At 45.1% G+C, this 288,358-nt stretch overlaps 1 protein-coding gene across 1 annotated transcript; it reads right to left on the reverse strand.

Moving 5' to 3' along the window:
* Nucleotides 1-20,004: 20,004 nt before the first annotated feature.
* On the reverse strand, nt 20,005-198,384 carry BEST4 (bestrophin 4). Its single transcript, XM_069642787.1, has 9 exons — nt 198,233-198,384; nt 177,014-177,108; nt 175,385-175,618; nt 171,188-171,342; nt 134,270-134,347; nt 63,740-63,892; nt 48,882-48,962; nt 25,072-25,226; nt 20,005-20,440 (listed from the first exon to the last, which is right to left on the reverse strand). Exons 1-9 carry the CDS (start codon nt 198,382-198,384, stop codon nt 20,005-20,007), a joined length of 1,539 nt encoding a protein of 512 aa, XP_069498888.1.
* Between the last annotated feature and the right edge of the window lie 89,974 nt (nt 198,385-288,358).

A 288,358-nucleotide genomic window follows, 5' to 3' on the forward strand; every position in this document is an offset into this window, starting at 1 on the left:
TGATTTGGAAATAGTGTCCTGTTGACTGTGATACATGATGAAAAAATGTTGTTGACACATTAAACAGCCCACAAGCAATTTAGAGTGTGGGTTGCTCTTGCAGGAAAACGTGCAGGGAGCTGCACTAAACATTGGCATTTTTTATTTTTTAAATGCACTGAAATGAGTGGTTATAGTTTGGCAATGGTACAACAGAATGAAACATCTGTGTGTGATGAGATAGCACAAAGATTTAGTGGGTTGTGAGTTCTCTTGAAAGATCGCACATTACAAGAAAAGAAAACGTATGCTTTTAAATGGGACATTAATCAGGTTAAAACAGGCAAAAAGACGCTTTGACATTTTGCAAAATTACATGGAGTAGAATCTGATGACAAGAAAAGTGCCGCTTTTGAAAATAAGAGTCTTGCTGTGTGTGCAGAGCTTGTGCCTTGAAGCTGTTTTGGGCGAGGTGCGCGAAAGGAAGGCAAACAAAAGCAGAATACTGCACTTCTGTTGAGTGAAATGATGCTTTTCTGAGTTACAAAAGCAGAAACAGTACAAGAAAGAGTTAATCTGGATGAACTGTCTTGAACGAGTGCTTTCCATTGAAGCCGCCACAGTATAAGAGTTATAGAGCAAAAAGAGATAAGCTGCGTGCTCATGGCGCTGCCAGGTGCACACGAAAGATAAACAATGCCTGCATTCCTGAGGAAGGAGGTGCAAAGACAGAGAGCTGTTCAGAAGTAAAGAATTTGCCCAGTGACACTGTGGTGGGAAACAAAGGCATGCAGGATGGCAGACGGGCACATCACATCTGAACATTAACCTATGCATCTGTGAATGGGCCAAGAAAAGACAGCTGCCCATTCCAACAGACATTACTGTGCAAACCGCATTCCCATGTGATGTGATGTGAAGTGAAACGCTATTGCTGTGCAAGCTGCATTCCCATGCACCATGTGATGTGAACTGAAGTAAAGCGCTGTGCACTGGAGAAGAAACCTCTAGGCGCTTTGAGAAGAGAAAATACACATCTGGCAAACTGCAAGCTACATTGCCAGGGATGGAGTAACTGACAAAGACATTATGGCATTCCAGATGGAAGCAAAACTGACAAAAGTGCTTAGCCGTTTTGCAAAAGACAACATGCAGAGCGGGGCTTTGAAGGACAACATGAACACTGCACATTAGCCATGATCCAGAAGCCTCATGGCTTAGTGCAAGAATGAATGATTTGTTGAAGCAACAAAAGAAACTGACTTAGACTGTTGCACTCAAAGGGGTAGTCCAAGAAACAGCAAACCCCCTTTGAAAAAAATGACAAGTGAAAAAACCAGAGGCTTGAAAGACACTGCCTGTATGGAAAAAAAAAACATAAACAAAGCTGCTGCTTGTACAACTGTAGGCGGTATTGGACTGAAAGACTTTACCTTTGAAAAATGGAGTGATGCCAGCAGGGCAAACTAAATCAAGATCATGGGACACTGGAAGCAAGTTGGCGCCTGGCATTGGTGATCGCTTTGGTGAAAAAAGAAAAGCATTGTGCGACCTGGGTACTTATTATATGGCTTTGTAAAAGCACAGATCAGTCTGAGGTACCATTGACCAACTATGATCGCATTGCACAAATGAGTTTGTGATTAGGCAGTTACACCCCGTATGGTTGAGTGTAAATAAGCCCCCAGAAACATGCAGAAGGGTGATAAATAATTGCAGTAGCAATGACAAAGTGTGTAGTTACCTGATGAGACTTTTTGAAGATGGGGGTGGTATTATGGGAAGGGGTGGATAACGCTGATATTGAAGTTTTGATGACATCCTAACATGAAGAATAATGATATTGGACTTTTGATGAAATCCTAACATTTCTGTTTGTATTTTGCCTAGGCAAATAACCAAGAAATAGATTGGGGGGTAGACGTGTGCAAATGCCGGGTGACACTGATCAAGGAAACAGACGCATTCTCAGAGAAAGCGAGCCACTGCGACATGCTATTTCAACTTTAAACGTGCCCTGCACCGCACTCAATGCTGCAACCTGCGAAAAGTGTCCAACAGAGTAATAACTTCTGCTGAACTGGCACGGTGCAGACTTGGCTAATTATCAAATATTTGATGCTACACATTCAAATGATTCAGTTGCTGGAAATAACTTAATTGACATGACTTGCCCTTTCTTGTTTAAGGGACTATGGACAATGAATTGTGGACTGTAACATCAGGCACCACAAACAGCTGTGTGACACAGCAATTGAATGCTAACACATTGGAAAATGGTTTTTAAATGCACTGTTGAGATGAATCTGAAAAAACGAAATGGTTTTACTCTTCCAACTGAATTGCTTTAACCAGAGATGTTTTGCTTTTTGCTTTGAAAAAAAAAAAAACTTCTACGTTACACGTAGGCAGGAGAATGATTTATGAATTGTTGGGGCAGCAGAATTATGCAAGCAGGAGCGTAATTTATTTTGAGATAAGATGAGTGCGCACATCAAAGTCACCTGTGCGTAGGTTAAGATTCTTAATTGAAGTAATGCTGTTACTCGTAATGTGGCGGAACGGGTTGAACGGCGCCGCAGCCTTTTACGGCGCCGTTTAACCCATTCCGCCAGGGTCGTAATGAGGCCCAATGTATTAATATTAGCTTCAATAATCGACCAATGACCAGAAACGCCATGTTGTTCGCTTATTAATTTAAACAAGGTTCTTTTGTGGTTGAGCATACTCGCACCTCTTTTTTTTTACCAGCTGGAGCATAAAATGCACGTTTAGCACACAATCTAGCTAATTTGAGATTTTCTTCGGCATAATCGAAATGTGTTTCTTGTTTGCAGGCAATGTAGGCTTTACTTTTTCCAATATGGCTCAAAATTCTTTGTCTCTTTGAAAGGTTATTTAACCCTTTAACATTGGATGACACAACTCTAATACACATTCCAATATAAGCTTGTAATCATGATAAACAATGAAGCATTTTAAACTGTAAGCAAACATATACATTGCTTTAAATGAGGTAAGTAGCTGCAATAATATTTTTGCTAGGAGAGAAACTTCATGAATGAATGGCTTTATGGTACAATAAGCTAAATTAGAGGGTAGGGAAAAGGCAAAAGGGGAGTGAACACAACAAGTAATGTAATAACCGTAGTATTCCTTATTGAGTGAAGAAATAGTATATGAAGAAAAAGAAAATATAATCAAAGCTAAAATTAGATAACCATTTGCAGCTGCCATGGGCAAGAACAAGATGGTCCACTGTAGGCCTATGAGCCAAATGGAGCTGGCCATGTAAAAAGATTAATATAGTAGTCCATAATGATGGAAAAGTAGTTATAACACCAATGAATTAATACGCTACAAGTGCTGTACTACAAAGAAACCAGTTTAATGGACTGGGGCCACTACTTGAGGATCAATTTGCTTGATAGGAGATCTGGAATTGGCTCTTTGTTTGTCCGGGCCATCAAAAGAATTTGAAGGAGGATATTGCTCAGATCTATTCCTAGAATGATGAGTCTTACCAGATTTGAGATTACTACGACTGGATAAGTTGTAAACATGAAGTGGTTGTTGTAAACTAGGGCATGTTGTCCATATCAGAAGATTGAAGAGATTTAATGAGAGCTTATAACTCATCAGGATCCAATAACTCTTTGTGATGCCATGATGTGCTGTAATAAGCATTCTTGCGGGTTCCAGCAGGCCATACTTAATGTCTAGATTCTTCAAAGCTGGTCTCATGTTCAAAATCTTTTCCTTTTGTCCTAGGTGATTTTTGAGAAATCTGGAGGGATATTTTATTTCCTTGTATGTTGAATGTTTTTCAGCTGATAATAAGATGTGTCATGCTTGATGACGTGCCATGCAGGCAATAAGTGGTCTTGGGGATTAGCTACTGCTGGCAAAACGTGGTTTATGTTCACCCTTTGAAATTCAAGAGGAGGAGAGAATGAGATATTCAAATGTTTAGAAGGCTACTCAGTTAAGAATTAAATGGGCTCATTCTGCTCTGCATTTTCTGGTACCTGTCATGATTCGGCCCTGGAAAGTCTGGGACCACTGGAGGACACCATTACAGTCCCGACACATTACTGTTAGAACGTGTGTTAGCGGTCTAGATGTTCACCAACATGACCGCTGCCATGTATAGCCAGAAGACAGGGGAACGCCTCGGTGCATTGCAACTCTGCTCCACTGTAAGGTGAGACGCTAGTTCCCTGTGTTCAGTCGGCATCCTTGCCGTTCTGGATTCCATTCCTCTTACGGCTCCTCTTTGCCTTTCCCTTTCTCTGTTACCTTGCGCTCGCGCGCTCGTTCCCCTACATCCTTTCCCTCCTCACGGTCACTCGACCGCTGTTACGTTCCAGTCTGTGGCAGTCGCCCATTGCTTCCCCAGTCTCTGTGGACTCTCCCTTCTCCCGCCTTCCGCTCTGGACATTGGGTCACCCCCCATAGGATTATTTCCCTTCTCTTCAGTACCCATACCAGTTGTTGCATTCTGGTTTCTGTAGTCCTTACCTTGCACTGGTACTTGAACATATAGATGGTTGCCAGCCTCCTGCAGTTTGTTTCTCGTTTACCCCACAGATCCATTACTGGACACTTGGAAAAACGGCCTCATTGACCATCCTGCTTCCAAACCGACCCTACCGGTACTTGCAACAGACACCAGGGTTTTTCTGCCTGTTGGCTTTTATCTGGAGTGGGGTTGGCTCCCCGGAGTTCCCACTGCTGGGCAATTTGCACATTAGGCAAAGTGGCCTCTGGGGGAGCCCACCCTTACCTCTTCCAGAAAAAAAGAAAGAAGAAGACGATAGCACCTTGGAGGGGACAGAAGAAGCTCACGTCCTCTGAAGAATCCTCAGAAACCCCAGTTGAGGAGTCGGAGGGAGAAGCTTGCGTAGTTCCTAAGAATCAACCCGTAGATTCTGAGAAACCCCAGAAATTCTGATATTATCTCTCCTATTTCTATCCTCTAAATTGGAAATGTCTGATTCTAAATGGCGAATCGAATGTTGCATATGCTCGAGACGTTCCATTCTATCTTCAGTAAAAGACATGCTCTCCCCAACTACAGTCAATCTTGCATTATTTGCATTAATGTCATTTTTGAAACCATTAAATTAATTCTGCAAAGTTGAGGATCTGGAGTCGAGAACTGATATGGATGACTGAATAGTGGAGCACTCAATTAAAAGGTTCTCCGTAGATTTATTGACAGAAGTGAGTTCCATTGAGGAGTTCAGAGAACCCTTTCCAATGTCGTGGAAAACCCAAATGCATTTTAAACAGTCACAAGCAGCGGTAATGAGTTTGAAGTGAATCATTTAAACTTGATCATACCAGTAGAAATCACTAGGTGTCAGTAGGGAGCAGCAAGGTACACAAGGGAGGTGGGGGGATTTAACTGAGGACCACAACACCCCCTAACTTTAGGAACACCTAAAAAATCAAAATTACAAAGTGATCCTCAGTAAAGTCTCACGGTATCACGTGTCCAACCTCACTAGCTAGAGGGTAAGAATAGAAGTGCCCAATTGGACATATATCGAAGCATCAATGCTGGGCATTATAAATACTTCACAAGGGAAATAGAGCCACATATACAATATTAATTTTATCAAGCCATCAATGGCAAATATACAGCTTAAAAATGCCAACATAGCATCGTACAACATTTAATACAAAAGTGGCATGATCCTTAAAAACTATTATACATTTTTATATACAGTAAAACAGGAAAACAACCAAATCACACCAGTGACAGTGTAAGTACACCGGGAAACAGAAGTGTGCATGTAAACCTAGAGAACCACATAATCAGGAATTACAATCAACACAAAAATATCTAAATCAATTTATTACTCATAAGCCCAACCACAATAATGGGGTTAGGAAAAATAATAATAAAACTCCAATAACTACTCACTTCCACACTACTTTACTCCCATTTAACCCAACATGTTTCATTCCTCACTCATATCATACACACGCAGTCAGGGGAAATTCATCAGGGGTGTATACTAAAAAGCACGATGTGTCTCAATTGGTCGTTTTGCACGGCGGGGCTGTGGTTACCACCTCACAATCTAGATGCTTAAGATGAATATTAAATATTCCACACCTATTTACCAGTTACCACATTAGTAAAGGCACCTAGACCCATACACTTAGCAATTTTGTCAGAGGCGAATTGTTGAAACCTCTGATACGGCAGCAGTTGATTTCTTGGAGTTAGAATAACATTCAGACTGCTGTCCAGCGAGGGGAGGACACGTGATACCTGTGGACAGACAAGGGGAGAAAGACCAATCATTAAAGTCCCTCATTCATAAGACTGTTTAGGTTACAGAATCAAAGGAGCTAGCAAATGCTCCAACCTTGTCAGATTATAGGATTGGTCAGACGAAAACCGGACTCTTAATATTGAAAGTTCTCTCCACTTCACATCAAAAGAACGTGAGGCAAAGCTCTCTCTATAAGGCTTAGTTACTCGTACACCAGCGTATCATTGAAAGATGTTAAAGAAATCTAGATAGTCATATAGCTTACCTTACGGTAGTTTACACAATACTTCGACACAGGAAGTTATGTGATGAGTGTCTGGATAATTTGCATTATCATCTATCTGCTTTCTGCGCAGATTCCACTGTACTGGCGCTTATAGATACCTATAAGGCTAAGTTTTGGGAAAGGGAAAGGGGAAGAAAAAATGAGGAGCGATGTTGACACTATTTCCAAACTATTGTTACTCTAAAAGTTAGTGCATTCATGCGGTAACTCTGTCTTACCTTAAGTTGAAAGCGTTATGCATATCTCAAATGTATATCTACGCGTAGGGAGAGAACTTGCCGTGTTGCGCCACCCATTCACGTCTGTCTACAAGAGTAGAAAACATATATATATGGCCAATTCGGTAAGTCTAAACATGCTTAGAAAATAAGCAACCATCAGATCATTCATAAATTGAGGAGCACTATCTATAGCGAGCTTAAATCTAGATCTGAGGATAAACGAGCATACTTATAGTGAAGGGTTGAGAATACAACCGTCGAAAAAATCTTGAGCACAGCGGTCTACCGTCTTTTCAACGGATTAGCAATTAATGCGCACCCGCGGCCTCTACGTACGAGGAAGCATGCAATATGATGTCCTCCCCCGTTTTAAATTAACTAACAGGTCAGCACACACAGCGTATCGCTGATGTAGGAGTGCGGCTCACAACAAACGTTACTAACCGTAGCAGAGTCGACATCATTTCAACACGGCCCGTGCGCTGCTAGCGTGTCTTCAGATGGAATGCAGCCCAATTCGGTGTCAGTCTCGTCACGTTGTGTTAGTCGGTTTTGAGCCCAGGGAGGAATCACTGCTCGGCCCTTTCGTTTAAATAGGCGTGTCCATCAAAGACCTGTACGCCTAACTTAATTAGAGGCAGCTGTGGTTGCTGTCACGCCCATGGACGTCTAGTACTCAGAGAATGAAGGGACTTGTAGTCCCCGTTGAGTGCTAAGTGTTTTCGATTCCACATTATAACGGCCTGTCCATAGAGCGGCTCTAAACAAATGAGAACAAAATCCTCGTAATGTCACTAAGGTAACAACTGATTTTCATTAATTAGGATGGGTAAACAACCAAAGCGCCGGCCTGCCTCGAAATAACTGTGTTTATTAGCATTAGCACATAGTTGCCTTTACAAAATTCTACCTTGCTTTAAAGGGGCCTGCCTCATCGGGGTAACTAAAACCCCCAAGGAGTCCGCGGGTACATGGGCCAGAGCACCCCGAAGTGCAGTCATAAGGTATTCAAGGTAATACACTATTGTTTATAAACTAAAAAAGCAGTCTGAGAATAAGAGTGATATAGCGGAGGTGCGGAATAACTAATCACGGCAGTCCTAAAGGAATAAAGGGATAACAACAGTCGCCCAATCATGGTAACTAGGGTCATAAGCCGCATCCTAGGGCAAGCTGTTACGAGCAAGTAGCTACAGATCATACAATAGATCATTGTGTAAGGATCTTATGCTCTATGCCAACCTAGTTAAGCCAATCGAGTCTCTCATTGAGACCTATTTCTGAGCTTTTTGTGAGGAAAATCATACGTTGTTCCTTTTGCAGTAATCTTACTTTATCGCGATTGATGTCGCCAGAAGGGTTGATTTTCCAGAGAACGCTCCACTGTAAATCTTCTATTTTATGTATGAACTCTACCCAATGGTCTACCAAGGGGGCGTTCTGGATCCTATTCCTAATGCAACTCTTATGTTCACCTATTCTTGTTTTAATTTTTCGCTCCGTTTTACCAATGTATAATCGGTTACATGGGCACCAGATTACGTAGATGAGCATCGTGGAGTTGCAGTTACTGAAATGTGTTTGTCGCCACGGAGTTTTCAATCCCAGATTCACTTCTGTGCTTCTAGAAGTAGAGCTACAACATGTACAGTGACCACACGCTGAGTGGCCAACTAGTTTCGGGAGGCCCCATTTCTCGGGGAGTGTGCTCTGTTTGTTATTTATCAGGCTCACGTCATTACGTGTGATTAATTCCTTTAGGTTTCGACTTCTTTTGAACGCAACTATAGGTCTTTCGAGTGGTTTTTCACCAGACTCTAGGACATTCCAATTTTTCAGCATGATCTTTTTAATCTGATTAGAAAAATGGCTGAAGGTATTAACAAATACCAGTTTCTCATCATCCTTGGTCTTGGCATAAGTTTTATATTCCAATAGTGCTTGCCTATCGTTGTTAGAGGCTCGCTTTTTGGCACGGTAAGTAAGTTTAGCTGGATAGCCTCTTGCAATTAGTCTTTTACTGAGGCCCTCTGCTTCTTCTTTGAAGTTAGATATAGAGGAACTATTTCTTTTCAAACGTAAAAACTGGCCCAGTGGCAAATTATCTTTGACGTGCTTAGGATGAAAACTCTCGTAGTGTAAGAGAGAGTTTTTGTCAGTGTTCTTGTGGAACGGTTTAACACTAAGCAACTGAGTGATAACGTCCGATGTTATTGTAATGTCTAAGAAGTTAAGTTCGGTATTGCTATGACTCATCGTAAACTTCAAAAACTGATCTTGTACATTGAGCCACTTAAAAAACTCATCTAGTTCTTCTACAGTCCCATTCCATATGACGAAAATATCGTCTATATACCTTTTCCATGTTCTAATCTTATGTCTGAAGGTATTGACTGAAGTTAGAATTTTGTGAGTTTCAAACTGCTCCATATAAAGGTTAGCCACACTCGGTGCTAAGGTGGCCCCCATTGCAGTACCCTGAATTTGCCTAAAGTACTCACCGTTGAAATGGAAATAGCTCTCAGTGAGAGCCATTTCAGCGCACCATAATACAAATGACATGGGCACTGCAGAATCCGGGTATTCGGACAGTAGGCGGTCTTCCAGCATTTCTAATGTGGCTTGTTGGGGTATACTCGTATACAGCGCCACAACATCTAGACCCACTAATAATTCACAGCTTGGATCAAAAACCAGATTTTCGACCTCATTAATCATTTGTATCGTGTCCTGTACGTAAGATTGCATTTTACGTACAAGGGGTTGGAGAAAGAAGTCAGTGAACCTAGAAAGAGGTTCTAGAACTGAATTCACCCCTGAGACGATCGGCCTTCCTGGTGGAGGTGATATATTTTTATGGATCTTTGGCAGCGTATAGAATTGCGGAATCTGTGGTTTCCCGGCGCTCAAGAAGTCGGACTCTTTCGTTGTGATCCAACCACGTTCTTTAGCCTTCATAACTTTCAAACGGATCCGTTGTTGTAGTTCTAACGTAGGATCACCTGGTAAAGGTGTATAACACTGTAAATCGAGAAGTTGTCTATAGCATTCTGCTAGATACGATTCACGATTCTGGAGTACTATTGCACCTCCCTTATCTGCTTTGCGGATAATAATGGCTTTATTCTCCAAAAGATCCCTCGTGGCTATCTTTTCACGATTATTGATGTTGTGGAAAGTAGACCTCCTCTTCGCCTGTGACTCCAGATTCCTCAAATCACGCATTACTCTTCTTTCAAAGACCACTGCCTCGGCTGTTCTCTCACTAGTGGGTACGCAAAAATTAGATTTTATATGAAGTCCTGTGGTTCCATTGTCACTTTCAAATTGTTTGTCTTGGAAGTACTGTTTTAAATGAACTTTCCGCATGAAGGCAAAAAATTCTTGTCGAAAGAGAAACGCATTGTGCAAGTTCGTAAATACGAACCCCATGCCCTTCTCTAACACTGATGTTTCATCGGCTGTGAGTTGATGGGAAGAGAGGTTCACCACAAGGCCTGCATACTTCTTGTCACTCGTGCCTCTGGTTCCCAGCCCATTTGGCCCAGGTCTAAAAAAGAAGAAGAAGAGGAGATAGACCCAGGGGCTTGTAAGGTATTGCTACCCCTGTTCCCGCGAGTCCCGCGGTTTCCATTATTTCTTCCACGGTAGTTATTTCGCCTATTACTCTGTCCTCGTTTCGAGCCACCTCGAGTAGTTCCGGGGTCGCCATAATTACTTCCATCACTTGAGCTAAACGAGGTATTTCGAAAAGTGACCCGTTTTTTGTTACCCATTCCTGATAGATTAGAGGTGTCATCTGGTTTATAATCATCAGCTGTATAATAAAATGCTTTATCGTGTGTGAAATTCTGAATGTCTTTGTTCAATCTCCTTACTCGATCTTTGAGGGTATCTTCCTTGAAGGCATTCATTTCTGCTAGGAGGGACTCAGCTTGTTTTTTATACAGGTCAAGAGGGATTACTTTTTTAATCTCTTCTTCCAGCGCCGAGAGCTCTATCAGGATTTTCTCTGACATCTCATTAGCCGTGTCGATGATCAAAATCATCCAGTCCCTTCCACATTTAGTGGCTACATAGCTCCATTGTAATATGAAGTTTTTATTATCGAGGTAAAGTCGAGGTTCATTTCTAACGACCAGGCCCTGCGGCAGGATACCCTTTCTAAGATATTCGAGCATGATAGACCCGTGGAGCTCCGTACGGATCAGTCTTTTCTTAATCTGGGAAAGTTCATCCCATTTTGTAATATTAGCTGTTACATCTGCCGTCCCTCCTAATAGCGAGGATTTTTTAAGTAGTTCAGTAACATAATCATCATTGTAACTTCTACAACGTTCCAACGCCATCTTACTCAAACTTGAAGGGCAAGATGGGATAAGGAAAGAGGATCAACAGAGCCCGGTAAAGGATTAACCAATCATATAATGAAGTGGACTACCTCACAGCCAATTGACTGTGCTAGAACAACAAGGTACACAAGGGAGGTGGGGGGATTTAACTGAGGACCACAACACCCCCTAACTTTAGGAACACCTAAAAAATCAAAACTACAAAGTGATCCTCAGTAAAGTCTCACGGTATCACGTGTCCAACCTCACTAGCTAGAGGGTAAGAATAGAAGTGCCCAATTGGACATATATCGAAGCATCAATGCTGGGCATTATAAATACTTCACAAGGGAAATAGAGCCACATATACAATATTAATTTTATTAAGCCATCAATGGCAAATATACAGCTTAAAAATGCCAACATAGCATCGTACAACATTTAATACAAAAGTGGCATGATCCTTAAAAACTATTATACATTTTTATATACAGTAAAACAGGAAAACAACCAAATCACACCAGTGACAGTGTAAGTACACCGGGAAACAGAAGTGTGCATGTAAACCTAGAGAACCACATAATCAGGAATTACAATCAACACAAAAATATCTAAATCAATTTATTACTCATAAGCCCAACCACAATAATGGGGTTAGGAAAAATAATAATAAAACTCCAATAACTACTCACTTCCACACTACTTCACTCCCATTTAACCCAACATGTTTCATTCCTCACTCATATCATACACACGCAGTCAGGGGAAATTCATCAGGGGTGTATACTAAAAAGCACGATGTGTCTCAATTGGTCGTTTTGCACGGCGGGGCTGTGGTTACCACCTCACAATCTAGATGCTTAAGATGAATATTAAATATTCCACACCTATTTACCAGTTACCACATTAGTAAAGGCACCTAGACCCATACACTTAGCAATTTTGTCAGAGGCGAATTGTTGAAACCTCTGATACGGCAGCAGTTGATTTCTTGGAGTTAGAATAACATTCAGACTGCTGTCCAGCGAGGGGAGGACACGTGATACCTGTGGACAGACAAGGGGAGAAAGACCAATCATTAAAGTCCCTCATTCATAAGACTGTTTAGGTTACAGAATCAAAGGAGCTAGCAAATGCTCCAACCTTGTCAGATTATAGGATTGGTCAGACGAAAACCGGACTCTTAATATTGAAAGTTCTCTCCACTTCACATCAAAAGAACGTGAGGCAAAGCTCTCTCTATAAGGCTTAGTTACTCGTACACCAGCGTATCATTGAAAGATGTTAAAGAAATCTAGATAGTCATATAGCTTACCTTACGGTAGTTTACACAATACTTCGACACAGGAAGTTATGTGATGAGTGTCTGGATAATTTGCATTATCATCTATCTGCTTTCTGCGCAGATTCCACTGTACTGGCGCTTATAGATACCTATAAGGCTAAGTTTTGGGAAAGGGAAAGGGGAAGAAAAAATGAGGAGCGATGTTGACACTATTTCCAAACTATTGTTACTCTAAAAGTTAGTGCATTCATGCGGTAACTCTGTCTTACCTTAAGTTGAAAGAGTTATGCATATCTCAAATGTATATCTACGCGTAGGGAGAGAACTTGCCGTGTTGCGCCACCCAGTCACGTCTGTCTACAAGAGTAGAAAACATATATATATGGCCAATTCGGTAAGTCTAAACATGCTTAGAAAATAAGCAACCATCAGATCATTCATAAATTGAGGAGCACTATCTATAGCGAGCTTAAATCTAGATCTGAGGATAAACGAGCATACTTATAGTGAAGGGTTGAGAATACAACCGTCGAAAAAATCTTGAGCACAGCGGTCTACCGTCTTTTCAACGGATTAGCAATTAATGCGCACCCGCGGCCTCTACGTACGAGGAAGCATGCAATATGATGTCCTCCCCCGTTTTAAATTAACTAACAGGTCAGCACACACAGCGTATCGCTGATGTAGGAGTGCGGCTCACAACAAACGTTACTAACCGTAGCAGAGTCGACATCATTTCAACACGGCCCGTGCGCTGCTAGCGTGTCTTCAGATGGAATGCAGCCCAATTCGGTGTCAGTCTCGTCACGTTGTGTTAGTCGGTTTTGAGCCCAGGGAGGAATCACTGCTCGGCCCTTTCGTTTAAATAGGCGTGTCCATCAAAGACCTGTACGCCTAACTTAATTAGAGGCAGCTGTGGTTGCTGTCACGCCCATGGACGTCTAGTACTCAGAGAATGAAGGGACTTGTAGTCCCCGTTGAGTGCTAAGTGTTTTCGATTCCACATTATAACGGCCTGTCCATAGAGCGGCTCTAAACAAATGAGAACAAAATCCTCGTAATGTCACTAAGGTAACAACTGATTTTCATTAATTAGGATGGGTAAACAACCAAAGCGCCGGCCTGCCTCGAAATAACTGTGTTTATTAGCATTAGCACATAGTTGCCTTTACAAAATTCTACCTTGCTTTAAAGGGGCCTGCCTCATCGGGGTAACTAAAACCCCCAAGGAGTCCGCGGGTACATGGGCCAGAGCACCCCGAAGTGCAGTCATAAGGTATTCAAGGTAATACACTATTGTTTATAAACTAAAAAAGCAGTCTGAGAATAAGAGTGATATAGCGGAGGTGCGGAATAACTAATCACGGCAGTCCTAAAGGAATAAAGGGATAACAACAGTCGCCCAATCATGGTAACTAGGGTCATAAGCCGCATCCTAGGGCAAGCTGTTACGAGCAAGTAGCTACAGATCATACAATAGATCATTGTGTAAGGATCTTATGCTCTATGCCAACCTAGTTAAGCCAATCGAGTCTCTCATTGAGACCTATTTCTGAGCTTTTTGCAGGCCAAAGCGAGTAAGAGCATCAAGGAACTCACGTAATGCGTCACGCCGAGGGAATTCGGGAGAGCCGCTGAGTGCGGGAGTAAAGTGCGGGAGACAGACGAAGCAGCCTGCTATGAAGTGGCTCCCAGCAAAGGAGCGCACCTGTGTTCTGTTGGCAGGTACCCCAGCTGCCGCCCTGTGCTGCAAGAAGGGGTTCCGAGCAGGCCGCATGACCGAAGCTCGGCAGTACGGTTCTCTATTAGCTGCCAGGCCTTCCAACTGCTGCTGAGATGCGCGGGAGTGCAAACACCTTCAAGAGTAGGCCAAGGTAGGGAAAGAAGACACCGGAAGGTGCCCCAGCCTAGAACATAAATGTCATGCATTAGTTGAGGGCAAATTAGCACGTTATGGACATGATACATGAATTTGTAAAGCTCCGTCATGTGAGCTCCCAGGCCTAACTATGACCTTCCCCATCAGCCCTTAGAAAAAATCATAGAGAGGGAAAGGAAGCACTGCATCACGGGCCCAAGGCAATGGGTGAGAAACAGAATGTTTCATCACTACACACGGCCCACCAATACAAAGCAGCACAATGCCCCACCACACAAACTACAACTAAACAACAGTCTCAAGGATGTTCGCTCCACGGAAATCAAAGAATCAGTCACTACAGAAGGATACGAACGTCTGAAAACACATGCTCACCAAGACGGACCCACTAGGACAACACTTCAACATGACCGCAACCCTGAACCACTCAAAGCCTTAACTGACCAGGGTCACACTAGATTACCTAAGCATAGATATCACCCACCCAGTCCCACACCTGAAGATTAGGTTCAGACGCACCCACCAATCCATACTATACTCAATAGGATACAGCTGGACCAGCGCAACACCACCAAATTCGGTCGGCCACCAGGAACCAGCAACATCCGAACCCACAGCAACATCCGAACCCACAGGTATACAACTCTAACGGAATCGCAAGTACCTGAACCTGGATACAGACCCCACTAACCCAATCTTCAATCTTCTGCTTACTTAAACCCACACAAAACCACACAACCATCTCTCTCCCAGAAATCCGCACGCACTTTACCACACCGCATCAACAACACATAAACTTCACCCACAGCACTCGAGGCCTTCATCCGATCCGATTCTAGCACCAAAGCCCAGCACTCTGTGTCAACCGAGCTGAAGCTGCCAACAGCACACCACATCTCCCACTCTCCTTCTCCCCTCCTCCCGACTAACCCTACCCCCACGCTTCCTGTTTACAGATCCGCCAGACCGCCTGGGGACCAATTCCGTTGATGACGGTGCGCTATACAAGTACCGATAACATAACATAACATAACATCTTGCTTGGTCGCAAGCCACACACCCCGACCAGATTACTTTTTTTTAAGGAAACAGGCAGGCATAACAAGGTGTCTGAAATACAGAAACTTCAAAAAGACCTCGAATCAGCAAGCAATACCCATTGAAGTGCAAGGGAGCCTCGAATTCCCTGGTGTCTCCTTTGAATACAATGTACTGATGGGTGTTGAACACAGTGTCGGTGGTGGGCCTGTCTGCTTACATGATGGCCTCTTAAGGCCCATCCTTTACTGAGCAGGCCCTAGTGATCACCGGGACCCATCACTTTGATCATTGCACTTCAGTTTCCTTTGCACCCCACATGTTTCCACCCCCAATTCAAGCCTGCTTGTATCATGTTCAAACCTCCCACCTTGGCTCAACCAGGTATATCGTACAGAGAAACTTCAGATGGCTGCTGGTTGTAGAAGCACCCGTGCACAGATTGGACATTTCCAAATTCAGACTTTCCTCTCTCTCTCGCTGGGCTTTCCCTGAAGCAGCGCCTCGTATGTGGAACTCACTCCCACTCAATATTCATTGTGCCCATGACTGTCTTTCTTTCCAAAAAAAAAAAAGTATTTCTTTAGTATAGCGTTCCCTACACTGTGCAGATTCCTTTCCTCCAAGTTCATACACTCATTATTTTTACCTGTTTTTATTGCGTTTCATATTGGTGTTGGAGAATGCTTCATAATTAATATAAATAACAAATATATATTTTTTGAGAACCAATGACTCAACTACGTGATAGTTGGCCTTTGCTAATCTGTATTTTTTATATAAAGTATGTTATTCCTTGTGTAATCAAAGTCACGCCCTAAAAGGAGGAGTTGATGACATGTTGCGGAAGGGTGTAATAAGAGGCTAGTGGGGGATGGGGGGGACATGAATACAGGAAATTGTGTTTCCTCATATGCCATCTATTCAGCCGCGGCAATATCAGGCATGTAAGGTTTTTGCAACAAAAATAAAATATTAAAAGTAGCAAAGTTCGCTTGCACTTTCCCCAATCCCCTCTCCAATATGATGTAAATCCACCCCCAGGCCTCTAGACTAAAGTCGCCAAAAGACCTGCTGCTGCAAACCTGAAAACTCTTTCCTGGACTTCAGCAGGTTTGTGCATATTGCATATTTAATGTAATGACTTATACATCATGCAGCCTTTAGAAGGTGCAAACTACGTGTCCGCTGATCAGGTATCATTTTGGAGAATGCTAACACTATATAAGCTTTGGTGACAGGCGTCATATAGCCCTATTTGTACAGATGGTTAATTAAAAACATTTCCCAGCTATGTCCTAAACAGGCAGTTGTGTTAAGATGTGAAAGTGTGAAATGAAGGTCTAGACACATCAGGTAGGGAAGTGAACCTCTTTGCTATGTTCCAGATGAAAAGGTGATACAACAGGTAAGTTCATAGGTAAGTAAGTAGGAAGGTGCAAGAAGACATCCACCGGCCTCCACTCTCAAAGGCTGTCTTCCTCCAACAGACATTCATGGAACTTCAAGGGGCACTCACGCCACAACATTCCACCAGCTAACATTCCACCAAACAGTCTATCAAGCAAGCATGCACGCAGGACCAGGGAGACAAGACACAAGTTACAATCATAAAACAGAAAGGGCCTCATTACGACCCTGGCGGTACGGGGTTAACGGTGCCGTAAAAGGTGCCGCCGCCGTTTACCCCGTACCGCCTCATTACGAGGTCCCCTCGCGGGGCCCAGGAAGTAACGCCTGGTCAAACCAGGCGTGCTTACTGGGTCCCGCGGCGGGAAGAGGGAGCAAACAACGGGCCAACTCGTAATGGCCCGTTGTTTGCTCCCTCTCCCATTCCCATTCAGCCCTATAGGGGCTGAAATGGGAATGGGGAAGGACCGGGTCCGGGTCCTTGGAGGGAGGAATTACCGGGCCTTCCGAACTCGAGATGGCCCGGTAATTTCTCATTCTGTGAACCCAGACCCGGACGCGATTTCGGCGGCAGCCATGCCACCAATAGCGGCATGGCTACCGCCGAGGTTGTAATAAGGGCCACAACTTCTTCAAATCCATGAGAGCCACAACACAATTGATATTATAACTTCCAGCCAGTGTGGACGCCGGGGCACATGGAACACCGTTCTATATTGCACCTGTATCTGCCGTTTCATACTGCAATCTAGTTTTCTCACTATAGCTCTCTGTCTCCCTCTCTCTGTACTAGTCTGTATCGCTCTTTCTCTGTTGTAGACAGTCACATTGTCATGAGCACGTTTGCTAGACTCATCCCAGCCGTTGATGACATCAGCACTGAGAGAAGAAAAACGAATATGGCTATCTTGAGGCAGGGCAAGAGGGTGCTCTATTTTATATTGGTAGAATGAGAGCAGGAGCAACAGAGAAATCCCCTGAGGTGGTGACCACCCAGCTATTTGGAGATGTATATTGCCATTGTGTATTTCCTGCAGTAATGCCACTATCACACCGATGACGCATTGTTCATATGGGGGAATTGATGGAGATGGTGCTTGTGGTGTAACCATGATGGGCCTAGTCACGTGAGCAGGGGAAACCCGGATCACGTGAGATGGATAAAATAAAGGCGGCCGGAAGATCGTCATTCTGGGACTGACAGCCAAACAAGTGAGTCCTGTGTATTTGTGTGTTCTGCGTGTGAAAGGCCCGAGTGGGCCTGCGAGCGAAGTCTGACCCCCACATCTGCACTAGGGGGCCGACTCAATAACACAACACTGATGGCCTCTGTGTGGAGCTGTTGGGGTGACAAATCTTGTAAGAGACTTGAGGACACTGCCTCAGGGTCTACAACTGCCTTTAATTTCTATGTTCTGTTACTGATTCGTGTTTGTACATATTGGTAACAGAGGCACAGAAATAGCAGCACTAACACCCAGTGAAACAGCACTCAAAATTAAACATTGTCTTGGTGCTCATAGAAGAAACAGGTCCTTGGTTTTAATTTGAACGTCTCTTTCTAAGACGGACGAACATCTTGAGAGAGAAATTGGTATGCATTCTTGGCAAAAAAAGATGTAAAAAAGAAATTGTGTAACTTTTCTAATATTTTTAACTGGCTTTTAAAACAAACATTTCTCAATGTTAATTTCTAATCAGTTCCACTGTATATTCTATTCATAATAAGAACATTACATATGCCTCACTGAGCAAAGCACATTTTGAAAATATAGCATAACATAACATAGCATATACATTTATTTTCAGGTAGAAAATTATTGTTCAGAGATGGACAGTCTTGTAGATTATTGTACTCCTTTGAGATACTCCTACGAGAAAGGGGAAGTGGACGAATAGCACAAACGAGGGTTCCATGTTGCTTGCATTAAAACCATCAATGAACATTTGGGAACATAAGAATGACCACAGATCCTTTATATGTGACTTATATGTCTGTAGCAAAAGGGTTCCATGCATCTATCAACAGGTTCATAATGAATAGTGCTCATTTTATTGTTCACAACACCCTCTCATTAAGGTCTTTAGAATCATGGACCCATGCATTCACATTCGTACAGCATTAGAAATGTGATGCAAGGATACAATTCTTCTCTCACTCCACTGGTGTATGTTAGGCCAAATGAGTCTGAATTTTGGGGAGAGGATGGGCTTTCTATAGTGCATGCTCAATCTCAAGTGTAAAGGTAGCATTAGAGAAATACATGAAATATATATATATATATCTATATATATATAGATATATATATAGATATATATATATAGGTTTTTCATTGGAACAGGCAGCTGGGTTATTTAGTGTGAACGTAGTCTGCATCAAAGCTCGTAAATTGTCAACCACAACAATGTGCTGCATGGTTATCCTCCACCATCTCTCTTTTTCGCTGCAGAATCACTTGACCCTTCTAGATCCTTTCGTGGAGGGAACTCTAATGGCACACTTCTCTGCTAGCCTAATCTGCTGACGTCTCTACGTTTGCTTATTTCAAGTAATGGACTCTGCATTAAGAGCTAAGGTGTTCCGATGGTTCCAGCTTTCATGTGTCCTTTGATTTGTAAAAGCACAGTGCATTGTCCCATTTACTAATTCGCGTTTCCATTTCTAGTCCATCCATGAATACAATTGTTGATATCCTTATCTTTGTTTTCTCCGGAAGGAGGACTTTTATCACAGCAGGAGCTGGCAGCACCACTGTTGTTTGTTGCTTAACTGTGTTGGCAATGTCACTGTTGATATCCTTATCTTTGTTTTCTCCGGAAGGAGGACTTTTATCACAGGAGGAGCTGGCAGCACCACTGTTGTTTGTTGCTTAACTGTGTTGACAATGTCACTGTTTGACGAAGGTAAATGAGTTACACGAAAGAAACATCCCAAGAAATGGCAATTTTTGTTTTGTGCACTCACCTGCATTTCTAGGTCCTACAAAATGAATAAATACAGTAACAAGATGACAAACGAACCTCAGATTCGTGAAAACAAAACAACATCACAAATTACAAAAACACAGAATTTAATGATGTAGATAATTAATCTTCACAAATGGTGTGTGCGAAGAATGTCAGAATGTCCACATCTATTTTCAGAAATTGACAAAAATGTTGGAGGTCTACTGTGTTATGGCACAAATAAGTAAATACAAGGAAGTGAAACATCGGGGGAAATGAAAAGCTTCCGGGTCAAGTCAGACTGGCCCACCATTGTGACTGTCATGAAGACTGGATCTATCAGGTGGGCTGATCGGCGTTCAGGCTCTCGTTAGAAGGTCCCTTCACGGTAATCACCAATGGTGATGTCTTGGGGCTCTCCCTCTTCTTCTGCTGTTCAGATGCCTCCAGTCGACGGGGTATATTCAGCTGGGTCCGGGGTGAGGGCTGCTCACTGATCTCACTCTCCTTCTCGTCTTCCGTGTCTTCCTCCTCAATGCGCCCCACGGACTCGGGGTCCTGCTCGCTGTAGCGGGAGGTGGGGTACGGTGACGGGAATCCTCCATCTCCTCGGAACCTGAGCAGGTGGTGGGCTGCCCTGTTTTTCCCAAAGTTCTTGAGGCTGATGGCCGGGGAAGCTGCTGCTGACAGGAAGCGGTTGAGAAGGGGTGTGTGGATCTTTGGAGTGCTGGGAGGCATATCCACCTGATGGCTCTGCTCTGGATCTTCACTCATGCTAGGAAGGAGAAGGAGAAGGAGAAGAACATGCTTTTAATATCCACTGTAAGACATCTTGCCATGAAAATAGGATACATATACTATTGTGATTCAGTACATCCTGTTTTTCACAATGCTGTTTTCCGATTGGCTGTGGTGCAGGGCAATAATAGGAATGATAATTGGACATTTAAAAAATCAGCTACATACGAGTACATATGTGTTCCAAATCATGCAAATATTCAGCGCTCCGCAAAGTGGGCTAAACAGAGACTTGTAATGTATGTCTCGCTATATGACGGGAAGGCTTGTATCTGTAACTCCTCCCTTGTCAAACCTTCAGACGCAGAAGTGGACAACTTCATGCTCTCCTCCCTCTGGGGATCCAGGAACCTACCTTTCCTGCCTCGGAACTCTGCATACTAGGGGTTCTTTGCTGCTTCCTCATCCCAGCTGCTGACAGTTATAATATTGAAAGGTGCACCCACCACTCAGCTTCCTCTGAAAGTAATTGCTCTGAATCTAAGCAGCTGAAAGCAAGAACACATTTCTCTTGCCCCCTGTTTTTACCCAACTTGCTCTTCCTTTCATGCACTTGAACATGATATTCAGCAGTTCACCTTCATAAGGAAATGGCTTGTGGTAGCGGGGCCCCAAGTATGAGACCTATGTCCTCGGCTCTTAGGGTTTGGGGGGCGGTTTAATGGTCATAAGTGCAACAGTGATGGATGTTAGGGACACATTTTTGATGTTTTTTTTACCCTCCCTGTCCTTTTGACTATCGGATGTGTGCGTGTGTGTGAGTGTGTGTGCGCGTGTGTGCGCGTGTGTGCATGCAGTTGTTTGTGTGTGTGTGTGTGTGTGTGTACGTACGTGTGCGCGCGCATGTGTGTATGGATTTAACTCTGGCTAGACACAGTCTGGTCAACTCACCAAGTGTTGCTGACCTAAAGTATTGTATCCAGGATCCCTCAATTTGCCTGAGTGGGATGTCTGATCTCCCCTTCCATCTGCTCTTGCCTTCTAAAATCACATGCACTCCTCTTCCTCCTCTTACAAAATCACACACTCTGCAATGCCCCGTCCAAAAGCTTCTGCTCTGTTCTTACTCTTCCATTCTCTCCCCCCACACGTTCCATAAGACCCCCATTCCTCCCATCTTCCATCCACCACGCTCTTAATCTTCCATCAGTCCCTCAACCTCTTTACCTTTCATCTGCTACTCTTTTCCTCTTCCATCAGTTCCCTGACTCCTCTATGGACCTTCTTTCTATCGGTACAATGTCCTTTTGCTGACAGTACTTTTTTCTATGGAATTTTTACAGAAACAATTTCATCAAAAAAACGAATTGAAATATATATGGGGGAGGGAGGGTTGTTGGATATTAAGGGACAGGGAGGGTTTTGGGGTAGGGTTAAAAACATAGGGATACTGGAGGCTTTGGGGGGACCCCCAAATTAAACAGAAATGTATATTTTGAAGAGTTTTTCGATGGATTATTTTCAGTAAAAAATCCATCGACAATACTATTGTCAGCAAAACGACATAGAACTCTTCTATCCACTCCTCACTAAATAACTTCCCACTGAATCCAAAAGCTTTTCATACAAAGCCTTCCTAAAAACCAGAGAAGTCGCTTCACTGAGAATTTACAATACATAATTTACAGTACCAGTAATACTGTTTAAATAAAAATGTATTTGGATATACAGGCATCGGGCATACAATTCCTGGTCGACAGGGGGACAGGCGGGGAGGGGGGGGGTGGTTGGGGGGCATTGGAGCGTCCCATTTGTTTTGTCCCTCCCTGCTCCGGCGCCTCGCAGGGAGTTAATCACTGGAATAGGACGCTCATGCATGCGTCGGAGCAGGAAGGTAATCATCATATGAATAGGGTGCTGATGTTGTTATTAAATGCATCCCACCGCCGCAGGTGCATTTAATTACAAATGGGCACCTGTCGCACCTTTTCTCACTACGCCAGCTCGCGGGAGCCCTTAAAAGACCCCCCCCCTCTCCCGACCTGGCGTGGCAGGGGGCTAAGGGCGCCCTGGGGGACATGGCACTCCGGGTGGACGCCCGGACTGGCCCCCCGCCCGCTCACCCCCTAAGGCCAGCTCTGGTGGAGCGTAATAATATTGTATTGCATTACTTAATCTAAAAGAAAGACTGCATGTGTGGTTAGGCGGCTGCAGCAATGTTTATTGTCAGTTTGGGACTAGACGAGTGCCGCCTTGCATGTGATAATGTTACGGCACTTCACCCAGTTATTACGCTAGAAAGGGTTACGCAGTGCATACGGGTAAAGGAACACTGATACCAACTGCTGAAGAGGGTATATGTAGTATGTGCCATGAGAAGCTAATCAAAAGGCAACAATAATCCAAGAGGAAACAATGATCATAAAAGATCGCTAAAAGCTTAACTTCATAGATTACCTGTCCAAATGCCAACTGTGGAACAGCGTAGATATAGCACTAATGGCAAGCCATGTTTGTGAAGTAACTTTGGCTCTAGAGATCTTTTGGACTACAACTTGCATTAGTCCTAGCCAGTAGAGCCAATAGTTAGGGAACATGGGAACCATAGTGCAAAACTCCTGGTGAGCCACAGGTTGCAGATGCCTGCAAGTCTAGTGATATCACATCCATTGATTATAGTCTATAGTTTCAGCAAAGTACTACAGAGCCATAGGTATGCGACGTGTGCTTAACAATAGGATACTCTGTAGACCATTAGATGTCTTATGGGAACCTAAGTAAAAATTCATGTGGGAACCGGTTGTCCTATGTCTGGGTGTCTGGGCACTGGGAGCAAGCCCAAAACCAACACAGCCCTTTAACAGGTTTGACTTTGCTGAAACAATGAACTCACTCAGGAAAAAAGGAAATGCTTTATATTTTGCATTTTTTTTAGCAATAAGTGAATAGCATAACCTATAAGCACTGCAAACTGCACAGGACTTTATGTTGGCAAAATGAGGAAACATTTAAAGTTCCAAGGAACACAATTTTATGCTCCTTAGATGTTTGTACTATGCCAGGGATCCCCTTGACTAGGCACTGATCCTACCTGGACTCTCTGGACTGCACCCCCACTCTAGTCGGCATGCAGTGAGATGCAGCAATTGGGAACAGCTGCATGAGGCCTCGATCTCAGGACACTTTGCATGTGCACCACGCAAGGTTGCTGCCAAAAGTCCCCATTGCCCCCAGGAAGTGTGAGGCTTTATCAAGTGCGTCTGTCCGTCAAATATTACGTGGACCCTTTCTAGACGTTTCTGCACAAACATGTTTTCTAAGGAAAAGTAGTGCACCTGTGTCCAGCTCGCTCCTGCCCCACCCCCTCTAGACACGGCCTGGGATGAGCGCTCTGGAATGTGGTCTCATGAAATTGACCGAGGTTACTGTGAACTGTCAGTACCATCTCGTGCCTATTGATGAAAAGTGATCCAGAGGAAGGCTAGAGCTGGAGATCTGTAGGCCTTCGATGCTTGATATGATATGATAGATTATTTATAACGCGCTTAACATCCAGAGGTTTCTAAGCGCGGACCAGGGTTTGAACCTGTGTTGCTCTGCGTCGTCTTGCTTCCAAGGCGAGCGTGTTGCCCCTGAGCTATCCTCCAAGACTGCTAGCAGTTCACTCTTAGCAAGCAAGCTTTTCAGGCCTACTGACTGTGCTGTCTGAGAGCAAACATTTACTAAAAGCTGTGAGCATTCAGTATGCCCTTCAAAAAGCCACTAACCCTATCAAAACTCAGCAGGCTGTGTGCCTACGCACCAGAGGTGTAGTCAGGATTGTCTAACAAGTCGGGCCTGAAGCTAATGTAGGTGTGCCCGCGCAGAGACATTGACATCTGTAAATGCCCACACAGTGCTGCTGACTGGGCATTTACAGATTATGAGTGGGTCTTGCCCGCTCAGGCTCTACGCGTCTGCACCACAACAGTTGGTCATTACACAACACCAGCTTAATTGGGGAGCCGTACAGGTAATATTTTGGTTCTGTACTAATTGACCTTTTCACAATTGATCTCAGGAGAATTGACCTCGGGAGAATTTACCTAATTTAGAAGGTCAATTAGGACATATATGCGGGGGGAAACCCCCGTAACTCCCACCCAATCCAAAACCCCCTGCAACGCCTGACCCAATGCCCTCATATTATGTATAATCCAAAACCAACCCAATAGATATATAAAATAACTAAAATAATATAAAGGTCAATTGTGCAGAAGGTCAATTAGGACCACTATAATTAGGTCAATTGTGCAAAAGGTCAATTGTAAAAGGTCAATTTGGGTAATACCAATATTTCACCTAAGTGAGGGGAGAAATGCTGCTTTTCTCCTGAAAAATGTTGTTTGTATGGTCATAGTCATGACATGTCGATGGTATTGTGATGTCCATCATGCTCATGTAGTCACACTTGCTGCAGGGAGCAGAAATGAGGCATTTCTTGGTTTCCTAGTTACATCACAAGCTTTGTGACATATGTACAGGGGGGCAGATACATCACTTGGGATTTGTAATGGTATTCTTCTTATGGAATCAGACATTGTAAAGTCTTGCCTGTGTTGTAAATGTGACCACATACTGGCAGGCTTCTTCTTGCAATGAGTGGAAATACCCCATCCGGTGACTCACCGCATGTCAAACGTGGATCCCAAGAAGGAGGGCTTCAGGGTCTCTGCTGCGGTGGCCAGGGTGTATGGTGGCAGAGCGGTTGATTCGTTCCAGTACTTGTCCTTTCCGGCTGGAGGGAGGTTCTGGTACATGTCGTCTACTGATAGCAGAGACACCTGTGGACGGAAAAAGCGAAGAGCCATCATCAACAGTGACATGGAAAAAAGGACCCGCCAGCATCCAACTCTGTTGACCATCAATACATGTATACAGCTGGATATTTATTCTCACTTGTCAGCATCAACAAAGGGGGTGTTTTCTACTAAAGCTGACAGTATGGGCAGAGACCCCACAATTCATTTAACTCTGACCCCATTGTCACATTCTGATTGTTCACCATCGTAGTTAAGATGGAAATAGGGATTGACAAAGAGCCGGCAGCAGTAGCAGAAGACTGGGATGTCACCTCTGAAACTTACAGGGTGGACTTTGGGCAAAAAAACATTTTCAGCCCATTGCACAAACATGTTTGCCAGTCGGGAGTCCGCAATGTATCGTATGATCTATTTAGTCGAAATCAGCCAATTGGAGCGCAATCAGAGTGTGCACAATTTTCCAGTTTTATGATTGGCTGAAATGCTCACATGCCGGCCCATCTTCCTCTTCACTAATTGGGTGAAAGAGATCGAATCAAAGCAGAAAGCACAATTCTCCCAGACAATCTGTAGCGCAGATGGCAGATTGTCTGCCCATCCTGCTGCCGACGGTGCAGTGTTGCGGACAATCCACCCAACCCTTCTGGAGAAGGACTCAAGTTTCCCTCTTCGTTCTTTCTTTGACTATTGTAGGTGATTTATCATACTTATTTATTGATCTTCCGTACTGCAGCAGACAGTGGTTTGGTCAAAATTGTTGATGAATAAAATAACAATTTATCACTTTGTAATGATGCTCGTTTTCCGGTCAAGTGCAAGGCACCCAGCATGGAGTGTACTCATTTCAAGTGCTGTTCTGTGCTCAAGGGCTGCGTACCACAGCCATGATGATCGTGTATTGCCTGCCAGTGCCAGCCAACTATGTGTGAGGTATGGAAAGTCTTGCAAAGTCCCAGGAAGCTGTACACCAAAGAATATAGGACAGTCAATAGAAGAGCACTGTGCCCACCTCCTAATAAATCTTCAACAGGAATGGGAGAGCCCCCACCCCCACCATTGAGCTTTACAATAAACTAGCCATCCATGCCTCCCTCTATGGCTCAGAACTGGGGGGGCAATACTGACATGGCACAAGTCTAAACAGGGAAGACATCTAAACATCTTCTACAGTTGCCCTGTAGTATTCTTAATGCCCTTTCACATTTAGACCCTGATGCATGCCCAATAGGTGACCAAGCTTCTCTCCACCCAATATTGTACTGTGTGAGGCTCTGGAGCACCAATGTGCCGGGGAAGTATCAAGATGCCGTGAAACATCTTCAGAGCCTCGAGGGCGGTTAAAGTACTCCCTGGGTGTTCCAGGTCTATTTGAATTGAATGAGGATAGACTGTGGGAGGCAGGGGAGTTGCTAGGTCTGGAAAAGACCCGGTGCTAAGCTGATGTTGGTACTGTTGGGACTGGGGGCTAGCTAGTCTTTTGGCTGTAGCTCCTGAGATTCTATCCGGGGCTACAACCAAAAGATCAGGGGCTATAGCCCGCTTAGCCCCCCCCCCTAGCAACGCCCCTGGTGGGAGGAACCCCATTGCGTAGATAAAGCAGCCGGATGTGGGTGGTTTGACCTACAAAACTTGACCTACTGCCCATTTGACCTAATTCTTTTTGACCTAATTTTTTTGACCTACTCCAGAGGGAGACCCCCGCAACATACCCTAACATGGGGGGAGACGCCCGCTCCTCCCCGACTTCTCCCCACCTCAACCTATTCTCTTACCCCACACCACAACTATTCTTTTATGAAAGTGTACCATTTGACCTACCTGCGGTCAAATGGGAGTAGGTGAAAATGGCATTAGGTCGACTATGCCTATACCATGCAACCTCTAGAAGAATTAATAAAGCTGCAATCCTTCTTTCCAGGAAGAAGATGATTGAAGACGCTACCAAGCTGCATTTAGGAGGGGACTATCCCTCTGTGGGTCGGGTGCAGAGACGATAGTTCATTTTCTGTTCCTGTGTGATGTCTCAAGGCCTTTCAGGGTGCGGGATCTGCATCCTTTGCTTAGGGAAGCAGAAATCTGCACAATTATTGAAGCCATGGAACTATTTAAAGGAAGTTCCATCCCAAAGACTGTGAGCTGTGTATCTCGCTATGTCCATAGAGTTTGGATCCTAGGATACAAAATAATCAAGTCACCTAATGGAAGATTAGTGTTGAAATAACTAAAATCAGCAGAAGATTAGTGTTGAAATAACTAAAATCAGCAGAAGATTAGTGTTGAAATAACTAAAATCAGCAGAAGATTAGTGTTGAAATAACTAAAATCAGCATATGGATATAAACTACCAATGTTATTAAGTCAGTGGGGCTGCGATTATATTCTCTGGACTGGACTCTTAAAAGAGGTCATATTTATTGTTGTTTTATTATGCACTTTGCACTTCAGTCTGTTAATTCTGTTTACTCTGCACTGAACTTTTAACTGGCTGTATTTTAATATCATACCGTTGATGTTTCTGCTTTTGCAATTGTATGAACTTTAGTGCCTTTTACGCTGAATAAAGTGTTATTGACTGACTCATTTGAGGACTTTGTCAGAGGGGACCTCACCTCCTCACTGAAAAGTCACATACTCAGTGTATTGGTTTTCACAAACAGTGCTGAAGGAGCGATCATTCATTAAATAAGCGAGCACTTTAAGGCTTGCCACCCAATACATTTATAAGCCCATTTGAGAAGGTTCAGAATGGCAGAGGCGCTGGAAGTGGTACATGGCATTTTTCTACAATGGGTGGAATAGATTTGATAACATCTTTGCTTGCTTATTTCCGTGGGGCAAAGATGGTGTCTAAAAGAGCCCCGGCACTGGTAACGCAGGAGATGGAGCCTTGGAATGGTGTGTGTCTTAGGGCTGCACCACAAGGCATGGAGAGAGCCCTGAGGGTACACTTCCTCCATTAGCTTTGACATCTCCGGTGGTGTCATCAACATTATCTGCCATCCAGGTCAACGGAACGATTGAAGTCGATGCAGGTCATGCTCATCAACAGTTACCAGGACTTAATTGATTTTCTGCAAAAGCATGTTGACTACATCTTGCTGGACACAGAATAATGTATCTGCAAGGACTCTTAACTGGGGTGATAGCTGTTGCCTGGATTTTATAAGTGTTGGTAAGGTTGCCCAATGCTGTTTAATATGGATAGTTCCGGAAGTCAGGTTTGGAAAAGAATATGGCAGTTTTTTAAAGTGATCAGAAGACACTCCATTTCCATTGAGTTTATCCAGGATTAAATGGCAGCCAGGCCTGACTTTCCTCCATGGAATCACAAGTACTCTGCGGCATTTCCCGTCTTCGTGGGACTCATATTGCAACTTGATCAAATTGTGGAATGTATCAGAGGATTGCGCTACTGGATCTCTGATCTTCTCACCGTAGTTCAAAGTCCTGAAAATCGTTGATCAGTATGAGACAGCATACATGTCCTGCACACCCTGTCTTTAAGGGGGCACACCGCAGGCCCTCTACTATATTTCTCTAGCATGGGGTCTTGCATGGATTCACATACTCATGAATATTCCCCAAAGCCATGCTGGGAATCTTCCATAATATTAAAGCAGTTTTTTCATTAAGGCAACAATCTGCTTGTTGCTTCTATAGCCCACTGCTGTAATCCTGGGTCATATTGCCCCATCCAATGACATTCTTCCTCCTTAGCTCCACCGCTGTGGCCATTTTCTGAATTTTACAGCACCTTTTCATGCTGGGAGTCCTCATGTTTGCGCCTCAAAATCTCAATGTATATTTTGTCCTATGTTTGAGAAGTAAATTGTTGCTTTTCTTCATCCTAGTCATCATTGTGATTACCAGTGGCGGGGACCTGTTGCCGGTTGAGATCCCTTCTATTGTTTGGATCTCCTGAAAGTGTGAAGCCACAGTCCCAGACTTGGGCCTTCACCACACTCTATGGCGGATGCCACAAAGAAAAGCCTCTTCAGGTCCTGCTGAAATGTGACCCAAAGAACATCTTGGTTGAAGATCGACATTTAAAATGCATCTACTGCTTGCATCCGGACCACGATCCGAACCGATGTTCCATCTGCCAGGCCTTCTCTTCGAAGACGCCGAAAGACCGGTATAGACAGTTGGTGGTGTGGTTTAAGGAATGTAGGGTCCCTGACTCTGCTTCTTACAAAGTCATGTCTCTTCAGGGTCTGGCAGACCCAGAGAGTGTACCCCCTCTGGCAAGAGGTTGAGATCCTTTGAGGACAAATACCGAAAAAGGTTGAGTTGTCTCATGCTTCGACTTCTTGATTAGTGAGCACCGTGGCTGGAGAGTCTCCATCTACCGAAAAACAGCGATTGCCAACGTCCTCTCCATCAATTGGTCGGGTGCCGGTGGCCAGCCAGGTACCAGATATGAGCAGATCGTCGACACCATCTACGAAGTCTCCATCTTCATCGTCAAGATCCTCATTGATGGTCCAGTCACCAAGTACCACATTGATGACCTTGTCCAAGAAGCCCGCTGCCCCATCAATAACTTTCTTCGAGAAGCCTGCTACCCCGTTGATGACTTCATCGACGACTTCGCCCACAGAGCTTGCTTCACTGGTTCTCATCCCATTCGACAGCCACGGTCACCATCTACAAACCACTCTTCCTCTTGTATGGTCCTTCCCGATTAAGTGGTAATAACCTGGATGCTGTCGGAAAGCGCATCATCACAACTGTGGCGTCCACAGTCAAAGCCGCCAACGTGTTAGCCATCCTCTCCAAAAAGGATAGAGAGCTTTGGTATAAGCTAGGCCCCACACTAGACTTCCTCCCGGACAACAAGAAAGCTGAAACCTTAGCTTTGTTCCATAAAGGGGAGGTGGCTTCCGACCATGCCATCACTGTCGCCATGGATATCGCAACTCTGGAATGTGGCAGAAAGGCAATGGAGTAACTCTAAGCTGCCAGAGTTGGCTCAAAGCCATCAACTTCCTCAACTTCCAACCTGATGTGGAGTAGAAACTGGTGGACATGCTGTTCGACGTGGGGAAACTTTTCTCCACATCGATGACAGACCCCACTCCATCAACAATGGACACGAAGCTGGCACGCTTCTGCAGCGTAAGCAGTTATTCTGCTCCTCTAAAGGGAAGGTCTCAATGTCCTCAAAAGTATTCATCCCAGCATATCAGCAGCCCTCTCTTTCCACCACCTAATTCCAGGACAAATGCTCTCACATTCCCCCGTCTCAAGACAAGAAGAACATGTGCCCCAACTCCTCAAGCAAGTACAAGCCATGTAAAAAAAAAAGGTGCTATAGAGCCTATCCCTCTGCGCCTCCGAGGTTCCGGAGTGTACTCCAGATGCTTTCTAGTTCAAAAGAAGTCAGGCGGGTGGAGACTTCTTCTGGATTTGAGACACCTGAACAAATTCCTCAGATCCCAGAAATTGAGTATGATCATGTTGCAGCACGTGCTCGGCCAGCTGGAGGAAGTGGATTTCCTGTGAACCCTGGACTTGGAGGATGCATATTTTCACTTCCCCATTCATTGCAAACACCGTACGTTTCAGCGTTTTGTCACTCGCGGAAAAGATTACCAGTTCAAGGCTGTACCATTGTAGTGATACACGAAATTGCAACCTTGCCAATGAGGGCTTTAGATGACAGCATTAGCCGCTGAAAGCCAATGGTGTATTCAAAGTATGTGCTAAAAATGCTGACAGTAGTCTGTTGTAGCACTTCCATTATGCAGTAGTGAGCTACAAGGAATATGCAGGCCTAGTATGAAATAGGTCCCATTATGCATTGTTAATAGACAGGCAGGGAGAGGGCCCCTAGCTCTGTACCTAATAGGTATTTTTGGAGTGTTTGGAACATTATGGCACCTATATAGCGCTTAGATAGCCAGTCTTAAGCGCTATAAACACTAAGCTATGAGTGCATGCCTTTTAGAGCTTGCAGATGGGGTTAATACATCCCTGCTTCCCTTAGAATATTCAGCCTCACTAACGGTAGCCCTGGCTCCAAGCTAATCTTCCTTTTCTCTGGGAAGGTACTGATAAGACATTCCTCAGCCAGCGCAGATGGGAACCAGGGAGGGGTAGGAGCGAGCAGGGTGCCTCTCAGAGAGAGTTGGGTTTTTTCCATGAGCCAGTTGCACAGGGAAAGTTCTGGAACTGTGCGTCATGGTGACTGACAGCACGAGATTATAAAATATCCATGCACACATGACTCGGGGGGAGATCGTCCTGTGGACTTGATTCATGCACGGTCAAGTGCCCGGAATTGGCTCTCACGGTGTCCTCCAGCATTGTTTTTCTGAGCGGGGCTTGTTTTTACAGCTAGCTTATGAAAAGCCAAGGTCTCCCAGTGCTGATTAAAGGGACGTAAGACTGTGTTTCTCTATGTTTCTCTATATTTCTCTATGTTTCTCTATGTTTATCTAAGTTCCATGTTTCACTATATTGTGCATTGTTCTAAGTTTATGCTTTGTAATATTCTTTAACTTGAATCCCAAATGTATATGAAATTCACTGCTTAGAATAAATATGCTAAAACTTTGAGGGTGTCATTTGTCACTAGCATGAGATCACTGCTCAGCACAATAGAACCTGTATTTTGGGCTGAATTGGGTATTTTTGCTCTCAAAGGGCTGGCCCCGAGGAAGATTTTGCCCATATCAAGACATTTGGTGGCAGCTTTGTGGGATTTGTGAAGAGCAGTGCCATGCTATGACATGACAAAGTGTGTGAGAGAACACAGTGTAGAGTGGGGAGCAGGCTGTCACATTTCCTTGATGGTCTCACTGCAGCTCTGAGACTTCAAAAGGCAGCAATGTTGTGTCGGCTTGCCGTGGCCGATAGCTTGTGTGGTTAAGACTCCCTTCAGTAAATCAGTCGTGACTGACTTATTGCTTGGGATGGTGCCAGGGAGTACAAGGCGATAAACAAGCGGGAAATGGCTTTGTTTAAAGCACTCCGATGAATGGTCAAGAAAGATGTATGCTCAATTAGAAAAGAATTTTATCATGCGGTTTCCCCAGTTTAAAGTTGTAATTTGGAATGCATAGTGAGACGGAGTTCTCATCTCTATTCTGCCATGAGGGCAGGGAAAAGAGAAAAATAATTGCAAGGATTTGACATGCAAATTGTGAATAGTGATTTAACCATTGACTCAGCCCCAGTGTGCTAGCGAGTGGGGGCTGTAATGTTCGGAGGCGAAGGTTCGCTTTTTTGATGTATGCTTTTGAGTGTTGGCATTCCTGAATAATGAGGAGCCATGCTTAGGAGAATGAGTAACATCTGTGCTGAGAGCCTAAAGGGTTTGTGTTTTTCTTTTGGCAACTGTAAAATTCCATGTGCTGGTGGTGGCGAATTCTGTTTTAAAGGAAACACACTAAAATGGTTATATTGCATTTTAAGCTGTGCCATGCTTTTAATGGGTGAGAGACTCACTTAAAAAGAAAGTGAGTGAATGTTATTTGGATTTTCGATTTTTGTGTATTGATTTGAATTTGCAGAATCAGTTTGCAATGGTTTGGGGGGAAAAACAATTTATATTTTTCTAAATTGCCCCTGGAGTATTTTTGACTGTCCCCATGCTATGCCATGGATTTGTGCTGTTGCCTTATAAGTGATGTATGATTTAGAAATAGTAACCTGTTGACTGTGATACATGATGAAAAAATGTTGTTGACACATTAAACAGCCCACAAGCAATATAGAGTGTGGGTTGCTCTTGCAGGAAAACGTGCAGGGAGCTGCACTAAACATTGGCATTTTTTATTTTTTAAATGCACTGAAATGAGTGGTTATAGTTTGGCAATGGTACAACAGAATAAAACATCTGTGTGTGATAAGATATCACAAAGATTTAGTGGGTTGTGAGTTCTCTTGAAAGATCGCACATTACAAGAAAAGAAAACGTATGCTTTTAAATGGGACATTAATCAGGTTAAAACAGGCAAAAAGACGCTTTGACATTTTGCAAAATTACATGGAGTAGAATCTGATGACAAGAAAAGTGCCGCTTTTGAAAATAAGAGTCTTGCTGTGTGTGCAGAGCTTGTGCCTTGAAGCTGTTTTGGGCGAGGTGCGCGAAAGGAAGGCAAACAAAAGCAGAATACTGCACTTCAAGAAAGAGTTAATCTGGATGAACTGTCTGAAACGAGTGCCTTTCCATTGAAGCCGCCACAGTGTAAGAGTTATAGAGCAAAAAGAGATAAGCTGCATGCTCATGGCGCTGCCAGGTGCACACGAAAGATAAACAATGCCTGCATTCCTGAGGAAGGGGGAGCAAAGACAGAGAGCTGTTCAGAAGTAAAGAATTTGCCCAGTGACACTGTGGTAGGGAACAAAGGCATGCAGGATGGCAGACGGGCACATCACATCTGAACATTTACATATGCATCTGTGAATGGGCCAAGAAAAGACAGCTGCCCATTCCAACAGACATTACTGTGCAAACCGCATTCCAATGTGATGTGATGTGATGTGAAGTGAAACGCTATTGCTGTGCAAGCTGCATTCCAATGCTCCATGTGATGTGAACTGAAGTAAAGCGCTGTGCACTGGAGAAGAAACCTCTAGGCGCTTTGAGAAGAGAAAATACACATCTGGCAAACTGCAAGCTACATTGCCAGGGATGGAGTAACTGACAAAGACATTATGGCATTCCAGATGGAAGCAAAACTGACAAAAGTGCTTAGCCGTTTTGCAAGAGACAACATGCAGAGCAGGGCTTTGAAGGACAACATGAACACTGCACATTAGCCATGATCCAGAAGCCACACGGCTTAGTGCAAGAATGAATGATTTGTTGAAGCAACAAAAGAAACTGACTTAGACTATCGCACTCAAAGGGGTGGTTCAAGAAACAGCAAACACCCTTTGAAAAAATGACAAGTGAAAAAACCAGAGGCTTGAAAGACACTGCCTGTATGGAAAAGAAAAATAAACAGCTGCTGCTTGTACAACTGTAGGCGGTATTGGACTGAAAGACTTTACCTTTGAAAAATGGAGTGATGCCAGCAGGGCAAACTAAATCAAGATCATGAGACACTGGAAGCAAGTTGGCGCCTGGCATTGGTGATCGCTTTGGTGAAAAAAGAAAAGCATTGTGCGACCTGGGTACTTATTATATGGCTTTGTAAAAGCACAGATCAGTCTGAGGTACCATTGACCAACTATGATCGCATTGCACAAATGAGTTTGTGATTAGGCAGTTACACCCCGTATGGTTGAGTGTAAATAAGCCCCCAGAAACATGCAGAAGAGTGATAAATAATTGCAGTAGCAATGATAAAGTGTGTAGTTACCTGATGAGACTTTTTGAAGATGGGGGTGGTATTATGGGAAGGGGTGGATAACGCTGATATTGAAGTTTTGATGACATCCTAACATGAAGAATAATGATATTGAAGTTTTGATGAAATCCTAACATTTCTGTTTGTATTTTGCCTAGGCAAATAACCAAGAAATAGATTGGGGGGTAGACGTGTGCAAATGCCGGGTGACACTGATTAAGGAAACAGACGCATTCTCAGAGAAAGCGAGCCACTGCGACATGCTATTTCAACTTTAAACGTGTCCTGCACCGCACTCAATGCTGCTATTTGTTCTGCAACCTGCGAAAGGTGTCCAACAGAGTAATAACTTCTGCTGAACTGGCACGGTGCAGACTTGGCTAATTATCAAATATTTGATGCTACACATTCAAATGATTCAGTTGCTGGAAATAACTTAATTGACATGACTTGCCCTTTCTTGTTTAAAGGACTATGGACAATGAATTGTGGACTGTAACATCAGGCACCACAAACAGCTGTGTGACACAGCAATTGAATGCTAACACATTGAAAAATGGTTTTTAAATGCACTGTTGAGATGAATCTGAAAAAACGAAATGGTTTTACTCTTCCAACTGAATTGCTTTAACCAGAGATGTTTTGTTTTTTGAAAAAAAAAATATTCTACATTGCACGTAGGCAGGAGAATGATTTATGAATTGTTGGGGCAGCAGAATTATGCAAGCAGGAGCGTAATTTATTTTGAGATAAGATGAGTGCGCACATCAAAGTCACCTGTGCGTAGGTTAAGATTCTTAATTGAAGTAATGCTGCCAAGTGTGTGAGCTATAATTTGAAATGGTAATCTTTGAAACACTGGATACTTTTACAGCCAGCTTAAGGCAGGTAAATGAAACCATGACTGACTTGATGTTTGATTTTATGACACAGAGTGTGACACGGTTTTTGTTAAACCAACCAGTTTCATGTTTTTGTGGGGACAGCTGTCTCCAGCACACTAATGCAAAGAGTCACCTTTTGATTCTAGACATTTGGAATAATTCTTTGGAAAAGCGCTACAAATGAGTATCCACATGGAATCGCTAGTGTACTGGCCTGGCACATTGTCGGGCATCTTTTGTCACTGAATGGATACGATTTGTTTAATTTGTTTAATGTGATGTTTTTCTGACCAAGAACTGCAGCGAGTGTTCTCGCCAAGATTTTATGGACTATAACTTGACTAATGCATTTTACCATGGTGTGATGAAACAGCCACTGCCGGATAGTAGTATGGTGTTTGTGGCTAAAGTTATTATTGTATATGGTAGATATCCCACTTGAAGAAGAGTATTCTCCAAGTCACAATAGGTAGACACTGTGAACATGTTAGATTTTCCAGTAGTAAGGCAACATGTAAATTGTAGGCTGGTAATGCACACCTCCATAATTACAGTGATACACTTAGACATAGATTTATCATGAGGCAATGTTTCCTTAGTACTACCAAGCTGCTACAAATGGAGTCCATTTGTATGGCCCATCGCTAGAGTGCGCGTAGCTAGGGAGCTAGATTCATTAATTGCAGGAGCTTTATATGCTTGGGACATAGAAACTGTGCACAATAAGCTAGCCACTATGGGTTCTGATGCCAGCTCTGCTATAGAACTTCTGGCCTGGTGGGGCCCATTGATACGCCCAACACTGCTACAAGTATTGACAACCACTGAAGATGGCAGAATTTTAGGTAGGAAGACATTTTTGTCTGCCATAGGGCAGGTCAACAAGACTGCTAAATACACACGATGCATTGTATGGCAAACATTGTTTGATCAGCAGGTGTTGGCTTTTTACTGGGTGGGGGCGACCATCCTCCACACACTGGCACGCAGAGCTACAGTTACCAGCATACATATGGATTGAATTGCTTGCTTTTGATTGCATGAATAACACATGCCATGCTTTGATGTAAATTAGTAGAATTGTTTTTATTTAGATAACCTGGTGCCCATGGGTTCACCTTGCTCATGAAATTAGATGGTTTCTGGTTGGGTTCCACCTACCTGGGGGAAGTGTCTAGTCACACAGCCCATAGTCACGCTTGAATGCCCTGGGATCAGGGGGAGGTAGGCCCTTAGAGTGAAATGCTGCCAGGTTTTAGAATTGGTAACCATAAATAAATGCAATAGTGCATTGTAGATTAGACTACACTGGATTGCCTTGACATTTTAACTGCATGCTGCTTTTTAACTGACAATCAGTTATACAAAATTGATTTAGGTATTTTTGTGTAGGCCAGGTTTTGGCTAGAGTAAATGTCCATGTTCACTTTGTGTAGGTATTTATTTTTGTGTAGGCCAGGTTTTGGCAAGGGTATATGTCACTGTTCACTTGGTGTAGGTATTTTTTGTGTAGGCCAGGTTTTGGCTAGAGTAAATGCCCATGTTCACTTTGTGTAGATATTTTTGTGTAGGCCAGGTTTTGGCAAGGGTATATGTCACTGTTCACTTTGTGTACATTTTTGTTTAGGTAGTGTTTTACCTTGCATGCCACGCTAACTAACCGCTAGAAGATAGTTTGCTTAAACCTCTTGCAAAGCCCCAAGGTCTTTATCACTGCACTAAATACTATATTGATAGGTATTAGTCAGCATTTGTCGCACAAACGTTGAATAGGGGTGGAATGTAGTGATACACGAAATTGCAACCTTGCCAATCAGGGCTTTAGATGACAGCATTAGCCGCTGAAAGCCAATAGTGTATTCAAAGTATGTGCTAAAAATGCTGACAGTAGTCTGTTGTAGCACTTCCATTATGCAGTAGTGAGCTACAAGGAATATGCAGGCCTAGTATGAAATAGGTCACATTATGCATTGTTAAGGCAGGGAGAGGGCCCCTAGCTCTGTACCTAATAGGTATTTTTGGAGTGTTTGGAACATTATGGCACCTATATAGCGCTTAGATAGCCAGTCTTAAGCGCTATAAACACTAAGCTATGAGTGCATGCCTTTTAGAGCTTGCAGATGGGGTTAATACATCCCTGCTTCCCTTAGAATATTCAGCCTCACTAACGGTAGCCCTGGCTCCAAGCTAATCTTCCTTTTCTCTGGGAAGGTACTGATAAGACATTCCTCAGCCAGCGCAGATGGGAACCAGGGAGGGGTAGGAGCGAGCAGGGTGCCTCTCAGAGAGAGTTGGGTTTTTTCCATGAGCCAGTTGCACAGGGAAAGTTCTGGAACTGTGCGTCATGGTGACTTACAGCACGAGATTATAAAATATCCATGCACACATGACTCGGGGGGAGATCGTCCTGTGGACTTGATTCATGCACGGTCAAGTGCCCGGAATTGGCTCTCACGGTGTCCTCCAGCATTGTTTTTCTGAGCGGGGCTTGTTTTTACAGCTAGCTTATGAAAAGCCAAGGTCTCCCAGTGCTGATTAAAGGGACGTAAGACTGTGTTTCTCTATGTTTCTCTATATTTCTCTATGTTTCTCTATGTTTATCTAAGTTCCATGTTTCACTATATTGTGCATTGTTCTAAGTTTATGCTTTGTAATATTCTTTAACTTGAATCCCAAATGTATATGAAATTCACTGCTTAGAATAAATATGCTAAAACTTTGAGGGTGTCATTTGTCACTAGCATGAGATCACTGCTCAGCACAATAGAACCTGTATTTTGGGCTGAATTGGGTATTTTTGCTCTCAAAGGGCTGGCCCCGAGGAAGATTTTGCCCATATCAAGACAACCATTCAGCCTAAAGTTGGCCCCAAAGGTTTTCACCAATTGCTTGGCTTCGGTGGTATTGCACTTTCATTGCAAGTGAGTCTACTGCTATTCCTATCTAGACGATTGGGTGGTCCGCTCCCGCTCTCATGACCTAGCTGTGCGGCACACCATGGAGACCATTCGGCCCTAAGTATTCGAAATCCTGTGTGGTTCTGTCTCAGAACGCACTATTCCTGGGAGACCGCAAATTCTTGATCACAAAATCAAGGTCCTCATGAGCCACGGACGTGATAGCACTCAAACCCCACAATAGCCAGACTGCTGGAAAGCATACAACCCGACAATGCACTTTCTTAAGGGCAGGAGTGCTACTTGACATACCCCCTTCCGGACAACGGTGGAGAAGGAACCCAGCAACAGGAGCTGTAAAGGGGCGACAAGTATATTGGTGAATATTCCACAGACAGGTGTAAAATATACCAGGACACATACACAGGAGGCAGCAAGGCTTACCTGGGTGTCACTGGTGTTCTGTCTTGAACCTGGTGTCTGTTAAGGTTACCCTAAGATAACGTAAGCCCAGTCTCAAATCTAAACACCTAAACCAAAACGAAAAGCCAAAGGAAGCACGATACCTAAGAAGATCTCTGAGAAGGTTTTGATAGCTTAAGGGTTGCTGTGAAACAGCAACAATAACCGGTGCAAGAACAGAGTTTCCCTTTCTCAGTAGACTTAAATAATGACTCTTAATTCAAGGGTTTTCCAGCCTGACGCACACCAACGCTAGAGGAAAGGACCCTACAGTGTGAGTGAATACTGCACCCGAGCCGTAAATGTGGATGACGCGAACTAGCATCGGGACCCCCGGCTCGTCTGGCCTCGATCTCCCAGCCGCCATGGTAGACGATGGATCAATGGGGACCAAGGTACTCTCCCCAACTGGGAGTGTGGTGGCAGGACTCTGGAACATTGCTGAGAGTTCCTGAAACCGCCTCAACATGGTATCTTGTCTACCTACTCCATCTGAGGAGAGGATAACAGCCATCCTGGGAAAGGTTCAACGGCTATCTGCAGCCCAGATAGCAACAGTCCGGTGCATCAAGTCCCTGTTGGGGATGATGTCCTCTTGCATCCATCTGGATCCTCATTGCAGACTACAGATGAGTCCCCTTCAAGAGTTTCTTGTTGCCAGATGGAAACAAATCACAGGCTCATGAAACCACAAGATCGACCTCAATCCGGCCTTCTGTCAAGCCATGCACTGGTGGTCCATTCACCCTCCCCTCATAGGGCACGCCCTTTCAGACGCCTACTCGTGAGGTGACATTCACAACCCATACCTCTCTGGAAGGTTGGGGCACCCACATGGGCGACATCTACGCAAGAGGACTCTGGCTTCCGGAGGAAAAAGGGTTGCGCATCGATGTCCTCGAAATGCGGGCAGTATTCTGGGCACTAAATTTCTTCATGCCTCAACTACAAGGGAAAGTGGCCCATGTCTTCACGGACAACATGACTGGCATGTTTTACGTCAGGAAGCAGGGCAGGACTCGCTCTCCCAATCTCTCTCTGTAGGCACAGAAACTATGGAACGGGGCCATTGCTCAGCAGATATTTCTTGTTCCGTTTCACTTGGCAGGCATTCACAACACGATGACAAACTTGCTCAGCAGAGAGCTGCAGTGCTGCCACAAGTGGGAACTCCAGCAAGCTCAAGTGTCCCTTCTCTTTAGTGAGTGGAGTCACCCTGAGAGCAACCTCTTTGTGACGGCGGCCAACACCAACTCTAGGAGACACCTTCACATTCCATTGGGAGGGCCTATTCATCTACGCATTGCTGCAGATTACATTTCTGCTGTAAAATAATCCCTAATGTCACTGGCGTAACAGGAGCCCCCGCAGCCCCCGCGGTGCGGGGGGGGCCCGCTAGCACATGTCCTGGGAGGGGGCCCCACTTGAAAGAAAATGAAAACAATTATTTTTTTCAAAATCTTTTTTGTTGTATTTCTTTTTTAAATCACTTTGCCTTCATAAAGAAATTATTTCTGTAACAGAAATAATGTCTTTATGAAGTCAGAGTGACTTCAAAAAGAAACAATCAGCCTCATTAAAAGTTTGGCTGTAGCCTTGCCGGTAAAACCGGCAGGCTGCCGCCAAACTTGCGCTTTTTTCCAGCATCCGCGAATGGGCAATTACCGTGTCATTACGGCCCCGGCGGACCTGGTAATTGCCCATTTGCGGGCAGCAGAAAAAAATGCTCCTCATTCCCATTTGATCCCCATAGGGTTCAATAGGAATGAGGAGATCGGATGCACCAGCACCATTCAGAATGGTGCCGGTGCACCCGACATGCTCTGCTCGCGGGTGCCAGTACACCCGCCAGGTCAGACCTGGCGGGCGGGCAGGCACCCTCGAGCAGAACTCATAGTTTGCCGGTCTGGTAACAACAGTACCGGCAAGCTTACCGGTACCGTTGTTACCGGACCGGCAAATTTATACTGAGGCCCAATTTCTTTTTGAAGTAATAGGGCTTCCCTCAACCCCATGACGTGTGTGTGAGTGTATGGTGAAAGGGTGCACACAAATGTATGGGTGACTGGGTGTGCGTGTGTGCGTGTACGGAGAAAGGGTGCACACTTAAATGTATGGGTGGCTGCCTGGGTGTGCCTGCATGGTGAAAGGGTGCACACTTAAATGTATGGGTGGCTGCCTGGGTGTACCTGCATGGTGAAAGGGTGCACACTTAAATGTATGGGTGGCTGCCTGGGTGTGCCTGCATGTTGAAAGGGTGCACACTTAAATGTATGGGTGGCTGCCTGGGTGAGCCTGCATGTTGAAAGGGTGCACACTTAAATGTAAGGATGGCTGGTGTGCATGCGTGTATATGGTGAATGGTGTTGTAATGCTCACCTGATTCCCGCAGAGTCGCCGGTCTTGACTGGGTGAATGCCGTATCTTCAAAGGTGATGTGTAACACACGGTTGGCTCTTTGGGCTGGACCTCTGTGCACTGTATGTCTGACTCGAAGAGTAAGATGTCTGCACATAGAAAATATGGGATTAATGAACTGGGGTTATTGGGTGCCTCTCTCCTCTTCCCTTTCTCTTCTCCTGTAGAACCCCAAAGGTTAACGCCCTCACCTTAGGTAAGTGAACGCCGAGCTCTCCATCTGCCTCGGGGCAGGGAGCCGTAACCAGTTTCTTCACTGGATAAGGCTGCAGGCCTCTTGACCTCAGAGGACTGCTGTCCGTCGTTAACTGCACGAACGGTAAGTTCTGGGCACTTCAAATGTCTTAAAAGTCTTTTGTAATGATATCTCTTGTTTTGCAGGGTTCCGGAGATGGCGGATGGCGGGCTGATGAGAGTTGAGGATCGAACCCGCGTGAGGAATAGAAGCGCCTGGAAGCACGTAAGTAAGCGCTTGTAGCCTGCTTCACGATGCGCACTAACTGTCCCTTTTATCTTGCAGGTACAAGTTCGGAGCTTTAGAGAAGCTGAAGGGTGCTGGAATACCCACTGGATTCGGCGTGGGAAGGAGTAATGGCACGTGAGTAATAAAGTTGCCCAATGTCTTTAAACGCACCTTCTTTTGTCTTTCAGATGCGGGATGCAGTGCCGAAGGCCTCCGGAGCGTGCGAAGAGCTGGTAAGCTGTTGTCTTTCAGATGCCGGAATGCAGTGCGAAGACCTCCGGAGCATGCGAAGAGTAGGTAAGCCTTTGTCTTTCAGATGCCGGAATGCAGCACGAGGCGTTGGTGACAGCCGATGGACTAGGTAAGAGATGCGCTGCCACTGAAGACCGTAGTGCTAACCTGTTCTTTCTTTGTCTTTACAGGTGCTGCTGAAGACTGGATTCCAGGATGGTAAGCCTTTGTTCCCTTAGGCCCAGGATCAGAAGCAGAAGACACGATGAGCGTTCTGCTGCAGAGAATGCAGAATAACGCAAAGCAAGATTCATCCATCGGGTGTGGTTTAAATAGCCTCCTGTAGTGCTTAGGTGTCTCCTTCCACAGCCACGCCTAGGTAAGAAAAGAGTTCCTGCTTTCCAGAAGAGTTCCAGTGTTCTGAACCTAGGGAGTGGCTCCTGCCCCACCCAACAGGAAAAGTAGTCCCAAACAGAAGAGGATCAGGGGTTCAACTGGCAGGTAAGTAAGCAGCATGGTATGCTGCAGGTAAGTCCACCCAAGCATTATGAGCCCGGCGCTTCCAGCGCTGGGACTGGGCATCTTTATGAGCCTGGTGCCACTGGCGCCAGGACAGGGTCCAAAAGGTCCCAATTGGGACTGGCTGGCACTCGGAACCGGGGTTATGGGTCTGCTTCCAAGGGAGTCGGGCAAGTCCTGATCTTTTGGAAGCAGAGATCATGACAGGTGTTTGTGCTTGTGCTCAGGAGCGCAACAAAACCTACATTTCAGGGGGCTGATGCTTCAAATGTTGGGGGAGCCGCTAACTTCACGGGTGGTGGAGGAGGCAAACTTTTTTGTGTGGGAGCATCTAACTTCTTTACGCATTTTAATGAGACTATTCTAGTGCAGCTTCAATGTTACAAGCAGTTAACTCTCTCCTTTAAGTGTGAAAGCAACCACTTATGAACTGTTGTGAGAATGAACGGTCACCTGTTCCCTTTCTACACTTTCAATCAATTTGCTGGCATGAAAGAGCTAAACACACATCACAATTTCAATTGCCTAAAAGATTTGGCATTTGAATGCAGGTACTAACAGTGAAATGCTTTACGTTAGTAACTGCTTGGCCCTTGATAACCCCAGGTGCCGTTTAACATCGGTGTCCTTTTCTGTCCGGCAACTGCTCTGAAGGTCAGCCAGATTGAGTCAACATAGCCCAAAATTACTGGGGGTGAGTGCTGCAGCCCAGTCAACTGAATATTGTTAAGACCCTACTTGTGTGTAATGCCTTAATTACTTATTGGTAATCGTCATTAATCCTAGCCCTATTCTTCCTTGTCCCTGTTATTGTGTATGAGGCAGTACTTGCCTCATACACAAGCACAGGGGTGAGGTAGAGGTACATGGAGGTAATGCCTGATTTAGCTACCTGTATCTTCATTACTCCTAATCCCACTCTTTCCCATCCCAGTACTTACCTATGAGGCCAGGAGCCTCAAACGTAAACTCTAGGACAAGGAGGAGGGACGTGAAGGTAATTCTTGGCCAAGGAGCTGATTTTCGAGGTTGGGGTAGGGCATGGGAGGGAGAGGGCATGTGTGGTAGGTGGGATTGTGCGATAAATAACAATGGTTGTCCATGTCCAGGCTAAGCAGGCATGATATGTGGTATTAGTGGCTAGAGGGGCATTTTGGTGCAGCCAGTCTAGTTATTCCTCAATTTGGTATGACTTTTTTTTAACTGGGCATTTCTGATAAAGCAGTCCTGCTAAGTGTAATTACCTGGCTAGATTGGCATTTGGGTGCTGCCAGTCTAGCCATTTCTTACTGCAGCATTGTATATTTATTTGAGCATCTGTGATAAAATGATATGATAGAAGTCTATTATAACACACCTGTACACAAGTGATTCTTGGCGCGACAAGCAATGGAGTGAAGAGAGAGGGAATGACAAGACAAATGATCTTACTAGGCCTTGTGTCATTCAAATCGTGCAAGTGCGAGAATGAGAAATGCAAGGGAAAAGGGAGGGGGGAGTGCAAGGAAGAAGGGCGGAGAAAACAGGGCTGTAATGCTCTGAGTGAGTGCAGCCAGGACAGTGCAGCTCTGGGTAGTGCAAGGAGAACAAGGGACTGTAGGCTTACAGTTACAGTCCTTAAGTGCATGGTAGGCCATCGGCAGTGCAAGGGTGACTGATCAAGAAAGAGCCTGGACTCAATGAGACCCTGAGGGTAGCCAAGCAACCAGTTGGTACAGCAGACAGGTAGGTCAGGTAGGTCAGCAGGGGAGGGAGAGAGCAAAAGCAGAGGAGAAGAGGAACGTTTTGAGCTGCTTCCAGACATCAGGTGGTCCGCTAAAGTTTGAGAGGGTTAGGGGGGCCATTCCAGAGGGAGGCATCTGCAGAAGAGAGAGATCTACCACCCCAACCCTCTGCCTGAAGAAGTATCTAGCCCTTAGAGAGTTGGAGGTAGCCGGTGGAAGGGCTAGAGAAAAAAGGTATTTTGGAAGAGAGCGTTGGTTGTAGTGTGGGCCCGACCCAGAAAGCCTTGTGGACAATGCAGAGGGCCTTGAACTTTATTCTTGCAACCACCGAGAGCCAGTGGAGAGATTTCAGGGCTGTAGAGAAATGATCCCTGGCCAAGGACAAGTCTCGCTGTCCTGTTCTGGATAAGTTGCAGAGGGCGGAGAGTAGAGGAAGGTAGCTTGAGAAAGAGGCTGTTGCAGTAGTCCAGCCTAGAGAGAAACAGGGCTCTGGAGACAGTGAGCTTCTGGGGGAAAGTGAGAAAGGGAAGAGTCCCTTTGAGGAGGAGCAGCTGGCAGGTAGTGGGACCTCTTGGAGACGTCTGAGATGCGAGGAGAGAAAGAGAAAGTAGAGTCGAAGATGACACAAAAGGTTTTTTGCCTCGCAGGAAGCCGAAGGAAGAGGGCCTAAGGTGGGTGGCCAGAGTGAGAGAGGGAAAGCAGGGGCAGGGGTCCCAATGAGAAGATCTCCATCTTAATGGCACTAACGTCGATATCGTTGGAAGTCCACTAATCCTGAATCACGGATAGACAGTCAGGAATGAGCAAGAGATGAGAGGAGCCTGAAGGAAAGCTAAGTGTCATTCGCATAACACTGAAAGTTAGAGGAGAGGTAGAGATCAGGTGGGCCAAAGGGACCAAATTGAGGTTGAAAAACCAGGGTGAGAGGATAGAGCCCTGGGGAATGCCACAGGAAGAGAGAGAGAGGTGATGGAAAAAAAGGGACCAAGTTGGACCTGGGAGGGGCAGTCCAAGAGGAAGGAGGTCAGCCACTCCAGACCCTGATCCGTGATGCCCAGGTTCTCACGTAGTCGATTGATCAGGATGGCTTGGTTGACTATGTCGAAAGTCGAGGAAAGATCACGGAGGATTAGGACAGAAGGAATGCTGGAATCAAAGTCAGAGAGCAGATCATCACAGGTATTCATGAGAGATGTTTCCGTGCCTCTGGCAGCTCTGGAGCTAGACTTATGGTCATGGGGACAACCAACAGATTCAACGTGGAAAGTAAGCTGTGAGATGGCCAGCATTTTTCCAAGGGCTTTCCCAGGAAAGGTGTGATGGAGATTGGGCGATAGTTTGCCGGACAGGTAGGATCGGCAGACTGCTTCTTGAGGAGTGGGTGCTCAAGGGAGTGCTTAAGGGGAGAGGGGAACGTTACAGAGGTGAAAGCGTGATTACAGAAATTGGCCAAGGTGCAGCGAGGGTGTCAATATGGCCCTTGATGGTTCTGGAGGAGCAGGGGAGCACCTGTTTGGACGACACTTTCATGGATCGGACTTGTCTAGAAACCTTGTCAGGTGTTGTCAGAGAGAAAGAGGAGAAAGGAGGAGGAGAGGTAGAGATGGCCAAAAGGGGGCTGAGAGAGGAAGAGGGAGAGGAAGAGGAGATAGTGGACAGGATGTCCTGAGTTTTAGCTGAGAAGTGAGAGGCCAGAGCCATACAGAGGGCCTGGGAGGGAACCGGAGAGGTGGACACCGCAACAGGATTGACCAGTTCCATGAAGATTTTAAAGAGTTTGGCCGTGTTGTTCGAGGCAGCAGAGACCCGGGCTTCAATGTGTGCTCTCTTCTTGATGAGTGTTACTGCTTCGACTGGCATTTTTGTGCATCCATTCTAGGTCTGTATAAATGTGGCCTGGCATGCTTTACTGTAATTTCATAACGCGTCTACACTGGTATACATTGTGCAGCCAGTGGGACATGTTTTCAATGTGGCATGGCATTTTTAATAGCAACGCATTAATGTTCCTGTGCACCGTTGGTGACTTGCATATATTGGATTGGTGTTACCCTACAAAACAATTGCAAACACTCTGGCTTTTTGGCCAATTATTCTCAGAAAGTGTGCTGTATATTGCATTAAAACACATATTTATATCTTTCTCCTAGTACAGTGTGCGCCATACCCTTCAGCAGCACGTTCATGCGTATTGTGCAAGCGTGATAATCTAGGCCGGCCCAGCGTGTGGCACAACCGTGAATTGTTGCCGAGATGGGGGGGCCCCCTCAGCACAGCTCGCAGGGGGGCCCCCACATTTTGTGTTACGACACTGCCTAATGTGGCGGCGTGGCCCAGGCAGATCTGGTATCCAGACTTTCTCCATCGGTCAGTGGTTCCAGCCGTTAGACGGCCTCCTCTACAAGACCTACTTTCCAGGGAAAGTGGGTCAATCCTGCACCAGACCCAGCATCTCCGAGCCTAGCAGCCTGGCTCCTGTGGCCCTAGAATTTGGACACTTCTCGCTGCCTCTAGAATGCACGAACATTTTAGTCATGGCCAGAGTATCATTAGACCTCTCTTGCTACAAGCACAAGTGGGAGTGCTTTACAGTGTGGTGTCATTCACACTTCTGCCTTACCTACTTTCACTTGATAAGTCTGGCCTTTCCCATGCGTCTATTAAGGTGCACCTGACGGCCATATCCCAATATACTTGGGTTCTGGGCAAGCTCTCCCTGTGGTCTCACAAGCTGGTGAAGGAGTTCCTCAAGGGCTCCTTCAGAACGTTCCCTCCTGTGAAGGCTCCGGCTACGGCTCTGGCTTGGGAGCTGAATGTGGTTCTGTCAAGATAAATGAATCCTCCGTTTGAACCTATAAATAGCGCATCTTTAACATTTCTGTCTTGGACGACTGCCTTCTGGTGGCTATCACCACAGCCAGGCATGTTGGGGAAATCAAGCCTATCTCATCTAAGCCTCCGTATTTGTCTTTCCACCAATCCACTGTGGTTCTGCGAACTCATTCGTCCCATCAGATTTTCACTTAAATGAACCTCTGGTCTTACCAGTTTTCCCCGTAAACATGTCATCATCCGCAGAAAGGTCTTTGCATTCACTGGATGTTTCGCATGCCTTGAAGTTCTAATTTGCACGCACCAAACCTTTTCAAAAGACTTCTCTGCTTTTTTATTACTTTTGGAGCTATGGGACAAGAGAAAGCCCTATCAAAGTCTTCCCTCTCCAGGTGTCTCTCTGGCTGTATCATGAATTGCCATCATCTGGCCAACAGACCGCTGCCAGGCCGGCCGAGAGCCAACTCCACCAGAGCCATCTCATTTACTCCAGTATTTCTTTCTGGTGTCCACCTGCTAGGTATCTGCAGGGCTGCTACATGGAGGTCCACCCTCATCCTTATAAGATTATACTGCATCGACAGGGATTCCAGGGAGGAGCTGTGCTTTGCAACCTGTTTGCATGCAGTGAGTCTGTTCCGGGGGTAAGTGTATTGCTTTTGTTGAGCCTTGCCACCACCCGTGTTTATGTATATGTACTGCTGTGTAATCGTATTCATGAGCATGTGAATCCATGTAATACCCATGCTGGAGAAGGAACAAGTTACTTACCTGTAACTCCTGTTCTCCAGCATGGGTCTCACATGGATTCACATTTAAACCATCCTTACTTCCTCTCCATTGCTCTTCTTGGATCCTACTACCAATTTACGTGTGCAACCTAATCTGAAGATGGCTACCAGAGGTGGGGCTAAGAAGGATGAATATCATTGGCTGGGGTAGTATGACCCAAGATTTGTATTTGTATTTACTTGTATTTATTAATTTTATATAGCGCTTTAATCCAAAGCGCTTCACAAAAACAACTTGAATATAATAGAAGCAAAAGGTACAACTCATGAGTCAAATCATCGTGAACAGTAAGTAGAACAATTTGCAGAGATCATAACATTAAGAACCGTGGTAGGGGTAGAAAGGGAGGAAGTAGTAAAGAATTGTCAGGAGGGAGGATGAAGTAGGTGGGATTTTAAGGAAGAGCGGAAGGAAGAGAATGAAGGGATAGAGCGGATAGGGAGAGGTAAGGAGTTCCAATGGAGAGCGGCAAGGAGTTGAAAAGATCGGAAATGGGAAGGGGCACAAGGAGGGGGAGGGACGATGAGAAGGAAGTGGTCAGCAGAACGCAGGGAGCGAGAGGGAGAGTAGAAAGAAAGGAGGGAGGAGAGGTAGGCAGGCGCAAGATCATGAAGACATTTAAAGACAAGTGAGAGGAAGTTAAATTTGAGTTGGGAATGAAAGGAGAGCCAACCAAGAGAGGAAAGCGAAGAGGAGATGGAGTCATGGGGAGAAAGGGATCAGAGAGCGCGGATTGCAGAATGGTAGATGAGATGATATAAGAGACGATAAAAGATGAGGGAAGAAATGAAAAGATGACTGCAGTGGGTAATGGAAGTGAAGAGCAGTTTTTAGCTTTAAAGCGAAACAGGTTTAATATTACTGCAGATTTCCAGCTTGATGACAGGGAATATTCATGAGCATGTGAATCCATGTAAGACCCGTGCTGGAGAACAGCGAGCAGGAATGCGCCAATGCTATGAGCAACACAGCCTCCAAGCAAAGACAACAAACCCGCAAACCTCGCTTACAGGCTTTCTGGCAAGCAAAGTTTGATGTTGAACAAGACTTTGGATTTGATCGCCAGCCTCTATATTTGGGTGCATGTCTGTTTCCAGCTATGGTTCATCTATAACCCATAAGAGAAGGTTTAGCACTGTCTCTTCACCTTACCTGCAGGTTTCGGTCGATTAGCTTGTTGGTTTCAAAGTCATCATCGTCCTCCCCGAATGGGTTGATTATTTGCTCTGCGACCTGGAGAAGAAAAACATCAGAAAAATGTTATTCACATGACTTCTGGACAAATTAGTTATTTTCCAATCATTTTCCATGTCCTCGCAGCTCTGATGGCACAGTTCGGCTATACTACAATGCCCCATCATTGCCTCTGGTCTGTGCTTGTGCAGGCCTTCATAGTGGGCTGTACCTCACTCTAAGCATCCTACTGGCATCCTTTCCAGTATGTTGGATTGCCCTGTGAACATCCTGCTGTGATTTTGTGCACACATTGTTAACTTTTCAAGGTGCCTTGGTTTAGCGCTACATATTTGCGTGTGGTTTGGGGTTTATGGTGGGGAATACTCTACACAGTATTTGCCATTTTGTGGTACATTTTCCCAACTAATACTGTATGTGCTATTCTTAATGTCCTGCTTAGTGATGCAGATGTGCTGACTATGAACTTGCAACCCGGCTCTCCCATGAATTAAGCAGCAAAGATGGAACTGGAGTGCTTGTTACTGCCCGGTCATATTTAGATGATGCTACATCAAGTCAAACATCTTTCAGGGCACTACACAAGTCAATTGCACAGATTATTAGCACATGGGTGGGACTGGTATCCTCCCAGCCAATCCGTAGGCTTGGAACGGGGCCTTTACCTCATGGTAAAGTCCCCGCTCCAAGCCTCCTCGGAAGCAGGAGGGCACTATCTTCACAGCCTGGATTCAGGTAAGTGCCCCCACGCTTCACTCTCGCCCCCAAATCCCACAACGCTGACCTACTCCCATACCGGCACCACTTACATGGTGTCCCTCACCGGCACTGGGAACACTCTGTGTTCCTGGCGCATCTCTGTCACGGCAATGGCCACCAGGGAAAGGGAGAAGGGACTACGTGTAGTTCCCTTCTCCCTAATCCATCGCAGCACCATTTGTAGGGGGTTATTGATGAATTATAACCCGTGGAATGCTGGGACAGCATTCTCATTGGACAATCTTCAAGTTATAAGAACCTATAAATCCTGCATATTGTTTTGAATGCTGCATTCCAAGGCTACCAACAGCGGGGGAGCAACCACAGCCAATTTTGTGGTGGACCCAGGTGGACTTTTATACTGTTATGTTATGCTATCGAGCATTTGCATAGCGCCTTATATACTATTGGTATGATCTCAAAGCTCCGTGGGTTGAACTCCCTCGGGGACAGTAGTCCAGGTCAGTGGAGAGAGTAGGGTAGTATACTGCAAGTGTGCACTCAGTATGTGTGCAGCCAGTGGAGTCTACGTGGTTCGTAGCTGCATTCTAATGCTAGTCATGGTGAGGTGGTTGTGTGAGGTCAGTAGAATGTGTGCAGCAAGGCCGTTGAGCTCAGAGTTTGCATTCTGGTGGTGATGGAGCTTGTGTATGAGGTTATGTGTGTAGCTAGGTTGATTTGTGTCATGGGGTATAGCTGTGTTGTAAAGACTGTTGAGGTGTTCATGGAGGTGTGTAGGTATGTGTGCAGCTAGGCCGAAATTAATTGAGGGGTATAGTTGCATTCTATTGTTTGTTGGTTTAGAAGAGAGTGAGCATATCGGTATGTGTGAGTGTCTGTGCGGATTGGTGGGAGGCCCCTATTTCAGATTACCCTCCAGTGCTAACTGAGCTGACCGTGTCTATTCTAGAGGATCAGCTCATTGGTTCTCCGAGAGAGATTATCAGTCTAGCGCAGAGTTTGTTCTGATTACCGGGCTTGAGTTTGTCTTTCCCTGCTTGGCAGTGTCGTCGGTGTTGAGTTGCACTATTACTAATCTTTATTGGGTTAAGCTAATTGAAGGTCTATGGTCATGGTCGTCCCTGTGTCTCGTTGAGTCTGCCAATGTTTATTGGAAGATACCTTTTCATTGTACAGTTACATCCAGTTCTGTTCTATATTAATTAAGTCCTAGCTAGATTTGATGACTGGTGTTCATTGGACCCAGGGACCAGCAACAGCCACTATGGTCATCCTTGTGTCTTGTTGGGTCTGTGGATTGCTTATAAGATGATACCTTCTCAGGCTGCATTTACTTCAGTTCTCTTCTGTTGGACATACAAGTACATCCTAGCTATGAAGACCGTTACTCAGTGAGCCCGAAGGTCAAGCAAGAGATCAGGCCGTGATGTAAGTGATGTGTCTGAACTGGCAGTGTTAAATGCAGCGAGGGTTAGAGTGTTCCTGATCTGGTGTGCGTTTAGAGTATTGGTGCCAGGCGACAGCACCTCCATGTCACTTTCAGGAGCTTGCTTTGCCAGATTCCTCACCTGATTCTTAGCGTATTCTTTTGAGATGGAATAGGGTCCGTTAGTGAAGCTCGGTTATTAGTTCCAGTGGGCCAATATTCTAGGTCCCGGGTAGTTGTTTATAGCGGGGGGATGGGTAGTCCTGTCGTAGTTTATGGTTTGAATTGCTGAATTATATTATATCAGAATGCTAGAGAGCCCATCTGATTGGAGAGCATAGCGCATATGTGCAAGAGAAAAAAGAGCAAGCCCAACCCAAGCATACTTGATACTGCATCCGGGTGAAGGAGTTCATGACATCATTTCCCAGGAAGATCAGAGTAGCATGCCTTGATCAGAGACCACCTTGGCTAATCTTCACAATTCTATCTAGATGTGACGCATGGCTAATCTTCACAGTTCTACCTATATGTGACACATGGCTAATCTTCACAATTCTATCTAGATGTGACGCATGACTAATCGTCACAATTCTATCTAGATGTGACGCATGACTAATCGTCACAATTCTATCTAGATGTGACGCATGACTAATCGTCACAATTCTATCTAGATGTGACGCATGACTAATTGTCACAATTCTATCTAGATGTGACGCATGACTAATCGTCACAATTCTATCTAGATGTGAGGCATGGCTATTTTTTGCAAATCTACCTAAATGTGACGCATGGCTAATCTTCACAATTCTATCGGGATGTGACGCGTGGTTATTCTTCACAGATCCTTCCAAATGAAACACATTGCTAATCTTCCTAAAATGTCTGTTGTTACACAATTCCTTCCCCCAAAATACATTTGGACACAACACATTTAATTTTGTGCAAATTAAATGTAAACCCTGCATGATGTCTGCCGCCCAGTGTACATGTAGGTGCAACACATTTCCTTCTCATAACAATGGCTAACCATGAGGCGTATCACAATGGCTGACTATGGAGGGTAGCACAATTCAACTCAGAGACTTAACTGTGTTAATACTGTTTACATAGTAGTAATAGTATAAGAGTGGTTGGGTTTCTGGAGCACAGTAATGGTTGTGCTTCCCGCCTGTATCGCCTTACGATGGCTAGTTACAGGGTGTGGCAACAGTCAACACCAAATAGCTATGGTGCGGAATATAATGACTAACTATGGGGCGTAACGCAGTCATATCTCATAGCGCAGCAGGGGCATATAAGAAAGCTATACCAACAATTTGGCCGTGAAGTATGGCTACTGTATGTAATTTAGGTTCCATTTACAGTATAGCTATTTTACACGCTTAGACTGAGTGCCAAAATGGCTACCTTGCACAATTAGGCTTGATAACAGGAAATAAGAGTAGTGTTTTTTTTGGAGTCGAGTAATGGCTGTACTCCTCACCCACACCACACTTACCTTACCCGTCCATGTAGGTTGTCTGCGTCAGGCGTCCCATGCAAACATGGGCACACGGAGTGCAGCTGCTTCTTTGGGAGCTGCCCTTAGCCGAGGGCTGCACAGGCAATTCTGCCCTGCGAGGACCGGTGAAGAATGGCGTTTCCTGGTCATGTGACCAAGGACACAGGCCAATCGGAGGGAGTGAAAGCAAACTGCGGCCTATGGATTACTAACTGCAAGCCAGGGAAAACTACAGACATTGGACAGGCACCCCTGACTCCCTCAGCCAATTGCTATCAACAAGCCATGGAAACTACTGACAATAGTTAGGCACACCAGCAGAAAAAAACGATTTGCAATTTCCACTTAAAACAGATAAAACCTCCCAACTTCTATATACTTGTATATACAGCATACATTTTGAAGAACGATTCAGGTTATACAAGCTTTATAGACCTTGCGCTCGGGCTGCACCAGGAGTTATGGGCCCGTCAACTTTGTTAAAAGCCTTCGCTGCACTCAAGTCTTTAACTCGGTTTTCAGAGCACATATCTCCCAGTACGTCCGTTGGGCTGGGTCTATAAAGCTTTATTTTTACGTTTGGAAAGTTTGATGGAGATTCTCATTGGACATTCTGCAGGATATAAGAACCAGTATAGCCTGCAATTGGTTTGTGTAGCTTGCAGACTGCCCAGAACACTAAATTCCAAGGCTAATGGCAGCCTGGAGTATTCCCACCGACCACACTAGCAGAGTTATGAAATAATACCTTCTGGTTAGTACAATTAGTACATACATCCTTGCTGTGCTTGGGCCTACAACATGGCCTACAACATGGCTGTTAGGCCCGATACTGCCTGGTACAGGCTCGGATATAGTCTACAAATCTTAATTATGTAGACATTTACATTTCAATGCAGGTGTTTTCAAACTGGTAATTTAGCCATAGGCTGGTGAAAAGATTTCCTACAATAATAATCAATGTTTAATGGGTGTTCCATGTCTATGTCCCCTCACCTTGATAACTAGGAGCTCAGGCCTTTATCCACCCACAGCACCAGATCTTGCATATAGATCGCCTCTTGTTACTAAATAAAGAGGTTCTCTTTGCTTTATCATGTAATGTTAGCGGTAATCCCACATCCCAGTTGCCCCCTTTAAAAGGCAAAGATTTAGTTTTCCTTTCCTTTATAAGAATAAAAAATCGGCATATCTCCAACGTGGTAAAAAACCTAGAATGCACACTGGACTCAAACCTATCCCTCAACCAACACACCACTACAGTATCTAAAACCTGCTTCTTCCATATACGGATTCTCAGGCGTATCATCCCTTACCTCACCTATCCACACCGTTTTTCTGCCGTCAACTCCATCATCCTGTCCCGCCTAGATTTTGCAAACTGCCTCAACCTAGGCGCTCCTGCATCTCAACTAAATAAACTCCAAAGAATCCAAAAACGCGGCAGCATGCCTGCTCATTAACATACCCACCAGAGGACACATCAGCCCTACACTAAAAGTATTCCATTGGCTCCCGATTGGTCGACACACTACCTTTGAAGTCATGTGCATCACCCACTGCGACATCCACAACACTGCACCAGAATTCCTTTAAGACAAAACTGTTCCCTACCAGCCCTCAATGAATCTCAAATCCTGCACAGCATTTCGCCTAGTGGTCACACCTTAGAACTTCTCCTGGCTGGACGGATCTTCTTTCTCTGTCCAAGCCTCTATCATCTTGACCTCCCTACCCCTACACATTCGCAACACTGAAAATCACCTGAAATTCAGAGAGGCCCTTAAATCCTGGCTCTTACCACATTTTCCCCCTCAACCCTTCCCCCCCGAAACCACACTGCCAAACCCAACATTCCCCTACACTAATTACAACACAGAGGCCGGCAGCATTCTCAGCGGCTCACCTGACACACTGTCGGCCCATGCACAACAACATTCCTTACCTAACTAACTCCCAGAATCATCCCCCCTTGAAACCACATTGCCGAACCCAACTCTCCCGCACACCAACTGCAACACAGAGGCCGGCAGCATTCACAACGGCTCACCTGAAATACAACAACACTCCTTACCTAATCACATACACCAGGAAAGCTAGCAGCCTACGCTGTGGCACACCGCAACAAACTCACCAGCCCTCACCGGCCAGACCCTCGCACCAGAGAGACCACGAATAATGAGACAAAGCCAGCCTCTCTGTTGCACTTGACAAAAATCGCTCCAGCCGAACAATCTCCTCAGCACCTGCCATAACTTCATTCTGTTGACCTTATCAAAAGTAGTCTTGAGGTCTATGAATGCAAGGCAGACTGGCTCTTTCTTTATATACAATGATTGTGCAATAATCAGGTAGCGATTCAGGCATTGGTCAATAGCTCCAAGGAACAATCTCATCCATTGTAGAGTAGTGTGATGCAGTCTAGTTTCTATAAGCCCTCTAATCTACCGTGGTTAACAGTGTCGAAGGGTGCTGTAAGTCGAGGAGTACAAGTGCCAAGGTGTTGTTGCTTACCGCTGTGATTTTGAGGTCATCCAAAATGGAAACTAATGTTAATTCGGTTCTTCTCATGAGTCTGATCCCAGCTTGTGAGTGATCCAGTAAGTGATTAGACTCTACATGCTTTAGGAGGCCAAGGTCATTTAGCGTGTCCCTCAACAAACTCTGCATAGCATGGCTGCTATGGTGCAAACAGTGTAGGTACACGCAAGCCCAGGTAATTTGACATGCCCGTATCATGTCTGCCGTAGTGCAGGCGGGCTAGGCATAAACAGACCAAGCTAATTTAGCACATCTCTTAACATGTCACATGGTCCAAACAGTGGCAGCTAATTTGGCACATCCTTCAAATTGTCACACATATACTGGACGTCTTTGTGCAGAAGTGTTCCTGTGCCAAGGACAACCGCAGACACAGTGCCACCGACTGGATGCAGTGCATGAGTATTGATGCGCCACATGTTTTTAAGATGATATTCAAGAGGGAACTTGCTTCACGAACCCAAAGGCTACCCAGACCATTGCAGAGACCTGCTTGATGGGCAGAGCTGGGTTGTTGGATCTGGAATGAGTGTGTGTTACTCTAGAAAATGCTCTCTCATGCAGCCTTCAACTGTATACAATCAAAGATGCATGGGGGAACCAATCATGCATCATTGACTGCATACGCGTGAGGTCCGGCACTGTTCCTGAGAAGGCTATATGCTTGGTCCCCGATGCTTCATGGACGGCTCATTTTGGCATGTACTAAGGTAGGCTGTATGTGAGCATTGTCTCTTGTGTGTTAATTTTCACTTGTGACCTCTGTCTGGTGACATAATTTACAGCGGCCCAGAATTGAAGTACCCCCCACCCCCTCCCTGGGATGTAGGAAGCATGGTGGAAAAAGTGTCATACCATCTTATAGTACATCTTAAGATCTGAATGTTACAAGAAATCCAATAACTAAGCGTCAAATGTATTTGACATTAGTTTTGCACCTGGTGGTGACACTTAAGGAATGTTGTACGAGGCATCCAACTCCATAGAAAGTAGGACATGGGGGGCAGGGAAGTGGCGTTATGATGTTTCTATTTGCAAGTGTAGGGAGTCTACCTGCCTCCTTGCTTTGATTATGATTTGGTAGGATTTTTGTGTTGGGAGTCTGCAAGGGACCTGACTGTACAAGGAAAGAAGAGGGATTGCAAGGAGGGAAAATGGCTGCTCCCTAGGGAAATGGAGAATACAGGTGAATAAAGCGTAAGCAGGCATAGAGGCTTTGCATTGGTAAAAGAGATAAAAGTCCAGGGAAAGCCAATCATTTCAAGGGAGATATGGTTTACAGTAGCTCAGACTTCAATGGATGCTTTAACTGAGAAACTAGGGTACAGAAGGCTGAGGAAGAGAGCACTGGCAGGGGTGAGTACATCACAGGGCACGTGAGGGGTAATTTGGAAAATGTTTTGCAGGCCGAGTGGGTGATAGGATGAGCAGTCCATTACCACCTCCTCCTTCCTGCTCCATCTTCAAAACCTTTGTTATACCACAGCATGAGATGTTCATGCGAGCGTATAACGTATGGATTCCTGTGGGATCGGCCTGAATTCGAATCCTTCATGGGCTTAGGACATGGGGGCGGGGTCAGGGGGGACAAATCCCCCCCACAATTTTAAGTGGGGGGATGTAATGTCATTTATCCCCCCAGAATATGTGTTTGGTGTGTCGTGCAGGGATCTGTTTTTGAAGTGGGGGGAGGGGCTGCTTACTATGTAAGCTGCCCTCTCCCCCTGGCCCCCCAAAGCATGGGGGCAATACCCTGGGGGCAGATGGGTGATCATCTGCCCCCAGGGAAGGGGGGAAACAAAAAAAGAGAATTAATTTTAAAAACTTAGTTTTGGGTGGGTTGGGTGGAAGTGGGACCACTAGCCACCAGGGGGGATTTTTGCAAGGAGTGGCCTTCTCCCCCCCACCCTAAGTGGATGGGGGCACCTTATCAAGCCCTCTCTGGGGGAAGATTGCTAGCACAATCTACCCCTAGGAAAGAGGTAAAACAAAAGCAAAAATAAAAAATGATAACTTGTTTTGGGTGGGTGTGGGGGGTCACTAAACCACCATGGATGTTTTTAGTGGAAAGGGGGAAATGTTCAGACATTTCACTCTGGCCACCCACTGAAACACACTGCCAACAACACATGTCCTACCTTCCCGCGTTCCCACAGGTGTACCGATGAAAACGGTACCTCACATGTGTGGGTGCACCTACCTGGGCGCAAAGGGAAAAGGCTAACCCACTGGTAACCTCAAGCCTTTCGGCAGAGCAGATTTTGCTCATGTGGACAACATACAGATTTGGGCCTAGGGTGTCGAAGCCACTAAGGAAAACAGGGAATCCCATGCATTTCCAAAATAAGGACACCCGTGGGAATCCACAGAGGTCTGACTTGTGCGAATCGCCCCAGAATGTATTACCCGCAATCCCCGGCAAAGTCTGAAATTTGGTGAAAAAACTACAATTTTCACACATTTCCCTCTTGCCACCCACCGGAACACGCCGCCAATACCACATGTCCTACCTTCCTGCGTTCCGACAGGTGTCCCGACATAAACAGTACCTCACATGTGTGGGTGCACCTACCTGGGCGCAAAGGGAAAAGGCTAAACCACTGGTAACCCCAAAGGGTTTGCGGAGACAACCTACAGATTTGGGCCTAGGGTGTCGAAGCCACGAAGGAAAACAGGGTACCCCATGCATTTCCGAAAAGAAGACACCCGTGGGAATCCACAGAGGTCTGATTTACGTGAATCACCCCAGAATTTATTTCCCACAATCCCAGACAAAGTGAAAATTGTGTTTTTTCCAACAATTTTCAGACTTTGTCAGGGATTGTGATTCATAAATTATGGGGCGATTTGTGCAAGTCAGACCTCTGTGGATTCCCACGGGTGTCTTCTTTTCGGAAATGCATGGGGTTCCCTGTTTTCCTCATGGCTTCGACACCCTAGGCCTAAATCTGTAGGTTTTCCACATGAGCAAAATTCCTGAAAATCTGCTGTGCGAAAAGACTTGGGGTTACCAGGGTTTTAGGCTTTTTCCTTTGCACCCAGGTAGGTGCACCCACACATGTGAGGTACCGTTTTCGTTGGGAAACCTGTGGGAACGCGGGAAGGTAGGCCATGTGTTGTTGGATGCGTGTTTCGGTGGGTGACCAGAGTGAAATGTGCGGAAATTGTGTTTTTTTTCTGTCATTTTACCGATTTCCCCCCAAACTATGGAATCTTTCCCTACATAGTTGTTGCCTGACCTGTGAAAATCACCCCTTCCTAAACTTGGAATTTTGTCTACTTTCCAGAAATGTATGCCTTTCTGGCTTCCCATTCTGCTTTCCTACCCTTTTCTTCCATTCCGTCCACGCATGTCCTATTGGACAAAAAACGCCAAAATCGCCTACCTCTCACAAAACGGCTGATTAGCATATCAAAATATGTTATTTTAGTTTCCACTCAATCTGTTCTTGGAAGCCTGAGAAATGGTGAATCCAGCACAGCAAACCATTTGTTCCTAGCTCTTAAAAGGAAAACATCACAGACTTCTTTGAACAACATTTTATTGGCATTTTATGAAAAAAAAACAAAGGTTCTCCTTTTTGGTAATTTTCTCTCACCCCCCTACAGCAAACTAGGATTCCTGGGTGGCGTTAGGACCGCCTACATGTGGAAAAAAAGGGGCCGAGATATCTCATGTAACAAAAAAGCTACAAGGGATTGAATGGCGACATACCGAAATCACCAAAAAAAGACCTTGGCACTGGGGGGAAATACCCATGGCAGTTAAGGGGTTAAGATGGTGAAGTCCCAGAGGAGATATCATTTGTAAGGTAGCTCAGTTAATTAATTCTCCAAATGCAGACTGTGCACAGGAATGTTTAACACCTGTGTTCAGCACCTGGCTTAATCTTCTGGTGGGATAATAGGCAGAGTGAATGCATTCAGCTTCCGATGCAACACAGCATTTTCCAGGTTAATTGGTTCAGAAAAAGTGGTGGAAAACACTATTACTGTTGCTTTTTCTAATTGGCCAGATTTTCGTGCATTTTCTGGGTGGAGTTCGGAGCCGAGTGGACACACCAGGACCCCCTGTATTTCTTGCTCCACCAGACAAATGTGGCCTTAATGCCAGCATGGATTCTCATGCTGGAAATAAGGAGAGGGATTCCTCTGGGATCTGCTTGGAAATTAAACCTGGTAAAAGCGGGCAGAGTCCAGAGGAAGCCATTGTCAATTCCGCCAGCATTCTCTAATTGCACGAGGTATTTACACTCTTCCAAAGTGGAAAAGGAATGTGATTTCACCTGCCTTTTACGCTAAAATCTACAATTTTGTGGCGGAAAAGTAAAACATGTGCCAATGGAAGTGGTCCACTCAATGCAGTTTACTTTGCGCCTTGATGCTTGGGGGGTTTGCGTGATGCTACACATGTAATAAATAAATAAATACATTTAACATGACCACAGATAAATGGCAATTTGTGATCAGAATGAGTGAGCATGGCATGTCGCTGGTAAGAGGGTGTCCTGTGCTTCTTGAGTGCGTTGGCAAATGCCCTTAATTGCCATCTCGCGTTAAGCAGGTGCTTAATCCCATCATTGTGGATTGCGCAATAATAAGTCGACAGAGGTATTTCAAATGGCCAATTTCACTCTTTGGGTGACATTGTCAAAGTGGGAGAATGTTACCCAGCATGTGCCACTTTTTCTGCCGAGTGAATTGTGCCCTCCCCGTGGAAGAAGTGTGAAAAACCCACAAGGGCACTGTGCCCTGCTCTTTCTGTGTGTGTCTTCCCCACAGGGCGACAATGCTGACTCAGACATGGGTAAGTCTCAGGTGGCAAGCCTTGTACCCTAGTTGATGTGGGAAAGGATTCCAGACTTCTGAGGCTGATCATATTAGTAGCATTGAGTTACATGCCACCTGACGGGTATGTGTGATAAAGTTGCAAAGCAGAGCTGTTAGTGGGCTAAAGCAGGAGGCAATGTCTCAAAGGGTACGTACAACCAAAAGTAATAGGCCCCTCCCCCATCATGGCTGTAGGGGCCAGGCTCCAAAACAGGGCAAGAATGCCCCCCAATCATCCATGCCCATGAGTAGGGTACCCCTCGTCCTCCAGGAACCCTGTTGAGCAACCTCTGTGCTTTCCAGGTGATACTAACGTTATTTAAAGCCAGAAGTCTAAAAGGTAATCGCTTAATTTCAGCTGGAAATTAGCTTCTGGCGTGATCAAAATGTCTTTACCAAGTGTGACATCACCCCCTTCATTCATAAGCAATATGTGTGTTCTCGCGTTTCTTCATCCACTGAATTACTGTTAGAAACAAAGGCAAGACTTGTGTCTCTTGTGTAGGCATTAGGAAGGCAGTTGCCAGCCTCTGGCATTATATGCCCATGTTTTTCCAATATTGGCTAGCTGTTGCCCTCTTATGGACAGGTAGAACCATCATGGCAGTGACTGGCAAATGCCTTTCCCTGCAGACTGCAGCTGCCATTGCTGTGTTAGGGAGAATATGTTGAGTGTTCAAGCAAGGAGGTATGTATTAAGCAAGCAAGCAGTGAGACAAGGCAGAGGCAAAGAAAGGCCAGAGTGGCTCTTTGAATAATGTAACAGGGCAGAGGACCCATGCTCTGCCGTCCTAGTAACATATGATAGAATCAAATAGAGCAGGCTTTGCAGCAAATGTTAAACGAGAAAGGAACAGAGTCCAGCTCTGCATTCAGAATAACAAAGGCAAAGAAAGGCTAGGCTCTGAAGCCAGCATGAGATGGAATAAGAGGGACCAGACTCATCGTGAGAGGCTGGCCCGGCCCTCGCAGGGGCGCTAAAGGGGCAGCCCACATAGCGGGCTGCCCCTCTGGCCACCCCCCTGGGTCCACATACACCCCACCTACTAGGCTTCCCCCGGGTCCGACACATCCGGGCGCGGACCTGGGGAGTGCTTAAAAGGGGGTGGGCTTGCGATCGCTCATCCTCCTTGTTTGCTGTACCCCCAACCCCCCGGAGGACAGTCAAAGCAGCAACATCACACAACTGGTCCCTCTACTCCCATAACAGGGCTTTCTCAAAGGTACAAACACGATTTCCTCTTTCTTTGAAACCCCCATCCTTCCATTCCAAGAGACACACACGTCTCCTTGCTCCACACAAAAAAGTAGCAACTTGCAGTTGGTAGAAAAGGCTGAAACTCCTTTATTTGGCAGGAGTCCACTTACAGGTGATCTGCCTCTTATCGAGCTGGCGTCCTAGCTGTGGCCCACTGGAAGTCATTGTTATTTCCTCTCTCTTACCATGAGCTCATAGTCAGATGAAAAATCCAGAAATGCAACATACAAAGACATGCTATTTGCTGCTGCATCCTTTAATTTTCTTCAGTTTTCTTTTCTTCTTTTCTCTTGTTTTTTACAGTGATATTTGTAATTTAATACATACTGCTATTTTAATTCTAATTTTGTGAAAAGTCGAGTTCTTTCACTAAAACACAATAAATAAATAAAGTAAAGCCCCCAAGATGTCCCCTGCCCCCCCAGATTTTATGTGTCTCCTACGCCCAAAGTAGGCAGATTCAATAGAAATCCATTGTCCAAGTTGTCTGCAAAGCATTACTTGTAGGAGGCATTTACATCTTTTACAAAACGGATAGTAAAAGCAAAGGGGGTGATTTTCATCATAAGCGTAAACTGCACCGTCTGTTTCCACTTCAGTACTAAAGATCCCCTCTGTGAAATTTTACACCACCTTGTGGAAAATTGAAGAGTAAAATATAGGTGAAATCGTCGGTAGAAATGTGCAAATACCTCCTGCAACACACAACTGCAGGGGGCATTCACAATGGATTTCTTTGGAATCCGTAGCATTATCGTGAGCATGAAAATCCATAGTGGCGGTAAATCAGCCACTTCTGTCTGGCGGAGCAGGAAATGGAGGCAGACATGGTATGTCCACCCGCTCCCCGTTTATTTATTTATTTATTTTGACATTTGTAAAGCGCACAGAACCCAGAGGCATCTAGGCTTATCAAATGCAGGAAATGGGTCAGGTTGTCAAAGGTTTTGGAAACAGTGTTTTACGACACCTTTTACGATTCGTTTGACGGCGAAAACTACTATAGAGAGGAGGCGGTTGTGCCTGTGTTTACTCATTACTTTGGCACACCGTTTTGCAATGCTTTACATGCCATGGCCAAACAGCATGTAGGTGCTAAAGTTGGTTGTCCCCAGCATGTACTGCGTATGTTCATAAAATGGCCCCAACAGGCAGGTAGGGGAGACAGATCCACCAGAACCCAGGAGGAGCTGCATATAAAGCAGAGAGAGAAGAGATGTATTGAAGGGGAAAAAGATACTAAACAGACTACCTAGAGGCATCAAGGAAAACTTGTATTTTTTATCTAAGGGGTAGGGTTGAAGGGAATGAATTATATCAGAAAAAAGGAAAAGGTGGCTGGCCGGCTGCCAAAAATGAGGGCATGCATGGGTACCACTTTAGACTAAGTGCAACTATGGGGTGCGTTGTACCCGCTGATACACAGATTTTCAGGCTTGCGGCTGCAATTTTTGCATCGGACACTCAAACGAGTGTATTGCCATTTCTTTCAACCGTACTAAGGTTGTCTTGCCACCGCAGCAGCATTAAGGGGTAATGGGGCTCATTTGCACTTCCCAGGTTGGTGACTTCTGTGTGTTCAGATACTCCAACAGTGCCACCTCCACCCTCCGTTGTCAATCCTGTCCCTCGCAGCAATACTTGTGCCTCTAAGTTCAGTTTACAAAAAGGTTCCATTTTACATGAAGATAAAGGACAACCTAAACCTGTGCAAGAAAACAATTCGGGGTAGTTTATAGGAAGCTGTTGTCCCCAGGGCAGTGCTTCATTGCACCTGACACTTGACTTAGTGATAGAGGCAGGTTTTGATGTCAGAGGAGATGACAAGCAATACAAAGTTACTACTGTGTGGGGGCTGGAGCGGGGGAGGGAGGCATCAGATCAGGATATGAAGGGAGTCATGGACGGGTGGGGGGCAACAGTCACTCCCTAATGCACACCTACCTCAGCCACTGATTTCCCTGCAGCACCTTCTGCAGCACTAATACCAGCCAGCATCTTTGGCTCCAGTGCCAACACACAATTTGTGTCGACCTTCCCACACTCCATCTATGCCTAATCCCAGGGAGTCTTTCCCTGCGCCATCCTCCTGTATTTCCCCACTACAAGGGCAGACCTTAGGGCAGGCCCACCCGGGCAACTGTCCGGGGTGCTATGAGCCCCTGCCACGCTAGCTCGGGGGAGTCTTTCAAGGTGTCCCCAGAGCGGGTCTGGTGGGAGAATGCGCAGCAGGCGCGTATTACAATTAAATGCACCCGCTCATGGAAGTAGGTCGCATTTAATAACAATAGGGCGCTGCGAGGTGAGGGGGGGCGCATCAGCACCTATTGAAAAATGTGTTTGGCTGCCCGGGCCGCTACCGCCACAAATGGCAGCCATGCCCACTACACATTGGGAGCTGAGGACATTAAGAATGCATTACCACTCCGAGGCTTTCTCTGCTGACCACGACCCTTCCATTGCCAGAGCGCGATGGTCCTTCCTGCTGCCCGGCGCTGTCTTAGGGGACCGAGGGGCCATGCAAAGAAGACACTCACCTTCAGCCAGCCAGAGTAGAAGAAGAACTGCAGGAGGGTGAAGATGGGCACGTACATGTCGAAGTCATGCCCTTTGTATCCCTGCAGCGGGTCCAGAAACTGCCGGCCAATCAGGCAGAAGGCGAAGAAGGAGTAGACAGCAATGGTGACCACCTAGGACATGGGAATGGGTGTGACACATGTGTTAATTTGGCGCATTGCCTACCACAGCAGCTAATATACATAAAAGATTCAAAATATTTCTTAAAGACCATGTAGTGGTGGGGAACTGTGGCAGATGGGTATTGGCTGACTTGTCCCCCAACCGCAAACAGTGCCAGGCAGAAAACATGGACATGAAATCTAATATCTTGCCTGCTCAAGTTCACATTCACATCCAAATTCAAATCGAATTTAGGTGGCCCATTGCCTGTGCACCCTGCTAGTGACCTATGCTTTTTGCCCTGTTTGCTAAAATCGAATTTAGGTGGCCCATTGCCTGTGCACCCTGCTAGTGACCTATGCTTTTTGCCCTGTTTGCTAAAATCGAATTTAGGTGGCCCATTGCCTGTGCACTCTGCTAGTGACCTATGCTTTTTGCCCTGTTTGCTAAAATCGAATTTAGGTGACCCATTGCCTGTGCACCCTGCTAGTGACCCATGCTGATGTTGTGACTGCATTAGTGCATTACCTGCCTGCACTGGATTTTGCACCCAGCCCATGTGCCTAAATAGTTCATTGAACTCTATCTCTGCCCACTCAGCCCCCACCAATATAATGCTGGCGCTCCTCACCATTATCATGTTCCCTTTTTGTGTAGTCCCGAATGCTACACCATGCACCAGAGGACATTTCATCAAGGTTGGCGAAGGATTAGCTAGACTAGACTGTCCACGCCACTTCCCCATCCCCTGCCCCACCCCTTTCCTCCCCGCACACCCCCCTTTCCCCATACCATCTCCTCAATCCCACATTACACCTACCACCATCAAGAATGTAGCAACCTCAGACATCCCGAGCCTTAGTCCCAACCCGTCTATATACAAACACACCACACCTATTAGCATTAATGATAGGACCACACCCATCCTGGGTATTGAAAGACTCAATAGACTCATGTCTAGAACTAAAATGTCCCTATTAGCTACCTCACTCACCACCACACCCTATACACCGACCAAACTAAACACCACGCCCATTAATTTCCAACAAAAAGCCTCCACAACGCACCACTCAAACACCAAACCAATAACAAAACCACTGATTTTTTCCCCCATTTCAGGTAACACACCACCCCCTGCCCCCACCTCCACCCTCAAAAGTGCACTCATCAATGCCCGTTCACTAGGTGCCCATGCTATAGATATCCATGACCTCATTGAGGACCAACACCTTGATATGCTGGTGGTCACTGAAACCTGGCTTCACCCAGCAGCAGGACCATTTCTAGCCCTTGCCATTCCCCCAGGATTCAGCATCCTTAGAACAGACAGGACAAATACCCAAGGAGGTGGAGTTGCCATAATAGCCAAAACCACTCTGGAAATCAGAGTTTGCCCAATAGAACAGATACAAGGTTATGAACTCCTACTAGTTAAGTATACTTCCAATCCCAAAACCACTACTAACTTACTAGTGGTGTACAGATCACCCAATAAAAATACACACCCCGACTTGGACATCACACTGCTCCTAACGCCCCTCATCAAGCCTAAAACTGAATGCATAGTCCTCGATGACTTTAACCTAGGATACAATGACCCCCTGGACTCAGAAGCATCTACATGCTATACAGCCATGTCAGAAATGAACTTCGTACACCTGATAGATAAACCCACCCACTCAAAAGGAAGAACCTTAGACTGGCTTCTAACTCTTAACTCTCTAGTCACCATTGACTCCATCCTCCCAGTCAATTGGTCAGATCACTATGTAATTAACTTCACTATAGACAACGCCAGTACAGAGCACATCACCCCCCAAAAACCAGAAACATTTGAAACTAGAAATATCAAAAGCTCTCTTCTGACAAACTCACTCAAGCCCTGAGTGCTGCCCTTGCCCATACGGTTCTAGGCACCAACAACCCCTCCTATCTAGCAGAACAATACCAACAATGCCTTACCCAAACTATTGACCTACTTGCTCCCATCACCACTAAAACCCGTAGACCTGACAAACGTTCCTGTTTTTGGTTTAATGAGGAACTTGTAGCCTTAAGACGCACAAAAAGATCACTTGAACACCTCCATAAGAAAAACAATACCCCAGATTCGGCATTAGCCTTCGCTGAAGCCAGCAAAATGTATAAATCAGCAATAATCACCCAAAAAGCCAATGCCTTCAACCTCTGCATTACTAATGCGCCTACAGACAGCAAAGAACTGTTTACCATCCTCAGAGAGCTCGAAAACCCTTGTCAAACCTCAGCACCTTCTAACGCTAGCAAAGACTGGTGCACTACTATACTAAACGCACTCTCATCTAAAATCCTCCTACTGCAAAATAAAATCGATAGTAAAAAAATGCTCCTAGCTGACAAAACTCCACCCACCATATCAATGACCACATCAAATGCCACTACTGGCCCCCCATTTCAATTCACACCAGTGTCTAACAATGAAATATTTGACACCATAATGAAACTCAAAGCTTCCAACTGTAAAGAAGACCAATTCCCCTCCCACCTAGTGAAACTATGTGCCCCCACCCTTACACCCATCATCACCAAATTAATCAATGCCTCTTTCCTCACATACACAGTCCCCACCAGTATCAAAAAAGCTTGGGTGACACCACTTCTAAAAAAAACATCCCTGGACCCAACAATACCCACTAATTACCGACCTATTACAACGGTCCCATTTCTCCTAAAAATAATTGACAAAATAGCCTACTGCCAAATTCAGAACCATTTGGAACAACATCAATTACTAGGAGACCGCCAGTCAGGATTCCGTCCCAACCATAGCACAGAGACAGCCCTCCTTGATCTGAAGATCCAAATGGATGCCGCTAGAGAAGCAGGTAAACTTTGTCTACTGATGCTCCTGGACCTCTCAGCGGCCTTTGATCTGGTTGACCACGATAAACTCTGCAACACTCTAGCAAACAACTTCAATCTAGCTCAGAACGCTACCAACTGGATCAAATCATTCTTGGCTGATAGGACTTCCAGAGTATCCATCGGCAAAGAATCAGCAGACCCAGTGCCTGTCCCTGCAGGTGTGCCGCAAGACTCCTGCCTATCCCCCACTCTGTATAATGCCTACACTAAGCTATTATTTGCAGCGTTGGATGCCATGGGTGTCATCTATACTAACTTCGCCGATGACACCCAAATCCTCATTCCTCTCTCAGGCAATCATGAACAAGACTCCCTCTTGGTTAACCAAATCTACTCACTCATCCAAAACTGGATGGCTAGTAACAGCCTTTGTCTCAATGACGACAAAACCGAGCTCCTCATACTAGGCTCCTCCAGCAAAATCAACACCCTTGAGCCCGCTTTCAAATCATTCACCATCGATGGAACCATAATCCCTGTTCTTAAACAAGTCAAGACCCTTGGCGTCTACTTAGATGCAACACTATCCATGTGTAAACAAGTAAACACTTTAGCCTCGTCCACTTCCTACACCTCCAAACACATCTCCCTCAGCCGTAAATTCCTCTCAGCCAACAACTGTGTTACTCTAGCCAGAGCACTCATACTGTCTAAGCTAGACTATTGTAATATCCTATTCCTTGGCACTTCCAAAGCCAACATAGCCAAACTTCAACTCATGCAGAACAAAGCCCTCAGAGCAGCTGTAGGCATCAAAAAATCCGAACATATCTCTAACACCAGAAGAGACCACCACTGGCTCCCCATCCAAGCTAGAATTCTATTTAAAACCCAGAGCATCACCCACAAATGCAGGGCTAACAAAGCACCCAAATACCTCAACAACACAGTCATGATGAAGCCCCAGACCAGACTCCTCAGGTCCAACAAAAACGCATACCTTGAAACCCCCAGATACAAAAGAGAGAAAGCAGGGGGTAGTAGCTTCAAAACACTGGCCCCCAGACATTGGAATGCGCTACCTACCCACATTATGAATGAAACCTCCTTCCCTAAATTCAAAAGCTTCGTGAAGACTTGGCTCTTCAATAAGTTCTAACTGAACCAGAGCACTAAACCCTGCCAATTAACTGTACATACCTGACTGATTTGTATATTATTGTATATTATTGATTGCTATTCTTGTGTACCTCTGTGTTCTTTCTAAGATTGCATTCTCCCATTGTCTGTAACGACGCCGTGATACCCCCGGGTCTGGGCGTATAACAAATGTAATAAAATAAAATAAAATAAATAAAATGGTTAAACAGCTTTTTATCTCACTTTTTCCTTGGTTGGTTACTTGTCTTTGGCTGGGTGTTGTTTCTCTTGTGTGTGCACTTTGAGGCCTATGCGCGTGTAGCATGTTAAAAATAATAAAATGAAGGATTCCCTTTTCAAATAATTGAATTTCATCAGCTTTTTCAAGCACATTCCATAGTCTACAGCTTATATAGGTCAATTTCACTACTGAGCAATTTAAATAAAATGACATCATGTAATCAACTATTTCATTAAAATGGATTGTACATGAAAGTATTAATATGAACTATATTTCAAATGCAACTATTCAAATTCACTTATTTCAGTGCTTGCCTATTTAATTTACATGGTCAAATTCCAAGTTAAATGAATGCATCGCCTGCATTTATGACCCAAGTGCTAGAAGTTTAGAAGGCGCCTTGAAAGTCAAATTGTACACGCAGATGTATGCAGTCTCTTGCACCTTTTTGGCGCCTACATTCACAGACCACTTTCTTCAGGCGTTTTAATGTTACACATTAGCATTGGTGTTTGCCACACTCAAAAAGGCACTTATTAGCCTATTGTTGAGAGTCTGGGAAAACCTTTTTACATTGTCCTACTACCCCCAGTTCACAACAGCTTTAGATGGGAAGCAGTGACTGTATTGTCTTTGCGTTTTAGGATGAGAAAACTCTTTGTCTCTCGTATGTGTGTCTTTTTAAACCTGAGCAATCCTGGTCAGTGCGTCAATCGATGGGCTATTAAAAAGTTTCTTATCCCAGTCAATGCCACACGAGTTTTTAGAAAGGAAAAGCATCCTTCCTATTTTCCCTGGTGCGCCCTAGCTTTTTTCCTTTACTTTAGTCTCTTCCTTTTTACATACATTTTTTTTTGTGGAAGAGAGTGGTATGAGACTTACAAGGCTGAATGTATTACACACTATAGAAGTTGGTAATTTCACTCTTATTCTGTCACTATTAGACAGGCGTTGTAACACTGCAACCTAGTTGAGAGTGCACTTTAGGCAGGGATAGCCTACTTTTCGCTCTATCCTTCTGTCTTCCTCCACAGCCTTGACCTCATTTGTAGTCCATACCACAAGAAAGTTATTTAAAGTTTTTTTTTTTTGGCTTTTTGCCAACTGGACCAATCTTGGTTTCTACTTGGCTGCTAATAGTTTTCAATACAGTTGTGTTTTGCCTAGTTATTGTGTAAATGTAATCTATTAAGGGCATTACCCTGTTAACTTTACCCCATTAGCCTTCTGGTGTAATAATAAATACACATTAACATTGGCCAGGCTGGAACCCACTGCATAGTATAGAATGTGTCTTCAATGTCCAAGACTTTGTTAGCAACCAGCCAGATGAAGCACTAGCAGGATCACCGATGTCTTTCTGCTGCAAGCCTATCCTGGCCCATAATCCCATAGTAGTGGTAGGGGCCCCCTTTCTACATCAAGCACATTTTGACAGGTGGTAACACCCCCTGCTTCTGGCCTTAGTTCAGCCTTCTTTTTCATATGGTTTTGATTTAAATTTGATATACATTTAATACAAAATTGATATCAAAGATGTTTATATCAAATGTATATTTCTTGATATAAAGTTTTTTTTCTAGTTTGATATGGAAAAACGATATAAAGCAATATAAACTTTATAGTAAAATGATATCATTTTAATATAAAATCTCTACAAAAATGTGACTGGGAGCAAGTGTGTGCGCAGCTGTCTGAGTGCGAAGTGTGTTGTGGAGAGTGAGACTTTGAATGTTAGGGTTTATTGTGATGACGTGGGAGTGGGGTTTTTAAACATAGAGCCGCCGGTATCATTTTATATAGATTTAATATACATCTAGGCACAATAGCTGTAGTTATAATTTTATATAGATTTAATATGTTATGTTACTTGGCATTTATATAGCGCCTTACGTATCATTGGTATGACCTCAAAGCGCTGGTAGGTTGAACGCCCTCGGGAACCGCAGTTCAAGTCAGTAGAGAGAGAGAGTGTCGTATAGTGCGTGGGCGCACCGGATATGTTTCCAGCTGGTGTGGTTGTTGCATGGTAGCTGCTTCTTAGTGGTAGGTGTGGTGCTGAGGAAATCAGTTGGATGTGTTCAGTCTGGAGGGTGGACACCCAGACTGAGTTCTGGCTGCGTTAGGCCTGAGGAGACGCCTAAAGCTAGTGGTATGTGCTCAGCTAGCTGTGTTTTATTAGGATGATGAGGAGTTTGTGGGGTCATGTTAGTATGAGAACAGCTTTACCGAATGTGTCATAGTATTGCTGTGTTCTAGTTCAGTGATGGTGTATAGGAGAGAGTAAGCGTAGTAGTGTGATATGGTGGTTATCTGTAAAGCGCTAGCGACCAAGCACGAGAGCAGGACAGGAGCGTCCATATATAGTGGTATACATATCTACAGCGACAGGATGGAGAGGGTAAACATGTGATACAGATAACATGGGGATACAGGTAGATAGCATACACATAGTATAAATATGAGATAAAGGGGTATATTGATGTATATCCACTCCATCTACTCTGTCCTTTCCATCCACTCAGTTCACTCAATCCTTTTCCTTCCACTCTATTCACTTTTTTCATCCGTTCCATCCACTCCATCTACTTCCATCCTTTTCATCCACTCCATCCTTTCTATCCACTTCATCCTTTCCATCCGCTTCATCCACTCCATCCTTTCCATCCACTCCATCCTTTCCATCCACTCCATCCTTTCTATCCACTCCATTTTTTCCATCAGCTCCACTCTTTCATCCACTCAATTCTTCCTATCCACTCCATCATTTCATTAATCCCATCCATTCATCCACTTCATCCATTCCATCCACTTCATCCGTTCCATCCACTCCATCCTTTCCATCCACTCTATCATTTCCATCTACTCCATCCTTTCCAACCACTGCATCCTTTCCAACCACTGCATCCTTTCCATCCATTCCATCGTTTCCATCCACTCCATCCTTTCCATCCATTACATCCATTCTATCAATTGCATCCTTTCTATCCTTTCCATCCTTTTCCTTCTTTTTGCCTTTTTCCATCTAGTCCATCCACTCCAGTCCGTTCCATTCATCCGTTCCATCTGCTTCATCCATTCCATCTGCTTCATCCGTTCCATCTGCTTCATCTGTTCCATCTGCTTCATCCGTTCCATCCGTTCCATCCGTTCCATCCGCTTCATCCGTTCCATGCATTCCATCCGTTCCATCCGCTTCATCCGCTTCATCCGTTCCATCCGCTCCATCCTTTTCATCTGTTCCTTCCATTCCATTCGTTCCATCCTTTTCATCTGTTCCTTCCATTCCATCCGTTTCATCCGTTCCATCCGCTATATCCGTTCCATCCGCTGCATCCGTTCCATCCGTTTCATCCGTTCTATCCGCTTCATCTGTTGTAGTCTATCCGTTTTATTTAATCTATCCATTGCAACCACTCTATTTGTTCTGTCCACTTCATCCGTTCCATTCCCTTCATCCGTTCCATCCGCTTTATCCGTTTCATCCACTTCTTCCGTTTCATCCACTTCATCCGTTCCATCTGCTTCATCCGTTCCATCTGCTTCATCCGTTCCATCCACTTCATCCATTTCATCTGCTTCATCTGTTGCATCCGCTTCATCTGTTTCATCTGCTTTATCCGTTCCATCCACTTCATCCGCTTTGTTCGTTCCATCCACTTCATCCGTTCCATCCACTTCATCTGTTCTATCCACTTCATCCATTCAATTTACTTTGTCCATTCCATTCTCTACACCTGTTCCATTCTCTACATCTGTTCCATTCTCTTCATCTGTTCAATTATCTTCATCTGTTCCATTATTTTCCTCTTTTCCATTCTCTTCATCTGTTCCATTCTTTTCCTCTGTTCCATCCACTCCATTCACTCTGTCCGTTCCATCCACTCTATCCGTTCCATACACTCTATCCGAACCATCCACTCTATCCATTTTATTTACTCTATCCGTTCCATCCACTCTATCCGTACCATTCACTCTATCCGTTTTATTTACTCTATCCGTTCCATCCACTCTATTTGTTACATCCACTTCGTCCGTTCCATCCACTTCATCTGTTTCATCCACTCCATCCAATCATCTGTTCCATCCATTCCATCCACTCATCCATTCCATCTACTCTATCCACTTGATCCACTCCATCCATTCCATCCACCCACTCCATCCTTCCCATCCGTTCCATCCACTTTGTCCGTTCCATCCATTTCATCCGTTCCGTCCATTTCATCCATTCCATCCACTTCATCCATTCTATCCACTTCATCCGTTCCATCCACTTCATCTGTTCCATCCGGTTCCATCTACTCTATCCGTTCCATCCGTTCCGTCCATTCGGTTCGTTTCGTCCGTTCCATCCACTCCATCCATTCCATCCACTCCATCCGTCTGTCCACTCTGTCGATTCCATCCACTCTGTCCGTTCCATCCACTCTGTCCGTTCCATCCACTTTGTTCGTCCCATCCACTTTGTCCATCCCGTCCACTTCATCCGGTCCGTCTAGTGCATCCTTTCCATCTACTTTATCCATTCCATCCTCTTCTTCCGTTCCATCCACTTCATCCGTTCCATTCAGATCATTCGTTCCATTCAGTTCATCTATGTCATCCACTCCATCTGTTCCACCCATTTCATCTGTTCCATCCACTTCGTCCGTTCCATCCACTTCGTCCGTTCCATCCACTTCGTCCGTTCCATCCACTTCATCCGTACCATCCACTTCATCCGTTCCATCCACTTCATTCGTTCTACTCAGTCTATCTGTTTTAGTTACACTATTCGTTTTAGTCTTTCTATCTATTCAATCGACTCCCTTTGCTCTTCGTTTTCTTTGTTCAACAACCTTAAGTTTCTGTCTATTGTGGTTATTTATTCGTTTGTTCTAAGCATCAATTCTTTAAGGGAAGAGCCACGTTTTCAGTAATTTGCGAAAAGACATGTAGTCTTCGGTGGGTCGAATGTGGGGTGGAAGCGAGTTCCACAGAGTGGGGGCTAAGGCTGAGAATGATGTTCCTCCTAACCTGACTGAGTTGGTGTTTGGTATCACTAGGAGGAGGGCAGAGCTTGATCTTAGAGTGCGCGATGGGTGGTAGGGTATAGGCTTGTCCTGTAGCTATAGAGGTTCGGTTTTATGCATTGCTTGGTGGGAGATGCACAAGATTTTGAAAGTCACCCTTCCTCCAACCGGGAGCCAGTGGAGAGTTCTGAAAGCTGGAGAGGTGTGATCTATTGGGGCAAGTGCTAGAAGCAATTTGGCTGCAGCGTTTTGTGCTCTTTGTAGTTTAATGAGGTGGTATGCTTGGATCCCGAGGTAGAGGGAGTTGGTATAGTCCAGTCTTGAAATTACAATCGATTCGACAATGGCGAGTCTGTTGGGAAAGGAGATGTATGGAAAAATGCGTCTAAGAATTTTGAGGGGATAATGGCAGGACTTAGAGATGTTGTTGATTTGGTGAGAGAGGGTTAGCTCAGAGTCGAGAGTGCATCCAAGGTTTTTTACTGAGGTTGAGGTGGTTGGTGTATTGCCCATGGATGATGGCCAGGGTAGAGGGTGGGGCAGAAGCTCGGTGTTGCTGCACACCATGATATGAGTTTTGGTGGGGTTTAAGAGGAGGTGTTATGTGGTCATTCAGCGATCAATGTCAAGGGGGCAGGCAGCGAGGTTGGGCTGACAGTTGGGTTTTGAGTTGATGAGTTTTAGGATTAATTGGGTGTCATCAGTGTAGTTATAGCACAGGATATTGTGCGAGCGGATTATTCTTGGGAGGGTGGACATATAGAGGTTGAACCGGAGGGCTGATAGGCACGCTCCTTGTGGAACTCCGGTATTGACTGGACGGGCGGCGGAGACAAAGGAGGAGAGCAGGGTTATTTGGTTCCTGTTGTTGAGGAAGGATGCAATCCACTTGAGAGCGTTTCCATGGATTCCTTGGGAGTGGAAGAGGTCGAGGAGGATTGAGTGGTTGATTGTGTCAAAGGCGGCGGATAGGTCTATAAGTATTAGTGCAGCTCATCCCGCAGAGTCTGCAGTGATCTTAAGGTCGTCCCAGATTGAGGTCAGAGTGGTTCCGGTTCCATGTCGATGTCTGAGGCCTGATTGTGCAGGGTCTAGGAGATTGTTGGCATCGACAAAGGCATTTAGTTGGGAGTATGCGGTTCGATCAATGAGTTTAGCAAGGAGCCTGGTGTTTGAGATGGGGCGGTAGTTTTTGGGGTCGAGAGGGTCGAGGGAAGTTTTTTTAGAAGAGGCTTGACATGAGCAGTTTTGAAGGCGTCTGGGAAAATTCCCGATGAGAGGGAGTCATTTATGATGGTTCTTGCATACTCTCCTGCGCAGGTAGATGTGAATATTTCTTTGATGGTTGAGGCTGGGCAGGGGTTTAGAGGGGAGCCGGATGGTTTCCGGGCGGAGATAAGTTTGAGAAATTGGTCTGTTGATATTGGTGTGAACGAGTCAAAGGTGGGTTGGGTTGCGGTTGCTGTGGCAGTTGGGGGGGGGGGTGACAGGTAAGGTGGGTGGATTAGGTGACGAGGACATGAGAGCCAGTTTGTTGTTTAGGGAATTTGTTCTTTCGAGAGCAGTAGTGGAGAGAGAGTGAGTCGCAGAGTGACTGATTTGAGGTCGATTGGCTGGTGGTACAGGTTGGTTTGGTGAATTCAGAGATGATTTTGTGGAGTTCCTTGCTGGGGTTTTCACAGTTGAGAATTCAAGAGTTGTAGTGGACTTTTTTTGCTTTCCGCATTTCGGTTTTGTAGTGGCGATGGTGCCGGGCCAGGGTGGATCTACTCAGGTTGGTTTTATCTTTCCGCCATTTGCATTCGAGGGATTTATACAGTTGTTTTGCAGTCTTCAGTTCTGGATTAAACCATCTGGGAAAAGGGCCATGGCGAGCAGAGGATTGGCAATTGGGGGTGAGCAGGATAAATGAGATATTGAGCCATGAGTTAAAGGCGTCAATGGTTAAGGGTTCATTCGTGGGGTAGTTCTAGGAGGATTTTTAGTTTCTTCCAGCATTTACATTGATTTGGGGGTTCTGGTTCGAGTATGGGGTCGGGGATGGGTGAGCGAATGTTGAAAGGTAAGATGAAGTGATCGGACCAGATGATAGGTGTGGGGGGGCTTAGATCTATCTGGTCATGGGAGCTAAAGATGGCATCAAGGGTGTGTCCTTTAGAGTGAGTTGTCCCGTTTATGTGGAGGCAGAGGTTAAGCACATCTAGGCAGTCGACCAGTGAGTGGGTCATAGGGTTGGTGGGCATGTCTAGCCAGATATTGAAGAGTGAGGGTGGGATGGTTTATTTGGATGGTGGCTATCGAATCACAGAGGTTGCTTGAGAATTGTCTGTCGTAGCCAGGAGGTCTGTAGATGGTTAGGAAGCTGTGGAAGAACATTGGGGGAGGGATAGTTTGACGAGAAGCGATTCGCAGGAAGGGATGATTGTCTGGCCGTCGATGATTGAGGTGGAGAAGTGTGAGTTGAAAACGATTGCTACTCCTCCTCCTCTAGAGGGTCGGTTGAGTGGGATGAGGGAGTAGTCTGGGGGGAAGGCTTCATAGGCGATAAGGTCAAAGTTGTTGGAGAACCAGGTTTCCGTGATAAAGACTAGGTCTGGTTTGTCTGAGGCGAGGAGTTCAAAGATGCTGTGTCTGTTTTTTGCTATGGATTGGGCATTAAAAAGGATGCACCTTACTTTGGCACAGAGGGATGTTGTGGGGGCTGTATGGTGGTTGGGAGGAGTGGGTGAGTGGCTAGGAGGGGTGGCGGGGGAGGGCCATGGAGGGGAGTGAGGGAAGTGAGTGGAATCAGGGAGGTGACAGAGGGGGGTTGGTCAATGGTGGTTGGGAAGAGTAGGCAGGCAGTCGAGGAGGTGGGTGTGAAGAGGGAGGGGTTTGATGGATGTGTGAGGTTGGTCAGATGTGAAGACAGATTTGGGGCTGGGGATTCGAGGGTGAGGCTTAGGGGGTTAGGGGTTCTAGTTGTGGTTGGTGAAAATTCAAGGGAGAGGGGTTTGAAGCAGGGTGAGGAAGGGGAGGAGGGTGGTGATGTTTGTGATTGAGAGATTGAGGTGGTGGGTTGAGAGAGGAGGGGCGCAGAGTAATGAGAGATTGAAGGAGACCAGGTCCGTTTCTTTTTTTCAGGGTTTTTGTTGCAGTTGGTGTGTGTGAGAGGGTAGGGGGGTCGGAGCGTGATTGGGATCTGGCCACTGCTCTTGCCAAGGCTAGACGTGCAGTTTTTAGGGAGGGGAAGGCATGGGGTCAGTGGAGGATGTTGGAGGGAGTTGATGTGAGGAAAGGGGAGGGGGTGGTGGCAGGGCTAGGTGTGTCTGGGAGGGTGGGTGAGTGGTTTGTTGGAGGGGCCGGGGGTGTGTGCATGATGGTGGGCAGGTGGGTGGAGGGGATGGGAGGAACAGGGGTTTTAGGATGGTCGGCTCGCCATCGGGCTCCTCTGCCTTGATGTTTGGATAGTGGGTGGGATGAGAGCGTGGTGGAGGGTGGGCTGGTTTGGGATGTGAGGGTTCTTCTGGCTTGAGAGTTGGATAGGGAGTGGGCTGAGAGTGTGGAGGAAGGTGGAATGGATTGGGGTGGGGGAAGGGAATTAGGGGTAGGGCGGGAGGGAGGCGCGCCAGAGAGAGGCTCTTTCTCTGGACCTCGCTGGGCGGGATGGACTCATGGCATGGCAAGGGCAGAGTTCGGGCTTGGTTGTAATGTCAGGATTCAAAAGTACCACAGTGATCCTAGTTAGGTACGCTTTCTGAGTTCAACTATACCACAGTGACGATATTAGGCACAATTTCTGGAGACAACCTTAGCACAGTGACTTCGAAAAGGCACAGTTTCTAAGTTCAACTATACCATAGTTAGGCTATTAGGTAGAATTTCTAAGTTCAGACTTTGGCGCAGTGGCATTATTAGGCACACTTTCTAAATTCAACTATATCACAGCGATGCTATTAGGCATTATCTAGATTCAACTGTATCACAGTGATGATATTAAGCACCCTATCTAGATTCAACTATACCACAGTGATGCTATTAAGCACACTATTTAGATTCAACTATGCCACAGTTACGCTATTAGGTACACTTTCTAAGTTCAAAATTTGGCACAGAGACGCTATTAGGCACACTATCTAAATTCAGCTATACCACAGTGACACTATTAGGCACACTATTTAGATTCAACTATACCACAGTTATGTTATTGGGCAGACTTTCTAAATTCAACTTAGGTACAGTGAGGCTAATTAGGCACACTTTATTAGTTTAACTTATATTACAGCAATGGTATTAGGGACACTTTCTAAAATCAACTATACCACAGTGACGCTATTAGGCACACTATTTAGATTCAACTATACCACAGTTACAATATTGGGCAGACTTTCTAAATTCAACTTTGGTACAGTGAGGCTAATTAGGTACACTTTCTAAGTTCAAACTTTGGCACAGAGACGCTATTAGGCACACTATCTAAATTCAGCTATACCACAGTGACGCTATTAGGCACACTATTTAGTTTCAATTATACCACAGTTATGTTATTGGGCAGACTTTCTAAATTCAACTTTGGTACAGTGAGGCTAATTAGGCACACTTTCTTAGTTCAACTTATATCACAGTGATGATATTAGGCACACTTTCTAAAATCAACTAAACCACAGTGATGATATTAGGCACACTTTCTAAATTCAACTAAACCACAGTTACATTATTAGGCACACTTTCTAAGTCCAGCTATACCACAGGATGATATTATTCACACTTTCTAAGCTTAACTATACCACAGTTTCGCTATTAGGCACACTTTCTGAATTCAGCTATCCCATGTGTTGATATTATGCATACTTTTTGAGTTCAGCTAAACCACAGGATGATATTATTCACACTTTTTAAGCTTAACTATACCGTAGTTACGCTATTATGTACACTTTCTAAGTTCAACTATACCACAGGATAGTATTATTCACACTTTTTAAGCTTAACTATACCGTAGTTACGCTATTATGTACACTTTCTAAGTTCAACTATACCACAGGATGATATTGTTCACACTATTTAAGTTCAACTATACCACAGGATGATATTATGCACACTTTCTAAGTTCAGCTAAACCACAGGATGATACTAGGCACACTTTCGAGGTTCAACTATACCACAGGATGATATTATTCACACTTTCTAAATTTAACTATGCCACAGTTACACTATTATTCACACTTTCTAAGTTCAACTATACCACAGTTAGGCACACTTTCTAAGTTCAACAATATCACAGGATGATATTAGTCACACTTTCTAAGTTAAACTATACCACAGGAAGATATTATTCACACTTTCTAAGCTTAACTATACCACAGTTATGCTATTAGGCAAACTTTCTAAATTGAACTATACCACAGGATGATATTATTGACACTTTCCAAGCTTAACTCTACCATAGTTAGGCACACTTTCTAAATTCAACTATATCTAAGGATGATATTATTCACAATTTCTAAGTTCAACTATACCACAGTTAGGCACACTTTCTAAATTCAACAATATCACAGGATGATATTATTCACACTTTGGAAATTCAACTATACCCATGGATGATATTATTCACACTTTCTAAGTTCAACTATACCAGAGGAAGATATTATTCACACTTTATAAGCTTAACTATACCACAGTTATACTGTTAGGCAAACTTTGTAAATTTAACTATACCACCGGATGATATTATCGACACTTTCTAAGCTTAACTTTGCCACAGTTAGGCAGACTTTCCAAATTCAACTATACCACAGGAAGATATTATTCACACTTTCTAAGTTCAACTATACCACAGTTAGGCACACTTTCTAAATTCAACAATATCACAGGATGATATTATTCATACTTTGGAAATTCAACTATACCCATGGATGATATTATTCACACTTTCTAAGTTCAACTATACCAGAGGAAGATATTATTCGCACTTTCTAATCTTAACTATTCCACAGTTATGCTATTAGGCAAACTTTGTAAATTTAACTATACCAACGGATGATATTATTGACACTTTCCAAGCTTAACTTTACCACAGTTAGGCACACTTTCTAAATTCAACTATATCAAAGGATGATATTATTCACACTTTCTAAGTTCAACTATACCACAGTTAGGCACACTTTCTAAGTTCAACAATATCACAGGATGATATTATTCACACTTTCCAAGTTCAACTATACCAGAGGAAGATATTATTCACACTTTCTAAGCTTAACTATACCACAGTTATACTGTTAGGCAAACTTTGTAAATTTAACTATACCACCGGATGATATTATCGACACTTTCTAAGCTTAACTATGCCACAGTTAGGCAGACTTTCCAAATTCAACTATACCACAGGAAGATATTATTCACACTTTCTAAGTTCAACTATACCAGAGGAAGATATTATTCACACTTTCTAAGCTTAACTATTCCACAGTTATGCTATTAGGCAAACTTTGTAAATTTAACTATACCAACGGATGATATTATTGACACTTTCGAAGCTTAACTTTACCACAGTTAGGCACACTTTCTAAATTCAACTATATCAAAGGATGATATTATTCACACTTTCTAAGTTCAACTATACCACAGTTAGGCACACTTTCTAAGTTCAACAATATCACAGGATGATATTATTCACACTTTCTAAGTTCAACTATACCAGAGGAAGATATTATTCACACTTTCTAAGCTAAACTATACCACAGTTATACTGTTAGGCAAACTTTGTAAATTTAACTATACCACCGGATGATATTATCGACACTTTCTAAGCTTAACTATGCCACAGTTAGGCAGACTTTCCAAATTCAACTATACCACAGGAAGATATTATTCACACTTTCTAAGTTCAACTATACCACAGTTAGGCTCACTTTCTAAATTCAGCTATATCACAGGATGATATTATTCACACTATTTAAGTTCAGCTATACCACAGGCTACTGGGCACACTTTCTAGGTTAAACTATACCACAGGATAATATTATTCACACTTTCTAAGCTTAACGATACCGCAGATGCGCTATTAGGCACACTTTCTAAATTCAACTATACCACAGGTAGGCACCCTTTCTAAATTCAACTATATCACAGGATGATATTATTCACACTTTCTAAGTTCAACTATACCACAGTTAGGCACACTTTTTAAATTCAACTATACCACAGGCTGATATTATTCACACTTTCTAAGTTCAACTATACCACAGGAAGATATTATTCACACTTTCCAAGCTTAACTATACCACAGTTAGGCAGACTTTCTAAATTCAATTATACCACAGGATGATACAAGGCACACTTTCTACGTTCAACTATACCACAGGATGATACTAGGCACACTTTCTAAGTTTGTGCTTTGGCACAGTGATGGTATTATGGTGCACTCAATGATAATAGTGCAGCATATCTAGATGTGAGAGTCAACGCAGTGGAGCAATTTAGGTACAGTCAAAGTTTTTGGGACTATAGTCTAGATGCAGGAATTACAACAGTAGGTTTTGTAGGTTTGGGTGGTAGGGTTGTCTGGCGTGAAGTAATTGCTTCAGTCACCACCCTTGCCATACTTACTTTTTGGTTGTTGCTGGTTAACGTCAGGTTACTGGCTTCCTGCTTCTCCTGCGGATACCTGCATATCCGATCTGGAGCCACCTCTGTATGAGCCGTCCTTTGCCTCGGGGTCCTTAGCCGATGGGGCTACCGGGCAGAGGGCTGCCCTGGAAAGGTCTGTAATGGTCTGGTAACATGGCCTATGGGCCAATCAGGGCACGGTGGGCGGGTCGGGAGGCGGGAGGTGGGAAACCAGGAAGCGGGGAGGGAGCGAGGGCCTGGGGGCAGGGATATTTTACACTAACGGTGCTGCGGGCAGCAAAACAAGTCAAATGGGCACAAAAAACCAAGGATCACTCACCGGATGGGCTACAAGTGGACTGGGCACTCAGGGATTGAAGCAGGCTGCTTGTTTCTACACACACGGCCTTTGGGCCAATCAGGGCGCGGTGGGTGGGTTGGGAGGCGGGAGGTGGGAAACCAGGAAGCGGGGAGGGAGCGAGGGCTGCGGGAGGGAACTAGGGCCTGGAGGCAGGGATATTTTTACAGTAATGGTGCTGAGGGCAGCAAAACAAGTCAAATGGGCACAAAAAACCAAGGATCACTCACCTGATGGGCTACAAGTGGACTTAATATAGAGATTTAATATAAATATAGGCACAATAGCTGATGTCACGATTTTTTTATAACAGTTTTTATATAGATTTAATATAATAAGGAGGTTGTATTTTTTAAGGCATGCCGTCAGCATTTTAAAATGTAAAGGAGAGGCTTTAGCTATAAATAGATCCGGGAGGGTTCGGCATTTTAAAGTAGATAAAAGCTGAATAAAAATGTATAAATGTGAATAAAATATGTTTTTTATAATGGGTTGAGCTAGGGCAGACATGCCTGGGCATGTCCAGTCATAGAGTGGGCATGAAACTATTGAAAATATAGGATAATAAAGCAGAGCTATGGGTATAAATTAAAACATTTCAGTTGCTTGGCATGCATAACAATATAGAATGTATGTTCTACTAACACTAAACCTAATAGAATGAAAATAGAGGTTGGCAAAAAAAAGCAAATTGTGTTTTAGAAGGTTAAGATAAAAATGTTGTAAGCTGTTTCCTGTGGCAGTATAAAGTGTAGTTTTACAGCAACAATGCCTGCAACTAGAGCAACAGAATTGCAGGGCAGCCAACCAGAAGGGTTTTAAAAAAAATAAAAACTGGAGCTCTAATGCTGGGCAATGTTCATGGCTGCAAAACAGTCCTGTGCAGTCAGAAACAAAATTACAGAATGCTTTCTGGTAGAGCATGCTTGCCATTTAAAAACACAATGTTCACAAAAACACAGCTTCATGACCCATAAGCAGGCAGGAAACCATTGAAAACATCGGATGACAAAGCAGCTCTCAAGAGCTAGAGCATGAATAAAAATATAGAATATATATTCTACTAACATTATATTTGAGATAGTGTAAACAGGGTTTAAAAAAATGAAAGAGTCAGGCACAGGCTCTAGATAATGCTTACTATTTTAAAAACTCAGTGTGCCCATGAACTAAATGACAGTGAAAGGGTTGATTTCATATAGTCTAGACAGAAGTTGAAACTAATATATCCGGACAATACTTGATGCAGTTAAATTAAGTCTGAAATATGTGGCTGGTCTTTCATTCTTGTCATTTTAAAACACAGTGTTTGCTATACTTGAAAACAATACTTATACAATACTTATACATATGTTGCTGGCAGGGTTGCACATAACAGCTGAGGCAGTGAGCCTCGCCAGGAGGCTGGCGGTAGCCGTGCCTTTAATACAGGCATGGCTGCCGCCGGTATTATATTTTTTCCTGCACCCAGAAATGGCCAATTACTGGGTCATTACGGCCTTGCTGGGCCCGGCATTTACCCATTTCTGGGCGCCGGGAAACATTCTTCCCCATTCCCATTTGAGCCCCATAGGGCTTAATGAGAATGGGGAAGCCAGATGCACCAGCAACGGTATGAACAGTGCCAGTGCATCCGACATGCTGTGCTCGCTGGTGCCACTCTGCCCGCCAGGTCTGGTGGGCAGAAAGGCACCCGCGAGCACAAAACGTAGTTTGCCGGTCTGGGAACTACGGTACCGGCAAGCTTATCGGTACCGCAGATCCCGGACCGGCAAACTTGTAAAGAGGCCCAGGGTTTTTAGATTTGAAGCTGCCATCCGCTTTCAATGGGTAGAAAATGTCTGTGTCACTTAGCCATCAGCGGTGCTGTAGCATAGGCAGAACAATGATGCAATGCTGAAACTGTGACTTGCAAAAACACATGGGGCATGGGTGTGTGCACATGGAAATGTTATCTCTAAGTGCCAATGTGTTATGTAAGCATGATGCTTGTAAAATGTATTTTGAACATCCCATTTATTGTGCAGAGTAAGCATGAATAAAGAACTTACAGAGGGCTGTATCATATTGTTTTCCAAAATATGCACCGTTTAGGCTGTTGATAAGAGGACAAAGAGTGTGTAGGGTCCTAATGGAGGTCTTTAAAAGCAGATTTTGGAAGCCGGCCACAAATAACGCTCTGAATTCTGCAAGGAATTGCAAGCCCTGCTGCTGCTCTGTGTTCTGTATCATTGGGACTCTGCTATCTGCAAGGCCTGTGACAGAGAGGCCCCCCTTTCTGGGTTTTAGAAAGAATAATAAGGTAAGATGGACTTCACATTTCAAATGAGGGGCAAAATGTTTTATGCAGTTCTATGATTTGTTTCTATTTGGAGGTTGAGAGCAGCTCGGGACATTTAGTATTTCTTATAAACTTGTTTTTATTTTCCTTTGCAACCTTGCACAGGGGTGTGAAGGCATTTTACTTTTAAAATAGACAGCTGTTTTTTCTGACATTGCAGCCTGGCGATGATAATGTATCGATGTGTTTGTAAGTGTGAAATATGTAATGGCCGTTAAATGAAAAGAGCATTATCTTTCTAGTGCTGAGAAGGTGCTCATAATATGTGTTGTTTGACACTGCAGGTTAACTAGGATAATGTGATGTGCTTATAAGTGTGAAATATTTGGATGGTCTTTAAAAGTAAAGAGCATTATCTTTCTAGTGCCGAGAAGGCGCTCAAAGGCGCTAACATGTGCTTTCTGACTTTGTATGCTGGCTAGGAGAAGGTGTAAACATTTTTGTAAGTGTTTATAATGCAGCTACTTAATAGTCTAGCACTTAAATATTAAAGCTTGTAATTTCACTATAATATCTCTGTACAATTAAATTAATTCTACATTGCTCTAAGATAGGTGCTTTGTGAGGCCACCGGTCTGGCAGGTCGTGCAAGGATGACATTGTGTTTATTTCTAAACAGCATATCTGTTGTGGAAAAAGTGTAGCTGGTATTTTTATACAAGGGGATGAAATTGGTGATTTTTAAACACGGTACAACTGCTAGGGCACTGCATAATATTTTTCAAAAGAGATGCTTGGTCTGAAGGCCAGCTTATTTAAAGTTCATGTTCTAGATTGTGCTGAATCCATCTTGTATAAGTATGGGGCACAATTTACATTTATGAGCAGCGTGCGCAAAGTAACATACTGTGTAACAAATTCTGTAGCAAAGCACTGTAACTGACACGTGTCCAGGCTGGATTAAGTGCCAGACTGCATTTTTATATATGAAAGCTTCAAACATGAAGAACATTTCATTTTATCATTATAAAGTGTGGGCTTGTACCAATATGTAAACCTACAGGGGTTTTCAAATACAAGCTGTTGCACATCTTTATTTTAAACTATGTGAGAAACATTCATATTTGGAATGAGCCTGGTGAGATAAGGCAGGCTCACAGTATAAAGGGTTATGCGGTATAGAGTTCTGGCAGTGTGTAGACCTCATCAAATTTGGTTGTAGGTAACGTAGGCAGCATTCTGTGAACAAATGAAAACTCAGTGCTAAGCCTTATTTGTAGATTTAAAAATGTCTTGGGTGTTATAGTGCACTGCCTTAGCTAGCCACTGTGTGTTTAGAGGGCCTGCACACACCATAATGTCACAATGCCACAGCTTTTAAATGACTTTTTTAAACCTAAAATGCTTAAACCTTTTGGCAATGCTGAGGCATGACTGTAATTGTACACATTGCTCGGTAGCCTGTGAAAGCAGATGTGTACAGAAGGTACATTGTGCAGTGGCAGATTGTACATGTTTGTGCTGGCCTCGCTGGGGAAAAAACTGCAACTGCAGTTCTTTTTTCTGTCACACAAGCAAATTAAAATGTTGCTTTAAACAATGTTACAAGTGTATTCAGGGTATGGCCTTATATGAGCCCATTTTAGAAGGAACAGAGACTACAAAGATTATTACTGTGGCCTTTAATACAGAAATAGTGAAGTTTGCTTAAAGTGAGCAGAAATGAAAGGGCTTTTATTTTATAACTCATTTAGGGGGTAATTCATAGAATTTAGCGGACAAGCAGCGCATGCGGCTGGCGCACAGTGTGCGCGAGCGAATATCTGCGCCAGCCGCGTGCGCTAAAATCCATTTCCGCGCACAGCGTATTCATGGATTTCAGCTTCCAAAACCAGCCGTGGCGCACAGTGGCGCAGCGACCCTGCAGCAGCGCCAGTTACGCCCCCAAGAACGCCCCTGTAGTGATACACAAAATTGCAAATTTGCCAATCAGGGCTTTAGATGACAGCATTAGCCGCTGAAAGCCAATAGTTTATTCAAAGTATGTGCCAAAAATGCTGACAGTAGTCTGTTATAGCACTTCCATTACGCAGTAGTGAGCTACAAGGAATATGCAGGCCTAGTAGGGGTGGTAGGTCACATTATGCATTGTAGATAGACAGGCAGGGCGAAGGCCCCAGCTCTGTAGCTAATAGACATTATTGGAGTGTTTGGAACATTATGGCACCTATATAGCGCTTAGATAGCCAATCTTAAGCACTATGAACACTAAGCTATGAGTGCATGCCTTTTAGAGCTTGCTCACATAGGCTTAATTCATCTCGACTTTCTAACTGTAGCCCTGCATGGTTTCGTAAACTAATCTTCCTTTCTCTGGGAAGGCCCTGATAAGACATTCCTGAGCTTTCGCGCAGATGGGCTCCAAGCAGGGAGGGGCACAGGAAAGGAGCACAGTGGTGGAAATTCACAGAGTTGGGTTTTTCCATGAGCAAGCCTATATTTTGCACAGGGAAGCTGAAATAGAATAAATACTAAAACTTTTTGAAGGTGTCATTTGTCACTAGCATGAGTTCACTGCTCGGCACAATAGAACCTGTATTTTGGGCTGAATTGGGTAATTTTTGCTCTAAGGGCTGGTCCCGAGGAAGATTTTCCAAGACAACCCCTCGCGCAGGGAAGTTTCACACGCGATTTCAGCAGGGTACGTGTATTTCGGGGGTGCTGGGGAGTCCTACATGTGATTTGGCAGTGTGGGTCCTCCCAGGTGTTCCCTGTACACCCTCCACGGCCCCTGCAGGCAGCCCACACCACAGTGGACTACCCTGCACCCCTGGTCATGTCCCACAGGCAGCCCACCCAACATGGGCATGCCCCCCAGCAAAGGCACATGTCTCCTTGCACTACTGATCACCAACTCATGTCCCCTTGCACTCCCACCCCCCAGCAGTGTGGGGCACCTGCCAGCAGGCCCTCACTCATGTCCCACTCATGTCTCCTTGAACCCCCACCCCCAGCAGTGTGGGGCACCTGCCAGCAGACCCCCACCCATGTCCCACTCATGTCCCCTTGCAGCCCCACCCCCCAGCATTGTGGGGCACCTGCCAGCAGGCTCCCACTCATGTCCCCTTGCACCCCCAAACCCCAGCAGTGTGGGGCACCTGCCAGCAGGCCCCCACTCATGTCCCACTCATGTCCCCTTGCACCCCCACCCCCCAGCAGTGTGGGGCACCTGCCAGCAGGCCCCCACTCATGTCCCACTCAGGTCCCCTTGCACCCCCACCCCCCAGCAGTGTGGGGCACCTGCCAGCAGGCCCCCACTTATGTCCCACTCATGTCCCCTTGCACCCCCACCCCCCAGCAGTGTGGGGCACCTGCCAGCAGGCCCCCACTCATGTCCCACTCATGTCCCCTTGCACCTTCACCCCCCAGCAGTGTGGGGCACCTGCCTGCAGGCCCCCACACATGTCCCCCAAACACCACGCCATGACTATACAGACCCATGGCCCTAATGCCAACCCAAATCCCACCCCTCCACCCCCCAGTGCAAACACCCAACGAACCACTGCACCCACTCCCTAGTAAATCACCCATTCCATGATAGTCTGAAAAGAACCAGCATGCCCATCAGCAAATGTCCTACAGAGCCACACTATACAACACATGACTGTGCCAATGCTCATGGAGACATGCACCAAAATCATCACTGTACACCACACCAATAATGTTGAATAAAGAAAGGTATTAAAAAGTATAACAAATGTCAAAATGAAAAGCACACATGCAAATGAAGAAATAATATTTGAAATAAGAAAAAGAAAGTCAAATCCAAGCAAGAAAAGAAATCCAAAACATGAAAAAATAGTGATGCATCCCCAAAGTCCATAGAACGAAATCCAAAGATGGAAAGCATAAAAAAACATTACTCCATGTAAATATGACTAAAAGAAAGTATATACATGTCCTGACAATTGAAAATGAAAGTCTGAAAGGTCCATTATCCCAAAAGCAAATGAAACCTACCAAGAACCCTATCTAAAATACAACTGTATACAAAAAGTGGAGCAAAGTCCTTGGACTCCAAATCATAATAATAAAGAAATGAAACCTAAACCTAAATAACTATATACAAAGGCAGCGGGCTAGTCCGACGGCTCACTGGTTGATGTCATGGGCCAGGGCATCATCGAACTCCTGTTCAATAGCTTGGAGGCGGGCATGTTCCCTGGCCCTGAGGTCTCGCAGGGATAATGCGGTGTCCAGCTCCAACTCCCTGCGAATACCCTCAAGGCACTCAGCCCGCCTCAGCGCCCTCCGCATGGAGTTCTCCGCCCTGACCATTGTGAGCCGTTCCTCCTCCGCCCGCCGCCGTTCCGCACCTATCTGCTGGCCCAACCGCTCCCACACGGAAGACACTCCCATTCCAGGGTTCTCCTGCCCTCCGGCCGATGCCTGCCCCCCTGATGTTGATGGCCCCGAGCCATGATGCCTCCCACGTCGAGCCTGCCGCTGCCTCCGACGCAACTGCCTCTGCCAGCACGACGGCATCCAGGCTGATGGAATCCACCGACGCCGTCGTGCACGTGCTCTACCCGATGATGCCGTCACATCCTCCATCTGCTGGGGTCCAGTTGCTGGTGTGTCCACCCCTGCTGGACCTCCGACTCCCGACTGTGGCAGGGTTGGCTGCGTTGGTCGGGGCAGGTCCACAGGGGGCCCTGGTGGCATCTGGGCCGGAAGACGGCATGGAGAACGACTGGCGCATAGCCTCCACAGAGGGGGAGAGGGTCGCCAGAGTGGCCGACACATGTACGAAACCCCCGACCATGGCCGCTCCCAACTGGGCCACGTTGGCACGGTGCTCTTCACGAATGACACCCGTGCGCTACGCGACACCAATCAGGACCTTCTCCATACAGCCAGGGATCCCTCGTCCGCAGGTGGAGGGGAGTCAGATGACATGGACATCCCCCCTACCTGCGGACGGGCCTGGGATGGGGCATCCCTTCTGGTGCATCCCTGCTGGTGCATGGTGGTGCAGTCACAGTGTCAGGGACAGTGACATGCACAGGCCCCTCCACGGCGACCTGTGCTGCCTCCTGCCCCTGCCCCTGGACTGTACCACTTGCACCAGCAGGGATGCCCCCACCAGGCCCCATGTGCGGCTCAGTAGCAGCCTCCTCCTCCTCTGTGGAAACCACCAACCTGGATGGCTCCACACCGTCTTCCGCCATTGCAAGCCCCTGTGGGGGCTCACCCACCCCTTCCGCTGCAGCCGTGGGGTTATCCCCGCCGCTTTGCTCCACAGCGCCGTCTCCGCCCTCTTCTTCACTTGGCGCTGGGTAGAGGGAGACATAGAACACAAGCATCAGGGTACTGTGCAATGGTCCCCTAGACAGGAAGCAATAGCAGATGAGTGGCACTGTCAAAGATCACTTCCATCATGTCCCTCCACAACACATGGGTCAGTGCAGGCAAAACACATGCAGTAACAGGCATGGTGCATGCTATGGACATTAGCATACATGTCCAAGGGACTCTTGAAACATACAATGTTGTTTTGGAACTCACATGCATCATGGGTCATGCCTATCACATGCACACACTTCACCGTAGTTTCATCCATCTGGCCTCGTACACCCCAGACACAGTGGATGAAAGGATAACTAGGCGCATCAGTGAATCTGAACATTGTCACAGACATGTGTCATGCATCCATGGCATTCACAAGTCACAGACACGCAGGTCAGACACACAGACATGGACACCATACATGTACATGGCATCAGCACCCATCCCTCACCCCCACCCATGTCCAGGAACAGAGACTGGCATGCTCTCATGTGTCCATTCCGCATAGGGCTCCCCATGTTGCATTTGAACACATGCACCAACCGTGTGGTTCACACATTACTGGTCTCACATGCATGACCATGATGTCTCTGCACACACACATGCGTACATGGCCTATGTCACACATACAGGTCACAAGTATCAGACAACCAGCACACTGCAACATGCCCTGTCTCACACAGCAATGCTTGGCCACTTACCACTCAACTCCAGACGGGTCTGCCTCTCAAGGATCTGGGCATGGAGCGCTGGGCGTACGCGTTCCAGGACCCTCATCTGGATGGTACTCCACGAGGCGCCGGGCCTTTATGACGGTCCTGGACCTCAAGTCCTCCCATCGCTTCGTGACTTGCTTGATGTTGCGGGTTGCCACCCCCTCTGCGTTGATGGCAACCACAAAGTCGTCCCAGATCCTGTCCCGTCCTTCCTTGTCGGCGCGTGATGATCTGAAGAGGGGCATCATAATGCCCCAGGACAAGCTCCACCAGGACACCAACTTCCTTCTGACTGAAGCTGGTGGCCCTCTGCCCCTCTGGCTGGGTGTCGCCAGTGGTCTCAGATGGTGTTTGCCCCGACATGGCAACCCCCGAGGCAGGCGTGGGTGGGCAACTGGGTCCTGGGGCTGGGCTGTGGAGCGATGGTATCCCAGTCGGGAGTCTTCTGTTCTAGCAGGGGTGGGCACCGCAACTGGACCCCTGCAGACGGCTGATGTGCAGGCACCAAATGGCAGGGCACGAGGGCAGCAGGCAGTCAGGCAGCAGCAGATGGCAGGTGGGAGCGTGCTCGGGGCTCTGGGGGGCAGTGATTCGGCCTTTTGGGCAGTAGCGTGGTCTTCTGTGTGTTTTCACGTGGCCAGCTTGATACGGAGTGATTTGGCACGTTAAAAAATTGCACGTCAGCGTGCAATTCGAGGAAAGGCCCTTAGCGCGTAAGCGCGTCTGCACGCATACGCAAATTCATTGGACCAAAGGCCCTTAGCGCGTAAGCGCGTCAGCACGCATACGCGATTTCATTGGACCAAAGGCCCTTAGTGCGTAAGCGCGTCTGTGACGTATCGCGCACGGGCGTTGCCCTGGCAGAGCTTGAAGATCCCACGTGGATTTCCATTGCTCTGTACGTGCTTTCCGTGGGGTGCAGTGCGTGTGTTTTACAGGCGTTGGGGTTCACACACTATTACTTCACAGCGGGTGGGTGTTGGCTACGCGTTCTTCTACACGCAGACAGTGAGTGGTACCCCGCTCGCCCAAGGCCTATCTCGTGTGAAACTTCCCGCGCACCCCCGAAATACACGTACCCTGCTCAATCGCGTGTGAAACTTCCCGCGCACCCCCGAAATACACGTACCCTGCTCAATCGCATGTGAAACTTCCCGCGCACCCCCGAAATACACGTACCCCGCTCAATCGCATGTGAAACTTCCTGCGCACCCCCAAAATACACATACCCCGCTCAATCCCGTGTGAAACTTCCCGCGCACCCCCGAAATACACGTACCCCGCTCAATCGCTTGTGAAACATCCCGCGCACCCCCGAAATACACGTACCCCGCTCAATCGCGTGTGAAACTTCCCGCGCACCCCGAAATACACGTACCCCGCTCAATTGCATGTGAAACTTCCCACGCACCCCCGAAATACACGTGCCCCGCTCGCACAGGCCCAATTGCAGTATGGGACATTCATCATTGCTGTATATTGCCACTTTTGTAATGCGCAGGGACGCTACCGCCTGCCTTCGTGTGGCGGACGTGTTTCGGCTTGTGCGTGTCTTTGGCTGTGCGCGGCTCTGCCCTATTCGATTCCATGAATACGTGTGGTTCGAGTGCGTGTGGGCGTTCCGTCTGCTTCCCTGCAGTACATCCTCAGTTACGCCCTTATTTTCGCGCGTTGTTCCCCATTCCGCGCGTTACGCCCAGTGTTCCGTCCACTTTCTGGTGTATGCGCCGAGGTTGTGCGCTTTCACTGTGCGTGTCGCGCACGCCGTTCGGGATGTTGCAGTGACGTGTGCGCCATGCACGGGTTTGGCGCACATCCCGAGAAAAACACGCGCAGGGACTTCCATGAATCGCGTGCGCGTGCGCCTGTCTTTTCAGGCTTGCGCCTGCTTGCGCCAAGATTTTCGGCGCACGTTTGTTCCATGAATCGGCCCCTTAGTGTTTTTGGAGAATAGTCTGCCGCATGAGAGCGTTCTGAATTTGAATATAGGAGTGCAGGAGGAGAATTGTTATAGACTGTATTAAAGACTCTGGGCTCAGTTGGAAAGCATTGCTTTTTTATTCAGCACACACAAAAAAAAGACACACTAAAATAATTCAGAACCAAGGCTCTACATTTAACACATGTTCAGAGTGCTTTCTTAATTGTGTGCCACACATTTAAAATGTTTTAAAATATTAGAAGAAAAAAGGCATTGCCACCGTTCATAACCCTGGCTTTTATATAGGTATAGTGAAGTTTGCTTCACAATACCTATATAAACCAAAACATGCATGGAGCAACCAAACATGCATGGAGAATGTTACACCCAGGGTTTTATTTTATAGCAAATCTAGTGTTTTTGAAAATTGTTGGCTCCATGAGAACGATCCAAAATTGAATATAGGTTGTGCAGAAAATATATTTTATGCAAGCTCTACAAATCTGAAGTATTAACTTAGACTCTGAGCCTGGTTGGAAAGTGTCTTTTATAATGAGGCATTAGCTGTTTTATTGGCCCAGTTGCATAATGCTGTAATAATTATATTATAATGATTTAGACTTTGGGCGCTTAGGATTCATGTGCAGTGTGCTATCTTAATTGAGTGCCATGAATTTAAAATATATTTTGCACATTTTACTGCATTTTATAGATTATTGAGAGTTATACCAATGTGTCACAGATCAGACATTTGCTGAAATGTTGTACACAGCGCTTGACATTTTTAAGGATGACAAGAATCAGTGTGTGAAAGATGTTTTATACTAATTATATATTTTGTATGTTTTTTATAGAAATGTCTTTCAACAACGGGATGATGCTACAGACGCTAGGCTCTATGGATGTGGATTGTGCAGCACAGCAACAGGCACTCAATGCATTTATGAATATTTCTGCAGTTGACTAATCAAATACTGGATGTTTCCAGGGTACGCGGATAGGGAAGCTAATTTCTATTGGATCAACAAATCTTGAATGTTTTAACGACCCAAGGATGGGGTCCAATGTTTTTGTTGCATCAGCAAGGCCTGATGGATTTACGGGGGTGCTACGCCACAGCAACGCCTGCTGTGATTTAACCTCACCCCAGAGGCTCGCACTTAGATATCTGCATATGTTTTGTTAATGCTCAAGTATTTGTCATTATGGATACCAGGCTACAACACCCCTTCCCGTGTGTGCTGGTTGGCCCTTCTAGCTGTAGCAAGAGTATTTTGTCAAAAAACGTTTAGAAAATACTCACACCGCTATATCACCTGTGCCAGATAATATTATCTGGTTTTACAGTTGCTGGCAACCTCTTTACAACACCTTGCAACAGCAGTTTTAACACCTTTGGTTTGTAGAGGGTATGCCTGACAGTCTCAACAATTATCGTTTATTGCTGCCAAGCATGGTGAATATGATTATTGTGGACAATTTCATGACCAAGGGGGGTCAGAACGCCAAACTAGAAAAAGCCATTACTCAATATTCCCGTCACCGCAATCTGAGCATCTGTTAGTGTAGAAAAGTACGTTCCTTGGACGCATCTGTCTGGTCCACAAGTTAGCTTTATTCCTGTCTCTTTATGATCCATTAAGATGACAAGTCACTGGCTTCCATCACCCAGGTAGGAGCTTTCCAACTAACACTCTATGGAACCTCCACTACAAGCACTCCTGCACTCATAGACAAACATTCTCTCAGGAACACCAACATTCTCTCATGCATTCCCAAGCACCTGCATTCACACCAGGCACGATACAACAGTTATATCGTGCAAAAGGTATTTAACAAGGGCAAGGGCAACAGATCTATAACACTAAATGCTAGTTATATAGTGTTATCTAAACCCCCCATAATAAATAATAATTATCCGTGATAGCACGCCAGATGTATCTGACAAAAACACATTTTGTCATGGAGGCTTTTGAAGACGCGACCAGTAAGCCCTACAGCTATTTCAGGGTTGATTTAAAAACAACCACTCTAGAGGTTTATACGATTACACACCAATATATTTCTGATGGGATTACCCACTGTTTATATATCCTGAAAAAGACATCTAAAAAAAAATTAAGCGAAATATCTTGTCAGTAACCGGTCATGCTTTCACCATCGCGACATGCATATAAAGAAACGTTGCGCTGCTGAAAATAAGATGGTTGCGGTATAAAAAGAAATCTGTATTAAATATGTCTATTTTTATTAATAAATGTTTTCAATTCATATAACTGACTGGCTGTCTATTATGTTATATTATTTAGTATGTATAATGCTGCACAATGCTTGTTAGTAAATAAAATGTGTATTGATACATGTATGACTGTATAAACAATCCACATTTACATTTTTGATACACTGTAAACATTTTGCGAGATCTATACACATTATGTAACGTCTTGTTAACAAATCTGGTTACCATTTCATCGTTTTGCATGCAATTGCTCTAATACATTTTCAAATAGCTCACAGTCATCTCCATTCTGACATTTGACTGATAAAGAATATACAGTGTTGACCACAGGTCATGGCTTTGGAGTCTTGAACCGGTACAGTAATATAACGTAAATACTTTGCCATGCTTCTTACATAGACCGTTAAAACTCCTACATATATGGCATATTGCAGGAACTGCACTAATCTGTAAAACACTGTTAGCACATCTCCCTCCAGCCACAAAGCCATCCAATGTGTTCCACGCTGGGCCTGCGGCTCTGTGTTTACCAACAGGCTAACCGTGTGATTTCTGGGTAGGCATATGGGACATATATCGCTGGCATACACACCGTAAATTGTTTTTGGAGCGTGCCTATGCTTATGCATAAATCCTTGTCCCTCTGTAGAATATCCATTAATTATCAAAAAGTATGTTTCTTTGTGCATAGATCTCGAGAGCGCTATTGAAAACGCGCCACACTAGCAGGGAGTTTGTGGCGGTTAGGTTTCTTTCAAACTTTATTTCAGCACGTAGGTTTCTGCTCCTCATGAGGTTGAAATGCTCCACTGATGCGTTATTGGGTCTTAGATCAAAGGCCAGTAGTGTATAGCTGAGAGCATACTCGTTGCGTGTGAATGAACCCGGTATATCACGCTTGTATTTTCCCATGACAGCCACCAGCTGAGTGCCGTTGTTTCATCAATTCCCATGATGATCATTTTTGGGAGCTGCCCCAGAAACAAGTTGTCTTAACTGGTATAACGGCTACCGGTAGGAATGCGGAAGATTTTAAGAGCGACCTCTCTACAGGATACTTAATTTCAGATATCTGCAGTGCCTCTGCATGTGCCAGTCTAATAGTAGGAGAGATGCTTACACGTTTAATGAATAAAATCAGTGATATAATGACCAGCAGGTATTGTTCGGCGTCCCCGCTCATGAGGCAAATAGCGTTCCATGTTTCTGGATAGTTGCACTTTAAGATCAGTGCCACAGATCAATAGTTTATCCTGAAAGAAAAGGTCAGCGTTTAGACGGCCTAGTAAATCAAATACTCTACTGGTCATGGCATGATGGACTCTTCACGCAAATCCCTTGTTATCATCGTCCAGAGTGGTGTTGTTGAATTGTCCCGTATTATCGCGATAAAGAGACCCGCAGAGAGCTGCTTATCCAGGACATCAGGGCCATAATTTAACAGGCTCTCTGTATAGGCCCTGTAGGCATACATATTATTGCTCTGTGTTATCATTTGATCGCCCAGCGTCACGTCCACCTGATTAAACATGGGGGCTATCAGATAAGCAATTGTGTCCACTCGTGCTGTAGCCGCGATGTTGGTACCATCTGCTGTTTTTATTTTACAGGTTAGATGTAGCAGCGTATCGTTCAAATCCATATACAAGTCGGTGGAGCCCGATACAAAAATTTCTATGGGGGCTAACGGTGATACAGCCGCCAGAGTCGAGACCTCTATGAAGAAACTGTTATAGATGCTGGTTTGGGTCAGGGGTACGGTAAAGAGATCGAGCTCCGATTTTACACATTCCCCTAAGGCTTCGTGTAAGAAGGCCATTGTTCTTTAAAAAAATATCACTGCTGTTGTGTCTTTTAGAATTAACACGCTACTTCTTTCTTTTTGACTGTGCGCTGCAGGCTTTTCATCTGCTTTTTCTGGTGGGTATCGGGGGGCCATGCAGCAGGAGCACTGGCCTGTTCCTCTTAACGCTGTTACGTGGTTTATAAATGAGGCCTGATCCATCCTGCCCATCCTTTTTCTGTTTGATGAGCCGCTTAGCAAACACTGTTGTCACGCTTCCCACAATGTCTTTTGCAATATTTACAAAATTTACAAAATTACTGGCTGCTGTTTTCATGTGCGGTTTAGCTAATTCAAAGCCATGACATAGAAAGGGCATTGCACGTCTAAAAATACTGCTGAATCCCGGTCCATACATTACAGTGCTTTCAATGAAATATGGCTGATCGCCATAACTGGCCTGGTTCATGTAATATTCCATATAGGCCTTGGGGTCTCCATAGATCTTTACCAGAGCCATTGTAACATTTTTTTATTAGTCTTTCAGCCGGAGTGGTCTAAAGTGCAGCCAGACTTTTCCATATTTAAATTATACTAACTGCCCTTGGTCGTCTCTTATCTGTATGTTGATGGTGTCAAAATGGTTTTTGCACACTGGAACATAATCAGGTTTGTTGTATTAAATGTTCAGAATATCATTGTTGTTCCTTTAATCTCCATGTTTCTAAGAAGCAGTGTGTAGCTGTCCATGACCCGTTGATATTGCTGTAAAGAAATAACCTATAAAACCCCCTGTTAATGTGGTTCCATTTAATAATGTCCCCTCTAAAATAACGCCATGCAAAACAATTGCCGGAAAATTGCTGTTTTGTGCGCGGACAATATTAGATGAAACAGGCCTGGGACAACCCTGCAACCCCAAACCCTTTTTTGTTCTCAAGGTGAGCGCGAGACACCCCTACAAGTCCCGCTCTTCCTGTCCCTATATATATGGTCACCTGTATAATGTCACCACTACCTTTTCCGGGCGACATTATATACGGCAACCATATACATAGTGATATTGTTACCTGATACGGTTAATGTCAGCGCAGGTATTATCCCATGGTTCCTTACTTCCAATGTCTTGCACAGTACCCAATGTGGTGTGCAGTCTCCCTGCTGTTGACACCCTTACAGATGGGTCTGTGCCCTGTAGAAAAACATTCCTCTGGTGCGGGGCTAGGTGTAGCGTCGTATAGCTGTGCTCTGGTATATTTGATACAGCTTTATTGATGACTCTCACAAGATCCTGTATATTTGTATAATGCCCCTCGGGAAATCCGCCTGGCCAGAGCTGCAGAGGATTTGTTAGTTTTATGATAAAGGTTGCTACTACCGGGGCTAGAGTATCCCACGATAGGATGCACTGAACTTCAGTGAGCGCCACTGCCTATTGACCCTCCAAATTTACGGTTTTGGCAAGTTACACTGTAAAGTTGGATATTTTGTTGCCTGGAAATGTCTCGGCTGAGGCATTGCTGGAAGCATAATATAAAAAGCGGCAGACTCCATTTGGAGCCCACCGTTACACACCAATGGTCTCTAGGGATCCGGCTGGCACCGAACTGTTGAATTTGTCAGGCTACCCTAGCCATTTAACTAGATAGTGCTTGTCCATGACCTTTACTCTTTATGGCTTTTCGATTTTATAAACTCGCTGCTTGTCTTTACTGACTTTTTGTATATCTTCCCTGTACAAAAACACCCTGAACAGCCTCCCCCAAATAATCGATTAATCTCTATGTTTAAAGATCCTCCCGGTGAGCCACTCCATCTATAATAAAGAACGTGTTGCTGAAGTTCTGCTTATACTTTGTAAAGACAGCCTTGTGTTTTGAGATCTGCACATGATCCCCATTTCAGGTCTTTCTCTGTACAGTTTTTTCCAGACATCCAAATAATCCAGTGGCGTTACACCAGCTGGGGTGGTTTTAATAGATCTATGATATGTGTTGTTATACACATTTATAAATGCGGGTAGCACCTCCACATATCTACGGGTGTTTTTAGCCATAAAAAATCACCAGAGCTGTGTTTTAAAGGTACGTATAAAATGTTCTACAATAGAGGCTTTAACTTCATTGAGCTTTACAAAGTGATTCACCCCGTGTTGCTTTAGAAGATTCTGTAGCAGCTTATTTAAAAACTCCCTACCATTATGTAGCTTAGCGGGGACTCTGCCTTTGTTAAATATGTGCTTAAAAGCCGCAGCCAAGCAGTGGCCCGTCTTGTTCTTTAAAGCCTCAACATAGGCGTCTTTTGATAGAACGTCAGTGACAACTAGAATATAGTGAAACCCATTGTTATCTTTGCAAAACTCAGATCAAAGGAGCTCTTATTAATGCCAGATCGATCACAGCACATGCACTAGACATTGCCGACCTGATCTCAACCCAAGAGCTTGACTTTATTGCTATTTCTGAGACATGGCTACATGCAGCATCTGCACCCACACTATCCCTCGCCATACCTCCAGACTACAGCATTACGCGCTGGGATCGTAACACTGCCCCATCAAGAGGGGGTGGAGTTGCCTTCATCCATAAAAATTCACTTGGCCTCAGAGCTGTACCCAATGTCAACCTGGAGTCTGCAGAGCTTATCTCTGTCAAACTACCTCTAACGCCCAACCAAACTGCCACCCTACACCTCATCTACAGACCTCCTGGCCCAGCTCCCACCTTTACGGACGACATCTCTACCTTATTACTTGATAAATTCAAAACCACCTCGCAAATCATTCTCCTAGGAGACCTCAATTCGGGATTCCGTGACCTCAATGACCCTACTGCCACTGACCTTGCTAATAGTCTAACCGACCCCGCATTCACTCAGCACATCCTAGATCCAACCCACATCAAAGATAGGACACTTGACTTTCTAGCCGACACTAACTGCAACATCATTGTAATATCTAATATACCCTGCCTATGGTCTGACCACCACATCATCACCTTCACAATTGAAGCAGCTGCTCGTCCTTCACACACTCAGGCCCCTGCCATCCCTATCAAAAACAAAAAGGACATAACTAGAGAGAAAGTACTGCCCCTTCTACTCCCCTCTCTTAAAAAGGTCATATACTCCTGCTCTGGTCTTACAACCCTTGTTGATACTTATAAACAAGCAATGCTCTCAGCTGTAAACTCTATTGCCCCTATTAAACTGAGAAATCCTAAACAGCACGCGCACCTTAACTCCTGGTTTACACTGCAGCTAAGAGTGCTCCGCAAAACCAAACATTGCGCGGAGAACCGCTGGAGAAGCCATCAGTCAGATGCTCACAAAGATGGTCTCATCCTAGCCACCCTCAACTATAAAGAAGCCAAATACAAGGCCAAAAAAAGAGTCCTTCAATACTCCTTCAAGCAGACTCTAATACCAGAGAATTATTCAAGATCTTAAAGGAACTATAATCTCCTGCCACACCTCCTGACACTTGTACCAAAGACAGCAATTGGTGCGCTAATATCCAGGCTGCCCTATTGAATAAAATCACTTCCCTCCAATCTAAAATCAAAGATAAACAAAATGGACTGAAGCTTGATAATCGCCAGCCCACCCTTTATCACAAACCATCCAGTGGTATCACCTAAGATCAAACCGTTTGCCTTCTCCCCACTCACCATTGCCGAAGTGGAAGCCATCATCAATAGAATTAAACAAACAAACTGCCAAGGTGACCCCTGCCCTGCTGACATCATCAAGGAGTCGGCACATGACCTTGCCCCTTTCATAACGTCATTTATTAATTTATCCTTTAAAACTAGTATTGTTCCAGACAGTCTGGGTGATACCATTGCTAAAAAAACCTTCCTCAGACCCAAGTGTACCAACAAATTACAGGCCTATTACAACTGTCCTGTTCATGCTCAAAATACTTGACCGTGCAGCCTACCTGCAGATTCAAGACTACCTGGAACTTAACAACCTCCTTGGACTAAGACAATCTGGCTTCCGTCCCAGGCATGGGACAGAAACGGCCCTGTTAGATTTGAAAATCCAAATCGAAGTCTTGGAAGATAATGGGAAACTAGCCTTACTATTGCTCCTAGACCTGTCTGCGGCCTTTGATCTGGTCAATCACAACATCCTATGCCAGCACCTCCGCTCTGCCGTCTCCTTCTCTGACTCGGCCACTGCATGGATCAGTTCCTTTCTCAGTAACAGACACATGAGGGTATTCTCCCCCTCAGCGGCCGCTGACCCTGCCCCCATCCAATGTGGGGTCCCACAAGGCTCATGTGTGTCACCCACACTCTACAATGTGTTCACCAAACCACTCTTTGATGTGCTTGATTATCTGGGTGTCTCGTACACTAATTACGCTGACGATACCCAGATACTCATTCCCATCACAGGTGATCACATTGCGGATACTAAGGCCTTGAACGAAGTATATTTGGTAATCCAGGCTTGGGTGGCCCAACACGAACTCTGTCTTAATGATGACAAGACGGAGCTCCTCATCTTGGGCTCCTCTCAACGGCTTAATAAATTAGATCATCTGTATCAGTCCTTCACCATCGATGGCAATCTCATTAAAGTGTCCAATGATACTAAAACTTTGGGAATTTACCTTGACTCCACCCTGTCCCTGACAAGACAAACTAATGCAGTCAGATCAGCATCGGCATGTACCTGCAAGCTCATTGCGGCCTGCAGACCTTTTCTGACCACCCCTAACAGCATCACTTTAGCGATCATGTCCAAGATTGACTACTGCAGTGCCCTCTACTTGGGGACCAGCCAGTCCAACCTCAACAAACTGCAAATTACCCAGGACGCCATTAGAGCGGCATTAAATATCCCAGGAAATCAACACATATCTGATATCAGGACCAACCTGCACTGTCTCCCTGTCAAACAAAGAATTGAGCTGAAAACACTGGCACTCACACATAAACGCTTGACAAACAAGGCCCCCCTCTACCTTTCCAACCACCTGTCCTTGCACACTTCCTCTCGACCCCAAAGAACTGCCCAGATATACTGCTTATCGCTGCCAAGATTCAAACTCCAAAGAGCCAAGGGCATAAGCTTCCCTATCTTGGCCACTAAGCTTTGGAGCACCCTGCCCTCCAATATCAGGACCGAGCCCTTATTCAATGCATTCAAACTGAAAACCAAATCCATAATATCTGCCTGCCATTGTTGATCGATGTCACATACTACGGTCATTCACCATTAAATTGTTTGAGGGCCATTTTGTGTAGTCTATAAGCCTCCTCCCCTGAAAGCCACATCTTGACGGCACAGGCTGTCAAGCACTCCAAAACTACCAACACCTTCTTCATCATAATATATTTTCGATAGCTTCAGGCCAGACATGCTTCCCCCATAACAGTTCAACATAAAGACAGAATCCGTTTTTATAAATAGATTTTTATTCACATTTAAAACAGCAGTTTTTATTAAAAATATATTCACATTATAATACTAAAGCAATCTACCCTGTTATACAATCCATAATACATGCGAATACTGCACAAACACGGTGCATGCCGCCACTTCGATAAGCAAGCATGTTACACTCCATTAGGCACTCAATTATCTATACTTTATCCCCACAAAGTTGGAAACAGTTTTTTCAATTATGTTCCTAACACCCATCAGACACATGCGTCCAAACTGCTTCATTTGTAAAAGAGGGTTATTCGCTGATTCTATAGCCCATAATATTTTAGGTATGCATTGTTCAGTTCCTGCACCGATCCTTATCTGTGTCAGTAGTTACATCACGCGCAACAAATCTATTAAACGCTTAGGGCTCAACACAAAACATATTTCACGTAGTGAATTATCCGCGTAAGCTATTTCTGAACATTCATAAGATAAGGGATCATTAATTTTATGTCTGTAGCACCATCTGTAAAATGTTGTTCTAAACATGCCACATTCACTATGGCCGTAATCTCCTGGGTAGCATGAATATCTGCACGAAGAGGAGCTGTCGTGTCCATATCGGTCTCCATTAGCATAATACAATCCTTACACAGACTGTTATCCCCCGGGCTTTCAATTTGTTTTGAACAACAAGCACAATGAATAATAGCATTGTCTTTATGGCTATCAGTCCCATCACGGAAAGACAGGCCTTACACAGGCTACTTTCAAAATACCCCGGGTTTTCAAGTTGGTTTGAACAGCAAGGGAAAAATATTAATAGTCTCTTCCGCAGTCTGGTTCTCCTCACCCCCGCACACATTATCCTGTTTTTGTGTCATCGCCGCTTCTGCCTGCAGCGCCATAGCTTCACAGTCCTTATCTTCAGAGCTTGCATCGGCCGCACATGGCTGCTCCACAACCTCATCGTCACTGTCCCAACACTTTCGGGTTCATAGTTGGCCATCAAATCCTGAGCATCTTCCATCCCATCATGCACCATAAAACCCACTGGCTTTCCTGGGGGTATACTCCCCTCGTCATAACATTAGCTGTTAATAATAGCTGTTTCCTGAATAGCCCCTGTAAAGCTGAAAAAGTGCTGTGTTTTCAATCCCGCTGCAAAAGCTATATAACCGGGTTGTAAAGCCCACCCCCGGCGCCATGACAGCCTTAAGCCGGCCCTTTCAATCAAAATTTAGATCAAACAGTCTTGAAATTCTTAAAATATATACAATTTACGTAACATTTATTAGCGGTCGTTTCAAATGCATGCCAACTTTATATGAAAATAATATAAAGTGTATATAAACATTATTCAGAGTCTTATTAAATGTACACCCTTTAAATAAAATAATATAAAACATATATAAAGTTTATATAAACATTATTCAAAGTTTTATCAAATATACGCCAACTTTATATAAAAATAATATAAAATTATTAAAATCAATTAAATCAATATCAAATACTTTAAAGATCTTTTCAATAATATTTAAAAAACCCACTCCCGCATCATCGCTGCATCACCTCAACAAACCATAACATTCACAGTCTCGCTCTTCACAACTCACTTCCACCTCAAACAGACTGCGGCCCGCACGCACGCTCCCAGTCACATCTTTATAAATATTGTATATTAAAATGGTATCCTTTTAATATAAAGTTTATATCAATTTATATCCTTTTTTCATATCAAACTACAAAAATATGTTATATAACAAAATATGTATTTGATATAAAATAGATATCTGTGTGATCAATTTTATATTAAATTTATATCAAATGTATCTCAAAACCATATCAAAAGGAAGGCGGGACTAAGGCCAGAAGCGGGGAGGCGTTCCCAGCTGTAAAAATGTAATTGATCTAGAAAGGGGGCCCTCACAACTACTACCCATTGTGCTCTTCTGGACTATGCTTTCATATATCATAATAATAAACATATCTATTTTTATATAGTGCTTCAAGCTGGATTCCTCTCGCCTCTAAGTGCTGTAATAATAGCTATTGGTATTGGCCGCTTTATCAACCTCAAAAGGTCTTCGTGATCCTGTGAGAATTCCAACAGACTTGCTCCACGCCAGAAGCATGTGCCTAATCTGTGAGCTATCCACCCAGGCCTTGATTACCTGTTGTGCATGCTGCAAAAGATATGCACATTTTTTAAACTGAGCAGATGACCTTTGAGATATGCCTCATGCCTAATCTCCATAACCTTGCAGCAGGACTAGGCAAATGTGTAAAGCAATGTTGTCACTTCAGCTTTTTTCTACTTTCTCATGCAGCAACGTGCATCTTTTTAAGCACCCATCAACTTCATGGGAAACGTGCCATCCACATATCCATAGAAGGTGTGATCAATGCGGTGAACAGGAGCCAAACATCTCTGTGGAACCCTGGGAATAGTTTATGGTGGCCTGGCAGCACCAATCCACTGCAGAAAGAGACACTCAGAAAGGTCACTGGTTTGTTGGTTAGGTCAGGTTGGTCTTGTAAAGTGGGTTACAGGACTTGCAGCCACAATGAGAAGGAAAACGAGAGATAAGATTGTCTCATGCCTACTGCCCAGGAGAAGAGAAAAAGTATTGGGCACAAAAAAGCCAAAATTGGAACCTTGCGCTTGCTTGAAATATGATAGTCGGGAGGCAGCAGGCAACCGGAAGATGTGAGATCCTTGCCCAGGCACTACATGGTAAAGTAGGACTAAAGTAGGTTTGCCAGTTTCACTGTGCCAACACAATAAATAAATCCAATACTGCTTAAGTTGCAGATTTATTGCAAAGTAAAGTGAACAGCCTGACACGTGTTTCGAGCAGTCCTTGCTCTTCCTCTGAGGCTGATGAAAAACATTTAAATTACATTCAAAGTAAAAATAATGATAATGAATGCAATCCATGCATGTACACAAATGTATACATATCAAAAAATGTTTGTTAAAAATAATAAGAAAATTTATATAAAAGGAAGGGAGTGATATGGAGTGACACACACATTCCATGTGTACATTATCACATAGGTCAAAATTATAAAGTATAACAAATAGAAGGGGCAATCAGCGCGGTATTGTAATCCCAAAATTGAAAGGAATGATTTCCCATATGTATTTAAGAGACAACAATTGGCCAAATTAGGCATGTGATAGTTTGGCAGACATCAAGGTAGAAACATTGTTCATCAGGGTACAATTAAGCATTAGTATATGATCGATCATTCATTGTATCAAATGTTTTTTTTTTTAAACAAATACCGTTGTTTTGATGTAATGGCGTTTACGAAGCAATCATAGCGGAATTAGTGTTAATTAGTTAATTAATATTAACAAGCACACCCAAGGATCCCACGTAAATTTTTGCTAAGAATTCGCTAGCTTTCTGATGATTCGGAACCCCTTCCAATATGGCCGCCGTGCAAACGGGATTTTTTTTACTGATGCATCGAAGCTGTACACACGTGATTGTACTTAAACATAGTACAAGTGTTGGTCGCGTAGGAACCAGCCAAGCTATATCGGTTGAAAGACCCTCGAGGTAATTACTTTTGACACAGCCCCTTAGTCCACCGCGCTCGTACGGAGGAGCGCTCACTAAATACCTGAAGTGACATCCGTCATGTTAAATTGCCAGATACGCTCACAGGCATTTACATTGATTGTTTTCTTTCTTCTTTTCATATTTGCGCTACACCTGGTCCCGGTTATCTTTTGCAACCGTCTGTTTTGAAATCACGCCACGACTATTTTGATATGCGCAGCAGGGACAGCTTTAAAAGTAATTGCTGCAACTGCGAGGAAATAGAATCCAGGTATTTTGTCTATTCCCCTCTATTAGAGTTCTAATCTGCCAAGACATGTCCACTGTTTATGGACACAAGCATTACAAACGATGTACCCCATATGGTAACACCGCAATTCTATTTTTTGTTGTTTTTCAGTAACTCCCATATTCATTCGATATGATCATGGTAACAATCACGCAACCATAAGGTATCTCACCACTTTAATACTTACATTTTTTAATGTATGCACCGCAAATTTGCTTGTAAACAAATATCCTATGGAAGACTAACCACAGCGTCACTGTCTTGTCTCTTCCCTCCCTCTTGCTGTGTTACATCTTACTTTACCTTTACCTCACCAAATTGGGACAACACTAATTCCGCTATGATTGCTTCGTAAACGCCATTACATCAAAATAACGGTATTTGTTTAAAAAAAAAAGAAATTCTACACAATGAATGATCGATCATATACTAATGCTTAATTGTACCCTGATGAACAATGTTTCTACCTTGATGTCTGCCAAACTATCACATGCCTAATTTGGCCAATTGTTGTGTCTTAAATACATATTGGAAATCATTCCTTTCAATTTTGGGATTACAATACCGCGCTGATTGCCCCTTCTATTTGCTATACTTTATAATTTTGACCTATGTGATAATGTGCAGATGGAATGTGTGTGTCACTCCATATCACTCCCTTCCTTTTATATACATTGGGCCTCATTACGACCCTGGCGGAAATCGAAAAACGATGGCGGAAATGCAATACCGCCATCGAATAGCGCTCGGTGCGATTATGACCCGTCACCGTAAAGTACGATGCCATTAGCGACACCGTAGTGAACGCCAACGCTAACTGCACCAAGTACGCGCGCGCGCGCGCCATGCCAAACCGTAATGAGCACCATGGCGCAAGGGTACGCGAATTCCGACCCTAGCGGACATGTACTTAACGCCATCAAGCACAGCGGAAAGTACCATTCCGCCATGGTGAGAAGTACGGCATCGCGAATCAACCGTAAACGGCCCCACTGAGTGCCTGTACACCGCTCCCTGGCCACATAGTACAACTCCCCGTAGGTGCAACGAAGTCACAATGCAACCAGTGAAATGTACAAGTCACCCATGCATGCCAACGAACAAAAGAATCACAAGAGGGGCCAATGGGAGCTGCAGGGCACAGATGGCACGAACACCGAAGCTATTCCAATGGACATGACCTCAGACTCCCACCAAGAAACGCACGCAAACACAGGCACCTGTGACCAGCAATATTCCGATAATCACATCATTCCACCAATCCACCTGGCTGACCGGCATCTGTTACACAAAACCTAATCCCCCGCCCCTGAGCATGACATCAATCAAACAGTCATATTGGCAGCCCTCACCCCTGACCTCACTGGGCTTCGTAGGCAAACGCGCCCAGCACAGTACCACGCAACTATACTCCGAAGCTGGAACCCAATGCAGATCTCCTCACAATACATCGCCCCCCAAATCGGAATATGCCACATCACTTGCAAAGAAGAACGCTACACGGCCCATATCAGAATAGAAATTTAATGCACAACAAATACACCAAGCCCATACAGCCATTAGGCCATGAACTCCAAGACACATTTCACCATTGTGGGCTGCATCGGCAATAAATGACCAGCTACTTCTTGTGTGACGCCCTGTTCCTTCATGGTACACAGGGGCTACATTCTCGTACGAAAAGGCAACATGGAAGCGCCTAGAACCGCAGGGCCGTCCCAATAGGGAGGCACTAGTCCAGCTGGAAGGCCGAAATGTTGCTCCGAGTCACTAGTACTGCGTAAGGGCATGTGGCCCATTGGCGATCGTCCCATAAGATCGTAATGCTGCTCCACTGATTAACACGAAGCAGCAGGTGTCGGGAGTAAAACCCATCTGCAGGAGTGGCATACAGATGGCAGTGGCAAAAGGGGAGGAGATACCTGTCAACCAAAAGAAAAGTAAAAGAATAGAATGGCCATCAGAACTACATTCGAACAACTCACTTCAATGATCACACTAAATCCACAGCCATATGCATGCTAGCCCACTCCAAAGGATCATCACCACCCAAAAACCACTTGCGAATCATAACTATCTATATCGAGGTGAAAACACTATCACAAACGAGTGTACCTGTGCATGCGTCCGTTAAAACAGAATCCATCTGATGGGATTGGTAACGTGTATAGACACAAGTGTCTGAAGGCGCGTCGAGACAGGGAGGGCTCAACAAGGCCAGATAGACGATGGTCCCACTATGGCAGCCCTGCATCACATAGCGCAGGGGAGGCGGATAGATTCCAAGAATCCCTGTACATGGCAAACTCTGTATCAAATCATCTGTCCATGCATCCATACATCATTCCCTCATCCCGGAATGAAAACGCCTGTTTCCATACTCACATGACATGTGAAATTTCCATTGAGTCTGTGCGTCATGCAGCCTGCAAAATCCACTGTGCCCCAGCCCGTAATTCCAGTGTTGTGAAGTAACATGTATCTGGGAACGTCCGGTCTCATCGCCCACGTCGCTATTGCGCATCCCAAACTATTCATATCAATCATTGCATCCTCGCCATGGGCCCTGTCCCAAGGACATTGAACAATAGAACGTTATATTTGCAGTCAGACCTGTGGGCATCTCCTCGCCGCTAGCTGAAAACCGAAAGCGCCGCCCTTCGAATTCCTCATTTGCAACATCACGTCGAAAAGGCATCTGTGGCCGCTTGTAATCACAAATTAATCCATCTAGTGCGGCTGTGCGTGAAAATGGCAACTGCCTTCACTCACAAATGGGACGCCCCGCCCGTCGGTGAACCCCGGTGCAGTGATGCATGAGGGTCCACCGTTACTCGAGTACTACGTTCCACTGACCCTTCACAAGTCTGTTCGCGACTGCAAAGAATGTATGTGAAACAATGGGACCATAGCCGAATGTACATATCAACCAATGTTACACGGCCATCGGGTACTAATACATGATTGTAATAGCAAGATGCCATTCCTCGAATTGCAGCGTTGTGTGCGGGACGTGCTCGCCCAAAGGGGAGAGCAGCTTGCACAGATGGAATGAATCACCACAGGTGGAGGCCATACAGCCTGAAAACACATAAATTGCACGCCCAGTCTCCTCCCACAACCACTCCGAAATGCTACCGGCAGGACTCGCGATGTTGGCCCTGGGGGACCTGATAGCACTGCAAGTACTCCAACTCCAAGAAGAAGACGAACACCAACTACAACCGGCCGCACGGAGGAGACGCAGGAGGAGGAGGAGGGCAAGGCAGGGCCAGCAAGGGCCGCCAGCACAGCCACTACCACCACGCAGGCAGCCCGCAATCCCACGCCTCCGAGCACATCCGTTCAACCTCACTGATGAGCAGATCCACACCCTCTACCGTTTGGACCGGGACACCATAGCCGCCATTGTGGACATGACACAGGCTGACCTTGTCAGCATGATAGATAGCCCAACCGCCATCCCACCCCTACTGAAGGTGGTGTCTGTACTACACTTCCTGGCCACAGGCACCTACCAGCACACAGTCGGACAGTTGCATGGCATTTCTCAGCCACTGTTCTCACGGACACTATTGCAAGTGCTCGATGCCCTCCTGCAGCACGCAGACGACTACATCTCTCTACCACGCTCGGAGCAGGAAATTACCAACACAAAAGTGGGATTCCATGCACTTGGCGGCATACCGGGTTGCCTTGGTGCCATCGACTGCACCCATGTGGAATTGGTCGTCCCACATGCCATGGAGGCCCAGTACCGCAACCGAAAACAATTTCATTCCCTGAATGTACAAATGGTGTGTGACTCCAACAGGATCATTACACATTGTTGTGCCCGATTCCCTGGATCAACCCATGATTCTATGATCTTGAGGAACTCTACAATACCACGCTACATGGAGCGACACGCAGGGAACAGATCCTGGCTACTCGGTGAGTCTCATTTCATGCATGATGATGTGGGGTATGTGATGCGGCAATGACCTGGCAGGAAGGGGGGGGGGTGCGTACGTAGCAATGGCATTCCACATAATTCGTTTATCGTCCACATACAGGTGATGCCGGATATCCACTGAAGAGATGGCTCCTCACACCAGTCCGGAACCCACGGGACCAGCATGAGGAGGACTACAACCATGCCCACTCACGTACCCGTGTAGTCATTGAACAGGCATTCGGCCTACTGAAGACCCGTTTCCGGTGCCTCAGCAGGTCTGGCGGGGCACTCCTGTACCGCCATGAGAAGGTTGCAAAGATGGTGATGGCATGTGTCATGCTACACAACATGTGCGTACGTAGAAATGTGTCCATGCCCCCTGACGCAGAACTGCAAGCACCTGAAGATGGTCATGATGAGGGTGGGGATGTGGCAGCACCTCAAGGAGTCTGCGAGGCACAGGAGGGCCGTGAAATTCGTCAGCATCTCATAGATGCATGCTTCTAGCACTCACGCCTGGTGGCTGATACATGGACACGGGACTCGTGGCACTGTGTGTGTCTGGTACATGCACAATATGGACTGTACGCCTATGATGGCCTAGTACACAAAGATCATTGTCCACACATCTCATTGGTTGATCGTGCATTGTTTATGACATATGTGATATCATGTTGAACACCCTATCGACCCGCCACCCAAGTGAGCCCAACACACCCCCTCCACCCTCCTACCTCCCCCCCGAACACCAGTGTCCAAAGATGCTCATTGTCAGTGGGCAGTCGCTATTGCAAGCCCCCTCTGCGGGTATCAGGGGCACCCCTGCCTGTGGAGCGCAGGTTCCTCCCAGATCTACGTTGGGGGCTGCCCTGGACGGAACTTGCAACGGATGATGTCTCTGCCTGCTCACGTCCATGCATGTCCCTAAGGGTTTGTGAGAGCTCAGTGAGCACACGGCGCACTACGGCAAGTTCGGCACATACGTCTTTGGACGTCGCATGCAGTTCCCCCCTGAGGCTCTCGGTGCTTCTCTCCATTTGGACTCTCAGGCTCTCGGTGCTACTCTCCATTTGGACTCTCAGGCTCTCGGTGCTACTCTCCATTTGGACTCTCAGGCTCTCGGTGCTACTCTCCATTTGTGCCCTAAGTGTCTCAGTTGATGTTTCTATGTCTGCCTTAGTGCCCCCACATCCATCGGCATGGTCCTTGAGGAGCGTGGCCAGTTGCTGCTGTTGCACGATTAACTGGTCGAGGGACTGTTGCCTGTGCTGTGCCATGGCCATTTGCGGTGGTGTCACAGAGGGGCTGTTCGCCTCATGTTGCCCTGCCACAGGGCTTGTGGGGGATGGCCAGTCGTCGTCTTGTGGGTGCCCCTGCGTGGTATCCTCATGGTGTACGGGATGGAACAGACAGGGGGATTGGGACAGGTCATGGATGGATCTGACTTCGACATCCCCGTCTTCTGTGTCGGAGCATGCTGCCATTAATGGGGTGTCACCTATGGTGCTGCTGCCACCAGAGGCAGTACCTTCTGTGGCATCCATTGGGGGGACCTGTGGTGGTGCTGTTGTGGGCATGCTGGCTGCTGGGGTGCCTGTTGATGTTCCCTCCTGTGTGCTGCCACTTGATATGTGCTGCTGCCGTGTCTTGATGCGTGCAGCTGAGGTGGAGGGTCTTTGGCCGTCGGTCTTGGCCCTCTTTGCAGGTGTGCTGGTAGGGGTGTCCTGGAGCTCGTCGTTTGGATCGGACCCTGTGGTGGAGTAAAGGAGGGCGAGCGTTATTGATGGGTCTGTGGGAATTGGAATGGCAATGTATCACATGCATTGGGGTGGTACCTGTGGGTGATTTGGGTCGGGGCCTTGGAGGTGCTTTCATTTGTGTGTGGAGTGAGGGTGCAGTTGTTTGGCAGCCTGCAGTTAGGGTGTGCCTGCTGCACGTGTAGTGGGTGTTATTGGGGTTTTTACTTATTTATGTATTTATTGTGGTTTTAAAGTGCGCTATCAGGCAAATGTGTGTGGACGTTCTCCTGGCCATGTGTTGCTGTTGCGCTATGTGGACACATGTGGATCACATGATTGGACATTGTGGATTTGGCATGGTTTTCTTTGGGCCACCTACCTGATTCTCCGGATGTCTGCACTCCTTTCTCCATCCCTCCGACTCCCTCTATGCTCTCCATTCCAATGGTGGAGGCACAGATTTCTTCCCAGGGGGTCAACTTGATGGGTGATTCCGACCCTCCCCCGGTGGCTGTGGCAATGTTGCGGTTGGCAGAAAGTATGCTACGGACGCGTATCCGCAGGTCGTCCCACCGCTTCCTGCATTGCTGTGGGTTGCGGGGTGCGGTCCCCACCGCACTTACCCGCTGTGCCACCAGGGCCCATATGGCCTTCTTGTTCGCAAGTGCCGTCCTGGTCATTTGCGTGGAGAAGACGGCAGCGGCATTCTACTGGAGGGTCTCTGTTAGCACGGTGAGTTCCTCACAGGAGAAGTGGACCTGCCGCTTGCGGTCGCACGCTTTCTTCGCTACTTTTCCCATTTTTCTTGGTTTCACTGGGGTGGATGACGGGTTGGGATGTGTCTCAGGGTGGTGTTTTTAGTGGTTGTGTGTATTTAGTGGTTTTATAGGTGTACGGCGTGTTGTTTCCCGTTCCGGGCCCATGTTTTTACTTCCGTTTCCGTATATTTACGGTCACCGTACTTTCCGGTTGGCGCTCACTGCGGTGTCCGCTATGATGGGTGGCGGTATTGCACCTAGGGCGCCGTACGGCGGCGGTGTGGGCCGTTTTGGGGTCATTTCCGCCATCGCGGACTTTGCACTTCCGCCATGCCGTGGTGCTCGTGCCCGATGGGTCGGAATGGGCCGCACTTTGCTCCATCGTGCAATGGCGGAAACGCTATTTACGCTGTGGCGGTCCGGTCAGTCACTTTCCGCCAGGGTCGTAATGAGGGCCATTTTCTTATTATTTTTAACAAACATTGTTTTGATATGTATACATTTGTGTACATGCATGGATTGCATTCATTATCATTATTTTTTACTTTGAATGTAATTTAAATGTTTTTCATCAGCCTCAGAGGAAGGGCAAGGACTGTTCGAAACACGTGTCAGGCTGTTCACTTTACTTTGTAATAAATCTGCAACTTAAGCATTATTGGATTTATTTATTGTGTTGGCGCAGTGAAACTGGCAAACCTACTTTATGCCCAGGAGAAGATGTTGTCTCAGAGCAAGAAAAATCTAGAGCCGAGGACCCAGCACAAAGGGTTGGGCCCAGGAAAACACTGCAGAGGGAGGTTGGGGGCATAACTCTTTCTGGACATGTGAGCCAGGAGGAAGGTGGCACCTGATCCCCTGGCAGTCATTACAGAGGAACCTAACACAAGAGGTCACACTGGCCATCAACTAAAGTGTCCAACGTTCCTCTACCTTTTAGAAAATGGAGCCATCGGGGAACATAGTTGCACTACTTTTTTGCATTATGTTGCTTCCTTTCTCTCTTGGCAGGCAGCTTCCCAAGTTGTGTCATTACCAGGCCAACTTTGTAGGGTGGTAAAAATAAGACTGTGCTGTGCCAGTATGTCTGTAGCTTCCTCTTCCCAGTCACACTATGTGAAGAATTCGACCATCTGCGCCATGGGTGTGTGCTCACATGGGCTTTTTTTGAAATTTTAAATGAAATTGTATGATGGAAGTCCAACCTCTGAAAAATGTGTGGGGCTAATCTCCACACATTTTCCAATGCTCATCGAATGACATACACATTGACCTGTGTAGTCTGGATGGACACAGCCTACAGGTGCAGTCCCCCCTGTCATATTTAGTTGCGATATGACAGTGGTAGGATTCCACCTGTTGTCCGGCTTACACGATTTAATGCGTCTCATCGCTCCTCTATGAGCCGCCATCCACGCTGTAACACTACACCTTTCCTCCAGCATTGGAAGCTGCCATGACAACGTTGGAGTCTGTTACACCTCCGCAGTCATGCACCTGCATTCATGGGAAACGTGCCATCCACATATCCATAGAAGGTGTGATCAAGGAGGTGAACTGGTGCCAAACATCTCTGTGGAACCATTGGAATAGTTTATGGTGGCGTGGCAGCACCAATCCACCGTAGAAAGAGACGCTCAGAAAGGTCTCTGGTTTGTTGGTTAGGTCAGGTTGGTCTTGTAAAGTGGGTTACATTGCTTGCAGCCACAATGAGAAGGAAAACGAGAGATAAGATAGTCTCGTGCCTACTGCCCAGGAGAAGATGATGTCTTAGAGCAAGAAGAATCTGGAGCCGAGGACCCAGCCCAAAGGGTTGGGCCCAGACAAACACTGCAGAGGGAGGTTGGGGACATCTCTCTTTCTGGACATGTGAGCCAGGAGGAAGATGGCACCTGATCCCCTGGCAGTCGTTACAGAGGAACCTAACACAAGAGGTTGCATTGGGCATCAACTAAAGTGTCCAACGTTCCTCTACCTTTTGGAAAATTGAGCCATGGGGGAACATAGTTGCACTACTTTTTGGCATTTTGTCTGCTTCCTTTCTCTCTTGGCAGGCAGCTTCCCAAGTGGTGTCATAACCAGGCCAACTTTGTAGGGTGGTAAGAATAAGTCTGTGCTGTGCCAGTATGCCTGTAGCTTCCTCTTCCCAGTCACACTGTGTGAAGAATTCGACCAACTGCGCAGTGGGTGTGTGCTCACATGGGCTTTTTTAAATTTTTTAAATGAAATTGTATGATGGTAGTCCAACCTCTGAAAATTGTGTGGGGCTAATATGCACACATTTTCCTATGCTCACTGCATGACATACACATTGACCTGTGTAGTCTGGATGGACACAGCCTACAGCTACAGTCCCCCCTGTCATATTTAGTTGCGATATGACAGTGTTAGGATTCCACCTGTTGTCCGGCTTACATGATTTAATGCGTCTCATTGCTCCTCTATGAGCCATCATCCACGCTGCAACATTACACCTTTCCTCCGCCGTTGGAAGCTGCCATGACAACGTTGGAGGCTGTTACACCTCTGACATCATGCATCTGCCCCCTTGTTTGCTGTTTTGTTACATTACTGCACGCGCAACGCCAACCTCTGCATAACGTACCTGGACTGTCTTTGCCTATGATTCGGAAACCACGCTGCCCTCTGCATAGCGTACCTGGACTTCCTTTGCCTACGATTTGGAAACCACACTGCCTGCACAACACCGACCTCTGCATATCGTACCTGGACTGCTTTTACATACGATTTGGAAACCACGCTGCCTGCACAACGCCAACCTCTGCAACCTCTTGCAGCCACTTGCAGGACATTTTCAAGCTACTCGAGTGCATCAAGCTGCAACCTACTGCAATGCTAACCATTGTTGCACTGCAGTCGCTTAAAGACACCTGAGACATCTCGACCAGTGCTTCAGAACCGCCAACCAGCACTGAGATAATTCCTGACCCCGAGCTGCCATGTAGGCTAGCCTGCAGCCGTCCGTCCTGCTTCACTTGCCCAACTGTTTGCCGTCTGATACCCACAGCTGTCTCCCGTTCATCAAAGCGTGCCTGAAACCGACTCGGCCCTTTCGTGCATCAAGAACACCTACAAGCACAAGGCACATCCTGGTTCTGTCCCCCTGGTCCTTCCTAGAAGGCCGCTAGAGACATTTTAAGACCCATTGCTCCCTTAGTGCTGAAGCCAAGTAACCTTGAACTATTGTGGTTATTAACAATACCGACTACCCTCCTGTCAGTATCCAGAGTGCATCCCTTTGCCTTCTTTGACACGGTCCTCTACATTCCTTTATAGAGTGGGTTGTATTCCGTAGTGTTGCTGGTACTATCTGTTGTGATAATAATAAAGTAGATATTTGCATACAACCTTGACTGGACAGTCCCATTTATCATTGGGTAATAATTGTTTTTTCGCTGTGCTGCAACTACCCAACGGTCCACAATCTTGCAGAGATAAGCCTTTCGTTGCGTCCATGTTACCAAACTTGGATAGAGATGTTTGTAATTGACTTGTGTTTCTGAAATGTTTGTATTCCTGCTGTTGTACTAGAGGTGTGGGGCTGATTGATGGTTCAGAACCCGATATTCATCCCTGGACCACTGTTGCCCCAGGAAGTTGATTTGTCACACACTATGCTAAAGAAACAAACACCCTAATGTCTTCATGGACTAAAGTGGGCCCCAGGGGGGGCGTTTGCGCCCACCTAGCCCCTGAGAGTCCCCTGTGGAAGGAAGATGAGGAACGCAAGAAAGCCTCCCTAGGGAGAACTCTCCGCTGACCAATTGTCATGAGTTTAGTGGCCTTCTGGAACCTGGCCCCACCACTAACAGACGCCAACATGTGGCATCCTTACCCTGAATCCCGCCACTTCCCTCCCATCATACCCACAACAGGAGCGTTCCACAAACACCTTTTGTCCCACTCCGCGAGTTGGAGATGGTTTCAGAACCTGTCACCCTCAAGGAAAGATTCCAGAGGGAAACCCACACCCGGAAACCCCTCCGATTACTCAACCCACTGTCTCCAAACCCCTTGGCAACCCAACACCTCTCCACTCACGACCTCACTTACAAGTAACACTCGGGTGCTAGGACAGCTTGCAATACCCGGAACTGGCTCCTGAGAAATACCCATATATGGGGAGATTGACATCTCACTCACAGCTGCCAGTGCCTGGCTTAGCTGCCATGGACATAGTAACTGCGTCACGTACTATGTGCTCTTGGGGGACATGCAGTGTACACACTGGCTTCATCAGGACTCAAAGCCAACCAGTTATCAGCTACGTCAGGGTTGCCCAACTCTGGTCCTTGAGGGCTGGAATCCTGATGGATTTAGAGGATATCCCTCATTAATATTCATGAGGAAACATTTGCATACATATTGAATCATTGAAGCAAATGTATCTCATGAATAATAATTAGGGGTATCCTGAAAACCTGACATGGATCTGGGCCTCAAGGCCTGGAGTTGGACAACCCTGAGCTACGTCATAACCTTGTTATCTCCAGACATGATATGATATTTTATTTATATTGTGCTCATACACAAGTGTTTCGGAGCGCGACTAAGCAAAGGGAGGGCAACAGGGGACAGCAAAAACACGATCTTACTAGGCCTAGTGACATTAAGAACACGCAAGTACATGGAAAAGGGAAAAAGGGGGAAAGGGCATGGAAGGGAAGAAGTGGAAAGTGCAGAACAGAAGAGAGAAACAGAATAAATAATAAGTGGAATAAATAAATAAATGTAGTGAAAAAGGTAGTGCAGCCAGGCAAGTGGCAAGTGCATGATTAGTCATATAGGGTATATCTGATAAGTGCAGGAGAAGAGTGGGAGGTTATATGCACTTGCACTTATATCCTTTGCACTTATGTAACCAAGTAAGCCTTCTTAACGATGCTCAAGGGCAGTTGTGTGCTTAACAAATGCAAATAAATAAATGAAATATGGGTACAGGTACAGATCCCTGTGCCAGGGGTAGCCCGGAGGCAGTGCAGGAGGGAGGCAGGGTGAGCAGGTACCTGGGCCCGAAGGACAGAGGGTGGCCAGGTGCACGGTGCCAAGAAAGAGAATCAGATCAGCTGGGGAGGAGAGGGGCAAAGGCAGAAGTGAAGAGAAAGGTCTTGAGGTGCTTCCGGAACCAGAGATGGTTCTCTTCAAGTGTCGGGGTGGTTGGGAGGTTGTTCCAAAGGGAAGCCCCAGCCGAAGACAGAGATCTTCCACCGGCTCGTTTCTTTGAAAAATGACCGAACCTGAGGGAATTAGAAGTAGAGGAGCGAAGGGCTCGAGAAGGGAGGTATTTACGGAGAAATAGGTGAAGGTATTTCAGACCCAGGCCCAAGAAAGCCTTGTGGACAATGCGTAGGGTTTTGAATTTAATCCTTGCATCCACTGGAAGTCAATGAAGGGATTTCAGAGATGGAAAGATATGATCGCAGGGCTTGAGGCCGAGAACAAGTCTTGCAGTCCTGTTCTGGATAAGTTGTAAAGGGCAAAGAGTGGAGGCAGGTAGATGTAGAAAGAAGCTGTTACAATAGTCCAACCTGGAGAGAACCAGAGCTTGGGAGACAGTGAGCTTCTGGGGGAAGGAGAGGAAAGGCAGTGTACCTCTGAGGAGGTGCAGTAAGAAGTTTGACTTTTTAGAGACCTCAGAGATGTGTGCGGAGAAGGAAAGCGTGGAGTCAAAGGTGACCCTAAGGTTCTTAGCATGGCAGGTAGGGGTAGGAGGAAGGCCAAGGGAGGCTGGCCAGAGAGTGAGGGGAAAGGATGGTGAAGGTGTCCCAATAAGGAGGATCTCTGTTTTGTTGGCATTTAGACAGAGATCATTGGCAGCACACCAATTTTGAATGGCGGATAGGCAATCAGAGATGAGGGAAGGCGAGGTGGTGGCCTAAGGAAGCCTGGAAATGAGTTGGGTGTCATCAGCATAGCACTGGAAGTTTGAGCAGAAAATGGAGATGCAGTAGGCGAGAGTTGCCAGGTATTGGTTGAAAAGCCAGGGCGAGAGGTTAGACCCCTGGGGAACACCACAGGTAGAGAGGGAGAGACCCATTCCTAATCCGAGTCCTGTATGTTCTAGGTTAAATCGATGACCACATTTTCTCTTCCCATACAGGCCAATATGCCCCCTGCTCTTTGGGTGATGCTGGACCAGTCCAGTTTTTCCATTGCTTTGTGGGACTTGTAGATCGGCTTCCCACAATGCAAATGAAGGGCTACAAGCCGCAGCCGTCAATGAAAAAACAGAACTGGGTGAGCATCTCCCAAAAGAGATGGGGTTTGTTGTCATGATTGTCTTTAAGACTAAAGTGGGTGCTTTTTCATTGTAATTTCTGAAACACGTGACTCAAGCAATGTTGGGCCTGGGTTTTCATGAAATTCATATGTCTGTGTTTTTCGTGCGGCACCCCGGGACTCGAGAGATCACACACAATAAAGCAAAAACAGCATTAACTTCAGAAAAATCAGACTTTGAAGTCAAATGAGAAAATGTATAATCGAAACCTATCAAATAATGACTTTATTCATTTATTTCATTTGTTGATAGTGCCCAGAACCGGAGGTATCACAGTGCTAATACCTACTTAGTAGAAGCCGTTACAGTATGACATAGTAGATGGTGCAGGTTTCATCATATTTGTTGAATAGTACTGTTTTGAGTTTTCTTCTAGATAGGAGGGCTCATTTTGGATGCCTGGAGGCAGGACATTTCAGGTCTCGGGAGGATAGCTCAGGGGCTACTGTTGGGTGTCCTGACCCACGTTTAAGCTATCCTGCTACAACATTTGGTGCTGTGGGCTTAGAAAATTCAAGATGGCAGAAAACCCACATGTGCGCTGAAATCCAGGAAAGCTGCGCAGTTTGTGCGCCCACCAAAATGGTTGCCTCACTTGCCACCCACCAGTGCGAGAATGAAAGGCCGGGTTGCCATGAGGGAAATGGGTTGCCAAAGGAAAAACAGTAGCGCCGGTTAGCTTCAAAGCGCTTTAAAACCACCATTGGACTACCCGCACAGTAGTCTGAAACCATTGGGAATGGCAATGCTGATTGCCAAATGCAACCTAGAATTGTGGGGAATTCATTTCTTAAATCCCAAAAATGGGTGCAGTACCAGTACTCACCACTATCCAAAAGCCGGCGTTTTAAAACCACTCTGTGTGTTTTTCTGAAGGCAAGCAAAATGCCTATTTCAAACCTTGCAACATGTGCAAAATATTCACTGAACACCAGCAGACATTTGGCAGAATGGAGTTTTGTGTGCCTACAAAATCTGGGAAATGAAGAGCCCAAAAACAATGCTTATAACAAAAATGCTATGGAGTCAGCAGCTTAAGCCTAACTGCAACTGGATTTAAAACCACCAAAATCGAAAATGTTAAATTAAATGAGTGACCTATGTTTGGTGTCACATGCCTTTGTAACTGTTGAAATGTCATAGTTTTGCACTTAGAATCAGCATTCTAGCTGCATGTGTAAAATTACAAGTTATTTTAAAAGCAACAAAAAGTTAGCTGAAGGTCTGGCTTAAGGAACTTGATTTTGCCTAGCAACGGATCCCATCAGCAGTGAAACTTGAGTCACCACTGTGTTCCCAGGCCAACCTTCCTTTTGCTGCCCAGGCTAAGGATATGCCATCTATCTGATAATTGAATTATCTGTGCTCTGCAAGAGAGTGAACAAAGCCCTCTTCACTCAGGCAAAGGTTTTTATTACCGCAGTCGTAAATTGTAGCTTCCTCTTGGCAGGAGCTGGGAGGAGCACTGCCTGTGAGAGCAAGCTGGCTTGGCAGAACTGGAAAGAACCAGAAATTCAACCTTGTGCTGAGGGTAAACCACACCCCTTTGGAGCCAGAACATAACTTTAAAAAGATGAATAACTCATAGAGCGGACATGTGAAAATTTTATAAATGATACCATAATTCTTGTGATTTTTCTGCCCACAGTTTAAGACGTGGTAGGAACCGGTGGTATGTTCAGGGGGGTTTTAGCGGAAAAGTGGATATTACTCTAAATGTGTGCATGTTAAAAATCTGAAACTTCATCAGTTAATGTCCCTACCCCCTGCACACATGTATGTAAAGTTGGGTCCATGTCGGAAATTGGAAAAGCAGTTAAAAAGTCAATTATGTACACTCTTTGAATGCAAGCTCCGAGAATGAGCAGATTTGGACATAGACATGGCTAAATTCAGCCACACCATGTATATGTAATTTTAAACAAATGTGTACCTGTGCAAATATGTTTTTAGGTCAGATATAGATTGTGTGTAAAGTTGACAGGGGTGGGTTCTCTGTATCATAAACAGACCTCATCATGATGACACTTCATTTCATTCCCCCAATCAAGGGGACGAATGAAAGCTGACCAATGACGATTGAGAGGGGCAAGTCTAGTGATGCAACACACACACCCATTCTCAAGAAACAGATAAAAAGCAGAGAGTCAGGACACATAGGGAGATTCATTTTTCATCTGCCGCTGAAAGCTCTGCCGGAAAAATCCATACTTACCTCCATCAAACTCCAGAAAGCCAAACTAGAGACTTCAATCTATCCAGAGCAGAGAGACCCAAAGAACCGGTGCCTAGCAGAGACCAGACCCCTGTGAGCAGTTCCAGAGGCCAGGCGCTGTGAGCAGAACCCGGAAAGACCTGACCAGACTGAAGTCCGTGACCAAGTCGCTTTCCTGTTCAAAATCTCTTGTGAGTACTTAGCAAAACTCAGAACACATCTCTTAGTTTAAATTCATCTAATTCAATCTATTTAACCTAAGTAGAACTGCCTCCTAGCTGTCACCTGTCATTCTAGCTGCAAAAATTTGTCACTTGTCATTTTGAAAAAGTGTGCGTTTAAAATTTACAAAACCAAAAACGACCTTTACTAAATTACTCATATCTCCGCAACCGTTTGGGCTAGAGACTTGCAATAACTTTCATTTGGAAGCTGAGATCCCAGGCTTTTCTAGGACCCCAAAACGGTAGAGATAGTCCTTGCGGTTCCTTTGTAATAGCGCTCGGCGCATCCGCGAATTTTACCGCGATTTGCAATTTCTTCACATGTAAAAACTGCTGCTGTTTGCTTTCCATTGGCCAGAAATTCGTTTAACCTGCTAACTATCCCTGCATCATTGCTAGTGTGAGCCTGGACTAATATTAACTAGATACCACTCATCCTGAACCTCTAAAAGGGAATTAAGAGCGTTTCCAGCATATTTCTCATTCATTGCTAGCACCTATCAAAGCATTGCCTGTGTTTTCAAAACTCCTATCTGTTTTCTGTAAGCTTGCTGGGATTGAACTGAATTACAGTTGATTGCATTTCTGAGGACTGTGTGTTTTCCTTCCATTTCCTTGCATTGCATAAAGAGGGGGGGAGGGAATAGCCCGAGAAAAGTGATTACATTGTTTGGTTGAAATCATATTGAGTATTTTCTGTACTGCATTCATTGAACCTTGCATTTCCTTGAACCCTGTAAAGCATCCTCTACCACATTATACTTTATTCCTATTTACCAGTGTGCTACCTTATCCATTTCATGTCAACTCATTAGTGATTATAAGAAGTGTGCTAGTGCCAGATTCTCCGTTGTTAATATTTATAATATCAGATTAAGTGTGATATTCAATTATTAATTTATTATAAGGTGTGATCTATATATCTATTTTAAATTATCAAATAAACCTTTTAAACTTGCAAAACAGAACTACTTCTTGGCTCAGTAGGGTCAGGGGGATTCCAAGAGAGGGGTGTTATATAGGGGTAGTCATCCAGAACGCATGAACTGGACCTAAAGATATATCAATAAGGGTTTTCATTCAGTATCCTAGACTAGGCGTTAACTTAGCTGTAGTGCTGAATTGAATCCTCTTACAAAGTGGGGGCTCGTATCCGGGATTCTGGGTTAGAATACCACTTGTGCAGCTTAATACAGTGTGCTAACTGACGGGATACATACATCCAGTCGGATCACCACGCTGCATTACGCTGTGAAGCATTCCTCAAAAGGGACACTCCAAGAAAAGTTCTGTTCTGCAAAACTAAAATACTAACTTCTGTAAGTCAGGACAGAGACCAATCTCTAGAATGACGACCTTAGTAGACATGAAAATAGCCAGAGAGCACCTCTTGCATAAGCTATTTGTGAGAGGTGAATGGACCGAACAGGGCCAGGATGTGTGGTTGCAGGCCATCACACAACAGGTCACTGAAACAGGGTCAGATATATATAGAGATCAGGGTCCCTTACATGTGGCCCTGAGTGAACTATATATGGCTCCTAAAGCCAAAGAGGAACACAATAAGATTGCCAGGATAGCAGCATACCTGTACCTATACGTTGGAGACATGCAGGATAGATGTGCGGAAAGCCAAAATCTGGCAAATAGGCAACAGATGGCATTACAGAAGGCCCAATCTGATCTGGACTCTTCTGAGCAGAGGCTGCAGAGGAGCCAGGAGTCAGAAAATGACAGCAGACTGTACATCACTAAAATAAAGGAGGATATGGATGTGCTGCAAAAGGAAAAGTCAGAACAGGATACCAGATTTCTGGCCTTGCAGAAGGAACACCAAGAAGGTTTGGACTCCCTACTGCAAAGCCAGAAAAAGCTGGAGCAACAGCTAGACTTCAATAGGGCATGTGCTGAGCAGGTAGTCACCCTGCAAGGCCACCTAGATAGAGTGAAGGAGGAGAGCAATAAACTGATTCTGAAAGACCTGGATACCCAGGCAGAGTTTGATCAGGAGCGCCAGAAAGCTGGTGCCTTCCAAAGGCAAAGGGACGACCTGGCGGCACAAATGCAGGCTCTTAGTCAGGAAAGAGACGCCTTAGGCCAGGAAGTCTGCCATTTAAAAAGAAAAATGGAAGAAAATCACCTGGCCCACCAGGGGCTGGGTGATCTCCAAAAAGAAAACCAGAACTTGGTAGAGCACACCAGAAGGGTGGAAGATGCTCTAGCAAGAAAGGAGCAGGCCAATAGGGACATTGCCCAGGAGGTAAACCTCCTGCAGCAAAGACTGGCCCAGTTCTCCAGGACCAACCAGGAAGCACAGAGGGAGAATGAGGCCCTCTGTCAACACAATGATAGGCTCCAGCAACAGGTAGCGATGCAGGAGAAACTGATAGAGTCGAGTAAGGCCTTAACAGAGGAACTGAAAGCACAAATGCAGGCTCTTGCATTGCAACAGGGAGCAGGGGCGGATAGAGATGAGGTCCGCTGGGAAAGAGAGATTCCTGACCATAACCGCAGGAGCCCTAACACCAGGGGCCTTCATCTCCCCCAGTCCCTGGACTCTACCATCCCCATGTCCCCTGGCGCACATGAGCACAGGGCCACAGGGATGGCAGATTACTATCCAGCCAGAAGCATGGGGCTCATAGGCCAGTACCATCCAGGAATGGAGGGGTGGGCATCCGGGTATGGGCACCCAAGTACAATACAGTTCAGTGGGGAACCCCAGGAGAGTAGGCCCATTAAGGGCATCCTGAAAACCTCTGCCCAGTTAGGTCAGTGGAGGGGGTACCCATCAAATCCTGGCAGCAAGGAGGAATCTGAAGACTCCTCTGAACTGCGCAGGACACAGGAGACCAGGTCCCCACAGTCTGCCAGCCATTCCCAGGCTCGCAGAATCCGGGAAAACCTGGAAGAACAGACGGGAACCTCTGGGAGCAGTGCCTCTGAGTCCGAGGAAGAATGGACAAGGGTTACCCGAACCAAAAAGGCCAATAAGGCAAAAAGGGCCTTGCTTAAGGACCCCTTCAAGCAGATTAAGGCGATCAGGAGCGTCATCACGCCTTACCATAAGAACGCTAAGTATTCTGTTTGGGAGCACTTAGAGTTGTTTGAACAAATGATGGAGACTTTCCATTTGAAGGACAGCCAAAGCTGTATTCAATATGTAAAGTGGACATTCTCCCCGGAATACTCCAGTTTCTTTGCGGGGCTGGAGGACCAAAATCATTTAAGATGGTCCACATATAAGGCGGCCATCCTGAAACATTTTTCTGTTCACAGAAATCCTCAAGAGGCTCGCAAGGCGGCCTACAATTTGCAATGTGGGGAGGATCAGGCCCCACGAGAATTTGTGCAGGAGTTAAAGCGTGCGTTTGCGCAAACCACCAGAAGGGTGCGCACAGATAGTAGAGAGTTTGTCAATACATTTTTCCATGCCTTGCCCAAATATATAATGACCCAGCTCGTGAGAGATTTTCATGAGAAAAGATCTTTAGACTGGGTCATTGAACAGGCTACCCGGATCTATGAGGTGCAGAAGCCCATAGAAAATAAAAGCAATGCCCAGAAAAACCCCAAAGCCAACAGCACCCCTGCTGCTGTCAAGGTGGCAGAGGTAAAGGTCACCCCCGTTTTGGATCTGGAGATGGGGGGGCCTAAAAACCTACCTGCACCTAATAATGCTAGGCCCAGAAGGTCCTCGGGCCAGTCACAGACAGGGAGCCAGGGAGGCAGCCCCACAAATGGGGTCCCTCGCTCTCCTGACTATGTAAGTCCTCGCTACAAAGGTAACAGACCCATCCTGGGTTATGTGTGGACTCCTCCAGCCCAAGGGGGGGGATCCAGACAAGCACCTAACCCAGGGAACTTCCCTCCAAACTTCCCACAGGAGGGCAGAAATTTACCAAACCCTGGGCAGAACTTTTTCCCCAGATATCCACCCGACTTTCAGCCCCAAAACCATCCATCCTTCTTTCCCCAATTCCCTGAGCCCAGACCACTGAATCCGGGAGAGGGGAGGCCAAGGGTGGAGGGGTACCCAAATCTTCCCAACCCGGGGTATTACCAGAGGAGGGATAGCTACCCTTCCCGGGATCAGCCCAGGGGAGAAAACAGGGCCCCGTATCAGCCTGAGCGGGTTTCCCAGTTAGAGCGCCAGGTTCAAAACATGGCGCGGGATATGGGTGACATACTGAGGGCTCAGCAGAACCCTCAGATCAGCATGCCGGCGCAGAACGCACCCAACTCTGGACCTGGTGCTCCAGAACAATGACGGGGGCAGCACCCCGATAACTCACCGGTTCCCAGGGAGGAGGCACAAGGGGAAGGGGGGTGTAAAGCCTTGGAGGAAGCTTCCTTCCTCACTTGTAAACAGCCCCTAGAAACCCAGGAACCGGAAACAAAATCTCTTGCCCCTGAAAGTCTGCCTCCTAAGGAGCAGAGGGGGGGTAGGAGAAACAAAAGACCCAAACAGACTCAGTTTGAGGAGGAGGTACAGATCTTCCAATTTGAGGGAGAGGGATCCTCAGAGGATCCTGGGAAAAGGATCTTCTCCTTCAGAGAGGGGGGAACTCCTCCCAAAGAAAAATGGGTCCCTAGGGATGCAAATCCAGACTGGGGAGATGTGGAGACTGAGCTACCGCCGCCCACCATCTCATCCCAGAACCAACCGCAAGAAAATCCCCTGGTTCAAACCCATCCTGGGGACTGCCTCCAAAAAGGGGGGGGCGGCCCAGAACCGGAGCCAGGGGAACCCACAATGGCTCTGATCTCCAGTTGCCAACTTTTTCTTTCAGATTCCCAAGACTCTCCACAGAATTCTGCCCAAATCTCTTCGCTATCGATGTCCAAAACCAGAAAGTTAGCCCACCAGTTGTCCAAAAATGTACATTATCTGTGCCCCCTTGAGGAGAAGGAGGGAAGATATTATGCCCCGGTACAAGTACAGGGGCAGGGTACAATCTCAGCGCTGGTGGACACTGGATCTCAAGCTACCCTTCTGTCCAGAAGGGCCTTTGACGAACTGAATGCAGGAAGGGGAGAGAATTACCAAATTCCTCTCACCTCTCTTCCTGGACAACTCCAGAACTTTGACGGGAAGGAAATTCCCGTCGAGGGGACGGCAGACTTGGACATTAAGATCGGGCGACACAAGTTGAAACACCCGGTCATAGTTGTGACCCCAGAGGGCACCCCTTGTTTACTAGGGAATGACCTCCTGAGAAGGTTGTCACCCCTAATAGATTGTGTAAACAAGGTCCTCTGGACCCAGACTAGCCGACCAATAAAATTAAAACAGAGTGTCAACCATGTTAGTTTAAACGGCACATGCCACATGGTTGAACAAAAATCTGACCAAGTAGAATTTCACTTCCAGAATAGCCAAATTCCAGACGTGACAGTAATAGCAGTAGGACAAGAGACTGGTGGTGGAGGGTCCCCTCTATTTCTGAAAATCAACCTTCCTTCTAGTCTAAAGTGGTACTCCACGCTGGAAGGAAACACTCTGAAATTCTATACCAATCCACAATCTGAAACTCCCACTCCTATAGTCCAGAAAGATGTGAAATCAGCTCAGAGCCTGGCTGATATTCAGCAAATTGAAGAGCAGTTGTTCATCCCTGTTCAGTTAAATGATGGGAAGGACTCTGTTCTCGCTCGAGTGTGTGTGAACAACGGTAAGAGCTTCATCAGCGAAGCCATGTTCCGCCAACTCCCAAAAGATCCAGCCATTCCCACCTTCAAACTGATAGACAAATGGGAAATGGACCTGGAAGCACCCAATTCAAAACATCTCCTGCCAAGCAGGTGTATGCTCAAAATCTCCATTGGCAACAAGAGCATAGTCCATAATTGTTGGGTCGTGCGAGACGTCACTGCCGCCTTTTGCTTAGGCAGTGACATTCTCAATCGCTTTGCCATTAGTTTGGACCTAATAAACTTCAAAGCTTGGTCCCGATTAGCGGATAATCCCATGGGCTTTGATGATCCAGAAAAAGCATTTAGGTCAGCTCAATTGCTACCTTATGCAGTTGAAATTCAGGTTAAAGAGGAAGTCACCATCCCAGAAAGGACCCGACAATTCTCCCTGGAAGTGAAAGTTAAAAGGGGACAAGAGTTGAAAAACCCTGATGCTTACATACATCTAAATGCTTCTCTCCAACAGCAAGGGTTGGGGGTAAACCCGACTCCATTAGTCCACATAGAACATGACCCCATTCTAATAGAGATGGATAACAGCGACTTAAAGAGTATTACTCTAGCCGCAGGCACCATTATTGGAATGGCGGTTGATGACCGACATTTCTCCATTGATCTTGTAAATGAACTGTTAGGACCCATCCCCAAGGACTGTTTTGACAGTGACAGTGATGACAACGCAACACCAGACAGGATTTTTACCCGGCATGGGGGGAACTTCCTGGTGTACACTTCCTGCCCCTATGGTAAGGAAGATGTGACTTGTGACTTCAGGAGGGATGAGGTGATTTTCCAGGTCCATGAGGGCTGCCTTTCCCACCTGAAGCCTCCGGTCCAAATCAGCACTCTGACCAGGGACTTCTCCACCCAGCTGGAGGAGGCCGCTGAAATAGCCAAACCAGAAGTCTTTCCAGGCTTCAGGCAGATGGTGGAAGAGAGAGTCAACCTAGCTGATGCCTGTGTGACTCTGGAACAAAAGCAAAAGTTGAAACAAGTTTTCTTGGATTTCCAAGATCTCTTTGCGGTAGACTCATATGACTGTGGTCGCACTGACATCCACACAACAACAATCCCCACGGACCCTGGCATGACTCCTGTGTTTGTGAAGCAATATCGCTTGCCTCTCGCATCAATGGAGTCCCTTACCGAAATAATTAAGAACCTTGAGTCCCGGGGAATAATCCGTCCCGTCCACAGCACCTTCAATAATCCGGTGCTGGGAATATTGAAGCCAAACGGCCAGTGGAGACTCTGCGCCGACCTCAGGGAGCTCAACAAACGGGTCCATACTTCCCGATGGCCTCTGCCCTACATTGACCAAGGGCTGGCCCAGATCCAGGGGTCACAGGTATTCACTGCAATAGACCTGACCAATGGGTACTGGACCGTGCCTGTCAGTAGGGAGGACCAATACAAACTGGCTTTTACCTTTGGGGGCCAGCAGTACACATGGACCCGGACTCCCTTCGGATACCTCAACTCCGGCAATGAATTCAACATTTTTCTACACAAGGCCATGCCCGACTTGGGTGCAAGGGGTAACCTGGCTTATGTAGATGATGTCCTCATCAAAAGCTCAACTGTTGAGGAACACATAGCGGAGATCCGTTATGTTCTGACACAGTTGAGGGCCGCCGGAGCAAAACTTTCCTTTCAGAAAGCACAGTGGTGTAGAACCCGTGTTAATTTCTTGGGGCATGAGATTACTCCTCAGGGTCTCTGTCCCCAGGAAAAGAAAGTGGAAGCACTTCAGAAACTGAAAGACCCCACAACTCTGCGGGAACTAAGGAGCCTCCTTGGACTGACTAATTACAGCAGAAAGTTCATTGAGGGCTACGCAGAGATCACCAGACCCCTGATTCATCTCCTGAAGGGGGGGGTCAAGTGGGAATGGGGTCCAGAACAATCCGAGGCAGTAAGACAACTCAAAAGAAGCCTCTCACAAGCGCCTTGCCTAGCTTACCCTGTCAGAAACAAGGAGTTCTTCCTGGAGACGGGGTTCTCTGATACGTGCTTGACGGCAGTATTATACCAAAAGCATGACAAGGTCAATAAAGTAATCTCCTATGCGAGCAAAACTTTATCCTCTGTGGAGGAAAAATTCAACGATTGTGAGAAGGCACTCCTGGCAACGGTGTGGGCATTGAAGAATTACCGCCCGTTTATCCAGGGGGAACACATCATAGTGGAGACTCCACACCAGCCTCTGCAATATCTCCAAAGTGACAGAATCCGGGCCGGAAATGTGAGTAATTCCCGAATTACTTCCTGGATTCTGTCAATGCAAGGCTTTCCTGTGGAGGTCAGATATGGCCAAAACAAGAAGAGTCCCCTCGCGCAAGGTCTGGCTGACTTGCATGATTGTGCCAGAGAAAACTGTCTCGAGGACGAAAGTCTAAAAATAAAGGACAACATGGAGGCATACCTTAATTCCCCACACAAAGTCTTTGAAGAAGACAAGTGTGAGGGAATGCCCACTGTCTATGTGGATGGATGCTCTTACCATGTTGACTACAACGGGGAGAAAGAACTAGTGGCCGGCGTAGGGAATGCATGGGTGAATGAGTCCCCAGAACCCTCCGCCGGATTCAAAATCGGTCCCCGAAGTAGTCAGGTGGCAGAATTGATGGCTGTGCATCAGGCCATCCTCACTGCTGTCCAACATCAACTCCACGAACTGGTCATAATCACAGATTCGGATTATGTACGGAACGGGTTCGTGGAGCACCTGGTTAATTGGAAAACCAGAGGCATGTTATGTGCTAACAACAAACCCTTGAAACATGGGAAGTTGATCCAAAACATTGATGATCTGGTCACCTCGAATGGGATGACCATCTATTGGAAGAAGATCAAGGGTCATTCCAAAGTAGAGGGACCAGACAAAACTGGAAATGACTTAGCTGATCAGCTGGCCAAAACCGGGGCCATCCAAGGGGATCTAATTGAGATTGAGTCCCTGTTGGGGGAAATCCAGGTCACTGCCATCACTAGGTCCCAGACAAATGCTCACAACGACCTCTCAATTGCACAATGGAGTAAGGAGACCCCTGATGCTGATTTGATTACTGCTCAGAAGGGGGATCCAATAATTGGTAAATTTTACCAGCACCTTGAGGACCCTGAGAACTTTCCCCTGACGGATACCGATTACATTGGGAAAGAGGACCTAAGAGTGTTGATGAAATGTCCCAAAATGTTCCGGATCCAAGACGGTTTGTTGGTAAGGAAATCCAAAGCTGGCCACGATCAGTGGGTGGTTCCTACCTCATTCCGAAGCCTGATGTTAAGTCACGCCCATGATGCGGCCACCGCCGGTCATAGGGGGTTTCACACAACATTGGAAATCTTAAGAGAGGTTGCATACTGGCCACACATGGGGCAGGACCTCGACCAATACTTGAAGGGGTGTCTTGTGTGTGCACAATTTCAGCCATCATCCCTCACGCACCGGGCGCCTTTACAAAAGAGGGGAATGACACTGCCATGGTCAGATTTACAAATCGACTTCGTAGGCCCCGTGATTCGCTCGGCTAGGGGGAATAAGTACATGTTGACCGTCACATGCTTGTTTACCAAGTGGGTGGAATGTCTCCCAGCCCCAAATTGCAAGGCAGAAACTGCAGCTGCCTTGATGATTAACCACATCTTTTCCCGTTTTGGTCTACCTCAAAGGATTGAGTCAGACAGAGGTAGCCACTTCACCAGTGAGGTAATGACAAAGATGTGGGAGATACTGGGGGTCAAGAGAAAGCTGCATATTGCTTACCGGCCAGCTTCTTCTGGGGCAGTAGAAAGATATAACCGGACAATTGTGAGCATATTAAAGAAGTTTGTGGCAGATTCTGGGCCAAGTTGGGATATCCGATTACCTCTGGTCCTAATGGCTATCAGATCTACCCCTTCATCTGCAACCAAAATGTCACCATTTGAGTTGATGACTGGGCGCAAGATGGTGCTTCCTCAGCATTTGCTCTATAGGACCCAAGAGCAGACACTGATAAATGCCTCCACTACTCATGAGTATGTAGAGAATTTAAGGAAACACCTCCAACATGCTTTTGCTTATGCTCAGCGGAATCTAGAAAGATCAGCTGATAGCATGAAGACCCATTATGACCTGAAAACTTCCAGGAAGGAATATCAGGTGGGAGACCGGGTCTATCTATACAACTTCCAAAGGAACCAGGCCAAGCAGCGTAAATTTTTGCCTACATGGAAGGGACCCTTTGAGATCGTCGATAAGATCTCCCCTGTGGCCTACAAGATCCGCATCCCCAAAGGCGGTTCGGCAGAGGGGGAAGACAAGTGGGTCCACATAAACCAGTTGAAATGTTGCCATCCCAGGCACACTCTGCAACAACTGGAGGAATCCTCTGGAATCCTAGCAGGCACTGTCTCAGACTAATTCAGTTCCAACCATAAAACATACCACATCTAGTCTCTAAAATATTGTGATTTGCATGAAACTGTCTCTTAGTTATACTGTTTTTTTTTTTTCTCAAAATAAGAATGTAATGTTTCGTTATGATAAAATGCATATGCTGCCCCACTACCTCAACAGTGGTGGAAAAACGTCTATGAGTAGATATTGCCGCTTTTGCTTTATCATCCTAGGAGAGATGAAACCATGAAGGATGACCAAGGAGGACGATCCGGAGACCGGGAGCTGAGACGCAACGGGCTCGGGGTACCGCCCAATACTCCCATCAGGACCGGCGAGGAGAACCGATCGATCAGTACCGGATGGAGAAGAAGATGCTGAACTGTGCCATCTACAGAAGAGGAAGAAGATTATGCGGACAGACCGGTGCATGGGTCAAAACCCTTGTGCACGCGACTCCCCATCGACTCAAATTCAAAGTGCAGTCGCGTGGGGGGGACTTGTTGGGTGTCCTGACCCACGTTTAAGCTATCCTGCTACAACATTTGGTGCTGTGGGCTTAGAAAATTCAAGATGGCAGAAAACCCACATGTGCGCTGAAATCCAGGAAAGCTGCGCAGTTTGTGCGCCCACCAAAATGGTTGCCTCACTTGCCACCCACCAGTGCGAGAATGAAAGGCCGGGTTGCCATGAGGGAAATGGGTTGCCAAAGGAAAAACAGTAGCGCCGGTTAGCTTCAAAGCGCTTTAAAACCACCATTGGACTACCCGCACAGTAGTCTGAAACCATTGGGAATGGCAATGCTGATTGCCAAATGCAACCTAGAATTGTGGGGAATTCATTTCTTAAATCCCAAAAATGGGTGCAGTACCAGTACTCACCACTATCCAAAAGCCGGCGTTTTAAAACCACTCTGTGTGTTTTTCTGAAGGCAAGCAAAATGCCTATTTCAAACCTTGCAACATGTGCAAAATATTCACTGAACACCAGCAGACATTTGGCAGAATGGAGTTTTGTGTGCCTACAAAATCTGGGAAATGAAGAGCCCAAAAACAATGCTTATAACAAAAATGCTATGGAGTCAGCAGCTTAAGCCTAACTGCAACTGGATTTAAAACCACCAAAATCGAAAATGTTAAATTAAATGAGTGACCTATGTTTGGTGTCACATGCCTTTGTAACTGTTGAAATGTCATAGTTTTGCACTTAGAATCAGCATTCTAGCTGCATGTGTAAAATTACAAGTTATTTTAAAAGCAACAAAAAGTTAGCTGAAGGTCTGGCTTAAGGAACTTGATTTTGCCTAGCAACGGATCCCATCAGCAGTGAAACTTGAGTCACCACTGTGTTCCCAGGCCAACCTTCCTTTTGCTGCCCAGGCTAAGGATATGCCATCTATCTGATAATTGAATTATCTGTGCTCTGCAAGAGAGTGAACAAAGCCCTCTTCACTCAGGCAAAGGTTTTTATTACCGCAGTCGTAAATTGTAGCTTCCTCTTGGCAGGAGCTGGGAGGAGCACTGCCTGTGAGAGCAAGCTGGCTTGGCAGAACTGGAAAGAACCAGAAATTCAACCTTGTGCTGAGGGTAAACCACACCCCTTTGGAGCCAGAACATAACTTTAAAAAGATGAATAACTCATAGAGCGGACATGTGAAAATTTTATAAATGATACCATAATTCTTGTGATTTTTCTGCCCACAGTTTAAGACGTGGTAGGAACCGGTGGTATGTTCAGGGGGGTTTTAGCGGAAAAGTGGATATTACTCTAAATGTGTGCATGTTAAAAATCTGAAACTTCATCAGTTAATGTCCCTACCCCCTGCACACATGTATGTAAAGTTGGGTCCATGTCGGAAATTGGAAAAGCAGTTAAAAAGTCAATTATGTACACTCTTTGAATGCAAGCTCCGAGAATGAGCAGATTTGGACATAGACATGGCTAAATTCAGCCACACCATGTATATGTAATTTTAAACAAATGTGTACCTGTGCAAATATGTTTTTAGGTCAGATATAGATTGTGTGTAAAGTTGACAGGGGTGGGTTCTCTGTATCATAAACAGACCTCATCATGATGACACTTCATTTCATTCCCCCAATCAAGGGGACGAATGAAAGCTGACCAATGACGATTGAGAGGGGCAAGTCTAGTGATGCAACACACACACCCATTCTCAAGAAACAGATAAAAAGCAGAGAGTCAGGACACATAGGGAGATTCATTTTTCATCTGCCGCTGAAAGCTCTGCCGGAAAAATCCATACTTACCTCCATCAAACTCCAGAAAGCCAAACTAGAGACTTCAATCTATCCAGAGCAGAGAGACCCAAAGAACCGGTGCCTAGCAGAGACCAGACCCCTGTGAGCAGTTCCAGAGGCCAGGCGCTGTGAGCAGAACCCGGAAAGACCTGACCAGACTGAAGTCCGTGACCAAGTCGCTTTCCTGTTCAAAATCTCTTGTGAGTACTTAGCAAAACTCAGAACACATCTCTTAGTTTAAATTCATCTAATTCAATCTATTTAACCTAAGTAGAACTGCCTCCTAGCTGTCACCTGTCATTCTAGCTGCAAAAATTTGTCACTTGTCATTTTGAAAAAGTGTGCGTTTAAAATTTACAAAACCAAAAACGACCTTTACTAAATTACTCATATCTCCGCAACCGTTTGGGCTAGAGACTTGCAATAACTTTCATTTGGAAGCTGAGATCCCAGGCTTTTCTAGGACCCCAAAACGGTAGAGATAGTCCTTGCGGTTCCTTTGTAATAGCGCTCGGCGCATCCGCGAATTTTACCGCGATTTGCAATTTCTTCACATGTAAAAACTGCTGCTGTTTGCTTTCCATTGGCCAGAAATTCGTTTAACCTGCTAACTATCCCTGCATCATTGCTAGTGTGAGCCTGGACTAATATTAACTAGATACCACTCATCCTGAACCTCTAAAAGGGAATTAAGAGCGTTTCCAGCATATTTCTCATTCATTGCTAGCACCTATCAAAGCATTGCCTGTGTTTTCAAAACTCCTATCTGTTTTCTGTAAGCTTGCTGGGATTGAACTGAATTACAGTTGATTGCATTTCTGAGGACTGTGTGTTTTCCTTCCATTTCCTTGCATTGCATAAAGAGGGGGGGAGGGAATAGCCCGAGAAAAGTGATTACATTGTTTGGTTGAAATCATATTGAGTATTTTCTGTACTGCATTCATTGAACCTTGCATTTCCTTGAACCCTGTAAAGCATCCTCTACCACATTATACTTTATTCCTATTTACCAGTGTGCTACCTTATCCATTTCATGTCAACTCATTAGTGATTATAAGAAGTGTGCTAGTGCCAGATTCTCCGTTGTTAATATTTATAATATCAGATTAAGTGTGATATTCAATTATTAATTTATTATAAGGTGTGATCTATATATCTATTTTAAATTATCAAATAAACCTTTTAAACTTGCAAAACAGAACTACTTCTTGGCTCAGTAGGGTCAGGGGGATTCCAAGAGAGGGGTGTTATATAGGGGTAGTCATCCAGAACGCATGAACTGGACCTAAAGATATATCAATAAGGGTTTTCATTCAGTATCCTAGACTAGGCGTTAACTTAGCTGTAGTGCTGAATTGAATCCTCTTACACTACGTGCTCGCCTTACAAGCAAGAGGACACAGAGCACCACAGGTGCGTTCCCCGGGTCCGTGCTTAGAAACCTTTGGGTATTAAGCACGTTACAAATATCATATCATATCTTTGCAGGCGCTATGACCATGAAGCTAGCTTCACCTGCTGGTTTTCTGGCATATTTTAGCGTGGCTAAGGCCAGGTGGGTGGATGAGCGCAGGCAGCGTGGATTGATGCTTTTGGAGATGCAGTGGTTTAAGTAAATGGATGCAGTGTTGTGCTCTATGTGCATTCCGCCATGTCTCCCTTTCCCAAATCTCACTAACCGTTTTTTCAGAGAGCTCCTGTGCTTGGGGTTCCACAGTGGAACTCTGTGGGGGTGCCTATAATTATGAGGCATTATAATAATGGATTGATATTATATAGCGCTTGACACTGAAGTTGTTACCTTGCACGTGGCACTAAAGTTACATGTGTTTACTGTTAATTTAATGTTTCTCATTTGTCAACATCCCAGAAGTGGTTCAGTTTGCCCTGCTGGGTTTCGAACCTGCAGGTTGCCCGGAAATGTCAACAGAAAGTACTTAACGCGCTGAGCTAACTTATCAGCTTTGTTACGTGACCCGATTCTTCATCCGTAGCAAACAGTTGGTGTAGACAGAGCCACACTTTTGTTGAATTGTGCATTTGTAGAACTACTTCTAAATAGACATCAAAAGAGGACTTTGAGTTTTCCTCAGAATAGTTTATTGGCTTCTAGATCTGAGAGAAGATACATATGGATTAAATGGGCAGCACGTACCTGCGTGTACACCAGCGGGATACTGATCCAGTCGTAATGGAAGAGCATGCTGCATTTCGCCCGGTATTTGTTCAGCTCCTGCCAAGGAATGAAACAGTGGGTGAAGAATAATCTTTCGTTATTGACTCATTGGCCCTCATGAGTGACTCGGTCCAGAAAAAAGTGCCAGTGACAATGGTTACCAGCACCTTTTCTGGACCCGGTTACTCTAACTGTGCCGGTAGGGGCACTGAAGAACTGTCAGGCTTGACTTGCCGGCAGTTCAGACCCCTACCAGTAGATTTTTCACTGAAGCACCGGCAACGTTTCTAGTGATTCAGTATTCCCATTCCCATTCCCAGTCCTATGGGACTCCATGGGAATGGAACTTACCGTTCCTCCGCCACCTGTTATATCACGGTATTACTTGGATATCGGGCGGCGGAAGCGGTAAACCGAGGTTGCTGGTAGGCTGCCCGGCTTACCGGCAGCCTCATAACGAAAGCCATAGTGGGAATGTAGCCCCTCAGAGTCTGCAACCACATCTTTTTGCTCACTGTACCTTTCACAAAGGAGGAATATCCATTTACATATCAGTCTTTGTCCTGCAGACTTCCGCATTCCAACACTGAAATGTTAGGCACTCTTCCTTTGAACAAGAGTACCAACAGCAACCCCCAGATATGTGTTTCGGCTTAGCCGAGGCCTCATCAGTGAGGTGGAGCTGCGCCTCACCAAGGGGTCAATGTCTGGATAACCCTAGGTAACTTAGGGTGACCAACTCCAAGTTCCTTTTACATTAAAAAAGAGGTCAGGGTGCCCCTCTGCAAGAAAGAGCTAACATTTGTGGCTGCAGACTCTGAGCGGGTTCAATCCCACAGAACAGGTTATCATGCTGTGTTCGTTCTTGCAGAGGAGCACCCTGACCTCTTCTTGTAAATAAAAATACTCCCATCTTTTTTAAATACCATAGGTAACGAATGCATGATCCAATTAAACACCAGCAAGATCAACCACAGTGCAATGCAGTATTATTTAGGATTAGTGCATCTAACTAATAATTATTATACACGGAAGTGAAAACCATCAAATCCGTGTAACACCCGCTTAATGTGTTCAATTGGTATACACTTCCATATGCATACAAGCAAATCCATAATAACCAGCTTAACATTCATAATTAATGCACACGCTTTTGAATACATACAATCCAACTACATATAAAATTATTAAGGCAGATAATGTGTGTACATCCAACCCATTGCTCTCTGGCACATAATGATATATCAGCACGCTCAGTGGTGTACATCAAACCCGTTGCTCTTCGGCACATAATGATATATCAGCACGCTCAGTGGTGTACATCAAACCCATTGCTCTCCGGCACATAATTATATATCAGCACGCTCAGTGGTGTACATCCAACCCATTGCTCTCCGGCACATAATGATATATCAGCACGCTCAGTGGTGTACATCCAACCCATTGCTCTCCGGCACATAATGATATATCAGCACGCTCAGTGGTGTACATCCAACCCATTGCTCTCCGGCACATAATGATATATCAGCACGCTCAGTGGTGTACATCCAACCCATTGCTCTCCGGCACATAATGATATATCAGCACGCTCAGTGGTGTACATCCAACCCATTGCTCTCCGGCACATAATGATATATCAGCACGCTCCGTGGTGTACATCAAACCCATTGCTCTCCGGCACATAATGATATATCAGCACGCTCAGTGGTGTACATCCAACCCATTGCTCTCCGGCACATAATGATATATCAGCACGCTCAGTGGTGTACATCCAACCCATTGCTCTCCGGCACATAATGATATATCAGCACGCTCAGTGGTGTACATCCAACCCATTGCTCTCCGGCACATAATGATATATCAGCAAGCTCAGTGGTGTACATCAAACCCATTGCTCTCCGGCACATAATGATATATCAGCACGCTCAGTGGTGTACATCAAACCCATTGCTCTCCGGCACATAATGATATATCAGCACGCTCAGTGGTGTACATCAAACCCATTGCTCTCCGGCACATAATGATATATCAGCACGCTCAGTGGTGTACATCAAACCCATTGCTCTCCGGCACATAATGATATATCAGCACGCTCAGTGGTGTACATCAAACCCATTGCTCTCCGGCACATAATGATATATCAGCACGCTCAGTGGTGTACATCCAACCCATTGCTCTCCGGCACATAATGATATATCAGCACGCTCAGTGGTGTACATCCAACCCATTGCTCTCCGGCACATAATGATATATCAGCACTCTCAGTGGTGTACATCCAACCCATTGCTCTTCGGCAGTTAATGATATCACGGTTCCATGTGTTAATATCCCCGCAAAAATATCGCCATACAAAAATATCGGCATATTTTTGCGGCGATATTAAGGCATGGAATTTGCGGGGGACACCCCTGCAACCCCTGCATTATTTTTAAAGGAGCGGGGGACACCCGCGCAAACCCTCCTCCCAAAACCCCCAAAAATTATCCACCCAACAAATATCACCTATGGCAGTTCCAGACGACCATATATAAAGCGATATTTTTGGTGGGGACAATACGTAGTGATACCGATATAACAGCACTCTCAGTGGTGTGCATCCAGCCCATTGCCCTTCTTCCGCAAGTGCCTGCACTATTTATTTCCTGCTTGCCCAGACCCTCTTTAAGAGAACTTTGAAAGCCCAGGGGAAAATGATAGCTATTAAAGGCAAATTTAATAAAGCATGTCTACTGTGTAAAGGTTTCTTTTTCAAAGGAGGGAAGAATATATTTTAATTATGAAGCAGTATATTTTGACTAAATTGCCATAAAGAGCATTGCCTTATCAGTTGTGTCTGGACAATTAGGACCTTGGCAGTCTGACCAGCGTTTCTTCTTCCCTTGGAAGTTTACAGGTGTTTTATTTTGCTTTGGTTTACATCATTTTTAAAAAGAATAAAATCACACACCTACAGGTACACAATCACTAAAACAAGTGAACAGAAAAATGTGTCTAAATGTGTCTATCTAATCAAACAATGAGCTGCTTAGTGTTGTACCAATTCATTATGTCTTGGATAACTCCGCAGACTGCAGTGATCATAGGTGTGAAGGAACCATTAAGTATTCTAATCCAGAAGTGTTCCGATGACAAAAAGCCAACTTCAGCAGCACATCTATTTAAATCAAGACTCCAGTTGGATTGCACCCACACACTCCTTTAGTAGATGGCACCAGGATTCTAACCTTAGTATAGCAAAAAGTACAGTTTCTGCTCTCCTCTGGCCGCTTCCACGAATATCAAAGATGTCACCAATAATAGCGGTACTCATGCAAAATCTGTGAAACGTCTCCTGGTACCTCTGACAAGGAAATTGTTGCAGACAGGTAGGCGCCTCAAGCCCTGTCTTGTGCGGGATGCAACATATATAGTTTGCATAGCGAAAAAGAGAGTCGCGTGAGTTCATCATGTCCATCTTTGGCCCTGAATCGATCTTTCTTCAAAGCTTCAAGGAGAATCGCAAGGTCACACAACATGTTCCCGCACCTGCTTACCAATTCATTTAAATGCAGATACGCATTTCAGGACAGACAATCTGAGAGGACTTTTTTTTTTAACTTTCTTTATTGGTTTTTCACAAAAATTAAAAAACAAGCCATGCACCAGCTGTGACGAGCGACCCCCCCCCGCTTCCACCTCCCCCAACCCCCACCCCGACTGCGCTTCACCTCCCGCGTGGTTACGCAGTGAGACCCAACATAAAATTCACCATTATGTGTTATCTGGAACGTTGGTAGTCCATGGTGGTGAGGACCTCTGACTACGTGCTGGGGAAAGAGTTTGTGAGTCCAGGTCATCTGTGGATGATATCAGATAGGCTATATATGGCCCCCAGATGTCTGGAGGACGTGCATGTAGCGACAGTGTCTTGATGAAGCTGGTCTCTACATCTTGGCAGTACGTGATGTCATTTAACCAGTGATGTAGTCTCGGAGGTGGTCCCCTTCCCCAATTGCATGCCACTCTTCTTCGTTCTAGGACTAGTAGAAGATCCGCCATTTTCCGGACTGCGCTCTGCAAATCCCTAGTCAGACCCAGCACTGTTAATTTAGGCTCGGAAAGCAGCTCTGTGCCAATTATAGCTGATGTTTTTTCTAGCACTGCTTACCAGAATGTAGCCACTCTGGGGCAAGTCCATGTCAAGTGCATGAAGTCGGCCCCAGGAAATCCACATCGACCGCACGCCGCGGATATTGTTTCTCGTTGGGTATGGAGTTTCGCCGGGGTGTGGTATACTTGATGAAGGTAGTTGAAGTGCATCTGTTTGTATCTCATGTTAATTGCTACTTTTTTAGTAAGATTTAGTATGTGGTTCCAGTCACCTTCTGCAATCGTGGCACCTAATGCTCTTTCTCATCTCCTTTTCGCGCCTGGGTTGGGTGGCTTGGATACCGGCAGTAGGGACTTGTAGATGGTCATTATTAAGTGGCCTTCTCCCTGTGCCTGTATCATACTGTCCAGCAGAGGCCAAACAGGGGGCTGTTGTGGAAAGGTCGGGATACTGGTCTGTAGTGTGTGCCGCAACCTGAAGTAGATGTAGACGTCCAGAGCATTCTTACCTCCCATAGTCTGGGCCTGCTGGAGAGAAAGAAATGTCCCTTCTGGGAAGTGGTCGTTCATTGTATGTATCTGTAGTTTTTTTGTCCATTGTTGGGAAACGCTTTCCCCGGTGATGGGGATTCCCGGAATGTTTTTGACTGGAAGGAGAGGGGGGGTATCTGATTTGGATTTCGCTTCTTTTTGCCATATTTTTCCAGATGGAGTATGTTGTGAAAACAATGTTCAATGGAGTTCGAGGTGCTGAAAAATTGCCAAAAATAATGGTGCGTAGGAGGTGCGGGGTCGCCAGGGCTCTTTTGATTTGGACATGTGGCTTGACAAAGTGTGTAGTATACCAATGACTGAGAAATTGAGCTTATGCAGCCTGATAGTATCGCTTTACATCTGTGAGGGCCAGGCCTCCTTGTCTCACCGGAAGGGTCAGTGTGTTATATGATTCTCTCGCCATTTTACCGGCCCAAATTAGGTCCAGTATCATGCTCTTGATGCATTATAGGAATCTTTGCATCAATACCAGGGGAACGTTCGAAAAAAGATACAGCAGTTTTGGTAGGTTGACCATTTTGACTATCGATACTCTGCCCCAGAGTGTGAGCGGGAGTGATTTCTATCTATTGATTTAGTTTTGAATGGCGTCTACTACTCTTTCACAGTTATCACGCATGATATCTCCGCTGGATCTGGACATGTAGATACCCAGATACCTAACTTGTGAGTGTTGCCACTGGAAGCCAAAGTCATCGACAAATTCCTTGGTTGAAGCAGTTAAGGGGAAGATTATTGATTTGGAGTTATTGACTTTCAGCCCTGAGAAATGGCCAAATCTCAGTACCGCCCGCATCACTGGGTTTAGGTTCTCATTGGCATCGCGAAGAAAAAGTGCAACATTGTCAGCGTACAGTGATATAATCAGGTTGTGTGGGCCCAGGGATAGGCCTCTATGGAGATGGTGGAGTCTGAGGTCTGAGGCCAGTGGTTCCATCACTAAGGCAAACAATAGTGCGGACAGTGGGCACCCCTGCCTTGTTCCTCTCTGTAGGCATATATTAGTTGAGCGGTCGGTTCCCAGCGTGATGGTGGATGTTGATTTTTTGTATAATAGGGAAATTAATTGTATAAAGCGCCTGCCCAGGCCCTTGCATTCCAGGATTGCATATAGGAAGGGCCATTCAACCGAATCAAAGGTTTTTTCAGCATCTAATAGTACTGCCACTCCTTGGCTTTCTGGGTTAATGGCTTCTGTCACATCGAACATTCTTCTTATGCCAAACGATGTGTTTCTGCCCGGTATGAAGCCTGCTTGGTCGGCCAGCACCATGGCAGGCATCAGAGGGAGCAGACTTTTAGTTAGTACCTTCACCAGGATTTTGTTATCTAACTTTATTAGTGACATTGGTCTATAGGATGCACAGTCATCTTTAGGTTTACCGGGTTTACGGAGGAGAATTATATTGGTCATGTAGAGCGTAGGTGGTAATTGCTCATTGACCAGGGCTTCATCATATACTTGTAGCAAGAGTGGAGCTAGGAGATTTGTAAAGTATTTGTAGAATTCGCCTGTCAGGCCGTCCGGGCCTGGTGCTTTTGTATTTGGTAGTTCCTAGATTACTTCAAGAATTTCTTCTGTGGTGATGGGCACATTAAGTGGTTCTCTGAGTTCGATGTCTAACCAATACAGTTCAATTGTGTCTAGATATTGCGATAGTTCGATGGGGTCTGCAGTATAGTATGAGTTGTATAGCCTCTGGTAATATTGGCAGAATGTCTCAATTATGTCCTTGGCAGCATAGACGGGGTTGCCGGTGCTATCGACGATCGATTCGACCATTGTGGGCTTTCTATCTGCTGCTACGAGTCAAGCCAATAGTTCTCCAGGTTGTTGTCCCTTGCCGTACTGACGGGTCTTGTGATGGCTGGTTAGAAATGTTGTTTCTTTTCTGCTGTGGTTCTGAATATTTCTAGTTCTTCCTTGAGTTTTGCTAGTACCTATGGATTATTGGCAGATGGAAGTGAGTGTTCGAGTTCCTTAAGGCGCGACTCGCTTGAGTTCAGTTCTCTGCATATTAGCCTAAGGATCCCATTTTCTTTTGCAAGGCAGACCCCTCTGATGAAGCACTTTAGGGTTTCCCAGAGTGTCCCCGCTGAGGACACTGACCCCTGATTGATCTCAAAGAAGGATATTATTTCCTTTCAGAGTTTGTCAGCGAAGACCTGGTCTTGAAGAGCTCTGGGTTTGAATCTCCAGTGAGGTCTGTTGTTAGTCGTTTGGGATGTGGTGCATTCCAGGATTACTGCTGAGTGATCTGATAGGGATCTGGGGAGGATTTGGCATTCCCCCCACTGAAAGCGGTTATTTTCAGACACAAGGAGGTAATCTAGTGTAGAACTGCTTTTGTGGACCCAGCAAAAGTAAGTGTACTCTCGAGCGTCCCAATGCTTGCATCTCCATATGTCTGTAAGATCGTAGGCCTTGCATATCTCCCTAATATGCAGGCTTGCTTTGGAGTGGGGAAGTGCATCGTTGTGTGACTTGTCTTTGCTGGGGTCGAGTGGTGTATTAAAGTCTCCACCTCAGATGACTGTGGGTCGCCTGCCTGTTTCCAGATGTGTCATCACCCAGTCAAAGTTGTTGGGGCCATCGACGTTTGGGCCTAGGAGTTTACTAGGATTATTTCTTCGCCATTAATAGTTCCATGTACTAGCAACAACCTCCCTTCCATATCTTTTTGGGTTGAAATTAACCTGAAGTTGGTTGTTTGTTGATTAGGATAGCCACGCCTCTGGGGCGTATGAGGAGTAGGAGGCGAAATACCTATGGCAGCCCCATTCTCTGGCCTGAGATTTACGGAAGCGGGCGCAGGTGTGTTTCCTGTATGAAGGCTATGTCGATTTCATGGCGTCGCAAATATTGCGTTATTTTCCTCACTTTAGTCAGTTGATTGCCACCTTTAATGTTCCATGTGGCTAAATTGAATCTGCCAGTTTATTTTTCATTTATTTAGCTAGGTTTGTGGAGGTCATCCTATCTGTGAGTTCCTGGCTGTTCTGTTCTCGGTTCTGTTGGGTGGGGGCCAAGTCCCTGTGATTCGGGCGGCTATGGGTTAATTTGAGGTGGGGCCGAGCACGGGGTGGCCCGCTCGCAGCCGTTGCATGTGTAAAAGAACAAACTTCCCCCAACTTGGTGGTCTCTAACTTGTTCACTGTACTCCCTCCCGTCGCACGAGCAACCCCCAACCTGCTCGTTCTTTGTTTTCCCTCCCGTTAACATTCAACTGGTGGAATTTAACTTTTGCTGCGCAAGGGCCTCTGGTAGCCTTCCAAGTCACGCGGCCCTAGAGTACTTTACCCCAATGTTGCATTCTGGTGGGATTATCGTTACATGTTGGTCGTTCTTCCATTGGCCTTGGCCGATTATGGCGGGTTTCTCTGAGCCTTCTCCCTCTGTGCGCGCGCTTGTTTGTTGCTCAGTGAGCTGCAGCTGCCTGGTCAAAGTACGAGCCAGCTTCCTTGGGTGTCTGGAAGAATTGGGTCTTTCTGTTATGTTGCACTCTGAGCCGGGTAGGGAAGAGCATCAAGTAGGGTATTTAGTTGTCGCTGAGCCTTTGTTTGATGCCTGCAAAGGATCTCCTTTGTCCCTGGATGGCCGGAGAGAAGTCCGGGTAGAAGTGGATGGTGTCACCATCGTGTTGGAGCTCTCCTTTCTCCCTCGCAAGTCGGAGAATTGTGTCTCGATCTTTATAATTGAGTAATTTTGCGATGATTGTACGAGGTGGGGCCTCCGGAATTGGTTTTGTTACTGGGATTCTGTGGGCTCTTTCAATGACAAATAGGTGTGATAGGGCTTCTGACCCAAAGAGGTTTATGCACATCGCCTATACATGGTCTTCCATTTACGTCTGTAACTGTTGCTGTAACTGTTGCTCTCTTACCCCAACAATCCTGATGTTGTTTCTCCTGGAGCGCCCTTATAAATCTTCATTTCGCGCATTAGCTGTTTTCATCTGGGTTTCTAGTGTTGACACTCTGGCTGCTAGGGCTATCACACCGTCATCGAGGTTGGACACTCATTGCTCTACCCCATCTAGACGTTCGGTATGGCTATAGAGCCGGTGCTACAATTGGTCTACCTTGGGGGAGAGGCCATCCATCTTACTGTCGAGATTCCCAATCCCAGCCTTCAGTTAAAGGAGAATTTCCCTGATATCCATGGGTTGGGAGCTGTCGTCTTCCTGGGCTGCCTCATGCGTCAGGGATTCTGACCCGCCGTTTTGTCTGGATGTTTTAGATGCGGTGCCGGATTCAAAGTTCAGCTTTCGCTGTGATTTATCAGTCTTTCCCATACTGTTTATGTGAGAGCAAATATCGATGTGAACTTTATAGCTGCAGCCAGGTGGCGTTTCGGGCCACAGATATGAGGTAAAGTCCAGAAGATCTTTACTTTGCATAATGCTTGCCCCACTTCTAGATAGCTTTACATTTGCCGTCTAATGTTGTTTTCGTTCCGAGACGGCCTATCGGATTGTCCAGGGTACCGTAGGGAGTGCCGGTGTTTGATCGACAGCAGTATATTGGTGCTATGTTTGGTTAATGCCGTGCTGTTCCCTTTTTACATACTCACTATTCTTGTGCTTCTGTGGAGGAGGGATGCCCCGCGTGCTGCTTGGGGATGAGTTTTGTGTAACAAGTGTCTCCCGGGTGGTCGACGTAACTTGGCAAATTATGCGGTAAGCGAGGGTTATGGCTTAGTGCTTGGCAATACTGTCATTGAATATTTGCTTTCGATATGACGTGCCTATGCCGTTATGGGGTGGCTGCCTCCTCTCCGTCTGCGTTGGTTGCTGCTAATTGTTGTATGTTTTTTCTTTCGGTCTCTTCCACGGACCTACGCATTGCTCAGGACTGGTATTTCATCGGCACTCTCACTCCCGGACCGTGCCTGGCCATGGGTGATACAATCTTTGTGTACGTGCCTTCTGCTTGCCAGTCTGTGGGTATGCGTGGTGTAAGGCTGTTATAGCTACAGGGTTGGGCACCTTGCAACAGGATAATTGCTGTTATGTTCGGTATGTCAGATGGTTCTGAGGAGGCAGGTATGGCATCGTAGTGCGTGGTACGAGCGCAGGATGTAGTGTGTTGCTTTCCCTATGCTGTCACAGTGCAGGTATTGCGGTCTATTTATTTGCGTGCGCTGTACCCGGAAGTGGGCTGAAGTCGTCTATCTCTCGTCGTGTGTATCTGCCTCTGATGCTGGAGATGTTCTCATGGGCCTGCTGCAGGGGTTCACTCCGGTGGCTGCTCTTGGCTATGCGCGGGGACCTGGGGATGTCGGGGCTTTATTGCTCTGCGCCCTCGCTCTTTTCATCTGGTGCTGGTCTCCGCGTCAGATCCGGAGTCGCTTGCCGCTTTTGTTGGTTCAGAACTAGGCCATTGAAGCAGCTGGGGAGAGGAGGCTGCCGACTGCCGAAGACCCTGCGCTCCTCCCGTTCACACCAGAGCGTTGTGCTGTCTCGGGCTGCGAGAGGAGCCGGCAGGCTGCCCCATCTGCTCTTCTTTGTTTGTTGGGTCAATTCACCACCCAACGGCGGACGCCAGACAGCGCCCGCACCCCGGCCGAGGGGGCTTCCGACCAGCGCAGGGGCCGCTGTCTCTGCGCCTGCCAGTCTGTGCACCAGTCTGCCTGTGCGGTGTGGAGGTCCCACTGGGCGCGGTTCCATCTCCGCCCGCTGCTGTGGCTCCGGGGTGGGGGGAGCCCAAGCGTTGCTCAGTCTCCTGTCACCGAAGGCGGGGGGCGCTGGTATGTCCTCGCCCCTCGGACTTAGCCCCTTCTTGGTCCTTGTTGCTGCTCCTGGGCCGACCGCTGCAGGGCCGCGGGAAGTCTGCCGGGCGATCGCGGGCTAGCCGGGTCTCGCTTGTTGCACAAGTGCACATGTCGTGTTCTGGGGCGGTGTGGTCTCTGGGCTCTTCTCTTTTCAGCAGTATCTTCTGTCAGACCATCTGCAATGGCTATAAGTGCAGGATTGGATCAATAATCCACCGGAACGGCCAGGATTAATCAGGATTCATGGAGGGCTGCAATGGAGCTCACAAGAGAGCGGCCATCTTGTTTGGCTCTCTAGCGCCCTCTGAGAGGACTTTAAACATAGAGTTAGGGGGACATGACAAGATTTTAAAATACAGTGATAACATATTCTATCTTATCCAGGATCCCAAATAAGTAAGTCCCAATTCGTGTTTTATTCTGGCTAGTTATACACTCTGCAGAAGGGCCAGAAGATTCCCTGCAGGCGAGCGTGCATTGCCCAATTATCCAGATGCCATCATTCCAGGCCATAGACAATGGCAGGACCAACCTTAGCGTTATAGAATTAAACCATAGGAATTATCGACAAATGGCAAAACCTATGCTTGAATCTTCCCATCTGAGCAGCAAATAGCATCATGCCCTTTCTCAATAAGGAGAATTATAAGGAGTTGTTTGATTTATTGAAGGTATATAATCCAAGGTAACAAAGCTGTTTTGTGACCTCCAATTTGTTTCCGTCAAGATTTCAACTAAAATTGTAGATTCTGTTTTTACCTCCTGAAAAACAAATTATATTGGACTTAGCAATGTTCACTAAGATCGTTGTTTTTGTTCTCCCCTGTTCCCCTCCCTTGCCTCGTCGCGCTCTGAAACACTTGTGTACGAGTGTAATACAAATAAAATATCAACATCAATTCTAATTTATTTGTTTTAAAATAATTGTGAAGCACAATGAGTGCTCTTTGTAGCCCGATAGTAGCAGAGTCAAACACAAGAATTTCGTCTGCATAAGCCATATCCTGTACATGGGATAGCCCAATGCGCGAGGGTAAACACCTCTTGACCCCAGATCTGACACATAGAGGTGGAAGAGATAGCGAGCAAGAACGCAGCATCTCTATCGGGGCTGATCCTTCCCCATTGGCAGATAACTTGATGAGGCCTCTAGTATCAGAATGGCGTGTAATAATTATCCCAAGAAGACCCTATTCGAGGACCCAAGAGTCCAATGTGTGCCAACTACGCACCCTATTTATAAGGTCAAAGGCAGCGGAATAGTCCACGCTTACAGAGTAAATATTCGAGCATTCCCTGCATTTGGTTTGTTCTGGCATGCACAGCCCGCAGACTTTTTAAAACCTGATTGACGGGGGTGCAATCTACCTGATGACATGGCCCAACTTTGTAGTTCCTTCAGAATAATCGAAGCACATACCTTGCTTGAAATGTCCAATAAGGAACTAGGACGATAATTTAAGAGTGACATGCAGTTCCCTTATTTATGTATTGGTACAATGATCGCCTCTTGCCAAGAAGTGGAATCACTTGTTTGACTAGTATTTGTTTTAATTAATTTCAAATTAATTTGAAAGGACAGACCATAATTCAGAGTCACTCTTTAAAACAGGATTCGACATGCCATTGAGACCCAGAGCGTGGCAAATCTTGGCTCTATCAATGAGCTCTTTCCACTCCTCTTCTAAAATATTTGAATGCCATGGTCCTTCGAAATCTAGGTAATGGTAGTTCAGGAAGTTTGCAATATAATTGCAAGAAATGTGAGCACCAGATATCCTCACCTATCTGAATGCCTGTTGTTATGTTTTTCCACCTCATATAGTCCTCTAATTTCGCAGGGGACACGTTATGGCTGGTTTCCTATTAAGAGGTTTCGCCAGCTCAACTATGCTCTTTAATAACTATAAGACTTTACCATTACAGGGAATGCTTAAAGGATCCAAGAACAGAATATTTTTGGACAATTATTTTTGTAGGTGACTAAAACATAGTTTACAGTATGTGTTATCACTAATGATTACAATATTTCCTGAGTGAATGTTGCCTGGTTGTGACTCCAGATAAAGGCATGGGTTTCCTATTAACTGTATATGTGACGTAATTCTGTACTAATTCATCATGTAGTAAAAATGTGGACCCTGAGTTGGGTAAGACCAGTAGTTTTCACAACATTGATTTCCCGGTGTGTACAATGCGGATGGAATTACAAGAACCCATATGTCCGCCATAGCGAGCCTGGCAGCGGTCACTTTAGCTTCATACGTTTTCAGCACATGATTTACTGTCTGCTTCCCTAGGGCTTTACTGAAGTGAAAGGTACCTTGAGTGGCCCGATTCATTGTTGTTGCCTGGCTTGTGGATAAATAGAGTTGTCCGTGTTTATACATGGTCATCCCTTCTATGTCTCCTGTTTTTGCTCATGCTATTTCTGCCCATTTTCTGTCCATGAATCATGGTAATTTCATCCATGCCATGTACCAGAGATATACATGGACAGGCAACCTTTGTCAAAATCATGGACAATCATGGTTTGCCATGAACTTAAAAACATGGTATTGCTTCATGTAAGCAACTCATGGGGCCAACAGTAAAGATAGACACAAGTGATCACAGTTCAAGGGTGTTTATTAAACTGTACATGCAGGTTGGGAAAACATCTAAGCTAGGCCTAAATCTAAGATGGGAGCAAGCTATGACCATCAAATAATAATAAGGCAGTCCTGGTGGCGTCTTGTCAAATAAAAGGGCCTATACTAAAAAAAAAACGATTGCCAATCCTTTAAATACTAAAAGAGTGTGGGATAAGGTTCACAACAGAGAAAGAAGTGTTCACAAATGGTAAGTTAGGATGTGGTAGCCCGGGTCTCTCTACCCCACGTTTTGAGCACAGGACAGGACTTCTGAGCACAGCACACGCTTGAGCTTTCCCAGCACAAAACAATAGTTCAGTTCTCAGGTATCAGGACCTTCTGTGGTTAAGTCTCCTGTTTCCGGGGCCTGATATATTCAAAATAACAAACAAAAGTTCCTTTCGGTATGTATGTTGGGAGAGGATTCTTCACCCCCTAGTCCCCCTCTTTCGGGCTCGAATGTCAGCTTCCCTCTGTGGGGTTCACTATGGCTTCTTTTTAAAGAGATTTTCTCTGCTATATTCACATGTCGTTGAGTGATGGCTTTTCACCCCTGGATCACCCCGTTCTGGGCTCAGACCCTTCTCAAATGTTTGCCTCCCTCTGTCGTGTTAAATACAGCATTCACGTGTTGTTGAGTGATGGCTTTTAACCCCTGGATGCCCCTCTTCCAGGCTCAGACCCCTTTCGAATATTAGCCTCCTTCCACCGGTTCACTGCAGCTTTTTCTCAAAACAATTTCACCTGTGGCATTCACAAGCCTTAATGTTTTTTTAAACAGTTCACTGTGGACATCCCTCTGTCGGGTTCACTCTTGTCAACACACTGTTCATTAGGACTTCAGGTCCCATTCTATCTGCAGCCCTCCGTTGGGTTCACTCTTGCCAACTTTTACCGGCCTCACAGTTCTTTCTCTTTTCTCACTATGCGGGATTCATCTCGCTTAGCTTTCCAATGGTTTGTTGGTCAAAGACTTTCGACTGTACAGAGAATTTTGCTAGGCCCCTGTATGACCACTTTGACTATTTCCTTGCGGCTCGCCTAAGGCCTTCTGGTATCGGTAGTTTCACCAAAAGGGAGATCAACCAGAGTCTCTTGAATAAACACCCACGTGATACCAGACCTCTCTGCAGCTGGTTTTCCCCATATTTGTTAACAGTTCTTTGACCTTTCCGTAATTTACCAGTTGCGACTTTCGTTCAACGCAGTTCAGTTTCTTATCGGCTCCCCACTCGACTCACCGGCTGTGATGAACCGCTTGGCTTTTCTTGTCTTCAGAGTTAAGGTTGGTACCACGGCAGTAAGCGTCTCTCCCTGTTCTGATTATCAGTGTAGGCATGCTACGTGTACCGTTGACATCTGCTGCAACACACGCTGGCTATTGTTTGCGGTCTTACGATTCCTTTCAGTGAGGCTTTGTGATATGATATGATAACTTATTTATATTATGATTGTACACAACTGGTACAGAGCGCGACAAGGCAAGGGAGGGGAACATGGGAGAACAAAACAACGATCTTACTAGGCACAGTGACATTGAGAACGTGCAAGTGCATGGGAAAGAGGAAAAGTGCATGGAGGGGGGGAGAAGTGGAAAGTGCGGAGCAGAGAACAGATAAATAATAATAAATAAAAATGAATAAATAATAAAGGCAATAAACAGTGGTAGTACAGCCAGAAAGTGGCAAGTGCTGTGTTTATGGCAGAGGACAGGGTATGTCTGATAAGTGCAGAAAGAAAAGAAAGGGGGTGGGGGACTGTATGGGTACAGATACAGACCACAGTGCAAGGGGTGGCCCGCAGGCAATGCAGGAAGGTGGCAGGGTTTAGCAGGTACCTGGGCCCAGAGGACAGAGGGTGGCCAGTTGCACGGTGTCAAGAGAGAATCAGATCAGCAGGGGAGAAGGGGGACGAAGGCAGAAGCAAAGAGGAAGGTCTTGAGGTGCTTCTAGAATCGGAGATGGTTTTTCTCAAGTTTCAGAGTGGCAGGGAGGCTGTTCCAAAGGGAAGCACCAGCCAAAGACAGAGATCTACCCCCAGCTTGTTTTTTTGAAAAACGACTGTCACTGAGGGAGTTAGTAGTAGAGGAGCGAAGAGCTTGAGAGGGTAGGTGTTTGCGAAGGGACAGTTGAAGGTATTTTGGACCCAGGCCCCAGAAAGCCTTGAGGACAATGTAGAGGGTTTTGAATTTAATCCTTGCATCCACTGGGAGCCAATGAAGGGATTTCAGAGCTGGAGAGATACGATCCCAGGGCTTGGGGCCAGGGACAAGTCTTGCAATCCTGTTCTGGATTAGTTGTATAGGGCGGAGAGTAGAGACAGGAAGATTTAGAAATAGGCCGGTACAATAGTCCAACATGGAGAGAACCAGTGCTTGGGAGACAATGAGCTTCTGGGAAGGAGAGGAAAGGCAGAGTACCTCTGAGGAGGTGCAGTAGGAAGTTTGACTTTTTAAGAGACATCTGAGATGTGGGCAGAGAAGGAAAGTGTGGAGTCAAAGGTGACCCTGAGGTTCTTAGCCTCGCAGGTAGGGGTAGGAGGAGGGCCAAGGGAGGCTGGCCAGAGACTGAGGGGAAAGGATGGTGAAGGTGTATCGATGAGGATGATCTCAGTCTTGTTGGCATTTAGACAAAGATCATTGGCGGTACAGCAATCATGAATGGCAGTCAGGCAGTCAGGCAGTCTTTATATAATTAATATTCAAGGTTATGTACAATATCACGATAACTCACTTTGTACTACCTTATCTATAATGGCAAATGTACAGTTCTACGTGGTGCCACAATTACTATTTGATCTCTTTAAAGTGCATCAACTGTACGGTTAAATGGCACACAAATCAGTTTGTAAAGGACACCAACAATAGAGGTAAGAGGAAAGCAGTTGGTGAGAACAATTGGCAGAAATACTGGTCACTACGTTAAAAACAGTTCTGTGTGGAGATCCCCCCACCTGAGCAACCTGTAGAATAAAGATAAAAGCCCAGTCCATATATTGTTCACAAGAGACTTCCCAATAGTCCTGCAACCTCTAAGTATCTGGCATTGTAGCGTTCCTCGTCGGGGAATTGAAGGCCCTTCTTGAGTGTTCTCCCTTTAAGGCAGGAGTTACAGGTCGTCGAACGTCCGACGGAGGACAGGGTGAGCTACGACGGTGAAGTGGCAGCTTCGTTCCTAGCGGTGCTCGTTGTTGGGGAAGCGTAAACATCCTGCAAGGAAGAAGCGTGCGGGGCACCTCGGTGTCGATAGTTCTGGACCGCAAAGAGTTTGGCCCAGTAAAGGCATCAAGTCGTCAGCGTCTCTGTGGTCTTTGGGTGGCGAAACCCACCAGCGGATGCTCCTCGGCACGTCGACGGTCAGGCCTTCTCCAGCGGGATACGGCGGCGGCGATGCGGCGGCGATGCGGACGAGAGCGTCCTTGGATTTGAAAGTTCTTAGGCAAACAGGAGCACGGCTGCTTCGGTCGGCGACGGTGGTCGTCGACAGTGATGGACAACAGTCCGGGCGCTTCTCTTTGGGATTCCGCGGCAGTCCCCGTCTCTTGGGTCGGCAGCCTGTCGAAGGTCTGTCTACTAGGGAGCTTTGGCAAAGATCAGCTGGTGCACGATGGTCCCTCGTAGCTCTGGAAGAGGGCGCCTTACCAGGTCCTCTCTGGGTCAGTCTTTGGAGACACAGCAGCTTTCAGATTGATGAAGAAGGGTGACAGTAATTCTTCTCGTCCAGCAGAGCTTCAAGGTCAAGCTTCAGTTTCACTCCAGTTACTCCTCAGTTCTGAACACAAATTCTAGCAGTGAGAGGCCCCCGATATACTAGTTGATCTCCCATTCATTCTGCTGGGTCACACTCAGGCAAGCAATCGGTCAGAAGGCCATTCATGCAGGCAGGCAGCCAATCTGGTGCATAGTGCATTTAGGCCATTCACTTCTCTCCACACACTCACAACAAGTTATGTGTATTGCGACAAGTACCCAGCCATTCAACACTCCACACTGCATTCATACCATTTTCGGGCAGGGCTGTCTCAGTCATTGTGTCAAACACCAGATACTAGACACCCACAACACAGAATGTGTATTTGTCACACACTCCATTCACCCAGGTCCCACCCACAGGCGTACCCACAACATAGGTCATTGAGAAGGCTCCAGCCAGTCTGGTCGGCACTTCCCCACACTACCATATATGGAACTGCCACCCAACAGCCAGTCAGGGGGAAGGGACAGAGTCAGGGCTTCCCGGGACTTCAGGAAGATCAAAGTAACAGGCGATGGAAGGCAAGGGGCCACGGGGCCATCTTGTCTCCATCAGGAATCTACTGATTCCAATGACAGGGCCTGGGCATCCCAAAATGGAGGATACTCAGGGCACCAGTCAATTCAGCACAGAGCTGCCACCAGCCCGTACCCGGCTCTGTGGGCCACACACAGGTGCCCAAAAACATACACTAGGGGCACCGGGTTGTACCCCCCACCCATGGGTGCCATAAGGGTATTTCATGGGTCTGTTCACCAAAACCAAAAGAGAGAGCTGCACCGCCAGGAGTCCCACATGAACTCCTGCGCAGAAAACAGGACAGAACACACGATAAAAAGCAGTAAAGGACAAGGATATGGAGGCCCTGTCCCTCCAATGCATTTCCAGCATCACAGTCGCCCCCTCAGACTGAGGTTAGGGTGCCTAATCTCCCACGAGATAGACACCCTCATCCAGACGGTCAAAATACCTTCGGGAAAGGCCATCTGCATTATCGTGACTCTTCCCTGGTCTATGCTTTATGGTGAAGTCTATCCCTTGCAGGCTAATGGACCACCTGAGCAGTTTCGGGTTCTCACCCTTCATCTGCATAAGCCACTTCAGGGGCTAATGATCTGTTTGGACCTTGATGGTAGACCCCATAAAGTAGGGCCTAAAACGCCTAAAGCTCCAAACTATGCTGAAACATTCCTTTTCAGCAGTAGCCCACCTAAGTTCTCTACCCTTGAATTGTCTACTGATGTAGATTATCGGATGTTCCCTCCCTTTGTCATCTAACTGGGACAAGACAGCTCCAATTCCGGTGTTACAGGCGTCGTTTGAACGATAAAGGGCTTGCTGTAATCAGGCGCACACAACACAGGTGCCCTACACAGACTTCCTTTCAAGCCATCAAAGGCCCTCTGACAGTCTTCAATCCAATTAACCTTCCTAGGCTGTTTGGGTGAAGTCAGAGCTCTCAGGGGTGCAGCTATGGTTCCATAGTCTGCCATGAAATTGCGATAATACCCAGTGAGACCCAAAAAGGCTCTCATCTGGGTTTGAGTAGTGGGAGTCTCCCAGTCATGTACATCCTGTACTTTACAGGGGAGCGGTTGGATTTCACCCCCTCCTACCTCATGACCAAGATATGTGACTTTCCCCTGAGCTATCGGGCACTTGGTGGCCTTGATAGTGAGGTTAGCTGTTTTCAAAGCCTGCAACACCTTATCCAGATGTGTCAAATGCTCTTCCAAGGTGGAACTGTAGACGGCAATGTCTAGTAATGTAAGTAAGCCACACAAAAGGCTTCCAGCCCACTGAGCGAATGATTGACCAATCTCTGGAAGGTGGCAGGGGCATTCTTCAACCCAAAAGGCATGACCCTAAACTGGTAGAGTCCCTCTGGTGTTGAGTGTTAGGCAGAATCCTGTGCAGTGCCCTTAGGGACCACTACACACAATTAAGACTACAGGTGGCAATACAAGTTTTACCTTTGGTACAAGCCTGTACTACTATGTCAGAGTGGTAGCAGTGGCGGAGCAGCCAGGCTTATCTCAAGAGTATATGAGCAGTAGCAGAGATTACACAAAGGGACCACAATTACTGTGACTCAAGCAAACACTGACTCAAGGTTTCAGGTAGAAAAATATAAGTACATTTATTTTTTTATTTTTTGTTATTGTTATTGTTATTGTTATTTTGCATTTATATAGCGCCTTATATACCATTGGTATGGTCTGAAGGCGCTGGTAGGTTGAACGCCCTTGGGAACCGAAGTTCTTATCAGTAGAGAGAGTAGAGAGAGTCAAAAAGGTGCGTGTGAGCACCGGGTATGTGTACAGCTCGTGCAGTATCAATGTAATAGCTGCTTTCTAGCGGTAGGTGTGGTGGTTGAGAGGTCAGGAGTATGTGTTTGTTCTGGCAGGATTAATCCAGATCGGATGTGGCTGCGTTAGGCCTGAGGAGAACGCCTCGCTGGGGGGGTGTGTAACCAGCAGTGATTATTTAGAATGATGTGGAGAGAGCGGCGAATGTTGATATGAGAACAGTTGTACCGAATGGTGTCATAGTATCTCTGTGTTCTAGTTGAGTGGTGATGTAAGGAGAGAGTAAGCGTGTTGGTGAGATATGATGGGTTTCATGCCCTTTCAGAGACTTCTACTTCACAGGGAGGCTATTGGGGACACTTCTAAATTCAACTTCATAGAGAGGCTATTGGGCACATTTCTAAAATCAACTTTCAGGGAGAGGCTATTGGGCACATTTCTAAATTTAACTTTCACAGAGAGGCTATTGAGCACAATTCTAAATGCAACATTTCACAGCTATTGGGTGCACTTCTGAATTCAACTTTCTAAATGTACTTCTAAATTCAACTTTTCACAGAGAAGCTATTGGCTACACTTCTAAATGCAACTTTCTAAATGTACTTCTAAATTCTACTTTTCACAGAGAGGCTCTTGGGCACACTTCTAAATTCAACTTTCCACAGAGAGGCTATTGGGCACACTTCTAAATTCAACTTTTCACAGAGAGGCTATTGGGTACACTTCTAAATGCAACTTTCTAAATGTACTTCTAAATTCAACTTTTCACAGAGATGCTATTGGGCACACTTCTATATTCTACTTTTCACAGAGAGGCTATTGGGCACACTTCTAAATTCAACTTTCCACAGAGAAGCTAATTGGGTACACTTCTAAATGCAACTTTCTAAATGTACTTCTAAATTCGACTTTTCACAGAGATGCTATTGGGCACACTTCTATATTCTACTTTTCACAGAGAGGCTATTGGGCACACTTCTAAATTCAGCTTTTCACAGAGAGGCTATTGGGCACCCTTCTAAATTCAACTTTCCACAGAGAAGCTATTGGGTACACTTCTAAATGCAACTTTCTAAATGTACTTCTAAATTCAACTTTTCACAGAGAGGCTATTGGGCACCCTTCTAAATTCAACTTTCCACAGAGAAGCTATTGGGTACACTTCTAAATGCAACTTTCTAAATGTACTTCTAAATTCAACTTTTCACAGAGATGCTATTGGGCACACTTCTATATTCTACTTTTCACAGAGAGGCTATTGGGCACACTTCTATATTCTACTTTTCACAGAGAGGCTATTGGGCACACTTCTAAATTCAACTTTTCACAGAGAGGCTATTGGGCACACTTCAAATTCTACTTTTCACATAGAGGCTATTGGGCACACTTCTAAATTCGACTTTTCACAGATGCTGTTGGGCACACTTCTATATTCTACTTTTCACAGAGAGGCTATTGGGCACACTTCTAAATTCAACTTTTCACAGAGAGGCTATTGGGCACCCTTCTAAATTCAACTTTCCACAGAGAAGCTATTGGGTACACTTCTAAATGCAACTTTCTAAATGTACTTCTAAATTCAACTTTTCACAGAGAGGCTATTGGGCACCCTTCTAAATTCAACTTTCCACAGAGAAGCTATTGGGTACACTTCTATATTCTACTTTTCACAGAGAGGCTATTGGGCACACTTCTAAATTCAACTTTTCACAGAGAGGCTATTGGGCACACTTCTAACCATTCGTTATAAACACAACACTTCTATTAAACTTCAATAAAAACCACACGTTAAATATACTACAACTAACCAATTCACTTTGTACAGTAAGTCTCAAGATAAGTTCCCTGTGTTGGAATTAACCAGTGTTATGAACACAACACGTTACCGCGAATGCGATTGCGATCACTTTTTGACAGTTCGGTCTACTAAACAAACGCGTATCCGTGACATGAAATGCTACCGGGGCAGAAACACAATTAGCACCTGAGATACCCAGAGGGAGTTGAAGGCAAAAATCACAGGCAATATTTTGGTTAGGCAGGCAGAATCAAGAAACACTCAGAGACAGGAGGTCAAAAGTCAAAGGGCCGGAGCCAGGGTCGAAAGACACCGGGGCCAGTTGCCGAAGATCACACGGTCAGACAGTTCACGATTCCAAGTAGCCAAAAGTACTTCGATATTGTCGATGTTCGGAATCAAACGTTATAAGAAGGAGGGAAGACAAGGGCAAGCCTTGGAAATTAAGAAAAAGGGATTCACCCAGTTTCCTCAACAGAACACAGTACCTTGTTCCAGTGATGCAGCTAGTGCACTGGCAGTTGTTCCTGTTGATTTTCCGCAGACCCACGGTTCCTGGAGCTTCGTTGCGAAGGAGGATGTCTGAAGGGGGTCTACACCACACAGGAATGAAGCCGGCAGCAGCGACAAGGAATAAAAGGTGCGCTCCTTAAAAACAGGAGAGGCTCTTCAGGTGGCTATCCGGACCACTACAGCAGTGTGCAGCGATTTCGACCACGGAAGAGGATCCTCTGGCCGTAGAAGATGAGCTGGTTATCCCCACCAAGCTCAAGGGAAGAAGACTCCGGACTTGGTCTTCTCTGAGTCGTTGAAGGGCAGAAAGCTCAGGACTGCAGCAGGGCTTCAGCGGGATGGGGTAGTTGCAGCAGTCGTCGTTCTCTCCGCTTTTCGTCGGTTCCTTGTAGTTCCAGTGGCGACTCTCTGACTTCTAGCCCAAGAGACCTGCCTTTTATGCGAAAAAAAACCCATTCACGCAGCCTGGCTGTCAATCACCCAGCAGGGGGGTTGTCCAGCCCGGACAACTACCCTGGCCAATCATGACAAAGTGTGACTTGGGTTTCCTAGGATACCCTGTGCAGGGGGTGACTACACCCCTCCCTCACATTCAGCCCACCTTTACACCCAGGCGCCTTGAGGAGGGCATCTGAGCAAAAGCCCACCAAAAGACAGTGAACAAAGAAGGCAAACCTAGTTTGCTGAGCAAAGTAAAACACAAGAAGGACTTTAACAAAAAGAAATGGCGAATAAACCCAACCGGAGCCAAGAGAAAGACAATTTGGTCAAGCGGGTTTATGTTCGAGGCTAATATAATAGCCAAGAACAGTACCACGTTTATCTAATATAATCACGGTAGAAAAGTTAGGGTAGATACCACTGCCACCAGCCAAGTCTAAATGTTACAAGAGCGAAACAGGAGGTACAGATACAAAGGGATACGAGTTAACCCTTTCCAGTACTCCATGGAAGATGGGTTGTACTGGATCTGTGGTAGATTGACTAAGAAAAGTTAATGGTAACTTTACCCTTTTCTGGGGGACAGTAGTCGCCTCAGAAATGGAGTCGAGGGAAGTCTCAAAGACAACCCTGTGCCACGGCACTGAAGGTGCTGTGTGACACACAAAAAGAAGGGGGCTACTGAAGTGGTGTACTTCAGAGTCCACAATCACAAAAATAGGTAGAAACACATAGCAAAACACAGGTAAGAGTGAGGGAAATGCTCTCACTCTTACCAAGTGGAAAATAATAAACTCCAGAAGTCCAGCAAAGCTGCTGGGGGACTCACTAGGTGAGGGAAATTAGCCATAAATGAGAATTCTCCCTAATGTTGAGAACGCTGTCTTTTCCTTGGCATGGTCCGTCAGAGCTATTTGCCAATAGCCTGAGGTAAGGTCAAAGGTGCTCACAAATTTGGCAGCACCTATGGTGTCCACGAGCTCATCAGCCCTGGGCAATGGGTGCACGTCAGTTTTGGTGACGGCATTGACTCCTCAGTAGTCTACACAGAACATCCAATCCTTGGTATCTGCCTGGGAACTTGCCTGGGGGACAAGGACCACTGGACTGGACCAGGGACTGGTTGAGGGTTCAATAACACCCAAATCCAACATCTTGGCGACCTCAGCCTGGATGTGGTTCTTAACGGTATCTGACATACGGTAGCACCTGCTTTTGACAGGCACACTGTCACCAGTGTCGATCTCGATCCTACACCATGGTGTAAGGCCTGCCGTCAGTGAAAACAGAGAGGCATACTGCCGGAGCAAAGCCCTGCAGGCCTTCTGCTGCTCTGTCATCAGATCGGGAGAGAGATGTACTCCCTCCACTGAGCCATCCTGAGGGTTGCTATGCAGCAAATCGGGAATGGGCTCACTCTCATCCTCTTCTTGCTCTGAAACTAGCAAGAGACACGAGAGTTCTGCTCGCCTGTGGAAAGGCTTGAGCCTGTTAACATGGAATACCTCAGGGGCTACCCCAGGGATGCCCATGTCAACCAGATAATTGACTTCGCCCATCTTAGAGATGATCCCGAAGGGTCCAGTCCACTTGTCGGCCAAAGCTCTAGGCTTGGTAGGCTCCATCACAAGGATTTCCTGTCACAGAGTCCATTCCACTTGCAAGGCTTTAAGGTCATGCCAGTACTTGTTCAATTCCTGGCTGGCCTTGAGATTTGCTGTTGCCTGACCCATCATCTGTGTTATCCTCCGTCTGAGGCCTAACACATAGTCCCCCACTTGCTTGGCGGGACCTGGAGGGGTGGCTTCCAAACCTTCTCTGATCAAGGTAAGGGGCCCCCTCACGGGATGTCCAAAGAGTAACTCAAAGGGGCTGAAACCAAACCCTCTTGAGGTACCTCTCTGTAAGCAAACAGCAGTCATGGCAGGAGGAGATCCCATTTCCTACTTAGGGGCTCTTCCAAAGCGCCTAGCATGCCTTTGAGAGTTTTATTAAAACTCTCAAGCAGACCATTGGTCTGGGGATGGTAAGAGGTGGAGAATTTGTAGGTTACCCCACACTCTTTCCACATGGTTTTCATGTAACTTGACATGAAGTTGGATACTCTGTCAGAGACGACCTCCTTAGGGAATCCAATACGGGTGAAAATGCCCAGGAGAGTCCTGGAAACCTCCTTGGCAGTAACAGTCCGAAGGGGTATAGCCTCAGGGTACCTGGTGGCATGATCAACCAAGAGCAGGATGAACCGATGTCCACCTGAAGTGGGAGGGTCAAGGGGACCGACAATGTTGATGCCCACCCTCTCAAATGGTGTGGGGCAATGACACTGCCTCCATTCTTGCGAGACAACTGACAAGTTGGGCAGGTCCTGCAGTGGGACTCTACTTCTACTCCCATCCGAGGCCAGTAGAAATGGGCAAAGAGCCTCTGCTTAGTCTTCTTGGTACCAAGACAACCAGCTAAGAGCACCTCATGCGCCAACTGCAGCCGGAAGGGCCTGTAAACCTGGTGTACCATCAACCTCTTGAGGGCACCAGGTTCAGGCTTAGTGGGCTCACTAACAAGGAACTCACCCTCCCAATAAATCCGGAATGTCCTAGGCACTTCTCCTTGTGCCTGGGACAGGGCCTGTTTCCTCAGGCCCTCAAGATAGTGGCACTTTCTCTGCCTGTTACAGAAGTCCGCCCGGGAGGGTCCCCCTTCAGCTAACAAGCATTGAAGGTCGGGGTAGTCCTCCGGGTTGAGTACCTCTCCCACAGGAATGTCTTCTGGCTCTTCTCCCACAGGAGTTCAGACCGGGTTCACCACTGGACCCAGCTCGTCTGGAGCATGTATCCCAATGGGTGCTGTTGGAACAGCAGGAAGAGCAGGGGCTCCCTCCAGAGAGGTGGCCTTCTTACTCTTCCGTTTCCTTCGCGCCTTGGGTTCCCCCATCTGCGAGGGTACTGGGCTTGCAGCCGGACTCTGTGTGACCTGCGATCGGGTGACCGCCACAGCAGCCATGGGTAGACCATCCGTAATCATCCCCAACTCGACCAGTTTCCTAACAAAATGTTCGCAGGCACGTTGTCCTGAACCAGGACCGGAAGCTTTGCTGTCTTGTCTCCAATCGTAATGTTGACTAAGGCTACAGGTGATAATTTGGGAGGCCCACCAGCTAACTTGGTGGTTCTCAGAGGAGCACCTACATAGTCCTCTGACTTGAGCAGGGTCCTGTCCACCACTGTCATGCTTGCCCCAGTGTCTCTCAAACCAGTAGAAGGCTGGCCATTCAAGAGGACACTTCTCAAAAACCTATGAGTGTTCTGAGGGATAGTCGCCAGTACTTCTGAGTACTGGTACCAGGCCCCTAGGGACACTAAGGAAATCTCTATGGGAGTACCGAAGGTGATCCCAGTAGAGGAGGGGAGGACAGTGGCCTCCACCTCAGGTACGGAGTAGGGGTAGGTCAGGCTGACAGCCTGGACTCCAAGTGCCTTACTCTTACACTTGAGGTCACCCTTTCGGTGATCCAGAGCCCCACAATCCCAACAAGTGCTGGGAGTATGGGGTACGGTACTGGAACCACTGGGATCCTGCTTTGCAGCAGACGGACCACTACTCTTGTTCCCACCCACAACAGACTTATCCCCACTAGGTTTTTGGATCTTAGGAGAGGAAGGTTTTGGTTTACCCGAATGTGATTGCTTCTGGGACTCCTCAGCTTTCTGAGAGGTCCCCTTTTCTTTGTCCTTGTCCTTCCCACTGGAGTCCTCAGGGGACACCCGATGGGAGACCCACTTGTCAGCCAACCTAGCCAGCTTAAAGGGGTCCAAAATGTTCTGGTCAGCAACATACTGTTGCAGCTCTGGTGACCACGCTTCCGAAAAATGCTCAAAAAACAAAAGGTGGGACAATTCAACAACGTTGTCACTTTGTAACCATCAATCCACCGCATCATGTTCATGTGCGCAGCACTCACCCAGTCAATCCAAGACACATTCTCTCATTTCTTAAAATCCCTGAACCTTTTAAGGTATTGGGTAGGTGTCTTGCCAAACTTGGCAATTAAAGAAGACTTCATGCACTCATACTGACCCCTTTCTTCCACACTCAGCTTCAGAAAACAGTCATATCCAGTCTGAAGCACTCTGCACCCCAAGGACCGGACCCCAGAATACTGACGCAACATCGTCTGAAGCATCAAGCACGGAACTTGAGACATCTGCAGACCCAGCAACGGCAGTACCTTCGACCTCAGCGGCGGAGGAGAGCGCACCCGTTACAGTTCCTTTTTTAGAAAAAGACCTACCAGACGAGGACAAGGGAAGAAAAAAAACAGAGAGGAAGAAACAAACGGGGAAAAGGACATAGTAGTGAATATTTCATCTTACCAACTCTCTAGATTAGAGCTACAAGTTTTACGCAAGGGCATCTCCTTTGTACCTCAATACAATACCAACCTGCTCAGAGAGAAAATCGACTTTTTTAAACTCATGAGAAAACTGAAACTTAAAGTCTTTTTCGACTCTCTTGAAGAGGAAGAATACATCAAAGAATCCTCTGAATTCTTGGAACTGGCACCTAAAAGTACATTCAATCCCCCTGTCAATAACCACGTTCTGGCAGTTTTTTAAAAAACAGTGCTTGACCAATTTAAGAAACTTCATTACAAGCCCAAGGGTCTGGGAAACTTCACGGCAGGCGAACGCCAGACACTCAAAAATCTGTTGGACAACAACAAGATTATATTCAAACCGGCTGACAAGGGCGGTGTACTCGTCCTGATGGATCAGACTAGGTACATAGCTGAAGTTGAGCGCCAATTGGGTGACCTTGAGACCTACCCCCAAATTGATTACAACCCCACAGAACAAGTGAGAACCCTCATCAAAGAAATTCTGGACGAGGCTGAAAACAGAGAATTAATCACAGAAAAAACATAGAGCTTTCTAGAGAAGACTTATCCTATCCACACCTGTTATGTACATTTTGCCCAAAATTCACAAGAGATTAATTGACCCACCAGGACGACCCCTCATTGCGGCAACGGACAGCTTGCTGGAATCCCTCGCTAAATATTTGGATCAAATCCTACAACCAATCATACAAGAAACTGAGATGTATGTCAAAGATACCACGCATTTTTTGAACAAATTAAAGGAAACTGAATTTTTCAGAGAAAGAGACACACTCTTTACCATGGATGTTACATCTCTGTACACCAAAATTGCACACGAGGCTGGGCTGGAAGCCGTAAAGTGACTGCTACTCAAGTCAGATAATTGCCAAGGGGATAAACTTTTTGTACTAACACTACTAAAAGTAGTACTGATGAATAATTTCTTCAGATTCCAGGATAACTTTTACTTACAACTTTCGGGGACCAGTATGGGTGCCACTATGGCACCAGCATACACCAATACGTGTATGTATTATCTAGAATCAGAACATGTATTGTTAGCCCCAAGATGGTCACGCCACCTGACCCTCTTTGTCAGATATATTGATGACATTTTTGGCATCTGGTCTGGCCCGAATGACGAACTGAATAACTTTTTCTCCATGATGAATGACATGCATCCACAAATCAAATTCACTACACTCACGAGTAAATTGAGGATCAATTTCCTTGATGTTGAGGTTTATGTCAAAGGTGACAATTTGCAGACCAGGATCTTTACGAAATCCATTGACAGAAACAGTCTTTTACTAGCCACAAGTTTTCATCCCCACCGGACAATAGACAGTGTACCACTGAGCCAGTTCTTGCGCTACCGGAAAAACATCTCGGAAGACACTGAGTATGTAAAACAAGCTGCCACATTACAACAAAAATGTAAGGAAAAAAGATATAATCCAGCCACAATCACTGGAATTGAAGAAAAGGTATCCACTATAGAGCGAGACACTCTGCTAACTTCGAAAAATCAACCAAAAGATGAGCGCATGGTTTATGTGACAACATATTCTGCTCAAAGCAAGGAAATCAGGAATATCATCCAAAAAAACTGGCCAATGCTTCAAATGGACTCCCAAACACAACCACTCTTTCAACAACTTCCTACCTTCGCCTACAGAAACAGTAAGGCCCTAAGAAGTAGCCTCATTAGAGCTGAAATTTTGAAAGACCAACCTACGTCCAAAATATTCAAAGGGACACAACCATGTTTTAATTGCCAGCATTGTAGCAACATCTTACCTGGCAATACCATCTCACACCCACACACAGGAAAGCCAATCTCACTTAATCACTCCTGCACCTGTGATTCCACTAATGTGGTGTATCCCCATGTGGGTTTTACTATGTGGGAATCACCATGAGAAAGGCCAAACTGAGATGGAAGGAGCATAAGTCCAACATAAGGACAAAGAGTCTCAGGTCACCGGTTTCTGTGCACTTTATGGAATCTAGACACTTGATTGCTCAGTTGAAATGTTTGATCTTAGAACAAGTGAAGGTTGGACCGAGAGGGGTGATATCCACAAGAAATTGCCCCAAAGAGAAATTGTATGGATTGACTTGTTAGACTGTCTTAGCCCTAGGGGTATGAACTGTGAGTTTGACCTTATGTGCTTCTTATGATGTCATATACTTAATGCTGGACAAACCAGGACACTGGTGAATATTTGAAAAGATGCACTATGCGTATATATATCAGGAATCAAGACGCTGGTGAATATTTGAAAAGCTGCACTATGCTTATATATATGTCTAATATCCACAATGAGGCAGAATGCCTAGAATGTGAACGGCCAATGGGCCGGCAGTGAGGTATTTAACTACGGTAAAATATGATTCATGCGGGGATTTGTCAGAATGATCTAGTGCTGACTTAAGATGATTTGATTTAGATGGTGTCATCTACACATCGTTTACCCTGAGACCCGGTTGCTGATAGGTACAAGGCATGTCCTTGTCCGCCTATGTCAGGTCTCACTTACCAAGCAGGAGGGGGGCATCCAACCAATAGTTTACTTTGAACTATGGTGCCCCCCTCCTGCCCCTTAATTCCTCTATGTATATTCTGTCAAGCACATAGTGCCTCATACTGATCAGACGACACTCAGGGATCAGCACATGCTCCTTTACCTCCATTTTTTTGTTTACAAGCATACGGCTATTCGCCCATACTGTATAACTGCACACGCATGGCCACATACTATTATGGGTATTTCAGATGTGGGATCGTAGACCTCCACTTGTTACATACATAGGAGGCTCCACCAAATTACTCACTTACCCATGTTCGATCTGCCGCTCAGATGCGGCATCACTGCTAGCATTGTCCACTGAACTGCCTGATGCCCATACAAAGATGGCATCATCGGCGCATACGCGCATGCGTGGCGTCCCTGGGGACCATTAGTACAGAACAGATGAGAGCGATCCGTCTTGACGACGGGCTGCTCGACTCCAATCTCTTCGCAGATTACAAGTAAGTGGTTTAGGGAACATGATATTTTACCGTTTAAATCTACTTATAATTGCACCACTTGATGTTTGTGGAAACACGCTTGGGAACACTATTTGGCCGCACAAAGCATAATTTACATTTCCTCAACAATGACCCTAATTCATGTGGCATGTGCTTTAAACTAGGACAATGTGAATTGACTGTAGGTGACTCGGTTTCACCTTAATACTTCCGCCCATGTGAGCACGGTTAAAACGCTTCACTGTAATCTTTATTTCTAACATTAACATATAGTGGATTTGCTTAGTATGCGTCCTTGTAGTCCCTCCGGACTGAAGTTTCCCTCTTGTTTCCCTCTTGTTTCAGATGCCCAAAAATAGGGGGTCGCTTCCTTCTATCCTGCCTTACGGACCACTTAGGTTAGTGGTTGCTCTTATAAATCTTTTTGATTTGAACTACTCTTCACAATACCCGCAGATTTCTAATTAGTATACTCCTATTATTCTTAGGACTCACCAAGAAAATGTATCATGAACAGTGCATGAAAGCTTAACACATCCTGCCCTGAAGATGGATTAGTTTCATCCGAAACGCGTCGGCACCAACCATCACCTAGGAGTGTTCGCTCATGTTGAAATTTTAAGAGTTATGATCAATGATGAATTTGTGACACAATTTGGTATATTCTTATTGATTCTTTTTGGTTTAACCTGAACGTCTGTGTAGTTCAATTACACTACTGTTGTTTGAAACGCTGTTTTTTGACAATCCTTATAATTTATATACTGTGGGGTTAACAGTGTGGTTTCAAGTGACTTTGTTATATAAACAATTACTTTTTACCTGTCTAACCTGTCTCGTGTCAGTTTGGTTCCTTTCCTTACTACATTTCAACAGGCAGATAGGAATATTGAAATATTCTAATTGTTATGATATTTTGAACACAATGCAAGTATAAGTAAACATTGTTTGTTATAAGATTACAATCTAACCCCCTCAACTATCAGGGATGATTGACTCCATGGAGGAACTGATTAGCCCCTTTTAGTTGTGATATAACACCTGGGATTTTATCCCGTTTTAACCAGCTTTGTGTTACTGGTCGGCAACGTCCAGTGTGTGTCTTGTGTCTCCTTATCTTGGATCCCAAGTGGCCTCGAGATCTTCCGAGCTGCACCTGAAGTTTTTCTACCTACATTTTCCTAATTACATACATCATTCTTACACTATTAATAACATTTTAAAAGCACACACTTGTGACATTTTGTTGTGCCTCCCACCCTCCATCCTTTCCATTGTTCCGCACTCTGCTTAACAAACACTTAGCCCAATCTTTCTTATCAACATCATGAATTGCACAAGCCATTTCAAACGCTTCAATCCATTGGAGGATATCAGAACCCTCCGCATACACACCAATCAAATCTTTCATAAACTTGGTTGCTGGGGACCTGACACTCTCAACTGGTTTAGCCGAAGTCTCCACTCAGGCTTTCTCTAACTGGATTCGCTGACATTCAGTGTCCCGGTTCTTGAGTTCAAGGTCATTATCTTTGAGTTCCAGGTCCCTATCTTTAAGTTCAAGATTTCTATCTCTGAGCTTAAGATCCCGATTCTTGAGCTCCACTCGCTGTGCCAACTCCTCTTTCTTAAGCTCAGCATCTATTTCCAACTTGCGATATTCAAAGGCCAATTTCATCCTTAATAACTCAGGTTCCAAGGAATTGCTGGGGTTCGGAACAGAGGCAGCAGGAATGGTGGCATTCCCAGAAACAGATTCGGTGGCAACCCCCGGGGTAGAGTTCTCATTGGTTGCATCCCCCCCTTCAAGAGTTTCACAATCGGTCTGGTAGTCCACCAGGGCAGCTATCAGCTCAGCCCTAGACTTATCCACAAAGTCTAACTCCCTGGCTTCACAAGCACTCTGGAGAGCCTCCAAGCTCATCCGAGTCAATTTACCATTCACAATAGATTCCATTGCTTGTAATGCAGTTATCTTGTACACAACTAAACCTCAATTTAACAAAGTGCAGATATCCTTGTCAGTGGCACGGTTATACACTGATTCTTAAAACCATAAGCATCCCACCGCTGCCACCAGTTTGAAGGACCGGAGGGGGGGTCTGTACTTCCGCTCTCTATTTGGTAGAGGAGAGGCACAGAGGACCCCTGCCAAGATTCTCAATAAGGTAGCAATGGACAAGCAATCAAGGCCTCGCTTCTCAGGAGGTGATGCAGGCTGGTTCTTAAGTACAGTGTAGTCCCTAAGCACCCACAAAGGAATGTTCGTACACTGTATTGGTTGGTGTCTGGTCAAAGGATCGGATTCAAAGGATCGACGGGTCAAAGGATCGACACAAAAGGATCGACGGGTCAAAGGATCACATTTTTTTTTAAAATGTATATATTTTTGGGGGTTTTCGTTTAGGGAAAAAAGTGTTTTTTACCACAAAAACAGGGTTTGGGGAGGGGGACCCCCCAAAAAAAAAGATAAAAGAAATTCGATCCTTTGACCCGTCAATCCTTTTGTTGTCGATCCTATGACTGGGAACCGTATCGGTTAAAACACAGTATTTATATTATTAATATTCAAGGTTATGTACAATATCACGATAACTCACTTTGTACTACGTTATCTATAATGGCAAATATACAGTTCTACGTGGTACCACAATTACTATTAGATCTCTTTAAAGTGCATCAACTGTACGGTTAAATGGCACACAAATCAGTTCGTAAAGGACACCAACATTAGAGGTAAGAGGAAAGCAGTTGGTGAGAACAATTGGCAGTTAAACACAGTTCTGTGGCGATCCCCCCACCTGGGCAACCTGTAGAATGAAGATACAAGGCCAGTCTATATATGTTCACAAGAGACTTCCCAATAGTTCTGCAACCCCAAAGTACCTGGCGTTCTAGTGTTCCTCGTCAGGGAATCCACGGCCCTTCTTGAGTGTCCTCCCTTTAAGGCAGGAGTCACGGTTCGTTGAACGTCTGACGGAGAACAGGGTGATCTACGACAGTGAAGTGGCAGCTTCGTTCCTAGTGATGCTCGTTGACGGGGAAGCGTAAACGTCCTGCAAGGAAGAGACAAGGCCAGTCTATATATGTTCACAAGAGACTTCCCAATAGTTCTGCAACCCCAAAGTACCTGGCGTTCTAGTGTTCCTCGTCAGGGAATCCACGGCCCTTCTTGAGTGTCCTCCCTTTAAGGCAGGAGTCACGGTTCGTTGAACGTCTGACGGACAACAGGGTGATCTACGACAGTGGAGTGGCAGCTTCGTTCCTAGTGATGCTCGTTGACGGGGAAGCGTAAACGTCCTGCAAGGAAGAGGCGTGCGGGGCACCTCGGTGTCAATAGTTCTGGACCGCAAAGAGTTTGAAGAACTGTGGCCCAGCAAGGGCGTCGAGTCGTCGGCACCTCTGTGGTCTTTGGGTGGCGAGAAACCCACCAGCGGATGCTCCTCGGCACGTCAACGGTCAGGCCTTCTCCAGCGGGATGCAGCGGCGGTGATGCGGATGAGAGCATCCTTGGATTCGAAAGTTCTTAGGCAAACGGGAGCACGGCTGCTCCGGTCTGCGACATTGGTCGTCGACAGTGATGGACAGTGGGATTCCGCGGCAGTCCCCGTCTCTTGGGTCGGCAGCCTGTCGAACATCTGTCTACCAGGGAGCTTTGGCAAAGATCAGCTGGTGCACGATGGTCCCTCGTAGCTCAGGAAGAGGGCGCCTTACCAGGTCCTCTCTGGGTCAGTTCTTGGAGACACAGCAGTTTTCAGATTGATGAAGAAGGGTGACAGTAATTCTTCTCGTCCAGCAGGGCTTCAAGGTCAAGCTTCATTTTCACTCCAGTTACTCTTCAGCTTCTGAACACGAGTTCTAGCAGTGAGAGGCCCCCAGATATACTAGTAGATCTCCCATTCATTCTGCTGGTCACACTCAGGCAACCAATCGGTCAGAAGGCCATTCATGGAGGCAGGAAGTCAAGCAGGTGCATAGTGCATTCAGGCCATTCACTTCTCTCCAGACACTCACAACAAGTTATGTGTATTGGGACAAGTACCCAGCCATTCAACACTCCACACTGCATTCATACCAGTTTCGGGCAGGGCTGTCTCAGTCATTGTGTCAAACACCAGATACTAGACACCCACAACACAGAATGTGTATTTGTTACACACTCCATTCCCCCAGGTGCCCCCCACAGACTTACCCACAACATACAGTTGCTGAGAAGGCTCCAGCCAGTCTGGTCGGCACTTCCCCACACTACCATATATGGAACTTCCACCCAACAGCCAGTCAGGGGGAAGGGACAGAGTCAGGGCTTCACGGGACGTCAGGAAGATCAAGGTAACAGGCAATGGAAGGCAAGAGGCCACGGGGGCCATCTTGTCTCCATCAGGAATCTACCGATTCCAATGACAGGGCCTGGGCATCCCAAAATGGAGGATACTCAGGGCACCAGTCAATACAGCACGGAGCTGTCACCAGCCCGTACCCTGCTCTGTAGGCCACACACAGGTGCCCAAAAACATACACTAGGGGCACCGGGTTGTACCCCCACCCATGGGTGCCATAAGGGTATCCCATGGGTCTGTTCACCAAAACCAAAAAAGAGAGTTGCACCGCCAGGAGTCCCACATGAACTCCTGCGTGGAAAACACAACAGAACACATGATAAAAAGCAGTAAAGGACAAGGATAGGGAGGCCCTGTCCCTCTGATGCATTTCCAGCATCACACGTAGCACTGGAAATTTGAGCAGAAAATGGCAATGCAGTGGGCGAGAGTTGTCAGGTATTGGTTGAAAAGCCAGGGCGAGAGGTTAGACCCCTGGGGAACACCACAGGTAGAGAGGGAGATAGATGATGGAAGTCTTTATAAATACAGCCATTGTAAAGATGATCTTGACATCTGGGTCGTTTAGTTGTCATAATAGGATCCTCCTGAGCAATCATAACCACCACTCCAGCCGAAGCCACCGCCGCCGCCATGATAGTCTCTGGAGCCGCCACCATATCCTCCACTTCTTCCATAACTGTCACTGCCACCTCTGGAGCCTCCTCTGTATCATCCTCCACCGCCACCTCCTCGTCCACCACCTGAAGATTTGCCTGCGAGGTCAACTCTGATTTGGCGCCCATCAAGACTCTCTCCATTCATTGCATGCAAAGCTTCTTTGGCATCACTCGGATTCCTTAACATAGAGAAACCAAAGCCTCGGGACCTCCCAGTCTCACGATCTTTCACGACAACAGCATCACATACGTCGCCATATTTACTGAACGCAAACTCCAAGGAATGTTCATTCGAGTCAAAACTCACTCCTCCAACAAAGAGCTTCCCTTCATCTGACGAAGACATGATGGATCAGGAGCACTGGAAGCGAAGCAATCAGTGGAATCTCAGGAAGTGAAGGTGTCTGGGTCGTAAAGGGCAAGGTGGCTTCTCTCCTTGCCACCCTTTTTTCGGTTCTCGCCGTCTTCCTCTTGAACTGCCGTGCTTGGATAGCTGTCTTGTCGTGTGGTATACCTTGCTCGTAGTAGTGCGCTTTCGTGCTCCACCTTTTATCCCTGTGGGGAAGGGAAAAGGAAGCCAGTTGTGTGTGGTATTGGTCAATTGCCCGACTTTGCATGACCTTTGTATTGAAACATGTCAGGTAACCGGCTTTGGTATTAGCCCGTTGTCCTTCGTGGTGTGTGAAAGTGTTTGTGTCGTAAAAAAGGGTTGGGGTAGATTTTTGGAGTATCCTACGTAGCAGGATGAGGAAAGGGGTGTTAGAAGAAGGGGAATACCGCACTGCACCCGTCAGCGTCCCACTTCTTCTCACTGAGGACCCCCCCATCCAGGTGATCCTCCCTCACTGGTCCACCCCCAAGAACTGGATCTAATAGCGATGGCCGTGTCCTGGCCACCTGGATGACAGATCCCCGGGGACCAGTTAGGGAAACACCTTCAGGTTTCTCACATACAGTATTAAAGTCATAATATAATATCAGATATCTTGGAATGTGTTAATTAGATCAATGGGTATTCTGCCTGAGATTGGACTTGTAAAGGAACTTTGGCATTCAATAGCAAAGGGGAGTTCCTGACGTTCATTGTTAATAATGCCCCTTCTTTGTGTTGTGTGATCTGGTTACCTAATTGTTGAGTCTCAGGCACATCACCATCATACGGTTCACTAAAATGTTTCTAAGAATCGATGTCTGTCAAGTGCATCTGAAAGCACTTGCCTGGGGTCTCAAACAATTGCCAACATTTTGAGTATCATTTAATAAAGCATATAGTCTACCTTGTTTTTTGCAATCTCGCCTTAGTTTAGTAATATCAGGATAGTTATCGCCACAATTATTTGAAGATTATAATAGCTCTGCATTTAGCTTTTCAAATCAGTGAGTAAACCATCGTCGCCATAATAAGGGTCGCCTGAATGTATGAGCATAGTTTCAAAGAGAGACTTCACATAACCTATGAAATTCTTAAAAGCAGTCAATATCGCTACCGCGTCCGTGTGTTCGGATAAACACTTTTTCATATCATTATGCCAAAACTCATGATTGCGTCTCACAACTGAATCTAGATGTCTCACTTCAGAGGATTTTGACTAAGATCTAAACTGATTTCCAGACCTGGCAGAAAGCGACCATTGGCTGTCCTAGGGAGGGTAGTTATGTCTTTTACCCAATTCCAGTTATTTATTGAGACAGTAAAATAGTCTATCGGAGAGGTCCTTCGATTGTTATTAAGGTGATTTTTCCTGGTCGATCAGATGTAGTTCTTCCAAATGGGGGACGCAAGCCCCATTCCAACGGAAAATAACATGGTTTTGAGCCTTCAGCATAAGCATCTTAACGCTTCTTAAGGCCTTTACGTTGCACAGCTGCTCTGCTCAGTCAGCTCTTTGGAGGAAAATAAGTACATTAATTGAGGGCATTATTGGTCGAATTGGATGGACAGCGCCCATTAATGGCAAGGCCAAGATCTACATGCATAAGGACGTGCTTCTTCTGCAATGGCAAAGACACACATTAAAAACCATGGAATGGAAGCTGGCAAGAGCAATTTCTCTCATTGGTCTATTTGGGATTTCTGGGATATATTACTCTTTGATAATGATTATTGTTAGTTTAATTGTGTGCATTCATGTATACTGTGCAATGCCCTGATGCCCTTTGGGGCTGAGGTGAGCTCTAGAACTAATATGAATAAAATCAATTCACATTAGTGGTTTACATTTCCACAGAGATTAATTTATACTTTAGAAGGTGCAGCAGCACCTATAGAATATGACTGGCCAGAGATGTTGACATACTCCTACAACCCTTTATTGCCTGTAAGAACCATATACTTCAGACAATGATCTGGGCAGGCTTTTTAGTACTATATAAATTCATTACACCATTGTGCTCATATCAGTGTAGTATGTATGGCAGCATGTATTGGCTGGTGCTAAAGATCCAATTATGCCCAATAGTGCTCGGAATGTGAAAGTGAAACAGTACAATGAACCATAGTGACCGTGAGCCTGAAAACTAGGGCCCCTCATCGGCTGAGGAGTTGGGTCTGATTTTATGTGGCTTGTGTCATGCACCCCGCATATTTCTCGACTCCAGCAGATGCATATGGACTTACATCAATGAGAAGTCGGAGGGCTACGTCGTCCCTCACCCTCCCATCCCTCCTGGCCTGCGACGCCAGGTTGGTGAACCAGACACAAGGGATCCAGTACTTGTTGAAATCTGAGTGGAGGCTTTCAAACTTCTTGAGTTCATCCCGAGTCATGAATCCTGTAACAGATATGTAAAGGTTACTAGCAGGCAACATTTGTATTTGTATTTTTATTGTGCTTTATATAGCGCTTTGTCCAAAGCGCTTTGCATAGGAAAATTTAATGGTACATAACATCAGCAGTGCAATTCAACATTCAATCAGGACACTGAAGCAGGTGAGTTTGGAGAGAACAATGGAAGGAAGATTAAGAAGTAATGGAGCGGAGAGACAGGGGGGTGTGTGTTCCAGTGAAGAGGAGCAAGGAGCTGAAAAGTACGAAAACGGGGTGGAGAACAAGGGGGACGGGGAACGTTCAACCTGAAAAGACCAGAAGAACGGAGAGAGCGAGAGGGAGAATAGAATGAAAGAAGAGAAGCAGGATAGTCCGGGGCAAGTCCATAGAGAGATTTAAAAACGAAGCAAAGAAAGTTACATTTAAGTTGAGAATGTAAAGACAGCCAGCCAAGTGAGGCAAGAGAAGAGGAAACCGAGTCCCGATAAGAAAGAGTGAGCCAATAGAAGAGTGTTAGATTGATTTGAGAGGAGCGAGACGTGACAGGGAAGACCAAAGAATGGGACAGAACAATAAAATAGTTGAGAGAAGATTAGTGAAGAGATAAGAAGTTTCATGACGTGGAAAGTGAGAACATTTGTTCCAGAGCTCTCATATCTGGTTCATATGCTGTGTTGAACAATTCTACACCAGTGTCATGGAGAAATAAATGCTGCAGCCTGTTTGTGTCTTTAGCCTCGTGAATGCAACCATCTTGATAACATAACATAGGCTATTAAAGACCCAGTCGCAAACACAGCACAACCATAAAGTTCTCTTTTGAAGAGATTTGAGAAAGATGGGCACAGTTAGTTGGGGGTACTCTGCCATGATCCTTCTTGGAGACTTGTGTATTACTTTAAGTACTTGCAATTGAATTGTGCTTTTGCATTTGCTGTTGAAAATGTCTGGAAGTGGGTGATTTAATATTGCACCATCTGATGTCACTCTTGTATTGTATGATTCTCTCCTTTACCGTGACAGTGTTTTCTGCAGCAAATACGATCCTGCAGGGACATTTGATAATGTGGATTACGGATTCTGTATTACAGATTGTAAAGCGCTTCTGTGGAATGGGCCCACCCCTTTCATGGTGTGTTACTGTGTCTCCCTTGACCACCTTATTGTAAGAACAGCACAACAAGTACCATTTTGCACAAGTAGATGTTTTTCAAAATCTTGAAATGCCTTGACGTCTGATTGAATCATAACATCTCGTAGGTTTGCATTCCTTTTTACGCTAAATAAAAGTTGGGCGGTAAATATTTTGAATAGTTCTCTGTACTTCTTCAGAATGGGAAAATATTATATTATGATGTTTTTTTATTTGTGTAGTCAATGGGCCAAATTCAAGTACAGCTAGTGGTTTATTTTGTGACTCTTTATAACCAAACACTTTGTTGTGTTCTCTTAAGCTGCTTACTGGTAGTCTTGACCTTTTGTCATAACATGACATTATAGATTTTCAATTGGATAAGGCAACTAATTTAAATGGTTTTTAATCAAATTGGAATTACTGTTTTTTAGTTGTTTTAATCTTCAACAATTGGGAATAAGGAATGGATTGCTTGTTTGCTGGAGATGAAAGAAATCATATCACAGTAGATTGTTATTTTCTGTTGAATTGTGGAATGGTTGAGTGCAAACTGTTCCAGTGCTGGTCTTCGCTGTTGTAGTGTAACAAAACCGTTATTTCTGTTTTTACTGATTGCTGCTGCAAATTTGAATGTAGGATCTACTTAAGTGATCTGAATATTGAACTGGTCCCATGAGTTTTTTGTTCCTTCCTATAAAATAAAAAGCAATTGTATTTATTTTTATTATTATTTGTTTATTACATTTATTACACGTCCAAACGCGAGGGTATCACAGCGTAGGTTACAGTGGGCTTCAAATCTGGTTACAAGTGAAGTTTACAAATTAAAGATTACAAGTTAAACATTAAAATCACTTAATCATGATATGTACCTTAACCATCAGTCACTGAATCAGTTGTTACAGAACAGGTTGAGCAATTCATTCATTTGTTATAAAGCAGGTAGAGCGAAAACGTTCAGTCTGGAATTACATTTTATAGGCTGGTAATGGTCAAAGTTTAATTTCTTGGTGTTAATATTTATTGAAAATCCAAGTTTTTAGCGTATTTTTTGAATTTCTGATGGGATGGCTCAATCCTGATATTATGGGTGTTGTGTTCCAGATTGTGGCTGCCATTACAGGGAAATGAGTCCCTCCAGCCCTAGTGGATTTGAAACGTGGGATGAAGAGTTGGGAGCTGTTATTGCCTCTCAGGGGTCTCGTGATTTTGTTGTGTTTGATGGGATTATTGAGGGAGGTAGGATCAGTCTTGCTGATGCATTTATGGGTGTTGCTGAGTGATTTAAAAATGATTCTGCCTTTGATGGGGAGCCAGTGAGCTTCCCTCCTGGTCTTGGAGATATGGTCAAATTTGTTTATGCCTAGGGCTTCTCGCAACGCCTTATTTTGTAGGAGTTGGAGTTTGGCCAAATTGGTTTTCGAGGATCCTAGCAACAGTACGTTACAATAGTCCAGCTTGGCCAGTATAAGCGTGGTGCAGTTTTGTGGGGCAGGAATTGGCGGCTCAGTGCAATGAGTTTAGATGTATATGATGTAGTTGATGCTAGAGTGGTAACATGTTTATTTATTGTAAGATTAGTGTCTATATAGACGCCCAGCGTTTTTACCAGATTGAAGATGGGGATGGGCGTGCCATCTATTGTGATGGATGAGTAGTCTGCAGGTAGTGATTTAATTTTGGCTGGGGAGCCCACGATAAGGATCTCGGTCTTTTCGTCTTTAAGCCATAGACAATTGTTGGCCATCATTGATTTACCTTGAACTTTTGCAGCCATTCGCAATCCCAATCTGACTATTCAAAATGCTCATCATCAAAAGATGTTACGTGGCAATGCTTGCTTCGTTTGGTGTACATATGCCCCAACTGATGTTCCTCAACATTGACAATAGACGTATTATCACATCTGAAAAATTATTTTGATGTGTGAATTCTAAATCCTGAATTCAAAAATCTGAATGGACATCTTGTAGTAGTTGTCGACTCTATAAGTCTAGCAGGTTCCTTCCACTGCTTCTTTCGGTTCGATATTTGTATATAAAGTTGATAGATCCACCGATTCAGTGATAATATTAGATCACTTATTTGGAAGTAGTTTCAATTGGTTTAGGAAGTCTGTAGTATCTTTAATAAAGGCGTGATCTGACTTGATGGATCATTTAAGGAATGTTTCAACATTCCAAACTCCAAAACGTCCTCATTCTGTGCGATGAGTGGTCTTTCGGGTGGATCCTCCAAGTTTTATTTTCACAATATTTTTGTGAATATTTGTAAGTGCATACAAAATAGCATGGTAGATGTTTGACTACACAGCAATATAAAGGTTGTTTCATTGATCCACTATTTTTCAAATGCATTTTGAGCAATGGTTTCTAGTACTTTGGTGGGGCTTGCAAGGTTGGGTCAACAATCGATTCCTTATAGGTATTGACTATGGGAATATAGTCCACTGACAATGAGAGTCAAGTTTTAGTTTTCTATGATGTCCCTAAGAAAGCCAAGGTGGAATGAACCCTGTTCTGAGTAGATTCCCATCTATTATTTTTCTTAATAGCCCCATATCCCTTTAACACAACACAGGCTGTCCCCAGGACCCACCACTAGAGCAGGTGTATAAAGCAACCATGAAAGATGAATAGACAACTTTGTCCAACACAAATATCAGGGGTCCTGCCACACCAACCCACCTTCCTTTTGTGTCACCCTCCTTTACTCAACACACCACTGAAGATCTGGAAAGCTGAGACAATGTTGTAGTCCCCTGATGATAGGTCATGCCAGGGGAATATAACATTTAAATTGCACTGGTGTGGTGTCATCATAGGAGGAGACAACATTTAGATGCATAATGCCTTCCTATGCAAGCCATACCCTACAAGCAAAGGTATGCGTGTACGTGTCAGCTAATTACCTGCTTCCACCACATGGTCCATAGTCGGAAACCTCTTGAGCACTCGTGTGCTAACAGAGCGCAGGATGAGCACAGAGGACAGGTTGGCATACCGAATGAGGGTGCGACGGAGGATTCTCCCTCTCTCATCTGCTCCGTGCACGCTACTGGAGACAACACACATCAGCTGGTCCGGCAGTGGGATGCTGGTATACTGCCCCCACCAACGGTTTACAATCAGTGTGACGTAAAACCCTGAAGAAGGAAACAGTTCACATGGTTACAGAGAGCACGTGATGCGGTGATATCCCACAGCTTTGACTCTCCCAATTTCTTTGGTGGACTATCCTCCGATTGACAACAGATGAGATCACTGTGTCTCATCTGCTCCTGATGCGTGCCCCAATGATAGGGACGTTCCTCATTGCCCACACTGATCTTTCCATTTGGCGTACTGATTTAAACCAGAGCTTAAACATTGCTTCAGACGTAGGCCTTGACTGGCTTGTGAGGCAATAGGGCAATTTCCCAAGGGCCTGCCTGACAGGCTAAAGAGGGAAAATGTTTCAGGCTTCTGTGGGCGATGTTTAATGACATAGCTTTGAGCAACCTGCCACGGATGTTCCTAAAATTGTCCCCCGAGTTCTACGGACAAAGATTTATTTTTTATATCCAGTCTAACACTGCTCAAGGATAGTTGTTGCCAATCTTTGGATGTTGTGTGAACCTCTTTGGCCTTGTATATCCTCTCCTCTCTGTAGGCCCAGGAGTTGGCAAGCCTTCTCTAGTAGCTATGCACATCTTGATCTGTGTCCCCAAAAGCTGTGAAGATGTTGATTGTGTGTTGTTGTAGTAGATTCAGGTATTTTATAATCATTTCAGTGGCTGTGAAAGGTTGCAAGGCCCCGCATGGTGTCTACATTCATTGGGAGTGCACTGTTAATGGATTTGATGGTAGTTTGCCTCCAAGACGCAGCCTCTCTTCAGGGATTCTGTCTGCTATGAAAGATGTTGCTGGGGAAGGACTTGTATGTGGCTCCCCATCCTGTCAGTGCTGTTAAGGGCTCTTATTGATACTGACTCCAAGATCATCAAAACCTGTTATACATAATTTTAGGGACATCCCAATACCACCCTAACAGGCTGTGTATGCCCACCCCAACCTCCCCCCTGACCCACTGAACAATGGGATAAAGCTGCTGTACAATCACATGTAATGTTTGATAACATTTTAGGGGGACATCTGCAATTCCTTCCCATCTGGAATCTGGGATTATAGTCAGGTTTTTGCTTGTCATCAACCCCACCTACCACCAATTTTCTGTGATGACCTGGATATTGATTAGGAATATTAGACTACAGTTACCAGGCAGAATAGGTGTATGAGTTTGAAAACCAGGGGCCTTATACAACCTTTGGAACCAGGGATTGGAACACTGTGGTGCCTCTGGGGGCGGCCTGAGTTGGAAAGGGTCCATTGTACGGATTTCTTGTCCATAACTACCAAATCATATTTTCCAGACCATGGTAGATGGTAATCCTAGTATGTGAACCTCCCTCCATGACCCTCACAAGAAAGATTGCAATTACAAATGTTGAGGGGACGAAGACATTTTCTGTACAGGAACAAGGCCCCCAGCAAAGTCTTACCAAGTACGAACGAGATGGGGATCAGATCCGTCGATCGATTGCAGTACATGGACACCTTCTCAAAAAGTAGCCGCTGGTCTTCACATAGCAAGAACCTGCATGGACATAAATTACACCGCACCAAGTCAGAGTTCAACCGTGCCTAACATAGACTTGTTAATCCTACTGGCCTACTGAAATACATCCAAATAAATTACTAAATATATATATTTTCCCTGTTTGGGTTTCTGCTCCAATAACCAGGCAGAAGGTGTTTTTGATAAGCTAGGAAGAGGGCGCATGGCCTTTGACTCATGCGTAGAGTAGTGTTAGGACATGATGGAAGGTGGGATCTTGCAGGGGAAGAGATAAGGAGAGAGAGAGAAAAGGAGAGAGAGGAGGAAGTGTGGCAAAGGGCCCCAAACATGCCACCTACATTGTTAGCATGACCTGGTCAATACTGCAGACACACCTGAGGGAGAGACAAACAGGGGTTAATCCTTCATGAGCCTCTGTAGGGACTCAAGTAAGCGGAAAGAGTCCAGGTACTAGGCATATGATGTTGATAGTGTCCTTAAATGGAGAATTCTCAATTTATGCTGTCCCTAAACCTAGGGACAAGTCTCAGGACAGCACCGATGGCTATTGTGCCTAACAGTTTTTCCTCTTGGTATGAACACGTTAGTTACTCCAACAGAAAGATAATTTAGCCGGGCCAAAACCCCTCTTCTGAAGGACAGTCTGCTTAGACCCCATATGTGTCCGCATGTGAATGTGTGTGCCCCAAGTTGCCTGTTTTGTGAGATATGCCACTGAGGTCCTATGAGGCCTATCTCAGCTCGAGATCATTAGAACCTGGATCCTGGAATCTAACACTAAGTCCCTGTGTGTGTTTCTATCATTGAATACAGAGCTTCCCCCAAAGTACCAAGCTATTCTTATGAATAGATAACTAGCACAATAAATACTATGCACGCCATGTACAAAGATTCCAAGTACTTCATAAAACTTAAAAAAGGAGTTAATATTAGTGAACATGGACTGTGTCATTTTTTATTATTGTAAATGTGTCTGGTAGAGACGATAGTTTAATTAGGGGTGTGAAGATCCTGTTGGTGGCTTCCCACTCCCTGTGCCCCTGTTAGGGATAATTCTCCAGAATGGCTAATTTCCCTTACCTGTTGAGTCCCTCAGCAGCTTTGCTGGATTTCTAGGATTTATTTGTTTTCACCTGGTAAGGGTGTGAGCCTTTCTTCACACTCTTACATGTGTTTTGCTGTGTGTTTTACATTTTTGTGTTCATAGGCTGTGGAGTCTCACCTACTCCATGGGCATCATATCTTTACTGTGTGTCACATAGCACCTTTAGTGCAGTGACAAAGGGTTTCTTTGTTCAGGCTTCCCACTTTAAACTCCATTTTTTGGGACTGACTACTGTCTCCCAGAACATGTAAAGTTGCCATTGACTTTATTAGTCTTTTTAAATTCACAGACCCAGTACAAACCCAGTACAAACTATCTTTGATAGAGTACTCGGACTCTTGGCAATACTCCGAACTGTGTGATGCTCTGCAAAGACTCTGAACCATTAACATTGGCCCAGGCCTACTGATTTGAATCCTAGTTCTAGTAAGCCTTTTCTAGATTGCCCTGCCTACTTACTTGTTGGTGCTGCTTGATTTTGAATAACCTTGCCTTTCCCTCCCTTTTTAAATTGCTGGAGTGCTATTTTGCTCACACTTCATTTTGAGCTTGACTTGTCCAGAATTCATTGGGTGGTGTGCAGTGTATTAAGATTGTGATGTTCTGCTGTTTAATAACTGATGGTGTAAATGAATGTTTATTCTTTTACTCAGAAACCTTGAGTCAGTGTTTGTTTGAACCATAGCAATTGCTGTCCTTTGTGTAACTTCTGATACTGCTCACTTTATTCTTGTGATATGTCTGGCTGCTCAGCCATCGCTACCACTTTACTGTGTAGTACAGGCTTGTACCAAAGATGAATTTGTACTTACACGTGTAGTCTTAATTGTGTGTGGTGTTCCCAAATGGTACTGCATATGATTCTGCCTAACAGCCCCCATACGAAATTACACATTGGACTGCCCTATAGGGAACTCTGGAGATTTCACAGGAGGTCTCTGCACCCTGGACCTTTTTTGTGTGGAATCTCCAAATGATCCTATAGGAAAAGGTTTGGGTTTGCAAATAAATGTGCAACATGGGGCCGCTTTGAACATTATTTTCAGGAGCTCTTTTGGTTCCCAGTCCACCCCTGTCTGCACCCTGCACCCGATGAGAGGTTAGAGGGCTATACGATCATGAAAAGAACTTTTGAGGGCATACCTCATACCCTGTCTCCTGTGTTACTTAATAGATAGTGCTGTTCTCAGCAAAAATCTAGGATCACATGCACACACAAAACAGAACACACACAACCACACACACACACACACTGTGTAGGCTGAAACTGGGCCATACAACATAATAATTCTGAAGATGTATAGCCAGGCATTATTATGGAAAATGCGGTTTCCTTTTTTGTTTGGGGTGCTATGTGGCTAGGTGGCTCTTGAGCCACCAATTAGCCAAAATTATTGCATTCGAATACGGATAGGGAGAAATGCCATAGGACTAGGGGCATGCAGCTTGTAGGTGTTGTTTGACTGTTTGCCTCCCTATTGACTGCCCATGGCCTTGCTATTTCCTTTGGCCATTCCCAACCACATTCCCAACCAGTTCCTGCACCTCCCTGCCCAAAATACCTCCTCATGGAAACTCTTTGAGCTCACTTTATTTAGGCCTTACCATTAAACTTTGCACTCAAAGTGCCTACCAGTGTTTTTTCAAAGCAGTCTTCTGCAATGTAATACCTTAATTGGAGCTATAAACCGGCTACTGGTGTAATAAAAATATCTTAACCAGGTCTGCCTTCAGCAACTCGATTTATAAGCACTATGTGTGTCCTTCACTGAAGTCCCATTAAAAAGAAGCATTGGCAAAGCCAATAATTTTGGCTTGTGTATATGTTTTAGACATTTGCCAGGCACAGCTATTAGATGTTCGAGTACTCGCACCGATTTGCACCTGCTACCATCAATCACTCTTTAATACCCCTATGGCAGTGCCTGGTAAGTGCATTTCCAATGCCTACACAAAAGCCCAAACTGTTGGCATTGTCAATACTTGTTTCCAATGTGTGTAACCAAGTCTCATGCATGAGGTGCTTGTGTGTGGTGGCTCCAACTTTGACATCTTCAGTAGAATGAATCGAGCGGAATTCATGTGCAGTTTCAAAACCAAAGTGATTTAGTTCAGAGCAAGACACAAGCTGGTCTGCTTCGATCGCCTTTTGACACTGCTGAGCACCTTAGCCAGGCCAACTGGCAAGACCTCTGTGACAGTGGTTCGCAGAGACAGTGCCAGGGCTCCATAAGGAATTGCAAAATGTAGTAGCCCGTAACACTGGGAGCCCCCGAGGGCAGGGCTCAAGTAGAGGGTACACACGGGGTGACAGAGTCCACCCACTTTATTCAGAGTAGACAGGGTAGTGCCTGAGCGGGCCAGGCCCCCCAAAATCTGTAAATGCCCACTCAGCAGCACTGTGGGGCATTTACAAATGTTAATGTCACTGTGGAGGGCCCAACTACATTTGCTTCAGGCCCCACTTGTTAAACAATCCTGGCTACGCCTCTGCTCAGTCCCCCCCCCAGTTAAAATGAGAAACATTGAATGTCCTCTTTGAATTCATGAATTAAAGCCGACCTTGGGCATCAAATCGCATTCGGCAGGGTTTCAGGCCGGACACTTCACCACTGCACTCTATAACCTGATGAAAAATAACAAACTAAAGGTGAAATGTTTCATTTCGTTACTTCAAGTCTCAGGGAAAACATTTGTATTGGTTCTTGGAGTTTAAAACATGCACACCTTTTAAAGTTTTCAAAAACACTATTAGAAGAAAATATCCTCACTTAGTTTTGTGTGTGTGAGTTGATTTTATGAAAGGCAAATGCCATTTGTCCTGTTCAATTTTGGTGGTCATGCAAAGCCAATTTAATGAAATGTGCATATTTCACCTTGATATGCACATTTCTGGCGATGTCACGTCTCATTGCGTTTGTTGATGAGTCCCCCCACTTTAACTTTTAGGACTTGACCCCTGCCCAAGGGACTTCCATGTAGGGCCTTGGCTATATATACATCGGGTATGGCAAAGTGTCATTATGCATTCCAACCACGACCATAATTCCAACAGTGCTCCAAGAAAACAAGGACATTCAAGTTGCACACTACATCTAGACTACATCACAGCTCCAATAATTCCATGCATCTAGGAGTTTCCACCAGTATGTTTTCTAAGGGACAGGGGCAACCCGAGCCCAAACCCGTTCAGTGCCCTCACCTTAAAAGTATAAGCAAAGCCGGCATGCTCCCCCTCCCTGTAGCTCTCGCAAAGCTACCTCTCTGCGCCTCACTACAGGGTTAGTAGTTTCTCCTATCTTCCAAAGGGTTAACTCATTTATTGCCCTAGGATCGTCATTTTTATGCACTGGTGGACGAGATAGCTAAAAGGAACTCATGGTGGTGCCCTAAGTCATTGTGTGGCTAAAAAAATCCAGTATTAACTACCAACCGGGGGTGTCGCTCGGTCTGGAATACGTCATTGTATCGCAAAAAAAAGCCAGTATTAACTACCAACCGGGGGTGTTGCTCGGTCTGGAATACGTCATTGTATCGCAAAAAAAAGTCAGTATTAACTACCAACCGGGGGTGTCGCTCGGTCTGGAATACGTCATTGTATTGCAAAAAAAAGCCAGTATTAACTACCAACCGGGGGTGTTGCTCGGTCTGGAATACGTCATTGTATCGCAAAAAAAAGCCAGTATTAACTACCAACCGGGGGTGTCGCTCGGTCTGGAATACGTCATTGTATGGCTAAAACAATCCAGTATTAACTACCAACCGGGGGTGTCGCTCGGTCTGGAATACGTCATTGTATCGCAAAAAAAAAGCCAGTATTAACTACCAACCGGGGGTGTCGCTCGGTCTGGAATACGTCATTGTATCGCAAAAAAAAGCCAGTATTAACTACCAACCGGGGTGTCGCTCGGTCTGGAATATGTCATTGTATCGCTAAAAAAAGCCAGTATTAACTACCAACCAGGGATGTCGCTCGGTCTGGAATACGTCATTGTATTGCTAAAAAAAGCCAGTATTAACTACCAACCGGGGGTGTCGCTCGGTCTGGAATACTACCAACCGGGGGTGGGTGTCGCTCGGTCTGGAATACGCTATTGTATTGCTAAAAAAAAGCCAGTATTACCTACCAACCAGGCGTGTTGCTAGGTCTGGAAAAGATCGAGGGCTACACTCATGTCTGGACTGTCGGGACTCGGGACTAGCTAGCCTTTTGGGTGTAGCCCCTGAGCTTCTATCCTGGACTACAACCCAAAGACGGGGCCCATACCCTCCCATGCCTCCCTAGCAGCGCCTCTGCTACCAACTAATCTTTCACATTCCTGCACTACCGTCACCAAATCCCTCCACACTACCACCATAACACTAGAACACTCCATGCCAAACACCCCTGACCGCAGTATCAAAGGGCACGACGTGCATGCACACAAGCTCACACTTGGTACCAAACATACCCACCCCAGGGTGTAGCCATCTGGGTCAGACTGTCCCATGTGAGACTACTTAGCTAAAAGCCCCAAGAAGCGCACGCAGAGCCAAGGTTCATCTGATATGCATTTATCAATAGTCCAGCAAAACTTGCCTTATTGGCGGTCCTCTACTCCTACTAACTTCCCACCCAACTCCTCTCTTGCAGGCCCCCCAGCACGAAGGGAGCATGAAAAGTGTTGCAGTCGCTCTGTATAAGACCCAAAAGCATAGCATACAATTAATTGGGTGATTCGAGGCCAATGACCGAGTTTCCTCAGTTTCCTCAGTGAATCTTCAATATTCTCTGTGCACAGATTGTAGAGCACTGCATGGGCACGGCTGCATATCGATCACTCACGTTTTTACGTCCCTATCCATTGGCCAGACTCTTAAGGTTGGGTTCCCACAATATGTCTCTGCCCCCTGATGCCCCAGCGTTATGGGATGGTGCGACTCTCAAGGCTCCACCTTTAAAACTCCCGCAACAGAATCTCTGTGTAGAAACTCTCTGCTTGTAGCAGCACTCCCAATGGTTCTATGCAGCCCTGTTACCCCCTATCCTTACTGCACCTGCCCTGCTAGCTCTCTACCCTTCCCTGGAAAAAGGCCACTAGCAGCAGCCAGGAAGCAGCATCTGAATTATGTAAACCAACTAAAAGAAAAGAAACAAAAGGCCACACCCTTTTGCTCCATGTGACAACGACATTGTAGAGTTTAGAATATTAGAATATTGACTCTCCCTGCACCAGACATCATCTTGTTCTCCTATCCCGGAGTCACAGATCTACCTTACCACTTTATACCATGTTTCTACATGTAACCAGCGCCTTGATGCCCTTGGGCTTAGTGTACTTTATAAATGTTAACATTAATAAATAAACAAACACATGAAAAGCTCCTTCCTCAGGCAAATCAAGCATCTGAAATGGATAAAAGCATTACAAATTGTTATGTATTGAGTGATCTCCTTAAACTCTCCATTTACTCTCCCCTCCCCTTACATTCAAGCCCTTCAGCAGGTAACCTTTCACCTTGTTGTCTACATGTATTTGTACTGGTATTTGGCCATTACAGAAACTAAGCCATTGTTAGGAATCTACGGAGTGCTGTACATGTTGTTGAGGGTAACATATGATGTAAGCAGTGGGTGGTTACATGTGGTATGGAATGTTTTGGCCATAGGGGGCGATGTGATGCGTACACGCAATGACCCTTGGTGGTGCCTACGGATTAACTGAAGAGTAAGGTCTGTGAAAGGATGCAGCCACACGACACAAAAAGTGAGAGTAAGTCATATTTAATAATAGGGAGCACAGAGAGCAGCAGGCACCTTCGCCGAGCTCCTTTACAAACTGTCGCTGTGTTCCAGAACAAAGGTTGGTTCTGGAACACTTAGAACATAACACATCTTTCCTTTTAACAATGAATTGACAACAAATGAATGCAACCACAAAGAATCAACAATAACAATGACAATACAATGAATAATAGGAAATTAATTAGACTGTTGCTGTTGGTGGAGATCAAAGACACCATGGACTCTAAGTTTAAACACAAAGAATATCCTTAAATTTACTGGGACATTTTCTAACCCTTCCGCCTACACGTCCCTCATCAAACACTGTTCTTCTCTCATTAGTATTCTTCACTTCCTCAGCATCCTTACTGACCACCGCACCATAATCACCATTCCTAGGCGGAAATTACCTCTCCTCACTTAACGCCAACATGCCCTTGGACCACACTTCCCCAACATCAACCGCTACCACACTCTTCCTTACTGCCACAATCCTCTTTGGTCCTAAACATTTGCTATCTAAGCATTTGAGACCATACCTAGGAATCTCCAACCATCCATTCATGTTCCTTTACTTTGAAATGTTCATCAATCACTTCTTTATAGCAGCGTTGTACCTCTTCCACCATTCTCATCACCTCCTTACGATCAACCTTCACACTGCACGCCAATCCTCTCCATTCCGGAGACAATTTTGAACCCGGTTGACATCCCTTTAATGAGACAAAGCGAGACACCTTTGTGGCCGAGTGGGGTGTGATACAATAACTCCATACCATGAGTTTGAACACATCACTCCATAATAACCCTGACCTCATAGCCAGTTGAATGCCACCTTTAAGAAATCTATGAACACGCTCCACCAGTCCTTTAGCTCTGGGATGGTATAAAGCTGTGCGTGTGTGTCTTATACCAGATTGGATCAAAAATCTCTTCATGGTTTCTGAACAAAACTGCAGACCATTATCACTTACAATTTCTGAGGGAAACCCCTCACAAAAGAAAATTGCCTTAAAAAATGTCACCAACTCCACCGTTATTGCTTCTCGCACTCCTTTCCACTCTATCCACTTCTAGTGGTAATCCACTAACACCAAAACAAATTTAAAGCCCTCGCCCAGCCCCTGAATGGGACCCATCAAATCCACTGCAACCTTTTGCCAGGGTTCTTCAAGCACCTGCACAGGCTGAAGTGGTGTCTCCCGCACCACTTTACTCTTGTCACTCGCCAAACAAATTTCACATTTCCTCATTTCTCTATCAACTCCGCCATCCATCACTGGCCACTCTCTCTCAACATTGATGTTGTACCGTTGACTCCACAATGCCCTTGATGAGCAATTTCTATCAGTTTGGCCCTAACCCCCTCAGGGGGAATCACTTAATGACCTCTCTTGAGACTTCCTCCATACAAATACAATTCATCCTTTACTTCATAAAAACGACCACACCTCCTGTCCATGTCATTCCTGCAAGGCCAGCCTTCCACTGTCCACTCCTTCACCTTATTAAACACAGTCTCATCTCTTTCTGCCAACTTCCATTCCTCTTCACTCAAAGTACTTTGCTCAATGCTGGCAACAATAATTTCTTGTTCCTTCCCTTCTAGCTGTTCATCTTCATTACCACAATTCACTGGAAGGCGAGAGAGACAATCTGCCACCACATTCTGTTTGCCCAGAACATAATACACTTGAAATTCATAACTTTGCAATCCTACTACCCAATTAGAAATTCTGGGTATACACCCCTAGACCAGTTCCTACAAGCCAACATCTGTACCAAAGGTCTGTGGCCAGTTTTTACCGTAAAACATTGGCACAACAGAAAGAGCTTAAAAGCATAACACTGCCATGGCTTCTCTCTCTACAACTGAATCATTTTTTTCCACACTCCTCAATGGTCTAGACGCCAATGCTATCACATGTTCTTCCTTCGCACAGTCCAACTGTGACAATGATGCTGCCAGGCCGAATATGATGGCATCTACTGTCAACAAAATCATGTGCCCACTCACAAACCCCCCTAAAGAGGGAGCATTGGCAATTCCATTCTTAATCTCTTGAAACGATTCAGGTCTCCCAAAATTATCAGTGGTTCTATTCCAGAATTGTATTGTATGACACTCAGATTGTATTGATAGGCCTCTCTCCCACTATACAGGTCTCCCAAATTTGGCAGGGTTTCTGTTCCCAAATTGTATTGTATGATATTTAGATTGCATTGATAGGCCTCCCCCCGCAATAAACAGGTCTCCCAAATTTAGGAGGGTTTCCGTTCCGAAATTGAATTGTATAATACTCCGATTGTATTGATAGGCCTCTCTCCCACTATACAGGTCTCCCAAATATAGCAGGGACTCCGCTCTGAAATTTTTAGAATCATAAGGATTACAATACTCCTTAGGGTCCCTCCTACCATACGAGATTCTAGAGCATAGTTAGAACTAGTCTCAAGAACAAACTTAGCTTAACCTCCTTAACATACTCCTAGTGAGAACCAGACCGTGATAGAATAGTTCTACCCGCCCTCACCCTTTCCGAGAGACCTACACAGGCAGCACTGATCTTTGACCTACACCCCTGACAACAGTACACCCAGCACCAAAACCCCACCAGACAGCGCTCGGAGGATACACAAACCGACCCACCGGAAGAACAGACGGCACAAAAGCACCCAAGCCTACCAACACAAGAAGAAATACCAGCACTCCCATCACAAGACACAGAAGCCAACTACTCAACCGGCACCTCCGCACTGAGTACCAAAATGCCCCAGACCAGAAAGGGACGCCGAGAAAGGGCACAAGACAAGGCCGCACTGGACACTGGCACACAAATCCAACCTACCACTGAAGCAACAACCTCAAATAGAAGAAACACAACGCCAAAAACCAAAACGACCAGAATAAAACTTCAAAGGGAAAATTCCTTATATCTCACACCATACCTTGCAACAACCTCAGAACCAGGATACCCCAACGCCACAGAGACATCAAGACACACAAAGAATATCCCGAGACAAGCAGAAAAAAGACGGGAACACCCAAGAAGAAGGTGGCTAGAGTCCAACCCCATCACCCCATACATCACAAGAACAGAAGGACACCCTCAACACACGCGCCATACCGGACATAACGACGATGAAGATCTTATAACCAACATCCCAAACATGAACATAACTGACCAATTCAACAAAGAAGAAGCCTTCACGGACCTTCACCTAACCAGCAAAGACGGAGAAGCAACACCACTGAACAGCCAAGCTTTCAATCTAGCAGACCGCCTCAAGGAAGATGCAGCTTTCGCTGATCCTCATACGCCCTCCTACAATGAAGATACAGCCTTCGCTGATCCTCTTCCACCACCAATCAACGGCAACAATGATGCACCACAACCAAACAACCACAAACCAAAACAAGGTACAACCAACAAGCAAAACCACACCAATAAGATCCACTGCAACCTCATCAATGGAAGATCAATGTCTAAACATGCCACCGAGATATACGATTAGCTCTGCGGCAGAGGGATCGACATCCTATTTGTGACAGAAACTTGGCTAGACGACAATTACAAGATCAACCTCAACAACTGCTTGCCTGAAACTTCAAATGCGTCCAATCAAACAGAAAAACCAAAAGAGGGGAGGGCTGGCAATCATTCACAAGGAACACCTGGATATCAAACTGGAAGACCTACTAATCATCGATAAATGCGAATCTCTAATCCTACGTCTAGCAGTAACATCCAAAACAAACTTGAAATTCGTACTAATATATAGACCACCAACCTACGATGCAACCTTCATAGACTCCTTCACAGAAGCAATCACTGTCCTAGCCATCAAACACAATCACCTGATAGTCCTAGGAGACTTCAACATCTGGTTTGAAGGAGAAAGCACGACCATACAAAAATCGCTAACCAGCCAACTAGCAGCAATGAACCTACAACAACTAGTCAAAGGAGCAACGCACTCGGCAGGGCATACAATTGACGCAACCTTCGCTAACAAACTACTCCTCACCAATGCACCCCCAATTCAAATACCCTGGAGCGACCACCTCATCATCCCCTCCGTAATCAAAATGACCAGGCTAACAAACAATCAACTGGACAAAACAACAAAAACCATGAAAAGAAATTGGAGAACCTTCAAAAATGCCAACCTGAATGAACTCCTGGAGCTAAACAAACCACACCCAACATTCATGGAAGAAGATGACCTGGACAAAAAGGTAACCCTGCTGCATTCCTGGATTATAACTACTATAGACAACATCGCCAAAGAAAAACCCTTTGCTTCTTCTAATAAACGGTCTATGGCAAAATGGTTCACCCTACTACTTTGCACCATGAAAAGAAAAAACCGAAGACTAGAACTCAATTGGAGAAAACAAAATGACACAGTGAACAAACTGAAATTCCTACAACACAACCGTGTTTACAAAAAGGAAACACAAAAAGCAAAGAGGAAACACTACGACAACCGAATCTTCGAAGCACCAAACACCAAAAAAGAGCTCTTCAAAATCATAAACTAAATCAAAAACCCTCCGGGATGTAACAACACACCAGCTCCGTCCACGAAACTCTGCAACGACCTTGCAGACCACTTCAAAAACAAAATCACCAATATCCAACAAACCATACAAAGCAGACCGTCTGATCTGACCACAATCCCAACCTACACCTGGGAGGAGCACCCAAACAAACTACAAAGCTTTCCAGAAATATCAGTGGAGACATTCGTCAAACTGGTGAATGAAAGCAATAACTCAGGGTCCCCCGAAGACCCCTGCCCACCATACATATACAAGTCGATTCTTAAACAAGGAATGCCCATGGAATATCACAGGAATGTCCTCAACAATTCCATCACAACTGGGAAAGTGCCACAAGCCTTCAAAACTCCATACATCAGGCCACTACTCAAAGATACAGCGGGAAACGTAGAGGATCTCTCCAACTACAGACCCATCTCCAACATCCCGTATACAGCCAAGCTCCTCGAAACGTAGATATACAAAGTGACCCAAGAGTTTATAGAAGAGCACGGCCTACTAGACCAGGCACAAGTTGGCTTCAGACCACTGAGAGGAATGGAATCAGCTCTACTCTCAATATGGGACAATCTAAAAATCAATGCAGACTCGGACAACAGCACTGCCTTGATACTCCTAGACCTAACTGCAGCATTTGACACAGTCGACCATGACACCCTCATAACGAGATTTTGGAGGATTTGGAATAAAAGACACCGCCCTACTATGGATCAAGTCTTTCCTAACAAACAGAACGGAAACTGTATGGATGAAACCCTTCAAATCCAGCCTGAGAGATTCCACCTATGGAGTACCACAAGGATCATCCTTCTCCCCGCTACTATTCAACATCTACCTATATCTACTGATCAGAATTATCAAAAGCTACAGCCTCACTTGCTACAACTACGCTGAAGATACACAAATAATCTTCAAAATACAAGACAACCCGGAAAGAAACTAAACACTAGAAAACTGCTTCTGCAATGTATTCTTCTGGATGAACTCCAATTCCCTCAAAATCAACCCAGGCAAAACTGAAATAATGATCGTCACAATGAATGTATGAGAAAACCAATTCACCCTTGGCCAAGGGAACTCGGGACAACCCCAGCACCCTCTCCGATTGTAAAAGACCTGGGGGTTCTGATGGACAATAATCTCACGCTAGAGCCACAAGTAAACGCTCTCCTCAAGAAATGCTTCTTCCTCCTGCGAGCGGCAAAGAGAATCTTACCGTTCTTATCGTTCACCAACAAAATGACCACCATCATCGGCCTCGTCATGTCCAATGTAGACTACGCCAATAGCCTATACCTAGGCATGCCTGAACGACTCCTACCAAAACTACAACGCATTTAAAACACGGCAGCCAGACTATGTCTGAAACTACCCCGAAGAGAACACACAGGACCAGGGCTGAAAACACTACATTGGCTACCAATAAAACAACAAATAAAATTCAAAACAATGTGCAATACGCACAGAGCAGTACACAACGAAGGCGCTGAGTTCCTAAGAGACAAACTACGCCTACATCAACCAACAAGAACGCTCAGATCAAGCACGGATATCCACCTGGAACCGAAGCCCTACAACAAAAGAAAACTTGGAGGACCCTCCTTCTCTCACCAAGCCCCGAAAACCTGGAATGACCTTCCAAAGTACATACGTAGCACAAGAAACCACCTATTATTCAGGAAATTACTCAAAACCTGGCTCTTCACGTCATAACTAGAAAGACTGACCACAGGGGCACCGACATAACTAAAAACATCAATGAACGTTGAACGACCGCGATACACACCGATCAATCAATGGGAAAAGCTTAGGTAAATATCCCACGACATACTAAAGGACCAAACGGGAGACAGTCGCAATACTACCAAAGACAGTAAACATAGCAAACTAAAACAGAAAGACCAGAACGAATCATCAAGATGACGATGACCATAAGTATTACTTTCCCCAACAGCCCTAAGAACAAAACATAGTGAGGGAAAGGAAGCACTGCATCACGGGCCCCAATACAATGGGTGAGAAACAGAATGTTTCATCACTAAACACTGTCCACCAATACAAAGCAGGAAGCACAATGCCCCACCACACAAAACTACAACTAAACAACAGTCCCAAGGATGTTCACCCCACAGAAATCAAAGAACCAGTCAGGACAGAAGGATACGAACATCTGAATACACAGGCTCACCAAGACGGATCCACTAGGACAACACTTCAACACGACCCCGACCCTGAACCATTCAAAGCCGTAACCGACCAGGGTCACACTAGATCACCTGAGAATAGATATCACCCACCCAGTCCCACACCTGAAGATTAGGTTCAGACGCACCCACCAATCCAAACTATACTCAATAGGATACAGTTGGATCAGCGAAACACCACCAAAGCTAGTCGGGCCACGAGGAACCAGTAACAACCCAACCCCCAGGTATACAACTCTAACAGAATCATAAGTACCTGAACCAGGATACAGACCCCACTAACCCAACCCTCAATCTTCTTCATACTTAAACCCACACAAAACCACACAACCATCTCATTCCCAGCAATCCGCACGCACTTTACCACACCGCATCAACAACATATAAGCTTCACCCACAGCACTCGAGGCCTCCATCCGATCCGATACTAGCACCAAAGCCCAGCACTCAGTGGTGTATACTGAGCTGAATCTGCCAACAGCACACCACTTCTCCCACTCTCCCTCTCTCCTCCTCCCGACTAACCCTACCCCACCCTTCCTGTTTACAGATCCGCCAGAGAGCCTGGGGACCAGTTCCGTTGGCGACGGTGCGCAATACAAGTACCGCTAACATAACATAACATTTGCAGGGACGCATGATTTATCGTTGGGAGCATGCACGCCCCCTTTAGGTAATGGCTGACACTCCTTAGGCCACCCCTCCAATTTAGAATCCGGCCACAATTTTGCATCTACTTTCTTTATGCGTTGCCCAAGAAAACTTATTGAATGGCTTTTGCATCATTTTCTCCAGTATTCTGCTGTAAAATGCCCAATTTCAACGCATTATTTTAAAGAGACTCTCAACACGAGTCTGGCCATCTGAGCTGAGCTTGGTCGCTCACACTAATTCATGAGCGACGTTGATGCTCCTCGACTATAGAATATTCACCTGCTGCCTCTGACCTTAAATCGCTTACAGAGCCGGGGCTCGCTCAGGCGACACCTTCCCACCTCGCGCTAAAATCTGCTCTGCCGCTAGTGTACGTATATTCCTGGATGCGCAGAGTGTTGGCTGGTACGTGTCCGTACCAGCGGTCATGCATCCACGCCCCGTCTTTCTATAAGTGAAAGAGGTGCGGTTTGATTTAAAAACATAATCACATCTTTAACCTGGTGCAGCTTGTGGAGCATCCTGTGACAGCAGGATTATCTTGCGCATTAAGCATGCGTGATGGCCTAGTGTGGTAAACCGGCCGTCGCATGTGTATCAATGTCAGTTTACCACAATGTTCTCAGAACGGAGACTCGGATGCCGGACCGATGTGATTTTACATGGACCCCCACAGCCCCCCCTAACTTAACCATATACATGTTTTATTCACTTTACCCCCCCCACCCACACATATATATATATATATATATATATATATATATATATATATATATATATATATATATATATATATATATGCAGAAAATTGGGGGTCGAACTTTTGGGGGTCGAACTTTTGGGAGTAGGTGATTTTGTACAATACCCAGATGCCAATTTAAGATCTGCAGACATGTTATTGCCCATTCAAATACAGCTCTAAAGCAAAATACAGGCAGTCTACGGAAGTTCACAGAATACAGCAGTGTCATGATGCTTGTGGCCCCAAGTGTGAGGATACTAGGTTCTATAAGTGTGATGATGCTATGGCTTTCAAGTGACCCAATGACATGCTCCAAGGTTCACGTCGGTTCCAGCAACCAGTTCAAAGTAATCCAAAACAAGTGATGGTTTCAAAAGAAATGGTTCTACGTTCCTTTAAGACTTAGCAAGTGAAAAAGGTAAAGGCTTTGACCCTGGAAGGAGTAACAGAGTTTCGTCATTGCTTGTTAGGCTGTTCTTCCTGTCCTCCAGTGTAATTGGGCTGTCTCATTCCTCAACCCACCAGTTCACTCTCCCTTGATTCAACATGGTTCTCTTGCACCTCCCTGTCTCCTCTGTCTTTGCAGTTGCTCGCTTCTTCCCTGTTTACCTTCTGAGGGCCTGAGCATCTCTCCTCTCCCACTCTAGTCTTTTAACACTTAATTGCCTCTATCGATGGTACCTCTCTTCCAACTACCAAATCTCTCTCTTCCAATTTCCTGTATCATCTTCACTCTCTTCACAACAAGCCTATTCTCCTAGAATATCGGGTATTTTATTCTCATGGATGGCATCCTTGTCTCTAGCCTCCCTTCTACTCTCACCTTTATGTCTCCCCATCTAGGATCTACCTCCACCCCCTCTTTAATGATGTCACTCGTCTCCCTCTCCAAGTTGTAATCTTCCCTCTCATTACAACATCTGCCTCTCTTATACTATTCTCTCCCTTCTGCACCTGTGTCACCTCTTTCTCAGTCCAGGTGACTCCTCTCATATCTCTTTTACAGGTAGTATCGGACTGTCGCTGCAGCGATCAAACATCTTTTCTATCCCTGATTCTAACTCCTCCTTACTTTCTAAATCAGCGTCTCCCTCACGCACCGGATCTACACCTCCTTGTTTACAACTTTCCCCCTCAAAAGCTTGCGGTTCCATCTGTGTTTTCCTTCTAGCCATAATCTGTTTTTTAACTTATTCCTTCTATCCTAACTCCAATTTTCCTTCTTTTCCACACCTCAACAAACATATTCCCTAACAAACCTATTCCTTTCCCCATAAAACCCTCTCCTACCTCAAACTTCAATACACTTTGCTTTAAAGGTTGCAGTATTCACTACACTTGTCTCATGCAGCCACATCCCAGTAACATTTGCAAAGGCTCTTTCTTTGGCCTTTCTTCTTGCCAAGTCTCCACGCGTGGGGTCTCCCTGGTTTGACAAGTCTTATTGTTGGCAGCTCTCCTATGGAGTGAAAATCCCTGCTTCGGCTGGCTATTTTGTAAAGGCCAGTTCCTCATCCCATTGACTGTTATATGACAGCAATGGTAGAACCTGGACTGCAGGGATTGGCCTATTGACTGATTGTGCCATGTGTCCACGGTCATGTGAAATGATATGATATTGTATTTGTTTCGTGCCCATACTCAAGTGTTTCAGAGCGCGACGAGGCAAGGGAGGGGAAACAAGGGAGTACAAAACAACGATCTTACTAGGCCCAGTGACATTGAGAACGTGCAAGTGCAGGGGAGAGATAGGTGGGAAAGTGCGAGGGGCAGGGTGGGAGTGAAAAGTGCTGAACACGTGATAGAACATTAACAGGTAGTGCGGCCAGCAGGTGGTAAGTGTGACAATAAGGTGTAGACCAAGGGTGTCTGATAAGTGCTGGAAGGGGATTGTAGGGTTGCAGATACAGACCCAAGTGCAGGGGTTGCCAGCAGGCAGTGTGGGTGTGTGGCTGGGAGGGCAGGGATCTGGGCCCGAAGTCAGAGCGTAACCAGGTGCCCGGTGCCAGAGCAGACAGATTAGCAGGGGAGAGGAAGAGCGAAAGGCAGAAGCAAAGAGGAAGGTCTTGAGGTGCTTCAGTGGACAACATGTGGTGTTTCAGCTGTCTGCCATAAGGCCAATTAGGTGCTGGTGGCCATTTTTGTTTCTTCATTGGCTTCTTTAGTGATAGGAGTTGCTATCTGGTTGCCTGCACTAATTGTGAGCTGTTCATAATATGGTTATAGTATTGGTAATTTGTAAATCACCTGCAGATTTGCTGACTGTAAACCCATAATCCAGACCTGTGAACATGTACAAATGGCATTGTGGCTCTTCAGTGGCGTGGTGATCCTCTCCTCTAAGGGGCACTTGGGTGGCACCATTTGCCATTCCCAGGATTTATGGACTGGAAGCTCACCACCCCAGGCTGGACCAGGAGTCTGTGTTGTGACAGGCACTACTTCAAGGAGCTTGCGAGGACCCGCATATTGTGGTATGTACCACCGGCGGTAATACCACCAAAATGGGCACATTTTGGCAGTGATGCCGTGGGATTACCTCCGGCTTTGTGCTGCAGGTGTTTCCTCCACCTCACTGCTAAACCTGTAATTCGGCGGTGCAGTAATGCGGTAGCCACAGAGTTACCACTGCATTACCGCCAATTTTTCCCACACCACTGAACTCATAATAATGCCCAATGTTTTGACTTAACATCTGTTTGCTCATAGACCCAAACATTGCCGAGCTCATAAAATAAGACTGTTAGGACAATAAAGACAGAGTAACAAAGAGCTGCAATAATTAGAGCCTAACAGCTCAAGTAGATTGGACCGTGGATGGACATGGAGAGTTCAGCTGATGGATAAATGGAAGAGGGATCATGGGAAGGGGTGTGTAGAGAGCAGACCAAGGCGTACAGCAGAGAGGGCAAAGGAGATCAGTGGGGCATGGACTGATACAAGGGGATATATGTTAGGAAATAGAGTGTGCGCCTCGCCTTGGGAAGAGATATCTCAAGAGAGAGTAACAGATATCCTCCTTAAAGGAGTATCTGCTGTAATAGGCCAGGTACTGCATGTGTCTAGCATCCATAGTACCTCAGAGAATTCACACACTTGGTGAGCGGCCAAAGAATGGATGATCATGATCAGGTCATCTCAGCAATCACACACAAATCCTACAAAAAGGACTTCGATCGTTGGAAAACCTCCAAGGCAGAAGAGGATACTCTCACGCTGGCAAAAAATATAAATTGGCTGTACTTAAAGCCAAGATAGATTCCTATGAGGTACGGATTGCTTAAGCTGAACATGATGCTAAAGAGATATTCATTATCCTGAAGGAATTAGAGAAACCATCCGCTAAGCTGCAGGAAAATATCTGTAAAGACCAGGCACCTATACAAAAAAACATGCTGGACAAAACTGATCAAAATTAAAGGTAATATTCAGAAAGCTAAAACCCTTGACCCTCTTCAGTCCAACAAGGGAAAAGCTAACGAAGACATCTGTATCCAGCAGAGAGTTCCTACTTTCGATTTTAAGAGCATCACAGAAGACGAACATTGAATTATTTTGTTTAAACTCAAACCGTCCTCATGTAAAGGGGATATCTTCCCAGCCACAGCGATTAAGGCATGTTCGGAACTATTGATTAGCCCCATCACGAAAATAGTCAATGCTTCTTTTAAAGAAGGACATGTCCCCATGAGATTGAAGGGAGCTAGGATTACCTCCTTGCAAAAAAAACCAAGGCCAGGATCCTACTATCGCCGCTAATTAAAGGCCTATAACCAACTCTCCATTCTTTCTTAAAATACTGGATAGAATGGCATATGAACAGATACTAAGCCACATAAAAAACCATCCTATTCTTAACAGTGGGCAGTCTGGTTTTAGACCCAGCTTCAGCAGGGAATCAGTCCTATTGGATATTAAGTCCAACATGATGACCAATATTAATGAAGGCAAAACTATGCTGCTGATGGCCTTGGACTTGTCGATGATTTGGTTGGCCGTCCGCTGCTTTTAAATAGATCACAAGAAGTGGCCAATTTCAGTGATGTAGCAGTGGATTGGATGCAGTCCCTGAGGGTTTGTAGCAACCTAACGGAGGCTCGACCAGCTCCGCTTAGATTTGGAGTCCCACAGGGTGCGTCCTTGTCACCAGTCCTATATAATATTTTTACCACATCACTATTCCAGCTACCGGAGCAGAAAAAGATATGTTTCTCCAGCTATGCCGAGGACGCTCAATGCCTTATCCCACTGTCAGGCAACTATGAGGAAGATTGCAAAGTGGTGAAAGAAACCTATGATCTCATTCAAGACTGGATGGATATGAGTGGTCAGGCCCTGAACCCCGAAAAAAACAAACTGATGATTAGGTTCTAGGCCTAGACTGAATAAGCTCAATGGGGAATATAAAACATTTTGAATTGCAGACCATGATATTCCCACAAAAGACAAGATAAAAACACTGGGATTCTTATTCAACCAGACCCTATGTAGGACAGCTCAGGTGAATAGTCTTGTCTCGTCTGCAGCGCACTATATTAGACTATTCTCTCATGTTCACCCATTTCCCTCTCAAAACAGTTGCGAAACAGTAGCGCAGGCAATCATTTCCTCCAAAATGGACTATTGTAGTAGCCTCCTGGTGGGCATTGGTAAAGGGGAACTGGCCAAACTACAAGTAGTACAAAATAGTACGATTAGAGCTATTATGGGGATGCGGAAATGTGAGCATGTGTCCAGGGTGCGGTGGAGTCGTCACTGGCTCCCCATAGAGGCCAGGGTAGACTTTAGACTATTGACCTTCACCTACAAATCTTTGGCAGGTCTATTTTTAGATAATCTGTGTTACGGACACCCCCTCCCCCCGCTTAGCTTATACATTTTGTTGCGCCGTGTGGCTCCGGGCCACTTTGGCAGCGCCTTACAAATAAATAAAGTAAAATAAAGTAAAAAAGAGACCAAGGGCACATAACTGGTCAATCCCTGATTTCACCATTTGAAAGTGTGGGTGCTGAGTCAGACATTCCCATGCAATTTCCGTGAATACACCCCAACTCAAATTAGGGTGGTGTTATTAAGGATCTCGATCCTTTTGTCCGTTCCTTAACCACATGCTCCTGGGATCATCTTTGTAGGCAAGAATCTTTAGAGAAAGTAAGTTCTGTTTCTTTGTCAATTCCTTTCTGCCTTTCCTGTTATCTTGGACCTATCTACTCTTTGTGGTGAAGGATTTTGTGTACCTGCTCTAATCACGGAGGTCGTCCTGCAGTGAAGGTGAACGGCTGTGTCCTTGGGCTATTTCCATCCATCCTGCATTGGAGGTGGAGCCCCTCTATGCCTGTGAGAGTACTCCAGCCTGAGAGATGAGAGGCTCTGTACCTATGAGCTACTTCCACAGGTAAGAACTGTTTTGAAAGGTTCTCTGCCACTTGATTAAATATAATGTGTTTGTGTAATGCTTCCTGATGTTTTCCTCCTGGATCTAAGTGCCCGGAAATAATAGGTGTTGGTAATAGCCATTGTAATAGTACTCAGTTTACTCAACCTTATGCAAATCAGACCCACCCTTCCCCAGAAGGAGCAGCATTGGCCTGGTCTGCTAAGACATGCCTCCTCAGTGCGAGACAAGGAAGGCCAAGTTTGCTTTAATTGGCCTCAGCGGTGAGATGTAGCTTTGGTGTCTAGGCACAGCAGACAATGAGTTCACGTCAATACATACTTGCCGCTCTTGCAGACCACTGCATTCAGGTAAAACCATGGTTAAAAACACTGTGGCAACCAAGGAGTTTTTGCCCCATTGAACGGGTATGCACATGCGGCTCTCCTGATGTTTCGGAGGATGGCACCAATCATCCTTCATCGTTGACTATGCCTGCTGGATTTGATGGGAGCTGTAGTACAAAGCCTCTGTGGACCAAAAGGTTGCAGAGCCCTGCACCAATCAAGTTGTACAATTGGATAACTAGCCAATCCCTGTGTCATCAAGCCGGGTCTCCACCATAGCTTTCCCTCAACCATCGGCATCCGACCAGGTTAGGGGATGTAATAACCAACATTTAAGTGAGAAACAGTTCGAAGGAATGAAGTGAGGGGAATATAGGCAACATACCGGTAGGTGAGGCTCAACATTGTGTAGAGGGTGATGAAGACCATGAACTCTTTGTACAGTAGTTTGTAGATGCTCCCTTTCCACCTGAAGAGCAGCTTGGAGAAGCCCCCGAAGCGGGCATCGGCCACCTTCAGCGTGTAGGAGACTGTCATGGCTTCCCACGCCTTTCAGCGATTCATTAGAAACTGTAGGAAAATCGACTGGTCATTGTGAAGTTTCATACAAATGTAAAACAACAAGCTGCATGTAGAAGCAGAGGAGGACATTCCAACATTTCACGAATCAGCATCATATTGTTAGATCCATGGATTAGCGAAGAAATCCTTTTCCATGTCCAGGAAAAACATTTTACCCGAGCACCAAAAATCTGATCAAATCCAGAATGCCAGTATTTAATCAGGCCATGTGGCATGTGCAAGACATATACATGCTACCCATTAAAACGGTAGAGGCCAAAATGACCGCACCAAAAGTTACGACCTATACAAAAAGGTTGTAAAAATAAATAAAGACTGCAGGGCTGCAGGGGTGTCCCCGGCAACACCCCGCTCACCATACGATATAGTATAGTGAGTGAGGGTTGAAGGGGACACCCCCGCAGCACACCCGAGGAAAAAAATAAAAAGAATAAATAAATAAACAGGGCCTGCGGGGATGTCCCCCACAACCCCCCGCTCACTATACTACACAGTATAGTGAGCGGGGGGTAGTGGGGGGAAACCCCTGCAGCTGACAAAAGAAAAACAAAAAGGAAAGGACCCTGCGGTGCCAGTTACCGATCACAGAAGTGAAAGGGAACCAGCGCCGCAGGGAAACAGTGCGTCTTGAAAGGTAAGTAGGGTGTGCGTGGGGGTATGTTGGGGGTGTGGGTGGGGGTGTGTTGGGGGTGTGGGTTTGTTGTGGGTGTGTTGTGGGTGTGGGTGTGGGTGGACGTGTGGGTGTGTAGGGGTTTTAAATGTATGTTCGCATTGGAAATGTACAAACCTTTTGTGGTGCATACATTTCTCATGCAAACTTTTCCATCGCAGACTTTTCCACGACGGAACAATCACGCAGATCCATTAAAACATAGTTAATTGAGAATTTCCATGGATTCAACCTCTGATTCCTAGAGCGAGCCAGCTTTGTGATGGAGGTAAGACTTTCTAAGACGTGTCTCGCTTGCCAAGAAGACTCAAAATGCCTAAAAAGAAAATGCATTTTACAAAATGTTTTCCAAATATATTGGCTAAAATTCCACACATTTGATAAACCGTTCTGAGGGGGAGCTCATGGGAAAGAATCGCATGAGTATGTCACTCGAGAATTGTGCCTCTGCAGAAGGAAACAAAGCAATGTATTGTTGGTTCCAGCAGTATTGGGATGGTGCACAAAACAGCAAATATTTCTGCTGACCCAGGGACAAGTGACTCTCTAGATGGCCCGTTTGTAAGACTCAAAAAGCGTGGTTGAATTCATCCTTTTGGACCTTTCTGCCACTTCTCACTCTCTCCTCCTCACTCTCCATGACCTTGGGTTTCACAATTCTGCTCTTGCCTGTATCAAATCCTACTGGGAAGGTCCATCTTTTAAAATCTGTTGAAACTGGCAAATCTCTCACCCTGCCCCAGTCGCCATCCCCCAAGGATCAGCCCACAGACCTCTTTTGTTCTTCCTCTATACCTCTTCCCTAAGAAGACTTATCTCATCTTTTGGATTTCACTATCACCTTTTTGCTGGTGACGCTCAAATATTTTTCCACTTTCACTCCTTCACCCCAGCCATCTCGAAATAGATCACAAACTGTCTCACTGCAATTAGTCATTGGATTGGTTTCCGTTGCCTCATGCTGATCTCTTCAAAAGCAGCAATCATCTTTGTCCCAGCTTTTAACGCCATCCCTACCCTGCCCACTACTATCTCATTCCAGTCTGACCTTCTTGCTCCCTCGCCCAAGTCTCACAATCTTGGGGTCCTCTTTGACAGCGACCTATGACTGCAACAATTCCTCACTACCAATTCATCTGCTGCTCATATTAACCTACTCAATATTCCGAAAATGTATTCTTTGTTGCCATATTTGTTAACACTTTTTTTCCTGCAAGAATGCAGATGGTAAGTTGGGGGAAGGTATATAAAAGGAAGGAGTGAGTGGAGGGAGGAACCAGGGTATGGGGGGTAATACCCCTATATTGTGTGGTAAATAAAAGGGGAAGTATCGGCAAAAAACATTTGTTAAAAGTGTATTTCAGTGAAAATAAATTGGGAAAACCTCATAGATCCAACTAGATTACTGCTCAAGCCTACTCCTTGGACTGCCTGTCTACTCCATAATCCATCTAGACAATGTCCTCAACTTTGCTATCTGTACTCTCTACAGCCTACCCAGATCCTGGCACACTTCTACCTACCAACGACATGCTGGTTTGTTCTCCATGCACAACCACCCTCTTTTCAAGTTCCTTCTCCTAGTCTACAAAGCTATCAATGGTCTTACTGCTCAGTACCGATCTAATTTTATCTTAGTTTACTCACCAGTTCGCTCCCTCCAATCCTCCTATGCACTCAATCTCCCTGTGCCTCTGCTTGCTTCTGCTCTTTTTCTGTACTAGTCCCTCTCCACTGGAACCCACCTCCCAAAGTAATCAAAGCCAGCCCTGCCGTGGATCTCTTCAAAACTTGGCTTAAACTTCACTTACTTGCTAAAGAGGGATCTCACCCTTCCGTCTCCTCCATCCTCCCTACCTTACCCCACCACTGCCTCCAGTGATGCTTAATAATGTAATTTGGTATATTTGATTAGTACTCCTATTTATTCTGAAGCACTTGCCCCATTCAGTTAATGTTAATTTTGTAAGGCACCGGTTTTCTTATATACATTTTTTTCTGTTTGTTTTGTTTTGTCCCCGGCATATGTCTTAATTTTTACACCCTCATACACCGGCTCACTACTTGTTCTCATCGTTAGCTACTGTACAGGTAACCTTCATGGGAATACTTCTGCCGTCTGTATATGAGTTCTTGTAAGTCCTTTCTGATCTAAATGGACATCCCTGTTCTTAAAATAAATACAAATATAGAAATATGCATCGAGGGATAGCACGTTTGTTTTTCATAGGAGTCTCTTCCCACTGCCCTTTGACACACCAGAAGGGTATATATATTACAGGGTCTGCGGTAGCGATCCTGTAGTTATGGTTAAGTTGCACTTCCAATAGGAAGAGCAGTTTTTGGACCGTGAATAACTTTGTTGCCATTTCGTGAATTAGTAGGAAACTCTGCAAAAAATGTATAGACCCGTCTCTGAATTGTTTTGAAATGTTTGGTGCAGTTTCGTCAAGAGGGCAAAGTTATAGGGGGAGGTCGCAAAACCTTTGATATCCAGATAGATATGAATGAAAAAAAATGCTGCTTGCGGCTACAGCACAAACCGCTGGACGGATCTGCACCAAACTTGCGCGAGGAGTGGCGGCCTTGTCCAGAAAGCATGCTTTTGCAATTGTTAATCCATCCTGTAGATTTTTTTTAAATGCCCACAAAGCAGGTCAAATTAAATTAGTGATATCTCCATCTGGTCCACGGGCTTACTTCCTCAAATGTTGTCCGCGGACCGCTGTGAGCCAATCAGGGAGTCACGTAACATCCACAGACATCTTACACAGCTGTTGATTGGTCAATTGAGAAACATGAGGTGCGTCAAAACCTTTGAAACAGACACCATGTTAGATTTGCGAACTGCCCTCGTAGTCTGCGAATATGCATTATAGAAATATAGACCCAACCTTGCAAAGTTTGGTGCTGTTTTGTCAGGAGGGGGCAAACTTAGAGGTGGGGTTCCAACATGTTTGGATGGATCATAACTTTATGGCTGTTTGACGAATCCGCACTAAAATGTGCAAAAACATTATAAACCCAACTTTGAAGGTTTCTGCAAAGTTTGAAGGGATTTTGTTAAGAGGGGGCAGAATTGTAGGGGGGTCACAAACTTTCAAAATCGTTGTAGATTTGAATGGAAAAAAATTATCTGCTCGCGAGTACAGCCCAAAGTGCTAGATGGATTTGCAGCAAACTTCTGCGAGGAGCATTGGCAAAGAATGCTTTTGTGTTTAATTTTTGAAAAGTGTTGAAAAGTTTGTGCAAATAATAGTGATATAACTTTGGTGCCTGAGGCATAGCCTGTGACTGTGGACAGCAGCCAGATTGTCTGGAGCATGGCCATGCCTTGGACAATCTGGCCACTCGTCATGGCCACCAAGGACCTGCTATGTGGTAAGATTTTCGAAATTGGGATAGGCTTGAATTGGAACAAAACGTCTGCTCGTGACTAATGCCGGACGTCCTGGATGGGTTTGCAGCGCAAAAGTGTGCGAGGAGCAGCAGCAAGGACCTGAAAGCTTTTGCAAATCTGTCCTGTGTTTTATTTTTTCCGAAGTTGAGCCCTCGCGGTGCGGGAGGGCCCGCGGTGTGGGGGGCTCCACCAGCACATGGCTGGGAGGGGGCCCCAGTAAAAAAAAAAAAAAAAAAAAAAAAATTTCTAAAAAAAGAAAAGTTTCTTTTGAAATTCACTTTGCATTCATAAAGAACATTTCTGTAACAGAAATAATTTCTTTATGAAGGCAGAGTGACTACAAAAAGAAACTTTCTTTTTGAAGTCTGAGGGCCCCCGTACACCATGACATGGAAGACCCTAGGCTGGAGGCCTCCATGTCATGGGGTGGGGGCGGGGGGGTGGGGAACCCTATGCCTTCAAAAAGAAATTGTTTGTTTTTGAAGCCACTCAGCCATCATAAAGAAATTATTTTGATTATGGTTCGGTCCTTAACTGAAATAATTTCTTAATGAAGTTATAGTGACTTAAAAAAGAAACAATGGGGCTCATTCTGACCATGCCGGTCCGGAAACAACGGTGCTGGTAAGCTTACAGGCACTGTTGTTTCCGGACCGGCATATTACAGGTCTGCCTGGTGGGGCTGCCGTGCCCGACAGGTCTGACCCTGCCAGGCACAGCAGCCACGGTAGGCAGACCTGTCACGGAAGCACCGGCACCGTTAACAATGGTGCAGGTGCTTCTGTGTCCCCATTCCCGTGGAGTCTGGGGTTTAACGAAATTACCGGCACCTGATTTCCCAGCCGCCGGACTTGAAATAGCACGGTGGTACCGGGAAGTCAGGCCATAGTAATTTTTTATGGGTCTGGCGGCAACCCACCGGTAGCACCGGCACGGTTACCGCTGGACCCATAATGAGCCCCAATTTCTTTTTTAAGTAATAGGGCCCCCCCTCAACTCTATGAGGTGTGCGTGTATGAGTCTATGGTGAAAGGGTGCACACTCAAATGTATAGCCGGCTGCCTGTGTGTGTATGGTGAAAGGGTGCACACTTAAATGTATGGGTGGCTGTGGGGGTGTGCCTGCATGGTGAAAGGGTGCACACATAAATGTATAGGTGGCTACCTGTGTGAGTGTATGGTGAAAGGGTGCACACTTAAATGTGTGGATGACTGGGTGTGTATAAGGTGAATGGTGTGTGGGCTTGTGTACAGGGGCACAAGAAAACCTTCATTTCGGGGGGCTAACCCTTCAAATGTTGGGAGAGGCGCTAACTTCACATGCGGTGGGGAGGGGGAATCTTATTTGTGTGGGCGCATCCAAATTATTTACGCATTTTAATGAGACTATTCTAGTGTAGATTCAATGTTACAAGCAGTTAACTCTCTCCTATAAGTCTCCTGTTCCCTCTCTACCCTTCCAATCACTCCCCTGGCATGCAAGTACTAAACCCACATCACGATTTCAATCGCCTAAACAATGTGGAATTTGAATGCAGGTACTAACAGTGAAATGCTTTACGTTGGTAATTGCTGGGTTCTTGTTAACAGCAAAAACCAGGTGCCGTTTAAAATCTGTGTCCTGTTCGGTCTGGCAACTGCTCTAAAGGTTAGCCAAGTTGAGTCAATATAGCCCAAAATGTCAGGGGGGGTAGTGCTGAAGCCCAGTCAACTCAATGGTGTTGCGCTACTACTTGTGTTTAATGCCTTGCTTACTCCTAGCCCTATTCTTCCTCGTCCCAGTACTTATATACGAGGCAGTACGTGTGTTTGAGGCACTCTGCCTCATAAAAAAGTACTGGGAAGAGGTAGAGGTACATGGAGGTAATGCCTGATTTAGCTACCTGTAATCTTCATCACTCCTAGTCCCACTGTTCCTCATCCCAGTACTTACCTATGAGGCAAGGAGCCTCATACGAAAGCTCTGGGACAAGGAAGAGGGACGCAGAGGTAATTCTGGGCCAAGGAGCTGATTGTGGAGGTTCGGGTGGTGGGTGGGAGGGAGAGTGGATGTGTGGGGGGGGCAGGATTGTGTGATAAATCATAATGGTTGTCCATGTCCAGGCTAAGCAGGCATGATATGTGGTATTAGTGGCTAGAGAGGCATTTTGATTTAGCCAGTCTAGTCATTCCTCAGTTTGGTATGACTTTCTTTTAACTGGACATTTCTGATAAAGTAGTCCTGCTAACTTTAATTACCTGGCTAGATTGGCATTTGGGTGCTGCCAGTCTAGCCATTTCTTACTGCGGCATTGTATATTTTTCTGGGCATCTGTGATAAAATGATATGATGTGATTCAAGTCATTTATAATGCGCTTGTACACAAGTGTACACAAGAGAGGGATGATAGGGGGAGGACAAGACAAACGATCTCACTAGGCCTTGTGTCATTGTGAGAACGAGAAGTGCAAGGGAAAAGGGAGCAGGGAAGTGCAAATGAGAGGGGAGGGGAAAACAGGGCAGCAATGCTCTCAGTAAGTGCAGCCAGGGCAGAGCAGCTATTGGTTGTGCAAGGAGAACAATGGACTGCAGGGTTACAGTTGCAGCCCCTAAGTGCATGGTAGGCCCGGAGGCAGTGCAAGGGTGACCAATCAAGAAAGAGCCTGGACTCAGAGAGACTCTGAGGGTAGCCAAGCAGCCAGTCAGTACAGCAGACATGTAGGTCAGGTAGGTCAGCAGGGGGGGAGAGAGAGCGAACCTTCAGGTTGTCCGCCTCAAGTTTGAGAGGGGCAGGGAGGCCATTCCAGTTGGAGGCACCAGCAGAGGAGAGAGGTCTACCCCCACTCTCTGCCTGGAGAAATGTCTAAGCCTTAGAGAGTTGGAGGTAGCTGAGTGAAGGGTTAGAGAAAGAAGGTATTTTGGAAGAGAGCATTGGATTTAGTGTTGGCACTGGCCCCAGAAAGCCTTGTGGGCAATGCAAAGGTTCTTGAACTTGATCCTTGCAGCCAGTGGAGAGATTTCAGGGCTGGAGAAATACAATCCCAGGGCTTGAGGCCAAGGCTAAGTCTTGCAGTCCTGTTCTGGATTATTTGCAGATGAAGGAGACTAGAGGAAGACAGATTGAGAAAGTGGCTGTTGCAGTAGTCCAGCTTAGAGACAGTGAGCTTCTGGTGGAGAGTGAGAAAGGGAAGAGTCCCTTTGAGGAGGAGCAGCTGGTAGTGGGACTTCTTGGTGATGTCCGAGATGTTAGGAGAGAAAGAGAGTGTGGCGTTGAAGATGACACCAAGGTTTTTTGCCTCGCAGGAAGGCAAAGGAAGAGGGCCCAAGGTGGTCTGCTATAGTGAGAGAGGAAACACAGTGGCAAGGGTCCCAATGAGAAGGATCTCTGTCTTACTGGCATTAAGGCAGAGATTGTTGGAGGCGCACCAATCCTGAATCGTGGATAGACAGTCAGGAATGAGCAAGAGAGGAGAGGAGGATGAGGGGAGCCTGAAGGAAAGCTGAGTCATCCGCACAACACTGAAAGTTAGAGGATAAGGTAGAGATCAGGGCGGCCATAGTGGCCAAGTAGAGGTTGAAAAACCAGTGTGAGAAGATAGAGCCCTGGGGAATGCCACAGATAGAGAGAGGTGGCGGAGAGAATGGGACCACGATCGACCTGGGAGCGGAGTGGCGGTCCAAGTTGAAGTAGGTCAGTCACTCTAGGGTCTGATCTTTGATGCCCAGGTTCTCACAGAGTCGATTGATCAGGATGGCGATGTTGACCCTGTCGAAAGCAGAGGAAAGATGAAGGATGAGAATAGAAGGAATGCTGGAATCAAGGTTAGAGAGCAGCACAGGTGTTTAGGAGAGCAGTTTCCATGCCTCTGGCAGCTCTGAAGCCAGACTGATGGTCATGGAGACAACCAACAGATTCAGTGTGGAGAGTAAGCTGGGAGATGGCAAGCTTTTCCAAGAGTTTGCTCAGGAAAGGTGGAGATTGAGCGATAGTTTTCCAGCAGGTAGGATCAGCAGACTGCTTCTTGAGGAGTGGGTGCACAAGGGAGTGCTCAAAGGGAGAGGGGAACATTGCAGTGGCGAAAGAGTGATTACAGAAATTGGCCAAGGCTGGAGCGAGGGTGTCAATAAGTGCTTTGATGGTTCTGGAGGAGCAGCGGAGCACCTGTTTGGACGACACTTTCATAGATCGGACTTGTCTAGAAACCTCGTCAGGTGTTGTCAGAGAGAAAGAGGAAAAGAAGGAGGAGAGAAGAGATGGCCAAAATGGGCCGAGAGAGGAAGAGGACATAGAGGACAGGATGTCCTGAGATTTAGCAGAGAAATGAGAGGCCCGAGCTGTACAGAGGGCATGGGAGGGAACAGAAGAGGTATAGACCACAACAGGATTGACCAGTTCCTTGCAGATTTTAAAGAGTTTGGCCGTGTTGTTCGAGGCCATGGAGACACATGCTTTATTGTGTGCTCTCTTCTTGATGAGTGTTATTGCTTTGACTGGCATTTTGCTGAAAACAGTCTAGGTATGTCTAAATGTGGCCTGGCATTCTGTACTATAATGTTATTACGTGTTTACACTGGTCTACGTTGTGCAGCCAGTTGGAAGCATTAATGTTCCTGTGCACTGTTGGTGACTTGCATGTATTGGATTGTGTTACCCTACAAAACAATTGCAAACACTCTGGCTTTATAGCCACTTTATCTCAGAAAGTGTGCTGTATATTGCATTAAAACACATATTTATATCTTTTTCCTAGTGCAGTGTGCAGCATACCCCTTCAGCAGCACGTTCATGCGTATTGTGCAAGCGTGACAGTCTAGGCCGGTCCAGAGTGTGGCGCAACCCGTGATTTGTTGCCGAGTTGGGGGGCCCCCTCAGCATGGCTCGCAGAGGGGCCCCCACATTTTGTGTTACGCCACTGCGAAGTTCCATAATATAGGTACAAAAAATTGTGATATCACTTTGGTGCCTGGGCAGTGGGCCTGGCCCTGAACCCCGGCAAGAACAAATGTCTGCTACGATCTGCTTATTGGGGCCTATGGCATGGCCAAAGCCAATGTCCCAGGGATGGTGGACACTGGCCATGGCTGCAAGCCATGAACACTGGCCATCTGTCACATTGTGGAGGTATAGTGGGCACTGAACCAGGATGCAGGCTAGTTGCAGTGTATAACAAGGCTTATTTGGTCGGGATGGGGTCATGGTCGAGCCTCATGCCCAAGGCATTCAACATACTTGCATCCACAGCATTGCTGCAGAAAATAACACACATCAGTGAGATATGTTTGTTAATGGAGGTTTATAGTCCTTTAACATGTGATAAAAGAGGAATTATTAATAACTTATATACAGTACTGGAACATCATGAAACATTTTCACTTATAAAACCATTGAATTTCAGTGAAACACTTTGTTAAAGGGAAGTTATGGTTAAGTTGCACTAATAAAACTATGAATTCCACTGAACAAACGTTGTTAAAAGGATGTTATGGTTAAGTTGCACTGATAGAAACCTGTGAAATTCATTTAAAAAACTTTGTTAAAGAGACGTATGGTTGCACAGAAAAATTGAAAAACCAAAGAAATTCGCCAGTTATGGTAAACTGTGCAATTATAACCTGCGCCACTGCAATGCACTGCAAAGCCTAACACGCAGGAGATGAAAGATGACATCATAAATATCAAACCTGAAGATGGCCACCAGGGGTGGAGCTAAGGGCACCTGTCTCATTGGCTGCTTGGCAGTATGACCCAAAATGACTCTAAAAGAGCACTAAAGTGACAAGCAGTTTAAAATAGAAAGGTGAACTGTTTTAATGATGTCACAGAGGATTCCCAGCCTGACGACGGGGAATATTCAAACAGCATGTGATTATATGAAAGATACCAATGCCGTAGAATAGCAGTAACAGGTAAGTACCATATTCCATATGGTTGTTCTAGGTTTTGATGTGGTTTGCCCAGTAAGGCAAGTGTAACACTCTTATGAAGAATACAATGTATTCTGAAGTGATCATTAGAAAGTAACATTGTAAATTCTTTCTAAGAGCCCATTTACCATGTTGGCACAATTACCTGATTTTCTTTCTTTATTAGCTTTTTGTTACCAAGAATACACTTCATTTGTTTCTCTCAACGTTACCTACCTCCCTTCTCAGAAAGTGTCATGTTCAGATTAAAAGGAATTACCTGTTTTTTTGTGGCCATGTTTAATTTTGCAGCTGACCACTGATTGGTTGGTAGTGCTGCTAAACTAACACATTTGTTACAGCATGCCCCAATATTTTTAATTAATAACAAATAGAATATAAGAAAAACAATTGTAAGCTCCCAAACAGAACATGTACGTGTAACATATACCGGCACGTTTTCTGGAACAATAGCTGTTCTATTATAGGCATTGGTAACCGGCATCTTTAATACCAGCAAACTCCCCCATGGAGTCCTCACGGAATATATATATATATATATATATATATATATATATATATATATATATATATATATATATATATATATATATATATATAAAAAAAAAAAGCTTAGGCCATTTGGACAGCAGAGGGCAACCTAAGACTGATAAATTGCATCAGTGGAGTACGGAAACGGTACACACCATTTCGGCGTGGCCCGATTGGGTGCGGCTTGTTAGGCAGCACAATTGTGTAATAAAATAAAAAAAGTAAAGAATGATGCTTTCTCGAACTCTGGCCTGGATATTGCGGGAGGCGGAGCGGCAGTAAGTTCACATTCCCATTTAGTGTTGGGGCCAAAGATTCTGGCATTTTTTCGCTGGTAGGGGCCTGAACTACCAGCAGTTCAGGCCTGCCAGTAGGTCAGTGCTCCTACCGGCAGACTTGTGCTTTGCCGGATCAAACAAAATGCTGGTGCTGCAATTACCGGCAATTCTTCTGGCATTTATTCCAGACCTGCAAAGTTGTAATGAGCCTCATTGTCTAGGTTTCTGTTTTTGGTGTCCAATCAGACTATTTTTTGTTCCTGTCTTACCCTGCCTCTAAACCCTTGTTTTCTCATTGCTTGCCCCAAAGTAGAATCTTGTCCACCATTTCCGGCCTGGCGTCTCCAATGGCGCCCTGCCCTGTCTTGTAGCTATAGAGCATGGCCCTGCAACTTGTAGATCTCCAATTTTTTTTAGAATATAATTCCCATGATCTCTAGCCAGCAAAGTCAAGGATCATGCGAGTCAAGGATCATGCGAGTTGTAGTCCAAAACATCTGGCGAGCCAACATTTGGAGATACTACTATAAGGCAACCTCCATGGAGTTATGGGTCTGCTGGCAGTAAGTAGTTTAAAGAGCCTTGCCGTTGTCTGGGAAGCATCTGACTAACATCTCTGTCTCTATCGTGGTGTCCCTATTCACTGTTTAATGCAGTTACATGACTATTTAAAGGTTTGCAAAGCACCCAGCGGTTGGACTGCTCAAGCCCTCAATATGCTGTGTATTTGTACAGTGCTTCTTGGAAAATTGCTTTTCATTTTTGATAAATAAGTACAAATACCCCCAGGACAGTCTGAGCATGTCCCTGGTTATAAAATGGTCACTAAAATCCTTCTGGGGATAACATAGAATAACCAACCAGCATTGGCAAAGTTAACAGTCTGGCTTTTGTGAAGGCATGGGATATGCATTTGCTAGGCACCACCATAACAGCACAACTTTCCAGAAAATGTCAACAGTGAACGGAGGATAGCACAGGGGCAACGTGCTGTTCTTGGAAGCAACACCATACAGAGAAACAGAGGTTCGAATCCCGGATCCGTCCTTTGTTTTATAAAAAAAACAGTTAAATAAATAAAATAAACAATTGGAACCTATTGTGAGTTCCTGGGCATATGAGGTGAGTGTCTGGAAAATGGCTGTCCTATACACACGTCAAAACTCTTGGATAGGTCAGTGATTGTTTTGTAACAGGACAAGGAAGAACTATAAATCAAGTGGCTAAGGACACACTTGGCTAGCTAAGGTATTTCTATTACACCAGTAACTCATTCACACCTGCAATAAACCCATTAACTCTCAGAGGACTACTCAGAAATAAAACTGACAAGCCAAGGTTTGATGTTACTCCTTCGTAGAACTAGCTCAAAGAGATCCCAGGAGGGCATGTTTTCGGTGCAGATGGGCATGTAGTGGGTTGGAATGGTCATAGGGATTAGTCAAAGGGTGGGTAAATAAACATGCAATACCCCTAATCTGTGTTTCCCTCCTCAAATGCCATCTCCCTCCCAGCTGTACTCCAATGCAATAGATTTAGCATGCAGACGGCGCTTAAGTGCCACCTGTAAACTCAAAGCAAAAATTGTTAATAGGTTGATTGGTTCCAGAATGGATTATGGCAATGCCCTGGTCCTGGAGGTGGCAGTGGTGCCCCAGGACAGATGGCAATGCCTATCGCATGCAGGTACTGCTTCATCTCTGCTGGTTGTACACCTGGCCTCTATACTGCCATGTTAAAGCCCTTGAGCCGCATCGCCAACTGGCGGCAAAATTAGCTAAACTTTCCAACAGAGCAAACAAGTCAGCAAATGCACTTAGCACTAGTTGTGCTGCTAAGTTAATGCGGAACAGAGTAAATTGGTTTTGTGCCAATCCATATTATTTTAAAATGTTTACACAAGGGCAGAATAAATCAGGCTGTTTTGTACAATGCTTACCATGCAGGATAAAAGAGATATGTGTACTACATTTATTTGCATACTTCCTAACAAACATAGTACACAAAGCAGTCTTCATTTTCTCCTTCTTAATGATGTAAGCATTTTTAGATAATACGGATGGGGGTCAAAACTGTGTGTTCCTTTCCGCTGTATCTAAGCAGCAAAACTGGAGCTAAATTCAATTTCTTTTTTTATTTCTTTTACAAAAGGGTTACATTGAGATAGTCTTGACCCAGGTGTAGACTCTGCATGATTTCCCATGACAGAACTCCCCTTCAAACCAAAAGCCGCATTGCGATAATGCCACAAAAACGACAGTGCTTTTCTTACCCTGGCACATATGTGGTGAGCATTGAACACTGCCACCCAAGAATGGCTCTGCATTTGTTTTACTTCAAATTAAATCATCAGAAAATGACTTGCATTCAGAACAGCAACACAATTGCTGTTCTCTGAATACTAAAGCTGCGCATGACATCCGAGATGCCCTTGCAATTTATTCTTTATTTTCATAAAAACATCACAAAGTCCCTTCATGGAAAACACACCCCTGCATGCTTTATTTCTTCTAATTGACAAGGAGCGATGCAATACATTCCAAGAACAGCCTTGTTTTACTGATAAAGTACTTTGAGAGCGAAGAATTCTGTTTTTCTCTCAACAAAGCGTTTGTTTCCTTTTGCTGTGAACCCCCGCGCTCAAATTGCAACAAAGGAAAGAAATAATGTGGTGTTTCTTTTTCCACGTCCATATCAAAGAAATCCTGTGCAGCATCCTTTTGAGTCCATAAAGCCAACCATATATGCCAAAACCCCCAGAAGATTAATTTAAATGAAACCGTGGTCTGCAGATACCGCATTTGTAAATTGGAAATGAACACACGTGTGAATCCGCTCATTCAAAAACAAGGAAATGCTGTTTAAAAGTTAAATATCAAATTACAGCTTGTGATTGCACAGAAATGTGATTGAATATGTGAGGGGGGTTTGGACATAATGTAAATTATATTTATCCCCACAATACTTGGTTTCCTTTGAAAAATGGCCTATGTACTGACTTCAATGGTGCCCTGCCTCCCATGGAAAAAGTTGCATCCATAAGTGAACCGGCCCACAAGGGCACATGAAAAGGCCAAGAGTGTGAAATGTCACTGTCCTACTAGACCAGCAGGCAGCCTTTGAGGAAGGAACAAAGAAGCCCTGTAGTGAGAATGCTTGACCGAGAGGTACGACTTCCTTCAGCATCCACCCTGAATGGGGAACTGTAAGAACTTCAAAGGGCAACATAAAAATCCTTTGTTGCAAACCAAGCCTGGCAGAGGCAGTTGGCTGTGGGGGTTTGCAGGACCGCCCATACATGTGACAAATTCACCCCATTGACTTTAAATAACTTATGTACATTAAGACATGTTTCCCAGCATAAGTAGTAATTTTATATGATGTCAGTATTTCATGTGATTTTTGGACAAATACAAAGAGACTAAGTGCATGTTTCTAGAACTTGGGGAACTGAAATAGCCTTGAAAAGTGCATTTCGGGGTGAATCATAAATGGGAGAAATCTGAAACTAAGTGGAAAGATGTGATATATTATTGGGAATATGTGTAGCTATTGGCAGAATTGTAAATATTATACATTCCATAAAAATAGCAAAATTGTGCCAGTGGGCGATGCAACATCGCACAGAATCAGCAGTCGGACAGTCCAATTTTCTTTGATGTAGTGAATCCGCCTATCTGCTTCTTATGATGGTGACTAGTATAAATTTGAGGTTTTGCTCCATAACTCATAATTGGTCAAAAGTGGCTATACATTATGTCATTTCCCCTGAACCAATCGACCCAGGGGGAGGAGAGATGACCGGTAGCCTGTCCTCCCAGGATAGGAGAAATTCCAGGGTACTTCCACCCCAGGTTGTAAATTTGATTATGTCATTTTGGCTATTTAAGGGGGAGACAGAGAAACACAAGGGACTTACTTGCTTCCTGACTTCCAGACTGACTCCTTACTTGATGACTCAACATTCAAAACCATATCCAGAGGACCCAGGCAGATCTATTCATCCAGACCAAGGCACACACCAGAATCCAAGGAGTAAGGAGAGGAGGCAGCTGATCCCATTTAGGAGAGCCCAGTGACCAGATCCCTTGCCTAGATGACCCCATCTAGGAGAGCAAAGTGACCAGACCTTGCCTAGCCATCCAGCATCCCATCCAGGAGAGTCCAGTGACCATATCCCTCGGCCCAGCTGTCCCAGTGACCAGATCCCTTGACCCAGCTGTCCCAGTGACCACATCTCTTGGCCTGGCTTTTCGGAATTCCTAATTCAAGCTTACATTGTAAGTATCACATCACCCAGTCCCCAAACTGCATATCCCACTCTTTTGACCTTTCCACTCAATTGAAATCCCATTCCAAATCCCACATTGCCAGTATCCTCTGTTCACCTTTTCATAGGAGAATCTGTGTTAGCATATGTCTGTTATCGTGTACCTTTTAAAATTATTTCAGTTACCTGTTTAAGTCCTTAGTACCCTTTTTGAAGTAAATTCATTAATTCCCCTATAAGGAGATTCACGGTGCGAGCTGGTTAAAATTCAAAATTAGCCCCCTTGCGTGTAGTGTCTTTCTTTAATAATTATAGCCATAAAATAATGCTTCAGTAGAACCAGTTATTGTGCAACAAAACCAAATTTGTCTGTCTATTGTGTTTCCTTTGAAATTCGGATTTGCATTCATCCCATAGAATAACCAAAATAATCATCCCATCAAGAGTAATCCCTTTCCATCAGAATCCTATCTATTATGTGCCTTTGTCTCTTACACTGAAAGCCGATTTTTTCTATTTCGACAGTAAAGCCTTTTTCTGTGGCTTCCTGTCCTCACAAGTTCTGTGTAGAAAAGAGTTGCCATTCTGCCTGTGTGTTTTCTTTTGCATTATTTTCTTTTCCCAAAATAGATTTTCTTCCCTGTGTCCATGCTGCTTTGGTGCCCTGCTCAGTAGTCTGTAAGCTTCCTTGTCTCTAGTGTAGCAACACGAATTTCTGTCCTAAGTTTCCCACCGCAATTGCAAACTGCTGCACAAGTAACAAGTAAAATCTGATTATGCCATTTTGCTCATAAATAAGGTTTCATTTTTGTTTCTGGCCTCCCATCTTGGGGTGGTGGGCTGAATTCTAAATCTGATTTTTCCCTTTTAATTCCGACTCCTTGCCCCTGCTTTCCATCAAAAAAGAATTTAGTTAGGAGATGTTTGGGGGTGAGTGTGCAAGGTGAGTGCTTATCTTGAATGCCATCTGTTGATTTTTAAAAACACGATTTTGCTTCTGTTTTCTATAAAGGTTTCTTTATATCATGTTAGGAGTTTGAATTAACTGTATTGCTTGATTTTTGCATTTGTACTGCCACAACAGTTGTGTCCGCTGCCCAAACTGTTTGATTTGCCTGATTTTTCTTTGAATCCAAAAATGTATAAATATCATGTTGTTACACACTGACCTGGTTCATAAGTCCATTGTGACATAGGGTCTTTGTTAAGGTGGGTGTGAGACGGGTTGAGGCCTACTCAAATAAAAGAACTCAGGGCAAATTAAAGATAAAAAGCGTTTTATTGTACGCCACATTCATCGTCAGTGGAAGAAGTCTCTGGCTGGAGTGTGTCGTGTTATAAACCATTACAGTTAACAGTGGAAGAGTTTGCAATAATGTCCCTGTTGCTCCCTACAGTCCCCCCCAGATTAGCTCGATGGAGGGGTTGCCATTTTGGTCAAAGCCAGGTATGCTGAGAAAACCACGCTTGCGAGTTAGCAGGACACATGGGTACCAGGTAATATTGACTCCATAAATAATGTTGCCATATATATAGTCGCTGGGAAATGGCATAGGCAACATTATTAATGGGGACAATATAGGGGGTAAATGGGAGCGAGGGTTACAGGGTTGTCCCCCGCTCTCTTTAAAAAAATGTGGGGGCTGCAGGGGTGTCCCCCGCAGGTTCCATATGGTAATATCGACACAAAAAAAGGCGCCATTCTTGTATGGCGACACACATGGCACCCCACTATGCCCACTAAGGAGGAGGCAAGTAGGTACCTCCAGGGGGCACAGCGCCTAGTGCAATGATGCAACCAATTTTTCAAATTTTTACGCGCGTCATTTTGTATTGAAATGGAGGTCAAACCTAACTTTTCCACTGTGAGGTATTAGTGCTTTGCAGTAAAACGTGGGTAATCTTTAACAGGAAAATGAGGGGAAGGGCAAAGGTCCACGCGCAGCCCGGCTACACTGACTGCACATGGGTCGCGTCAGCATTGTCCATGCTTATGCCAGTGGAGAAGGTTTATGATGGTATTTGTCACCGTAAATAGGTAATCTTCACATGGTTCCTCCGGGAAATGGGACACGCCTGTTGGTTGTACGGTACCAATTCCAGTGGCAACCAGTTCCTCAATCCGACAATTGCTTTTCACATCAGTGCGTGGATTAACCTGTCAATGGTGTTGAAAATGGCACAAAGCTGTAAAACTCGCCTATCATTGCAAAGGAAATATTACTTATCTGTATCCATCCATCCATCTATCCACCCACCCATCAACCCCCATCCCTCATCCTCCCCACCCCTACCATCCATCCATCCATCCATCCATCCGTCCATCCGTCCATCCGTCCATCCGTCCTTCCGTCCTTCCGTCCATCCGTCCATCCGCCCATCCGCCCATCCATCCATCCATCCATCCATCCATCCATCCATCCATCCATCCATCCATCCATCCATCCATCCATCCATCCATCCATCCATCCATCCATCCATCCATCCATCCATCCATCCATCCATCCATCCATCCATCCATCCATCCATCCATCCATCCATCCATCCATCCATCCATCCATCCATCCATCCATCCATCCATCCATCCATCCATCCTCAGATGGCTTTTCTGGGGTGAGATTTGTCAATGTGTTTGCTCCGTTCATGCTGTTGGACCATCCTGCAAGTAACGGATGCCCAACACATCAAGCTGGCATTGTATGGCATTCATGCACAGGATTGAAGGTGCTCAATCCATTGCCTGATACTGACATGGGGTGGAGCCGGGTGGGTAGGGGGGAGAGGAGGGTGTGGGTGGCAGGAAGGCTGAGCCCTGACTGGGTGCCAGCTCGGACATTTTTTTTGTTTTAAATACCTGTGCTTGGTGTTCCGATGTGTGCAGTGTGGCAGACCACTCACAGGTTTGCTTGGCAACCATGTTGGCATTGCTGCACGTTCAGTGTTGGTGAATCTCAGATTGACTTGAATGCCCAGGGGGTTGCGTAGCCAAGTCCTTCCACGGTACACCAGCGGCTGCACATCTGAATTTGTTCCATTTTCTTAGGGTGGTGGTGCTGTGGTGTGGCCGTGTCCGTGTACCTGCTCCCATGAAGAGAAGGCAGAAGAGGAGAAGACCCAAGGTAAGTGTGTTTGTGTATTTTGTGATTGTGTTATGTCCATGTAAACTCGTATTGAACGAGAGAGAGAGAGAGAGAGAGAGAAAGAGAGAGAGAGAGAGAGAGAGAGAGTGAGTGAGAGTGTGTATGGGGCGCATGCATGTGTTTTTATCTTTGGTCACTGTAAATGAGACGGCTGGCATGGATAGGTTGTGGCAGAAACTTCATGCATGTGATTTAAAGGGACCATTACTGGCATAGATAGGTTGCAGCATCAGTGTCATGCTTGTGATGTAAACTGACAATTACTGACGTAGATAGGTTGTGGTGGCAGCTTCATGCACGTGATTTCAAGTGACCATTAACTTTAAATCACGTGCATAAAGTTGCTGCCACAACCTATCTATCCCAGTAATGGCCACTTTAAATCACATGCATGAGGCTGCTGCCAGAACCCATCTATGCCCGTAACCACTAAGTATGCCACTAACATTGCCATAGATAGGATGTGGCAGCAGCTTCATACATGTGATTTAAAGTGACCATTACCGGCACAGATAGGATGTGGCAGCAGCCTGACACGTGTGATTTAAAGTTAATGGCCACTTTAACTGACATGCATGAAGCTGCCACCACAACTTATCTCTGGCAGTAATGATTACTGGCAGAGCTGGTCTTGGACTAGATTCCACCCTCGGCGGGAAGCATTGTTGGCGACCCCCTTCTCAAACAAAGCAGCGGCTCCCTATGTATGCGGATGCTGTCCTGCAATACACAGGTAAACACGTGAATGGGATGTTTTCACATGCACCAGTGTTGCAGTGTTGGAGGTGTTAGACTGGTGCCCCCTAGAAGCTGGCACATCAGGCATCCACCTGCACTGCCTGATGAAAAGGCTGGCCCTGATTACTGGCATAGATATGTTGTAGCATCAGCTTCATGCATGTGATTTAAAGTGACCATTACTGGCATAGATTGGTTGTTGGAGCAGACTCATTGATGCAATTTACAGTGAGCATTACTGGCATAGAACGGTTGTGACAGCAGCCTAATGCATGCAATTTACACTGAGCATTACTAGCAAAGATAGGTTGTGGCAGCAGCCTCATGCATGTGATGTACCCTGACCATTACACGCACAGATAGGTTGTGTCTGCAGCCTCATGTATGTGATGTACCCTGACCATTACACGCACATATAGGTTGTGGCTGCATCCTCATGTATGCGGTATACCCTGACCATTACGCACAGATAGGTTGTGGCTGCAGCCTCATGTATGTGATGTACCCTGACCATTACTAGCAAAGATAGGTTGTGTCAGCAGCCTCATGCATGTGATGTACCCTGACCATTACACGCACAGATAGGTTGTGGCTGCAGCCTCATGTATGTGATGTACCCTGACCATTACACGCACATATAGGTTGTGGCTGCATCCTCATGTATGCGGTATACCCTGATCATTACACGCACAGATAGGTTGTGTCTGCAGCCTCATGTATGTGATGTACCCTGACCATTACGCACAGATAGGTTGTGGCTGCAGCCTCATGTATGTGATGTACCCTGACCATTACACGCACAGATAGGTTGTGGCTGCAGCCTCATGTATGTGATGTACCCTGACCATTACACGCACAGATAGGTTGTGGCTGCAGCCTCATGTATGTGATATACCCTGACCATTACACGCGCAGATAGGTTGTGGCTGCATCCTCATGTATGCGATGTACCCTGATCATTACACGCACAGATAGGTTGTGGCTGCAGCCTCATGTATGTGATGTACCCTGACCATTACACGCACAGATAGGTTGTGGCTGCATCCTCATGTATGCGATATACCCTGATCATTACACGCACAGCTAGGTTGTGGCTGCAGCCTCATGAACATGTAGTGTACTGTTGGTGACATGGCATTTACTGGATTTTTCCAAGTGTAATCCTAGAGAACAAATTGCAAATTACTTTTTTGCCTAATTTTGGCAAAAATTGAGCTGCAAAATGCATAATACATACTTTGAAAAAAATGTATTCGGAAAAGCCTCACCGGACATGTCACTTGCAGTAATTTGAGAAGATATTTAGACACCTCCACTGATAATATCCACCAGGCATGACTGTCCTAGAATCATGAACCTAGATATTTTTCATGTTTCCCAAGAGAATTAATAGAAAATTGGATTGCTTTTATCCTATTTTTCTCATAAATTTGCTGCAAAATACACAATTTCAGCACATATTTTTAAAAAAATGTTCTTGGGTGAAATCTGCCCCCCAAACCTAGGGTGACCAAACGTCCGGGTTTTCCCGGGACAGTCTGGGGAAATCACCTGATGTCCCGGGGTCCCGGAAGTTGATTTATTTATTTATTTTTGCCTACGGGTTCCGGCGCAACTCTCCCTGTGCAAATGGGGGGGCGTGAAATGCTTTTCACACCCCCATTTCCTCCCTTTTCCCTCCCTGGTGCTCTCCTCCAATGAGAGGAGTGTGCCTGTTAGCACACACCCTCCCCACGCCCTGCAACGGGCCAGCGACATAGAAGTAGAACTAACTTTTTACCTTAGTCCTACTTCTATTTCCATGGTCAGGCCCGGGTTTTTGTTTTTAAAATCTGGTCACACTACCCAAACCACCCTTAATTCTTCTGGGCTACGCTCGATTCCTCATGTTAATTTTGTTATTTTTAACAACTGTTTTTATTAATTGGTTGAACTCATGGAAATGGTACAATGTGTAAAGTAACTACAGATAAGATTATACACTATAGGTAGTACATTTTGCGCACTTTTGGATGGACAAAACAACCCATTCCCCACATCCAACTCCCTCCCAAGTAGTCCCAACCCTAGGCATCATCAGCTGTCAGTAGATAGTGCTTGTGCTTATTTGAGGATACATTTGGGACACTCCACTGAAAACCTTCACCAGCCTATGAGGGCTCCCCCATGAGTCAATTAGAATCATGGTACCCCTTCTGGATCTATCCGCCCTCCACCCCGGCACCCAACGTTGCTTCCGCCACTGATACTGGCCCTACCACCAGAAGCAAAAGTTAAAGCCTGTTGCTGCAAGCTCTGTTACTCTGTTCCTTTGCACCATGCTGAAGTCTGTCTGACAGCACATTGCGATGACAGTGCATGGGAACGGAGCTCCTGCTACTTACTTCACCAAGGGGAGGGTTACATATGGGACATCACAAAGTTCTTCTGGCTTAGCGACTGCCTTACCACATTTCCATGCATCCTGTGGCATGGATACCACTTCACAGCAACCACCCATGACTCTGAATCATTTTCAGCATGCATAAGTGATATTGAAACCGTCTTGCCCTTAGACTCCATTATTGGAAGGCAATATTGAAAATATTTGTAATGGAATTGTTGATGTCAATCGGACTTTTCCATTGAATAGTGACCGTTGAATAGTAACTCCATTGTAGACATCCAAAGTCACAAGGCATGCATCTCTTTGATCCAGTCATTGATGTCCAGTGATTATCTGAAGATCAAGCCCTACGTGACTGAATTCCTACTGGTGACCAACCGCACTGGGTGTCCGGTAATATTACCCCGACACAAATGGTCGCCATACATATAGTCGCCAGGAAAGGTACGTGACAACATTATGTATTCTGACCATTTGTAAGGGGAGCGTGGCTGTCCCCCGCTCCCGTTGGGGAAAAAAGAAAATACATTTAAAATAGGGGTTGCAGAGGTGTCCTCCGCAGGTTCACAGTGATAATGTCCCTGCAAACCACAGCCTTTTTGCAGCAACTTTTTTGCCACACTGCCTTTTTGCAGGGACATTATCACATGGAACCCAACACTGTACACCCTGACATCCAGACCCGGCTCTCTGCTATGAACCTCGAGGGCTTCAGACACCAGCTGACCACATATGCCAAGTTCCTTGGGTTCGACATCGACAGACAGCTCTCCTTAAAACAGCAGGTAGCAAGGAAGACACAAACAACTTTGTACCACCTTTCTCTCCTGCAGAAAATCAAGGCCTTCCTCCCAGAAAACAACTTCAGATCCACTGTCCAAGCCTTGAACCTCTCGCATCTGGATGGTGGCAATGCCCTTTTGGAAGGCCTCTCGGCCACTACCCTGGCACCCCTGAGATGTGTCCTGCATGCTGCAGCATGACTCAAGAAAGGACTCTGCAAATTTGTACACATCACACAACCATCATCGAACTGCACTGGCTCCCACTGCAAGCTTGTATCATCGTTAAATCGACAAATACTGCTGCATCATCAACAAAACTGGTTACCCTGAAGTCACCAAGCTACTTCACTAAAAACTCAGCTTCTCTAGAGGCCTACAATCCACCAGAAGTAAGGACATGTGCAGAAAGGAAGCAAAGAACCAGAAGACAGGCCTTCTCTGCTTACGTCCCAAGACTCTGGAATCTCCTCCCTGGCAACATCAAACTCGTCCCCTCGCTTCCACAGTTCAGGATGGAGCTCAAGACTGCCCTCTTCAAAGAATAGCTCCTCTCTAACATCTAGGTACACACACCCTCCACGCCCTACCCTACCTGAGATTGAGTGATCTGATCCGCACTGTTTCCTCCCCAAGTTGCTTGTAGATTGTGTGGCCTCCCTCTCCCCGGTTGTTAGCTACTTGCTCCCTCGTTTTTCTGCTTCCCACACCATGTAATTTGCCCAATGATTTTAAAGCGCTCCATTGCTTCATGAATCTAGGTCCATAATAACAACTGTATAGAGCAGTGGCAAGTCATGTGATTGCAAATAACAGTACAATTGAAACATTCGGCTTGATATACGAATCTATGTATGTATGCCTGTATGTATGGAATGGATAAAGCGCATGCCTAGCTGGGAAGCAATGGAGTGCTGTACAAAGGGAACAATCTGAGGGGATTAGCGCCCAGATGCCCCTGGGTTAGGCACGCTATACAAATGGCAGAATAAATAAATAAATACATTACAAGTTGGGTGCATGTCTAGTGGAGGAGGTGGGATGGGTAAGGCATCATTTTAGAAGGAAAGAATAGAGTTGAGTGGAGAAGGCCAGCAATTAGTACTATTGTTTGAAGAACAGGGTATTCAGTTCCTTCCTATAGTGTGAGGTGGAGGGGGCCAGAATATGTGTATGTGTAACTTGGTCCAGAGACGGGTGTATAGCAGGAAAAGGATTGTCTCCTGTTGATGTCCCTCTTGTAGTTCTGTCTTTCCAGCCTGGCACTGTTGTATGTTCTGACACTGTCCTCCGTGGATGCTAAGTTTCTCGGCCCAGTAGAGTGATGTTTTGGTTGTGACTGTTTTGTAGGGGATGGTGGCTGAACATGACATTTGCTTGAGGGGATAGCAGCACAGTTCCTTGAAAATGAGCGTGATGTGGTTGAATTGTCTTAGTCCTGTGATGAGGCGTGCTGCAGCACACGGTACAGCTCTCAGGGTGCAAGGTGGCACCTGGGACTCCTGGAAGTAGGACGTCTATCTAGGGATGCGATGAACAGAACCTGGACAACTGAACCCGAAACATGGGGCAGAAAAAAGGCTTGACTGTGTGGAGGAGTGCTCGCTAGCACCAGGATGCTGGGGTCTTCTTAGTGATGTGTAATGTGTGCTTTGAATAAGAGGTCCCATAGTAAAGTCGAGAGATTTTCCTTTGGTTTAGAGATGAGGTGTGACTCAGTGAAAAGCGTTTCACTGTATCAAATCTGGAGGGTACGATGTCCTTTCATCGCGGGATCGAATTTTTTAGGGGGGTTTAGAAAAGTATATATATATGGGATGTGGGTGTTCGGGAATATATACAAAATTAAAGGGGGTGGGGCCTGGGGGAACCCCCCAAAAAAAAAAAAAAAATTTTGGGGGGAACACCCCAAAAATAACAAAAATAATAATTCAATGAGTTTTTTCGTTTAAATATCCGCAGAGGAAACCCCTGCGAAATTTCATTCCACGATGAAATGACATGAAAACCATCTGGAGATGCCTGGAGAATCCTAGAGATGCTCGTGTGCTAATGCGATTCAACAAAGATTTGCTCAAGGGCATCGACAAAATTCTCCAAGCATCTGTATTCAAAGCCCTAAAACTGGAATACATATGTAGATGCCTGGAGCATCTTGTTGATGTCCTGGGGCAAATCAGAGATGCTTATTGGGATCTTCTGATTGGCCCCTCGTGTTTATGCTAAGCGCCTATTTTCCTTCATCAGTATTCCCTGCTCCCATTTAATGAGCGCTGGGTCCTTCCACTAGTCTGGTGCAGATGATGCTTTTCAAATGCCCAAAATCGCATCACATGCAAAATGTCTGGACCCAAACTAAATCCTCCTGACCACTCTGCCACCGGTGTGGATGCATTATTACTTCTGCATCTTCTGCATCATAGTGGTCCCGCCCTTGCATCAGAGCGTCACCTGACCCTTAGCATAGCCACCTTTTGGAGGGAGGGGAGTATGCAAAGCGACAGTCTAATCAAGAGCTTTGTCTTATACAGTTGGATTCACTCAGAAAGTCTGCTGTGTAATATATATATATATATATATATATATATATATATATATATATATATATATATATATATATATATATATATGTATATATATGACTTGAATAGGGGCTGGGGGCATGTGCACAGCCCTATATAGACACACATACTTACCTTGAGACTCAGCCCCATCTCTTCTAAAATTCTTTGCTTTGTGGCTTCCCTCATGTAGGAGAGGAAACATTTCCAGAAACGAAAATCAGGACAACCTTCACATCCAATGTGTGAATATGCCTTGTTGGGTGTCCTGACCCACGTTTAAGCTATCCTGCTACAACATTTGGTGCTGTGGGCTTAGGAAATTCAAGATGGCGGAAAACCCACATGTGCGCCGAAATCCAGGAAAGCTGCGCAGTTTGTGCGCCCACCAAAATGGTTGCCTCACTTGCCACCCACCAGTGCGAGAATGAAAGGCCGGGTTGCCATGAGGGAAATGGGTTGCCAAAGGAAAAACAGTAGCGCCGGTTAGCTTCAAAGCGCTTTAAAACCACCATTGGACTACCAGCACAGTAGTCTGAAACCATTGGGAATGGCAATGCTGATTGCCAAATGCAACCTAGAAGTGTGGGGAATTCATTTCTTAAATCCCAAAAATGAGTGCAGTACCAGTACTCACCACTATCCAAAAGCCGGCGTTTTAAAACCACTCTGTGTGTTTCTGAAGGCAAGTCAAAATGCCTATTTCTAACAGTGCAACATGTGCAAAATATTCACTGAACACCAGCAGACATTTGGCAGAATGGAGTTTTGTGTGCCTACAAAATCTGGGAAATGAAGAGCCCAAAAACAATGCTTATAACAAAAATGCTATGGAGTCAGCAGCTTAAGCCTAACTGCAACTGGATTTAAAACCACCAAAATCGAAAATGTTAAATTAAATTAGTGACCTATGTTTGGTGTCACATGCCTTTGTAACTGTTGAAATGTCATAGTTTTGCACTTAGAATCAGCATTCTAGCTGCATGTGTAAAATTACAAGTTATTTTAAAAGCAACAAAAAGTTAGCTGAAGGTCTGGCTTAAGGAACTTGATTTTGCCTAGCAACTACCCATCAGCAGTGAAACTTGAGTCACCACTGTGTTCCCAGGCCAACCTTCCTTTTGCTGCCCAGGCTAAGGATATGCCATCTATCTGATAATTGAATTTCCTGTGCTCTGCCAGAGAGTGAACAAAGCCCTCTCCACTCAGGCAAAGGTTTTTTATTACAGACGTCGTAAAAAGTGGCTTCCTCCTGGAGAAGCTGGGAGGAGCACTGCCTGTGAGAAGCAAGCTGGCTTGGCAGAAACTGGAAAGACTGGTTTCTGTACCATGTGACCTGAAAAGACACACCCCTGCAGCAAGGATATGGTTTTATAAAAAGGGGGATAATTCATAGAGCGGACATGTGAAAATTTTATAAATGATACCATAATTCTTGTGATTTTTCTGCCCACAGTTTAAGACGTGGTAGGAACCGGTGGTATGTTCAGGGGGGTTTTAGCGGAAAAGTGGATATTACTCTAAATGTGTGCATGTTAAAAATCTGAAACTTCATCAGTTAATGTCCCTACCCCCTGCACACATGTATGTAAAGTTGGGTCCATGTCGGAAATTGAAAAAGCAGTTAAAAAGTCAATTATGTACACTCTTTGAATGCAAGCTCCGAGAATGAGCAGATTTGGACATAGACATGGCTAAATTCAGCCACACCATGTATATGTAATTTTAAACAAATGTGTACCTGTGCAAATATGTTTTTAGGTCAGATATAGATTGTGTGTAAAGTTGACAGGGGTGGGTTCTCTGTATCATAAACAGACCTCATCCTGATGACACTTCATTTCATTCCCCCAATCAAGTAAGAAATGGAAGTTTGACCAATTAGAAGCTGAGAGAGAGGTAGGGTCAGTGATGCTAGAACACACCCACATTCTAAACACATAAAAGCAGACAGACAGGACAGATAGGGACTTTTCCAAATCCATTTGCAGCGGGACGCTCTGCCGGAAAAATCCATACTTACCTCCATCAACCTCCAGAAAGCCAAACTAGAGACTTCAATCTATCCAGAACTAAGAGACCAGACCAGAGAGACCCAGACCAGCAGAGAGAGTGACCCAGATCACTGTGAAGTGCAGAGGCCAGACCAGACCAGACCAGAGCCCAGTCCAAAACCCTGACCAGATCCATGGCGAGGCCCATTTCACTCAAGAATATAGTGTGAGTACATAGCAAACTGTGTAGAACCAAGCTTTTAGTTTAAATTCATCTAATTCAATCTATTTAACCTAAGTAGAACTGCTTGATAGCTCCAAATCTGTCACCTGTCATTCTTGCTGCAAAAAAAAATTTGTCACTTGTCATTTTGAAAAAGTGTGCGTTTAAAATTTACAAAACCAAAAACGACCTTTACTAAATCGCTCATATCTCCGCGACCGTTTGAGCTAGAGACTTGCAATAACTTTTATTTGAAAGCTTAGAATCGTAGCTTTGAATCGCACCAAGAACCGCATTCCTACCCCTTATAGTTTTACCGCAATCGCGGAACACGCATCCGCGAATTTTACCGCGATTTGCAATTTCTTCACTTGTAAAAACTGCTGCTGTTTGCCTGATTTCATTTGCCAGAAATTCGTTTAACCTGCTAACTATCCCTGCATCATTGCTAGTGTGAGCCTGGACTAATATTAACTAGATACCACTCACCCTGAACCTCTATAAGGGAATTAAAAGCAAATTTAGCATATTTCTCATTCATTGCCAGCACATATCCAAGCATTGCCTGTGTTTTCAAAACTCCTATCTGTTTTCTGTAAGCTTGCTGGGATTGAACTGAATTACAGTTGATTGCATTTCTGAGGACTGTGTGTTTTCCTTCCATTTCCTTGCATTGCATAAAGAGGGGGGGAGGGAATAGCCCGAGAAAAGTGATTACATTGTCTGGTTGAATCATATTGCGTATTTTCTGTACTGCATTCATTGAATATTGCATCCACCTGAGCTTACATAAAGCATCCTCTACCACATTATACTTCTGTACCTATTTACCAGTGTGCTACCTTATCCATTTCTTGTCAACTCCTTATTGATTATAGAGAAGCGTGTTAGTGCCAGATTCTCCGTTGTTAATATTTACCATATCAGATTAAGTGTGATATTCAATTATTCATTTATTATAAAGCGTGATATATATATCTATTTTAAATTATCAAATAAACCTTTTAAGCTTGCAAAACAGAACTACTTCTTGGCTCAGTGGGGTCAGGGGGATTCCAAGAGAGGGGTGTTATACAGGGGTAGTCATCCAGAACGCATGAACTGGACCTAAAGATATATCAATAAGGGTTTTCATTCAGTATTCTAGACTAGGCGTTAACTTAGCTGTAGTGCTGAATTGAATCCTCTTACAAAGTGGGGGCTCGTATCCGGGATTCTGGGTTAGAATACCACTTGTGCAGCTTAATACAGTGTGCTAACTGACGGGATACATACATCCAGTCGGATCACCACGCTGCATTACGCTGTGAAGCATTCCTCAAAAGGGACACTCCAAGAAAAGTTCTGTTCTGCAAAACTAAAATACTAACTTCTGTAAGTCAGGACAGAGACCAATCTCTAGAATGACGACCTTGGTAGATATGAAAATAGCCAGAGAGCACTTCTTACATAAGTTATTTGTGAGAGGTGAGTGGACTCACCAGGACCAAACAGTCTGGTTGCAGGCCATCATGCAACAGGTCACGGAAACAGGGTCAGATATATATAGAGATCAGGGTCCATTACACGTGGCCCTGAGTGAACTATATATGGCTCCTAAGGCCAAAGATGAGCACGACAAGATTGTTAGGATAGCGGCATATTTATATTTATACATGGGAGCCATACAGAATAAATGTGCTGAAGGCCATGATCTGGCAAAAAGGCAACAGATGGCGTTAGAGAAGGCCCAATCTGATCTGGACTCTTCTGAGCAAAGGCTGCACAGAAGCCAGGAGTCAGAAAATGAGACCAGACAGTACATCACTAAAATAAAGGAGGATATGGATGTGCTGCAAAAGGAAAAGTCAGAACAGGATACCAGATTTCTGGCCTTGCAGAAGGAACACCAAGAAGGTTTGGACTCCCTACTGCAAAGCCAGAAAAAGCTGGAGCAACAGCTAGACTTCAATAGGGCATGTGCTGAGCAGGTAGTCACCCTGCAAGGCCACCTAGATAGAGTGAAGGAGGAGAGCAATAAACTGATTCTGAAAGACCTGGATACCCAGGCAGAGTTTGATCAGGAGCGCCAGAAAGCTGGTGCCTTCCAAAGGCAAAGGGACGACCTGGCGGCACAAATGCAGGCTCTTAGTCAGGAAAGAGACGCCTTAGGCCAGGAAGTCTGCCATTTAAAAAGAAAAATGGAAGAAAATCACCTGGCCCACCAGGGGCTGGGTGATCTCCAAAAAGAAAACCAGAACTTGGTAGAGCACACCAGAAGGGTGGAAGATGCTCTAGCAAGAAAGGAGCAGGCCAATAGGGACATTGCCCAGGAGGTAAACCTCCTGCAGCAAAGACTGGCCCAGTTCTCCAGGACCAACCAGGAAGCACAGAGGGAGAATGAGGCCCTCTGTCAACACAATGATAGGCTCCAGCAACAGGTAGCGATGCAGGAGAAACTGATAGAGTCGAGTAAGGCCTTAACAGAGGAACTGAAAGCACAAATGCAGGCTCTTGCATTGCAACAGGGAGCAGGGGCGGATAGAGATGAGGTCCGCTGGGAAAGAGAGATTCCTGACCATAACCGCAGGAGCCCTAACACCAGGGGCCTTCATTTTCCCCAGTCCCTGGACTCTGCCACCCCCATGTCCCCTGGCGCACATGAGCACAGGGCCACAGGGATGGCAGATTACTATCCAGCCAGAAGCATGGGGCTCATAGGCCAGTACCATCCAGGAATGGAGGGGTGGGCATCCGGGTATGGGCACCCAAGTACAATACAGTTCAGTGGGGAACCCCAGGAGAGTAGGCCCATTAAGGGCATCCTGAAAACCTCTGCCCAGTTAGGTCAGTGGAGGGGGTACCCATCAAATCCTGGCAGCAAGGAGGAATCTGAAGACTCCTCTGAACTGCGCAGGACACAGGAGACCAGGTCCCCACATTCTGCCAGCCATTCCCAGGCTCGCAGAATCCGGGAAAACCTGGAAGAACAGACGGGAACCTCTGGGAGCAGTGCCTCTGAGTCCGAGGAAGAATGGACAAGGGTTACCCGAACCAAAAAGGCCAGTAAGGCAAAAAGGGCCTTGCTTAAGGACCCCTTCAAGCAGATTAAGGCGATCAGGAGCGTCATCACGCCTTACCATAAGAACGCTAAGTATTCTGTTTGGGAGCACTTAGAGTTGTTTGAACAAATGATGGAGACTTTCCATTTGAAGGACAGCCAAAGCTGTATTCAATATGTAAAGTGGACATTCTCCCCGGAATACTCCAGTTTCTTTGCGGGGCTGGAGGACCAAAATCATTTAAGATGGTCCACATATAAGGCGGCCATCCTGAAACATTTTTCTGTTCACAGAAATCCTCAAGAGGCTCGCAAGGCGGCCTACAATTTGCAATGTGGGGAGGATCAGGCCCCACGAGAATTTGTGCAGGAGTTAAAGCGTGCGTTTGCGCAAACCACCAGAAGGGTGCGCACAGATAGTAGAGAGTTTGTCAATACATTTTTCCATGCCTTGCCCAAATATATAATGACCCAGCTCGTGAGAGATTTTCATGAGAAAAGATCTTTAGACTGGGTCATTGAACAGGCTACCCGGATCTATGAGGTGCAGAAGCCCATAGAAAATAAAAGCAATGCCCAGAAAAACCCCAAAGCCAACAGCACCCCTGCTGCTGTCAAGGTGGCAGAGGTAAAGGTCACCCCCGTTTTGGATCTGGAGATGGGGGGGCCTAAAAACCTACCTGCACCTAATAATGCTAGGCCCAGAAGGTCCTCGGGCCAGTCACAGACAGGGAGCCAGGGAGGCAGCCCCACAAATGGGGTCCCTCGCTCTCCTGACTATGTAAGTCCTCGCTACAAAGGTAACAGACCCATCCTGGGTTATGTGTGGACTCCTCCAGCCCAAGGGGGGGGATCCAGACAAGCACCTAACCCAGGGAACTTCCCTCCAAACTTCCCACAGGAGGGCAGAAATTTACCAAACCCTGGGCAGAACTTTTTCCCCAGATATCCACCCGACTTTCAGCCCCAAAACCATCCATCCTTCTTTCCCCAATTCCCTGAGCCCAGACCACTGAATCCGGGAGAGGGGAGGCCAAGGGTGGAGGGGTACCCAAATCTTCCCAACCCGGGGTATTACCAGAGGAGGGATAGCTACCCTTCCCGGGATCAGCCCAGGGGAGAAAACAGGGCCCCGTATCAGCCTGAGCGGGTTTCCCAGTTAGAGCGCCAGGTTCAAAACATGGCGCGGGATATGGGTCATATACTGAGGGCACAGCAGAACCCTCAGATCAGCATGCCGGCGCAGAACGCACCCAACTCTGGACCTGGTGCTCCAGAACAATGACGGGGGCAGCACCCCGATAAATCACCGGTTCCCAGGGAGGAGGCACAAAGGGAAGGGGGGTGTAAAGCCTTGGAGGAAGCTTCCTTCCTCACTTGTAAACAGCCCCTAGAAACCCAGGAACCGGAAACAAAATCTCTTGCCCCTGAAAGTCTGCCTCCTAAGGAGCAGAGGGGGGGTAGGAGAAACAAAAGACCCAAACAGACTCAGTTTGAGGAGGAGGTACAGATCTTCCAATTTGAGGGAGAGGGATCCTCAGAGGATCCTGGGAAAAGGATCTTCTCCTTCAGAGAGGGGGGAACTCCTCCCAAAGAAAAATGGGTCCCTAGGGATGCAAATCCAGACTGGGGAGATGTGGAGACTGAGCTACCGCCGCCCACCATCTCATCCCAGAACCAACAGCAAAAAAATCCCCTGGTTCAAACCCATCCTGGTGACTGCCTCCAAAAAGGGGGGGGCGGCCCAGAACCGGAACCAGGGGAACCCACAATGGCTCTGATCTCCAGTTGCCAACTTTTTCTTTCAGATTCCCAAGGCTCTCCACAGAATTCTGCCCAAAATTCTTCTCTCGCGATGTCCAAAACCAGAAAGTTAGCCCACCAGTTGTCCAAAAATGTACATTATCTGTGCCCCCTTGAGGAGAAGGAGGGAAGATATTATGCCCCGGTACAAGTACAGGGGCAGGGTACAATCTCGGCACTGGTGGACACTGGATCTCAAGCTACCCTTCTGTCCAGAAGGGCCTTTGATGAACTGAATGCAGGAAGGGGAGAGAATTACCAAATTCCTCTCACCTCACTTCCTGGACAACTCCAGAACTTTGACGGGAAGGAAATTCCCGTTGAGGGGACTGCAGACTTGGACATTAAAATTGGGCGACATAAGTTGAAACACCCGGTCATAGTTGTGACCCCAGAGGGCACCCCTTGTTTACTAGGGAATGACCTCCTGAGAAGGTTGTCACCCCTAATAGATTGTGTAAACAAGGTCCTCTGGACCCAGACTAACCGACCAATAAAATTAAAACAGAGTGTCAACCATGTTAGTTTAAACGGCACCTGCCACATGGTTGAACAAAAATCTGACCAAGTAGAATTTCACTTCCAGAATAGCCGAATTCCAGACGTGACAGTAATAGCAGTAGGACAAGAGACTGGTGGTGGAGGGTCCTCTCTATTTCTGAAAATCAACCTTCCTTCCAGTCTAAAGTGGTATTCCACGCTGGAAGGAAACACGCTGAAATTCTATACCAATCCACAATCTGAAACTCCCACTCCTATAGTCCAGAAAGATGTGAAATCAGCTCAGAGCCTGGCTGATATTCAGCAAATTGGAGAGCAGTGGTTCATCCCTGTCCAGTTAAATGATGGGAAGGACTCTGTTCTCGCTCGAGTGTGTGTGAACAACGGTAAGAGCTTCATCAGCGAAGCCATGTTCCGCCAACTCCCAAAAGATCCAGCCATTCCCACCTTCAAACTGATAGACAAATGGGAAATGGACCTGGAAGCACCTAATTCCAAACATCTCCTGCCAAGCAGGTGTATGCTCAAAATCTCCATTGGCAACAAGAGCATAGTCCACAATTGTTGGGTCGTGCGAGACGTCCCTGCCGCCTTTTACTTAGGCAGTGACATTCTCAATCGCTTTGCCATTAGTTTGGACCTAATAAACTTCAAAGCTTGGTCCCGATTAGCGGATAATCCCATGGGCTTTGATGATCCAGAAAAAGCATTTAGGTCCGCTCAATTGCTACCTTATGCAGTTGAAATTCAGGTTAAAGAGGAAGTCACCATCCCAGAAAGGACCCGACAATTCTCCCTGGAAGTGAAAGTTAAAAGGGGACAAGAGTTGAAAAACCCTGATGCTTACATACATCTAAATGCTTCTCTCCAACAGCAAGGGTTGGGGGTAAACCCCACTCCATTAGTCAACCTAGAACATGACACCATTCCAATAGAGGTGGATAACAGCGACTTAAAGAGTGTTACTCTAGCCGCAGGCACCATTATTGGAATGGCGGTTGATGACCGACATTTCTCCATTGATCTTGTAAATGAACTGTTAGGACCAATCCCCAAGGACTGTGTTGACAGTGACAGTGAGGACAATACAACACCAGACAGGATCTTTACCCGGCATGGGGGGAACTTCCTGGTGTACACTTCCTGCCCCTATGGTAAGGAAGATGTGACTTGTGACTTCAGGAGGGATGAGGTGATTTTCCAGGTCCATGAGGGCTGCCTTTCCCACCTGAAGCCTCCGGTCCAAATCAGCACTCTGACCAGGGACTTCTCCACCCAGCTGGAGGAGGCCGCTGAAATAGCCAAACCAGAAGTCTTTCCAGGCTTCAGGCAGATGGTGGAAGAGAGAGTCAACCTAGCTGATGCCTGTGTGACTCTGGAACAAAAGCAAAAGTTGAAACAAGTTTTCTTGGATTTCCAAGATCTCTTTGCGGTAGACTCATATGACTGTGGTCGCACTGACATCCACACAACAACAATCCCCACGGACCCTGGCATGACTCCTGTGTTTGTGAAGCAATATCGCTTGCCTCTCGCATCAATGGAGTCCCTTACTGAAATAATTAAGAACCTTGAGTCCCGGGGAATAATCCGTCCAGTCCACAGCACCTTCAATAATCCGGTGCTGGGAATATTGAAGCCAAACGGCCAGTGGAGACTCTGTGCTGACCTTAGGGAGCTCAACAAACGGGTCCATACTTCCCGATGGCCTCTGCCCTACATTGACCAAGGGCTGGCCCAGATCCAGGGGTCACAGGTATTCACTGCAATAGACCTGACCAATGGATACTGGACTGTGCCTGTCAGTAAGGAGGACCAATACAAGCTGGCTTTTACCTTTGGGGGCCAGCAGTACACATGGACCCGGACTCCCTTCGGATACCTCAACTCCGGCAATGAATTCAACATTTTTCTACACAAAGCCATGCCTGACTTGGGTGCAAGGGGTAACCTGGCTTATGTAGATGATGTCCTCATCAAAAGTTCATCTGTGGAGGAACACATAGCGGAGATCCGTTATGTTCTGACACAGTTGAGGGCCGCCGGAGCAAAACTTTCCTTTCAGAAAGCACAGTGGTGTAGAACCCGTGTTAATTTCTTGGGGCATGAGATTACTCCTCAGGGTCTCTGTCCCCAGGAAAAGAAAGTGGAAGCACTTCAGAAACTGAAAGACCCCACAACTCTGCGGGAACTAAGGAGCCTCCTTGGACTGACTAATTACAGCAGAAAGTTCATTGAGGGCTACGCAGAGATCACCAGACCCCTGATTCATCTCCTGAAGGGGGGGGTCAAGTGGGAATGGGGTCCAGAACAAGCCGAGGCAGTAAAACAACTCAAAAGAAGCCTCTCACAAGCGCCTTGCCTAGCTTACCCTGTCAGAAACAAGGAGTTCTTCCTGGAGACGGGGTTCTCTAATACGTGCTTGACGGCAGTATTATATCAAAAGCATGACAAGGTCAATAAAGTAATCTCCTATGCGAGCAAAACTTTATCCTCTGTGGAGGAAAAATTCAACGATTGTGAGAAGGCACTCCTGGCAACGGTGTGGGCATTGAAGAATTACCGCCCGTTTATCCAGGGGGAACACATCATAGTGGAGACTCCACACCAGCCTCTGCAATATCTCCAAAGTGACAGAATCCGGACCGGAAATGTGAGTAATTCCCGAATTACTTCCTGGATTCTGTCAATGCAAGGCTTTCCTGTGGAGGTCAGATATGGCCAAAACAAGAAGAGTCCCCTCGCGCAAGGTCTGGCTGACCTGCATGATTGTGCCAGAGAAAACTGTCTCGAGGACGAAAGTCTGAAAATCAAGGACAACATGGAGGCATACCTTAATTCCCCACACAAAGTCTTTGAAGAAGACAAGTGTGAGGGAATGCCCACTGTGTATGTGGATGGATGCTCTTACCATGTCGACAACAACGGGGAGAAAGAACTGGTGGCCGGCGTAGGGAATGCATGGGTGAATGAGTCCCCAGAACCCTCCGCTGGATACAAAATTGGTCCCCGAAGTAGTCAGGTGGCAGAATTGATGGCTGTGCATCAGGCCATCCTCACTGCTGTCCAGCATCAACTCCACGAACTGGTCATAATCACAGATTCGGATTATGTACGGAACGGGTTCGTGGAGCACCTGGTTAATTGGAAAACCAGAGGCATGTTATGTGCTAACAACAAACCCTTGAAACATGGGAAGTTGATCCAAAACATTGATGATCTGGTCACATCGAATGGGATGACCATCTATTGGAAGAAGATTAAGGGTCATTCCAAAGTAGAGGGACCAGACAAAACTGGAAATGACTTAGCTGATCAGCTGGCCAAAACCGGAGCCGTCCAAGGGGATCTAATTGAGATTGAGTCCCTGTTGGGGGAAATCCAGGTCACTGCCATCACTAGGTCCCAGACAAATGCTCACAACGACCTTTCAATTGCACAATGGAGTAAGGAGACCCCTGATGCTGATTTGATTACTGCTCAGAAGGGGGATCCAATTATTGGTAAATTTTACCAGCACCTTGAGGACCCTGAGAACTTTCCCCTGACGGATACCGATTACATTGGGAAAGAGGACCTAAGAGTGTTGATGAAATGTCCAAAAATGTTCCGGATCCAAGACGGTTTGTTGGTAAGGAAATCCAAAGCTGGCCACGATCAGTGGGTGGTTCCTACCTCATTCCGAAGCCTGATGTTAAGTCACGCCCATGATGCGGCCACTGCCGGTCATAGGGGGTTTCACACAACATTGGAAATCTTAAGAGAGGTTGCATACTGGCCACACATGGGGCAGGACCTCGACCAATACTTGAAGGGGTGTCTTGTGTGTGCACAATTTCAGCCGACATCCCTCACACACCGGGCGCCTTTACAAAAGAGGGGAATGACACTGCCATGGTCAGATTTACAAATCGACTTTGTAGGCCCTGTGATTCGCTCGGCTAGGGGGAATAAGTACATGTTGACTGTGACATGTTTGTTTACCAAGTGGGTGGAATGTCTCCCAGCCCCAAACTGCAAGGCAGAAACTGCAGCTGCCTTGATGATTAACCACATCTTTTCCCGTTTTGGTCTACCTCAAAGGATTGAGTCAGACAGAGGTAGCCACTTCACCAGTGAAGTAATGACAAAGATGTGGGAGATACTGGGGGTCAAGAGAAAGCTGCATATTGCTTACAGACCAGCTTCTTCTGGGGCAGTAGAGAGATATAACCGGACAATTGTGAGCATCTTAAAAAAGTTTGTGGCAGATTCTGGGCCAAGTTGGGATATCCGATTACCTCTGGTCCTAATGGCCATCAGATCTACCCCTTCATCTGCAACCAAAATGTCACCATTTGAGTTGATGACTGGGCGCAAGATGGTGCTTCCTCAGCATTTGCTCTACAGGACCCAGGAGCAGACACTGATAAATGCCTCCACTACTCATGAGTATGTAGAGAATTTAAGGAAACACCTCCAACATGCTTTTGCTTATGCTCAGCGGAATCTAGAAAGATCGACTGATAGCATGAAGACCCATTATGACCTGAAAACTTCCAGGAAGGAATATCAGGTGGGAGACCGGGTCTATCTATACAACTTCCAAAGGAACCAGGCCAAGCAGCGCAAATTTTTGCCTACATGGAAGGGACCCTTTGAGATCGTCGATAAGATCTCCCCTGTGGCCTACAAGATCCGCATCCCCAAAGGTGGTTCGGCAGAGGGGGAAGACAAGTGGGTCCACATAAACCAGTTGAAATGTTGCCATCCCAGGCACACTCTGCAACAACTGGAGGAATCCTCTGGAATCCTAGCGGGTACTGTATCAGACTAATTCAGTTCCAATCATAAAACATACCACATCTAGTCTCTAACATACTGTGATTGTATGAAACTGTCTCTTAGTCATACTGTTTTTATTAAAATAAGAATGTAATGTTTCGTTATGATAAAATGCATATGCTGCCCCACTATCTCAACAGTGGTGGAAAAAATCGCCTATGAGTAGATATTGCCGCTTTTGCTTTATCATCCTAGGAGAGATGAAACCATGAAGGATGACCAAGAAGGACGATCCGGAGACCGGGAACGGAGATCCAATGGGCCCAGTGGACCGCCCAATACTCCCATCAGGACCGGCGAGGAGAACCGATCGATCAGTACCGGATGGAGAAGAAGATGCTGAACTGTGCCATCTACAGAAGAGGAAGAAGATTATGCGGACAGACCGGTGCATGGGTCAAAACCCTTGTGCACGCGACTCCCCATCGACTCAAATTCAAAGTGCAGTCGCGTGGGGGGGACTTGTTGGGTGTCCTGACCCACGTTTAAGCTATCCTGCTACAACATTTGGTGCTGTGGGCTTAGGAAATTCAAGATGGCGGAAAACCCACATGTGCGCCGAAATCCAGGAAAGCTGCGCAGTTTGTGCGCCCACCAAAATGGTTGCCTCACTTGCCACCCACCAGTGCGAGAATGAAAGGCCGGGTTGCCATGAGGGAAATGGGTTGCCAAAGGAAAAACAGTAGCGCCGGTTAGCTTCAAAGCGCTTTAAAACCACCATTGGACTACCAGCACAGTAGTCTGAAACCATTGGGAATGGCAATGCTGATTGCCAAATGCAACCTAGAAGTGTGGGGAATTCATTTCTTAAATCCCAAAAATGAGTGCAGTACCAGTACTCACCACTATCCAAAAGCCGGCGTTTTAAAACCACTCTGTGTGTTTCTGAAGGCAAGTCAAAATGCCTATTTCTAACAGTGCAACATGTGCAAAATATTCACTGAACACCAGCAGACATTTGGCAGAATGGAGTTTTGTGTGCCTACAAAATCTGGGAAATGAAGAGCCCAAAAACAATGCTTATAACAAAAATGCTATGGAGTCAGCAGCTTAAGCCTAACTGCAACTGGATTTAAAACCACCAAAATCGAAAATGTTAAATTAAATGAGTGACCTATGTTTGGTGTCACATGCCTTTGTAACTGTTGAAATGTCATAGTTTTGCACTTAGAATCAGCATTCTAGCTGCATGTGTAAAATTACAAGTTATTTTAAAAGCAACAAAAAGTTAGCTGAAGGTCTGGCTTAAGGAACTTGATTTTGCCTAGCAACTACCCATCAGCAGTGAAACTTGAGTCACCACTGTGTTCCCAGGCCAACCTTCCTTTTGCTGCCCAGGCTAAGGATATGCCATCTATCTGATAATTGAATTTCCTGTGCTCTGCCAGAGAGTGAACAAAGCCCTCTCCACTCAGGCAAAGGTTTTTTATTACAGACGTCGTAAAAAGTGGCTTCCTCCTGGAGAAGCTGGGAGGAGCACTGCCTGTGAGAAGCAAGCTGGCTTGGCAGAAACTGGAAAGACTGGTTTCTGTACCATGTGACCTGAAAAGACACACCCCTGCAGCAAGGATATGGTTTTATAAAAAGGGGGATAATTCATAGAGCGGACATGTGAAAATTTTATAAATGATACCATAATTCTTGTGATTTTTCTGCCCACAGTTTAAGACGTGGTAGGAACCGGTGGTATGTTCAGGGGGGTTTTAGCGGAAAAGTGGATATTACTCTAAATGTGTGCATGTTAAAAATCTGAAACTTCATCAGTTAATGTCCCTACCCCCTGCACACATGTATGTAAAGTTGGGTCCATGTCGGAAATTGAAAAAGCAGTTAAAAAGTCAATTATGTACACTCTTTGAATGCAAGCTCCGAGAATGAGCAGATTTGGACATAGACATGGCTAAATTCAGCCACACCATGTATATGTAATTTTAAACAAATGTGTACCTGTGCAAATATGTTTTTAGGTCAGATATAGATTGTGTGTAAAGTTGACAGGGGTGGGTTCTCTGTATCATAAACAGACCTCATCCTGATGACACTTCATTTCATTCCCCCAATCAAGTAAGAAATGGAAGTTTGACCAATTAGAAGCTGAGAGAGAGGTAGGGTCAGTGATGCTAGAACACACCCACATTCTAAACACATAAAAGCAGACAGACAGGACAGATAGGGACTTTTCCAAATCCATTTGCAGCGGGACGCTCTGCCGGAAAAATCCATACTTACCTCCATCAACCTCCAGAAAGCCAAACTAGAGACTTCAATCTATCCAGAACTAAGAGACCAGACCAGAGAGACCCAGACCAGCAGAGAGAGTGACCCAGATCACTGTGAAGTGCAGAGGCCAGACCAGACCAGACCAGAGCCCAGTCCAAAACCCTGACCAGATCCATGGCGAGGCCCATTTCACTCAAGAATATAGTGTGAGTACATAGCAAACTGTGTAGAACCAAGCTTTTAGTTTAAATTCATCTAATTCAATCTATTTAACCTAAGTAGAACTGCTTGATAGCTCCAAATCTGTCACCTGTCATTCTTGCTGCAAAAAAAAATTTGTCACTTGTCATTTTGAAAAAGTGTGCGTTTAAAATTTACAAAACCAAAAACGACCTTTACTAAATCGCTCATATCTCCGCGACCGTTTGAGCTAGAGACTTGCAATAACTTTTATTTGAAAGCTTAGAATCGTAGCTTTGAATCGCACCAAGAACCGCATTCCTACCCCTTATAGTTTTACCGCAATCGCGGAACACGCATCCGCGAATTTTACCGCGATTTGCAATTTCTTCACTTGTAAAAACTGCTGCTGTTTGCCTGATTTCATTTGCCAGAAATTCGTTTAACCTGCTAACTATCCCTGCATCATTGCTAGTGTGAGCCTGGACTAATATTAACTAGATACCACTCACCCTGAACCTCTATAAGGGAATTAAAAGCAAATTTAGCATATTTCTCATTCATTGCCAGCACATATCCAAGCATTGCCTGTGTTTTCAAAACTCCTATCTGTTTTCTGTAAGCTTGCTGGGATTGAACTGAATTACAGTTGATTGCATTTCTGAGGACTGTGTGTTTTCCTTCCATTTCCTTGCATTGCATAAAGAGGGGGGGAGGGAATAGCCCGAGAAAAGTGATTACATTGTCTGGTTGAATCATATTGCGTATTTTCTGTACTGCATTCATTGAATATTGCATCCACCTGAGCTTACATAAAGCATCCTCTACCACATTATACTTCTGTACCTATTTACCAGTGTGCTACCTTATCCATTTCTTGTCAACTCCTTATTGATTATAGAGAAGCGTGTTAGTGCCAGATTCTCCGTTGTTAATATTTACCATATCAGATTAAGTGTGATATTCAATTATTAATTTATTATAAAGCGTGATATATATATCTATTTTAAATTATCAAATAAACCTTTTAAGCTTGCAAAACAGAACTACTTCTTGGCTCAGTGGGGTCAGGGGGATTCCAAGAGAGGGGTGTTATACAGGGGTAGTCATCCAGAACGCATGAACTGGACCTAAAGATATATCAATAAGGGTTTTCATTCAGTATTCTAGACTAGGCGTTAACTTAGCTGTAGTGCTGAATTGAATCCTCTTACAGCCTCATGGTTCCAAACACTTTAATGTTAAGGTGAATCTTGTGAAAAGTTAAATGTGCATCAAGCCCAGTGTGAATTGTGTACTTAGTGATTTAAACATACAAGTCTTGTATTACAGATATATTTGTACAATGAAAGTAACTGTGGCCATCTTCATGTTCTTTGGGTTTATGTAAAGTAGCAGGAATTCTCATTGGTGCTATTTGCCCCCTTTCACTTTCTCATAGGAAAGTATACAATAGGAGTGTACATCAATGCCCATTTTGAAAAGCTAATATTCTAACAGAAAATAACGTATATGGTTATTAGGAAGCCTCTTATGGTATTGAGTTGAGTTTCAGACTGCTTTCCCCTCTCCTCTTGATGTGGCGAGGTTAGGCAAAACATCAATAGAGGGAGAAGTGGAAGAGGTGGACAGTCAAGAGAGGAACAGTGGAGAGGGGTAGGTAAACCATCAGTAAGGAGAGAGTAGGTCTCTTACGTCAAACCCCACCCTTTCCTGAGGATTGTGATGCAACATAATTCTGATATGATATTTGACACAAATGTACCACACTGGCCTCCATAAGGCATAGTCCGAACACATAACTGGGTGTGGCTCCACTTTTTTGGCCTTCTAGAGGCACAAGTCTGATATGTGGATGATATTTGGATCTTGCGAAGGGACCGGCCTGACAATCTGAGTTTCCCTGGAAGACACCTACTATGACTGACCCTACCCTAGCCCATATATGCAAATCTCGCGCTTGAATTGGGTAAGCATTGCGCCCAATACCACAGTGCTCAATGTCAGATTGCCCCACTCCTACGCACTGAGGTGCTATGATTACCCAATGTAATGACACATCACATCCCCTAGATCTGCAGGCTGCCCCACTCTGGATGTGAAGGTGCCCTCTCTGCCGCCCTCTGGGATGCCAGCCCTCATTGGTGGCATTCTTGCACACTGTGCACTGTGCTGATGAACAGTTTGCGGATTCCCCACACGTATTCCCCTGGAAGCAGAGGCACAGTCCATACTGAAGACACCTAGTCATTGTCCAACTCTGGCCAGGGCAGGGGTGAAGGGGTTGCAGTGCTGCCAATCAATAAGGGACTTTATTTTATGTAATTGTTTTTTTTTATAACGCACTTAATACGCGAGTTGAGTTTCCGGGATTCGAACCTCGGTTGCTCTGCGTGGTCTTGCTTCCTTCCATGCTATCATCCGTTCACATGGGTATCGTAAATATAGTATAATGGGGAGAACAGGATTTTTATATAATGGATTCATTTAATTGAAATATTATTTCATAAACATTTCCAGTGCTCATGGGTAAGACCTCTGGCTGTACGGGTCCTTATGCAAGAATTTCAATGCTTCCCATTATGTCTAATGCGAAACCCAGTGACACTCCACATCGGGCTAAACCTTACGTTAATTTAAAATAAAATCTTAATTAAAGTCTTTTGTTTTAATCATGAATCAACAATCAATATTATTATATCCAAGTCAAATATACATGTATTTCATGAAGTGAATCAAATTTCAGCAATACGGTTTAATCCGATGTAGAGTGCCACTGGTTTCCGCATTAGATAAAATGTAATGGGATACATTGACACTCGTGGGCGCATCTCTCAGTGCAGTCTGAGGCTGATGTGAGGCTGATGTGAGGCTGATGTGAGGCACCCAATCAGGAGGAGATTTCTGTCTTTTACTGATGAGACTTCTTTATTCATTATAAAAAATAGAAAACAGCACCCGTGCATCTCTGTAGTAGGGTTAAAAAAGAAAGTCACTAATTCTGAGATTTTAGAACTAGCGTGCCGGTGGGAGAGCGCCAGCCAAGAAGAGTGACACATGTCATCTCAAGGAGGAAGCGTCATCATGGTGAGTGCCCTTTCACTCATGAATACATGAATATTCCAGAACATGACTCAAACCTGGAGAGCATGAGTCAAGCACTGGTCTATGAGAGGAGGGCACCCAGCACTTCTCATCTTCATCTCAATGAGGAAGCTTCATCATGATGAGTACCCTTTCACTCATGAATATTCCAGAACATGAACCAAACCTAGAGAGCATGAGTCAAGCACTGGTATATGAGAGGAGGGCACCCAGCACTCCTCATCTTCATCTCAATGAGGAAACTTCTTCATGATGAGTACCCTTTAACTCATGCATATTCCAGAACATGACTCAAACCTGGAGAGCATGAGTCAAGCACTGGTATATGAGAGGAGGGCACCCAGCACTTCTCATCTTCATCACAATGAGGAAGCTTCATCATAATGAGTACCCTTTAACTCATGCATATTCCAGAACATGACTCAAACCTAGAGAGCATGAGTCAAGCACTGGTCTATGAGATGAGGGCACCCAGCACTTCTCATCTTCATCACAATGAGGAAGCTTCATCATAATGAGTACCCTTTAACTCATGAATATTCCAGAACATGACTCAAACCTGGAGAGCATGAGTCAAGCACTGGTCTATGAGAGGAGGGCACCCAGCACTTCTCATCTTCATCTCAATGAGGAAACTTCATCATGATGAGTACCCTTTAACTCATGCATATTCCAGAACATGACTCAAACCTAGAGTGCATGAGTTAAGCACTGGTCTATGAGAGGAGGGCACCCAGCACTTCTCATCTTCATCTCAATGAGGAAACTTCATCATGATGAGTACCCTTTAACTCATGCATATTCCAGAACATGACTCAAACCTAGAGAGCATGAGTCAATTACTGGAATATGAGAGGAGGGCACCCAGCACTTCTCATCTTCATCTCAATGAGGAAACTTCATCATGATGAGTACACTTTAACTCATGTATATTTCAGAGCATGAGTCAAGCACTGGTATATGAGATGAGGGCACCCAGCACTTCTCATCTTCATCTCAATGAGGAAACTTCTTCATGATGAGTACCCTTTAACTCATGCATATTCCAGAACATGACTCAAACCTGGAGAGCATGCGTCAAGCACTGGTATATGAGATGAGGGCACCCAGCACTTCTCATCTTCATCTCAATGAGGAAGCTTCATCACGATGAGTACCCTTTAACTCATGCATATTCCAGAACATGACTCAAACCTAGGGAGCATGAGTCAAGCACTGGTATATGAGATGAGGGCACCCAGCACTACTCATCTTCATCTCAATGAGGAAACTTCATCATGATGAGTACCCTTTAACTCATGCATTTCCAGAACATGACTCATACCTAGAGCGCATGAGTCAAGCACTGGTGTATGAGATGAGGGCACCCAGCACTCCTCATCTTCATCTCAATGAGGAAACTTCTTCATGATGAGTACCCTTTAACTCATGCATATTCCAGAACATGACTCAAACCTAGAGAGCATGAGTTAAGCACTGGTCTATGAGAGGAGGGCACCCAGCACTCCTCATCTTCATCTCAATGAGGAAGCTTCATCATGATGAGTACCCTTTAACTCATGCATATTCCAGAACATGACTCAAACCTAGAGAGCATGAGTTAAGCACTGGTCTATGAGAGGAGGGCACCCAGCACTTCTCATCTTCATCTCAATGAGGCAGCTTCATCATGATGAGTACCCTTTAACTCATGTATATTCCAGAGCATGAGTCAAGCACTGGTATATGAGAGGAGGGCACCCAGCACTCCTCATCTTCATCTCAATGAGGAAGCTTCATCATGATGAGTACCCTTTAACTCATGAATATTCCAGAACATGACTCAAACCTGGAGAGCATGAGTCAAGCACTGGTATATGAGAGGAGGGCACCCAGCACTCCTCATCTTCATCTCAATGAGGAAACTTCATCATGGTGAGTACCCTTTAACTCATGTATATTCCAGAACATGACTCAAACCTGGAGAGCATGAGTCAAGCACTGGTATATGAGATGAGGGCACCCAGCACTTCTCATCTTCATCTCAATGAGGAAACTTCTTCATGGTGAGTACCCATAACTCATGAATAATCCAGAACATGACTCAAACCTAGAGAGCATGAGTCAAGCACTGGTATATGAGATGAGGGCACCCAGCACTCCTCATCTTCATCTCAATGAGGAAACTTCATCATGATGAGTACCCTTTCACTCATGAATATTCCAGAACATGAACCAAACCTAGAGAGCATGAGTCAAGCACTGGTATATGAGATGAGGGAACTCAGCACTTCTCATCTTCATCTCAATGAGGAAGCTTCATCATGGTGAGTACCCTTTAACTCATGTATATTCCAGAACATGACTCAAACCTGGAGAGCATGAGTCAAGCACTGGTATATGAGATGAGGGCACCCAGCACTTCTCATCTTCACCTCAATGAGGAAACTTCTTCATGATGAGTACCCTTTAACTCATGTATATTCCAGAACATGACTCAAACCTGGAGAGCATGAGTCAAGCACTAGTATATGAGATGAGGGCACCCAGCACTCCTCATCTTCATCTCAATGAGGAAGCTTCATCATGATGAGTACCCTTTCACTCATGAATATTCCAGAACATGAACCAAACCTAGAGAGCATGAGTCAAGCACTGGTGTATGAGATGAGGGCACCCAGCACTTCTCATCTTCATCTCAATGAGGAAACTTCTTCATGATGAGTACCCTTTAACTCATGAATATTCCAGAACATGACTCAAACCTCGAGAGCATGAGTCAAGCACTGGTATATGAGATGAGGGCACCCAGCACTCCTCATCTTCATCTCAATGAGGAAGCTTCATCATGATGAGTACCCTTTAACTCATTCATATTCCAGAACATGACTCAAACCTGGAGAGCATGAGTCAAGCACTGGTATATGAGATGAGGGCACCCAGCACTCCTCATCTTCATCTCAATGAGGAAACTTCTTCATGATGAGTACCCTTTAACTCATGCATATTCCAGAACATGACTCAAACCTGGAGAGCATGAGTCAAGCACTGGTATATGAGAGGAGGGCACCCAGCACTTCTCATCTTCATCTCAATGAGGAAACTTCTTCATGATGAGTACCCTTTAACTCATGCATATTCCAGAACATGACTCAAACCTGGAGAGCATGAGTCAAGCACTGGTATATGAGAGGAGGGCACCCAGCACTTCTCATCTTCATCTCAATGAGGAAACTTCTTCATGATGAGTACCCTTTAACTCATGCATATTCCAGAACATGACTCAAACCTAGAGAGCATGAGTCAATTACTGGTACATGAGAGGAGGGCACCCAGCACTTCTCATCTTCATCTCAATGAGGAAACCTCTTCATGATGAGTATCCTTTAACTCATGAATATTCCAGAACATGACTCAAACCTAGAGAGCACGAGTCAAGCACTGGTCTATGAGATGAGGGCACCCAGCACTTCTCATCTTCATCACAATGAGAAAGCTTCATCATGATGAGTACCCTTTAACTCATGAATATTCCAGAACATGAACCAAACCTAGAGAGCATGAGTCAATCACTGGTATATGAGAGGAGGGCACCCAGCGCTCCTCATCTTCATCTCAATGAGGAAACTTCTTCATGATGAGTACCCTTTAACTCATGCATATTCCAGAACATGACTCAAACCTAGAGAGCATGAGTTAAGCACTGGTCTATGAGAGGAGGGCACCCAGCACTTCTCATCTTCATCTCAATGAGGAAGCTTCATCATGATGAGTACCCTTTAACTCATGCATATTCCAGAACATGACTCAAACCTGGAGAGCATGAGTCAAGCACTGGTATATGAGATGAGGGCACCCAGCACTTCTCATCTTCATCTCAATGAGGAAACTTCTCCATGGTGAGTACCCATAACTCATGAATATTCCAGAACATGACTCAAACCTAGAGAGCACGCGTCAAGCACTGGTCTATGAGATGAGGGCACCCAGCACTTCTCATCTTGATCATGATGAGTACCCTTTAACTCATGCATATTCCAGAACATGACTCAAACCTGGAGAGCATGAGTCAAGCACTGGTATATGAGAGGAGGGCACCCAGCACTTCTCATCTTGATCATGATGAGTACCCTTTAACTCATGCATATTCCAGAACATGACTCAAACCTGGAGAGCATGAGTCAAGCACTGGTATATGAGAGGAGGGCACCCAGCACTTCTCATCTTCATCTCAATGAGGAAACTTCTTCATGATGAGTACCCTTTAACTCATGCATATTCCAGAACATGACTCAAACCTGGAGAGCATGAGTCAAGCACTGGTATATGAGAGGAGGGCACCCAGCACTTCTCATCTTCATCTCAAGGAGGAAACTTCTTCATGATGAGTACCCTTTAACTCATGCATATTCCAGAACATGACTCAAACCTAGCGAGCATGAGTCAATTACTGGTATATGAGAGGAGGGCACCCAGCACTTCTCATCTTCATCTCAATGAGGAAACTTCTTCATGATGAGTATCCTTTAACTCATGAATATTCCAGAACATGACTCAAACCTAGAGAGCACGAGTCAAGCACTGGTCTATGAGATGAGGGCACCCAGCACTTCTCATCTTCATCACAATGAGAAAGCTTCATCATGATGAGTACCCTTTAACTCATGAATATTCCAGAACATGAACCAAACCTAGAGAGCATGAGTCAAGCACTATTGTATGAGATGAGGGCACCCAGCACTCCTCATCTTCATCTCAATGAGGAAGCTTCATCATGATGAGGACCCTTTAACTCATGAATATTCCAGAACATGAACCAAACCTAGAGAGCATGAGTCAATCACTGGTATATGAGAGGAGGGCACCCAGCACTCCTCATCTTCATCTCAATGAGGAAACTTCTTCATGATGAGTACCCTTTAACTCATGCATATTCCAGAACATGACTCAAACCTAGAGAGCATGAGTTAAGCACTGGTCTATGAGAGGAGGGCACCCAGCACTTCTCATCTTCATCTCAATGAGGAAGCTTCATCATGATGAGTACCCTTTAACTCATGCATATTCCAGAACATGACTCAAACCTGGAGAGCATGAGTCAAGCACTGGTATATGAGATGAGGGCACCCAGCACTTCTCATCTTCATCTCAATGAGGAAACTTCTCCATGGTGAGTACCCATAACTCATGAATAATCCAGAACATGACTCAAACCTAGAGAGCATGAGTCAATCACTGGTATATGAGATGAGGGCACCCAGCACTTCTCATCTTCATCTCAATGAGGAAACTTCTCCATGGTGAGTACCCATAACTCATGAATAATCCAGAACATGACTCAAACCTAGAGAGCATGAGTCAATCACTGGTATATGAGAGGAGGGCACCCAGCACTCCTCATCTTCATCTCAATGAGGAAACTTCTTCATGATGAGTATCCTTTAACTCATGAATATTCCAGAACATGATTCAAACCTAGAGAGCACGAGTCAAGCACTGGTCTATGAGATGAGGGCACCCAGCACTTCTCATCTTCATCACAATGAGGAAGCTTCATCATAATGAGTACCCTTTAACTCATTAATATTCCAGAACATGACTCAAACCTAGAGAGCATGAGTCAAGCACTGGTATATGAGATGAGGGCACCCGACACTTCTCATCTTCATCTTAATGAGGAAGCTTCATCACGAAGAGTACCCTTTAACTCATGCATATTCCAGAACATGACTCAAACCTGGAGAGCATGAGTCAAGCACTGGTATATGAGACGAGGGCACCCAGCACTTCTCATCTTCATCTCAATGAGGAAACGTCATCACGATGAGTACCCTTTAACTCATGAATATTCCAGAACATGACTCAAACCTAGAGAGCATGAGTCAAGCACTGGTATATGAGAGGAGGGCACCCAGCACTTCTCATCTTCATCTCAATGAGGAAACGTCTTCATGATGAGTACCCTTTAACTCATGCATATTCCAGAACATGACTCAAACCTAGAGAGCATGAGTCAAGCACTGGTATATGAGATGAGGGCACCCAGCACTCCTCATCTTCATCTCAATGAGGAAATGTCATCTGGATGAGTACCCTTTAACTCATGAATATTCCAGAACATGAACCAAACCTAGAGAGCATGAGTCAAGCACTGGTGTATGAGATGAGGGCACCCAGCACTCCTCATCTTCATCTCAATGAGGAAGCTTCATCATTATGAGTACCCTTTAACTCATGAATATTCCAGAACATGAACCAAACCTAGAGAGCATGAGTCAAGCACTGGTCTATGAGATGAGGGCACCCAGCACTTCTCATCTTCATCTCAATGAGGAAGCTTCTTCATGGTGAGTACCCATAACTCATGAATAATCCAGAACATGACTCAAACCTAGAGAGCATGAGTCAAGCACTGGTATATGAGAGGAGGGCACCCAGCACTTCTCATCTTCATCTCAATGAGGAAACATCTTCATGATGAGTACCCTTTAACTCATGCATATTCCAGAACATGACTCAAACCTAGAGAGCATGAGTCAATTACTGGTATATGAGAGGAGGGCACCCAGCACTTCTTATCTTCATCTCAATGAGGAAACTTCTTCATGATGAGTATCCTTTAACTCATGAATATTCCAGAACATGACTCAAACCTAGAGAGCACGAGTCAAGCACTGGTCTATGAGATGAGGGCACCCAGCACTTCTCTTCTTCATCACAATGAGGAAGCTTCATCATGATGAGTACCCTTTAACTCATGAATATTCCAGAACATGACTCAAACCTAGAGAGCATGAGTCAAGCACTGGTATATGAGATGAGGGCACCCGACACTTCTCATCTTCATCTTAATGAGGAACCTTCATCATGGTGAGCACCCTTTAACTCATGAATATTCCAGAACATGACTCAAACCTGGAGAGCATGAGTCAAGCACTGGTATATGAGAGGAGGGCACCCAGCACTTCTCATCTTCATCTCAATGAGGAAACTTCTTCATGATGAGTACCCTTTAACTCATGCATATTCCAGAACATGACTCAAACCTGGAGAGCATGAGTCAAGCACTGTATATGAGAGGAGGGCACCCAGCACTTCTCATCTTCATCTCAATGAGGAAACTTCTTCATGATGAGTACCCTTTAACTCATGCATATTCCAGAACATGACTCAAACCTGGAGAGCATGAGTCAAGCACTGGTATATGAGAGGAGGGCACCCAGCACTTCTCATCTTCATCTCAAGGAGGAAACTTCTTCATGATGAGTACCCTTTAACTCATGCATATTCCAGAACATGACTCAAACCTAGAGAGCATGAATTAATTACTGGTATATGAGAGGAGGGCACCCAGCACTTCTCATCTTCATCTCAATGAGGAAACTTCTTCATGATGAGTATCCTTTAACTCATGAATATTCCAGAACATGACTCAAACCTAGAGAGCACGAGTCAAGCACTGGTCTATGAGATGAGGGCACCCAGCACTTCTCATCTTCATCACAATGAGAAAGCTTCATCATGATGAGTACCCTTTAACTCATGAATATTCCAGAACATGAACCAAACCTAGAGAGCATGAGTCAAGCACTATTGTATGAGATGAGGGCACCCAGCACTCCTCATCTTCATCTCAATGAGGAAGCTTCATCATGATGAGGACCCTTTAACTCATGAATATTCCAGAACATGAACCAAACCTAGAGAGCATGAGTCAATCACTGGTATATGAGAGGAGGGCACCCAGCACTCCTCATCTTCATCTCAATGAGGAAACTTCTTCATGATGAGTACCCTTTAACTCATGCATATTCCAGAACATGACTCAAACCTAGAGAGCATGAGTTAAGCACTGGTCTATGAGAGGAGGGCACCCAGCACTTCTCATCTTCATCTCAATGAGGAAGCTTCATCATGATGAGTACCCTTTAACTCATGCATATTCCAGAACATGACTCAAACCTGGAGAGCATGAGTCAAGCACTGGTATATGAGATGAGGGCACCCAGCACTTCTCATCTTCATCTCAATGAGGAAACTTCTCCATGGTGAGTACCCATAACTCATGAATAATCCAGAACATGACTCAAACCTAGAGAGCATGAGTCAATCACTGGTATATGAGATGAGGGCACCCAGCACTTCTCATCTTCATCTCAATGAGGAAACTTCTCCATGGTGAGTACCCATAACTCATGAATAATCCAGAACATGACTCAAACCTAGAGAGCATGAGTCAATCACTGGTATATGAGAGGAGGGCACCCAGCACTCCTCATCTTCATCTCAATGAGGAAACTTCTTCATGATGAGTATCCTTTAACTCATGAATATTCCAGAACATGATTCAAACCTAGAGAGCACGAGTCAAGCACTGGTCTATGAGATGAGGGCACCCAGCACTTCTCATCTTCATCACAATGAGGAAGCTTCATCATAATGAGTACCCTTTAACTCATGAATATTCCAGAACATGACTCAAACCTAGAGAGCATGAGTCAAGCACTGGTATATGAGATGAGGGCACCCGACACTGCTCATCTTCATCTTAATGAGGAAGCTTCATCACGAAGAGTACCCTTTAACTCATGCATATTCCAGAACATGACTCAAACCTGGAGAGCATGAGTCAAGCACTGGTATATGAGACGAGGGCACCCAGCACTTCTCATCTTCATCTCAATGAGGAAACGTCATCACGATGAGTACCCTTTAACTCATGAATATTCCAGAACATGACTCAAACCTAGAGAGCATGAGTCAAGCACTGGTATATGAGAGGAGGGCACCCAGCACTTCTCATCTTCATCTCAATGAGGAAACGTCTTCATGATGAGTACCCTTTAACTCATGCATATTCCAGAACATGACTCAAACCTAGAGAGCATGAGTCAAGCACTGGTATATGAGATGAGGGCACCCAGCACTCCTCATCTTCATCTCAATGAGGAAATGTCATCTGGATGAGTACCCTTTAACTCATGAATATTCCAGAACATGAACCAAACCTAGAGAGCATGAGTCAAGCACTGGTGTATGAGATGAGGGCACCCAGCACTCCTCATCTTCATCTCAATGAGGAAGCTTCATCATTATGAGTACCCTTTAACTCATGAATAATCCAGAACATGACTCAAACCTAGAGAGCATGAGTCAAGCACTGGTCTATGAGAGGAGGGCACCCAGCACTTCTCATCTTCATCTCAATGAGGAAGCTTCATCATGATGTGTACCCTTTAACTCATGAATATTCCAGAACATGACTCAAACCTGGAGAGCATGAGTCAAGCACTGGTATATGAGAGGAGGGCACCCAGCACTTCCCATCTTCATCTCAATGAGGAAACTTCTTCATGATGAGTACCCTTTAACTCATGCATATTCCAGAACATGACTCAAACCTAGAGAGCATGAATCAATTACTGGTATATGAGAGGAGGGCACCCAGCACTTCTCATCTTCATCTCAATGAGGAAACTTCTTCATGATGAGTATCCTTTAACTCATGAATATTCCAGAACATGACTCAAACCTAGAGAGCACGAGTCAAGCACTGGTCTATGAGATGAGGGCACCCAGCACTTCTCTTCTTCATCACAATGAGGAAGCTTCATCATGATGAGTACCCTTTAACTCATGAATATTCCAGAACATGACTCAAACCTAGAGAGCATGAGTCAAGCACTGGTATATGAGATTAGGGCACCCGACACTTCTCATCTTCATCTTAATGAGGAAGCTTCATCACGATGAGTACCCTTTAACTCATGCATATTCCAGAACATGACTGAAACCTGGAGAGCATGAGTCAAGCACTGGTATATGAGACGAGGGCACCCAGCACTTCTCATCTTCATCTCAATGAGGAAACGTCTTCATGATGAGTACCCTTTAACTCATGCATATTCCAGAACATGACTCAAGCCTAGAGAGCATTAGTCAAGCACTGGTATATGAGATGAGGGCACCCAGCACTCCTCATCTTCATCTTAATGAGGAAATTTCATATGGATGAGTACCCTTTAACTCCTGAATATTCCAGAACATGACTCAAACCTAGAGCACATCAGTCAAACACTGGTATACGGGATGAGGTCACCCAGCACTCCTCATCTTCATCTCAATGAGGAAGCTTCTTCATGATGAGTACCCATTAACTCATGCATATTCCGGAACATGACTCAAACCTGGAGAGCAAGAGTCAAGCACTGGTATATGAGATGAGGGCACCCAGCACTTCTCATCTTCATCTCAATGAGGAAACGTCATCATGATGAGTACCCTTTAACTCATGCATATTCCAGAACATGACTCAAACCTAGAGAGCATGAGTCAAGCACTGGTATATGAGATGAGGGCACCCAGCACTCCTCATCTTCATCTCAATGAGGAAACTTCTTCATGATTAGTACCCTTTAACTCATGCATATTCCAGAACATGACTCAAACCTAGAGAGCATGAGTCAAGCACTGGTATATGAGATGAGGGCACCCGACACTTCTCATCTTCATCTCAATGAGGAAGCTTCATCACGATGAGTACCCTTTAACTCATACATATTCCAGAACATGACTCAAACCTAGAGAGCATGAGTCAATTACTGGTATATGAGAGGAGGGCACCCAGCACTTCTCATCTGCATCTCAATGAGGAAACGTCTTCATGATGAGTATCCTTTAACTCATGAATATTCCAGAACATGACTCAAACCTAGAGAGCACGAGTCAAGCACTGGTCTATGAGATGAGGGCACCCAGCACTTCTCATCTTCATCACAATGAGGAAGCTTCATCATGATGAGTACCCTTTAACTCATGAATAATCCAGAACATGACTCAAACCTAGAGAGCGTGAGTCAAGCACTGGTATATGAGATGAGGGCACCCGACACTTCTCATCTTCATCTGAATGAGGAAGCTTCATCACGATGAGTACCCTTTAACTCATGCATATTCCAGAACATGACTCAAACCTAGAGAGCATGAGTCAATTACTGGTATATGAGAGGAGGGCACCCAGCACTCCTCATCTTCATCTCAATGAGGAAACCTCATCACTATGAGTACCCTTAAACTCATGGATATTCCAGAACATGACTCAAACGTAGAGAGCATGAGTCAAGCACTGGTATATGAGAGGAGGGCACCCAGCACTTCTCATCTTCATCTCAATGAGGAAACTTCTTCATGATGAGTACCCTTTAACTCATTCATATTCCAGAACATGACTCAAACCTAGAGAGCATGAGTCAAGCACTGGTTTATGAGAGGAGGGCACCCAGCACTTCTCATCTTCATCTCAATGAGGAAACGTCTTCATGATGAGTACCCTTTAACTCATGCATATTCCAGAACCTGACTCAAACCTAGAGAGCATGAGTCAAGCACTTGTATATGAGATGAGTGCACCCAGCACTCCTCATCTTCATCTCAATGAGGAAACTTCATCTGGATGAGTACCCTTTAACTCATGAATATTCCAGAACATGACTCAAACCTAGAGCGCATGAGTCAAGCACTGGTATATGAGATGAGGGCACCCAGCACTTCTCATCTTCATCTCAATGAGGAAACGTCATCATGATGAGTACCCTTTAACTCATGCATATTCCAGAACATGACTCAAACCTAGAGAGCATGAGTCAAGCACTGGTATATGAGATGAGGGCACCCAGCACTCCTCATCTTCATCTCAATGAGGAAACTTCTTCATGATGAGTACCCTTTAACTCATGCATATTCCAGAACATGACTCAAACCTAGAGAGCATGAGTCAAGCACTGGTATATGAGAGGAGGGCACCCGACACTTCTCATCTTCATCTCAATGAGGAAGCTTCATCACTATGTGTACCCTTTAACTCATGCATATTCCAGAACATGACTCAAACCTAGAGAGCATGAGTCAAGCACTGGTATATGAGATGAGGGCACCCAGCACTTCTCATCTTCATCTCAATGAGGAAGCTTCATCACGATGAGTACCCTTTAACTCATGCATATTCCAGAACATGACTCAAACCTAGAGAGCATGAGTCAAACACTGGTATATGAGAGTAGGGCACCCAGCACTTCTCATCTTCATCTCAATGAGGAAACTTCTTCATGATGAGTACCCTTTAACTCATGCATATCCAGAACATGACTCAAACCTAGAGAGCATGAGTCAATTACTGGTATATGAGAGGAGGGCACCCAGCACTTCTCATCTTCATCTCAATGAGGAAACTTCTTCATGATGAGTATCCTTTAACTCATGAATATTCCAGAACATGACTCAAACCTAGAGAGCATGAGTCAAGCACTGGTCTATGAGATGAGGGCACCCAGCACTTCTCATCTTTTTCACAATGAGGAAGCTTCATCATGATGAGTACCCTTTAACTCATGAATATTCCAGAACATGACTCAAACTTAGAGCACATGAGTCAAACACTGGTATATGGGATGAGGGCACCCAGCACTCCTCATCTTCATCTCAATGAGGAAGCTTCTTCATGATTAGTACCCATTAACTCATGCATATTCCGGAACATGACTCAAACCTGGAGAGCAAGAGTCAAGCACTGGTATATGAGATGAGGGCACCCAGCACTTCTCATCTTCATCTCAATGAGGAAACGTCATCATGATGAGTACCCTTTAACTCATGCATATTCCAGAACATGACTCAAACCTAGAGAGCATGAGTCAAGCACTGGTATATGAGAGGAGGGCACCCGACACTTCTCATCTTCATCTCAATGAGGAAGCTTCATCACGATGAGTACCCTTTAACTCATACATATTCCAGAACATGACTCAAACCTAGAGAGCATGAGTCAATTACTGGTATATGAGATGAGTGCACCCAGCACTCCTCATCTTCATCTCAATGAGGAAACTTCTTCATGATGAGTATCCTTTAACTCATGAATATTCCAGAACATGACTCAAACCTAGAGAGCATGAGTCAAGCACTGGTCTATGAGATGAGGGCACCCAGCACTTCTCATCTTCATCACAATGAGGAAGCTTCATCATGATGAGTACCCTTTAACTCATGAATATTCCAGAACATGACTCAAACCTAGAGAGCATGAGTCAAGCACTGGTATATGAGATGAGGGCACCCAGCACTCGTCATCTTCATCTTAATGAGGAAATTTCATATGGATGAGTACCCTTTAACTCCTGAATATTCCAGAACATGACTCAAACTTAGAGCACATGAGTCAAACACTGGTATATGGGATGAGGGCACCCAGCACTCCTCATCTTCATCTCAATGAGGAAGCTTCTTCATGATGTGTACCCATTAACTCATGCATATTCCGGAACATGACTCAAACCTGGAGAGCAAGAGTCAAGCACTGGTATATGAGATGAGGGCACCCAGCACTTCTCATCTTCATCTCAATGAGGAAACGTCATCATGATGAGAACCCTTTAACTCATGCATATTCCAGAACATGACTCAAACCTAGAGAGCATGAGTCAAGCACTGGTATATGAGATGAGGGCACCCAGCACTCCTCATCTTCATCTCAATGAGGAAACTTCTTCATGATGAGTACCCTTTAACTCATGCATATTCCAGAACATGACTCAAACCTAGAGAGCATGAGTCAAGCACTGGTATATGAGAGGAGGGCACCCGACACTTCTCATCTTCATCTCAATGAGGAAGCTTCATCACGATGAGTACCCTTTAACTCATGAATATTCCAGAACATGCCTCAAACCTAGAAAGCATGAGTCAAGCACTGGTATATGAGAGGAGGGAACCCAGCACTTCTCATCTTCATCTCAATGTGGAAGCTTAATCATGGTGAGTACCCTTTAACTCATGAATATTCCAACGCATGACTCAAACCTAGAGAGCATGAGTCAAGCACTGGTATATGAGAGGAGGGCACCCAGCACTCCTCATCTTCATCTCAATGAGGAAACCTCATCACTATGAGTACCCTTAAACTCATGGATATTCCAGAACATGACTCAAACGTAGAGAGCATGAGTCAATTACTGGTATATGAGAGGAGGGCACCCAGCACTTCTCATCTTCATCTCAATGAGGAAACTTCTTCATGATGAGTATCCTTTAACTCATGAATATTCCAGAACATGACTCAAACCTAGAGAGCATGAGTCAAGCACTGGTCTATGAGATGAGGGCACCCAGCACTTCTCATCTTTTTCACAATGAGGAAGCTTCATCATGATGAGTACCCTTTAACTCATGAATATTCCAGAACATGACTCAAACCTAGAGAGCATGAGTCAAGCACTGGTATATGAGATGAGGGCACCCAGCACTCCTCATCTTCATCTTAATGAGGAAATTTCATATGGATGAGTACCCTTTAACTCCTGAATATTCCAGAACATGACTCAAACTTAGAGCACATGAGTCAAACACTGGTATATGGGATGAGGGCACCCAGCACTCCTCATCTTCATCTCAATGAGGAAGCTTCTTCATGATTAGTACCCATTAACTCATGCATATTCCGGAACATGACTCAAACCTGGAGAGCAAGAGTCAAGCACTGGTATATGAGATGAGGGCACCCAGCACTTCTCATCTTCATCTCAATGAGGAAACGTCATCATGATGAGTACCCTTTAACTCATGCATATTCCAGAACATGACTCAAACCTAGAGAGCATGAGTCAAGCACTGGTATATGAGAGGAGGGCACCCGACACTTCTCATCTTCATCTCAATGAGGAAGCTTCATCACGATGAGTACCCTTTAACTCATACATATTCCAGAACATGACTCAAACCTAGAGAGCATGAGTCAATTACTGGTATATGAGATGAGTGCACCCAGCACTCCTCATCTTCATCTCAATGAGGAAACTTCTTCATGATGAGTATCCTTTAACTCATGAATATTCCAGAACATGACTCAAACCTAGAGAGCATGAGTCAAGCACTGGTCTATGAGATGAGGGCACCCAGCACTTCTCATCTTCATCACAATGAGGAAGCTTCATCATGATGAGTACCCTTTAACTCATGAATATTCCAGAACATGACTCAAACCTAGAGAGCATGAGTCAAGCACTGGTATATGAGATGAGGGCACCCAGCACTCGTCATCTTCATCTTAATGAGGAAATTTCATATGGATGAGTACCCTTTAACTCCTGAATATTCCAGAACATGACTCAAACTTAGAGCACATGAGTCAAACACTGGTATATGGGATGAGGGCACCCAGCACTCCTCATCTTCATCTCAATGAGGAAGCTTCTTCATGATGAGTACCCATTAACTCATGCATATTCCGGAACATGACTCAAACCTGGAGAGCAAGAGTCAAGCACTGGTATATGAGATGAGGGCACCCAGCACTTCTCATCTTCATCTCAATGAGGAAACGTCATCATGATGAGTACCCTTTAACTCATGCATATTCCAGAACATGACTCAAACCTAGAGAGCATGAGTCAAGCACTGGTATATGAGATGAGGGCACCCAGCACTCCTCATCTTCATCTCAATGAGGAAACTTCTTCATGATGAGTACCCTTTAACTCATGCATATTCCAGAACATGACTCAAACCTAGAGAGCATGAGTCAAGCACTGGTATATGAGAGGAGGGCACCCGACACTTCTCATCTTCATCTCAATGAGGAAGCTTCATCACGATGAGTACCCTTTAACTCATGAATATTCCAGAACATGCCTCAAACCTAGAAAGCATGAGTCAAGCACTGGTATATGAGAGGAGGGAACCCAGCACTTCTCATCTTCATCTCAATGTGGAAGCTTAATCATGGTGAGTACCCTTTAACTCATGAATATTCCAACGCATGACTCAAACCTAGAGAGCATGAGTCAAGCACTGGTATATGAGAGGAGGGCACCCAGCACTTCTCATCTTCATCTCAATGAGGAAACTTCTTCATGATGAGTACCCTTAAACTCATGGATATTCCAGAACATGACTCAAACCTAGAGAGCATGAGTCAAGCACTGATTTATGAGAGGAGGGCACCCAGCATTTCTCATCTTCATCTCAATGAGGAAACGTCTTCATGATGAGTACCCTTTAACTCATGAATATTCCAGAACATGACTCAAACCTAGAGAGCACGAGTCAAGCACTGGTCTATGAGATGAGGGCACCCAGCACTTCTCATCTTCATCACAATGAGGAAGCTTCATCATGATGAGTACCCTTTAACTCATGAATAATCCAGAACATGACTCAAACCTAGAGAGCGTGAGTCAAGCACTGGTATATGAGATGAGGGCACCCGACACTTCTCATCTTCATCTGAATGAGGAAGCTTCATCACGATGAGTACCCTTTAACTCATGCATATTCCAGAACATGACTCAAACCTAGAGAGCATGAGTCAAGCACTGGTATATGAGATGAGGGCACCCAGCACTTCTCATCTTCATCTCAATGAGGAAGCTTCATCACGATGAGTACCCTTTAACTCATGCATATTCCAGAACATGACTCAAACCTAGAGAGCATGAGTCAAGCACTGGCATATGGGAGTAGGGCACCCAGCACTTCTCATCTTCATCTCAATGAGGAAACTTCTTCATGATGAGTACCCTTTAACTCATGCATATCCAGAACATGACTGAAACCTAGAGAGCATGAGTCAATTACTGGTATATGAGATGAGGGCACCCAGCACTTCTCATCTTCATCACAATGAGGAAGCTTCATCATGATGAATACCCTTTAACTCATGCATATCCAGAACATGACTCAAACCTAGAGAGCATGAGTCAATTACTGGTATATGAGAGGAGGGCACCCAGCACTTCTCATCTTCATCTCAATGAGGAAACTTCTTCATGATGAGTATACTTTAACTCATGAATATTCCAGAACATGACTCAAACCTAGAGAGCATGAGTCAAGCACTGGTCTATCAGATGAGGGCACCCGACACTTCTCATCTTCATCTCAATGAGGAATCTTCATCACGATGAGTACCCTTTAGCTCATGCATATTCCAGAACATGACTCAAACCTAGAGAGCATGAGTCAATTACTGGTACATGAGAGGAGGGCACCCAGCACTCCTCATCTTCATCTCAATGAGGAAACCTCATCACTATGAGTACCCTTTAACTCATGCATATTCCAGAACATGACTCAAACATAGAGAGCATGAGTCAAGCACTGGTATATGAGAGGAGGGCACCCAGCACTTCTCATCTTCATCTCAATGAGGAAACTTCTTCATGATGAGTACCCTTTAACTCATGAATATTCCAGAACATGACTCAAACCTAGAGAGCATGAGTCAAGCACTGGTATATGAGAGGAGGGAACCCAGCACTTCTCATCTTCATCTCAATGTGGAAGCTTAATCATGGTGAGTACCCTTTAACTCATGAATATTCCAACGCATGACTCAAACCTAGAGAGCATGAGTCAAGCACTGGTATATGAGATGAGGGCACCCAGCACTTCTCATCTTCATCACAATGAGGAAACTTCAAAATGATGAGTACCCTTTAACTCATGAATATTCCAGAACATGACTCAAACCTAGAGAGCATGAGTGAAGCACTGGTATATGAGAGGAGGGCACCCAGCACTCCTCATCTTCATCTCAATGAGGAAGCTTAAACATGATGAGTACCCTTTAACTCATGAATATTCCAGAACATGACTCAAACCTAGAAAGCATGAGTCAAGCACTGGTATATGAGAGGAGGGAACCCAGCACTTCTCATCTTCATCTCAATGTGGAAGCTTAATCATGGTGAGTACCCTTTAACTCATGAATATTCCAACGCATGACTCAAACCTAGAGAGCATGAGTCAAGCACTGGTATATGAGATGAGGGCACCCAGCACTTCTCATCTTCATCACAATGAGGAAACTTCATCATGATGAGTACCCTTTAATTCATGCATATTCCAGAACATGACTCAAACCTAGAGAGCATGAGTCAAGCACTGGTATATGAGGTGAGGGCACCCAGCACTTCTCATCTTCATCTCAATGAGGAAACTTCATCATGATGAGTACCCTTTAACTCATGAATATTCCAGAACATGACTCAAACCTAGAGAGCATGAGTCAAGCACTGGTCTATGAGATGAGGGCACCAAACACTTCTCATCTTCATCACAATGAGGAAACTTCATCATGATGAGTACCCTTTAACTCATGAATATTCCAGAACATGACTCAAACCTAGAGAGCATGAGTCAAGCACTGGTATATGAGATGAGGGCACCCATCACTACTCATCTTCATCACAATGAGGAAACTTCATCATGATGAGTACCCTTTAACTCATGTATATTCCAGAACATGACTCATACCTAGAGAGCATGAGTCAAGCACTGGTATATGAGATGAGGGCACCCACCACTTCTCATCTTCATCTCAATGAGGAAGCTTCATCATGATGAGTACCCTTTAACTCATGTATATTCCAGAACATGACTCAAACCTGGAGAGCATGATTCAAGCACTGGTATATGAGATGAGGGCACCCACCACTTCTCATCTTCATCTCAATGAGGAAGCTTCATCATGACGACTACCCTTTAACTCATGTATATTTCAGAGCATGAGTCAAGCACTGGTACATGAGAGGAGAGGAGGGCACCCAGCACTCCTCATGTTCATCTCAATGAGGAAGCTTCATCATGATGAGTACCCTTTAACTCATGAATATTCCAGAACATGACTCAAACCTAGAGAGCATGAGTGAAGCACTGGTATATGAGAGGAGGGCACCCAGCACTCCTCATCTTCATCTCAATGAGGAAGCTTCATCATGATGAGTACCCTTTAACTCATGAATATTCCAGAACATGACTCAAACCTAGAAAGCATGAGTCAAGCACTGGTATATGAGAGGAGGGAACCCAGCACTTCTCATCTTCATCTCAATGTGGAAGCTTAATCATGGTGAGTACCCTTTAACTCATGAATATTCCAACCCATGACTCAAACCTAGAGAGCATGAGTCAAGCACTGGTATATGAGATGAGGGCACCCAGCACTTCTCATCTTCATCACAATGAGGAAACTTCATCATGATGAGTACCCTTTAACTCATGCATATTCAAGAACATGACTCAAACCTAGAGAGCATGAGTCAAGCACTGGTATATGAGATGAGGGCACCCACCACTTCTCATCTTCATCTCAATGAGGAAGCTTCATCATGATGAGTACCCTTTAACTCATGTATATTCCAGAGCATGAGTCAAGCACTGGTATATGTGAGGAGGGCACCCAGCACTCCTCATCTTCATCTCAATGAGGAAGCTTCATCATGATGAGTACCCTTTAACTCATGTATATTCCAGAACATGACTCAAACCTGGAGAGCATGATTCAAGCACTAGTATATGAGATGAGGGCACCCACCACTTCTCATCTTCATCTCAATGGGGAAGCTTCATCATGATGAGTACCCTTTAACTCATGAGTATTCCAGAACATGACTCAAACCTAGAGAGCATGTGTCAAGCACTGGTATATGAGATGAGGGCACCCAGCACTTCTCATCTTCATCTCAATGAGGAAATGTCTTCATGATGAGTACCCTTTAACTCATGCATATTCCAGAACATGACTCAAAACTAGAGATCATGAGTCAAGCACTGGTATATGAGATGAGGGCACCCAGCACTCCTCATCTTCATCTCAATGAGGAAACTTCTTCATGATGAGTACCCTTTAACTCATGTATATTCCAGAACATGACTCAAACCTGGAGAGCATGAGTCAAGCACTGGTATATGAGGGGAGGGCACCCAGCACTCCTCATCTTCATCTCAATGAGGAAGCTTCATCACGATGAGTACCTTTTAACTCATACATATTCCAGAACATGACTCAAACCTAGAGAGCATGAGTCAAGCACTGGTATCTGAGATGAGGGCACCCAGCACTTCTCATCTTCATCTCAATGAGGAAGCTTCATCACGGTGAGTACCCTTTAACTCATGCATATTCCAGAACATGACTCAAACCTAGAGAGCATGAGTCAATTACTGGTATATGAGAGGAGGGCACCCAGCACTTCTCATCTTCATCTCAATGAGGAAACTTCTTCATGATGAGTACCCTTTAACTCATGCATATTCCAGAACATGACTCAAACCTAGAGAGCATGAGTCAATTACTGGTATATGAGAGGAGGGCACCCAGCACTTCTCATCTGCATCTCAATGAGGAAACTTCTTCATGATGAGTATCCTTTAACTCATGAATATTCCAGAACATGACTCAAACCTAGAGAGCACGAGTCAAGCACTGGGCTATGAGATGAGGGCACCCGACACTTCTCATCTTCATCTCAATGAGGAAGCTTCATCGCGATGAGTACCCTTTAACTCATGCATATTCCAGAACATGACTCAAACCTAGAGAGCATGAGTCAATTACTGGTATATGAGAGGAGGGCACCCAGCACTCCTCATCTTCATCTCAATGAGGAAACCTCATCACTATGAGTACCCTTTAACTCATGCATATTCCAGAACATGACTCAAACCTAGAGAGCATGAGTCAAGCACTGGTATATGAGAGGAGGGCACCCAGCACTTCTCATCTTCATCTCAATGAGGAAACATCTTCATGATGAGTACCCTTTAACTCATTCATATTCCAGAACATGACTCAAACCTAGAGAGCATGAGTCAAGCACTGGTATATGAGAGGAGGGCACCCAGCACTTCTCATCTTCATCTCAATGAGGAAACGTCTTCATGATGAGTACCCTTTAACTCATGCATATTCCGGAACATGACTCAAACCTAGCGAGCATGAGTCAAGCACTGGTATATGAGATGAGGGCACCCAGCACTCCTCATCTTCATCTCAATGAGGAAACCTCATCTGGATGAGTACCCTTTAACTCATGAATATTCCGGAACATGACTCAAACCTAGAGTGCATGAGTCAAGCACTGGTATATGAGATGAGGGCACCCAGCACTCCTCATCTTCATCTCAATGAGGAAACTTCTTCATGATGAGTACCCTTTAACTCATGCATATTCCAGAACATGACTCAAACCTGGAGAGCATGAGTCAAGCACTGGTATATGAGATGAGGGCACCCAGCACTTCTCATCTTCATCTCAATGAGGAAACGTCATCATGATGAGTACCCTTTAACTCATGCATATTCCAGAACATGACTCAAACCTAGAGAGCATGAGTCAAGCACTGGTATATGAGAGGAGGGCACCCGACACTTCTCATCTTCATCTTAATGAGGAAGCTTCATCACGATGAGTACCCTTTAACTCATGCATATTCCAGAACATGACTCAAAACTGGAGAGCATGAGTCAAGCACTGGTATATGAGACGAGGGCACCCAGCACTTCTCATCTTCATCTCAATGAGGAAACGTCATCACGATGAGTACCCTTTAACTCATGAATATTCCAGAACATGACTCAAACCTAGAGAGCATGAGTCAATTACTGGTATATGAGAGGAGGGCACCCAGCACTCCTCATCTTCATCTCAATGAGGAAACCTCATCACTATGAGTACCCTTTAACTCATGCATATTCCAGAACATGACTCAAACCTAGAGAGCATGAGTCAAGCACTGGTATATGAGAGGAGGGCACCCAGCACTTCTCATCTTCATCTCAATGAGGAAACATCTTCATGATGAGTACCCTTTAACTCATTCATATTCCAGAACATGACTCAAACCTAGAGAGCATGAGTCAAGCACTGGTATATGAGAGGAGGGCACCCAGCACTTCTCATCTTCATCTCAATGAGGAAACGTCTTCATGATGAGTACCCTTTAACTCATGCATATTCCGGAACATGACTCAAACCTAGCGAGCATGAGTCAAGCACTGGTATATGAGATGAGGGCACCCAGCACTCCTCATCTTCATCTCAATGAGGAAACCTCATCTGGATGAGTACCCTTTAACTCATGAATATTCCGGAACATGACTCAAACCTAGAGTGCATGAGTCAAGCACTGGTATATGAGATGAGGGCACCCAGCACTCCTCATCTTCATCTCAATGAGGAAACCTCATCTGGATGAGTACCCTTTAACTCATGAATATTCCGGAACATGACTCAAACCTAGAGTGCATGAGTCAAGCACTGGTATATGAGATGAGGGCACCCAGCACTCCTCATCTTCATCTCAATGAGGAAACTTCTTCATGATGAGTACCCTTTAACTCATGCATATTCCAGAAAATGACTCAAACCTAGAGAGCATGAGTCAAGCACTGGTATATGAGAGGAGGGCACCCGACACTTCTCATCTTCATCTTAATGAGGAAGCTTCATCACGATGAGTACCCTTTAACTCATGCATATTCCAGAACATGACTCAAAACTGGAGAGCATGAGTCAAGCACTGGCATATGAGACGAGGGCACCCAGCACTTCTCATCTTCATCTCAATGAGGAAACGTCATCACGATGAGTACCCTTTAACTCATGAATATTCCAGAACATGACTCAAACCTAGAGAGCATGAGTCAAGCACTGGTATATGAGAGGAGGGCACCCAGCACTTCTCATCTTCATCTCACTGAGGAAACGTCATCACGATGAGTACCCTTTAACTCATGAATATTCCAGAACATGACTCAAACCTAGAGAGCATGAGTCAATCACTGGTATATGAGAGGAGGGCACCCAGCACTTCTCATCTTCATCTCACTGAGGAAACATCTTCATGATGAGTACCCTTTAACTCATGCATATTCCAGAACATGACTCAAACCTAGAGCGCATGAGTCAAACACTGGTATATGGGATGAGGGCACCCAGCACTCCTCATCTTCATCTCAATGAGGAAACTTCTTCATGATGAGTACCCTTTAACTCATGCATATTCCGGAACATGACTCAAACCTGGAGAGCATGAGTCAAGCACTGGTATATGAGATGAGGGCACTCAGCACTTCTCATCTTCATCTCAATGAGGAAACATCATCATGATGAGTACCCTTTAACTCATGCATATTCCAGAACATGACTCAAACCTAGAGAGCATGAGTCAAGCACTGGTATATGAGATGAGGGCACCCAGCACTCCTCATCTTCATCTCAATGAGGAAACTTCATCATGATGAGTACCCTTTAACTCATGTATATTTCAGAGCATGAGTCAAGCACTGGTATATGAGAGGAGGGCACCCAGCACTTCTCATCTTCATCTCAATGAGGAAGCTTCATCATGATGAGTACCCTTTAACTCATGAATATTCCAACCCATGACTCAAACCTAGAGAGCATGAGTCAAGCACTGGTATATGAGATGAGGGCACCCAGCACTTCTCATCTTCATCACAATGAGGAAACTTCATCATGATGAGTACCCTTTAACTCATGCATATTCCAGAACATGACTCAAACCTAGAGAGCACGAGTCAAGCACTTGTATATGAGGTGAGGGCACCCAGCACTTCTCATCTTCATCTCAATGAGGAAACTTCATCATGATGAGTACCCTTTAACTCATGAATATTCCAGAGCATGACTCAAACCTAGAGAGCATGAGTCAAGCACTGGTCTATGAGATGAGGGCACCCAGCACTTCTCATCTTCATCACAATGAGGAAACTTCATCATGATGAGTACCCTTTAATTCATGAATATTCCAGAACATGACTCAAACCTAGAGAGCATGAGTCAAGCACTGGTATATGAGATGAGGGCACCCATCACTTCTCATCTTCATCACAATGAGGAAACTTCATCATGATGAGTACCCTTTAACTCATGTATATTCCAGAACATGACTCATACCTAGAGAGCATGAGTCAAGCACTGGTATATGAGATGAGGGCACCCACCACTTCTCATCTTCATCTCAATGAGGAAGCTTCATCATGATGAGTACCCTTTAACTCATGTATATTCCAGAGCATGAGTAAGCACTGGTATATGAGAGGAGGGCACCCAGCACTCCTCATATTCATCTCAATGAGGAACCTTCATCATGATGAGTATCCTTTAACTCATGAATATTCCAGAACATGACTCAAACCTATAGAGCATGTGTCAAGCACTGGTGTATGAGATGAGGGCACCCAGCACTTCTAATCTTCATCGCAATGAGGAAACGTCTTCATGATGAGTACCCTTTAACTCGTGCATATTCCAGAACATGACTCAAACCTAGAGATCATGAGTCAAGCACTGGTATATGAGATGAGGGCAACCAGCACTCCTCGTCTTCATCTCAATTAGGAAACTGCTTCATGATGAGTACCCTTTAACTCATGTATATTCCAGAACATGACTCAAACCTGGAGAGCATGAGTCAAGCACTGGTATATGAGAGGAGGGCACCCAGCACTCCTCATCTTCATCTCAATGAGGAACCTTCATCATGATGAGTACCCATAACTCATGAATAATCCAGAACATGACTCAAACCTAGAGAGCATGAGTCAAGCACTGGTATATGAGATGAGGGCACCCAGCACTCCTCATCTTCATCTCAATGAGGAAACTTCTTCATGATGAGTACCCTTTAACTCATGTATATTCCAGAACATGACTCAAACCTGGAGAGCATGAGTCAAGCACTGGTATATGAGAGGAGGGCACCCAGCACTTCTCATCTTCATCTCAATGAGGAAACTTCTTCATGATGAGTACCCTTTAACTCATGAATATTCCAGAACATGACTCAAACCTAGAGAGCATGAGTCAAGCACTTGTATATGAGGTGAGGGCACCCAGCACTTCTCATCTTCATCTCAATGAGGAAACTTCATCATGATGAGTACCCTTTAACTCATGAATATTCCAGAGCATGACTCAAACCTAGAGAGCATGAGTCAAGCACTGGTATATGAGATGAGGGCACCCAGCACTTCTCATCTTCATCTCAATGAGGAAGCTTCATCATGATGAGTACCCTTTAACTCATGAATATTCCAGAACATGAACCAAACCTAGAGAGCATGAGTCAAGCACTGGTGTATGAGATGAGGGCACCCAGCACTTCTCATCTTCATCTCAATGAGGAAACTTAATCATGATGAGTACCCTTTAACTCATGCATATTCCAGAACATGACTCAAACCTAGAGAGCATGAGTCAAGCACTGGTCTATGAGATGAGGGCACCCAGCACTTCTCATCTTCATATCAATGAGGAAGATTCATCATGGTGAGTACCCTTTAACTCATGAATATTCTAGAACATGACTCAAACCTAGAGAGCATGAGTCAAGCACTGGTATATGAGATGAGGGCACCCACCACTTCTCATCTTCATCTCAATGAGGAAGCTTCATCATGATGAGTACCCTTTAACTCATGTATATTCCAGAGCATGAGTCAAGCACTGGTATATGAGAGGAGGGCACCCAGCACTCCTCATCTTCATCTCAATGAGGAAGCTTCATCGTGATGAGTACCCTTTAACTCATGTATATTCCAGAACATGACTCAAACCTGGAGAGCATGAGTCAAGCACTGGTATATGAGATGAGGGCACCCACCACTTATCATCTTCATCTCAATGAGGAAGCTTCATCATGATGAGTACCCTTTAACTCATGAATATTCCAGAACATGACTCAAACCTAGAGAGCATGTGTCAAGCACTGGTGTATGAGATGAGGGCACCCAGCACTTCTCATCTTCATCTCAATGAGGAAACGTCTTCATGATGAGTACCCTTTAACTCATGTATATTCCAAAACATGACTCAAACCTGGACAGCATGAGTCAAGCACTGGTATATGAGAGGAGGGCACCCAGCACTCCTCATCTTCATCTCAATGAGGAACCTTCATCATGGTGAGCACCCTTTAACTCATGAATATTCCAGAACATGACTCAAACCTGGAGAGCATGAGTCAAGCACTGGTATATGAGAGGAGGGCACCCAGCACTCCTCATCTTCATCTCAATGAGGAAACTTCATCATGGTGAGCACCCTTTAACTCATGAATATTCCAGAACATGACTCAAACGTGGAGAGCATGAGTCAAGCACTGGTATATGAGAGGAGGGCACCCAGCACTTCTCATCTTCATCTCAATGAGGAAACTTCTTCATGATGAGTACCCTTTAACTCATGAATATTCCAGAACATGACTCAAACCTAGAGAGCATGAGTCAAGCACTGGTATATGAGATGAGGGCACCCAGCACTTCTCATCTTCATCTCAATGAGGAAGCTTCATCATTATGAGTACCCTTTAACTCATGAATATTCTAGAACATGACTCAAACCTAGAGAGCATGAGTCAAGCACTGGTGTATGAGATGAAGGCGCCCAGCACTCCTCATCTTCATCTCAATGAGGAAGCTTCATCATGATGAGTACCCTTTAACTCATGAATATTCCAGAACATGACTCAAACCTAGAGAGCATGAGTCAAGCACTGGTGTATGAGATGAGGGCACCCAGCACTTCTTATCTTCATCTCAATGAGGAAACTTCATCATGATGAGTACCCTTTAACTCATGCATATTCCAGAACATGACTCAAACCTAGAGAGCATGAGTCAAACACTGGTCTATGAGATGAGGGCACCCAGCACTTCTCATCTTCATCTCAATGAGGAAGATTCATCATGGTGAGTACCCTTTAACTCATGAATATTCTAGAACATGACTCAAACCTAGAGAGCATGAGTCAAGCACTGGTGTATGAGATGAGGGCACCCAGCACTCCTCATCTTCATCTCAATGAGGAAGCTTCATCATGATGAGTACCCTTTAACTCATGAATATTCCAGAACATGACTCAAACCTAGAGAGCATGAGTCAAGCACTGGTGTATGAGATGGGGGCACCCAGCACTTCTCATCTTCATCTCAATGAGGAAACTTCATAATGATGAGTACCCTTTAACTCATGAATATTCCAGAACATGACTCAAACCTAGAGAGCATGAGTCAAGCACTGGTCTATGAGATGAGGGCACCCAGCACTCCTCATCTTCATCTCAATGAGGAAACTTCTTCATGATGAGTACCCTTTAACTCATGCATATTCCAGAACATGACTCAAACCTAGAGAGCATGAGTCAAGCACTGGTATATGAGATGAGGGCACCCAGCACTCCTCATCTTCATCTCAATGAGGAAACTTCTTCATGATGACTACCCTTTAACTCATGCATATTCCAGAACATGACTCAAACCTAGAGAGCATGAGTCAAGCACTGGTATATGAGATGAGGGCACCCAGCACTTCTCATCTTCATCTCAATGAGGAAACTTCTTCATGGTGAGAACCCATAACTCATGTATATTCCAGAACATGACTCAAACCTGGAGAGCATGAGCCAAGCACTGGTATATGAGATTAGGGCACCCAGCACTCCTCATCTTCATCTCAATGAGGAAACTTCTTCATGATGAGTACCCTTTAACTCATGCATATTCCAGAACATGACTCAAACCTAGATAGCATGAGTCAAGCACTGGTATATGAGATGAGGGCACCCAGCACTCCTCATCTTCATCTCAATGGGGAAACTTCTTCATGATGAGTACCCTTTAACTCATGCATATTCCAGAACATGACTCAAACCTAGAGAGCATGAGTCAAGCACTGGTATATGAGATGAGGGCACCCAGCACTTCTCATCTTCATCTCAATGAGGAAACTTCTTCATGGTGAGTACCCATAACTCATGTATATTCCAGAACATGACTCAAACCTAGAGATCATGAGTCAAGCACTGGTATATGAGATGAGGGCACCCAGCACTCCTCATCTTCATCTCAATGAGGAAACTTCTTCATGGTGAGTACCCATAACTCATGTATATTCCAGAACATGACTCAAACCTGGAGAGCATGAGCCAAGCACTGGTATATGAGATTAGGGCACCCAGCACTCCTCATCTTCATCTCAATGAGGAAACTTCTTCATGATGAGTACCCTTTAACTCATGCATATTCCAGAACATGACTCAAACCTAGAGAGCATGAGTCAAGCACTGGTATATGAGATGAGGGCACCAAACACTTCTCATCTTCATCACAATGAGGAAACTTCATCATGATGAGTACCCTTTAACTCATGCATATTCCAGAACATGACTCAAACCTAGAGAGCATGAGTCAAGCACTGGTATATGAGATGAGGGCACCCAGCACTCCTCATCTTCATCTCAATGAGGAAACCTCTTCATGATGAGTACCCTTTAACTCATGTATATTCCAGAACATGACTCAAACCTGGAGAGCATGAGTCAAGCACTGGTATATGAGAGGAGGGCACCCGACACTTCTCATCTTCATCTCAATGAGGAAGCTTCATCACGATGACTACCCTTTAACTCATGAATATTCCAGACCATGACTCAAACCTAGAAAGCATGAGTCAAGCACTGGTGTATGAGATGAGGGCACCCAGCACTTCTAATCTTCATCGCAATGAGGAAACGTCTTCATGATGAGTTCCCTTTAACTCGTGCATATTCCAGAACATGACTCAAACCTAGAGATCATGAGTCAAGGTATATGAGATGAGGGCACCCAGCACTCCTCATCTTCATCTCAATGAGGAACCTTCATCATGATGAGTACCCATAACTCATGAATAATCCAGAACATGACTCAAACCTAGAGAGCATGAGTCAAGCACTGGTATATGAGATGAGGGCACCCAGCACTCCTCATCTTCATCTCAATGAGGAAACCTCTTCATGATGAGTACCCTTTAACTCATGTATATTCCAGAACATGACTCAAACCTGGACAGCATGAGTCAAGCACTGGTATATGAGATGAGGGCACCCAGCACTCCTCATCTTCATCTCAATGAGGAAGCTTCATCATGATGAGTACCCTTTAATTCATGAATATTCCAGAACATGACTCAAACCTAGAGAGCATGAGTCAAGCACTGGTATATGGGAGGAGGGAACCCAGCACTTCTCATCTTCATCTCAATGTGGAAGCTTAATCATGGCGAGTACCCTTTAACTCATGAATATTCCAACCCATGACTCAAACCTAGAGAGCATGAGTCAAGCACTGGTATATGAGATGAGGGCACCAAACACTTCTCATCTTCATCACAATGAGGAAACTTCATCATGATGAGTACCCTTTAACTCATGCATATTCCAGAACATGACTCAAACCTAGAGAGCATGAGTCAAGCACTTGTATATGAGGTGAGGGCACCCAGCACTTCTCATCTTCATCTCAATGAGGAAACTTCATCATGATGAGTACCCTTTAACTCATGAATATTCCAGAGCATGACTCAAACCTAGAGAGCATGAGTCAAGCACTGGTATATGAGATGAGGGCACCCAGCACTCCTCATCTTCATCTCAATGAGGAAGCTTCATCATGATGAGTACCCTTTAATTCATGAATATTCCAGAACATGACTCAAACCTAGAGAGCATGAGTCAAGCACTGGTATATGGGAGGAGGGAACCCAGCACTTCTCATCTTCATCTCAATGTGGAAGCTTAATCATGGCGAGTACCCTTTAACTCATGAATATTCCAACCCATGACTCAAACCTAGAGAGCATGAGTCAAGCACTGGTATATGAGATGAGGGCACCAAACACTTCTCATCTTCATCACAATGAGGAAACTTCATCATGATGAGTACCCTTTAACTCATGCATATTCCAGAACATGACTCAAACCTAGAGAGCATGAGTCAAGCACTTGTATATGAGGTGAGGGCACCCAGCACTTCTCATCTTCATCTCAATGAGGAAACTTCATCATGATGAGTACCCTTTAACTCATGAATATTCCAGAGCATGACTCAAACCTAGAGAGCATGAGTCAAGCACTGGTCTATGAGATGAGGGCACCCAGCACTTCTCATCTTCATCACAATGAGGAAACTTCATCATGATGAGTACCCTTTAATTCATGAATATTCCAGAACATTACTCAAACCTAGAGAGCATGAGTCAAGCACTGGTATATGAGATGAGGGCACCCATCACTTCTCATCTTCATCACAATGAGGAAACTTCATCATGATGAGTACCCTTTAACTCATGTATATTCCAGAACATGACTCATACCTAGAGAGCATGAGTCAAGCACTGGTATATGAGATGAGGGCACCCACCACTTCTCATCTTCATCTCAATGAGAAAGCTTCATCATGATGAGTACCCTTTAACTCATGTATATTCCAGAGCATGAGTCAAGCACTGGTATATGAGAGGAGGGCACCCAGCACTCCTCATCTTCATCTCAATGAGGAAGCTTCATCATGATGAGTACCATTTAACTCATGTATATTCCAGAACATGACTCAAACCTGGAGAGCATGAGTCAAGCACTGGTATATGAGATGAGGGCACCCACCACTTCTCATCTTCATCTCAATGAGGAAGCTTCATCATGATGAGTACCCTTTAACTCATGAATATTCCAGAACATGACTCAAACCTCTAGAGCATGTGTCAAGCACTGGTGTATGAGATGAGGGCACCCAGCACTTCTAATCTTCATCGCAATGAGGAAACGTCTTCATGATGAGTACCCTTTAACTCGTGCATATTCCAGAACATGACTCAAACCTAGAGATCATGAGTCAAGCACTGGTATATGAGATGAGGGCAACCAGCACTCCTCGTCTTCATCTCAATTAGGAAACTGCTTCATGATGAGTACCCTTTAACTCATGTATATTCCAGAACATGACTCAAACCTGGAGAGCATGAGTCAAGCACTGGTATATGAGAGGAGGGCACCCAGCACTCCTCATCTTCATCTCAATGAGGAACCTTCATCATGATGAGTACCCATAACTCATGAATAATCCAGAACATGACTCAAACCTAGAGAGCATGAGTCAAGCACTGGTATATGAGATGAGGGCACCCAGCACTCCTCATCTTCATCTCAATGAGGAAACTTCTTCATGATGAGTACCCTTTAACTCATGTATATTCCAGAACATGACTCAAACCTGGAGAGCATGAGTCAAGCACTGGTATATGAGAGGAGGGCACCCAGCACTTCTCATCTTCATCTCAATGAGGAAACTTCTTCATGATGAGTACCCTTTAACTCATGAATATTCCAGAACATGACTCAAACCTAGAGAGCATGAGTCAAGCACTGGTATATGAGATGAGGGCACCCATCACTTCTCATCTTCATCACAATGAGGAAACTTCATCATGATGAGTACCCTTTAACTCATGTATATTCCAGAACATGACTCATACCTAGAGAGCATGAGTCAAGCACTGGTATATGAGATGAGGGCACCCACCACTTCTCATCTTCATCTCAATGAGAAAGCTTCATCATGATGAGTACCCTTTAACTCATGTATATTCCAGAGCATGAGTCAAGCACTGGTATATGAGAGGAGGGCACCCAGCACTCCTCATCTTCATCTCAATGAGGAAGCTTCATCATGATGAGTACCCTTTAACTCATGTATATTCCAGAACATGACTCAAACCTGGAGAGCATGAGTCAAGCACTGGTATATGAGATGAGGGCACCCACCACTTCTCATCTTCATCTCAATGAGGAAGCTTCATCATGATGAGTACCCTTTAACTCATGAATATTCCAGAACATGACTCAAACCTCTAGAGCATGTGTCAAGCACTGGTGTATGAGATGAGGGCACCCAGCACTTCTAATCTTCATCGCAATGAGGAAACGTCTTCATGATGAGTACCCTTTAACTCGTGCATATTCCAGAACATGACTCAAACCTAGAGATCATGAGTCAAGCACTGGTATATGAGATGAGGGCAACCAGCACTCCTCGTCTTCATCTCAATTAGGAAACTGCTTCATGATGAGTACCCTTTAACTCATGTATATTCCAGAACATGACTCAAACCTGGAGAGCATGAGTCAAGCACTGGTATATGAGAGGAGGGCACCCAGCACTCCTCATCTTCATCTCAATGAGGAACCTTCATCATGATGAGTACCCATAACTCATGAATAATCCAGAACATGACTCAAACCTAGAGAGCATGAGTCAAGCACTGGTATATGAGATGAGGGCACCCAGCACTCCTCATCTTCATCTCAATGAGGAAACTTCTTCATGATGAGTACCCTTTAACTCATGTATATTCCAGAACATGACTCAAACCTGGAGAGCATGAGTCAAGCACTGGTATATGAGAGGAGGGCACCCAGCACTTCTCATCTTCATCTCAATGAGGAAACTTCTTCATGATGAGTACCCTTTAACTCATGAATATTCCAGAACATGACTCAAACCTAGAGAGCATGAGTCAAGCACTTGTATATGAGGTGAGGGCACCCAGCACTTCTCATCTTCATCTCAATGAGGAAACTTCATCATGATGAGTACCCTTTAACTCATGAATATTCCAGAGCATGACTCAAACCTAGAGAGCATGAGTCAAGCACTGGTATATGAGATGAGGGCACCCAGCACTTCTCATCTTCATCTCAATGAGGAAGCTTCATCATGATGAGTACCCTTTAACTCATGAATATTCCAGAACATGAACCAAACCTAGAGAGCATGAGTCAAGCACTGGTGTATGAGATGAGGGCACCCAGCACTTCTCATCTTCATCTCAATGAGGAAACTTAATCATGATGAGTACCCTTTAACTCATGCATATTCCAGAACATGACTCAAACCTAGAGAGCATGAGTCAAGCACTGGTCTATGAGATGAGGGCACCCAGCACTTCTCATCTTCATATCAATGAGGAAGATTCATCATGGTGAGTACCCTTTAACTCATGAATATTCTAGAACATGACTCAAACCTAGAGAGCATGAGTCAAGCACTGGTATATGAGATGAGGGCACCCACCACTTCTCATCTTCATCTCAATGAGGAAGCTTCATCATGATGAGTACCCTTTAACTCATGTATATTCCAGAGCATGAGTCAAGCACTGGTATATGAGAGGAGGGCACCCAGCACTCCTCATCTTCATCTCAATGAGGAAGCTTCATCGTGATGAGTACCCTTTAACTCATGTATATTCCAGAACATGACTCAAACCTGGAGAGCATGAGTCAAGCACTGGTATATGAGATGAGGGCACCCACCACTTATCATCTTCATCTCAATGAGGAAGCTTCATCATGATGAGTACCCTTTAACTCATGAATATTCCAGAACATGACTCAAACCTAGAGAGCATGTGTCAAGCACTGGTGTATGAGATGAGGGCACCCAGCACTTCTCATCTTCATCTCAATGAGGAAACGTCTTCATGATGAGTACCCTTTAACTCATGTATATTCCAAAACATGACTCAAACCTGGACAGCATGAGTCAAGCACTGGTATATGAGAGGAGGGCACCCAGCACTCCTCATCTTCATCTCAATGAGGAACCTTCATCATGGTGAGCACCCTTTAACTCATGAATATTCCAGAACATGACTCAAACCTGGAGAGCATGAGTCAAGCACTGGTATATGAGAGGAGGGCACCCAGCACTCCTCATCTTCATCTCAATGAGGAAACTTCATCATGGTGAGCACCCTTTAACTCATGAATATTCCAGAACATGACTCAAACGTGGAGAGCATGAGTCAAGCACTGGTATATGAGAGGAGGGCACCCAGCACTTCTCATCTTCATCTCAATGAGGAAACTTCTTCATGATGAGTACCCTTTAACTCATGAATATTCCAGAACATGACTCAAACCTAGAGAGCATGAGTCAAGCACTGGTATATGAGATGAGGGCACCCAGCACTTCTCATCTTCATCTCAATGAGGAAGCTTCATCATTATGAGTACCCTTTAACTCATGAATATTCTAGAACATGACTCAAACCTAGAGAGCATGAGTCAAGCACTGGTGTATGAGATGAAGGCGCCCAGCACTCCTCATCTTCATCTCAATGAGGAAGCTTCATCATGATGAGTACCCTTTAACTCATGAATATTCCAGAACATGACTCAAACCTAGAGAGCATGAGTCAAGCACTGGTGTATGAGATGAGGGCACCCAGCACTTCTTATCTTCATCTCAATGAGGAAACTTCATCATGATGAGTACCCTTTAACTCATGCATATTCCAGAACATGACTCAAACCTAGAGAGCATGAGTCAAACACTGGTCTATGAGATGAGGGCACCCAGCACTTCTCATCTTCATCTCAATGAGGAAGATTCATCATGGTGAGTACCCTTTAACTCATGAATATTCTAGAACATGACTCAAACCTAGAGAGCATGAGTCAAGCACTGGTGTATGAGATGAGGGCACCCAGCACTCCTCATCTTCATCTCAATGAGGAAGCTTCATCATGATGAGTACCCTTTAACTCATGAATATTCCAGAACATGACTCAAACCTAGAGAGCATGAGTCAAGCACTGGTGTATGAGATGGGGGCACCCAGCACTTCTCATCTTCATCTCAATGAGGAAACTTCATAATGATGAGTACCCTTTAACTCATGAATATTCCAGAACATGACTCAAACCTAGAGAGCATGAGTCAAGCACTGGTCTATGAGATGAGGGCACCCAGCACTCCTCATCTTCATCTCAATGAGGAAACTTCTTCATGATGAGTACCCTTTAACTCATGCATATTCCAGAACATGACTCAAACCTAGAGAGCATGAGTCAAGCACTGGTATATGAGATGAGGGCACCCAGCACTCCTCATCTTCATCTCAATGAGGAAACTTCTTCATGATGACTACCCTTTAACTCATGCATATTCCAGAACATGACTCAAACCTAGAGAGCATGAGTCAAGCACTGGTATATGAGATGAGGGCACCCAGCACTTCTCATCTTCATCTCAATGAGGAAACTTCTTCATGGTGAGAACCCATAACTCATGTATATTCCAGAACATGACTCAAACCTGGAGAGCATGAGCCAAGCACTGGTATATGAGATTAGGGCACCCAGCACTCCTCATCTTCATCTCAATGAGGAAACTTCTTCATGATGAGTACCCTTTAACTCATGCATATTCCAGAACATGACTCAAACCTAGATAGCATGAGTCAAGCACTGGTATATGAGATGAGGGCACCCAGCACTCCTCATCTTCATCTCAATGGGGAAACTTCTTCATGATGAGTACCCTTTAACTCATGCATATTCCAGAACATGACTCAAACCTAGAGAGCATGAGTCAAGCACTGGTATATGAGATGAGGGCACCCAGCACTTCTCATCTTCATCTCAATGAGGAAACTTCTTCATGGTGAGTACCCATAACTCATGTATATTCCAGAACATGACTCAAACCTAGAGATCATGAGTCAAGCACTGGTATATGAGATGAGGGCACCCAGCACTCCTCATCTTCATCTCAATGAGGAAACTTCTTCATGGTGAGTACCCATAACTCATGTATATTCCAGAACATGACTCAAACCTGGAGAGCATGAGCCAAGCACTGGTATATGAGATTAGGGCACCCAGCACTCCTCATCTTCATCTCAATGAGGAAACTTCTTCATGATGAGTACCCTTTAACTCATGCATATTCCAGAACATGACTCAAACCTAGAGAGCATGAGTCAAGCACTGGTATATGAGATGAGGGCACCAAACACTTCTCATCTTCATCACAATGAGGAAACTTCATCATGATGAGTACCCTTTAACTCATGCATATTCCAGAACATGACTCAAACCTAGAGAGCATGAGTCAAGCACTTGTATATGAGGTGAGGGCACCCAGCACTTCTCATCTTCATCTCAATGAGGAAACTTCATCATGATGAGTACCCTTTAACTCATGAATATTCCAGAGCATGACTCAAACCTAGAGAGCATGAGTCAAGCACTGGTCTATGAGATGAGGGCACCCAGCACTTCTCATCTTCATCACAATGAGGAAACTTCATCATGATGAGTACCCTTTAATTCATGAATATTCCAGAACATTACTCAAACCTAGAGAGCATGAGTCAAGCACTGGTATATGAGGTGAGGGCACCCACCACTTCTCATCTTCATCACAATGAGGAAACTTCATCATGATGAGTACCCTTTAACTCATGTATATTCCAGAACATGACTCAAACCTAGAGAGCATGTGTCAAGCACTGGTATATGAGATGAGGGCACCCAGCACTTCTCATCTTCATCTCAATGAGGAAATGTCTTCATGATGAGTACCCTTTAACTCATGCATATTCCAGAACATGACTCAAAACTAGAGATCATGAGTCAAGCACTGGTATATGAGATGAGGGCACCCAGCACTCCTCATCTTCATCTCAATGAGGAAACTTCTTCATGATGAGTACCCTTTAACTCATGTATATTCCAGAACATGACTCAAACCTGGAGAGCATGAGTCAAGCACTGGTATATGAGGGGAGGGCACCCAGCACTCCTCATCTTCATCTCAATGAGGAAGCTTCATCACGATGAGTACCTTTTAACTCATACATATTCCAGAACATGACTCAAACCTAGAGAGCATGAGTCAAGCACTGGTATCTGAGATGAGGGCACCCAGCACTTCTCATCTTCATCTCAATGAGGAAGCTTCATCACGGTGAGTACCCTTTAACTCATGCATATTCCAGAACATGACTCAAACCTAGAGAGCATGAGTCAATTACTGGTATATGAGAGGAGGGCACCCAGCACTTCTCATCTTCATCTCAATGAGGAAACTTCTTCATGATGAGTACCCTTTAACTCATGCATATTCCAGAACATGACTCAAACCTAGAGAGCATGAGTCAATTACTGGTATATGAGAGGAGGGCACCCAGCACTTCTCATCTGCATCTCAATGAGGAAACTTCTTCATGATGAGTATCCTTTAACTCATGAATATTCCAGAACATGACTCAAACCTAGAGAGCACGAGTCAAGCACTGGGCTATGAGATGAGGGCACCCGACACTTCTCATCTTCATCTCAATGAGGAAGCTTCATCGCGATGAGTACCCTTTAACTCATGCATATTCCAGAACATGACTCAAACCTAGAGAGCATGAGTCAATTACTGGTATATGAGAGGAGGGCACCCAGCACTCCTCATCTTCATCTCAATGAGGAAACCTCATCACTATGAGTACCCTTTAACTCATGCATATTCCAGAACATGACTCAAACCTAGAGAGCATGAGTCAAGCACTGGTATATGAGAGGAGGGCACCCAACACTTCTCATCTTCATCTCAATGAGGAAACATCTTCATGATGAGTACCCTTTAACTCATTCATATTCCAGAACATGACTCAAACCTAGAGAGCATGAGTCAAGCACTGGTATATGAGAGGAGGGCACCCAGCACTTCTCATCTTCATCTCAATGAGGAAACGTCTTCATGATGAGTACCCTTTAACTCATGCATATTCCGGAACATGACTCAAACCTAGCGAGCATGAGTCAAGCACTGGTATATGAGATGAGGGCACCCAGCACTCCTCATCTTCATCTCAATGAGGAAACCTCATCTGGATGAGTACCCTTTAACTCATGAATATTCCGGAACATGACTCAAACCTAGAGTGCATGAGTCAAGCACTGGTATATGAGATGAGGGCACCCAGCACTCCTCATCTTCATCTCAATGAGGAAACTTCTTCATGATGAGTACCCTTTAACTCATGCATATTCCAGAACATGACTCAAACCTGGAGAGCATGAGTCAAGCACTGGTATATGAGATGAGGGCACCCAGCACTTCTCATCTTCATCTCAATGAGGAAACGTCATCATGATGAGTACCCTTTAACTCATGCATATTCCAGAACATGACTCAAACCTAGAGAGCATGAGTCAAGCACTGGTATATGAGAGGAGGGCACCCGACACTTCTCATCTTCATCTTAATGAGGAAGCTTCATCACGATGAGTACCCTTTAACTCATGCATATTCCAGAACATGACTAAAAACTGGAGAGCATGAGTCAAGCACTGGTATATGAGACGAGGGCACCCAGCACTTCTCATCTTCATCTCAATGAGGAAACGTCATCACGATGAGTACCCTTTAACTCATGAATATTCCAGAACATGACTCAAACCTAGAGAGCATGAGTCAATTACTGGTATATGAGAGGAGGGCACCCAGCACTCCTCATCTTCATCTCAATGAGGAAACCTCATCACTATGAGTACCCTTTAACTCATGCATATTCCAGAACATGACTCAAACCTAGAGAGCATGAGTCAAGCACTGGTATATGAGAGGAGGGCACCCAGCACTTCTCATCTTCATCTCAATGAGGAAACATCTTCATGATGAGTACCCTTTAACTCATTCATATTCCAGAACATGACTCAAACCTAGAGAGCATGAGTCAAGCACTGGTATATGAGAGGAGGGCACCCAGCACTTCTCATCTTCATCTCAATGAGGAAACGTCTTCATGATGAGTACCCTTTAACTCATGCATATTCCGGAACATGACTCAAACCTAGCGAGCATGAGTCAAGCACTGGTATATGAGATGAGGGCACCCAGCACTCCTCATCTTCATCTCAATGAGGAAACCTCATCTGGATGAGTACCCTTTAACTCATGAATATTCCGGAACATGACTCAAACCTAGAGTGCATGAGTCAAGCACTGGTATATGAGATGAGGGCACCCAGCACTCCTCATCCTCATCTCAATGAGGAAACCTCATCTGGATGAGTACCCTTTAACTCATGAATATTCCGGAACATGACTCAAACCTAGAGTGCATGAGTCAAGCACTGGTATATGAGATGAGGGCACCCAGCACTCCTCATCTTCATCTCAATGAGGAAACTTCTTCATGATGAGTACCCTTTAACTCATGCATATTCCAGAAAATGACTCAAACCTAGAGAGCATGAGTCAAGCACTGGTATATGAGACGAGGGCACCCAGCACTTCTCATCTTCATCTCAATGAGGAAACGTCATCACGATGAGTACCCTTTAACTCATGAATATTCCAGAACATGACTCAAACCTAGAGAGCATGAGTCAAGCACTGGTATATGAGAGGAGGGCACCCAGCACTTCTCATCTTCATCTCACTGAGGAAACGTCATCACGATGAGTACCCTTTAACTCATGAATATTCCAGAACATGACTCAAACCTAGAGAGCATGAGTCAAGCACTGGTATATGAGAGGAGGGCACCCAGCACTTCTCATCTTCATCTCACTGAGGAAACATCTTCATGATGAGTACCCTTTAACTCATGCATATTCCAGAACATGACTCAAACCTAGAGCGCATGAGTCAAACACTGGTATATGGGATGAGGGCACCCAGCACTCCTCATCTTCATCTCAATGAGGAAACTTCTTCATGATGAGTACCCTTTAACTCATGCATATTCCGGAACATGACTCAAACCTGGAGAGCATGAGTCAAGCACTGGTATATGAGATGAGGGCACTCAGCACTTCTCATCTTCATCTCAATGAGGAAACATCATCATGATGAGTACCCTTTAACTCATGCATATTCCAGAACATGACTCAAACCTAGAGAGCATGAGTCAAGCACTGGTATATGAGATGAGGGCACCCAGCACTCCTCATCTTCATCTCAATGAGGAAACTTCATCATGATGAGTACCCTTTAACTCATGTATATTTCAGAGCATGAGTCAAGCACTGGTATATGAGAGGAGGGCACCCAGCACCCCTCATCTTCATCTCAATGAGGAAGCTTCATCATGATGAGTACCCTTCACTCATGTATATTCCAGAACATGACTGAAACCTGGAGAGCATGAGTCAAGCACTGGTATATGAGATGAGGGCACCCACCACTTCTCATCTTCATTTCAATGAGGAAGCTTCATCATGATGAGGACCCTTTAACTCATGAATATTCCAGAACATGACTCAAACCTATAGAGCATGTGTCAAGCACTGGTGTATGAGATGAGGGCACCCGACACTTCTCATCTTCATCTCAATGAGGAAACTTCTTCATGATGAGTACCCTTTAACTCATGTATATTCCAGAACATGACTCAAACCTGGAGAGCATGAGTCAAGCACTGGTATATGAGAGGAGGGCACCCAGCACTCCTCATCTTCATCTCAATGAGGAACCTTCATCATGATGAGTACCCATAACTCATGAATAATCCAGAACATGACTCAAACCTAGAGAGCATGAGTCAAGCACTGGTATATGAGATGAGGGCACCCAGCACTCCTCATCTTCATCTCAATGAGGAAACCTCTTCATGATGAGTACCCTTTAACTCATGTATATTCCAGAACATGACTCAAACCTGGAGAGCATGAGTCAAGCACTGGTATATGAGAGGAGGGCACCCAGCACTCCTCATCTTCATCTCAATGAGGAAGCTTCATCATGATGAGTACCCTTTAATTCATGAATATTCCAGAACATGACTCAAACCTAGAGAGCATGAGTCAAGCACTGGTATATGGGAGGAGGGAACCCAGCACTTCTCATCTTCATCTCAATGTGGAAGCTTAATCATGGCGAGTACCCTTTAACTCATGAATATTCCAACCCATGACTCAAACCTAGAGAGCATGAGTCAAGCACTGGTATATGAGATGAGGGCACCAAACACTTCTCATCTTCATCACAATGAGGAAACTTCATCATGATGAGTACCCTTTAACTCATGCATATTCCAGAACATGACTCAAACCTAGAGAGCATGAGTCAAGCACTTGTATATGAGGTGAGGGCACCCAGCACTTCTCATCTTCATCTCAATGAGGAAACTTCATCATGATGAGTACCCTTTAACTCATGAATATTCCAGAGCATGACTCAAACCTAGAGAGCATGAGTCAAGCACTGGTCTATGAGATGAGGGCACCCAGCACTTCTCATCTTCATCACAATGAGGAAACTTCATCATGATGAGTACCCTTTAATTCATGAATATTCCAGAACATTACTCAAACCTAGAGAGCATGAGTCAAGCACTGGTATATGAGATGAGGGCACCCATCACTTCTCATCTTCATCACAATGAGGAAACTTCATCATGATGAGTACCCTTTAACTCATGTATATTCCAGAACATGACTCATACCTAGAGAGCATGAGTCAAGCACTGGTATATGAGATGAGGGCACCCACCACTTCTCATCTTCATCTCAATGAGAAAGCTTCATCATGATGAGTACCCTTTAACTCATGTATATTCCAGAGCATGAGTCAAGCACTGGTATATGAGAGGAGGGCACCCAGCACTCCTCATCTTCATCTCAATGAGGAAGCTTCATCATGATGAGTACCCTTTAACTCATGTATATTCCAGAACATGACTCAAACCTGGAGAGCATGAGTCAAGCACTGGTATATGAGATGAGGGCACCCACCACTTCTCATCTTCATCTCAATGAGGAAGCTTCATCATGATGAGTACCCTTTAACTCATGAATATTCCAGAACATGACTCAAACCTCTAGAGCATGTGTCAAGCACTGGTGTATGAGATGAGGGCACCCAGCACTTCTAATCTTCATCGCAATGAGGAAACGTCTTCATGATGAGTACCCTTTAACTCGTGCATATTCCAGAACATGACTCAAACCTAGAGATCATGAGTCAAGCACTGGTATATGAGATGAGGGCAACCAGCACTCCTCGTCTTCATCTCAATTAGGAAACTGCTTCATGATGAGTACCCTTTAACTCATGTATATTCCAGAACATGACTCAAACCTGGAGAGCATGAGTCAAGCACTGGTATATGAGAGGAGGGCACCCAGCACTCCTCATCTTCATCTCAATGAGGAACCTTCATCATGATGAGTACCCATAACTCATGAATAATCCAGAACATGACTCAAACCTAGAGAGCATGAGTCAAGCACTGGTATATGAGATGAGGGCACCCAGCACTCCTCATCTTCATCTCAATGAGGAAACTTCTTCATGATGAGTACCCTTTAACTCATGTATATTCCAGAACATGACTCAAACCTGGAGAGCATGAGTCAAGCACTGGTATATGAGAGGAGGGCACCCATCACTTCTCATCTTCATCACAATGAGGAAACTTCATCATGATGAGTACCCTTTAACTCATGTATATTCCAGAACATGACTCATACCTAGAGAGCATGAGTCAAGCACTGGTATATGAGATGAGGGCACCCACCACTTCTCATCTTCATCTCAATGAGAAAGCTTCATCATGATGAGTACCCTTTAACTCATGTATATTCCAGAGCATGAGTCAAGAACTGGTATATGAGAGGAGGGCACCCAGCACTCCTCATCTTCATCTCAATGAGGAAGCTTCATCATGATGAGTACCCTTTAACTCATGTATATTCCAGAACATGACTCAAACCTGGAGAGCATGAGTCAAGCACTGGTATATGAGATGAGGGCACCCACCACTTCTCATCTTCATCTCAATGAGGAAGCTTCATCATGATGAGTACCCTTTAACTCATGAATATTCCAGAACATGACTCAAACCTCTAGAGCATGTGTCAAGCACTGGTGTATGAGATGAGGGCACCCAGCACTTCTAATCTTCATCGCAATGAGGAAACGTCTTCATGATGAGTACCCTTTAACTCGTGCATATTCCAGAACATGACTCAAACCTAGAGATCATGAGTCAAGCACTGGTATATGAGATGAGGGCAACCAGCACTCCTCGTCTTCATCTCAATTAGGAAACTGCTTCATGATGAGTACCCTTTAACTCATGTATATTCCAGAACATGACTCAAACCTGGAGAGCATGAGTCAAGCACTGGTATATGAGAGGAGGGCACCCAGCACTCCTCATCTTCATCTCAATGAGGAAACTTCTTCATGATGAGTACCCATAACTCATGAATAATCCAGAACATGACTCAAACCTAGAGAGCATGAGTCAAGCACTGGTATATGAGATGAGGGCACCCAGCACTCCTCATCTTCATCTCAATGAGGAAACTTCTTCATGATGAGTACCCTTTAACTCATGTATATTCCAGAACATGACTCAAACCTGGAGAGCATGAGTCAAGCACTGGTATATGAGAGGAGGGCACCCAGCACTTCTCATCTTCATCTCAATGAGGAAACTTCTTCATGATGAGTACCCTTTAACTCATGAATATTCCAGAACATGACTCAAACCTAGAGAGCATGAGTCAAGCACTGGTATATGATATAGGGCACCCAGCACTTCTCATCTTCATCTCAATGAGGAAGCTTCATCATGATGAGTACCCTTTAACTCATGAATATTCCAGAACATGAACCAAACCTAGAGAGCATGAGTCAAGCACTGGTGTATGAGATGAGGGCACCCAGCACTTCTCATCTTCATCTCAATGAGGAAACTTCATCATGATGAGTACCCTTTAACTCATGCATATTCCAGAACATGACTCAAACCTAGAGAGCATGAGTCAAGCACTGGTCTATGAGATGAGGTCACCCAGCACTTCTCATCTTCATATCAATGAGGAAGATTCATCATGGTGAGTACCCTTTAACTCATGAATATTCTAGAACATGACTCAAACCTAGAGAGCATGAGTCAAGCACTGGTATATGAGATGAGGGCACCCACCACTTCTCATCTTCATCTCAATGAGGAAGCTTCATCATGATGAGTACCCTTTAACTCATGTATATTCCAGAGCATGAGTCAAGCACTGGTATATGAGAGGAGGGCACCCAGCACTCCTCATCTTCATCTCAATGAGGAAGCTTCATCGTGATGAGTACCCTTTAACTCATGTATATTCCAGAACATGACTCAAACCTGGAGAGCATGAGTCAAGCACTGGTATATGAGATGAGGGCACCCACCACTTATCATCTTCATCTCAATGAGGAAGCTTCATCATGATGAGTACCCTTTAACTCATGAATATTCCAGAACATGACTCAAACCTAGAGAGCATGTGTCAAGCACTGGTGTATGAGATGAGGGCACCCAGCACTTCTCATCTTCATCTCAATGAGGAAACGTCTTCATGATGAGTACCCTTTAACTCATGCATATTCCAGAACATGACTCAAACCTAGAGAGCATGAGTCAAGCACTGGTATATGAGATGAGGGCACCCAGCACTCCTCATCTTCATCTCAATGAGGTAACTTCTTCATGATGTGTACCCTTTAACTCATGTATATTCCAAAACATGACTCAAACCTGGACAGCATGAGTCAAGCACTGGTATATGAGAGGAGGGCACCCAGCACTCCTCATCTTCATCTCAATGAGGAACCTTCATCATGGTGAGCACCCTTTAACTCATGAATATTCCAGAACATGACTCAAACCTGGAGAGCATGAGTCAAGCACTGGTATATGAGAGGAGGGCACCCAGCACTCCTCATCTTCATCTCAATGAGGAAACTTCATCATGGTGAGCACCCTTTAACTCATGAATATTCCAGAACATGACTCAAACGTGGAGAGCATGAGTCAAGCACTGGTATATGAGAGGAGGGCACCCAGCACTTCTCATCTTCATCTCAATGAGGAAACTTCTTCATGATGAGTACCCTTTAACTCATGAATATTCCAGAACATGACTCAAACCTAGAGAGCATGAGTCAAGCACTGGTATATGAGATGAGGGCACCCAGCACTTCTCATCTTCATCTCAATGAGGAAGCTTCATCATTATGAGTACCCTTTAACTCATGAATATTCTAGAACATGACTCAAACCTAGAGAGCATGAGTCAAGCACTGGTGTATGAGATGAAGGCGCCCAGCACTCCTCATCTTCATCTCAATGAGGAAGCTTCATCATGATGAGTACCCTTTAACTCATGAATATTCCAGAACATGACTCAAACCTAGAGAGCATGAGTCAAGCACTGGTGTATGAGATGAGGGCACCCAGCACTTCTTATCTTCATCTCAATGAGGAAACTTCATCATGATGAGTACCCTTTAACTCATGCATATTCCAGAACATGACTCAAACCTAGAGAGCATGAGTCAAGCACTGGTCTATGAGATGAGGGCACCCAGCACTTCTCATCTTCATCTCAATGAGGAAGATTCATCATGGTGAGTACCCTTTAACTCATGAATATTCTAGAACATGACTCAAACCTAGAGAGCATGAGTCAAGCACTGGTGTATGAGATGAGGGCACCCAGCACTCCTCATCTTCATCTCAATGAGGAAGCTTCATCATGATGAGTACCCTTTAACTCATGAATATTCCAGAACATGACTCAAACCTAGAGAGCATGAGTCAAGCACTGGTGTATGAGATGGGGGCACCCAGCACTTCTCATCTTCATCTCAATGAGGAAACTTCATAATGATGAGTACCCTTTAACTCATGAATATTCCAGAACATGACTCAAACCTAGAGAGCATGAGTCAAGCACTGGTCTATGAGATGAGGGCACCCAGCACTCCTCATCTTCATCTCAATGAGGAAACTTCTTCATGATGAGTACCCTTTAACTCATGCATATTCCAGAACATGACTCAAACCTAGAGAGCATGAGTCAAGCACTGGTATATGAGATGAGGGCACCCAGCACTCCTCATCTTCATCTCAATGAGGAAACTTCTTCATGATGACTACCCTTTAACTCATGTATATTCCAGAACATGACTCAAACCTAGAGAGCATGAGTCAAGCACTGGTATATGAGATGAGGGCACCCAGCACTTCTCATCTTCATCTCAATGAGGAAACTTCTTCATGGTGAGAACCCATAACTCATGTATATTCCAGAACATGACTCAAACCTGGAGAGCATGAGCCAAGCACTGGTATATGAGATTAGGGCACCCAGCACTTCTCATCTTCATCTCAATGAGGAAACTTCTTCATGATGAGTACCCTTTAACTCATTCATATTCCAGAACATGACTCAAACCTAGAGAGCATGAGTCAAGCACTGGTATATGAGATTAGGGCACCCAGCACTCCTCATCTTCATCTCAATGAGGAAATTTCTTCATGATGAGTACCCTTTAACTCATGCATATTCCAGAACATGACTCAAACCTAGATAGCATGAGTCAAGCACTGGTATATGAGATGAGGGCACCCAGCACTCCTCATCTTCATCTCAATGGGGAAACTTCTTCATGATGAGTACCCTTTAACTCATGCATATTCCAGAACATGACTCAAACCTAGAGAGCATGAGTCAAGCACTGGTATATGAGATGAGGGCACCCAGCACTTCTCATCTTCATCTCAATGAGGAAACTTCTTCATGGTGAGTACCCATAACTCATGTATATTCCAGAACATGACTCAAACCTAGAGATCATGAGTCAAGCACTGGTATATGAGATGAGGGCACCCAGCACTCCTCATCTTCATCTCAATGAGGAAACTTCTTCATGGTGAGAACCCATAACTCATGTATATTCCAGAACATGACTCAAACCTGGAGAGCATGAGCCAAGCACTGGTATATGAGATGAGGGCACCCGACACTGCTCATCTTCATCTTAATGAGGAAGCTTCATCATGATGAGTACCCTTTAACTCATGCATATTCCAGAACATGACTCAAACCTAGAGAGCATGAGTCAAGCACTGGTATATGAGATGAGGGCACCCAGCACTTCTCATCTTCATCTCAATGAGGAAACTTCTTCATGGTGAGAACCCATAACTCATGTATATTCCAGAACATGACTCAAACCTGGAGAGCATGAGTCAAGCACTGGTATATGAGATGAGGGCACCCGACACTGCTCATCTTCATCTTAATGAGGAAGCTTCATCATGATGAGTACCCTTTAACTCATGCATATTCCAGAACATGACTCAAACCTAGAGAGCATGAGTCAAGCACTGGTATATGAGATTAGGGCACCCAGCACTCCTCATCTTCATCTCAATGAGGAAACTTCTTCATGATGAGTACCCTTTAACTCATGCATATTCCAGAACATGACTCAAACCTAGATAGCATGAGTCAAGCACTGGTATATGAGATGAGGGCACCCAGCACTCCTCATCTTCATCTCAATGGGGAAACTTCTTCATGATGAGTACCCTTTAACTCATGCATATTCCAGAACATGACTCAAACCTAGAGAGCATGAGTCAAGCACTGGTATATGAGATGAGGGCACCCAGCACTTCTCATCTTCATCTCAATGAGGAAACTTCTTCATGGTGAGTACCCATAACTCATGTATATTCCAGAACATGACTCAAACCTAGAGATCATGAGTCAAGCACTGGTATATGAGATGAGGGCACCCAGCACTCCTCATCTTCATCTCAATGAGGAAACTTCTTCATGGTGAGTACCCATAACTCATGTATATTCCAGAACATGACTCAAACCTGGAGAGCATGAGCCAAGCACTGGTATATGAGATTAGGGCACCCAGCACTCCTCATCTTCATCTCAATGAGGAAACTTCTTCATGATGAGTACCCTTTAACTCATGCATATTCCAGAACATGACTCAAACCTAGAGAGCATGAGTCAAGCACTGGTATATGAGATGAGGGCACCAAACACTTCTCATCTTCATCACAATGAGGAAACTTCATCATGATGAGTACCCTTTAACTCATGCATATTCCAGAACATGACTCAAACCTAGAGAGCATG

The sequence above is a fragment of the Ambystoma mexicanum genome, chromosome 1q (assembly GCF_040938575.1).
Source record: "Ambystoma mexicanum isolate Mex_15411 chromosome 1q, UKY_AmexF1_1, whole genome shotgun sequence".
NCBI lineage: Eukaryota > Metazoa > Chordata > Amphibia > Caudata > Ambystomatidae > Ambystoma > Ambystoma mexicanum.

Coding starts and splice junctions, on each gene's coding strand:
- BEST4 (XM_069642787.1), bottom strand. CDS start 198,384: ATGACAGTCTCCTACACGCTGAAGGTGGCCGATGCCCGCTTCGGGGGC. Junction 177,109..198,232: donor ATGTTGAGCCTCACCTACCG/GTATGTTGCCTA, acceptor ATGTCCATGCAG/GTTCTTGCTATGTGAAGACC. Junction 48,963..63,739: donor TCTACTCTGGCTGGCTGAAG/GTGAGTGTCTTC, acceptor TTTCTTCTCCAG/GTCGCAGAGCAAATAATCAA.